At 45.1% G+C, this 288,358-nt stretch overlaps 1 protein-coding gene across 1 annotated transcript; it reads left to right on the top strand.

Moving 5' to 3' along the window:
* The first annotated feature begins 69,029 nt into the window (after positions 1-69,029).
* Positions 69,030-269,789, top strand: KLF7 (KLF transcription factor 7). The gene is made up of 4 exons (XM_069615587.1): positions 69,030-70,701; positions 213,906-214,509; positions 260,534-260,657; positions 263,155-269,789. Exons 1-4 carry the CDS (start codon positions 70,600-70,602, stop codon positions 263,204-263,206), a joined length of 882 nt encoding a protein of 293 aa, XP_069471688.1. The 5' UTR covers positions 69,030-70,599; the 3' UTR covers positions 263,207-269,789.
* The last annotated feature ends 18,569 nt before the right edge of the window (positions 269,790-288,358 follow it).

The raw sequence follows: 288,358 nt of genomic DNA, 5'->3' as shown, positions 1-288,358 counted from the left end.
GCGATAAACGCTATGAAGTAATTGAAAAAGTTGAGGAGCAATAGTGATTGAACCTAGCGAAGAGATTGGTACCAATCAAAAGGTAGAGATAGCTAATTAAGAAATTAGAGGCTTGACCGGTGATTGATGGTGCACCTTCATATTTGTTGTTTTAAAGGTGTTGAAAAAGTGGTGATTTAAACAAAAGTATAAAGGTAATTTTATAAAGTCTGGTAAGTATTGACAGTCAATTAAGAATTGTGATTATGGGAGATACTCCTTTGATGCACTTATGTAAAACATTGCCAAAGCACATACCCAAGCTTAAACAGTATGGTGTAGAATGGGTGAAAGGCAAGGCAGATAACATTTTCATGCCCTGGCCACAAGGGGGATCATTGTCAAAAGCAGTATTGCAACACATGACGACAGACTTCCACGCTGCGTACACAGAGAAGAAATTAGAGGAAATATTCGCGATTTTGGAGCTCTGGAAAAGGTATCAAGAAGAAAGGGAAGATCCGCCACCTGAGGATTGGATGCTTAGTCAGCGTAAGGAGGAAGGTGTTGAGCCCTCAGCTGCCCATACCTCGCCTGAAGTAAAAGGCGCTAGTACGGAAGAAATAGGGTTGGATCCTTTAAAAGAGTTGAAAGTAGCAACTGGGTATAGTAATCCGATAAATGAAACCCCCAGCTTACAATAGCGATGATAGTCCAGAGGAGAGTAAGAGAAAAGAAGAGATCTATAAGATCATAGAAGACAAAGAAGAAAGGAGTGAGCGGTCGAATCTGTCGACAGAAATAGACAAAGAAATCAAGAGATGGAAAAGATAAAGCTGACGAGATAGCGCTCGTGCAGAACGAATGGATGGGAGGACAGATATTACTTAAAAAAGATGGGGAAAGCATTGAAAAGAAGATAAGGATGAACAAGAAAGAAAGGACAAAAAACGAGTGAAGAGTTTGAAAGAAGACGAGCAGAGAAAAAAGAGCAGGGAGCAACGAGAACAGATATATCAAGAGGAGAAAGAGAAAAAAGAAGAACAGGAAGAAGAACAAATAGTATGGCAATAGGCTGAGAGCAATAGAAGATAGGGATAGAGGAGAAAGGAAGAGAGAAGAGGAGGAAGCACAAAGACTAAGGAACAAACAATTACAGAGACAAAAAGAAGGATTAAGGAGAGAAGAATGAAGGCAAGAGGAAGAAAGAATTAGAAGGGTTGCGAGAAAGCGAAGAGAACTAGATGAAGAAATAGAACTAAGAAGAAGGCAGCAGGGTTTTGATACCAGTCTTATTTGAAAGGAACCAGTAGGGCCAATCCCAGAAATATGATGGGACAGAAGAGATTCCTCTGACAAAGGAAGCTTTGCCGACGTCTTCTACAGTAGTAATGGAAGAAAACTTTGATGCAGTGAGCATCAGAGACAGGATCGATAAGGCCATTCACGAATTAATGGAAGGCAGCAAGTATGGAAGTCTGGGGAAGAGGGATCAATCCCTAGCATTTCAATCACAAAGCGAAAAAGAAATACTGTTCAGTCACGGACGGAGAGCATTGTCCTTAAGCAGACTGAACCTAGATAAAGGTGAAGGGGATGATAGTCACACTAGTTGGGGACTAGACATGTCAGATGAGGAAAGAGAGTCTGCCCTCAAGGTAGGAGGGAGCGCATGCGCCCCTGAAGGAAGCCTGCAAATGGATAAAGAAGTATGATGGTTGGATCTGGAACAACCTAAGGATAAGACGCCAGATCTCATAGCATATCCAGAGCATCCCCAAGGATGATTGTATAGTGAAAAGGGAGAATCGCTGCCATATGTGAACAGGTTAAGATCGCTACCGACAAGGAGACAGACAGGGACCATCGTCCCTGTCATGGATAGACTAATAGTAGAATCCCACTGTGGGATAGGTTTTACGCTGTTTCCCTTATTTTAAAAAGGGGGAGCAAGACCACAGTATATCGCATTGTGTCAGCTGGACAAGTATAATTTTCGGTGTAAGCTCCCAAGTTTGACTTTGGGCGCTGGGAAATGAATATATGCGTTTATAAAAATGACAGGAGGAAACACGCTGGTCATATGGGACATAAAAGGTCTCCTGGCAGCTATTCATGGGGAAAGGGATGATGACATATGGAGGTGATTAGGATATTCAAGTGTGACAGCACAGAACACAGAGCATGACGGAGCGCTGTTTAATAATTGTACAGCAGACATGTGGAGGGGTGCAGTACCCCGATACATCAGATATGGGTGCAATTATGACACGTAAGATGAAGGGAGATGAAGACCCTATTGCTTACATTCAGGACATTCAGGAGGAATGGCAACTTGAAACGTGCAAGCCGAGGGAAAAGACACTGGCATTATTTTACCACATTTTATGTAAGGGGTTGCCTGAGCCAGTACAGAGACAGATGAAAAACAAGTGGGGATGGAAGCAAAGCTTTGTGCTCTGATATAGCTGACGATAGTACACCATTGTCGGTTGTTACAGGAGAAAATTAAGAAGAAAGATGAGACTAGGAAAATCGAGGAAGCTAAGTTAGTTCAGAAACAATTGTCAAAATATGCCATAGAAGGGGCAGTATTGACCAGTGGATAAGGATTTGGAATGCATGAAACAATGGGTGTATCACAGGTAAGTAATCAGTGCCCGATGGACCAAGGAGGATAACTGTTTGTGCCATGAGGCAGAGCTATGGGCTATAGAGGAAGAGGAAGAGGGTTCCAAAATAATCAATGAGGGTTTCAGAATACACAGAATGAGAATCAGTGTACCCAGGGAGGATTTAACAAAGGGGGGCTTGTTAGAGGAGCACCCCCAGTATGTTGGACTTTCGGGATGAATGGGCATATTGCGCACATGTGGGAGCCAAGGGAATGTACAGAATGGCCAATTTTCAAGAGGGGGGACAGCCTATCCGCCACCATATAGTACACGAGCTAGAGAAGGGTTTGCCCAAGATCACACAGTTTATCAGACACAAGCGCTGCGGGTACAGCAGGTACAGCAACAAGAGCAAGTGCAAATGAATCCACCACAAGGGCAGTCACAACAAGCCCCTATGAAGACACAGCAGTATGCAAACACAGGACAAACGCTGTCACCCAGAATAGAAGGTGTCACTGTGGTGGGAGGAAATCCTTTCACAGGGACGGGGATAAGCCTGTACCCACAATAGGACAGCTCACAGGGTGACTTGTTGGGTTCAGTACTGTCTGTGACACCAGACCCCCAAGAGGAACCAATGGTCGAAGTGATGATAGGAGGCAAACCCTTTTATTTTCTTGTTGACACTGGCGTTACTCGTTCATGTATACGAGAGGGAAAATATCCAATGTTGGGAATTGCCATGACTGCTCAAGGTTCTCTGGAGCTAGAAGTTGACTTACTTTTACTAATGAATTACCAATCTCTATAGGAGAATGTGACATGTTTGTTTGTTATATTCACGACAGACACCGTTAATATTTTGGGAAGAGATGTGATGACAAAACTAAACATGACAATTTCATTCACTGATCAAGGAATAGTGTGTTCCACTATAGGAATACTCTATTTAAACGTGGGTGAATTTATACTGGTGTTCACAGGGCAAGTGGCTCTGCAAGGCGTTCCAGTAGATCCAGAGATTTTTCTAAATTCAGTGAACATTCTATTGACATGGCTACATGGCTTAGTGGGAAGAATTGTGAGGTACCTGATGAGTTTTTGTTTAGACCGGGAATACCTTTGGACGCAGCTGGGGGACAGACAATCCCTATAGAATTAAAAGCAGTCATAGTACAAAGGGAAATGGCAATGCTTGAAGAAGTAGATGATGAGGGTAGACCATGGAGGACAGTAATATCTCTCGAGGAAGGGTACAGATTAACTGACCTCACTGATGACGACATGTTCATGGAAGACCAAAGAGACGAGGAAGTGGTGTTTTTTATGAGCATCACATAATTGAAAAGGATAGAAAAGAGGTAGTCCCACAGCAAATGGCGATAATGCGGCAGCGTCCAACATTTTTTCAGGAAAACTTGGAGAAGGTGCCAAGCATCCTTTGGACCACAGGCCCTTATGACATAGGGTTATTAAAGGGAAATGATGAAGCCAGGAGCGATTTCACCTCGAGCAAAACAGTACCCCATGTCTTGAGAGGCTGATGAAGGTATATTTCAAACCATTTCGGCACTGATGAAACAAGGGATTCTGGTGCCATCGGAAATCATCATGTAACACTGCGGTGTATCCGATCAAAACATCTAAAGGAGGGCTGTGGAGATTTATAGAAGATATGAGACTGATTAACTAGATAGTAGATGCAGAGTTTCCTTTAGTTCCTAATCCGGCGAAAATACTATGTAGTTATGTAGTATCCAAGTGGAAGCTCGATATTTCACTGTGATCGATTTGAAAAATGCATTTTTCTCAATCCCGTTGCATAAAGACTCACAAGAATTAACTTCCTTTACATACCACCAAACTTGACTGAAACATACATGTTTGCCCCAATGCTGCTGTGAGTCCCCATCGATCTTTAACAGAGTCCTACAGATGAATTTAGGCAATATTGATCTTAAGAGTGCGGTGATACAATACGTCGATGACATTTTAAATTGTGCACCACGGAAGATGAGTGAAGACAACATTCTATTCAGTTGATGACTATTCTAGCAGACAAGAGATATAAAGTAGACAAGCAGAAGTTACAATACTGCCAAGATACATAGGGCAGCTGATTTCAAATGAAGGCAAGAAGGCGACACCTGAAAGAGCTGAGGCGATTATGAAAACCTCAAAGGCAAATACAGTGAAACAAATGCTACAGTTTTTGGGGTTATGCAACTATGAGCCTGGGTGCTTGATTAAAGTGCATACACTAGATCTCTTTTGCAAGCTTTAAAGAAAGCAAAAGTGGATAAAGTAAAAATAGAAAGGACTGAAGAAATGGAGGAAGGATTTGAGGAGTTGAAAAAAGCAATTTGTACAGCCCCTGTTTTAGGGATTCCCAATTATGCGGATATGGGACAGTCATGACAGCAGTGCTTAAGCAGAAAATGACATTGGGTTACATTGACATCTCAAAGAGCTCCAGCTAATGTGGTAATGATTTCTAACTAGACAAATAAGATTGTGAGATGTAAAATAGCGAATCCAGCCACGTTTATAGCTGTGCCAATAGAAGAAGGTGGTCATGTACATGACTGTGCTAATTATGTTGAATTTTATGATGATATACCCGTGTGAAGAAGAATACTTTGGCGGGAGGGTAAATTATCTATACTGATGATTCTTCGAAAAATTATCAGACTAGTGGGGAAAGGCATTCCGGCAAAGCAGTAGTGAGACAATTATTAAATGGAGAATTCAAAGTTATAGCAAGTGCAAGACTACCGTCTTACTTTTCAGCGCAAGCAGCAGAATTAGTAGCGCTTATTGTCAAGCTTGAGAAACACGAAGGGCAGGAAGTGACGGTGCACAGTGACTCCGCCTACGTTATGTCAACCGTATATGCAGGATTTGCATGTTGGAAATGGAGGGGCTACCTCCGTGCGGACAGCACACCAGTGCAGCACACATCCTTATTGGACAGGCTTATTAAGGCACTACAGCTCCCAGTGGCCATAGCGGTCGTTAAATGCACAGCACATACTAAGCAAACAGATTTTATCTCTTGCAGAATGAAGCCACAGATGAAGAAGCCAAAAGGTTTGCATATTTCCCAGATATTTCGAGTTTCGATACCAAGAGTATTAAAGAAAAAGTAGTTACAATCATGTTAGTGCAAGAAGGGTTTAATAAATCTTCGATAACCCAATTAATGGAGATTCAAGGAAGTGCACCACATGCAGAGCAGGAATTATGGAAGTGAAGGGGGTGTTCTTTATCCCCCACAGAAGCATTATGGCGACAAGACAGTACTGGAAAGCTGGTGATGCCAATAGCATTATCAAAAGTCACGCTTGAACAGATGCATTACCCCATGCATGTATCTAGGGAGAGACTTGCTGCTAAGATTGCAGAACACTGGTTAATTCCGAATTTATTGGAGCACATTGCATTATTTAAGGTAAACTGCATTGTGTGTCAAATGTTTACTGCTGGGCATACATTGAGAACAATTAGAGGGGTAATACCTCAACCGAATGGTCAGTTTCAGAATTTACATATTGATTATGTCAATATGCTGCATGTGTGTAATGGATATAGGTATCTATTATTGGTGGTGTGTCCCTTTTCTAGCTGGATCTAGGCAGGTCCGTGTACACACCCTGATGCCACTTGCAGAGCAGATTTTTAGTGCGCAAAGTCTTTCCGAGATGGGGTGTGTGTGAAGTGTTGAGATCCGACAATGGACCGCATTTCATTAATGAGCTATTTGAACAAATAGGGCTTCTATTGAACATCAAACACATGTTTTCTTCTGCTCATCACCTGCAAGCAAACTGGATATGTGAGAGACTCAACTGCCTCCTTAAGGAAAGGATTGCCAAGATTAAATTGACTTTGAAGAAGGGATGGCTATATTGCCTACCCCTAGCCGTATATGCCCTTCAGAATCAGCCAGGATCAGACCATCACCTCACTCCACACGATTTAGTGACAAGGTGGTGTATGAGCATGCCCCTTACACCTCATCTAGAAGTAGAAGTGATGCCAAGAGTGTAGCTAAAACATTTGGTGATGAATTGCACGACTATTTGACATGTATTATGACCTCTAGCATCTCTCTCATTTCAGATCAAGTCAAGCGCAAGGGAGGTTGGTCTCAAAACTCAGATGAAGACAATTCAACAACCAACCCAACTCAACCTCTATCGGCATCCAAGTTATATGTTGGAGACCGAGTATTAATTAAAATCTTTACTAGAAAGTGTCATTAGCCATGATTCAATTGTCCCTTTTTGCGTAGAGAATATAACCTCTTTAGCTGTAAAGGTCCAAGGAAGATGAGCTTCCCTTCACCTAGGGGATGTAAAAGCTTATAAACGTGAGACCCTCCCTCCCAAAGTAGCTGATCCAGAAGCAAGACAAGAAGAAGAATTTCAGCGTGTGCAGACTTGATCGATCTTGGTATTCCCACTCAGGCAGAGGCCCCTATGGTTCTCCTCACTGTGAGAACTGCTTTTGACTTGCTTCATGATTATTACACCACCTTTCCATATGGGAGACATAAGAGAAATGCAAAGAAAGATAATGAGGGGGATAAATACCTATCTAGACAATGCAGCAAACTTGGGTAATCAAGCACATGAGAAAGGTGGGAGAGAGAACATTTAAGGAGAGTTGCTAGGTCTGCGCTCTCATACCCTATGCCATGAATACAGTGCAAACATTTATTTCCAGAGAAGTCCCAGAACACAATGCCAGGTGCCTTGTTCATCTTGCAGCATGTATGACAAAAGGACAATTTCTTTTGGGATGTTGGCCCACTTCAAGATGGAGGTCAAATGGCTTCTTTCCATTCCAGGATGATTATATAAAGACTACGCAGATGGAAAAGGAACCTGGATAGAAGAGCAAGATGTGTGTGTATCCCGCAGCAGGACAGGATGAGGTGGTCATTGAAGAGATGAAGAAAATGAACTGCCCTGATGTTAAAGAAATAGCTGGATCGTCTGGATGTTGACAACAAACTCAAATCTTAGTCTATGGACGAGTGAAGTCCAAAAAGGTATGGGAAGAAGGACTGATGTCCTGTGCAGCTCATCTACTGAAGACAGCATTTGTACAAGATGTGCAGAGAGTAAACAATGGATGTTTGCAGTCATGGGGCAAACATGGCAAACTACTGGCATGGGTAGAAGATGAATTAGGTCCAACGGTTGCGATTCCATTGGCAAATGCGACATTGTGCTTCCAGAGACATGGAAAGAATCATGCGAGAGATAACAAAGACTGCAAAACTACAGTTGACGTTTCCAGGATGGGAGCAGGAACAGCTGTCCTTATGGATAGATATTGGGCTTGTGGGCCTAGGGCCTACATGAAGCTGCCCAAGGATTGAGGTTCCTTGGTGCTCATCCATGTTCCAGCATTAGTGATTCCTCAGAGTGACCTGAACATTGGAGAATTTCCAAACGTAGATGCCCATTTAAGAAAAAGAATATTGCTTGAATTTCTCAATCAAACTAGAAGAGGGAACTACTTCTCAGCCAAGTCAATAGAAGTGTATGACTCCATTCCTTATGAGCAGAGGTTGTTCAGCAAGACTGCTTCAATATTTACTACTATATTCATGCCTGGGTTCCAGACGATAGGCAACACCAAGTGGTTGCAGATTACGAGATGGGTGCTTCTGCAGACAATCAACACCACCATGAAGGGATTCAGTGCTATCAAGGAAGAGCTGGGGGCCATACAACTAATGTCCCTGCAGAACAGATATGTCCTTGACATGATCACAGTGATGGAAGGAGGAGTTTGCGCCAATATCGGGCCATCATGTTGCACGTTCATACGTTCTCGCAATGACGAGAATGGGACCTTGACAGAGGCCATAACATTGCTGACGAACCTGCATAACAAGATGGAAGACGAGACAGAGGAAATTATAGATTACAGTTGGTTTGCATCCATATTCTCATGGATTCCGCAATGAATGGCAAACATCTTCAAGTTTCTTGGAGAAATATTGGTCATGGTGATGTTTGGATTCTGTGTGATCATTATAATAAAGGCACAGTGGAATAAGATGGCAAAGAAAGCAGCGGGAATGAAGATCATGATCGATGTTGAATCTGGGTTTGAACCCAAGAAGTTGACTGATGAAGATGTCAGAAAGGCCAGCAACGTAGCACCTGAAGGAACAAAGTTCCTGTATCCAAAGAATCATAAGAAGTATGTGGGATGATGGGTCTATTGTAATCCAAATGGACAGTGCAACTACATGACCTGGAGTGTGGAGTTACATGTCAAATCAGCCGGCACCCTGTGGGGATGATGAGGATCTGGACTCCAAAGAAGCACTTCTTCAAGAGAAAATATCAAGATGTGGAGACAATTGAGGTGGTCGAGGACTTGACCTGAGGGAGGAATGTAGAGGAGCAGTTCATGCCTCTGCAGGAAATCCGGTCCCCCTACCTCCTATATGTTGGAAGCCTGCGAGTGTGCCATGCTTAAGACTAGCTGTTTTGACCATATCATGGTGAATATTTGAAAGAAGATACCCACTGAGAAAACATTATCAAATGTATCCCCTAAGAGATGACAATCTGAGGGAGGAGTTCCCTGAAGGAATATGAAAAAGAGTGAAAGAAAAGCCAGTGACATCACAAGAGACGAGCGTGACGCACTGAGGATATTGGCTGAAGAGAATGCATGGATCTTACAGCAACTGATGACGAAGTTAAGAATCGAGTAAACTTTCATATGCGAAAAAGAAGATTGCACGTGTGCGAAGCACTGAAGAAAATGCAAGCTGTTCAATAACTGTACAGAAGCTGTAATGCAAGTAGACTAAGTGATCATAGAAGCTGGCTATAGGTAGTGAATAGACAGCAGGCAAAGCCGCCATTGTATAGAAGCTGGACATAGGTGTCATGAATTTAGTAAGGCCGGACCCATGGAGAGGAAAGGCCGAGAACTCAGCAGGAATAAGCTGAGATTGTGGAAATGAATGCCAAGGCTGTCTAGCCTGGTGTTAAAGCTGAAGCAAGCCAAGGTCGGTTATCTATTCTCAAAGGCAGTAAACATGAGCAGCTGAATCATCCCCTGTTAAGGTGCAAAGAAAGAACAGCAAGCGTGCCAAGTTTTATTCATTTAAGACATTTAAATGCTTCGATATGGACCAAATCTTTGTCTCCTGTCACGTGAGCTAAGGATGGAAATAGGAGCATGGAGTCCTATATCAACGATAGTGCATGCTCACACTCCCTTATATTCCCAGAGACAAGAATACTTTGCAAGGCCAAGATCAAAGACAATCTTCATAGCCGAAGGCATGGGTGATGAGAGATTATGGGCTAATTGGGTTGGGAGGTAAAGTCAAGTCAACCTCCTGGCACCTGGGTCTGAACTTACGTGCTGTTAAGGGAAATGAAGGTTCCAGAAATGGCACGAGCATGCCAACCAATTATAGAGAGCTGTAAAATGAAGGGTATTATAATTTAAGAGCCAATGATATACTGTGTACTTAATAGTGTTGAAGATTACATGTTTTAGAGGTAGGTGTAAGTTGTCCACCTGACAGTAGATGACCAATCACAATCCTGCCCCTTATAGAAAGTATACTTAGTGGTTCCTCTTGAATGTATCACAATCCCTCATATGTTTTTCTCATTTGCCACGTAGTATGACGTGATGTCTGACATATTTTTTGTACGTGAGGTTGTTTTTATGCAAAATTCACTGAGAGCTTGAGCGAACGTCCGTTGATGTCCATTGTAACGCCCTGTTTAAGACAATTGTTAATAAAAGAGCAAACTTTGCCATCTTCCTGAGTTGGTTCAATTATTTGTTGTCAGGGTTATTCTGCATCCCCATCCATTGCATGCCCAAAGGGCCATATGCTCACCCCTACTGCCAACACACACCATTCCTTTAACCTCCATTGCGTCTCCCAGTCACACTACACAATTCCTCACTCCGACTGAATACTCCCTTAAGGAACGCAGACTCAGTTATTTGTTCAGGTATGTGTTTATTTATAATGGCACTTTTGTTGAAAATACAAATAAAAAAATAATAATACTTTCTTTGTGTTCTCTCTCTGTAAGCAAGAGTAATAGGGAAATCAAAAACATTCAAGTTACTTGACATTAATTACACGGCCACAGTAGTGGCCGTGTAGTTATGGTTAAGTTGCTAATCCCATAGGAAGAGCACTTTTTGGCTGGCTTATAACTTCGCTCTCCCTGGACAAATCTTCACCAAACTTTGCAAAAAAGTAATGGCCCACTCGGAATCGTTTTTCAAAGTTTGGTGTGGTTTGGTCCAGGAGGGGCAAAGTTATAGGGGGGTCCCAAAATTTCTTTTTTTCCCGTAGACTGAATGGGGAAAAAACTTTGCTCACGCCTACAGCCCAAACCGCTGGATGGATTTTTACCAAATTTGTGGCAGGAGCAGCGGCTTGGTCCCGAAAGCATGCTTTTGTAAATTTGGTGAAAATCCATCCAGTATTTTTTTTTAAAATGACCAAAAAGTAGGTCACAAAAAATGAGTGATATCTATGTCCGGTCCGCAGACACACTTCTCTGTTCGTTCCACGGACAGTGTTCTGATTGGCTAATCAGCTTGTGTCATGTCTGCGGACATGCAACGTGTTCGCTGATTGGATGGTGAGGAGCGTGAAGTGCGTCCGATTATTGGAAACGCCCGCCATCTTGGATTCGCCGACAGTGGCTGAATTTATCAAATAATCTATGGGGAGGTGAGGGGTGTTGAGGATGGGATCGGAAAGGGCTGCAAGAAGCAAAAAAAATTGGTGTTTTTGCAGCAAAAGTCTGCGAACAGTCCTGATGTTCGTGAACAGTCATGTGAAAGTTCGCGAACACCTTAGCATTACAGGGTTGGTGAAATGCAGTTCTTGGATGGCTTATAACTTTGGTGCCACTTAATGGAACTGCATGACATTTTGCATGTATATTCCTGGGTTGATTCTGAGTGGGTTTGCAAAGTTTGGTGGGATTCTGTCATGAGGGGGCAAAATTAGAGGGGGGGTCCCAAAATAATGTAAAGGCTTATAAATGAGGTGTCATTTGACGAATCCTCACTTAATTTGGAAAACTGATAATACAATTAGATATGAATGTTTTTCCGAAGTTTGGTAGGGTTTTGTGAAGAGGGGGCAAAATTAGAGGGGGGTCTCAAAATAATTTAAAGGCTTATAAATGAGGTGCCATTTGACGAATCTACACTTCATTTGGCAGACTGATAATAGATCAAGATGTACATGTTTTTGCGGAGTTTGCTGGGATTCTGTCGAGAGGGAGCAAAATTAGAGTGGGGGTCCCAAAATATTGTAAAGGCTTATAAATGTGGTGCCATTTGACAAATCTACACAAAGGTTTGCAAAAAGATTATAGATCTAGATTTAGATGTTTTCGTAAAGTCTGAATGGATTTTGTCAAGTGGGGGCTAGGTTATATAACGATTGTATGTGCATACATTTGACACTTTTGAAAAATAAAACATGGGTGGATTTCCAGCAGCCTTGCGTAAGGAGCATTGGCAAGGACCTACAAGCATGGTTTTGCAAATGTGCCAGTGTTTTATTATTTGAAAGGTGTCATAATGTAGCTACAAAAAATAGCGGTATACCTTTAGTGACTGAGGGGTAGCCTGTGGCCATGGGAAGTGGCCAGATTGTCCGGGTCATGGAATAAGGTTATGATCCAGAAAATCTGGCTACTGGCCATGACCACAAAGGACAAAACATAGGATTAAAGTGGCCATGTCCACCTGGGTCTGGCATTGTGGTAAAGTTATTCGAAATTAGGATAGATTTCTAAGGGAAGAAAAATGTGCTTGTGGTAATATGGTCATAGGATTCTCTTTGTGCCTTCTGCAGGCTGCTATGTGCCAGTGGCGTCCCGGTGTTGGAAGAAAAATCCAATTTTTTAGCACCCCGGGTTCCCGCTTTGGGAACCTATGGTGCTAATGGCCTTCATCCCCCATTTCAGGGGCTGGGATAATGGTCCAGAGACCTTGTTATCCACCCTCGCTTCGCTTCGCTTGGGCTGTGGGCTGTTTGTCCCTGGAACAGAGGATGAACGCCACAATATTCCCATTAGCATAGCACAAAATGCAAATGGAAATGTTGGAAAATCTTATTTAGTCTATGTACTTTACTTAGAAATATAAAGTAGATGGAGTCTATACATTTTTTTTTAGTTCTATTTTTTGTGAAAGGTGGTTCCTAAAGGAATATCTCGTTAGTTGGAGGAGAGCTGAGAACGAAAAGTGGGGAGGGAAATGAGGGAAGAGCAACCAAACACTAATGTGGAGGGGTAGGTGGACAAGGGAAAATGTTGCGCGTGTGTTATTTCTAAGTTAGGGGGCACTGTTTCTCATGCTCTTTGATTACACAGTGGTGGTGGCTCTTGGGGAGGAGGGATGGCATTAGCTGACGCCATTTTAAGATAAATAGCAATTTTGCTAAAAGTGTGTACTGTGTACTAGATTGTTAATGGATAATGAGTAGGCATAGGTGTTGGAGCTGTGGAAGGGAAATTTTGAAGTTGGAAGTTCCTAGATCGGTAGAAAATGCAGTTCCGAACTGTCCGCCAAGCAGAGATCTTATCGTGAAGGGCGGACGGGTTCTCAGACACGTCATCATGCCACGCACCAGCATATGGTCATGTGGCACTGTCCGGAAAGCCCGCTATGAAGTCAGATGTTCGTAGACGTCTACGGATGCAAAACTAGTTGAAATAGTTGCAAGAAGTGTATAGAAGTGTTAAAAATTATTCCAGATGGTGTGAAATGGCAGAGTTTTAAGGTGAAACTTTGGAAATTGGACACAAATATTGCTATATTGGGTAAGTATGATATTAGTAAGTTGTAGGAAAATAGCATGCACTGGTAAAAACCTATGAAATTCAATGAAAAAACTTTGTTAAAGGGACGTTATGGTTAAGTTGCACTAATAAAAACCTATGAAATTCATTGAAAAAACTTTGTTTAAGGGACGTTATGGTTCCAAGTAAAACCGAAAAACCCCTGAAATTCACAAGTTATGGTTAGCTAAGGAAACATAACTCGCGCCACCACCGTGCATTGCTAAGACTAACACCCAGGACATCAAAGATGACATCACAAATGTCATTGATGACATCACTGATGACATCACATGTGTATTTACTTTTCATGAAAAGTCTGTACAAGGGGTTCTCATTGTAATGTTGATATAAAAGTGTCAAGGGTCATTGGAATACATATCATGAGGTATGTAGTGCATTAAGCAATGCAGTGTTACGAATAGCATTCTATTATGAAGTTCTTTAGTATACTTAGATACTCATGTAGAAACATAGGCATTGTGTGGAGCATACATGATGGAGGTGCAATATTAATAATGTTGCCATGTTGAATAGTAATAGTAATTATTGGGGCTAACCCCCCAATAGTTATAGAGGAAGCTGGCCAGTGCTGAAATACTTTAAAGATTTCAGTGCTGGACAGCTCCCTCTAGCGTTATAACGTTGGGCATGTTTCATCGAATTTCCATGCAAAAAATGTAAAGTGTTTATGTAATGAAACCCTATTCGATGGAAGGGTTTCGATGTATAAACACTTTGCAGTTTATGTATGGGAATTTGATGAATAATTTTTCGATGGAAATTATTCGATGCATCTTATTCTCAATGCAAAGACCTTAAACCATATGGTGTCACACACAAATGACACATTGTACAAACCTAATGTGGGATGGTATTCGGTGAGTAATGTGGTTAAGTATGGATTTTATATGGGGTTAGTAGTCTAATTGGTCAGGTCGTATCTGCTCTGCCTGGGACCATCTACAAAATGATACATATGGAAACATGTTATCAGGGCATTCGGTAAGTGGTGGATGCAATACTGTTGAGGTGAGCATTGGAGGTGAATAGGGATTGGTCAGGGATGTCTTTCTCCGCCATGGCATCCTGGACGGTTATAGCACATGAGCAACAATTGAAGGGGATGAGAACGGCCCCAAAATGCTGCTTGTCCTAATAAGGTTACCATTCTCCGATTCCCTAGGCCGCAAGCCAGGATTTAGCTTTCAACTTTATACTGTATTGTATCTTTCATCCCAAAGAGATGGATGACAATGAAGGTCTCTGTCAACCCCTGTCTGGCTCTAATGTATACGCATTCTGTGCCAGCTGCAAGTCACGTGTATAGGGACCGTGTCTCAAATGATTCTTCTCAGTAGTTTATGAAGATTTTAGCCCTTTTTTTACTATGAGTAACATTACCTCCCTGGCCTCTAGAGTCTTGTTTGAGCTACTTTCCTCTCGATGTCAGGTCTGGGCCGGTAGGAATCTGACTGACCCGCAACATTTGTTTCTTTGCTTCTCCAGATAGAGTTATGGCTATCGTCTTGGACCTGTTGATCGTCTGTACATTTCCAATGCTGGTTCAAACCTGCCTTTCCCTGATAACCTTGCAAATTGTGCACTTGCTATCTGAGCTGTTCAGGCTTGGCTCTTTTGCTGAATCAGCAAGGCAGGGTCTGTCTGCAGTCTTAAGGCTTCATGATGTTTCATATTCACCTTATCTGGCAGCATCCTCCATCCTGGTTTACATGGCCACTCATTTTAAAATAGTGGATGCAAGCATGTTCTTTGTGTCTTAGTACAATTTTAGCTAGTGTTTGCTTATTCATGTTGGATGTATATGTGCTTCGTGTCTAATGCGCCTGTATGTGCTGGTCTCAGTTGTGCCATAATTTGTCTCTTTCATGATTACAGCTCATTCGGTTGCTTCATCGCCTGCAGGTTTATTGCCTCAGTGGCGTCATATGGGTAGGGCCTATAGGGTTGCCGCAGGGGGTAACATCTCTCGCATCGGTGATACAATGGTGGTGAGGGGGTATTTGCCATGAACGAGGTGCACCATTCATGTCTGAAACATTGAAACCGGGGAAGAGCTGACGCAAGGATGGACACGTTCATTTGTCTCTCTTCCTTCTCTCCCTCTGGTCGAGTCATTAACCACACTTAATGGAGGACCATCCACACTAATGGGTATCTTGGGGGGGTCAACAACTTTGCTACCCCATTCAGATTGTCATGATATTTCACATGTTCGTCCACACTCCAGGTCATGTAGCAGCACTCCCCGTCTGCCTTGCACCAGGCCCAATGTCCCACATAATTACAGGCATCCCAGGGTGGGGTACTTAGTTAATGATGAAGAGTGTCACATATAGGTACTCAGTTAATGACAAAGATCGTCACATTGAGGAATATATGTGGAGCGTCACAGATTAAGCACATAAACCTACGTTCAAGGAATGTTTAGAAGAAGTTATTCCAAACTCCAAGTGGATAAATAGGGACGAGCGAACAAGGTTCGCTAAAGGGAATAACTTACACTCCCTTCAGGGTATTTTTAGGGGCGAGAATAGCAGATAGGAGCGCTGAGAAGATATATATGTTGAGGTCAGCCAGTTTGTCCATTTGTGTATTGCATGTATTTTATGTATAGAGGAATTAATGAGATGTCGAAGAGCGACAAATGATAGATTATGTTAACAGGTTAAGAGTACATTATTTATTTATTTAGTCATTGATGGTGTTGATTGAATAGGTAGATTGAAGTAAAGTGAGACATAGAGGTTTTGGAGCGGCGACGATTTGTGCACGCCCATATTTATTGTATTTTTGTGTGAAATAACGGTAACGATAGTCAATTGAGACTTGCCACAAAGGAGGATGTTACGCCGCTCATACACCTATGCAAACAGCTACCAAAACATGCACCCAACCTTTAGCAATATAGTGCAGAATGGGTTAAGGGTACGGCAGATAAAATGTTTATGCCATGGCCACAAGGGGGATCACTGTAAAAAGCCGTTTTGAAACATATGACCACATACTTGCACGCTGCGTACACGGGAAAGAAATTGGAGAAAGGGTTAGCTAGCCTCGAGCTTTGGAAGATGGTTTATAGTAACATATTCGAATAACATTTTGTCGAAAGTCAAAATGTCGAAAAAATAATGTCGAAAAAGAAATTTTGAACATCTTTTTTTGTTTGTTTTTTGTTCGAAATAGGGGGTTACCACCCAACCACACTTTTTTTATTTTTTTCTGTTTTAACACTGTTTTTACTTGCGGAACCCAAAAAAAACATGTAAATAAAAAAATAAAGCATTCAAAAAAAAAATGTCGACATTCTTTTTTTGCCATTTTTGTAATCCGACCAAATGTTTTCGACATTTTCACCTGACACCTTGGAAGATGTATCAAGAGGAACGGGAAGACTGGATGCTTAACCAGTGTAAAGAGGGGGGTTTTGACCCTTTTGCTCCCCCACCCCACCTGAAGTAAATGGCAATAGTACAAAAGATGAAGGATTTTATCCATTTAGGGAATTTAAAGCAGCGACAGGATACAGTAATCCGATACATGAGCCGCCTGTGTACAGCAGTGACTGAGTCCAGAAAGAACTCCAGAAATGGATGTGATCTCTAAAGTCCCACCGGACAAAGAGAAAAGTGAACGGCCGAGTGTGTCCTTAGATAAGAACGGGAAATTAAGAGATGGAAAGGAGAAAAGGATAAAAGCTGATATGATAGCACCCATACAGAACGACTGGATGGGAGTCCAGATATTGCTCAAACTTGATGGGAAAAGCACTGAGGAAGTAAAGCAAGGAGAAGACCAAGATGACCAAGATAAGACAGGTAACGAGAGAAGTGATTGAAAGAAGACGAGTGTAAAAGTAAGAATAGACAAAAGCGAGAACAGATGTATCGGGAAGAGCAGCTAAGAAAGGAAAAAGAGAAGAAGAGCAAGGCGATATGACAATAGACAAAGAGCAATCGAAAGAACAAGATAAGCTAGAGAAGAAGAGAGAAAAGGAGGAAGAACAGAAATTAAGAGATAAAAGAATACAAAGACAAAGAGATGAAGAGGTGCGTAGGGAAAATGAAAGGAGGGAACTGAAAAAATAGGAAGAAGAAAGGGTAGAGAAGAAGCAAAGAAACAAAGGTAATTTGATGAAGAAATAATACGAAAGAGAAGACAGAGGGCACGCGATATTGATCGCATCGAGAAAGAGCGTATGGAACCAAGTCCAGTAGTATTATGGGAAGACATAGGGGAGGCTCTCCCATCGCAAGAAGCAATACCAGGACCCTCTAGGGTAAACCTATATGGGAATTTTGAGATAAGAAGTATCGGAGACAGAATCGAGAAGGCTTATCAGGAGATGAGGACAAAAAGTGAATCGAGAAACGGAGGGAAAGATTATCGATCTAAAATTGCCCAATCATGAGGCAGGGAGGGAACCTTGTTTAGCCTCAAGCACAGAGCCTTGTCTTTTGACAGACTGACTCTAAACAGAGATGAGGAAGATGACAGCCATACAAGTTGGGGACAAGATATGTCAGACGAAGACAGGCAAACCTTCCGTGGGAAGGAGGGTGTTGGTGCATGCGGTCCCGAGGGATGTTTCCAGGCTGATAAAGAAGTGAGGTGATCAGATTCAGACCAGCCTAAAGTACGCAGAGCGACCTCAAAGGTAACCTCATAGAGAGAGGAGGGAATTGCCGACATATGGAGCAGACTGAGGTCATTACCAGGAATAAGGCGATCAGGAACTATTCTCCCTACTTTGGATAGGCAGACGGTGGGAGCTGATTGCGATTTTGGTATTTTGCAATTCCCCTTGTTAGAAAAAGGATGGGGCCAGACCGCAATATATACCTAGGCACCAGGTGGATAAGGACAATTTAGGATGCAAATTGCCCAGTTTAACGGCGGGGGTGGGGAAATGGATCTATGAGTTGGATAAAATGACAGGAGGTAATATATTAGCTATAGGTGACATTAAGGGTCTTATAGCAGCTATCCTTGGGGAAAGGGCTGACGAAATTTGGATGGGGGCAGGATATTCAAGTGTCACAGCACAGAACACAGCACATGATGGAGCACTTTTTAATAATTGTCGTGCGGCAGTCTGGAAAACGCTTAGAATACAATATCCCGATACGTCACATATGGGTGCAATTATGGTACGTAAGATGAAGGAAGGTGAAGATCTGCTTGCTTAGCAATTATTAAAAAGTGATGGAGCACTTTTTAATAATTGTCGTGCGGCAGTCTGGAAAATGCTTAGAATACAATATCCCGATACGTCACATATGGGTGCAATTATGGTACGTAAGATGAAGGAAGGTGAAGATCTGCTTGCTTACCTTCATAATTTTCAGGAACAGTGGTCTTTGGAGATTTGAGAGCCTTGGGGGAAATCGATACCTGTATTCTGTCATATTCTGTGTCAAGGATTGCCAGAACAGGTACAGAGACAGCTCAAGAAGCTAGTTGGGTATGGAAGCAAAGCTTTGGTCAAAAATACAGCTGTCCATTGCGCACCATTGCCGATTGTTGCAGGAGAAAAATCGAAAAAGGGAAGATGCTAGGAAGCTTGAGGAAGCTAAGCTAGTACAGAAAGAAACAGTCAAAATGTGGTATAGTAGGGGTGATGTTGACCAGCGAGAGGGGTGCTGGGGGGACAGCAAGTAGCTGGGCTAATGCAGGTGAATATTCAGAGGCAGTCAGATCAAGGAGGGAACGGATTCATGCGGAGAGGCAGGGGAACAGGTTTTAGAGGAAGAGGAGGCTTTCAGAATAAACATGGAAGTTTCCAGAATAACCAAAGTGGTTTTCAGAATGTGCAGAACAATAATCAGAGCATGCAGGGAAGGCAGATTAGGAGACTCCCTCCTGTGTGCTGAACATGTGGAATGACAGGGCACATTGCGCGAACATGTGGGAGCCAAGGGTATGCATAGAACGGGCAATTCTTAAGAGGGGGGACAGTTTATCCTCCAGCATATAGCCCACAAAGTAGGAAAGGGTTTGCCCAAGATCAGATAGTGTATCAAGCACAAGTGGCGCAAGAACAACAGGCTTTGCAACCACAGCAAGCACCATTGAATCCACCACAAGGGTAGTGACATCACGCACCCATGCATATACAGCAGAGTAAAAACACAGGACAGGTATTGACTCCTAGAGTAGGAGAGGTCACTATCACGGGAGAGAATCCTTTTACAGGCACAGGAATAAGCATGTATCCACAATAGGACAGCTCACAGGTTGACTTGATGTGTTCAGTACTATCGGTGACGCCAAATCCTCAAGAGGAACCAAGGGTTGATGTTACCATAAGTATCAAATCTTTTTCTTTCTTGGTAGACACTGAGGCAACTCGCTCATGTATACAAGAGGGAACATTTTTGTTATCAGGAAATGCCATGAATGCTCAAGGGTTCTCTGGAGCTACAAGTAGAGTTCCTTTTACTGAGAAATTACCAGTCTCTTTAAGAGAGTGTGATTTGTCAGTCCCTTTGTTGCATTCAAAGCAGGCACCAGTCACCTGTCGCGCTCTGAAATACTTGTATATGAGTGCGATGGAAATAAAATATCAATATCAATATTCTGGGCCGAGATTTAATGACAAAGCTCAATATGACAATTTCCTTCACTGACAAAGGCATAAGGGGTCATTCCGAGTTGGGCGGTAGCCATGGTGCTACTAGCACCATGGCTGCCTCCCAGACCAGGTCTGGGTCCGGTCTGGTTGAATGGGGACTTACCAGGTCAATCTGACCCTGGAGGACCCGGTAAGACCCCATTCAACCAACCATTCCCCATTCCCATTTGAGCCCCCATAGGGCTCAATGGGAATGGGGAAGGCGCTAATAACGGGCCAGCGAATAGCAGGCCCGTTATTAGCGCCCTGGTCCCTTAGCGGGACCCGTAAAGGACTTATGGTCAGACCACACGTTCTTTGCGGCTCCCGCAAAGGACCACGGAATTGGGCGGTAAGTGTTTTCTGGCATCGGTCTCCTTACCGGTGCCTGGAATCCCTTAACACCCAACTCAGAATGACCCCCATCGTGTGTTCCACGCCAGGAATACATTATTTAAATGTGGGTGAATTTATCATGGCATTTACAGGACAAACAGCTCTGCAAGGAATGCTGTTAGAGCCAGAAGTTTTTCACTATGGGGTAAGCATTTAGTTAACGTAGCTACCCGGTTTAAAGGCAAGATTATGAGAATCCCTGATTAATTTTTGCTCAGGCCACAGATACCTATGGATGGAGAGGGGCTATAGGTTTTTCCCATGGAATTGCAGGCAGATGGTGTCAGGGGAGTTGGCTATGCTTGAAGGATTTGATGACGAGGGCAAGCCATGGAGAACAGTGATTTCGATTGGGGAAGGGTATAGATTGACGGACATCACTGTCAAGGATATATTTAAAGACAAACCGTCAGACAACGAGGTGGTGTTTGAAATGAGCATTACTTATTGGATCAGGAAAGAAAGAAGAAAGATCCCACAGAGGATGATGATAGTGCGGCAGCGTCCAGCATTTCTTGACAAAGATATGGAAAAAGTGCCAACCTCTTTATGGACTACGGTCCCCTATGATGTAGGCCTGTTAAAGGGGGTGGGAGAAGTCAAGATTAAATTGAATTCAGGACCAATTTTACCTCAAGCAAGACAGTATCCTATGTCTCGAGAGGCAGATGAGGGTATTTTTAAAACTATACCAGCCATGATGGAACAAGGCATCTTGGTGACGTCAGAGTCACCATGTAATACTGCAGTGTTCCGATAAAAAAAATCAAAGAGTGGGTCATGGCATTTAATTCAGTACATGAGACCGATTAACCTAGATTGAAGAGGCAGAATTTCCTCTAGTTCTGAATCCTGCGATGATTTTATGCAGTATTCCCCACGAAACACGATATTTCACAGTGATTGATTTTAAAGATTTGTTTTTCTCAATCCCATTGCATAAAGATCCCCAAGACCTTACGTTCTTTACATTCTGTCAGACTAAGCTGAAAAGCAAACGTTTGCCACCGGGGTATTGTGAGTCTCCATCGATGTTTAATAGGGTCTTGCAGATGGATCTAAGCAATATTGATTTTCCAAGTGTTGTGCTGCAATACATAGACATTTTTAGTTTGTAGCACAACAGAGGAAGATTGCAGACGAGATTTGATTCAGCTAATGATTATTTTAGCTGACAAAGGATGTGAAGTAGATAAGGATAAATTGCTGTATTGCCAGGAAGAGGTGTTGTACATAGGTCTGTTATTTTCGCATGAAGGAAAGTAATTTACACCTGAAAGAGCTGAGGCTTTCATGAAAAAATCAAAACCGCACACATTAAAGCAAATGCAGCAGTTTTTGGGACTGTGTAATTTTCTAAGAGCATGGCTATTTGATTATAGTTCATACACAAGACCCCTTTTGCAGAAGAAAGCACAGGTGAATAAGGAAAACATTTAATGGACTGAGGAGATGAAGGAAGGGTTTGCGGAGTTAAAAAAGGCAATTTGCACAGCTCCATTTAGGAATTCCCAATTATTCTGAGGAGTTCTTTTTATTTTCACCACGAATGGAACAGTTATGACAGCAGTGCTCACACAGAGAACCACTTTGGGGTACAAACCCCTAGCATATTAGAGTGGGATTTTAACCCAGTTATGAGGAGTCACTTCCCTTGCTGTAGCCGTTTTCGCTATCTAGAAAGCTGCAAGAATGGTGATGGGGTGTTCTATGACTTTATTTGTTGAGCATGCTTTGTTTGCTCTTTTGGAGAAACCTAAGGGTACAACGCGATCAAGATAGTCAGGTGTAAAATAGTGAATCCTGCCACATTTGTAGCCGAACCATTGGCAGCGGATCAGCAATTGCATGATTGTTCCAAATATGAGGAGATTCTTGAAGAGATCCTGTGGGTAAAAGAGAATGCTTTGGCAGCTGGGGGGGTTCTCTTTATTGATCAGACTGATGGTGAAAGGCATTCAGGTTCAGCTGTGGTAAGGCACAGAGTGAACATGGAATTTGAAGTAGTAGCAAGTGTGAGACTACGGTCTTATTTTTCAGCACAGGCTGCAGAATTGGTGGCGCTTATTGTCACGCTCGAAAATCATGCAGGGTAGGAAGTGATGGTGTACAAGTGACTCCGCCTATGTGACGTCAACCGTACACGCAGGGTTAGCACATTAGAAAGGAGGGGCTACCTCCGAGAGGACGGCACTCCAGTGCAACACGCCTCATTATTGGACAGGCTTATTAAAGCACTACAACTCCCGGTAGCCATTGCAAAAGTTAAGTGTGCAGCCCATACTAAGAGAACAGACTTTATTTCATGTGGAAACCAAGCCGCAGACCAAGAGGCCAAAAGGGATGCATACTCATCTGATATTTTTAGTTTTCATACTCCTGATGTGAAAGAATAAATTGTTGTAATAATGGTTGTAAATGAAGGATTTTATTGTTTGTCAAGAACACAGTTGATGGAAATTCAGGGTGGAGCTCCACACGAAGAAAAGGAACTGTGGACATGGAGGGGATGTTCTTTATCCCCTTCTGAAGCACTGTGGCGACAAGACAGCACTGGTAAACCGGTGATGCCTGTAGCCTTATTAAGAGTGGCGTTAGAACAGCTACACTACCCTGCACATGTTACTAGGGAGAGCCTTGCAGCAACCATTTCGGAGGACTGGTTCGTACTGAACCTGTTAGAACACATTGCTTTTTATGTAGTAAATTGCATCATATGTTTTAAGGTTTACTGCTGGGCACACGCTGCGAACACTCAGAGGAGTAATTCCTTGACCAAATGGTCCTTTTCAGCATTTACATATTGACTATGTTGACATGCTGCATGTCTGTAATGGATATAGGTATATGATAGTGGTAGTGTGCCCCTTATCGAGATTGATTGATGCTGGTCCATGCATACATCCTGATGCCACTTGCACTGCAAAGTTTTTAGTTCGAACAGTATTTCCCAGATGGGGAGTATGTAATGAGGTCAGACAATGGACCTGATTTTGTGAATGAGGTATTCAAACAGATTAGCTCATTGCTTAGTATTAAACATAAGTTTTCTTATGCTTATCAACCGCAAGTGAACGGAATTTGTGAGAGACTCATCCGTCTTCTCAAGGAAAGAATAGCAAAACTAAAATTGACACTGAAGATGGGGTGGCTGCATTGCCTGCCCCTTGCATTATATGCATTGAGAAATCAGCCCGGCTCTGACCACCACCTCACACCCCACAAACTAATTACAGGGAGGCGGATGAGAATGCCTCTGACTCCTCCATCGAGGACTAGGAGTGATGCCCAGAAAACTGCAGAATCGTTAGGAAATTAGTCATATGAGTACTTAACAGGTATGACCGCTAGCATCTCTGTTCTTTCATATCAACTCAAGCGGAAAGGATGTTGGTCTCAGAACACAGATGAAGACGATACAGCAACCGGACATAAATAACAATGGGTTCTTAAATTATTTGCCAGAGACACAGTTCTAGTGAGAAGTTTCACAAGGAAGTGGCACAAACCCAGATTTAATGGCCCTTTCGTTGTGGAAGACGTTACCCCCCTCAGCAGTTAAAGTCCAAGGGAGATGAACTTGGATACACTTAGGAGATGTGAAAGTCTATGCTGGAGAGACCGTCACACCCCCAACCCATTTGGAAGCAAGTCAAGAAGAAAAAGATCAGCATGTGCAGACTTGATCAATGACGAGGAAGAAGGACGCAAACACTATCCAGTAGATACACAAAAGTGTGCATTTGGACTGTGGCTCCTCTGAAACACTCCTTATAGATATTATGGCAGAAGTGAGAAAGCTACTGTTCTTGAGCCACAGGAGTTTGTTGACATTGGAATTTGGAGTGCTAAAATAAATGGAAAAATGCCCGATTTAGACATACTTTTCGACGAGTGGAAGAGGGAGCAGTTCCCCAACTCATTCCTCACTGAGTTTCTCTTTGAAGGTTCCCATGGTGCTGTCAGATGTTGACGTACACAGACTACTTCTTGCTGTCTTCATTTTTATCCTCCAAGCTTACCCTGCTCTTGTTGGGCGCAGCACTGATGAGCGCACTTTTATCCAAGATCCTAAAAATGTCCTGGCGATTATACGATTATTGACAGCAATTATAGAACAAATAAATTACCTGAGCATCTCTTCAGATGCACAAATGGTCCTGTCTAACGACGATGCCCACAAACTGCTTGTCATGATCGTTTACTATTTACTTCAAGTTCATCCTTATCTTGTTTGGTGAAACACCAACACTTATGTGTTGATACGAGAGCCTATAAATCGTCCTGCAATAAGTCGACTACTTGTGGAGATTATAGAGCAAACCAGGCAGCTTCCTGAACATCTGATACATTTGCCTGAGTAAAAAGAGTTTTTCCTTCCTTAAAAAAAATTATAGGCAAAAATGTGGTCTATTGAACATATTGCAGATCCAGACAGTGAACAGAGTCAACAACGTGTGGAGAGACACCGATGGTGGAGCCTAATGTATTGGTGCATAATCTATGCCTGTTCAGCATCTATTATCATTTTTCTGTTTCTACTGATCCACACTGTTTACTTTAATGGTCCAGAAAGGGAAGGAGTTCCATTAATCCTTCCCATTCAAGTCACCTTTGCAGAACTAGACACTGTAAGAAGGCCAAGGCCATGTGTGATTGTCCCTACACCAGTAGCCCATGTAAAGGCACCGATTTCTCTGACAAATGTTCTTAGGATTCCTATTGTGGGACGGACTGTTTTGGATATTCGTAATGAGTATCAGGTACAAGCTCGTTTGGCAAAGCAAAGAAAGAGACTTAAGAGAAGTGCGAGTGGGGACAATTATGAATGAAATGATTATTTAGACAGTATAGCACATTTGGGGAATAAAATATGGGAGGTCATTACAACCCCGGCGTTAAGGGTTAACGACGGCGTTAACCCTTAACGCCGGATTCCCACTTTAACGCCTGCTTTTGGCAGGCGTTAAAGTCCATGGCGCTAACCCGCCATGGTGCTAATTACGCCGCCGTAATTTACGGCGGCGTAATTAGCGCCTTCCCCACTCCCATTATGCCCTATGGGGCAAAAATGGGAATGAGGAAGGGAAAATGGGAAATGGGGATTTACCGCCCCACTCACCTTGGAATGGGGCGGTAAATCCGCCATCCACCATGGTGTAAACGTAGTTTACACCATGGTGGTAAAGTTGGTGCACTTAGCACCAAGATTGTAATGACCTCCATGGTATCAGCACCTGAAAGAAGTGGGGGAAATGACTTCTAAGGAGGATTGGTATGCATGTGCTCTCTTGCCTTATGCTATGGGTAAGTCTACAATATTCATAGCTGTTGTGATAGATGTTTAAATAGCTCATTGCCTGACTCACCTTGCACTCTGTCAGTCCCAGGGTCGAACGGAATCCTTGGTATGGGTGACAGAATGATCAGCCCAAGATGAAGATGATTATGTCCAAGATTTGAAGACAAGCGAAAGAGCAGACACACCAGAAGTCATGTGATAAGATATGAACATGTGATAAGGAATGAAGGGAGCTCGAATCAGATGGGAAATAAAAAGGAAGCTCAACTGCCAAGGAAAAACTGGTGAAGAAGTTTAAAGTTGCAAGGAAAGATTCCAGATGCGATTCTGGAGAACAGTACTTTCTCCAGATGGCTGGGAAGAAGGCGTAGTCATTTGCAGAGCTGTGGCAATAACTGGTCATCACAAGCCAGTTATCAAACAAGTGTAAAATGGATGCAAACCTCTCTGGCCGAGGCTTGCAAAGCTTCTGACGCGGGTTGAAGACAAAGGAGGCCCATTTCAGATAGTGCCTTTGGCTAGTACAGAGCTATGCTTCAGAAACAATGGCACGAGAAAAGTTGGAGAGAATCAACAATGCAGACACATTTTTGATGTGCCAGGAATGAAAGATGGGACAGTGGTGATAATGAATCACTACTGGGCCTACAGATCCAGAGCATACATGAAGCTGCCCGCAGACTGGGTAGGACTGTGTTCGATTGTGATTGTTCATATTCCAGAAATGGTGTTCCCGAAGAGTGATCTGAACGTTGGCGAGTTTTCAAAAGCAGATACCCACCTGATGAAAAAGAGACCTGGTGAACTCCTTGATTGAATGAACAGAGAACATTATTTCTCCACCAAGTCAATAGAGGCCTTTGATGCCATTCCATATGAACACAGATTGTTCAGCAAGACTGCTTCAGTTTTTACTGTTATCTTTATGACTGGGATTCAGACAATGGCAACTACCAAATGGTTACAGATAACCAGATGGGAACTTCTGCAGACGATCAACACCACCATAAAGGGATTCAATCCTATAACAGAGGAACAAAGAGCCAGAATAGATAAGTGTTGGATATGATTACACCTCTGGATGGAGGTGTTTGTGCAAAAAACTGAGAATAATGTTGCACATTCATACCTTCTCACAACGACGAAAATGGCACCTTGACAGAAGCCATAATGATGCTGATGAAGCTACACGTCAAGATGGAAGACGAAGTGGAAGACATTGCTGATAGCTGGTTGGCGTGACATTTTCTCATGGGTCCCACAATGGATGGCAAACATTTTCAAGTTCCTGGCAATCCTGTTGGTGATGATCATGTTTGGGTTTTGTGTGATCAGGATAATAATCACACAATGCAAGAAGACTGCGAAGAAAGCAGTAGGAATGAAGATTGTGATTCATGTTGAATCAGGATTCAAACCCAAAGAGCTGACAGATGAGGAAATCAGAGAATATGTAAAGGCCAGTATTCATGCACCTGAGGGAACAAGGATCCTGTATCCGAGGAACCACAGGAAGTATGTGGGAAGATGGATATACTGCAGTCCCACTGGACAATGCAGTCTTATGACCTGGAGTGTTGATGAGCATGTGAAATCAGCTGGATGCCTGAAAGGAGCCATAAAGATATGGATTCCGAAGAAGCACTTCTTCAGACGAGGATGTCTATATGTGAAGACTGATGAGAGTGGTTGATGAATCGCCCAGAGAGGGGAGTGTAGAGGAAGAGCCAAATACCCCTAGCAGAAGCTCTGCCCACATTTTGCCTATATGTTGGGAATCAGAAATTGCGACACGTGCAGTACCAGTGAGGATGCCTATAACTGTCATGCCGCAGAGTAAGTGGTGTGTCTGGGACCTATGGAGACGGGTCCGCCATTAGCCGTTCTGGCACGCTTTTCGCTACGTCTCTCAGTGGTCTAGTCGTTGTACGCATTAATTTCGGAAGTATTTAGCCTGCCACTTCGTTTATGCGGACGCGTTGCAACGCTAGGCTTTCCTGTCTATTGTTGCGCTCCATGTGTTACTTCCCTTGAGGTTTCGTCTGCCTTTCTATCTTTTCTAGCTCTGATTTCCTTCCTTTATGTGCTGATTCCCCCTCGCTACTGGCTCCCTGCATTTTCATCTGCGCTCTCCTCTTTCTTTTGCATCGCTCGCAGCTGACCATTCTTTGTGTGTCTTTTGGATCATTTTCTACTTACCTTGGTTCTGGTGTCCTCGCAACCTTCCCTGTATTTATTCTATCCTTACCTGGATACCTTCCGTGGACAAGCCTCCTACCTTCTGGCTCCCCACCTGATCAACTGTGATATCCGGCTCCAGTTGCTGTTTTGGGGTTTTTTATGCCACTGGTTTTTTCTTAAAAAGATGGCCACAGGGATTCGTCCACAGCCCACTATTCCAGTGGCACTGTGGCGTCCTTCCGTGGTCGCCCCTACCGTCTAAAAAAAGGAGAAGCCATCTTTGAGGGACAAAAAGAAGAAAGGAACCAAGCTGAAGTCTAGAGGTGAGGACGATAGGGAAGGAGGGGAGACTGATTTAACATCCGAGGAAGAGGACATTTCTGACCATTGTGATAATAACGCAAAGAATTCTTGAGACAGGGTATCCACTGAGAAAACCTTATTTGCATTCACAAAGAAATTATGGTTTTCTGGACAGAGTTCCGGAAGAAGTATGAAAGAGGACTGGTGATGTCAAAAAAAGCAGAACTGACGCTCATAGAAAAAGACAAAAGGAAAGAGGAACCTAAGCATTATCTAGGATCTGAAGAGGAGGTATCGAATTTAAGCAACATTTTCCGGATTGAAATGAAGATGCTTGTGCGAAGAAACACTGAAGAAAATGCAGTCATTTTACACTTGTAGAGGTGCTGTAACACAAGTAGACAAAGTAATCCTTAGGCTGGCTGGGCCTCATTACACAGAAGGCGGTAATGGTTAACGGCCACCGTTAATGGTAACGGTGACCGTTAACCATTACCGCCTTACTACGAGGTCCCTTAGCGGGTAGGTGCTTTAACGCCTGCTTTTTGCAGGCGTTAAAAACCAACCCGCTAAGGGACCTCGGAGCTAATTACGGCACCGCAAAATTGCGGTGCCGTAATTAGCGCCTTCCCCATTCCCATAGAGCCCTATGGGGCAGAAATGGGAATGGGGAAGGGCAATGGAAGAAGGGGGATTTACCGCCCCACCAACCTTGGAATGGGGCGGTAAATCCCCTTTCCGCCAAGGCGGTGCCGGTATTTTACCGGCATGAGCCACGGCGCTAATAGCGCCATGGCTCACCGCCTTCCGTGTAAATAGATTGCAGTGATGCGCCAATGTATATACATAGGAATATATAGAATCTGGATGTTCTACAATGCACTTTAGCGAACTTGAGCCCCATGGATGGAAAGGGCTTGAGTGTGGCACAGTTGGAAAATATCTGATGGCGAAGGAGAAATACAAGAAAGGCTGGCTGGCCCAGCACCAAGAGTCGAGGCCACTGTGAGCCTGGTTGTCTGTCAAGAAGCTACATGAACGGCAGATAGAAACAAACTTCTGTTTGAGGTGGAATGGAAAAACACTGAAGGAGTCAAGAGTTCATCATTTAATAGCAGTATATGCAACGAAGAGCTCGAAAACGTCACATGATCAGAGCGAAATAGACTTTGGGTCGAGCTACACTGAAACCAGAAGATAAGACCATGCCACACTCCCTTTTATTCTCAGGCACAATGAGCTTCTACAAGGCCAAGTTTAAAGTGTAATTGAATGGCAGACTGCAGGAGTGATGACAGATGTTGGGCTAATTGGGCAGGGAGGCATGATCAGGCCAGGGGTAACCAGCTTGCGTGTTGCTAGCAAGTGGAATATTCCAGAAGGGCACAAGCATGCCAACCAATTATAGAGGGACACATATCAAAGAGCCCTTTAGTTTGTGTAACCAATAGATTGTTGTATATTTTGTGACGAAGATGACTTGCAGTAGAGGAAGGCTTAGTTGTCCACCTAATAGTAGAGACACAATCACAACCCCTGTCAGTATGGAACGTATACCTAGATGTTGCCGTTAAGCCTATCACATCCCCAAGTAGGATTTCTTAGTTTGCCACATAGTATGGCGTCAGTAATGATGAATATTTAGTATACAAATGTTGTTTTTTATTAATTGCATTGAGATCGTACTGTGCGACATCCGTTGATGTTCGTTGTAACTCCCTGTTTAGATAATTGCTAATAAAACAGTCCTATGTTTTGCCAACTTCCTGAGTCGGTTTGATTATTGATTTATGAGTAGGTTCTGCATCCCCATCCATCTCTAAGTATTGCTACCTTGTCATAAAGGGCCCCAGGTCACGGGTTTCAAAGGTTTGTATGTACGCATCTGTCTTGATATGCAAGTCTATTAATATTTTCAGTCCTATTGTTTTCTGGGTTGTCTTCTTACATTGTGCTATTGCTACTCTGATGACTCAGAATCCAAATAATACTAACACTAGTACAGCTATGAGTACTTTGAAGAGAAGGTCCCAGAATTGCCCCTCCTCACCCCCATGCACATGACAACCGAAGAGTCAAGAACGCAAGATGCAACCTACGGTTTGGACAACCCCCAGGACGGCCAGTGACATCCACTTATGTCAAACAGATATTCTCTCAGACACCCATTGAAACCTTATCCAGTCAGCCCCTTTATGGATACATGTGCCACTACACTGAACATGGATCCAAATGCCTCAATGGATCAGATTGACTAACTACCAACCATCTAGTGTGCTGACATCACTAGTCACACCACCACATAGCAACGTTAGTCATGAAGCAAACTCGAACCCATGCATGAAGTTACAAGGACACACACGTGCACACACAAAGAACATACTTGCACAATTCTGTAGGTAGAGGACAGATACATACTGTTAAAAGCCTTTATTATTTTTCCTCATTAGCCAAACGCAGGAACGCAAAATGCAAGGAAAAGAAGAGATGCAGAGCAAACTCGCAGACGCTTATTGCAACTAACAATATGGAACTACAGGGTCATTCAAGGAGCCTGGAAGAGCCAGATACTACTTACCTATAAGAAACATAGCACAATATAGATATATTGAAATCATAGAATAACTGAAGTGAGGTTACATGAGGCCATAGACCTCAGGACAAGAAGTGAAGAAAAGCCAAATTAGGCATCACGAAGCAGAAGGCCAGGGCTCACAGCCAAGGTCAGCGATGAGCAGAGCATTCCTGAGCCTCGGAGACAAGGAACAACCTGTAAAATACTAGCATAAATCCTCACAAATTGCAGACCAAAGAACTTCATTATTTCACAGTCCTCAAACATGTTGTCCGGTAGAGCCAGACAATGACCATTCACCTGCGGTGGGAAGACAAGCAGTTCCCAGTGACATAGACATAAAGTGAAACATGGATTCTTTAGCAGCGTTGCAATCCTGTGGGCACTCCCAAAGGCAAAAGTGGTAATATTGACGGTTACATTGGGAACACATAGGGCTTCATTACAAGTGTGCCGGTCTGGAAACAACGGTGCCGCTAAGCCTACCAGAACTGTTGTTTCCTGACCGGCACACTATAGGTTTGTCTGCCGGAGCTGCTGTGCCCGACAGGGCTTGCCCTGCCGGGCACGGCGGCCACGGGAGGCAAGCCGCCACGCATGCACCGGCACCATTAACAATGGTTCTGGTGCTTCCGTGGTCCCCATTCCTATAGAGACCGCTAGGACTCTATGGGAATGGGGACTTACAAATTACTGGCGCCTGACTTCCCGGACCCCAGGGTTGTAATCCCCTGGTGTTACCGGGAAGTCGGGTGCCGGTAATTCATTCTGAGTCCGGCGGTAACATGCCGATAGCACCGGCATGGTTACTGCCGGACTCAGAATGAGGCCCATAGTCTTTCTCATTAACTTGAGAACGTGCAACGAGCACTGAGAACAGAGCTGGGTCCCAGGCCTTGGGAGATCAGCTCCAGCCAATCAGGGAACACAAATTCAGGGGTAGATGGCAGAGGGCAAAGGCCAATGGTAATCTTGTGACCCTGCAACAATGTAATGATTGCTTTTGGGGAAGAGTCAGACAAGCCACCTGACATGTCAGGCCCAATAGAGTAACAGCTATAGGTGCCATGTATAGACACTAAGGTAACACGTCTTTATGTCAAAAATGTTATAGTGAAAGACACATATATTGAGTAGTTTATAACAAAAACCTTTATACCAAATGCATTTCTTTTGCTCCCTTAAAAACCCACCCCAACAATATCCCAACAAAAATGTAACCCTACATCCCACCCCAAAATACATTTGTTAAACAGGTTTTCGTTATAAAATACTCATTAGATGTGTCTTTCACAATAACATTTTCAATATAAACACTGTATACCAGGCACTACCACCCCAACTACCCAGTCCTGTACCCTCATAGGTTTTTAGGCATGAACCCCATGTTGTGACGCAGTAATTGAACAAAATTACCTGGCACAGGCTCAGGAGCAAAGATTTCAGGAGATTCCCAATGTCCTATATGATCCCTGTCTGCTTGTGTAATAAACAACAGTTCTAACTTGCCCTTGGCTGAGTCCTTCATCTGTGTACTGGAGAAGTGTTTGTTGGGCCCTAGGAGCGTGAACGGTGAGCTCCTAGTGTGAACCCCAGTCCCTCTGGTATATCTAATCCAGCAACTTTTAATGCCTTTTGGCAGCTAGGACGGGATCCAGGAAAAGATATACATCAACCAATCATCATCTGCCCCTACTGAGTTTGTTTCTTCCTCCATTTTAGCATGCAGGTCGGACAGCAATGTTATTGTTTCTGTGAGTGTCCCATTTTTCTCGCCATGGGCAGGTTTGTAAGTACAGTAGGATGCACGGTTTTTGTGCAGACGCTGCCCTCTATTGCTGCATTGAGGTCGAGATCGTATCTATTTTGAAGAGTCATGAGCCTCACGGCTCGGAGCTCTTCCTTTAGGGAGTTGAACCTCTTTAATGTTCAGTTGATTGTAACAGCTTACAACGTGTAATCTGAAACCACTTGGCATTCATGTTAACCTGTATTCCAGGAACGACAGAGGTGAAGAATATCTCTGTTCTGCTGAACAGCTTGTGGTCCTCTAGTATTTGTTCCATCTTCTTGGATATGTAATTTCCTCTGTTTACTCTGTTTAGCTCCAATTACCTTTTCTTCTTAGGTGTGTGTCCATTTTGGGGAACCGATCTATCTTTAGGTCTTTCTGAGGTACTACCAAGGCTGCTGTGTTCAGTAGCACCAAGGAACATATTCCTCCCCAATTTGCGGGCAGCTGCATGTAAGCTTTGTGACCACAGGCCCAATAGTGGTCCATGAGTACTGCTGTTCCTACTTTCATGCCAGGTATCTTTGATATGTGTTTGCAACCTGTGTTTTCTCTAACCTTTACTGGACCATCATTCTGGTAAAATAATTACACATTCTTGAGGGGCATTATGGGTAGAGGGCCTGCTACGGTTTCAACCCTTGTGAGCAATCTGAATACTTTGTTCAATCCATGAGACACTCATCATTTTCTTTCTGCACCACTTCCTCTGGAACCGTCAGGAGCGATTGTTCTTTGCATCCCTTCAGCCTTTGACCCATTCTTCTGCTGTGAAGCCCTGTCCATATACTAGTAGTTGGGGTTTCCCCCTGCATCCAGGCATTCCCCCTGCCTTCTTCTTCTGTTTTAGGGCATTGCAACTCCTTTTCTGTTACTATTCTAGCTTCCCCTCTGTGGGGGCCATCCAGCACATATTGTATGATTGTATCTGTGCACCATTAATCCTCTATCATTTTCTGTGTGTTTATGTAGCTATCCTCATATTTGAATACCTTTTGTGACATCCATCTTAGTGTAGCCCACTTCCCTTGAACTTGGTCCCTAGTGGTGCAAAGTGCCAGATGCATTAGACACTGTGCTCTAGTTGCTGGGATTTCATTGGCTACGACCGTCCTGGAGGCGCCCATGGCATAGGGAAGGAGAGAACAAATGTAACAGCTCTCTCCTGAGGCCTCTCTCCCCACACAGGTCATGTGCTGGTACGACATGTTATTGGTGGCAGTGGCTGAACTAGTCATGTACGCATTCACATGTTCAAAGTCATTGGTAATGATCCGTTTGAGCATCTTTACCCGCTTTATCTCTTGGGTGGCACTAGTGAGATGTGGGGTTGTTACTTCAGTTAGTAAAGAGACAGGTATCACATTGGCATATGCTAGTCAAGGTGCATAATACATTGCAGATTTTCATAATGCTAGGAGGGTAAAGAGATAGAGACAGCACAATACAATAATATGATCACAATTGCCTTAGGAGTCTAATTCATCTGCTGCAAGCGTGCACGTTAATTTCTTTGTTTGTACGATATCACTCTATGCTTAGCAAAATCTACACCATTATGTATCATTATCATTTTGTTCTTATGTTCTCGCCCCTATTTTCAGAATACTAAAACATCTACAATAAGAACTGGATCAAAATCACCAGCAAAATGCACTCAAAGATTAATTGTGTTTTGTGTTTGCAAATAAAGGCAGCAATGGGCACCTTGCTCTTCGTTAGTGCTTGGTAACCGTTTGCTACATATGTGAGAAATTCATAGTTGAAAAGCTGAAAGGGCAACATTTAATATTGGCGCTCTAGTCTTGTTGAAACAGTTCCTTTTGCATACTCTGCAGGTAAAAGTCTTCCTCCGAAGCTGTAGTTAACATTTTGGTCGCGTATGTAAAGAAAGACAGTGGGCCTCATTACAAGTTTGGAGGTAGCCATGCCTGTAATACAGGCAAGCTACCTCAAAACTTGCGAAACAATCTGGCACCCGCGAATGGGCAATTACCGGGTCATGCCGAGTTTGGCAGACCCGGTTATTGCCCATTCGCAGGTGCCGGTAATAAGAGACTCCCCGTTCGGCCCCATAGGAATGGGAATGGGGAGCTGGGATGCACCGGTGCATCCACTATTTGTGCTTGCGAGTGCCCCACTGTCCACCAGGTCCGACCTGGTGGGCAGAGCGAGAACCGCAAGCACAACTCGTAGTATGGCGGTACGATAGCAACGGCGCTGGTAGCACTACCGGCGCCGTTGTTGCCTTACCGCCATACTTATAATGAGGTCCAGTGTGCCTACACTAATTCTTGATTATTGCTACTCTACTTCTTATCATGGACAGCGACTGCACTCTTTGTTCTTCGCTTTCTTCTTGTGCTGCTTCATCTGGGACATGGGGTAGGGGGTATCACCTGTACCGTGTTTGACGCCTCCTAAGTAGAACCAGGATCTCTCCCAAGTTAGTTTGACAGCTGTGGGGGTAACATTGTCAACAAGAAAGGGGTCATCAAAATGTGGCTTGTACCAATTTCTCACTAGGACAGTATGCCCAGGATATAAAGCAGGGGGCTTAAGCTGTTCTTGCAGGTATTGTACCAAAATGTCACCCTCATTTGTGCACCCCCGAAGTCACTGCAACTTTGGAGGTGCACACAATGAGGGCGACATTTACTGCACCCAAGCAAAGCAGGGGTTGCGTGGGTGTCCGTAAGAAAAAAAGAAGAAAAACAAGAAAAGCACCCTGTGGCATCAGCTCCAACCCATGTTAGTGGGAGGAGCTGATACCGCAGAGATTGCAGAGTGCGGGCAGCACACCCAGAAGTGTGCCACCCTAAAGATGAGTGGAGTGGGTGGAGGTAATGCAGGCCGAGAGAAGCAGGCACAGTGATAGATATGATCACTGCGCCACGCTGTAACCGGCATCGGCCTTTTTGGCCGTCACAGTTACGGGCATCGCAGTGATCACATAGATCCGTTCTTGCATATTTGATTATTCATTGTCTTCCTTGTTCTTCTTCAACCTCCCCTGCAATGCTCGAAGCTGTTGAGACATAAAAGAAACATTCGCCATCATTGCTGCAAGATATTCGTGCATTTCAGTTCCGAAAATAACAGCAGCATTCTGGGCATCAGTTAGTGCTCTAGTGGGAGGAGTAAGTGGCATGCGCATAAGGCACCCTGTCACAACCTCATGACGAGTTAAGTGGTGGTCAGAGCTGGGCTGATTGCATAATGCAAAAAGTGCTAGGTGTAGGCAATCGAGCTATCCCTTTTTTTAATGTAATCTTCAGTTTGGCTAGTTTCTCCTTGTGCAGGCCATTGAGGTGCTAACAAACCCCATTCGCTTGCGGGTGATAAGCGCAGGAGAGTTTATGCTTAAACCAAAATACAGTTATGATATGCTCAAAGAATTCATTTACGAAATGCGGTCCATTGTCGGACCAGAAGACTTTGCACACATCCATCGTGGGAATACCTCTCGTACAAGGAATTTGGCAGCACAGATGCAGTTGAGGTGGATGCACGGACCGGCCTCGATAAATAAAAATAAAAAGGTGGAGATGAACCTTGACATTTTAGGCTACAAGGCTTTTAGGTGTATAATATCTCATTTTACTTGAAGGATCCCCATATTATAGAAGGAAAAACAATAGTAATAATATTAAAACACTTGCGGAATGTAGATATATAATAAGAAAAAAAAGAAAAGATACCAATCTCCTTTAAAAATATGACAGAGTTAAATAGAGCACTGTATCTGATTGTGGTATCGGACAGAGAGTTCAAGAGTGAGAGTCATAAAAAAAGACTTAGGGCCTCATTATGGGTCAGCCGGTCCGGAAACAACGGTTGCAGTAAATGTGCCGCCACTGTTGTTTCCGGACTGGCTGATTCCGAGTTCTCCAGGCGGGAGGTGTCACTCCCGTCAGGTCTGACCTGGTGGGAGTTACGCCACCCACCTGCAGGCGGAAATGGAAACACTGACTCCGTCATAGACGGAACCAGTGTTTACATTTTCCCCATCGCCATTGTCCGCATCCTGCATGGGAATGGGGATTTACGGACTTCTGCCTCCAGAATTACCGGGTCACCTGGGTTATAATGCGGCAGCGATTCCGGCAATCATTGAGGTGGAATGGTATTTCGGGTCCGGCGGCAGCCTGCCTGTTTTTCCAGCACGGCTACCGCCGGAATCGTATTGAGGCCCATAGAGCCTTTTATTCTGCAGTCTGGCAGGAAGGAGGGAGGTAAGTGGGCATGGATTGAGCATTGGTGGAATTGAGTCCCCACCCAACAAGCAAGTGGCTTCTTAAATCTTGTAGTGTTTGGGCAGATTCTGTCATATGTCAGACATTTTGAACATGTGGTTAGACCTCCTTGAACCCTATCTGCCTCCTTGAAAGAGTCTTCCCAAAATTCAGTTGCCACAGAAGCTACCTTGCAACTCTCAAGAGTTGAAATGCATGCAATTCGGAATGTACTTTGTAAATTTCAGTATCCATCTTATCAATTGCAACGTAGTACTTTCCATTTGTGAAGCCTGCCTCTTATTAGCACTGGTTTTGCATGTGCAACATTCTTATGTACATTCGGTCCCTGCTTTTTGGTCATGTGTACTATTCTTGATTGTGAGGGTTAAATAAAGAAATGTTTATATAATTAAATAGAAATAAAGGAAATATGGGAAAACATACTTTAAAAATAGTGATTTATGAATTGTATTTTTCACGTTTTTAACATAATTCATTAAATAGCAACAATTCAGCTTAATATTCAGTTACGGGCGAATACTTGACAAACTAGTAGTTTGAACACTAGGAACCTGATTCATAGAAGCATTTTATAATGGTGCAATCCCGTTGAAAATCTCTCAGTGAATCAGGCTCAAAATATGCTATTCAGTACAACTCTTGAAGAGAGGGTCCCGAAGATGCCCCTCCTCACCCCCAGATTCATGTCAAGACGAAAAGCCAGAAAGGCTTGCAGCCACCCATCTTATTTTGGATGAATCCCGAGTGCACCCGTGAATGACAAGTACACTGAAAGATATCCTCTCAGGCAGCCATACAGATCAAATACAATGCAAGTCTTCCCAGGTATACAAGAGGAGCCAGAGATCATGAACAGATACACCTATATGGACAGCCTCCACTAAACACCAAGAAGCCACAGTGCTGACATCATTAGTGACACCACAATGTAGCAGCATTAGACATGAAACACACTTGCAGTACTGCAGTGCATTACACAAACACACACTCGTATACATGAAGAACATGCGTGCACAGTTCTATAGCTAGAGGACAAATACATATACATGCTGTCAATGCCTTTATTATTTTTTCATTAGCCAAATGCAGTAAAGTAGAACCACAAGGCACAAGAGATCCTGAGCAAGCTTGCAGATGCTTAACGCAAATAACCCTGTGGGACTACAGTGATATATATCTAACCTGGCAGGACGTTGTGTGACTAACATATAGAGAACCTAGCATAACATGGACAATGTAGAAACCGCAATATAAAGGATAGGTAAATTACAGCAGGCCTCAAGCCACTGAGCATGAGATGAGCAAAGCTGACCCATGAAGCAAGAAGCAGACTCACGGCCAAGGTCAACGATACGCAGACACATAACAATCTCAGACAACAAGGGGACCAGCTGCAGAGAAACAGAATAAATCCTCATAATTGTAAGCTGAAGAGCTCAATTTTGTGGTCCCTAAACACGTGGTACAGCAGAAAGAGACAATGGACAATCATCTGTGGTGGGAGAGGGGAGCCGATCCCAGAAAGCCAGACACAGGCTGCAACAAGTGTTGTGACGTGAGGAGCACATTCTCATAGGCAAAGGTGGTGCACACAAGTTACAATACAGACACATCATCATTCACATCACCTTGAAGAGGTGCACAGCAAGCTGAGAACACCTCCCCCACATGTCCCTCTGAGCATGGTCTCCGATTACACCGACGATGAGCAGGGGATGTACCCAGTACACGAACTAAGAGCAGCAGAAGGGTATTCAAATCCTACATATAAACCATCAGCATATACTAGGGAAGAGGGACCGAAAGGCGCAGGGCAGCTGACCACTGGGCGAGGAGCAAGCGGAGAGGCACAGACAGACATAAAGGAAGGGCTAGGGAGCATAGCACGAATGAGTGGATAGGGGGACATATCCTCCTGAATCTGGAAGGTAAGACCGATGGGTAGTTAGAGGGGCAACCACGGCAATGGAAGGCTTGAGGGGGAGCAGTAAGGCTGCAGATTGGGCTGAGATAATGGACGAAATGGACAAGAAGGAGAAGGAAAGAGAAGATAGGTTGGAGAGACAGAACAGGGAGAGGATAAAAGAGGAAGAGAAAGAGCAGGTGCAGAAGGAAAGAGAAGAGAGGCTAGAAAGGGAGCGCAGAGAGAGAAAGAGAGAGGAGTGGGAACAGCGGGGCAGGAGGATAAGAGAACTAGAGGAGATCGAGAGACAGAGGGAGGAAGCGGAGCAGTAAAAATGCAGGTTGAGAGACTGGCAAGAGAACGGACACGCAAGGAGGAAGATGAGCATGCAATACAGGACACAAAGACACGATGGACATTGGAACGGGGAGACGATAGAGCCGGAAGGGGCAGACAAACAGAGCCAGACAGCACAACCACACAGAGTAGGACTGCCACAGTATCGGGCGGCGCGGGCCTAGGAGCATAGGTGAAGAAGTAGGTGCGACTTGCGGGACATCAACATTACCATAAAAACCCAACACGAACACAACCACTACAAGGCTGAGCTTCGTAGATGACTTTTGCAGTAACCATTTTTCCTTTTGTCACACATTTATGGAGTGAAAATGAAGGCATTACTGACACAGAAAACAAGCTTAGGACACAAGCCCATAGCCTACTACAGTGGAATACCTGACCCAGTAATGAGAGGACACTACCAGTGCGAATAAGCATTGGCTACTGCCGCATTCGCAGTGAAGAAATCAGCAGGGACTACCATGAGGTGCACCACCACTCTTTATGTGGAGCATGCCCTTTTTGCGATACTGCAGAAGCCAAATAGCACATTGACAACACAGAGAGCACCCAGATATGAGGTGTTACTATCAAACACATCACTAAAGGTAGGGAGGTGCAGACTCTTTCACCCAGCAATATTCCTCGCAGATGTCCTACTGGAAGCTGACTATGCGCATGACTGTGCTGGAAAAATACAGGAATTTAGTGACACCCGCAAGGTACATGAGTAGGCACTTGAGGGGGGAGGTGTACTGTACATCAACGGGTCATCAACAACTGACCAGAGAGATGGGGCTAGGCATACAGGAACTGCAGTGGTGAGGTTGTGGGGAGATTGAACAAGTGAGGTAGTAGCTAGGGCACGGTTGCCATCACATTATTCAACACAAGCAGCAGAATTAGTGGCCCTAATACTAGCACTGGAGCATAGCAAAGGAAAGAAAGTGACAGTATACTCAGACCCCGCCTATATGACATCAACAGTGCACTCAGGATTGGCACGATGGATGAGGAGAGGGTTCAGGAGAGCTGATGGGACTCTAGTAGGGCATGCACTGCTGTTGGGCAGGCTAATAGAAGTTATACAATACCCCGCGCAGACAGCAATACTGAAGTGCCAGGCACACATGCGAGGGGATGATCCTATTTCAAGGGGAAACAAAGCAGTAGACTCAGAAGCAAAATGCAAAGCATATTTTGGGGAGCAACTAGAAATGGAGACAGCATCACATGCACAGGATTATACCAGATCAATGGTGCTAAAGGAAGGGTAAAATATATTGCCAGAAACACAGATCATGGATTTGCAGGGAGCTGCACCCAGGGAGGAGAAGGAGTTGTGGACTAGGAGGGAATGCACAGTTTCTCCCACAGACACCCAATGGTGGATGAATAACATAGGAAAAGTGGTGATACCACTAGCATTATTGAACACTGCGCTGACACAGTTCCATTATCCAATACACACAGGAAAGGAGGTCATTGCTGCTCATAATGGAGAAACATGGCTCTGTCCTAATTTGGCAGAACACGTGGCTGAATTCGTAAGCAATTGTTTGACATGTAAGTAGTTCACTGCAGGATATACACTGAGAGTTGTGAGTGGAGTCATACCTCACCCAGCTGGGCTGTTCCAGCATCTACATGTTGACTATGTTGACATGATCCAAGTGTGTCAAGGATATTGCTACGTGATAGTGGTTGTATTCCCATTCTCTGCATGGATTGAGGCGGGCCCCTATTCACATCCCAACGCTCTCAGAGCAGCAGAGTTCTTGGTCCGGAGAATTATTCCCAAGATGGGGCGTGTTTGAGTTCCTGTGATCTGACAATGGCCCTCAATTTGCCAATGAGATGCTCAAGCACATAACAACGTTGCTGGGCATTCAACATAAGTTCTCTTTTCTTATCGCCCGTAAGCCCACACAGGGTGTTTGAATGCCTGAACAGCCTTTTGAAGGAGGCAATAGCTAAGACAAAACAGAGCACAAAAAGAAACTGGCTCCATTGCCTGCCACGTGTACTCTTTGCATTGCGCAATAAGCCCGGGGCCGACCACCATTTAACGCCCCATGAGGTGGTGACAGAACAGCACATGCAACTCCCACTGGCTCCTCCCATTAGAGCACTGAAAGACAGTGAGATTAGTGCAGATGTGTTAGGGCAGGAAATGTATGAGTACATTACTTCCTTGATTGCTATTGCCCCTTGTATCTTTTGCCAGGTACAGCGACACCGGGGAGGTCCAGAAGACAACAGACAAGGCAGCAGGGACAATGACCAAAAGGACTCTGAGATTGAAAATCATGTTAGAATTGGAGACAGAGTATTACTAAGGAATTGTGTTAGAAGGTGGGACGCACCTAGATTCACTGGTCCCTACACTGTGGAGAAAGTGGCAGATCGAGCTGTACATCTCGAGGGAAAGGTCGTTTGGAATCACCTCTCAGACATCAAGCCCTACCAAGCAGCGGCCTTGCCTGGCAACGAGTTCAACAGGGCCAAAAATCAGCATAAAGAGGAGCGAAACAATGATTCTGAATTCACACTGCCAAGTTGAGTACACCCAATGGTTACTCACTCAATGGCAGCAGAGCTAGGGAACGTACTGCCAGCATAAATAGAGGATACACTGTCTGTCTGTTTTTTTATTCTCTACATACATTCTTGAGAAAGCCGACTGTGATAATTGATGATTGTTTATGTTACCCGCTGACTACCACCCTGATACTTTCTCGAACCAATCTGTCCACAATGTGAGACGACCCAGCAGGTTTTGGGCCAGTTCACCCAGAGTATATTACCTTGCCTTTATAGAATATCTAGCCCAAGTGTACCCACAACTCGGACACGGAAATCCTTCTGTTCTTTCCATATTGAAGGAATGTGGAATTAGAGAACTGTGGGAACAGTTGTGCATATTCGCCGTCAACAACTTTATGGTTCACAGGGCTTTACATAATTAACTTGATACTAACACAATAATGCTTATTTCTGTGCATTTCAGGTGGGCAACTATATCTTCAGGCTGCCCAAGGATCAAGCAGCACAGTTAAATGTGGGGGAAATAATAAAGAATGTACTTATATTGTTGTGTCCTTTCATTCCAAGTGGAGTATGTGTATTCTTATTTTGGAGAATTTCATTGGTTGCTAGTGAATACACTGTATCCTCTAATAACATTACCCCAACCGCAGCAGGTGGTACGACCACGTCAGGTGGACAGGAGAGCACTGCAAGCACGATAAGGAGAGGTAAGCCCAGTGTTGACACAGACATGAAGAGGGTAGATCTCTATCTCACTGACACTGCTCGAGTGTCTAAAAACATGTGGTATAAGCACATGACAAAAGTAGGTAGGAAAACCACCAGGGAGAGCTGTTATGTCTGCTCATTAATCCCCTATGCCATAAGTGCCTCCAGAATGTTTATAGCAACTGAAATAGCAGCAAGAGCACAATGCCTTATGTACCTATCCATGGTTACAACCCAAGGAATATTCCAAAGGAGAACAGCAACATCGAGATGGATGTCTCAAGCGACGTTCCCATTTGAGAACAAGATGAACAACCACTGGCAGATAGACGAAGCAATACAGTATATAACGGATGGCCCACAGAAAGGAGACTCAATAACTATAACATTAAACAAATTGCCTGCCGAAGGACCAGGGTGAAGGAGACAGGAGGAGAACCTGGGTGCTGGGAAAGACCACAGATGCTTGTGTGTAGTCAAGTGTACACAGAGGATGGGTGGAAGGATGGAGTGGTGGGAAGCAAGGCGCTCTCCCTGGTGCAATCACCAGTGAATAAGGTACAAGAAGAAAATGACAAGTGCCTAAAGGAGTGGGATGCAAGTGCAAAGTTGCTTGCTTGGGTGGAGAATGAAGCTGGACCAATACCTATAATACCCTTGAAAATACCAGCACTGTGTTGCCAAAATGACAGTGAGGTAGAGGTTGGGGAGAACATAGAAAAGCATGCAGCAATGAAGACAGGCACTGCAGTACTTATGGATCAATACTGAGCATGCAGATCCAAAGCATGTGAGAAGCTGCCACCCAAATGGGGAGGAGTTTGCTCATTGGTACACATCAATATGCCCTCATTGGCCGTGCCGTGGAAGGATGTAAAGCTTGATGACTTCCCGTAGATGGACACTAACGAAAGGAAGAAAAGGTCTCTCTAAGAAGAGCAAACAGACAAAGGGGAAAGGCTGGCGAAAATAGTAGAGCCATGAGAAGCAACTATTTCTCATTAAAATCAGAAGCAGCTCTGGATGAGGTGCCAGCTGAACACAGACTGTTTAGCAGAATGAACATTTTCTTTGCATCCATTTTTCCAGCTGTACAGACATATACAAATGCGAAATGGCTACAAATCACAAGGTGGGAGTTGATGATGACGATAAACTCCCCAGTGAATGGGCTCAATGCTATAAAAGTGGAGCTCCGAGCAGGAAGGTTGATGGCCCTCCAGAATATGTATGTTCTAGATCTGCTCCCAGCAACGGAAGGAGGAGTTTGCGCATAAATTGGGAGCTGCTGTTGCACATTCACACCTGCCAACGACGAAGATAACAGCACACTGTCAGAAGCGGTAACACAGCTATCTGAGATGCATGCAAAGATGGAGGAAGAAGCAGCGGGAACTGGAAAAGACCAGAGCTGGATAGCACACCTGTGGTCATGGATGCCGTCATGGCTATCAGACGGACTGAAGGTAATTACCGGAGCATTGATATTGGCACTAGTGAAACTATGCGTGGTGAAGATCTGTATCGCCCAGTGCAAAAAGACAACGGAGAAAACTATCGGAATTAAGAACCTGATGAATGTGAACATAAGAGGAGCAAAGGAAAACATAGTGGAGGAGAGAGACAAGCTGAGAGACTGAATAGCTAATTGTCCACACTTCCCACTTAAGGCAATGAAATTAGAAAATCCATTTGTTGCAAAGTACTACAAAGGGAAGTGGGCATGGTGCAACCCGGAAGGAGTGTGCAGTTATATAGAGTGGACTTTTGACGATCATGTGAATTACTATGGACACCTCGGAGGAATTACAAAAATATGGCAACCGAGAGCTAAAGGCTTAACATATCACGATGTGGTTGACAGGTCGACCATAGGGGGGAACTGAAGAGAGGCTCCCGAAGATGCCCCTCCTCACCCCCAGATTCACGTTGAGACAAAAAGCCAGAAATGCTCACACCACCCATCTTATTTGGGACAAATTCTGAGTGCACCCATGAATGACAAGAACACTGAAAGGTATCCTCTCAGGCAGCCATACAGATTGAATACAATGCAAATATTCTCAGATATAGGCGAGGAGCAAGAGATCATGTATAGAGACATATATATGGACAGCTTCGACTAAACACCAAGAAGCCACAGTGCTGATGTCATTAGTGACACCACGACATAGCAGCATTAGACATGAAGCACACTCACAGTACTGAACTGAATCAGAAAAAAACAAACACTCATATACATGAAGAACATGTGTGCACAGTTCTATAGCTAGAGGACAGATAATTATATATGCTGTCAATGCTTTCATTATTTTTTCATTAGCCAAATGCAGTAATGCAGAACCGCAAGGCACAAGAGATCCTGAGCAAGCTTTCACATGTTTAACGCAAATAACCCTATGGTACTACAAGGATATATGTGGAAACTGGAAGGATCCTGTGTGACTAACATATAGAGAACCTAGCATAACATGGGTAATGTAGAAACCACATTATAAAGGATAGGACAATTATAGCAGGCCTCAAGCCACTGAGCATGAGACGAGCAAAGCTGACTCAGGCTGCATTGTTAAGGATTCTAATGGGAAGTCACACACAAGACTAGGACTCTTGTTACTGGTCTAGGATAAAGCGCATAATTAAAACAGTTTTACTTTATTTACTAAGAATTCAGTTTGAGATGGCACCCAACCCATCTCACACCCCCTGTTACAAATACCTCGGGCCACAATGGACTATGAACCAGGCTGGTGGATAGAAATACAATATTTATTTATTTTAAAATTGAAATGAAATCACACAAATGTAATAATGGGCAGCAATCACCACTGGGGTGATAATTACAAGGAAAATTGATGGAATGCACTTAGTTAGACCAAGAAAGTAAATGTAACTTTTTGAGTGGATTTTAAATTGTATCACAGTTAATTATTCCCCCTGCAACACTCCCTCAAACCCCTAGTAATCAAGCTTTGCCTTAATGGGGAGGTGTAGCACGGAGTCAGGTACACTATACAGCAATCGGAATTAAAATCTGACTTACCCCCCACTGAATAGGAGGCGAAAACCCGGATTTAGCTCCCCTGAAAACTGAGCAAAACGGCCCAGGAAATTACTAAATGTCTATTTTACAGGCGCGGTTGAATGGAAAAAGCAGACTGGAATATAACAGTATCAGGACACTAGCAAACTAACAATCAATGTCCTAACAACAGGCATACATTTCAGAAAATCGACTTGTGAAGTAAAACACAGTGCAGCCAAATCACACGTGGAGAAATTGCATGCTCTGATTTTCACAGGTTTAAATGTCAAAACGGTTTGAAAAACGGGTTCAATAGACAAAATCGGAATGTGGTTTTTATGCTAAGGGACAGATACACATTACAGGAATAATAAGAAAGTGAAAGGGTAACTCTAAATGACTGACAGGATGAGATTCTTAATAGGAAAGGAAATTTGGTTTTAAAATCAAAGCAGTGGAGAAGGAAAATTGGTTTGGAAAGGAAATGACAAGCTTCACTTAAACTAGATTTTACTGACTAGATTGTTAAAGAAAGACACTGTATGCTCAAAGGTTAATTTGCAAGGTTAACCTATTCACACCGCGTTCAGCTCAATATGTGAATTAATTAAATTATTTAAAATATGACTAAGGATTTATGCAATGGACTATAAGGATGGGGAAAAATTATGCTAACAACAGAATACACAGAGGATTCAGACTATTTTAACAAGTTATCAAGGTATTGATGGGATTACTTATAGGGTGGAACAAAGGCAAGGTATCAAAAATGGGACATGCTACGTTTTGCTGTGGGATGGGGTGATACTAACAATCAGCACTTGAATTTGGAATTTGAGACAGTCAACCAGAGTTTCTGGACAGCGGGACAAGGATCTGGTCACGGCACAGCGGCAGGCTCTCGTAAAAGGGGACTGTCATGGGTACTGGCCAGGGACCCCCTTTGATGCCTTTCTCGCCCCTAGCTAAGGGTAACATAAGGAGAGAACTGTTGGGAGCCATTTGGGTTGGGGCCTGGCGTGCAAAAAACTCTTTTCAAGACCCATACAGTAATTCTTAGGTATGACCCCAAGTTATGTAGTTAAGCTACCACTTCCTGTTACTGTTTCCTGTGTGCCAACCAGGAACCAGCAGCGCGCTCTAGTCTTTGAGCACGGCTGCCTTTATAAGCCACTCCCAGAGACCGGCCCGTGCTTCGCGTGTTCTCTGTTGCTGAATGCACATGCTTACCTCCGTTCGGATCCAGCGTTCATTCCCAGGGCTTCTCGTCTTCTGCACGCCGACGCAGCTGCTTCTAGGAAGAAGAGAGAAGAGAACAGAGAAAACAGTGAGTATGCGCTGTTTTTACCTGCCTGCCTGCGCTACCAGAATTTAACTTGCTCACCACAGACGCCGCCCTGTTGGAGCCGCAGCCGCTCCCTTCTTTCACGTTAGCCCAAAGTATTCCAACCTGCAAGAAGATACGAAAAAGACATAAAAGTTAGTGGATAACTATTCCTTTTGCCAGCATTAGTACTATATTACAAGAACTTACCCAAACTGAACTTACCTGAATTGGGTTCCAGTGAAGTAGCTGGTACCTTGCACTAGAACTACATTAAAAGAACTTACCTGAACTGAACTTACCTGAATTTGATTCCAGTGAAATAACTGGAACCTTGCCCAACTTGAGATCAACCCAGTGGATTTAACTGGGCCCGCCTCTGATCCGCAAAAGGACTTACAGTCGGATTCCAGTCAGATCCACAGAAGCAAACCTGCCAGCAAATCGCTCTCACCACCAGCAGCACCCCTGCGAAGGCAGGATGGAGAGCGCACCAACCCTATAAAGAAGGTGAGATATCCCCTAGTTCAGCAGGCAGCATTCAGGGAAAAAGGGTGTGAGGGGTGGGGGAGTGATATTTAACTGGGACCCCACGAAATCCTCCTTCTTTTAACAGATCATCTTCCTCATAGTTGGCAAGAAGAAGGAAGAGAAGCAGAGGTTCTCATTGCTTCCACAGAGACCCAGGTGAGCGTGACAGGGACAGCTGGTAATTGGGGTCTGGTCTTAATAAATAGCGAGGTGCATCAGCTGGATAAAGCAGGTATTAGGGCAAGCAGGTAGCGCTGTATAATCCCAATGAGGATTAAGCCGCCTTTCCCCTTTCTCCAAGAATTAGTGGGATTGTTGTGGGGTTTAGTTCTGAAGGGTGGTTCTGCCTGGACAGGAGGGTCTGGATCAGCTATCCCTTTCTTGGCAGTGGAATCTGGAATCTGCAAGGTGAGTAGTAATGTCTGGATCTCTGGAGATGTTGAAGCGGGAAATCAGGAGAGTCAGTCAGGAGAGTCAGCCAGGAGAGTCAGTCCTTTGTCTCTCTGAGCCCCCACCTTTTATAAGGCGGATGTCATCACAGGATTTACTATGGGGCAGACCTTCAGTTTGGCATGCCTCTAAAAAATGGGATTGGTCAGGGGTGACTGTTACCGCCTTCCTGTCAGCCGGTTGGACTTCAGGGATATGACATCAGTTTTATTGTGTGTGCTTACAATGTCTAGGGCCCTCCCACAGTTATTTCTGCCAAAATCAGTTATGACATAAATTGCACATTTTTATAGTTGTGGCACTTTTGAAAATCACATAGGCAGATTCCATATTTTACACTGAACCTGTGATTCCAATTCCCAAGTTTGTACGATGTTGTTTAGTCATTCTAATAATCTTTCACAATTTCTAATGGGAACTGCTTCACCTAAAATTCTACAATTTTATATATCTCTATTATCACAGAGCATGTTTGCATTAATTTTCAAAGTTGCACCATGTATACTTTTCCCATGATTTACATTTTCCTGCCGTTTGTGTCCCCTACATGCCAGGAAAAGCTATAATGTTTTGTTTTAATGACACAAAAATTACATTTAAACTGTTAAACCTTTGCATTACTGCATTTTCCGGTTGCAGAAATAAAAGTCTTAAAGTTTATTAAATAAGAACAGTGTTTTGCCCCAAATGGGCCGGCTCTGTCTTCCAAATAAGGACATTCTTCCCAATCACAGCCAGATTTCAGGCTCTAGCCAGCCTGAGTCTGGTGTTGCCATGGAGTTGCCTTTGAAGCTCTCCAGTTTGAGTTGAGGGGACATGCTATCAGAAGGTCACACCTGTGTGTTCTGGAAATCCCTTGTCCCAGGCTGGAGCACTGTTTCATCGTCTGACGAGGCTGTAAGATCCTCCACCCTTGCCTATTCATATGCCCTGGGGGCTGGTCCACTTGAAGGCAGGTAGATCCTGTTCCCAGGAAGCAAGGTCCTTTGAAGCCAGGGCCTGTACATTTTGTTTTGCTGGCCCCACAGCAAATGTATTTATTTATTTATTTTTCTTTCCTGAACCAGAAAGCAAGACTGTTGGAATTAAATATCCTATATATGTTTTAAAACAAATCCCCATCACATTTCTATGCAAGGACAGGGCTTGAATTCAACATTTCACTTTTAAATAGATATGTTCTTGTTTGTAAAAAAGCACCATTTTACGCATGGTTAATTTTCCTTGGCTTTCACTTTACAATGCAGCCTTTCTCTCATCCATTTTCTGAACCTTTCAAAAGCCCCAGTCATGTTTCTAATACACAGGTATCTGTCCAAATCAAAGGTCCTTTAAAACTGACCTGAGCTAGGAGAGAGAGAGAGGGTTTTTTGAGAAGAGTTTAGCTGTGATATTTTGTTGCAAAAGTAAAGCGTTTTTGCGTACAGCTTGGAGTGAAGTTGTTTGTTATTTCACAGATCTTGCCTGACACAGCCTGTCATTCAATGAGAAATTCCCACTTTTTGCTGGAGCAAAACCTGAATATGGATGGACTTAGCTTGGACTCACTGGATCAGAACTGTGTACTGTTGAACAGATGAAAAAGAGCACCAGGGCACAGTCATTTTAAAAGGCAGAATATTTTATTTTTCAGTTAAATGTTTTGAGCTGGCAGCATGGAAGCGCTGCCTTTGGATTCTTTTCTTTGGTACAATTGAAGAAAATACTCGCAGCAATTCTCGGGTGTTCTATGTTTCATTTTGCCCCATGTGTGGCCGTTAAGACATCACAGCCATTATTTTGGTGATTGCAAAATGCAGTTTTAATGCAAGGCAATCGTGCTGAACTGAGCCAGAGCAGCCATTCTGCTAGTGACTGCTGAGATGTGGTTTGGTGATGTAGGCGAATTCTGCTGGGTGGATAAATGTACCCCACAGCAAGAAGCAGACTCACAGCCAAGGTCAAATATACGCAGACACATTGCAATCTCAGAAGTCAAGGGGAACAGATGCAGAGAAACAGGATAAATCCTCATAATTGTAAGCTGAAGAGCTCGATTTTGTGGTCCATAAACATGTGTTACAGCCGAACGAGACAATGGACAGTCATCGGTGGTGGGAAAGTGGAGCCGATCCCAGAAAGCCAGACACAGACTGCAACAAGTGTTGCAGTGTGAGGAGCACATTCACATAGGCAAAGGTGGTACACACAAGTTACAATACAGACACATAATTGTTCACATCACCATGAATAGATGTGCACAGCAAGCTGAGAACTCGATCGAGTCCCAGGCCTGGGGAGATCAGCTCTAACCAATCACAGTCTAGAAACCCAGGGGTGGATGGCAAGGGGCATGAACCAATGGTAATCCCACTACTTTGCAACAATGCAATAGACAGTTTCTTGGGGATGGGACAGGCCAGCAACATGACATGCAAGGACCAGTAGAATAACAATCCTTCATGCTGATAGGTCTTGTGGGGAAGGGCCCACGTGATGACAACAGAGTAGCACAAAACCAGGCTGCACGCCATGGGAATCTGAGACGTACCAGAGACTTTTTATTTTTCTTGTATTGAACCCTGTTGGTTTTCTGTGTAATAAACCACAGTATTAGTTGCCGCTGGCTGAGTCCTCAGTTTGTTCTGGGGAGGGTGTTGGGCCCTCAAAGACGGCGGACCCCCAGCCAGACTCTGGTATACCTGGGAGTCTCCCCCCAGCATTCTGATGTGATGCAAAGTGTGGCAATTCCACACTTTCATAGTAAACAAGCACCCCACCCTCACCCAAGCCTGCGTATGGACCTGCTTGTGGTTTCATTTACATTTTGCAACTGTGTGCCTTCTTCGTTGAAAGGTATGAGTTATGCATGAAAATTAAGCTCTCTTGTAAAGCATGAACACTGCAACCAAGGACTGAGTGGAGCAGCTACTTCAGGTGTCCCACAGGTAAGTGTAAGCTATTGATTGCTTTTCAAATGTTTCAAAGTCAAAAATTGACAAATGGCCTTCACACTATTAGATCTCTCATATATCAGCTATAACTAGCATATTTATATGAATGTTTGATGATGCCCGCATTGCATGTTCATAGCTGGTGAACTGCTGCTGGATTTTGACACAGCACAATATTCTCATATTTTTCAAAAAATACTTATGAAGAAGTACCTACAATCATTCACATGTTCTCAAATATTATGTATGTCTGCATTTTATTTCTAAGTGGTACAGTCCTTCATTTGTGCTTGTAGTAACGATTGTTAGGGGTTGTATGCAACACTATCCTGTACATTGTTATGAGCCTCAGTAATTGGGAGTTGAAGGTGTGCTTGATCGCAAAAGCATTTAAGTGTGGGGTTTGTGTCCCTGATGAAGATTTAAAATGTTTAAAGTATTTAAATCACCCAGAATAGTCTAATAACAACTCACCTAGTAACATGCATGCTGACTGGCCCTTCAGCTTGCATGTTTATTGAATCTTTTTTATGAGGCCAACACAAATTGTTACATATAAATGTAAGATGCAATGAACATGTTATGGTGGGGTGAGAAGACCCAGCCCTAATCACACCGCGAAGGAGTCAAAGTAAATGACAAAGGCTTGTTTTATTAATAATTCAGATAAAACAGGGACAGCAGCGAACACAAATTGTCTCAGCACTCTCATTCTCCTCATGCTTGACAACCGTTTAAAAACACAAACCACTTCATACCTAATGTTATGTTTCATGACACTCCTCATTACAAAAACCTACAGGGTGGAGGGATTGGTTAAGGGAATCATCTATGTATGCATTCCATAAGGGTTATCTGATGGCTCCACCTGAGACCACCTCTAAATTGCTGTCAGTAAATACATGTAATCTCTACACGACTTCATTGGATGGTGCAACAATGATAACACAACATTATTGGAGGATGGGGATTGGTGGGCATCGGCCTCACCAACCTTGGCAATTGGCAGGTTATCAGACATGATCAACAATTGTGGCCAGGGGAGCAGCACCAAGGCCTGCTTTACTTAATTAGGATACCATATCCGATTCTCTAAGTCATAAACCAGGACCATTAGCTTTGAACTTGGCATTGTTTGTTATCGTTATCATGAGAACTCAAGGGAAGTGAAGGCCTCAGTCTGTCCCTGAAGCTCATGAAAAGTTATTATTCTCCAATTATAAGTCACAAGTTTGTTTCCTTGTTTAATCAAAGTAAAATGTGTCTCACACTTGAGAACTACTATCTTCTTTTCTTCTTTGGTGCCAATTCAACCCTCCATTTGATTGTAACCTTGGTAAGGGTTGTATGACTATTTTCTGGTCTGTTCTGGTTGGAATTTTCGGCTAATTCAGCGCATCGGGCCCCACTGCAGCTTTAAGGTACATTCTATGCTTCCCATTCATTCGAACATGGCTGTGCCGTCCTTCTTTTCCAAAATGGCCAGTCATTACTGTTGCATTTCTGTGTTAACCAAGCATCCTATGTATTCTTATGCGTCTTGCGTTTCAATGTAAATATTGAGTATATTTGTTCTAGTGTCTATTGAATGCAGGTAACCTTCTTCCTGTCTAAATGCAAATTGTGACCTATTTGTGTATCTTCGTGGTGAATGCATATCTGCTTTGTGTCTAATGCATCAACATGTGTTCGTTTCAGAAATGACATCACTTGCTCTTGTCATTATTGGTTACAGTATGTCTAGGTCTGCTAAAGCTCGCACGTTCATTTCTTCTTCGACTGATTAGTGAGTATTATTGCTCATATCTGCAGTATGGCGGTGGAGAGGGGGAGGATGCCATAAACAAAGCATTCCTTTAATTTCTATGATATCGAGGGGTGGGAGGTGCCGGTGCAATGAATTACACATTAATTTGCCTCGCGACAAATGTTCTGTAAAGGAGTGGCAGGAGCTCTCTAGCAGTCACCCCAATTACCAGCAAAAGGATACTTGGGCCCCAACAAAATCCCAGCCGCAAGAACAGAAGACTCAACCACAGGGAAAAATGTACTGTCTTTATTAAGCAACAACAATGACAGGGATCACACTAGAAAAGTAAATAGTTTTCAGAGCTCTCATCCTCCAAACATGTGTCACACCGTTTTAATCATGAGTGATGTCACAAAAGCAGGTTAGGTCCCCCAAACCCTATCAGGGATATGGATTGGTCAGTTTAGGCAAACTACATAAACGATATATAGGGGTTAGCATATTTACTGGGCTTCCACATCTGCTGGATCCACCTAGTACCACATCTACATACAACAAATAAAAAGTTGCAAGAAAGTATAGAAGCTATTGACCACTGCAACACTATGGGCCTCAATATGGCATGGCTGCCACCAAAACCGGGTCCGGGTTCCCAGAATGGGGAATTACTGGGCCATTCCAAGTTTGGAGGGCCCGGTAATTCCTCCCTCTGGGAACCCGGGCCCGGACCTTCTCCATTCCCATTTGAGCCCCCATAGGGCTTAATTGGAATTGGAGAGGGAGCTAACAACGGGCCGATTATGACCAGCCCATTGTTAGCTCCCTGGTCCCCTCGCAGGACCCGGTAAGGACGCCTGGTTTTACCTGGTTTTACCAGGCGTCCTTAGCGGGTCGCACGAGGGGACCTCGTAATTTTGCGTAATGGGTTTAACGGGTCCGCCTCCATTAGCGGAGCCCGTTAACCCATTACGCAAAAGTCGTAATGAGGCCCTATATGTCTTAACGTGGAAGGTAACTGAGGATTGGATAGAATGTTTCTTCCCAGCCTTGGGACCTTGGAAAGCTACCAGGCTGGGTGGACATTGTCAAGGCGATGGGAACGAAAACAGAGGTGCTGTGTGTTCCATCATAATGATAATGATGTGTTATTTATATAGCGCCTTAATCCAAAGCACTTTACAGAGCACATATTTACATACAATATCACCCAACCGAAGTTGGTACTCATTTATCGACCTCGGAAGGATGAAAGGCTGAGTTGGCCTTGCTGGGATTCGAACCTGCGACCTGCAGATCACACTCAGATCGCAGCAGCGAGCGCTCAACCCGCTGAGCTATTTTACTGGCTATCATGTTGCCATCTCTGATCACCTAAGCCTGAGAGAGTACATTCAGTTATTAGTCTTGCGCAGCAATTGTATCTTTCCCCCCTCGGGTTCGATGGGAATAGCTTTCTTCATCTACCTTGAGTGAATATGCGTTGTCCTGTTCTTCCAGGTCACGTGTGTAGAGACTACGAAATGAAGCTCTCCTGCTTGTAATTATGAGGATTTTAAACTGAATTCCTTCCAGGTGTCTGGTTGCCTTAGTGAACTTGGAAACCTTCCATTGTTGCGTGTCCTTGTCTAGGGTGTGCACTGTGTCTGCAATGGATGCTCTTTCTGCATTCTGCATTTTCGCATTGAACTTGAGGGACGTGTTTTTGCTCATTGTCACATTTTGTTCTACTTGTGATTAAAATACCTGTTTATTTTACACATTCTGTGTTCATAGAATACTTATCAAATTGCTAAATGAAATCAATACTTTGCTATATTCTATATATGACTCTGTGATTGTTCCACTAATATTGTTTACCACCTCTCTGGTGAATTGTTGACAGTGTGCAAGGGACGGGAGGATTCCGACTTTAGCTCCTTTTCTTCTCTTCGAAGTATGTATCACATTCCCCATTCACTTCAGTGCACCTAAAGCTTCCATCTTTGTTCTTATGGCTTTCCATGTTCATTGCAATGAAGCATGTGCAAGCTGGATATATGTTTTCTTGGCATATTGTGGTTTCTGCTTTGCCAAAGTTGCCAAAGGATATATATATTTGTGTGTGTTTCCGTCATCTATCTGCATGAGTCATAAGCATTTGTTTCATGTTTACCTGCAATAATCTAATGTATGTTCTCGTAGCTTCATGCATGGATGCCTATGTACTTCATGTCTACGTGCACCTATGTCGTGATGTCCGTGATGATGTCATTACCTTCTTGAATTGTAGTCAGTCGACCTATTCGATTGATGACAACTTTACCTTCTCCATATCATTTGTCGGGGATGGTTTGAATGGCTGTCTGAGAGAGTAGCATTGGTGATCGACGATGGTGATGAAGGGCCTAAGAATGATGTGCATCTATCATTTCATCTGTCATCTGTCATTTCTTTGTCTTCGGACTGCAAGTTGGGTAGGGGTCACCAGGGCCACATTTGGACCTCTGCCTCCAGTCCATTAATAGTCTTATGGTATTGTGCTTTTTGTGATTTTCCCTTTTGTTCCTGTCACTTTTTAATTTACTTCCTTCCATTATTCTCAGTTTTTAAACATCTTATTTAAAGTGCTATTTTGTTTGTCCTGTCATTCATTAATCCTTGGGTATTCAATACACCAATTTGTTTTCTAATTATTTCTCTGCATTTTCCAACTGATTTTGATTTCTCTGTAGCTTCCATCAGCAAATCACCCATTTACCCAATGCCACCAGAAATACACATATGGAATTGGTTTCAATTATTGTTTGTCTTTTTTTTATTTACCCTTTTCACCTATTTACCCTTACTTACCCCTGTGGCTAAGGGCCTCGAGGCAAATGACAGCTCATGCAGAAGCAGCTCCAGATTGTATTTGCCAGTGCTCACCGGCAAAGCCTGCAGCGCAGCCATCAACCAGCAGCCACTGACAACGTAAGCATGGTGTGGGCAGGGAGAACAGCCGTTAGTGCTCCCTATTACACTTTCCCACCAATCTCATTACTCCCGTTACCAAAAAACATGTACTCTGCTGCACATCGCCCACAGTTGTATCTTGTCCATACCTGGCATTCAGGCCAACTGTGCTAGTTAGCCATTTCTGGCATTCAAGCCAATTATGTTAGTTAGCCATATCTGGCATTCAGGCCAATTGTGTTAGTTACCCATATCTGGCATTCAGGACGATTGTTAATTAGCCATATCTGGCATTCATGCCAGTTGTGTTAGTAATCCACATCTGACATTCAGGCCAATTGTGTTAGTTATCCATATCTGTCATTCAGGCCAATTGTTAATTATCCATATCTGGCATTCATGCCAGTTGTGTTAGCAATCCACATCTGACATTCAGGCCAATTGTGTTAGTTATCCATATCCGGCATTCAGGCCAATTGTTAATTACCCATATCTGGCATTCATGCCAGTTGTGTTAGTTAGCCATATCTGGTATTTAGGACAATTGTGTTAGTTAACCATATCTGATATTTAGGACAATTGTGTTAGTTAGCCATATCTGGCATTTATGCCACTTGTGTTAGTTGGCCATATCTGGCATTTAGGCCAGTTGTGTTAGTTAACCAAACCTGGCATTCCTGTCAATTGTGTTAGTCATATGTGGCCTTTAAGCCAATTGTATTAATTTGCCATGTCTGGCATTTATGCCAATTGTGTTAGCCATATCTGGCATTCAGGCCAATTGTGTTAGTTAGCCATGTCTGGCATATAGGTCAATTGTGTTAGCCATATTAGGCAATTGGGCCTCCACCCAGGAATCCAGATTCTAGGTCTCTTTGCATTTGCTGCTGCATTTGAAACTTGAGCTTTTCCCTCTACCCAGGAACCTATAATCTAGGTGTTTTGTATTTACTGTTTGTCTAAAATGTAGGCTTTTCCCCCTCTATCCAGGGAACTCGAATCTAGGTTGAAGAGAGTGTCCCAGGAATGACCCTCCTAGCCCGCATGAACATGACAAGCCAAAGAGCCAGGAATGCTCAAAGTCACCCATCGTATTTTGGACGAACACCAAGTGCACCCTTGCCTGGCACGTATGCAGGAAGGTACCCCCTCAGACAGCCATTCCAACCATGCCCATTGCAGATCCTTCCAGATCCAAAGAACCCGATGGAGGTTGTGGATCCAAACACTATAATGGACTGCCTCGATTAAGCACCAAGAAGGCACTGTGCTGATGTCACTAGTGACACCACGACATAGCAGCGTTAGTCATGAAGCAAACTTGCAGCCCTGCACCGCATTACGCGAACACACATTTTCATACATGAAGAACATGCTTACACAGTTGTATAGATGGAGGGAGGATACATCTACATACTGTCAAAGCTTTTATTAATGTTCTCATTAGCCAAATGCAGTAACACAGAACCGCAAGGAAACGAAATCCTGAACATCCAGCACCGTACTCCCAGCTATAGGGGCTCCAGCACCTCTACTGGGTCCAACCCAAGCTGCACTCAAGCATCACAGCTGTGCTCTGACTGAAATAAATGCAGAACTAGGTCCCTGCATAGTTAGGGACTGCAACTTTAGGTGCTCCACCCACCCCCCCCACATTACTCAGAATCTAGGGATAGTTAGCCCAATAGATAAAGACACCTAAGACAGGCACTAAGGAAGCACCATCCACCTCTGCCCCAAAATCCCCTCCCTACCCAATCTGCTAGCTTTCAGACCGCAAGAACCCCCCACCACACCCCCTCGTCCATAACCAAAGGCTACCAAAAACCAGAAAGAATCCGAAGGGCAACTAAAACCCAATCAAAAGTCAGGAAAGTGTTGCAGGCGGGCAAGGGCCCCTACGACCAAAAAACCATGACGCAAACTCATTAAACCACTAGATTCCAAAGTACCACAATATACCACGACACAGAATGGGACGATTGGAGAGAAAACTAGGAAAAAGAATAAATCAAATGGAACCACACCATGGCACCCCGCCAACAAACACAGACATGACAGAAAATAGAACAAACTCCAATAGAAGGGGAAAATCTTTATACCTAACACCATACCTCGCGACGATGACCACCCACCAGAACAATTCACAAACACCAACAATGCGTGACGCTCCAACAAGATACCAAGACTGCACAGGAAAAGACCAGAAACATCTGGAAGGAACAAGAGGGAAAACGATGTCCTCACTCCATATATTATCAAAACTCTGGGGCACCAACAGCAACTGCAAAGAGATACAGAAGAGGAACCAGAAGTCAAGAACCCATTACAAAACCTAGCAGATCTACTCAATGATGAAACAGACTCTTCTGAACACACCTCACATCCCGAGATCAACGAGGAAACCTGCCAACAAGACCTCCGTAAGACAAAACCAAGAACAAAACAAAGCACTTTAAAAAACTACACTGCAATCTAATCAACGCAAGCTCAATGTCCAAACATGCTATAGAGATCTACAATCTACTCTACGATGGTGGAGTAGACATCCTATTCGTCACAGAAACCTGGTTAGATGACAATTACAAAGACACACTACAGAGATGTCTACCCGACAACTCCAAATGCACACAGGTAAACAGAAAAACAAAAAGAGGAGGAGGACTTTCAATAGCCTACAAAGAACAACTGAAACTAAAAACAGATGACCCGCTGAACATCAGAAACTGTGAATCCTTCGTCCTTCACCTAACAGCGAACTCAAAAAGCAAACCTCACATTCATACTCATCTACAGACCACTGACCTACCACGCAACCTTCGTAGACATCTTCATAGAAGCCATCATGAACCTACCCATCAAACACGACCACCTGATAATCATCAGGGACTTAAACATATGGTTTGAAGAAGAGAACGCAAACTCACAAAAATCACTAGTAAAGCAGCTTGAGAGAATGAAATTATGCCAGATGGTTAAAGGAGCGACACACATGGTGGGACACATTCTTGACGCAATCTACGCCAACAAAAAACTGATCTCAACTGTGCCACCAATACAAATACTGCAGAGCGATCACCTCATCAAACCATTTGTGATCCAACTACCAGCCAAAACACCCAAACAGCCAGAAAAGCTCTCTGCGATCTGGAAAAGAAAATGGACTACTATCAAAAATAGTAACTTAAAAGAACAACTGGAATCCTCTAAACCATGAACCGCAAACGTGTATGGAACCGACCTAGGTGAAACCACAAACCTATCTAGAAATGAACTGCCAAAACAATAGCCAGCATCTCCCCCACCCCCGGAAAACCCCTCGATTACATCACAAAAGAAAGAAGTGGCAAGATGGCTTACACCCCACCTCAATACAATGAAAAAAACTAACTGGAAACTTGAGCTAGAATGGAGAAAAATCTATGACCAAGCAAAAATAATAAACTATCCAAAACAAATACGATCATAAAAAAGGAAATTCTCAAAGCCAAAACGAAATATTATGACAACCAAATCGCAAAAGCCACCAACACCCAGAAAGAACTATTCAATATCATAAATGAGATGAGAAAGCCACCTGGATGCAATAACACACTGGTTCCCTCATAACAACTATGCAACAACCTTGTAGAACACTTTAAAAAGAAAATCGCTGACATACATTGGATCATACAAAGCAGACAAATCACCAAGACCCTGCACCATGCCCTACCTACCCTGTGTTATAGTTGTGTCAATTTCTTATTGAATACTCAGGTGCCAAGTGCCTGTTAACCATCTCTTTATGTAATCCACAACCAAGTGTCCCCAACCCCTCATTCTAGAATTCTCCCACACATTCCCACATTCCTTTACACATTCCATAACTATCAATACTGTAACTACATTATACTGGGAACAACAATACACAACAACACCCCATACTTATCATCTTAGTTCATCCCCATAACATAACAAGTAAATTGGTACTTACAACATATCAGGTTCACATCACATCTGCTCAATTAAAAGGGCTGGCCGTCAACTGACCCTACAAGGCCGACTCCTTAAAGCTATATCCTGTACTTCAGGACTTCCATGACCCTCAGAGTCCACTAACACAGGATGTTCTACACAAGAATCAAACTCAACAGACATATCATCAGCAAAAGGAAAATCCATATCGTTAGACATCTTGGTCACATCTTCATCTGTATCTGTATCTTCATCATTAGCATCAAGAAATAGTCTTCTAAAAAATGAAGCATTCCGTGTTATCTCACATTCTTCTCCTACAGCAGTCACCATAGGACCATTGATCTTCACAACCTTCAATGGCAGAGGCCTGTATCTAGAGTCCAACTTTCTACGCTGTCTTTGTTTCACTAGAACAGAATCTCACACCTTTAATTTATTTTCATGTGAACCTCTCTTGAAATCATTCCATTCTTTAATCCTTTTCCTTTTTAACCTGTCTCTTTCTCTGATTTCAGCATCCTCAACAGACATATAATCTTCCATTTGTGGAAGCCTAGTTAGAGGCTTATATCGAATCATCAAACTAGAGGGCGCATGCCCAGTCATCTCATGAGGAGTATTACGACAGCTTTGCAACATCTGAGATGTCGCCTGAGGCATTGACATATTGTCCACTATTGCTTTCTGGTGGGTTCTCTTTATAGTATCCATGAATCGTTCAGCCATACCATTGGCTTGTGGCCATAACGGCGTGATCTTTTGATGTTTAAAACCAAGATGTGCAGCAAATTTGTTGAATTCGTGACTCTGAAACGGTGGCCCATTATCAGTCCTGACAACATTCGGGACACCCCATTCACTAAACAACTCTTCCAGAACCACTGCAACATGATGGAAAGCAGTAGAAGCCAAATGCTTGACCAATGGAAAACGTGAATATTCATCCACAGCTACGAGGAGATATCCTCCTTCTTCCAGTGGACCAAAGAAATCAAGTGCCACTCTATTCCAAGGACCATCAGGCAGTGGCACTATTCTAAAAGGTTGAGAATGTTGCCCACACGTTGTCACTTGACAAGCAACACAGTGTTGTAAAATGTCCTCAACAATGACATCCATGTAAGGAAACCACACTTGATTCCTGAGAATTTTTTTTGTATTTGCAATTCCACGAAGTCCCTCATGAGCCAACATTACAAATGTTTTCTGCAAACTTTTGGGAGCTACTAACCTATTTCCTCTCCTTAGCAGTCCCTACTCAGTTGATGACAATTCACTACTCAATCTGGCTATCCTCTCTAGATCTCTTCTAGCCACCTAACCTTGCACTTGAATCTTACTCCAGCATTTCCATTCACCTTCTTTGGTAATCTTGACAGCCAGTTGAATTGTCGGGTCTTCCTTGCTTCTTTCCAAGAATATTTCCTTAGTTACTGCTACCGGTAATGCATTAAGTGACAGATACGACAGGTATTCTTCTGATTCCTTTTGCATTTTATTCTCAGGCACTTCTTTTGGATGTCTTGATCAATAATCTGCTGGGTTGGCTTATTTTCCCGGCTTATGAATGATGTCATAATCACTTTCTTGTAGACAAATTCCCCATCTTTCAATCCTTGGCGGCATCTTAACTCTGGGATTACCAAACAGGGATAAAAGAGCTTGATGATCTGTAATTAAAGTAAATGGCCTTCCAATTACAAAATGAGGAAACTTTTAACAAGCCCATACTGCTGCTAGACTTTCTCTTTCTGCTTGTGAATATGCCTGTTCAACAGAACTCAAAGCACTGCGTGCATATGCCACGACATGTCTTACATTTTCCTTTCCTGGTTCTATTTGTGCTAATATAGCACCGAAACCCACTGGACTTGCATCCCCCGTGACTTCAGTCTCCCAACCAGGATTGAAATATTCTAATTGTCGTTCCTTTGTCAATTCCTTTTTTATCAACTCAAAGCTTTGTTCACACTCTTTATTCCACTGAAATGTGATATCTCTCTTTAATAACTGTTTTAAAGCATCAGTCATTGTTGCATAATTGGGCAAATACCTTGCACAATACCCAGTCATTCCTAAAAATGATCTTACTTCCGCCACATTCTTAGGAGAATCCAGCCCTAGAACTGCATTTACTTTCCCGGGATCGTCTTGATGCCATTTTCAGAAAATATGTGTCCAAAAATATCAAACTCTTCTTATTCACCTCAGATTTTGGAACATTTAGTATCAATCCATTGTCCTGAAGAATCTTACATACTTGATCTAATGCCTCATCATGATGAATGTGATCTATTCCATATATCAATATATCGTCACTGTAATTAAATGCATTGTTCACTGGTGCAATAACTTTTCTTATTGTCTCTTGAAATATCTCTGCCGCAGAAGAGATACCAAAACTCAGTCTCCTGTATCTAAACAAACCATCATGTGTCATAAAAGTGGTTATAGGTCTTGATTCCGGATCAATTGTCAACTGATGATACCCTTGGTTCAGAGCTAATTTTGTGAATACGGTAGCTTTATTTAAACAAATCATCATGTCCTCAATACTAGGTCCTGGATGTCGCTCTCTTTGTATTGCTGTATTGTGAATTCTCATATCCACATATACGCGAAGACGACCATGTGCTTTAGGTACTACTACCAACTGAGACACCCACGGAGGAGGACCACCCTCCACTCTTTCAATGATGTCATTATCTAGTAGTTGCTGTAACTCTTTTGACACTTTGGCTTGCAAATGAAACCCAATCCTTCTGGGGTGCTGAGGAACGGGGTGAATCGCCGGATCAATATGTAAATGTATCATCCTATCCTTCAGCTTTCTGACACCCTCGAACAATTTTGGAAATGTTTCTTTTATCTTCTCCAAATCCACTGTCTTTTCTGCAAGGGCACACACTTCATGACATTGTGAAGGATATCCTTATATCTTCCCCTCCTGATCGTACTTGACAGAGATGAGTTGCAATTCTGTAGCAGTTTTACAACTGATGAGACCTCTCCCCACTGCCGGGGTACTTATAATATGCACATTAACCGTTACGCATTTTCCATTATGAACAAAATCACATTGAAATTGTCCTTTTCATAACAACGGTTATTTAGCAACCCATTGAAAAATGAGTGCTTTTGATGGTTTTAAAGGATACAATGCTGCAATTGCCCCATATGCCTTGTCACTCATTACATTCACAGTTGCACCAGTGTCCACCAAAAATTGTATTTCTTGTCCACCTAGTTTCACCGTGACCTTCATGGCTGTCTTCTCATCTCCATTATCATGTATCAGTCTTACATATTCTTTACTATATCTATTGCATTCTTGATATTGATCTTTGTTTCCATCATCTTAGTTTAGTAGAGAGTTCTCGTATGTATCTTCTATCTCTTTTTCTTCTTGAATTTGACTCTGATAGGATTTCATAGGCAAATCCTGTCCCAGATATCCCTGTTCGGGCATTTCTATTTGTAGATTGTCCATTGCTCTTACAAATCATTGCCTTTGAATTGATTGAGTTATTCCTGACACTCCACTTGACCTTGCTACCACTTTTTCTGGGAACTGTCATACTGAAACCTCTTTGACCACCATATTTACATTTTTAACCCATCTGTGCGCCAGATCCATGTGCAGGTGTCATTAATCTTTCCCAACACATTGTCTAGAAATTATTTTCCTGTCCACAGCGCATGCATAGTTGACCCGTAGCCGGACATTGTCCTTGGTGCGGGAATTCAAATCCACATCTGTAACATTGTATTTCCATTAGATTTCTTTGATTATTCCATCCATCCTGGCGGGTTGTCCCTGATCCATTTGAATATTTTCTTTGCCATGGTACACTTTGTCCTATTGCAGCAATTGAGACTAGCTTCCTTGGATTTTCAATATGTGAAGCTTGAGTATCAACCCTCTCATATACTCTTGCTAACTCCAAAACTTCTTTCAGAGGAAGTGGTTTTGTCAACAAATGTTTTCTGAACTGAGACGACAAACATCCCTCAATTATTCTCAACCGTATTGCCTCATTATCATTGTAGTTTGCAAAATCACAATTCACTGCTTTACGTTGTAATCTCAATGCAAATTGAGCAATTGATTCATTTAGACCTTATGTGCATTGGTTGAATATGTATCGCTCATAATCTTTGTTTGTTGGAATTATTAATTTGATGTTGATAGCTGTTATCAAGGGCTGATATGAGGCTTTTTCTACTGGGGGTATTGTTTATGACTGTGTTCAATTTGTTTCTAACTAGATTTATAAAAATGTCCAACTTGTTGATAGCATTTTCATTTCCCTCTGCTCTTAGGAATCTCTCAAATTCATCCAGCCATTCCTGCCATCTCTGATCCTGATCCTCCTGTGGCTCCAAACTAAAAGGATTTGGACATCTTAAATAATTTAATGGATTCATGGCTAATATTGTTCCTGCTGCCGCTGTCATGACCACTGTAAGGGGGCACAAGTTGTGCCACAAGCAGGCTCCCACCAGAATCCTGAGGGCCTTAAAACCATTGCAAAAGGGCTCTTGGAGCCAATCCTGGCGCCTTTGGCAGCAGGCTCATATGTAGGAAGGAAGGGCTGTTCAAACTAGGTCCCATTTATGTACATGGGCCTTTAAATACAACATGGACGCACCACAGAGTCTAGTTCTAAGAATCAAGCCATGCAGTCTAGTGTTTTGGGTGTGGCAGGCCTGGAACTACTTTCTCTGGTACTACTTTACCTGGGCTATATAAACCACACCCTGACTGCAGAACACCCTTCGTGTTATTCTGCAACCGGCAGCGTGACGCTGACCATGTCCAGCTCCTGGTCTTCAGCATCTTCCTGTAATCCTGCAAGAACAAGAACAAGATTATTCTGTTTTACCTGAGAAAACACACTCCAGCACTCAGCATCTCAACTGGGCTGCAATCTGTGGAAACGGAGAGAAGAAGAAACATCACTCACCTGTGAGTACTAGCTTAAGGACTTCCGGCGAACCGCTACCACAGCTGCTGTTCGAACATTGCGACCTGCAATAACGAGAAAGGGAAAAACAATAATAGAACGCGCACTTTCAAAACATCGAATTCCATCAGTCTTACCTGAATTCCATCGCGCTACGCCACGCTTCCATCCGGAGCACCACAGCAACATCTGCAAAGGAAAAGAGACATATTCAGGTTTGCTTTAAATATTAAACAACTGACAGCGCTGTACTTACCTTAACGGATTCCGGTGGCCCGTTTTTCATCACGCTCTCATCCACTCGCAGCACCACAGCGGCCTGTGAGGAGAAGAAGAAGAAAACACAGGTTAGCTTTAAAAGACAATAAAGGCGCTCCGCTTCGCGCTTTCTCTTACCTAGAAACGTGCCTCTCCATCCGGCATGCCAGCATCAAGACCTTCGCACCTGAAAAGAAGGAGATAAAGACATTAACGAAATCCCACTATAAACAGAACAAAGACTTCCAATTAACAAACCTACCTGCCTATCAGCAGATTCGGGATCACAGCAGGCCTGGGCCCAAGGAAGACGTACTGCACCAGTGAAGCAACTCGGGCAGCTCGCCAACAAACGTCAAGCGCCCCTTCACAAGAAGTAAGGTGAGAAAGAACCTAGAGGGAATGGATTCGGTCAGAGGGAGGTGGGAGATTTATCCATTAGAGACAGTTATCACAAATCCTCCCTTCTGTAATTGCAGATTCATTATTCAGCACTGGGAAACTACGCATCCAGGGTTCCAGATCTCAGAGCCTTCCAGACGCCCCGGGGATATCAGGTGAGCGTAACAGCCACTTGAGCCGAGTCTACATTTGCATTGTCAGACAACATGTTATTTAAATGTAATATCAATCTTCAATATTACTTATTATCTCTGTTTTCTTTGTGGTTTTTTTTTAACACTACTTGGTGTATCCTATACTCTCAGTTGCCTCTTTCATCCATTTTGCTTGATTCAAACCCTGCTAGTCTTTGTTCCTTCATGTGGTCCACGTGTCTTTTCTATGGGCTTATTCAATCATATGATTAACTTCCTTTTGTGGTTGTCTTTCAGATTCTTATTCTACACAATTATTTAGTATTTCTTCGCATTTGTGATTATTTCCCTTTAAATATATGTTTGTGTTATATTTTAAATGTCTTTTGTTGCTTTCTTCCCTTTGTTTCTTTCATACGACACTTCGTAACGTTTCGGTGGTTACCTTGGTAACTTTATCTCTGACCCAAAATGGCTGCACGTTATTAAGAGGTTCTTACGTCCCTTCCTCTAATGTTTCTTTTCCGTACAGACACGTATCTGTATGTCTTGACAAATGTTCGCGCTTAACAAATGCTCGCGCTTGACTTAATTACGTTTGTTTCCTTGCCTTTGTCTGACGCTCGCGCCTGTCTTGTGTATGTTTGTTTACTTTTAAATAATGCTGCAATCATCAATCGTATGCGCGCCTCCCTTACAATATTTGTATTGTTTATATTTTGATCCAGGCAGATTCACTTCATAGCATGAGAGCTTCTTACCGTTATATAATCTTCCTTTTGGCTTTCTTTATTTTTCCGTTATAGTTCACTTGTCATCCACTTTCAATTTTCCGTTCCTCTTTCTTGTTTCCGTACTTCTGTTTTTTCATTTCAATATTCCTGTCTTCTATGTGGTTTGTTTCCTCTCGTCGCCACTGTTATAGTTGTGTCAATTTCTTATTGAATACTCAGGAGCCAAGTGCCTGTTAATCATCTCTTTATGTAATCCACAACCAGGTGTCCCCAACCCCTCATTATAGAATTCTCCCACACGTTCCCACATTCCTTTACACATTCCGTAACTATCAATACTGTAACTACATTATACTTGGAACAACAATACACAACACCCTGGAACCCCAGAACAAGTTGCAAGGCTTCACCCAAATATCAGGAGAGAGATTCATAAAGTGGGTGAAACAATGGAACACGTAGAAAACCACCAACTATTGGACCAGGTGGCACAAGTCGGCTTCAGACCCATGAGAGACCTCTCCACTGCATTTGACAGAGTCAGCTACAACATCCTCATCAAGAGACTGGAAGAAATAGGGATCACGGACACAGCGCTGCTCTGAATTAAATCTTTCCTATCTGAGAGGACAGAAACAGTATGGATAAAACCATTAAAATCTGTGCAGCGGGACAGCACTTGTGAAGTACCACAAGGATCCTCCCTATCTCCACTCATCTTCGACATCTACATGACTCCACTAATCAACCTCATGAAAAGGCACTACGCTACCAGCTACAACTACGCAGATGATACCCAAATCATCTACAAAATCCAAGATGTACAAGGGGAGAACACAACCTCGTAGACAGTCTCAAAGAACTCTATGAATGGATGAACACAAACAGCATCAAAATCAACCTGAGCAAGACAAAAATCGTGATTATATCCAAAAACCAGTTAAGCAACCAATACATACCATGGCCCACAGAACTAGGAACAGTGCCCACGTCATCCAAAATAGTCAAAAACCTTGGAATCCTAATGGACAAGGATCTTACGCTAGAACCTCAAGTAAACATAATATCCAAGAAATGCTTCTTCCATCAGCACACGATCAAAAAGATTCTACCTTTCCTTTCCTGGCCACCATTTCCCTCGTCATGTCAGGATAGACTACACCAACAGTCTATGCCTCAGAATGCCGGATTATCTACTAAAGAAACTGCAACATATACAAAACGCATTGGCAAGACTTCTCCTTAAACTCTCACGAAGGGACCGTATCACTCCAGCGCTAAAGATGCTACATTGGCTGCTAGTCAAAAAATGAATCACATTCAAAACAATGTGCATAACACATGGAGCAATCCACGGCCAAAGAGCAGAATTCTTGCAAAAGAAAATCACCATTTACCAACTGACCAGAACACTCAGATACAGCAAGCACATCCGCCTGGAACCTAAACCATACACAAGGAAAAAACTCAGTGGATCAGCATTCTCCTGTGTATCTGTTAAAATTATGAACACCCTTCCGAGAGAAATACGAAACATGAAGGATCAGCTAAAATTCTGAAAACTCCAAAAAACCTGGCTCTTCAACTCAAAACTAGACAAAAATGAATGAGCAACACCCACACCCCTCGGAATGAACACACAAATGGCAAGACGAAGGACTAGACTGAACCAAAACAAAGTTCAGGGAGGTGGAGAGACGGTCGAGTGGGAGGGAGACCTGGGTGCACCCGTTCCTATTGAGGGCCCTACTGGAGGCTAGGGAGAGAAATGGGAGCATCCTAGGTTGAACCACAGAGGGCATTATAATTAATGGGGAAAGAGTGATGACTAAAAAGATAAACCACAGGGCCCAAGGAGCTCTAGGGCACAGGGAAGAGGTCCCCCAACTCAAGGGGCCCATGCATGCGATGGTGGATATGCCTGGGGACAAAAGCAGTGCAGGCACAACACAGGAGGGATGGAGGAGGCATCACCACTAAACCACCTTGCTGAAAACACACATCCCTGCACAGAATATAGGAGGGAAACCACAATGCATGACACAGAGACACATGCCAAAGTGGAGGGGGTACGATTAAGCACCACTACTAACCAACCCATCCATCTGCTTACACCTCTCAAACTCTGAATAAAAGACAACCATACCTATACAGCACAACAAACCACACACTTTACTACACCGCAACAACGAAACAAACCACGCAAAGCCTCACACAACAGCACATGACAACTACCGACTGAAAAATCACACCTACGCTTACCAAACAGTGTATCCTTTAACATAACACTACCTATTTTTTTTCAACCTTAATTTTATATTATGTTGCTTAAGTTCACCAATTAATTTGAAAAAACAATTGTGTTTTTTATTAATTGCTTGCCATTAATTTTCTCTTCAACATTTTCACTCATTAACCTAATCCCGCATTTTCTCCCTTTCATATGTATGCAAATTCCTGTATGGAACTCATGGAACGCTCCATCCTCGCTTTGTTATGTCTAATTCCTCTGTTGCGTTTAATGTTACTTCTAGGACTGGTTCACCTCCAACTCCCTGAATGAACCCCTCGACACTTCTGCAGCCCCATATAGCGTGTAGTACCTCTCTGGATGCGCGTGGGCTTTCCTTTCAGAGCCACTCCACACGCCAACGGACACAGACCTTGGCGGCCGCGTTTGGATTGAGCAACTCAACACGCTGCCGGGCTTCCGATGAGTTAACCGGCATTGCCGTGTCTTAAACACCGGGATAGCTCTGATTACTACTGAGCCCTTAGCCTGGAAATCTATGAGTGAGTGTGTGCCGGCTAGCGCGGCTAGTCCTTTCTACACTAGAGAGAAAGCCAGTCAGCACCGCGGCGCTCTCCCGTGACTAGTTTTCGCTGGACTCCACCGTCAGCTATATACTGGTCTAAAAATAACTCAACTCGCCGAGCCTTCTACGGCAGAGGACAGACTTGTTGACTGTCCAATCGGTGGCCAGAGGCAATTTTGCCACGCCCCGCCCACTTTCGTCCCCATTGGCTACTCCTGACGTCCGCGCACGTTCCCTCCTCTTTACCCTATATGGTCACGCGCTGCTTTTGATTGGCAATCGAGCTCGGGCCAAGAATTCGACGCACGCGCAGACGCAATAGAGCGGTGGGAACGACGCAGGAGGGCCGAGAGGCGTGGTCAAGGAGGAGGTGGGCGGGGCAAGGAACGATTGCACAGCAGGCACTACTGGGTTAAAAACAATACAGGACCCGAGAGGAAGAATGCACAGCCCCCTCCTCTTCTAACAATAATACAGAAGCGCAAGGACTACATGCAGCGCGCTGGCAGCGGTGCAGGCGCGGATGACAGCCTGCTATTAGTGCAAGAACTGCATTCCAGCTGCAGGACCTGCAGGGCGCACGTCTTTGGGATTGGAGCGAAAGTACATGTACAGTGCGCGAGCACCCCCTTCCTGAACCGGTGGCCGATGAGAGCACGCACCTGAAATAGATGACAGGCTTGCACGGTGCTTACTAACTAACCCTTGTCTGACCCGTGAGCTCCAGGGACCACATACTTGGAACGAGAGGCAACTGGATGGAATGTGCACGAACAGCCGGTCTGGTCCAGGAGCTGCCGGAACGCCATCTCCGGATGGGAAAGTGCGTGTAGCTGAACAGCGAGTGCCTGGACACTCGTGCCCGGCTCAGAAGCAGCAGTAAGAAACATTGCTCAGGGATAAAAGTGAATTTGATTGCACTTTGCACGAGCGCGCCTGTCTGGCCCAGGAGGAGCAGCAAGGACCGCAGTTCTTGGATGGGCACGCAGTTTTCATGAATGCAGACCCCCGATTCGGGAGCCGGCGCTCTGGGACTTGCGCGAATCTGCCTGCACAGTGAACGAGCCGCCTGTTTCAGCTACCGGAGCTGCACGGACCCCTCCGCTCTCAAAGCAGTGCGACTGGCGACACATTGCACGTGCAACCCCTGCCTTACAAAGGAGCTGCGGAGTCCGCTGCTCCTGTGCAGGAATATAGCTGGATGCTGGCTGCATGAACCCCTTCTGCCCGGAGCTGTATGGAGAGCAGCCCTTGCACGGGAGTGCATTTAACCACCGTGGAGGACCGGTCGGTTTTCTTTTCCATTTGCTGGGGGGATCTGATCCTGCCCAGAAGTGCTAGAGGGCAAGAGCCCCTTCCTTCACTCCGAGTCCACAGGATCCAGAAAGCAGGGCATTCGCTGGGTGTGTTGCTGTCCGGTCCAAAAGCTGGAGGCTACAGGACCTTGAAAGAGGTGTAGTTGACCACAAGAGCCTTTCCACCAGGATTAAGGGTGGGCAACTTTGCGTTACGGTTGGCAGCCAAAAGTCCATGACTTGGAGCGGCCAATAGATTGGATAGGGGTCACAGGGTAGCTAGCCCCCGTAGCCCATGTGGTGGTATTAGAGCTGGAGCCATCGGACCCCAGGAGATGGTTTGCACCTCAACATCCTAGAGGGTCTTCTTCCAATGCCCATATAGCTGGACCCGTGGACAGCCCTGCGGCTAAACCCTTTCCAGGCCCGACCTCTGGATGCTGTCGAGCCCCGGGCATAGTGTCTAGCTCCCTACAGTGGAGAACCCTCCCCCGCCTTTTAATTTTTTTTTTACATGCTGGGCTGCACCCAGCGCCCCCCACCCTCTCCCTTCTGCATGCATTGACTGGAGGAAGCGCAGACAAGGACACTGGATCCGTTTTTGGGTTCCACGAAATTAAACACTGAGCCGTGGCTGCCTTGGCTGCTGCCTCGCCCGCCCTGCACAGCAAGCATGGATGTCTTGGCTAGTTACAGTATATTCCAGGAGCTGCAGCTTGTCCACGACACCGGCTACTTCTCAGCCATGCCATCGCTGGAAGACAACTGGCAGCAGGTGAAATCTTTCTCTTACTTCTGCCTGGTTCTCTGGGGGGCAGATAGGCTCGCGTGTGTGCCAGCATTGCCCATGACCTTCTGTAAAATGGAGCAGTCTGGTCCCTGTTGCCCCCTATGCACAAGTTTGTCACACGTTGCACACAAGCGTATGCATGTGTGTATTCATGTTTGCATATGTGTTATATAGATACAAAAAGCGTACATGTATGTGTGCGTGTATTTATACTTACACACACACACACACACACACACCGTTGACATTTGCCATGTAATATTCTAGTGAGCATTCATATTCATTTTTTTTTATATTTTAATGTTGGCATGTTTTTGGTGATTACACAACCTCTTCCACAAGAAGCATGCATGCATCTGTTGTCGGCAGTGCGCTTTTTTTTGCTAGAATGCTGACTTTGTTGCAATGCTTCCCCCTGCGTGCAGATGGGAGAGTGGCAACACACGCAGCAGGCAGAGAGAGCCCCGGCAGTGTGTTAATGGGATGGCTGCATGCATGCCTGGCTGTCCCTCTGAGAAGGGCTGACTTGCTGCGGCTGCAGTGAATTCTGCAATGCAAGCATCAAGTGCGCGCATCTGTGCAGCCCGGCAGAGGACAGCTGACAATGTAACCGGCCATTAGGAGCCGTTGGCGGGGTAATGTAATGTGCATGCATGAATCCCCATGTCTTCCTGAAGAGGGGCAACGTTGGTTTCTCAAAAGTGGCCATGCGTGTTTGTGGGAAGTCAAGGCAAGGTCAGGGCACCTTGCCTGTTGCAAAGTATCGGAGAGCGGTCACGCATGCGTAATGTTACTGAACACGTTCGATTAATGGTATTCCTGTAATGGTGGACTAACGAGTGGGCCATTTTGTACTGAGGGAAGGGACATCCATTACTGTAAGAAAACTCCCCTCCGTGCCAACAACCACAGGAGCGTTCTCGCTTAGTATCCCCCACCACGCCATATATCCCCCCCCCAAACCCCCGCCGACTCACCATGCTCTCTGTTGGCCAAAAATCACAAGAAGATGAAATAGAGTGGCGGAACTGGGATTGCATTCTGCGCCTAGTTGTTTGATGCGGGCGACGGGCCCATGTGGTTATATCCATGTAAAAAGTGCTAACGGTCAGGTCATCATGGATAGGGCTCCGGTGGCCGCCTTGTCACGACACGTGCTAAATACATCTTCCGAATAAGCCCTAGCAGTGTCCCGCGACGAAAGAGTGTGGCGCACTTAGGCCTCGAGGCCCTGGCACAGGGCAACACGCACTGTAGGAAGTCCTGGCTTCGACCAAAGATGCCCCTCTCACCACAGTTTTGTTTCTATCTCAGTTTTATCTGCAAAGATGCGCTGGTCTTTCTTTTTCTTGGAAGGTGATGTTAACGTGGTTTCCATGGAAAACGCATGCAGCCGTATGGAGTATTTGGAAACGCCATGATTTTGTGCAGTGTTTCAGTGGACTCGCGTTCACGTTCCCAAAGAACATATAAGTGTCGCTTTTCGTTGAGGTCATTCATTCAAAGGGGCACTTTATCGAAGTCCACTCTCGGCTGTAATACGCCTGTTTTCATTTCTTCCCGAGGAAATGTGTGAAACCCCTCGTTTACATCATATATTGCCCTTAATAGACACTATATTTGTAGAGAAGAGCTCTTCTTTCAGGCGTACTGCTTCGTGGCACTAAGTGAATGTCACAGCTATCGGGCAGCTCAGCAACCCTCATGTTATTGCACGGGTTCAAATATATTGCTGCACTCAGATTGCAGCAAACGATGCATCAACCCACTGAGCTATTTCACCCACTTGATGGCAGTAATGGTGACAGGGCATTTTCTGTGTGTGATCCTCTATTGGAATATCATAGAACAACTATAAAGTGCCCAATGTCACTACCCTCCACAAACAATAAAGATAACGAAACATACCCCCAATAAGGCTGACAGAATAAACATGTGCGCAGTCAATCCAAGGGTGTTTGATGATTGAGTGGGGGGTTGGAGTGGCAACTCAGTCTTAAGGAGGGGTAGATAAACCTGCAGGAAGGGTAATTCCAGGTTTCCACTGGACGGGGTTTAGTTATTTTACTTATTGGGTATTTAGAATGGGGCTACACGGCAAACGGTGTTTCAGGGCAAAGGATGCAAGGCAAGTGGGCTTGGATTAAGTGATCCTTGAACGATTTTTCGGTGGTTTGAAAAAATACTATATATTTTGAAATGATCGAATGAATAAATACAGTAGATGTTTTTTTCCAGTTCATATTTTCGTAATCTATATACATCCAAAATATCCAAACATGTCAGAGGGCCCTAGAACCGAGCCCCCGCCAAGGCTTGGGAGCTGAGGGTCTGTGGGGTCCGAGGCTTGGAGTAAGCCCCCTCTCTGCGCAGAAGTTGCCCACCACACGTTGCGCTGGCTGGCTGGCCTTTGTCTTGCCTTTGTCTTGCAGATGCTTAAAAGCAGTAAGGAAGAGTTCATGCTTTGCTAATGGACCACGGATATGCATTTCGGTGATTGCAGCTCTGGCTGTATTCCTGAGAACCTTTCCCGTAATCAGGCCGCGCATAAGGTTGCAGAAATCATTTATGTTCTGCCCCGCCAGCATTCTACCTTTTGGAAGGCAGCCGAGTGAGCCTCGTGGTCTCTTCGTTGCACCCCATGTTATGTTCCACGTGCCAAGGCAAAAGCGGGCGCCCGTAGGCATATGGACCGGTTCTACAGCGCCCCACAAACCGCGTGGCTTCTTGCCACCTAAAATGGGGTATCACCCAATTTAATTGTGCTCAACATCCGAAAAAATGAAAGGTTGTCTCAGCAATGGCCGCTTGCCAACACGTGGCCTACATGTCGCACATAGAACCTTCCAGCAGGTGCTCAATGTACTGAATCGCGGCACCGATATAAGCTATCTTTTAGCCCCCGTTCTTTGTTTTTCGTCATAGAGCATTTTCTGCATGGACATCTGTGTGTGAGGGGGGGCACGCGGGGGTTGTGGAACCACAAGCATGGCGTATCCACCCCCACCCCCCCAGGCTATGATGTTTGCCTGGCCTGTATTGCACCAACATCGAGGATTGGTACTTAGAAGCCAGTTGACTAAAATTGAGAAATTGGTCCAAAATCCACACCCACCGGCCCGTTTTAAGAATATTGCAATTGAGAAAACATGTAGGTGACATCCCTGAGTATTGCTCAACTTATTTTCTTCTCGAAATCTCTACTGACTCAAATGTGCCCCGACGTCAAATGGCAGGCACCCGCAAAATGGAGTTCTGGCCGCAGGCACTTGGGCAAGCGGTCGGTCCTCCATTGATCCCCCATGTACTTTGGGTCCAGAGCAAACACAGGGGTGGTATTGAATTCTTGCTAATGTCTGGGGAGGCTAGACGAGCCTGGCAGGCCTCTTATCCACTGTCACTTTCTATGAAGTTATGAAATGGCAGTCATTCTTTGCTGATTATTCAGGCCGTAGCATCTTTCACTTGGGTGCTACAGATACTCTGAGTTGGGTTGGTAACTCTCAGGGCCTGGTTCACAAGGCGTTTAGTAGTGTGATTTTCCCGTTGCAAAAGGATCGAGGCCCAAAGTTGTCCACAACAATGTTTTGTCCTCGTTTCTCTTGCTGTAACCCCCCCCCCCACCCAAAATAAAGCCCCAAACTCGGGCAATTACGTTTGGGCCTCAAGCCACAAGCCACATTTCGGTTGCCTGGCTTTAACAAAGAAGAAGACTTATTTTCATTTATTAATAAGCCCCGCTCTTGGTCCTAGCAGCGCGGGCACATCTGCTTCCTTTCTGTCGTGTGGTTATCATGCTAATTGGGCTGATGGGCTGATTATGATTTCATCTAGAAATCATTTAATTCCACAGTGCTGGTGAATCAGGCGCATATTAATAACAGTCTAGACAGCTCGATGCATGATCCTCACCGTTGGCAGAGACCGCGTGCCCAAGGCATGCGGGCACTTTATGTGTGTGCGATGCTTTCCTCTTTAGCTGCAGAATTGGCCAAGTAAGAGAGACTAGATAAATTACACACGCCTGCCCATTACTCAGGGCACGCACTGTCTATGCCAAAAAGGATCATCCCTGTGCTTTGAAACAAAGAACTTTTTTTCAATGAGGTCACTCAAAAATATTCTGTTAGCCACAGTTCGGTTCTGCATTTTGGAGACTAGTACTTATATATATATATATTTTCATGTTAGGAGATTTTTGCCCAGCGGAAAATGCACGTATAAGTTTGGCTTCCAAATGTGCACTGATATTATACATGTATAAATATGCAAAATTAGTAGACTTGACTCAGAATAATAAAATTGCGGCCGGCGGTTCTGAATGGACAGCCTATTATAATTGTCTACATTTGAGGATAATGTTTCTCTTTAGTCATAAAAGGAAATATGAATAGTTTCCAATTGAATAATAACATTTGTCAATGGCTGTCCTCGCTGCTGCCTGCACTCCAAGTTACAACCAAGGCTAGCGCTTAAGGGGCCTCATCTGCTGTGACTTTCCGCTGTATTTTTTATGTATGTGAGACATTTTTTAATAAATACCCTCCCACATACACACACATAGCACACTCACATATTTCATGTATTGAAATTGCTGAAACATTAGTAGTTTCACAAGTCGACATTATTTGCCATGAATGAGGCGCTGTTCAGTGAATTACACATTTGTGTCCCATGGAACCTTTTTCTTTGACGTGTTATACATGTAATACATTATAGGAGTTTGTATGATCTCTTGTTCCAGCTAACTATTAGAAATTGTGGTGACATTTCAGAATACTCAGCCTTTGGCTTGCAGGGTATTTATTATCATTCCGCTTAATTTACCATTCTGCATCATTACCTGGCAGATATCTCTCTCTCTCTCTCTCTCTCTCTCTCTCTCTCTCTCTCTCTCTCTCTCTCTCTCTCTCTCTCTCTCTCTCTCTCTCTCTCTCTCTCTCTCTCTCTCTCTCTCTCTCTCTCTCTCTCTCTCTCTCTCTCTCTCTCTCTCTCTCTCTCTCTCTCTCTCTCTCTCTCTCTCTCTCTCTCTCTCTCTCTCTCTCTCCTCTCCCTCCCTCTCCCTCTCCCTCTCCCTCTCCCTCTCCCTCTCTCTCTCTCTCCCGGCATTGTAGCGCAGCAAACTAGAGGGAATGCTATTAGGGGTACTTGCCACACGCTTTGTCTGTGCAAGTTTATTTTGCCAAATCTGGGAGTCACCATTGGAACCTACTGAATGATCCTATGGACTTGCTGTATGCCATCGGGACCCCACATGTCTCTTGTCTGACACATTTCACTTCTTTCCTTTCATGGCTATCAGGCCTGGTGTGGTGGTGAAATTGCAGTGTGCACATCCCAGTACGAACACACCAGAATATTGTGGGATACAGATGATAGCAACCATTGTCCAAGTTAGATGCACAGGGATTGATGTGGTAGGGGCCATGGCGAACCTCATCTCTTCGTTTTATGGAGTTTGTGTTGAGCGGCGCAGATTGCTGTCACACGATGGAAAGGACGAGCCTTTACCTTCAAACCAAGACAAATATGTAAGCATATGCTGGTGGTATGCGTGTCCCATTCTCTCACTATTTGACTGAGGGACTGAGGGAGATTTCTTTTTTTTTATTAGAAGAGTTATATAAAATGCAAAGAAGGCCCTCCAATGGAGCGACATATGTGTAAAGCAAATATCGCCGACAACAATGGCAAGACAGTGTATGTGAGACAGCAAAGGCTTCTCTGATCATTTCGGGGGTTATTTTTCTTGGGTCTCGTGGTATGTGGATCCTGCTGGATGGACCCATAACTCTTAATGATAGACAGATGACTCATGATTCCGCCGCCTTCTGTATTCACGTTGGTTGCCTTTTGTATTGCTCTCCTAGCGATTCAGAGTTTTTTTGATAGCTGTAGTCTGTGTTCTTTAGCATGTGTGGGCAAGGAAAGGATGGCCTGGAAAGGGAGGCGATAGCTCTGGTGAGTGGCGGGGTGTAGGAGAAACCGTGCCGCGTATAGAAGATGAGTATCAGATGCTGAGTCAGGGTTATAGGTGGGCCATTCCAATATCAGTCTTTTGAAGCAAGGACTGGGAGCGTTGTCTAATAGAGCCGGTGGTGTAGAGAGGGCCATGACCATGAGAGGACCTTGCGTCCACGATAGTTTCCATTAAGTTATTACTAAGATCTGGTGAAATACTTCCTTCTATTACATCAATTTACGTTGACGTGCTATCTCCCCAAATGTAAGTTGTCTGAAACGTGTGGAATTCAATAGTCTATGGTGCTCGGGTAGTGGAGCCGACTGGATTTCCTTTGTTGAACTGATGATTCAATTTTAAGCCGCAGACAGTTTCCACAGCCATTACATTGCTTGTGCTTTGTTTGAAGGTGGGGAGGATGCCTACTTTTTTTACTGTGGGTTTGGAATTAGGTGCATATTGTATGTCGTTTTTGCCATAACATTCTCGCGGTCAAACTATAGAAAGCGCCGAAAGGATGCATTCATATTCAACAGCACATTATGCGACGCATCAAGGCGAAGTTAAACCAGGTGTTACAAAACCAATGAAGAGTTCCACTTCAGAGTTCTGAAGTTTGGCCCAGAGATACCCCTTCTGCCGCATCTCCTGTTGGAGAGCATTTGGTCGCTAGTCGCTAGTCAGACAGCCATAGACTGCCCACCTTTTCCAGACAAGATCAATATTTTAATATTTCCCCCCTGCTTCTATGGTGGTATAGATTTTTTTGGTTTCGTTTTTGCCATGTGTGTTTTCTATGTTGCTAAATTCAAATAGTTTTGGTGTTACCATCTGATTGGCTAGGCTAGGCTTTTGGAACACTTGTGTACAGGCGCGTTATAAATGACTCATCATAACATATCAAATCATTGCGAAGAGAACAAGCTGTCCACCCAAAGACGATGAAAACCTTAAGTGCACTAGGCCAGTTAATCACAACCTTCATATCATCAATCATAAAACAATCATTGCCAACCTCTGTTTGAGAAGAAATACCAGATCCTAATTGATTAGGGTTGTCAGTAAGCCCCCAAGAAACTGGGATCCCTGATTATGATCAGGAATCTGCCAGGACAAGAACCATGAAGTAATGTGTGGCTTTTGGTGAAGAGGTCTCGGCTTTTGGTGAAGTGGTCTCCGGATAAGACTTCAAAATGATCATAGACGGCGGGAGGAGATCATTGGACTATTATTGGTGAAATACTCCATGCTTTTCCATCCAAATGAAGCTCTATTTTGCAACAGTATAGCAATCAGTTCTGTGGAAAGCTAAACACGAAAGTGACGCAATCATGGAGTGAACTGTCTACCGCAAACAGAGGCACGCCCATAGAGGTGAAATAAACCCAAAAGGGTAATGGCAGCCTTTCCAATGAGTGAGAACACTACGTTTGGCACTAGTGGTTTGATCAACTGATAACCGTTTTGGATGACCCAACAAGCCTATCTCTACATCGTGCCACAAATATGTTCACCATGTGAGTACCGCAGACCACGTGATACCCCCTAAATGTGTCACAAGTTAGGCAGTTATACCTCATCTTAAACAACTAAAAACATAATTAAAAAGATTCTGGAACCTAATTATGCTTGAATAATCAATGAACAAAAATATTTGGGACTGTCGATCTATGAAGTTCCTATACACCTAAGCACAGCTTTGAACAACAGTCGAGAACATTTAACCTACCGAAGATATAGTGATTTGTTTAAGTGTATACGGACTGAGCAGCGGAAAATCGAGACAGAGGCCATCATTTTACCTGTCTCGATGTCATTTCATTCTTCCACCCCTGGATGCGACGCAAATAAAAAAATAGAATGCTACAGCTTCCCTCAATTTGTACGGTAGCATTTGTGCCTCAAGCTTACAAAAATAGGTTTTGTCTGTGGATGTTTCGTCTGCGGAGGCTGCCTGTCTCCTCCCAGCATCCCCTGAGGCAGGCTAAATTCCCTGTGCAAGGAGCCATCGTGTTTCCAGTCGGTTAAAAAATGAAAAGAGTTACATAGTTCCGTGAAGATGATTATCGCCTTGCGGGCTTGCTGTACAAGCAGGTGACAGACAGCTTCTTATCCTGCGCCTGCCATGCTGGGACACCATCTTTTTTCCCGCTCGATCTAGAAATGTACTTGAAGATGTTATTAGCTTAAATTAGAGCAGCAACAGAATCCTGTTTATTTCTCCGACTGACTCACATTTCAAAATGTTTACGACATTGAGGTTACCGCCTTAACCAAAGGGTGTTGCAAACTCTTTCATGATGTGCCTCTCCAAGCGATACAAGCTCATTTTTATTTGTATTTGTAAGGGCTTTCTTTCTTGGGGAGTTCCCTTGGCAATTAGGGATGCCTTCTTGAATGTGGGGCCAACAGGTACTGGTGCAGTGGGCAAGGAGGAGCCAGCCAAGTGTGGACAGGAACCAAATGTGACCATGGAAATGTTTTGCAAAGTGACCCTATATTACACTATGGGGGAAAGAACAACTCCCCATAGTAGGGGTTATAACAAATAATTTACTTCAATTGGATGAGGAGGTGGAGAATAGTTTGGAGGGAGGGGGCAGTGTGACTGGGGGTAGGGTAGGAGGAGCAGAAATGCAGGGTGCCCTCATGAAAGAGGCCCATGATACAGAGGCCTACCAGGAAATCTCCTGAGTTCCCTGTAGGCCAGTCCACCCCTGGAGTCTGCTGTTAGTGTCCTGTAGGCTGGGACAGCGTTCAACGATTATTGAACGTTAGTTAGATCTTTCAGCACCTGCTCAGGTCTACGTCCCAGTGTTATCAAGACACTGCTCCATAAAATACACTTAGCCACAGCTTTGATGACATGTGTTCAGCATTAAGCATAAACAATAGATCAGTTATGGCCAATTGTAGTGAAAAGATTAAAAGTGGAGGGTAGCTAAAGATGGCAAATCACTCGAAAACCAGAAACCTTCAACTTCATGATGACAGTAACTGCGTTGTTCCACTCCCATATCTGACAATGCCAGGAAATGTATTTTGGCGTACCATACACAAGTGAAAGCCATTTGAGGATCCTCTCATTCACACTGATCCAGCCCTCATGGGAACTTAATGGTGGCAGTCTGTCTCTGGGAGGTGCTCGCTTAATAATCATTTGTAGAGTTTGAGTACATTGTGCACATTCTTGTTGTGGTCAAAGCAGGTGGGCTCAACTTCATAAATTTGGCATAGGTCTCATTTTCAGGATTATACTAGCAGTTTAGTAAAGTATGGGTAATTTGCACCCTTTGCAAAAGTTCAGGCACCGGAAAGGCTTCACAGGGATCGAAACAAAGAGTCGATAAGCAGGAGCTAAAAGTACCTCCTGTGGGTAGGACATTATTCAGTGGAATAGAAGGTGCTTTTTCTATTTCTAGTGTGCACCTGATCTTTCTTTTGCAGGAGATAAAAGGAATGACACTTTTCCACCTTCTTGTATAATAACAAAGTGCGGTACTATGCTCATGCTTTCCGAAGGATCTGAAATGTCATGATGTGTTTCAGATGCCTAATTTTTGGCAACCGAATGGTCTATCGCTACAGATTGTATTGTTCCAGAGTTAAAGTAGCTCCAGGTGATAGTCTATGTTAGGCTAACCAGGCTCTTATCATCTACAAGCAGGATCCAATAGCTCCCAGCACCCGGTTACGTTGATCTATTGGTTCATGTTTCTCGTGGTGCAAGTACTGACACAGTGAGTGACTATTCCCAACATGTGGCGTGGTTGGGGCTCTCGTCGACTACAAGTAAAAACCACTGCCTTATACGTCTTTCATCATACCTCGAACATAGCTGCAAGTCCATGTCTGCCAGACTGGAAGCAGCATTTTAGAAGCCCCTTTTAGTTCATGTAGGGCAGGGTTGTCCAACTCCAGGCCTATAGGGCCGGAAACCTGATGGGTTTTCAGGATGTCCCTCATTAATATTCATGAGGATAAATATGCATACATTTAGAATCATTGTATGCAAATTCATCTCATGAAAATTAACGAAGGATATCCTGAAAATCTGACCTGTTTCTAGCCCTCGAGGCCAGGAGCTGGACAACCCTGATGTAGGGCAATGTGGCTAGACTTTCCTTGAACACATCCCAGCGCAGCTCTCTGGACTTACTCTACTTAATGACCAGCTTTACTGGCACATGCGCACCCTGCATTCTTTCATGCTTTGTTAGAGGCGTTGTGTGGACATGCTTCTTGACACCTCATTTATGTTTTTGGCTTCCACACAAGCGGCCACATTTGAAAGGATACCCTAAATCAGGAAGTGCACTTATGAGCATTCCCTTGTCTACTTTTCATTATATAACAGGACAGAGAGATCTTCATGCTGTCCATCAATTAAAGAAACCGATGCCTCCATTGGGTTTCTCGGGAGGATAGCTCAGGGGCAACATGCTCGCCTTGAAGCAAGACAACACGGAGCAACACAGGTTCGATCCCCGGGTCCACGCTTAGAAACCTCTGGGTATTAGGCGCGTTATAAATAACCTATCATATCATATCATTGTGGGCAAGGGGTGGGTCCTGGTGGCAATTCCAGATGACAAATACAAAATGGTTGTGATTGGATCCAGTAGCGTTCTATGAGTTTTTGGGCATTGGATTACAATGACCGCTGGGGTTGGCGGTGGGTGGCCATAGAGGACATTTCACTGGTCAAATAAAAACACAACTGGGCACCAGTTGTCACCATTGAACACAATAGCAGTGTCACCGTACAACTTAAATCAATGGGAATTTTCTTTGCAGCTTTTACACTATCTTTCCCAAAATCTACTTGCCAAACACTGAATCCAGTAGAAACCGTTTCTAACTGGTCATCTGTTCATTTGACCAGGCAGAGGATTCACATTTTTTAGCATTTTCATTGTTCAGACCGATGTACCCCAGTAGACCCCACCACGCTCACTCCATCACCTGTCCGTAGGCAAACTGAACCACTTCCACTGTGGCCACATACAATGTAAGAAAAGCTTAGAGAAGGCGAATCAAGACCTCGGAATAACAACAATGCAATGTAAAGCCTCTGGGAAAACCCAGTTTGTGTCATAGCATGAAGAAAGTATTTTTTATTGGAAGGCACTTCGTTTTTTTCCATGAAGGCCTTATTTTCTCCATTTTGGCCAGTCTGTGCTGTATTGTGTGACATGCAAACCTCAAGGGAGGAATGCATTGCTTGCTTGTACAGTGTTATGCACACACCACACTCCAGCTGACTTTTCACTAGAATTGTTCTTGTATAACAAGCTGAGATCGGTTTCTAAGCCCGAGACCGGGATTCGAACCTGTGTTGCTGCGCGTTGTCTTGCTTCTACAACAAGGAAACGCGTTGCCTCTGAGATATCCTCCGGGTCCCCTTATTTTCTCTCTTTTGGCCAGTCTGTGCTGTTTTGGGTGATATACCATGCACAAAGGAAAGGAGGCGTGAAGTGCTTTGTAGGGTACTATGAATACACAGCACTCAATCTGACCATGCACCCTGTGGCCAAACGTGCCTCATTACATTTGACCTCTCTCTTTTCTACGGTTTCACTTTGTCATGTGCTCGGTGGCACCCTCCTTTGCCTTTAATGTCGCTTAATATATTACTGATTATGTGAATGCGGCACCATTTTTGGTAACTCGTTTGTTATTAAGGCCCTTCCCGAAAGAAGTTTTTCCATTCGGCAATGCAGTTACTATTGCATAACTCATTCCATTGGGCTCGGGAAGATGGAAGGTTGCGCGGCCAACTGCGCACAGAAGCATGTGACCCACCACTGTGGCATGGAGTGTGCAGGCTCCCGGTGACACTCAGGGCCGGATTTTCAAAACCTATTTACAATGGTGGAATCCCATTGAAAACCGCGCTGTAAATCAGGCCCTTAGTCACTTCTATGACATTTACATTTTTGGAGCAAAACAATCCTGCCTCCACTCCTTGCCCTGAAGGCGATGAGCTGTTGGGCTAAGTTGACTCGTGGGTGAAGCAAATGGTCTGTTGTCGAACCATCAAGTTGGTCACACATACTTCTTCCACCGACCATCCTAAGCATGGTCTTTCAGGTAAGAATGCCACGTTTCTGTGGATTGTGTGAGACTCTGCAGTGTCTCACGAAGCCCTCAGGTGGCCGATGCTAAACCCACTGCTCAAAGACTTGCACGTTTACTATTCACTCACATAAATGCCATTACCTAACATGTTTTTATCAGTTTATACTCCAAAACTAATAAGTAATTATGGGCTCCAGTAGTTCTTTTGATTACTGTGACTCTCTTTAATGTAATTAAAAACCAAAAGCCACACTGTGCCGCATAGTTTCCCATAACCTTGGTCTCAAGTTCCACTGAAATAGTTTGCTGCGAAAGGTCTTGCATTGTGATTTGCAAAGGTGGGCTACTTGTTATGTGTGCTGGGCCTATTCTCTGGCTCAGTCTCTCAGGTGGGATTGTTTCTTTTCACTGGATAAGACTTGCAATGCTCTCAAGCCACTTATGCCTTCCAAAGGTGTACCGAAGACCTCTGTTGCGGACCCTGTCTTTTGAAACTTGCTCCCCTCTCTCTCCCCACCCTTCTGAGAGCTTCCTTCATTTCGTGAACTCACCAATAACTTGGGTCCTGATTCACAAGGATGCAGAGCAGAGCAGGCCACGAGATGCCCCTGAGCAGATCTGGGTGAGCTGCATCTGCACGTGCACATCCCAGAAATGCTACCAGTGCTTCATCTAGAATAGATGCTGGGGCTGCAGCTCGCTGCCCGCTGCTGCCACTGCCCACTGCTGCTCCCCACAGTTCTACATACATTGGTTGAGTGAAGGGTTGGAGGAGATCACTGCGCTGGTCACGGTAGTTGGTGAGTGGATCCTGCTGCCGGTTAGGTCGGGTTCTCAAAAGACAGTGATCTTCCGTCTCGGAAAGTGTTTAGCAGAAAGGGAGGTTCTGAGAACCCTATGCACCAGGCCGCAGGATATATGATAGTGTCCGATCTGCGTTGAATTAAGTGTATACAGCAAATAAATGAGACGTCTTGTCACTTCGCTATGGTTTTCAGTGCTGGTTTATTGACCCACTAATGCAGACACGTGTTTCGAAAAGATCGCTGCGACCACTCATCTCGTTACAGAGGCCTTGCTGGCCTGTAGGCTTGCCATTCAGCAGAGGCATTATACATGTGCTAGTCGTTTCAACTACACGTTCTTCAACCCTTAACACGCGCCTTGATAAAGACCGCTGTTGGGTCGAAACACGTGTCGGCTTTAGTGTGTCCATAAACCAGCACTGAAAACCATTACGAAGTGACATTCAACCCAGATGAGACATTATCATATATCCAGCGCCCTGGTGCACTGGGTTCTCACAACCCCCCCCTTACATACATGGGGTTGTAGCCGCAACTTCCACCCGCTCATTGGGGTGATTGAAATGAGACGGCGTGCTACTAAACACTTTTTTAACACATCCTCCTTGTTTTAATCTGATCCCATAGATAGCAAGTGGGACATGCTGACCATCTACCCTCAGCACATTGCGTGAGAGTGCTTTCTTCCCACAGTAAAGTGATGAACACATAAAGAATGACTGAATTGATGAACTTGGCTGTCAAACAGTGCAGAGAGATCTCCTTAGGCCGCCACTCAGCACAGACACTCCTCACTGGTGACCTTTCCCTGGACTTACCCTTGTGGTGGTGGTGGTGCTGCTAGCTGGTGACTGTATTGCTGCCCCTATGTGCCAGGTGCTCCTCAGCCCACTCATGGTATTGATAACTGTGCGGCAATGGTGACAGTCAGATATTAGGTGTGTTTAAGGATCGGTGAGTCAGCAACAAGGCATGCACCTGTGTATCAGTGCCCCCATGCTGGCTGCATATTACATGAGGACGCAGTAGTGCCCAGCTTAACAAGGCCTACATGTATCCCCGAGCACGCCCATCTGCAGAGGTGCAGCAGAGCCAGATCTTTGTTTGGCATGTACTAGCCATACCACTAACACTGCCACATATGCATGCCCACTGATCTAGTTAGTGGCCCTCGGTAACATGGCTGATTGGCTTCTTACTGACACCACATGTCTAGAGCCACCCACCCTGCTGCAGCAGTGCTGCCAGTTATTACAGTATTAGCATTGTGCCAATGTCTTGCAGGCTGACAGGGGGAGTATGCCGCCATGGGCAGCATAAGTGCCCAGCGCTGTCACCTTTCGGCTTATTGTTATGAACATGAATAACTAGCACAGGGGCGCTAGAGAGGCTCATCACGTTTGTGGTAAGGCATGTAGTCCATCCACACGTTGTTGCTTGTTGTGTTACTTTGACTGATTGACAGTTAAAGTTATAAAGTTTCCCAAACACCACATCACAATCAAACTGAGGCCCTGATTCTGAGGCTCATACAAGCTTAGGAAAGTGTTCTTCCATGAAGGAATAACGCTTTCCTGAAAATCACCATATTCTGTTGAAGTGTAAATGTGGTGGCCTGGCATCAAAGACAGGACTTTTTCATGTGCCATATTTACTGCTTGACAACAGCCTTACCAACTATGAGGGTTGCAGGGCAGGCACTGTGAGGGGATTCTCCTTTCAAATCCACTGGTTTTGTACATAAAAAGAGATAAACTACGACATCTCTGAGGTATCGTTATCCTCTCCTGCACCCCTTTCCCTGTCTAGAAATATCATTTCCCAGACGGCAGCACCGCTTTTTTAAATTGTTGGCAATCTTAAGGACACTTTTGCAAATGAGAAAAGTGGCAGTCTTTAAAGAAATGCTCGTACTGCCACTGATGCTCGTGTTTTTCCCACGATGAGGGATTTTAACAGCTTTTGCTTCAGGAAAGCACAACATCTCCCCTCTAATACTTCCACCCACCTCAGAACGTTGGTGCTGGAAACTGAAGGGGAGAATGTCGACTTTCCACACTACTTGAGCTCAGAATTGGGCCTTAAGTCTCCGAATGCGAATGCTTAGAAATATGTCCCAGGGCTCGGCATTGGGAAACAACCCCACAAGTAAAGCACTGGCTGTGCCGCTGCCTTCTGCAGCCTTTGTGAATCAGGGATACGGCTTCAGGTGACATTCAGAGGTGCTCGGGGGCAGTTCCTCATTTGCTGCAGCGCCAACCTTTGTGAATCAGTCCCTAGGCTGTTCAAACTCAGGTACAACTCCTGCCTGCAGAAAGACTTGTCTTCACTTTTCGAAATAAGGAAGAGAGAGGGAATTAAGATTGATGGTGTATATCAAACGAAAACACCGACTAAAATAAGAGAAAGGGCACTCTCTTCCTCAGAGAAGTGACCACACATGCTGAAACACATTTTTACTTTGTCTTCTTCTGTTTCATATCGTTGGGCATGTGGTTAGGTTGCATTGTTAAAACACAGTGTGCCTTCAGTCTCTAAGTCGTGGATTGCTGCACAGGGCAAACTGTTTTTTTATGGAGCAAACATATTTTTTCATGTAGCTCTTTTGCTCACATGTGTAAGCTTCACTGTTACCCTGCTCGATGGTACATATTGTATTGACCTCAAAACATATAAACAGAATGTGCACCCGGGACCTGCAGGTCGCCCACAAACCTCAGAAGCATATGCCATATCATGCTGCCCGTGTAAGTGGTGTACATATAAAAACAACGCTTTAGAAATCAGATTACTAATCTTGGAAGGACAGGACTGTGACCTGCAGGCTATACAGCCATCTGCAGCAGGCTTCAACATTTTAAGTTGCAAACTACTAGTCAGCCATAAAAAGTCACTCACCGCCTTCACTCTACACGTACACACTGCACACTATTTCTTATTCGCCAAGAGCCAATTATCACCAGCCAATCACAAGTGGCGAGTGCACATTTTGTGCCATGATCTACAAGATGCCCCCACCTCTCCGATTATCACTGGATGGTGAAATTGGATTCTGGCTGGTACTTGATTGCTAGATACAATGCATGCACAGATTGCCGCTAAGTAGTAGGTGAATGCTGTGCGCAGTGTAGCGCAATGTGATCCTGGAATGTATCTTCTCAAACGGCAACAGCGGTCCTGTTCTTGAACTATGAAATTATGTTATGCTATATTATGTTGATTTAAACTACGCACCGCTACCATTTCATGGTCTCCAGGCGCTCATGTGGCACTGTAAGAAAGTTGGTCAGTGGCCACTTCTCTCCGGCCCACCTTCTTTCTACATATTCATTCAGTTAGGAATGTGAAACACCTTTTATTGTGTGGTAGACTTAGCAAAGCCCCTTTCTGTGCCCCAATAGGTTCATTGCTTAGTGTCAGGCATTGGCATTCCCAAGTCCTGTCTGTTATGGCCATTTCCAAACATGCAATCCCTATCCCAATGTCCAAAGAAATGATGCCATCCATTCCCCATTGAAAGAGCCATACAAGTAGACTTGATCACTGCAACTCCCTTTACCATAAAGCAGCGGCACGGCTGCAAATATTGAAGACAGCAGCAGACCTGTTGCCAAAAAAAGATGAGAACCTAACTTACCATCTGGTAATGCTTCCTCTGGCTCCCAGGTTATTGACAAATAGCCCTCTTCCAGAAGTAAGTAAAAAGAACGCAATAGCCCTGTGACAACCTCTCCATAAAAGGTCTCTCCCCTGGGCCCACGCAAAGGTGGGGCAACTCATGCCTTCTCGGCTACGTCCTGGTTGAGCCAGTAATGTGGTTCAACCTTCCTATTTTGACGACTATTGAGTCCGTTGCAGCCAGGACTTCCAGGTCATGGTGGCCACGGGAGGTGGCCAGGAGGACATGGGCCATTAAATTCCAGGTTTGTGGCTCTGGTGGCCTCTTTTGACTCAGCGTTGCTGGACAAGGTAATCACCATCACTACTCGGATTCCAAAATGTTGGCTGTTCTAAATCAATTAAACCCAATTGGTTCTAGAAATTATTTTGTGCATGCTTGTGCTATACCACCCTGTAAATGAATAAATAGATAAACAAAAGAAAAAATCTCACTCTTTTCTTGCACTCCCTTTTCCTCCACCTCTGTCCTTCCCTCCTCCCTCAGCATCTGTCTTTCTTTCATTAGCTTTCTCTCTCGCCATATCCTTACTCTGATCTCCCCCTCTTTCCCTCTGCTCATCCATGTCATATTTCTGTGACGCGTTCTCTATTTTCCTCCTTCTCCCTCGCATTCTCTCTTATTCTCTACCTTATGCGATCTCTGCTTCCAAGAACTCTCATATTCAGTTATCTTTTTTCCCTCTCCTTATCTCTCTGACCCTCGATCCCTTTATTTCTCCCTATTCTTATCTCTCTGACCTCACTCTTTCTCCTTCTCTCTTTTTTTCTGAGTCAGCACGCCTGCAACATGCTGACGTTCGGTTGCCAGTTATAAGCTACCTGCAGTTTCCCAAAGCCGTCCCTGACCTGGTCTCTGAATTCATGGCTGCTGCAACGCTTGCTAGCTGCCCCGATGCTGTTCCGGGTGAGGGTGCGCGGTTTAAAGGAAAGATTTGTTGAGCGAGAGCAAAATGCAGGTGCTGGGGACCTGGCATAACCCAGTGAGCAGTTGCTAACCCTGGGTAACGAGTAGCTTGTAAATACCGAGTTTCGAATCGAACTCCCACATGAGAGGAGGACTGTAACCATGTGTCCGTTATATATGTCCCATTACGGCTTAAGTGTCTTCCAGATGGTTTTGGCCTACAACTCCCACCCGCCGTTGCCACCATAGTCAATAGTAAGAGGAAATGGGAGTTGTAGGCACAAATATCTGCAGGGCCGCAGGTTTCCCACCATTACTTTAGACACACTCCCAAACATTCATAGGTATGACTTTATGGCATCCGTTGTCCTGGGTAGTCAATAGTAACTGCTAGTGGCTGCTTGTGTCAAGCAAATCAGGCTCTTCTAGGTTACAAGCACAAGCTCCTGGCGATTGGGAACCCTGTCAGAGTGCACCGCGCACCAGGTGCCAGTAGTGCCTCATTGATAACAGTACGCCATCTCGGCTCTCCACTGAGCCAACCTGAAGACCCTTGGCTCCCATTGAGTGCCCCCGTGCTACTGACTCAAAAGGCAGATGCAATGATGGAAAAAGGCCGTAGATATCAGGCCCTGACTGTTACTCTGGGAAATCCTCTGCTCCCTGCCAAAGAAGCTGTTACATCAGGGATCTGCAGCCTAAGATCGCCCCAGATGTTCTTGTGTTTAACTCCTATGATCCATCACCATTGACTATACTGGCGAGGGCTGATGGAAATTATGGTTCGTTCGAAACATCTGGAGAACCAAAGGCTCAATGGATTTAGGACCCATGGTTGCATGTTCCTAAATCACCAGTCTCAAGAAAGCTCAGTGATGTCTGGAGCTGGGTGCAGCCGTCGGAGAGGTGGCAGGGCTGGCTCAGCCTTCTGAAGTTGATAACCCCAGTACCATTGCTTGGGGGTGCTGTCACTGCCTATTATTTAAAGCGCTGGAATAACCACACAGAAAAACGCATAGCAAGTCTTACATTAGAACAGTTTTAATGGGTGCATTGCAATATAAAAGTGTTGATATGCAATTCGAGTCCTCCAGCTCGAAAATGACTCTGCTCCAGATGTGCACTGAAACTGGTCATCTGGGTTTAACGCCGGGTCCGAAGCACACTTGCCCTTCATGAATCCCCGGGAGACCGCCTTACCTATATTGCCTAGGAAAGGGCTGAAACGTTGTTACATTTGCTGTGTTGTGCTAAACAAATGAACTTCCGTGACCCGAAAATTGATGCAGGAAGTTTAGTTGAATGCAAGGGGGCAAAGATGCAAGAGGGACATGTTGGGTTAGGGAGTGTTCTTAAGACAGGACTGAAAGGTTCCCGGGCATAGGCAGAGCACAATGGACTTTATTTTAGGTTACTGGCTGTTAGCTGATTTTAAAAGAAACTGTGTAGAAATGTGATTTTATATGGCCCATTCATCACGGGTTATTTTCTGCTTCTATACTAAGAAGACATATTTGGCTGCCTCCTTCACCGCCCTCCACCATCCCAGTTACTGTTCACACCAGGCCATGCGTTGATCTTTGCTCAAGCTCTGAAGCGCTACAATACACTAGTGTAACGACACTGCGAGCTATACTCTACACCCTTTGTAGTCACATGCTAGCGTTGCCCTTTCCACCTGAAATGCAAGTGCCGTGTGTGCCGCTAGCCATACAGAATGCCATCTTGGCCTGTTGGAACTCTGAAACGAGGTTCGTCATCATCACTCGACGGCTGTAAACGGGGAAATGGTGGCATAGACCAGTGACTGTAACCCGCATAACAACAAACTCTACCATGTTTTCATAAATCAGTTCCATTCATTGACTTTGGCCTACGTCAACTTGATGGTTAAAGAACCCAACTTTGATGCCTAACTAGCCTGTTGCGTAGTGCACCTCCCACCATATAGTGTGGGCAGATCCACTGTAATCAGCTATCCGTGGCGGCTACAGCAAACGATGGACACTCCCTGGTGAAGCTAAATTGCAACGTTTACATTCCCAAAATCCACACATCGATAGCAATGGCCTTGCTTACAACCTGCCTTTAAGTAGTCAGCCACAATTCCAGAAAGATGTCAGATGGAATTTAGGTCCCTGTATTTGTACTCACAGTGCACCACTTGGATGCTGTAGCCTTGCCAGCTGCAATGCTTAGAACGGATTGAAATTAAGATTGGATTAAGCAGGAGCAAAAAGCAGCTCCTCGATATCCAGCCGTGGGGACCGAGGAGCTAGTACATCACGTCCTGCAAATCTAACTTGGACACAAGATTTAAATGTATCATATTGTCCATTATTTATGACTCCCCAATGCTTTTAATGTCGAAGCGCGGTGTCCTAATGCTAAATCATAGATTGTCCCAAATGCACAGAGTTCAATTCAAATCGGTGTGTTTTTTCAGCATCAGTTGCCCTGGGGAGCTAAAAGTAGCTCCTGGCTTACTGTGCGACAATCAGGAGCTAAGGAGCTCCCAGCTCCCTGAATTTCGAAAATTGTTATAATAATAGCAAAACATTGATAATAGTAAAAATAATAATACCCTATTGCTGCATTTGGAAGAGACCATGCTCTGTATGTTTTATCGATAGGTTCCCTCCTCCAGGAGATTGGCGAATACCTAGTCCTTGAAATATCAAAACTACATTGCTGGTCCATTAACGAAACAAGATCGAGCTGCCAATAGTCGACCCTCTGCTCAATAAATTACAATCCCAGCATAAAATCAATGACCGGGCGATGGATTGGCTCATATGGGAGACAAAGAATATATGTGTTTGCCGAAATGGCTCAATTGACATATGAATATCTGGCAGACAATTTTCATTATTATAACCCTTGGAATGGTTAGTGTTCTCCTTGGACAATCTGCATGCTATATGAAATGGTACAGCCGCGCATTGTTACGTATGCCTGCAGATTGTTCAGACCACTACATACCCAGGCTACCGGCAGTGCGTTGCATACTCGCAGACGGTTCCATACAACTGCCCAGACTGAATTACCTGCTAACAACTTCTATATTCTTCTCTGTACACAATATGCTGCCAAGAACAATGCGGCTTATAATAGCTTTATAGACCATCCCTCACGCTGTACCAGGTGTTAAGGGCCTACTGAGCTTGGGCCTTCAACTAGGCCTTGAGACCCCACAACGGCTGATGCTGCCGTCAGACTAATTCTATAAAGCTTATTTGTACCCGTGAATGAGTTTGTAAAAAAGCAAGCTCATTTGCCCTCGCCAGGGATTACCTACCCGACAAGACTCCGGTCACTGCCGCGTCCTGAGTCCATGGAAAGGCCCCTTCCATCGTGGCCATTTTGTTTTGTTTACTTTTTTCTTTACATTCGTTTTAATGGGCACCATGGAAAGAGAGGAGGGACTATGTGTAGTCCCTTTTCCCCGATCCCTGTCAAAGCCATTTGTTATTACTTTTTTTTCTCAAGTCGAGAAACGGTTGCAGCGCCATTTCCCAACTCTTGAAAAATTGCTATTAGTACCCTGGTACGATGTGCCGGTGTACTAATAGCAAAATCGTCGACATGATTCGAACTTGTGCAATGCAGACTTGCCCATTTCCAGGCGTGAGCGCTTAACCCCTGAACCATCCTCCTGTGGCATCTGCTTCCTGGCCACCCCACTTCACACTGAACGCCTCTGCCTGCTGTTCTTCCTTCAGAAATCATAATAGACTATCAGTCCTAGTCCTTTGCTTGTCTACTATGTATTCGTAACCGCATTTGTTTTCTCACACTTCCCCATAGTTACTCGACTACTTATGCCATGCCGCTGGGTGATCTAATCTTGAAATCGCCCTTCGTTTTAATTGTTGTCTTCATTTTATTTAATGCTATCTTATATGCTCTTGTGTTGCATTTTCAAAATTAATAAAATCCTTTGAAGTGAATGAAAAAATAAGACGTTCAGACATTAAGCAAATTGACATGTGGCACAATGGATCCTGGCATAGAGTGAAATACTCGAACATTAGCAAGGTCGGACTGGGGCATACAATTGGCTCGGGCACCAAGGAAAAAGTGTCCCACAGTTTCAAATTGCAGTTCATACTTTTTGACAGACTGTTGGAGTAGCACCCAAGGGGGAGGTATTTGATCAAATGCAATGCCAATTGTGCATTTTAAAGAATATTTATTCTAACACTGGTCAAAAAGACTTGCCGCACAGTGAAGTAACTTATCAAACTGGCCTACAACGTGTCCTATTTTGACCAAGAAAACTGGCCCACACCAGCATTTTGTGTTTTTGGTTCGGGCATTGCCCAATAAACACATCCGAGCCTGAACATTGGGTCTGTTGATGCCACCCTGGCTGCATTGAATGGGGAAACACGGTAGATTGCTAGTTTGTCAATCAACAACCCAGGTGATGCGTGCTGGTTTTCAGTAATGGCGCATGCGCAGTGCGAGGTGGCAGCGTTTATTGGCGGGCTTTAGCTCTGAAATCTGTGTTATGCTCTAGTTAATACACTGTGTACAATTAGCAAATGCGTTTTTTGCATCTGAGCTTGCTAGCAGCGCGATTGATTCGGGAAGTTTGGGCCTCTGTGGCTTTCGAAATGAATAGGTTGGCATGAAACTGCACGAGGCCTATGCTTTGTGAGACAGGGCAATAAAATCCTTTTCAGATTCGCTGTTTGTGCGAAGGTGAACAGCTTTAAATAGCCGGCTCCTAACCTCGACTTTGCACCATGTTTATGACGGATCCAGCTAGTCTCCTGATATCAGGCATGCGTGTCATGCTCAGCGCGTAGGTGTGTGGGTGTCAACGCTTAATCACCCCGTGCCACATGTACACTCAATTGTGCTGTTCAAAATCCCACCTTGAAAGTGCTGGCCACCGTTTTATTGTTTTTTTTTGGTTGGTGCACCATAATATGTTTCATTGTGCATTGCAGTGCGTTGGAAAATTGCACAGTACAACACAGTGTTGGCGAGTTGATTTTGTATGCCTTGCATAAAAGAAACATTCAATTTATTTTAATTTTGTATAGCCGAAGCTTTGTTATCTGTCATCCTTATTAACCAGAACGTTGCATCAACTAGCACATGGCATTGATGGCAATAGTACCATTCTGGTTCAGGAAATGCCAGAGGACAAAGCTTGAAGGCGGGATAAGCGTGGCTCGGGGTGGGAAACCGCATAGAAGGCCATACAACATACTATACTGTCTTTTCATGGGTGTAATTTTTTGTGTCCCGCCCCCAACTTTTGTGGTACACCATTTTGTCCCCCTGATTTGGCAGGGGCACCTTTCCTTTAGATATCATGTCGCCCCGCCCCCCAACATTTTCAGCAAAGTTACTCCATTGCCTCTTTTTGCTCGTTTTAAGGCTATCTCCCACCCGTATAATGACATTTGGTTAACTGGCATATTTGATTATCTGGCACCATTGGGTCTCAATTGGCGCCTGAATTTCTATATGCAAACATGTTTCCCAATGATCGGTCAGACTAGGCAGTGAAGCAGACACACACCTGACTGCCATTCCAAATGGTGTGTAGGACAGTTGCAGGTTCTTCTTCATGTGCCAGCTCTCCCCCCTCAATCCCCCACCCCTCCTGCCTTTTTCCATCTCCTCCCTTGCCACCAACTTGCAAGATACATTACCCATTCACTTCTCTGTCCAATTACAAACCACAAGTTCCATTAATCAAAAACTGCATTGCATGAGACATGATTTCATTTGCAGTGACACCTGTGCTGACCCCTTAGGGCAATTATTCAATTAACAGTAAAAAAAAAAAAAAATGTGATTTCCATTAAATATGAATCATCGCTATCGCTTCAATGACTCATGGCACATGTGGCCTGACGTGTCTGCTTGCAGTTTCTATCCATCCAGCCACTCTTAAAGAGAGCAAACTGTATTTTTTCAGTTGAGTGAATCATGCTCCATTGGTCGTTCCCCGGACGCCATTTTGTGTCTGCGCAACCCTATTTGCGGACCCATGTTTCAGGCTGCCTTTACTCAGAGTAGAACCGTTTGCACAGATGTGGAACTTGGGACTGGTGTAGCAATGGCTTCCAACGGCTGGTTGAAGAATACAGCGGTGTTGCAAGGATGCCTGTGAGGAATAGGCGCGTCCAAGATAGGTGCCAAAGAAAAACGTTTCGCGATTGCACGCCATTTTGCAGAAACGGTTTTGCTCTTACTGCTCCTAATTGCACGGAATGGAATGGAGCAATGCATATTTATTTTTAATGGGCAAAAGCTCAAATTGGGAAGGGAAGTTTTTGTATAGCAATCGCCAATCCTCCATCACATCGTAAATAACATATAAGCCGATGAACCAAGCTGCATGAAATTGACCAGACACAGACTAGCTTCACTGCTAGTGGAGACCAATCTCTTGTAGTTTGTTTTGGCCTCGGCAAAGCTATATGCACCTAGAAAGCTTCTCTATCCCATGGAAATACATAAGCACCTAGTACGTCATTCGTTTTTTTTAATGATGTTGATAACTTGGGGCGACATTGTGGGCCGATTCCTTTGCACGGTGCAAAGTGACTTTGCACGGCCGACACAACCCCTGATTCATGGAACTGTGCAAAGTGTATTTTGGTCCAGGAAAGTCACTTTGTACTGCAGAAATGCACTTTGCACCGTGAATTAGGCACACTTAGCGCAGCAAAAATACACTTTGCACCACTCTGTGATTCAGGGCCGGTTCAACGTGTGCAAAGTCACTTTGCAGCGCGCTAAAAGTTCCATGAATTAGGCCCGGTATTTCCAAAGACCACCCCTTTTACCATTACCGCCAAACCCTGAATAAGGCCCGTACCGCTTCTATTTATGGGCCCTTTAAGCTGGAACGGAAGCATCACTCCTTGTCCCCTGTGGCAAGTTTGGTTTGCAACCCCTTTTGATTCACGGTGCCCGTCGAGCGTATTACTCAATGCCGGCGGTGGCTTCAGAAACAGAAGGCGAGTCTTCAATCTGTTACCGTCGCATCGGCCCAGCCTGCAGAAGACAAACAGCCTGGCCGATAGCATCGCTCAAATAAAGGCTGGATTTTAAAACTGCAAACAAGATAACTTGGCACCTATAAACAAAAGCGATAGCTGCTCCTCGTCGCCAGGCGGGTGATTATTCTAGTGCAGGGGGACGCTTTATCTCCCTGACAATGGACCACCTTCCCTCGCTCTCTGATCTCAATCTGGCTCGTCTTTTGACTGCACATGTAAGTCTGGACCAAATTTATGCCCAGACATGATTTATGACTTATTTTCTGTTTTTCTCTACTTTTTTTGGCCTTCTCACCACCGGGATTGAACAGCCAAAATCTGTTCTGTCCGATAGCTGTGCCCGTCCCCGGCCAGTGAGTCGAAAGCAGGCGGTGAGTCCTGCCTCAGCAAAATTTGTCACTGGAATAGAACATACTTGGATGCCTCCAAGTATCTAGTGACATAATATGTGGCCGGCACCACAGGTGATATATAATGCATGGGACTAGGCTTGCACACAGGGTCCACAGACACTCCGTGGGAGCCGTACCGATCTTAAAGACATGCAAACTTTGGTGGCACAGGAGAACCAGATAGCCTACTCAATCCCACTAAAAAATGGGAGACCTGAGTCCTCAGTGAGACAGAGCCCGCCCGCCAGGCAAGGCGCTCCTCTAATGACATGGTCCCTCCTAACCTATGAACTCTGGACCTTCATCCACAAGGTTCTGGCTTCAGTGTTGCACATGCTGAACTGTTTGAAATTCTGGAACCCTGTGTTTCCTTCCAGGATCTGCCGATGGGAGGTGGTGCATTGCCAGTGATTTTGGAGCCGCCCTCCCTGTTCGGGTACCACTTCGAGCCGTGCTTGGTGTAAAGTCTCTGGCTACTTGCTTTTGGATTGATCACTGCGGGACCTAAATTACTGAAGGCAGGAGCAGCCGGTCTGATGATGGCCATCACTGCTGACCATTGAGCCGTGCCCAGAAAGATCCAGCAACGCCCTTTCCTTGTCTGACATTTAACAGTGAAAATATGTCAGGGTAAGTCATAAATAGGCACGGTGCCTGGACGCTGCCTATTGTAGTAAATGATTGTAGAGTGTCGGTTCTGATCCGTTTTTAATGTAGCACCAATTGCATGTATTATTTTCTTAAATGCGCTACTCTTCTGTTGTGTCCGCTGAAGTGTAGTTCTCGGGGCCTGATTCACAGAAGCGTTTTATAATGGCACAATCCCATAGGAAAATGCTCGGTCAAGTCTCATAATGAATCAGTTATGCGCTCAGTGCTATACCCTTGGCTGGTCTTGGCCCATTTGCAGTCATCCTCTTTGTGGAGCGTATGAATGCATAGAGTAAGTGGATATGTAAATATTTATTCAGTCTTCTCCATTAAATTCAAAACAACAAACCATACAACGCAATCATTCACCACTGCATCAGCTACCCCTATCTGGGTAATTATTTCTGCTACATTTGTTAACCTCAGCAAAACAAAAGAGGTGACGGCTGAAGCTTTAGAATTAATCTTAACCTCTGGCATTGATCTGGGCAACCCTCCAGACCATCGTTCTTCGCCTGCCAAGCCATTACAGAAAGGGGAAAGACCATGTAAAAATCAGGCATGGTACCACCCCAAAAGGGGCAGACCAGCCCGAACTGCTTGGTCACGTCCCTTCCCCAGACTTGTTTCAGCCTTGTTGGGTCTCATCAGTGACAAGCAGTTTGGGTCTCTAGGCCCAGCAGGCACGGGACCACGTCTGGGCATACCCGTTGTCATTTCGGTACATGCCCTGATTACGAGACACTCCCTTGGCCACATGGCTGTCATATCCGTGGGGATAGCCATCCACACCAGCCCACCCAATCCTCTTAGCAGGGACTGAGCCTGCTCCAGGGAACGATTGTGCAGACAGGTAAGGTGCACAAACTGCAACCTAGGATTTCACTCAGGCTGTAAAGCGAGAAAAGAAAAGGTGTAGAACCCAAAGACTTCCGCCGGTAGAAACCCTGCCGTCAGTCCCAGAAATGACACACTCAGCACCGCGGCACCTGCTAGTTGGAAGCAGAGGGTCCTCATGACGGAAGTCAGTAGCAAGAGAAGAAATGATATAAAGAGGTTATGCTCCATACAAAAGAAAACACACACAGACAGAAGGAAGACTCCGAAAATCAAGGATAGTCTGGAAGCAGACCTACACTGGGCAAATGGTGCTGGGTACGCGGGTGCTCTGCAGGTCCGAGCAACTCCTCCCTCCCCAGGCAAAAACGAATCTTTAACAATGTTAATGCCCTCAAATGTGAGCAGCGGCCTCCCCAGGAAATAATTCATAAGTAGGTTCCCCTGACTCTGGCAGGAGGGAGCCACTAGATCCAGCAGAGAAATCCAACACGAACCGAGTACAAGGGAAGAGAACCGCAGGTCCAGCAGGAAATGAGTAGGAAGAGGAAATGGATTAAGGCACATGTTACAAACCGCTACTGCAGGAAGTGAGACGCCGACAGTCAAAAAGAAGGAGGGGTAGCCCCAGTTGCACTCACGGGCGACGGGCAGGTTCAGAAAGGGTAACAGTGAGGAACAGAGGAAGAGTCGCCATCTGCCCATTTCTGTAAACCGCAGGGAGAGTTTTCAGAAGTTGTGTGTGGGTTCCTGTATAACTCTCCGATCCTGGAAGCTGAAAGGCAGGGGAGGCTAAGATGACAAGAGCAAAGAGTATAAGGCAAACATAGTTCAGAAAATCGTGAAAGCGGTCTGGTACAGAGTAATCACAGCGTGTGACGGCACAGAGGGGCTAGACAAAGAACTAGGACTTCCAGGAGAGGGGCAGAGGCGCCAATTTTGGGGCAGGCAAGGTGAGTCCAAGTGCGAAGTGCTTGGATTGGTACACTGAAAATACCCAGGGTACAAGCAGCACAAAGAAAAGAGGAACACCTGAGCAATGAGGGGCAAACCTTTGTTGTTGAGTGCTTTGCCAAAGATCTGTTCGGGCTTTATAGCGTTTGTTTGATTTGGCAGTCGGAGGATTTTGGCCAGAAATGCAGGGCATCCCGCAGGCAAACATTCATGCACGTTTTCCTTGAATCATGGGATATGTAATTAATAATGGATGCTCCTAGGAAGCTGCACACGTGGCTTATGGGCCCCACAATCATCGAGGAGCTGTTTTCTGACATTGGCCTACAAACTGGGTACAGTAGGGAGGTCAATTCTCAATCGTGGAGGCAAGAGTTCTAATCCATCTTCTCATTGACCAAATTGTGTGATCCTGTATTACGTTAGCTCCCTGCTCCATCGCCTTAATTGTCAAAATTGTGAGTGCTAAGAGGCAGGCCAAACGGTATTAAAAACGATTTAAAAACGGATATTTTCAATAACCTGTGCAGTTGGTAAGCTCTTGCTTCTCTATGAATTGCCTCTTCTGAAAGCTGAATTCTTACATTACATTTTGGAATGTATTGGGCACAAAACAATCACGCTGTGCATCGCAAGATGCTACCACCACACCGTGCATGGGTACACAGGGCATTAGCTGCTGAAGTGTGCATCAGTAAAATGTGTTTATTTTCAAAAATGTATAGTGTGCCAAAGAAATTTCCCGTTTTAAACAAAGCCGAGCTCAATGTTTTACGGCGAACATTCACTTTATTAGCCTATTTGCCCTCTTTTATGGGCTTTCCTTCAGTTTTCAGGGCAGTGCCCTTATTTTCCGAACTCTCTTTGCTCTGCATAGTGTGTCCTAGATCTTCAGACTGCAAAGGGTTTTCCATGCAACTTCAACCAGTCCCTATGGTGTTTGCAATGCAAGATAAAAAGGGAAAACACAATGACACAACACAACAGTCTTACTGTACAAAACTGACGTTAGCACTTTTGGATATCGGGAGCCTTTTTTGGTATAAATGGTGAGCTGTTGCTGAGTTCATTTGACATGTTGCGCATGTGTGCACTGATTCAACACTTTAACTGATCAGGATAGCTCAGGGGCAATGTGCCCGCCTTGGAAGCAAGACGACACAGAGCAATACAGGTTCGATCCTTGGGTCCGCGGCTTAGAAACCTCTGGGTATTAAGCGTGTTATAAATAACCAATCATATCATACAATGTGTATAGTTGGAGTAGTGGGGCTGGAATTAAGAAGTGTTGCCTTGTAAAGTAACTCTCTGTGCTAGCAAAAGCAGCTGGAGTGGACAGGCCACTGCAAGGTAAGGTGATCAGATGATGGTGTCCCAAGTGAAAGGTGATCAGCGGTCCTTTTGCTCAGCGAACATGGTTGGACCAGTTTGAACGTCTCCCACATGCAGCCTTACTAGATGTTGTGGTGGTTTTGACCAGAGGGTAATGCTAGCTAACGCCAGTGACCGCACTCCTCTTTTGGGAGTAACATGGCTGGACCAGTTTGAAGGTCTCCTGCGTGCAGCCTTGCTAGATGTTGTGGTAGTTCTGACCAGAGGGTAATCCTAGCTAACGCCAGTGACCACACTCCTCTTTTGCGAGTAACATGGCTGGACCAGTTTGAAGGTCTCCTGCATGCAGCCTTGCTAGATGTTGCAGTGATTCTGACCAGAGGGTAATCCTAGCTAACGCCAGTGACCACACTCCTCTTTTGCGAGTAACATGGCTGGACCAGTTTGAACGTCTCCCACATGCAGCCTTACTAGATGTTGTGGTGGTTCTGACCAGAGGGTAATGCTAGCTAACGCCAGTGACCGCACTCCTCTTTTGGGAGTAACATGGCCTGACCAGTTTGAAGGACTCCCGCATGCAGCCTTGCTATTGTTGTGGTAGTTCTGACCAGAGGGTAATGCTAGCTAACGCCAGTGACCGCACTCCTCTTTTGGGAGTAACATGGCTGGACCAGTTTGAAGGTCTCCTGCGTGCAGCCTTGCTAGATGTTGTGGTAGTTCTGACCAGAGGGTAATCCTAGCTAACGCCAGTGACCACACTCCTCTTTTGCGAGTAACATGGCTGGACCAGTTTGAAGGTCTCCTGCATGCAGCCTTGCTAGATGTTGCAGTGATTCTGACCAGAGGGTAACCCTAGCTAACGCCAGTGACCACACTCCTCTTTTGCGAGTAACATGGCTGGACCAGTTTGAAGGTCTCCTGCATGCAGCCTTGCTAGATGTTGTGGTGGTTCTGACCAGAGGGTAATCCTAGCTAACGCCATTGACCACACTGCTCTGTTGGGAGTTTGCCGCTTGCACACTGTGCGGACATGTGAGGAGTCAAAGCAGGTCATTAGACGACTTTCTTTTGTGCCTGGATTGCTCAGAGAAGTTATAAAAACGTTTTAAAACATTTTCTTTAGATCCAATCGTTATGAAAAAAGTAATTGCAGTTTTTTGGGTAAACTTATATGGCATAGCAGGCGGGAAGTCCTGCATGCAGGTTGGTCCATTGTTCCCTCCAGTGCTCCGGCTAAGAGTTTGTAGGGGGAGTATTTTACTCCCTATTTTTTTTTTAAAAGTTTGGAGTAAAATGACTTTTTAGGTAGTAAAAATGTAGGTCCAGTTCCGGTGGGAGTATGCTGAAAACGAGTAAAAATATGTTTTAACTGGAAATAGAAAATATGTTTGTAATTATAATTCCTCTGAACCTCGTAATTTATACTCATTAAAACAAACATGTTTACTGCTTCCAATTAGGCAGAGATAACTTAGGTTCTTCCTGTGGTACTATGTGCACTACTGCTCCAAACATATCCATGGGTGAAAGCAGGGGCACACGGTCCTACGCGCCTGTTTGCTGTTTTTTGCTGGGAGTACTTGTATGTGTACTCCCTATTCTTATTTTTGGGGAGTATTTGCCTATTTATAGGCAGTAAAAGTGTCCGATACACCCCTTATCTGTAGGGCTGCTCCCTTCCCCCCACTTGCATTCAGCGGTCACAACACAGAACTCCTCTGTCCATACCGTGTAAAGAACCACGTTTAATTTGCTCAATTGTCAAAAAACTAGGCATGATGGAGTATGTTGGCACCGTCCTGGTTCTTTCTGCTCTTCCTCCAGCGACTGCAGTGTGCTGGGTCGGGGGTGACCCCAGTGTCACCAGCCCTGCTCCAGGCGGCACCATTAAGCTTTGAGAAATTGGGAATTTGAAAAGGGAGGCCCTTTCAGTAAGAAAGAGAAATCTCCCCATTAAAATTCATTGCACGCCGTTCATACTTCCGACTGACGCACAGAAACGTATTCAGTTTATGACTCCATGCCAGACCTTTCTGTCGCCTTTGTTCTTTGGCTTATTACGTTTTCTTTGTGGCCTCGAGAGAACAGACGTGTTTGGGGAATCTTCAGTGCAGACACCCTCTTCAGACACAGCCCCCAAATAGAATCCATGTGTGAATACTGTCGGGTGAGATAAACATATAATATTGCACTTCCCAGAAGCAGCTGTTTGCAGATCAGTCACAGGGGCAGAATACATTGGCTCCGGGCACCCACTGCTATGAACTTTGGTCTGTGTGACTGTGCGCGTGCATGTGTGCGTGTGAGTGTGTGCACAGGTGCATGCGCGCGCGTTTGTGTGTCTGTGCAATGTAAGATAAACAGAATGTGTAATTTCATTTGCTATGCAGAAGGCGGGCCTGGCATTCCTGGGGGATCTTCCAACGCATTATTCGTCTTGTTTCATTTTGTGATTGTTTTTGTTGGACCCAAATGAGCTTAGGCACATGGGCAGGCCCCATGCCCCAGAGGACAAAGCCTCGGGGCAGGAAGCACATAATTGCCTGCCACTTCCACTTAAATTCTGGAGCCTCTGCTTTTTCAGAGTGTTTGTGGAAGGTAGCTCAGCGCGACAAGCTTCTGTTTGGGTCTAAATCTGTTTTTGCTTCCTGACAAGATGGCGCCACACTCGGCAACGTCATTTCGGTCGTGTAAACCCTTTCATTTCTTGTACGCAGTGTAACGTGGTCTTGTATAGTTCCATGTGCCATTTTGTTGGCCTTGCTGTGGGTGATTGCAAGAAAAGTGGGAGCGCAGGGTTTTTAGTGAAAGTGAAGTGTTGATGCTTGTCTACCAGAAATACCCAACTCCTCAGTATCGCTGTGGTTCTTTGTGGGCAGCGGGCTAGCAAAGAGCCTTGCGTGTGTCTTTCACCCAGAAGGGGGTGCCCAGGCTTGATTAGTTGATCGGCGCTGCAGGGACTTGGTTGGCCGCTAGTGTGTGTGTGATAGGGCTAGAGACATGCACAGTGGTGTTGCTCTCTTAGTGTGGCGGGCAAGTACGTAGCTTGCTGCCATGTTTAGAGGTTGATAGGTAAGGATGCCAGGAAGAGGGGAGGTGTGGTTCGGTGAAAGGGAGTCATCTGGTCTGGATGGGGTGTGCATAGCCCTATAGATAAGGGAGTGTATCAGCTTTTACTCTCTAACCATAGGCAAATACTCCCAAAAAACAAAAAGGGGGAGTAAAAATACTCCCAACAAAAAAATAGGAAAAAGACGTGTAGAATCTTGCACATAGTACCAAAGAAAGAAACTACTATTTCAACTTCCTAATGTATCTTTTAATGTGCATGATTACTAAGTGCAAAGAAGTAAATATATTTTTACTTGTTTATAAAATACTCTCATAAATATTTTACTCGCAACTTTAGAAAATGGGGAGTAAAATACTCAAAATTTCAAATCTTACCGGGAGCACTGGGTGTGACTACAAAACTCCAAATTAGCAATGGCCATACCTCAGAACATCTTCATTTGCGCCACCCTCATATTTGACTTAGAATGGGTCATGACATCGAAATTGGTGGCCCGGGTCTGGGCTGAGGGCAGTAGTTTATAGGACGACCAGAATAATGGCACCTGGCTCCAACACAAAATGTGCTGTTTATTCTAATGTGCATTACATGTACGGCTCCCATCAAACACTCACTAGCCCGATGACAAAACTACTAACATGAATGTAAGGCACACATTCAATCATTTTCTGGTATCTTGTTGGAAAGAAATCGGGTTACTCATCAGGAAATTAGATTGCACCAAAAAAGCCCACTCATCTAGAGCCACACTTTGAGAGGTTCCACGATGGGACTAGTTAGAAGAAGCGATGGTCTTAACATGTATGTCGAGCGTAGAGACTGACATTTCAGCTGTAGCACTGTTAGCCTGACTCTCTATAGCTCTCGCCTAAATCCTCCAAAACACGAGTCTTGCTTCGCATCATTCACCTCGTCTTATCCCGCCCAAAGTAAGTATACTTCCTCCCGGAAACCCCAGCCATTTAACAATCTATATGGTTCTTAGGAGTTCATTTTGATTCTTTTTTTATTGCATAAGGTTTGAGTTAATAGGGAGAAATCTTTGTGTGGGTGGGTGTGTGTGTCTGTGTGTGCGTGGGAGTGCGTGCAGTGCAGTGTCTTTGTTTTGCTTACGGAACTCACACTTGGGAACGTTGTACATCTGAAATGGCTTGTACGATAGTATTATATGTGTTGCCATGTCCTTTAGGATTTCCCGTGTGAGTTGACATTATATTCAATTGTTGCAGGGGATGGGGGAGGGTCTGTTCCAGTTCTTACAGGGTTCATGTTCTACTCTGTTTTGTCTTGTGGAATTAAAAATGTAAATAAAGAGGTTTTTTAAAAAGACGCCTGCTGGAGCTTTACCTTAACTTTAGATCAGATAAACCAATTTTAAATTGGTTGGTCGGTTCTAACACTTTTTATTTTACGGCTTCGCCAAAGCCTATCCTTCGAGCTTGGGGGTGAGTTGTCATGTTCAGTTGTCGGCAAAGGCCGCAGGAAGCTGGGGTCAGGCGGCAGTCATTTGGTAGGGTAGGGACATTTTTTAAAAGGCAATTCTTCAGCGTTAGACGTGGGTCTGATCATCTTCCGGCAAAATGACAGCTTTCAGAAGCAGAAGGCAAAGCAAAGACAGGGTGCTCACTTTCTCTAGTTGTCGAAGACATTGCATCTACATTGTGTGGCCTAACACATCGCAGTTTAGGCCTAGAGCCAGACTGGTATGAATGGGATGTTTAAAGCGCCAACCTAGCCGGGAAGGAAAGGAGCGCTATACTTAGGGGGTGCATACGTGGGTTTAACCGTTGGGGTGCCGGGATGGATGGGAGCTCCGGAGGGGGAGAATTAGTGTTGATTGGAACGATCCGCAGCTGGCCAGATGTTCTTAGAAGAGAGGGTCTTCGGGAACATCCTTAAGTGTAGGGTGGAGGCGGCCAGTCTTATCTGCCTTGCTAGCTTGTTACAGAGACAGGACGCATAGCAGGAAAGGGGCTTGGTTTTTCCCTCTTGTAGTTCTTTGTCTCCAGCCTGGTGGTTTGTGGCTTTCTTTGGTTCTGGCCTAGCCTCTGGAGAATTTCGAAGATCACCCAGCAGACTGATAGCTCTGAAAATGCTGCCGGGCTGGGAAAGAGGCAATCAGACATTTTGTTTGCTACAGGACGGTATACTGTTGCTTACCACGAAGAGGCTCGTGTGCTGTGCTTTAGCACTAATGTCTGTGAAAATAGTCTTGAATCTAGTGGAAAAAACAGCATGACACAGACAGGGCTCAGGGAGGCAGCTGACTGCTTTCATGGGAAGGCGTGCATTGGTTGAGAGTCATAGGGCCCTTTTGGCGAAAGAAGATTCTTTGTCTGTCAGGGAGGCAATGACTAAAGAGCTGGCTTGCAAATTATGATCGAAGGGGAAATAAAATATTTGAAGAAAGATGGAGAGCAGGGAATGAAAGACGGAAGGACTTACAAAGAAAAGGATTGCGTCCCGCCTCAAAGAAATGCTGAATGTTAGGTACTTTCCGAACAGTGTGAACATACAAAGTAACAATTTGTCCCAAGAGGATAGCTCAGTGGCAACGTGCTCGCCTTGAAAACAAGACAACACGAAGCAACACAGGTTCGATCCCTGGGTCCGCGCTTAGAAACCTCTGGCTATTAATCGCGTTATAAATACGCAACTAAGAGACATATTCCTGTAACAGCGGCTTGATGCCCCCGAGCTGTGTAAGCGCTTTAAAAAAATGCAATACAAATAAACAAGACTTACGAGAAGATACAACCCTTCTGTGTCAAAATATCATGGAGCAAAATTAGGGGAGAACACTTGTACTCCCCATGCAGACTCTTACCCTCTCCCACGCCAGCACTATCCAAACCAAGGCTTTCTTTTTTGCTCTCGTGATTTCTGCACTCTTTATTTTCACATTATTTTCCGCTCGATACTCTGACCTGTCGCCTTGACGGAGAATGTGTCCCGATAAAGGCAGAGCCTTGTGATTCTTGACATTGGAACTGAAGCAGAGGTGGACTGGGAACCAAAAGAGGCCCTGGTAATAATTTTCAAAGCGGCCCCAAATTACACATTTTCAGCAAGCCCAGCTCTTTTCCTATGAGAACATGTGAAAATACCAGACCAAAGAGGCCCAGGGGAGAGAGAGGCCTGCTGGGAAATCTCCAGAGTTCCCTATGGGCCAGTTCACACCTGGACTGAAGATGTTGTGGCTTCTCAGTCCTCTTGATACATAGTTTTGCTATCCAAGCAGGCCCGGGTGGAAAACCGGTCAACGGGCAGAGCCTGCCTATCAGTCTGAACATGCCACCAAAGTAGTAGAAGATGGCGTCTGTACTCCATTGTTGCTATGAATAGCACATTTTCCCCCACCATGAAGGATGGTGTCACAAGCATAAATATCTCAGCTGAGAACCAAAACGGCAGGATACAAGACGCTTCTCCAAACATCACAAACAAAGCCAGTAACGAAACCTACCAGGGCCTGGCACCTGCTGTGGTAATGAGGTGCATCAAAGGGCGGTTAAGTAAGGCATGTTGCTGATCTTAGCCCCCGCGACCTCACCAAGCCCTATTTTAAAATGGAATTAAAAAAGCCCATGAGTGATGAAGGAGGCTATCCAGAACAATCTGGATTTTGCCTCCCTTAAAAAATGAAAAGCTTAAAAGAGGCCCAAGGCTCCCGCTTTCCCTCCTCCGCTTTGTGCGTCCCCCTCTGGTTGAGTGCACGTTGTTAAATATTGATTAGCCAGACGGAGACGGGGTGGGCACTGGGCAAGGGGGGCCTTCGGGGAGTTTGCGGCTTAAAGAAACACAGTGTCATGCGATCCTTTGTACAGAACGCCTCGTTGTGCATGCACGTCCTTCTGGTGTCAGCGTGAGGCAAAGAGCGTGTTGTCTTTCGGCTTCGGTGCTGCATATGACTTGCACTGGTTAGATGAAATCGGCACGTCACTGCGATTGAGTCTGGTATTGCTGACATGTGTTTTTCTCCATTGTGGCTAACGGTAGCTTTACTTAAAATGGACGCTGCCAGAAATCACTCCAGCACACCCAGACCCATGCGCTCACACTCAAGGCCGGCCTTAGGGTAGGGCCGCTATGGCGACCACCCAGGGTGCCATTAGCCACCCGCCATGCCAGCTCGGGGAATCTTTCAACGGCTCCCCCGAGCTGGCATGGTGGGAGAAGGCCCGGCAGGTGCCCTTTTAAAATGAAATGCGTCCCACTCTTGTGTTGGCGCCAGGTTTTCCAGCGCGCAAGAGGGTGTATTCAATAGCTATAGGGTGCTGAGGCTTTCGAATCAGTGCCTATGACACAGTGATTACCTCCCCGGTCCGGCGTGAGAGCGGGGTGTTTTCAGTAGCATACGGAAACCCCTCACGTACCTCAACACCTCTGCCATGTCAGCGTGTCAGCGGATGCTTTTGGTGCTACCTTCTCTGCACCTCCTATGCCTGCGGCTGACTTACACTCTGACATAACCCTCTCTAACCTGCATCTTTCTATCTCCTATGCTCTAGACCTCCTTGCCCCTGTCATGAGAATCCACCTGAAGCCTACCTCCAAGTGCAACTCTTGGTATGACTCAGACATCGCCACCCTGGAACGCAAGTGCAGAGTGGCTGATAGGAATGGGAAGGCTTCGGGCGCATCCTCTGACAAACTGTCCTGCCGCCTTCTCCAAAGGCAATACAGACTCTCTGTCCTCTCCAAGAAGAGAGTCCACATCCAAGCCCGCGTCTCTTCGGCCTTAAACAATGCAGCCAAACTCTTTAAAATCTGCAAGGAGCTGGCCAATCCTTCTGCAGTCTCTACCTCCCCTGTTCCCTCACCTCCCATGTTCCCTCCCAGACCCTCTGTACGGCCCTGGCTTCTCACTTCAACACTAACATTCAGGACATCCTTTCCTCTCTCTCCTCTACCTCTACCACTCTCGGCCCACCTCTGCCTCTCCTCCTTCTTTCCGACAACACCTGATGTTTCTAGACAAGTCCAATCTATGAAAGTGTCGTCCAAACAACACCTACTCCTCCAGAACCATCAAGGAGCACATTGACACCCTCTCTCCAACCTTGGCCGATTTCTACAATCTTGCTTTTGCCACTGGATCTCTGCTCAAGCACTCCATTCTGGCCCTCCTCACCTTAAAAAGTATTCTGCTGATCCTACCTCTCCGGCAAACTATCGCCGATCTCTAACACTCCTTTCCTGGGAAAACTCCTGGAAAAGCTGGCCATCTCCCAGCTACTCTCCTCACTGAATCTGGTGGTTGTCTCCATGACAATCAGTCTGGCTTCATAGCAGCCAGAGGCACGGAAACTGCTCTCCTGAACACCCGTGAAGATATGCTCTCAAATCTTGATTCCAGCTTTCCTTCTGTCCTCATCCTCCTTGACATTTCCTCTGCTTTTGACACAGTCAATCACGCAATCCTGATCAATCTGTGAAAACCTGGCCATCACGGATCTGGCCCTGGAGTGGTTGACCTCCTTCCTCCTGGACCGACCCTCCCAGGTCCAACTTGGGTCCTTTCTCTCCACATGTGGTGTCCCCGAGGGCTCCAACCTCTCCCCTGGCTCTTCAATGTCTTCCTGTCCCCCTTGGTTCACCTGATCTCTACCTTCTCCTCTAGCTTTCAGTGTTATACGAATGACACTAAGCTCTCTTTCAGGCTCTCCTCAGCTTCTCAGTCATTCCTGACTGTCTATCCGTGATTCAGGATTGGTGCGCCTCTAACGATCTCTGCCGTAATGCAAGTAAGACGCAGATCCTTCTAATTGGGACTCCTGCTCCCGCTTTCCCTCTCTCACTCTGGACGCCTTCTTTGGGCCCTCCCCCTTTGCCGTCCAGTGAGGCAATGAAACTTGGTGTCATCTTCGACTCCCCTCTCTTCCTCTCTCCTCACATCACAGACCTTGCCAAGAAGGCCCACTATCAGCTGCACCTCCTCAGAGGTATTCTTCCTTTTCTCACTTTTTCCCAGAATTTCACTGTAATCAGAGCCCTGGTTCTCTCTAGGCTGGACTACTGCAACAGCCTCTTTCTCAATCTGCCTTCCTCTACTCTTCACCCTCTCCCACTAATCCAGAACAGGACTGCAAGACTTAACCTTGGCCTCAAGCCCAGGGACCATATCTCTCCAGCCCTGATATTTCTCCACTGCTCCCTGTAGCTGCAAGGATCAAGTTCAGGATCCTCTGCATCGTCCACAAGGCATTATGGGGCTGGGGGCAGAACTACATCCAACTCTCTTTTCCAAAATACCTTCCTTCTCGCGACCTTCGCTCATGTACCTCAAACTCTCTGATGGTCAGACGGTTCGCTAAGCAGAGAGCGGGGATAGATCTCTCTCCTCTACAGGTGCCTCCCTCTGGAACGGCCTCCCTACCCCACTCAAACATGAGCCGGACCACCTGATGTTCCGGAAGCAGCTCGAGACCCTTCTTTTCTCCTCTGCTTTCTCTCTCCCTCTCCCCTGCTGACCCACCTATCTGCTGCGATGACTGGTTGCTTGGCTACCATCAGAATTCCACTTGGTACCGGGCTCCTCCATGATCAGTCTCCCTTGCACTGCCTCTGGGCCTACCGCACAATTAGGATCTGTAACTCTAACCCTACAATCCCCTGCCTCCTTGCACTTACCCAGAGCCACGCTACCCTGGCTGCACTTAAGCAGAGCAATGCTACACTGATTGCACTTCCCTGTCCCTCTCCTGGCACGTCCCTTCTACCTGCACTTTGCGCTGTCGCACTTGCCCAATCTGAATGACACAAGGCTGAGTAAGATTATTTGTCTTGTCCTCCCTCTGTCTTCCTTACCTGTCTTGTCGCACCTAGAAACACTAGTGTACAGGTGCGTTATAAATGTCATATAATATGATATCATATCATTAGTATACAGCGACACCTACGAAAAAGTGTCGGTCTAGCTGGGCACACATCAAATCGCTTGCACTATCATTCTATCCTAAACCGAACAGCACTCGCCGACGTGCCTGACCTCCGGGCTGCTTACTGGAGCCTAGCCAGCCCACTTAAGTCCTAACCTGGTAAAATGCACACATACATCTTTAATTTAACTCTAAGAACCTCTGACACATGGACTGTGGTCATTTCGGGTGTTCCAACCACAAGGCGCATTGACGCCATACAAATGGGGAAAGGGCGCTGTATAAATGACTAATACAATCTCTCCACTGGCTCCCGGTGGTTCCAAAGTATCAAGTTCAAGCCCCTCTGCATCGTCCATAAGGCTTTCTGGGGCCGGGGCCTGCACTACATTCAACTCTCTCTTCCAAAATACCTTCCTTCTTGTACACTTCGCTCACCTATCTCCAAATCTCTGAGGGTCAGAAGGTACTCTGGGCAGAGAATGGGGTAGATCTCTCTCCTCTGAAGGTGTCTCCCTCTGGAATGGCCTCCCTACCTATCTCATAACTTGAGCCGGACCACCTGATGGTCTGGAAGCAGCTCAAGACCTTCCTTTTCTCCTCTGCTCTCTATCTTCCCCCCCTGCTGACCACCTGTATGCGGCACAGACTGGTTGCTTGGTTACCTTCAAAGTCTCACTGGGTACCAGGCTCCTTCATGATCAGTCTCCCCTGCACTGCCACCAGGCCTACCGCGCACTTAGGGGCTGTAACAGTAACCTGACAGTCCCCATCATCTTTGCACTTGCCCAGAGCTGCGCTGCCCTGGCTGCACCTACTCCGAGCAATGCTGCCCTGATTGCACTTCCTCCTTCCCTCTCCCTGACACTTCCCCTTCTCCCTTCCCCCTGCACTTGGCGTTTGTCACACTTGCACGATATGAATGACACAAGGCCTAGTAAGATTGTCTTGTCCTCCCTCTGTCTTCCCTCCCTTGTCTTGACTTGTGTACAGGCGCGTTATAAATTACTTACATATGTTCAGAATATTGGACGCCCTGGGCATCTCATACACCAACTATGCAGATGACACTCAGGTGCTCATCCCTCTCTCGGGAGACTATTCAACAGACATGAACACCATCAATTCCATTTACTCCACGATCCAATCCTGGATGGCTGAAAACTGGTTATGTCTCAACAGTGAGAAAACTGAACTTCTGCTGATTGGTTCCCCCTCCACACTGGGTAAACTGGACAAACAATACATCCCCTTCATCATAGATAAGATTCCAATCTGCAACTCTCAAGTCATCAAGACACTGGGCGTTTACCTTGAACCTAACCTGCCTATGGATAGACAGGTCAGTGCAATTGCATCGTCCGCAGCTTATCATTCCAAACTGCTTAATGCAGCCAGACCATTCCTGTCCCAAGAGAATTGCCTCACTATCGCTAGGGCAGTTATTGGCTTGAGGCTTGACTACTGTAATGCTGTTTTTGTCGGGACCTCCCATAAGAATCTTGCCAAAGTTCAACTAGCTCAGAACAATGCACTTAGGGCTGCAACAGGCATTTCACATAGGGACCACATTTCTGGGGTACGAAGACACGTTCACTGGCTCCCGGTCAAAGAAAGGATTGTCTTTAAAGTCCTCGCCTTGATACACAAATGTCTCCGTGACCTTGCCCCTCCCTACCTGGCGCAAAGAATCCTTAATCAAGCCTTCTTACGTCTTCTCATAGCGCCTCGATGCCTGTGGGCTGTAGTGCGCTCTACAAATCCCAAAATAAATAAATAAATAAATAAATATCATATCGATACAATACAATACAGAATAGGACGCTGATGCATTAGCATCAGGGCCCTATTCCAGTGATTAACTCCGTGCTGCTGCGCGGGCGCGGGGAGTTAAAATGTGGCATTGACATGCGGTGTGAGGGGGGGCATCACATTTTAGTTTCACTGCCCGGGGCACTGCCGCCGCCAAGGCCAGCCCAGCTCACACTCCTTCTGGTGGAATAACTCTCACAGTAAAGGTTGTAGTTTTCGCTTGGTGAATCTCCCACCACCCCCATATTAGTGCGGTGCTTTTGGTTGTTTCACGTTGTATTAGTATTTTCCCTCTTTTAAAAAAAATAACATTCTTTATTCAAAACCTGCCGCACTCTGTCTGGTCCCAATTGTGCAAAACTGTAGCTCGATACTGGCAGCATTTTGGCAACAGAGTGCTGTGTACAATACAAGTAGCGTTCTTCAGCGTCGGCGCAACGCTATCTGTCTCTTCCAGAACATAAACTGCTTTTGCTAACTACAGACCCTGTTTCGCGAGAATTCCGAAATCCTGAAGCTAATACGAGGCATCGAAGTTCCCTCATGGCACAATTCCTCTTTCTTTGTTCTCTCCCATTCCCCCTCTCTTGGCTGCCTCCCAACAAACTCCCCACTTTTTTTGGAAGCGGGTTTAATTTTTCATGTCCATTGTCTCAAACATGTACAACTTGCTTCTTTAAAAAAAAAAAAGATATATATATATATATACGCAAAGCGTGCTCGCGCCTCTGGGGCTGGCGCATGAGTCATATGCCAACGGGGTGGAAAAGATCCACGCGGCTTCATATGGAAAGCATCGCGCCGGAGAAGCCTTTGTCTCGGGACACGTTTGCCGGCAGAGAGAGAGTGCATCGCATTAACTGTTCAGTGAAAATCAATGAAGGCCTGAACGCGGATAAAGAGCCCTCTTTCTGCAGCGTGGTGCTTGGAGCCGGGTGGCCGTGGTGGTTGGTGCCCGGCTTATTCTGCCGAAGTGGAATTGGGAACAAGTGGTGGCAGGGCAACCTCTGGTATTGGAATTCACTAGGCCGTTCCCCGTCTTACAGCAGCAGTGACCTAAAAATGCGGCCGTGCGCCTGCAGCAAGGTGGTTGCACCACAACTGTGCTTTTTTGCTTTAATTCCCCATGCATGCCAGTTAGGATAAGGAAAAACATATTTTTGGAGGTGCCCATTATTGTGTATAAAAGTGTATTTTTTGTTGTGTTTAATCTCTGACGCACAAGTGCTGACCTCCAACGCTGTTGTATGTATACCACCATTCAGCAACCCGGGGCAAGAGAAGGCCACCCGGATATTTCATATAAGAAAACAGCAGCTGAATGAATCTAAAATATAAATGCACTTTCAGGCCAAAAAAAAAAAAAGGCAACAAAGCGATCATTTTTTCCACACTCTTTTCACTCTGAACACAGTAGAGCTTAGGGCGAGCGGCCAGCACTGTGCCCAAAGCCCCCTGTCAGACCTGGAAGCCCCTTCTCACTAAAGACAAAGCCATCTCCAGATGGATAACATTTTGGGTGATTTTCCTTTGTACCAATGAAAAAGGTTAGGGAGGGGGTGAATGTGTTGGGATGGGGAAAAATTTTGCGAGCTTGTTTTCCATTTTTAAATCAAGCGTTCGCTGAGTCGGCATTGTTCGTGACACATAAATGGAAAAAATTCTCCAATCGCCAAGGGCTCGCGAAGGGCGAAGTTTACAAGGCAGTATCAGTGCAGTGTGCGGATCGGGCCTCCATTTCTTATGCTTCTCGCTGCACTATTTCCCATTGCTTCTGATGACCTTGCAAGTTCCCCAAGGATGATTGTCAAAGTTCTCCCAGACAAAATCATCGAGCAGTCTGAGTGTGTGTTTTGTCCTTTTACATTTTTTCATCAAAGCTTCTTGCCACTGTAGCTCTGCATGGTTCTGCCAACTGCTACCACCCGCGGACGCGTCTCTCATTTTTGCACCGCTATTGTAACCTGACACCCAGTGTTCCAGATAAGATTTTGAAGTGGGAGTATTTTAGTCCCTATTTTTGAAGTTGGGAGTAAAATTATTTTTTAGAGAGTCAAAATGTAAGCCCAATTCGCAATGGGAGTATTTTATAAGCGAGTAAAAAAAAAAACTACTGGGAAACGGAATTGTTTTTGTAATCATTATTTCTTTGCACCTAATTATGCATGCAGAACAAAAGACACAGGTTTACTTCTTCTGATCAGGCAGTAATAATAGCAGTTTCTTCCTGTGGTACTACATGCACCACTGCTTCAAATATATCATGGAGCTGTGTGAGTGAAAGCAGGGGCACAAGGTCATATGTGTCTGTCTCTCATTTTTTGTTGGGAGTATTTTTACTCCTATTTTTATTTTTTGGGAGTATCTGCCATATTTAGGGAGTAAAAGTGGCTGATACACCCCTTATCTGTAGGGCTGCTGACAACCCTCCAAGAAACAGCTGTTATATATTTTAGAAGGTTTTAAAGGCAGGGGTAAAAGGGAAGGAGCAGCACCTCCCCTCTTCCGAAAAATACTTGTGTACGAGCGCGATATAAATAAAATATAATTTCATTATCATTTAATTTCATTTCCGCCAAAGACTATGCACAAGGTTATGCAGCTCACACATCAGGTAGTGCACACAGCACACATAAGGCCTAATTCACTAAGATTGGTACTGGAGCAAGTTAGGATATGCCCGTAAGCATCACTGACTTGCTCAGGCTACCTTATACCGGAGTCACAACGTCTCAACCTCGACTACATCTGGGGTTGCCTGAAGCATCACAGAGATGCCCTTAAATTATGTGACTTGCATTGGCAAAGGAGCAGTTCAGAGATGCTCCAGCCATCTCCAAATTCGCTGCGGTTATATCATGTTGGTAATCGGGTATAAGGGAGCAGGTGCTAATCTAAAATGCTCAAGGGCATCTGCTGATTTGCTCATGTTCAAATCTTTGTGTCTCCGGCCTACAGTCCTTTAGGTGTTCAGCCTCAGTCTGTCACCAAGTTGTCAAGGTAGCATCTAACACTATTCCGTGTGCAGTGTTTGTATCCTCCTTGCACCAAAAATAGTGGGTTGCCGCGAGTCTTGAAAGCATTCTCCTGCAATTTCTTAAAATCCTGTGGAGTCCACGGAACTACAGCTCTAGTGTGTGGTCAGCCTCTGCACGCAAGGATTTCCTCATTCCCTGACACGGACAATCTATACTCATAGATTATAGTCTGTTCTTATGTGTATTTGTTAATTTTAGGCAAATGTCAAGGTACTTGATTGCCCAGTACCAGGACGGTGCATCCTTTTCACTCGCTAATTACTTTCATCCCAAATCCCTGAAGGCCCTTTAGGCAAACTCACCTCCTCTGTCCATCTTTCGTTCCTCCTCCTGCACCTTTGCACCTTTGCAGCTTTGGCTGACTCACACCCTGACACAGCCCTCTCTAACTTTCATCTCTTTATCTCTAATACTCTGGATGTCCTTGCCCCTGACATGATGATCTGCTTGAAGCCTAAATACAAGTGCAACTCTTGGTACGATTCCAACCTCGCCTCGCTTAAACGCAAGTGTAGGGCAGCAGAGAGAAAGTGGAGGGCCTCAGGCACACCCCCTGACAAACTGGCCTGCCTCCTGCTCCAAAAGCAGTACAGACTACCTGTGCTCTCTAATAAGAGAGCCTACGCCCAAGCTCACATCTCTGCAGCAACTAACAACTCGGCCGATCATTTCAAAATCTGCAAGGAGCTGGGCAAATCCACCTCTCCTGTTCCTTCCCAGGCCCTCATTCAATACTAAAACTCAGGTCCACCCTCTCGTCCTCTCCCTCCTCTTCCTCCTCTACCACTCTTGGCCTGTCTGAGGCCGTTTCTCCTCCTCCTTTCTACTCCTTTCCCCTGTTCACCTCTGACAATGTTTCTAGACAAGTCCGATCTATGAAAGTCTTGTCAAAGCAGGTTCTCCCCTGCTCATCCAGAACAATCAAGGACCCCCATCAACACCCTTGCTCCAGCCTTGGCCGATTTCTGCAATCACTCCTTTGCACTGGAACTTTACCCTCCCCCTTAAGCACTCTCTTGTGCACCCCCTTCTAAAGAAGCCCGACCGGGCCTGCCTCTCCGGCTAGCTATCACTCATTTCCTGGGCAAACTCTTGGAAAAGCTGGCCATCTCCAAGCTTAATATACATACTGAATCTGTTGGTTGCCTCCATGACCACCAGTCTGGCTTCAGAGCTGCCAGAAGCACTGACATTTCTCTCCTGAACACCTGTGAAGACTTGCTTTCCAATCTTGACACTCTAATCTCCCTTCTGTCCTCATTCTCCTTGATCTATCATCTGCTTTTGACACGGTCAACCATGCCATCCTGCTCAATCGTCTCCGGGACAACCTTGGTATTACTGATCAGGCCCTGGCCTGGTTGGCCTCTTTTCTCACCGACCGACCCTCTGAGGTCCAAATGGGGTCTTTCCTCTCTTCTATCTCTCTCACTACTTGTGGTGTTCCCCAGGGGTCTAACCTCTCTCCTTGGCTCTTCAACCACTACCTGGCACCTCTTGCCCACCGCATTGCTACTTTCTACTCCAATTTTTAATGGTATGCTGATGACACTCAGCTCTCTTTCAGGCTCCCCTCAGCCACCTCTGCTTCTTCTCTCATACCAGACTGGCGCAATTCAGGAATGGTGTGCCACCAATGATCTCTGCCTCAATGCCGGTAAGGTTGAGATCCTCACATCTGCTCCCTCCTTTCCTCTCTCTCTCTCTGGCCGTTCACTCTGTGCCCTCTTCCTGCTTCTTCCTGTGAGACTAAGAACCTTTGTGTTATCTTCGACTCCACCCTCTCCTTCTCTCCTCACATCTCTGACGTCTCTAAGAAGTCAAACTTTCAGCTGCACCTCCTCAGAGGTATTCTTCCTTTTCTCACTATCCCCCAGAAGCTCACTGTCTCCAGAACTCTGGTCCTCTCTAGGCTGGACTGTTGCAAGAGCCTCTTTCTAAATGTTCCTGACCTTTTACAACTTATCAAGAACAGGACAGCGAGATTTGTCCTCGGCCTGAAGCCCAGGGATCGTATCTCTCCAACTCTGAAATCTCTTCACTGGCTCCCTGTGGCTGCAAGGATCAACTTCAAGACCATCTTCATTGTCCACAAGGCTAAGGGGACTATAGCCCCTGGTCTTTTGGTTGTAGCCCCAGATAGAATCTCAGGAGCTACAGCTAAAAGGCTAGCTAGCCCCCAGTCCTGACAGTTCCGAAATTAGCGTAGCCCCGGGTCTTTTCCAGACTTAGCAACACCCCTGCTCTTGCTCTACTGTAGCCAGAGCGTCTGCCATTTTGGCCAGCCGGTGTCTTTCGTCACAAATGTTGCAGTTGATTTGCAGGAGAGCAGCACACTTGCAGATATGTTTGGCCCCTATCTCTGAGGCTAAAGATGGCACCATCCACTCAGAAATCAGAAGATTATGTTACTCGACCATACCTCAGTTCTTTTTTCAGCCGATGTCTTAATTGAAAAGGCCATTTCCCAGCCTTGTGCGGGACAGGCTTTATTTGTTCCTCCAAATAATGGGAGTTTGAGAAACCCTTGCTTTTCACAATTTGTCCGGGAAAACCCGAGCATGTTTTTTTTAGAGTCCGATTCCTGAGTATTAAAGTATGGTGTTAGAAGCAGCTGCTCTCTGGTGTTGGGGTTTAGTACCATGTGACGCGCCTTCTGGTATGGCCGCCCCAATATGTTTTGTTGCTGCTAGGTGATGTGTAAGCGGACACATGCCCTATGTAACTTCTGTGTCATCCAAAGGGTACCGTTTGGTCTTCTTTGAACTCTGCCATGTGCTCCCACATTTATGTCCCAAACTGACAAAACATATATGGACCTCCCAGGACTTCTGGACGATCATGCTTGTAAACCAGTGTGTAAATGGTGCTTAGTCAGCTACAATGTGTGCGGATGCCATTTATTTATTTAAAGACTTATAAAGCGCAACTACGGCCCACAGGCGTCTAGGCGCTTGCACAGATGGAAGACAGATCGAGATAGCCCTTGCAATGTCAAGGCACAAACCAGTTAAAAACAGGTTGGTTTTAAGCACCCTACGAAAGGAGAGTTGCTCCTCAGTGACTCTCAATGATAGCAGGAGTATATTCCATAAAGTGGGGGCCAGCACTGAGAAAGATCTCCCTCCTCACCGAGCACATTGGTTCCTAGAAGAGGCCAGTTGGGGCGCATTTAAAGCAAGTCTAGCTGCAGAATTCTGGAGTACCTGCAACCACTGTGTCTGGTACGTAGGTTTCCCCAGATAAATCCAGTTGCAGTAGTCCAGAGAGCCCATCTTTCTCAAGACTCTAAGCTTGCCAAAGGCGGCACTACACACAGCTGAAATCTGTGCTTGGCACGAGCCATTAGCCAGGAGACTCATTCCTAGGACGTTTACAGATGCGCTGGGCGTTGGGCAGGGACCAAGTGAGTCGGGTCAAAATTGAGAGCTCCAGGAGTTACTAGCGGTTTGAGGGCCATACACCAATAGCTCTGTTTTTTCTCCTTTGAGTTTTAGCCAATTGGCAGATATCCATTTGCCTATAATGGCAAGACAGTTTATGAGTTTGATGGGGGGCTCAGTTAACAGGGAGTCCAGCTGAAACACTGGGTGTCATCGGCATAGGTATAGAATAGCACTCCGGACTCCGAGATAAGGTCTGCCACTGGGCGCAAATACAGATTAAATAGAAGGGGAGACAATGCAGACCCTTGGGGGACCCCAGAGGTTAATGTGGAGGGCGGTGCCTGGCAAGCCTGAAAAGAGCCATGTCCAGGCTCATAGCACAGTATGATGCTGGTGATTACTTGGTGGTGACTTGTATCACTAGTTCCCATCTTAACTCTTGTACGTTCCTTACTGAGTTGCTACACATCTAGCTGAACGTCTAGAGTGCATTATCTGAAGTCAATCCCAAATTAAGTCTCGTGCCAGGCCTAAAGCAGTCACCCAGGCTGCCCAGCTCAAAGACCAGAAACAGATGGCGAAGGGCGCACAGGATGAGTGGACAAGACAGCCGCTTGGCTTGAAAACATCCCTGGGACACACTATATTACAGGACGAGCCCTTCCCCCATGCTAAGACACTAATGAACACTAATGCATATATCAGCGGGTGCGTTGTTGCTTCCTCTAGGGGAACCCGAGTGCTTGTTCTTAGGGCAGCCTGAGGACAGGTCCCAGCAAAGACAAATTCAGCGGTAGAAAGAGACCTCCGACTGGGGCCTCGAGCAAAACATGAGAGCGAAGAAAATGAAGATAGTGTTGAATCCTAAGTGATGTTCCTCGATTGGTTGGCTGAGTACTGGGCCAGGAACTGTCTCTTAGTGCACCAGGCTTTCCCTAATTACAACAATATTGTGGTTGGTTTGAGCCTGCCTACTTTACTGCTTGCCTCGAGGACTGCACTTTGACTCGGAGCCTCCGTTTGGTCACAGGAATACCCACAAAGCCAGGGTTGACATTGTGAGGTCTCGTCCAGAGATCAACACCTGTCTCCCAGTTTGATACCAGGAACTCGACTTTCGGAACCAGATAAGAAGCTCTGTGTCTTTCTACCTGCACTAGCCCTTTCTTTGTGTGCAGTCACTGTAGCCTAACGCAGAGGTTTTCAATAATTTGTCCGAATCTGTTCAGTTATGAATGACATCACCGTCTGATCTTGCGTTTGTCTTGGCTTTGTGCAACCCCCACATGCCTTCGATCCACACCTTTCATGGACACGTTTTGACACGCCTGTGGAACGGCTTGCTGCCATCTCTGTCACACAGCCCGCAACCACCACATCCTGAATCTTTGCTCGGTTGAAATACTCTGCTCAGACCTTTTCTGTTCTTTCTTCGATTAGTCCTCCAGGTGACTCTACGACTGTGAGCTTGCCGCGTGACAGCCTCCATACTCTTACGGGGAAACTGGATTGTGCGGTGCATAGACTTGGAGACCTTCTGCAGGAGACACCCCTCTTTAAAGGATCAGTTCTTAAAGCTTGTGATACAACACAATGGGTTGAGCAACAGATAGAGAGGTTTAGGTTCAGCCTATATGCTTGAATCCTGGCAGGAGATAACTCTGCTTTTGATTCTTTGGCATATGGATAATATTTTTACTATTGGGTTAGGTAATAACGATACCTATTATTTGGGCACAGCACAGCAGTTAATTCTGTTCGTTTTATGCTTTCTGTTAATAGCCATTATTATGATATGACTTCATATTATTCTGATATATTTCTTAGTGGCGTAGTCTCTGGCCAATGTTTCTGTTTCTGAGAAAATCTTAATCCGCGTTTCATATATTCATTATGTACGGATTAAAACGTGGATCTATTTCTAATCTAATACTTCAATACGTCGTGGTGGTGCACACAGCTTTCTAGATACTAACAGCACAGCGGCATTGCAGTGACTGGAGAGAATGTCGAAGAAACAAGACATGAAACGACTAACGGTGGAGGTGTGCAATCGGCGGCTCGCCAGATGTTTTGGACTATGATGCCCATGATCCCTCGCCCTTTAATGTGCTTGATATGCCTGACAGGAGTTGTAGTCCAAAACAATTGGAGAACCAATGGTTGCATACGTCTGGCTTGCAGCCTCCTGTCTATATGTCCCACTCACCAGTGTTTAATTAGGTTCTATGTAATTTCTTCGAGATTTTTTCATCAAGGGAGAATTCATCACGTTTTTTTTGTGGGCTATTTTTCTGCAATTGTATGTGGGACAGACCCCCCACATCACCCTTACCCTTTCTACCTTTTTTATCACCCCAACCCACACCCACATACATTTGCGGTAGAAATTGTAGACAAAAATTTGATGATTTCTCCTTTGATGGAAAAACCTGTAATGGAATCTACCTATCCCTTTAATTAATTGGACAGAAATGATCCTGAATGCTGATCCTTGCTGCGAGCACTCATCCCGTTCGTGCTTCTACTAGTCGCCTTTCACAGCCAGAAGAGCCCTAGGTTGCCTCTCACTCCCTTAGGCTATCTTTTCACCAACTGCCCTTCTAAAATCAGAAATGCACCACTTATTATGTCCTCCTGAGATGCATAGCTGCTAAAATGAAAAAAAAGGCCAAAACGTCGAGTCGATGTCTGTTTCTTTGCTTGAGGATAGCTCAGCGGCAACATGCTCGCCTAGGAAGCAAAACGAGACACAGACCAACACAGGTTCGAGTCCCGGGGCCGCGCTTAGAAACCTCTGGGTATTAAACACGTTATAAATAACCTATCATATCAATGCAATGTGTTGCCATCTGTTGATTATCAAGGGTAGGGGACAAAGTGTGGTGGCAACTTTTGCTACACTGGTGCCAAAAACACTTGTACTACTCTGGCCAAATATGATTGGAGAATCGCTTATCAGCCCCTGCTGCTTTTTCCTGCACAGGTGTATCAGCCAGCTGATGCAGGGCTCGCCCAGAGATCGCCAAGCCCAACTTTAAAATGATTACTATAAGATATGTACAAGCTGTAGGGGGCCCTCTATTCACATTGTATATTCAAAGTGGCATCACAGGATGCACGGTGGCCCAGGTCACACTGTGCTTTATTGGCTCATAAAGTAATGAGCAGCGTTTGCCCAGAGAGCAGTGGCAAATGCTGGCTTAGACAGTACATGGAGACCCTTTTCTCTTTCCATGGTGGTTATCGGTTAAAGTGCCGGGCTATTATTGAAGTCTATACAAAAAGGACGAGCATACTTGTCCTTGGCACTTAAGAGGTTAAGTGGGTGACACAGCTAGGAGCAAACGGCAAAAGGGGAGAGAAGCAGCAGGAAATTGATTTAAGGAAATGTAATTAAACTGTATTGTGGAGATATGCAGGGGGAAGCAGATCGTTGTGGGATCCAGTGAGAGTAGCTGCCAAACAGCTTGGAATGGGAGAGTGATTGGCTGGCATCTGCAGGGCGGGTACTTATGAACATTACTGCCCAAGAAAGCAATGAGCAGTGTTGGCACTGAATGTTATGCTCTATGATATCTCTAAACAGTGAAGCAATAAGGAACCCACTCTCCACTCTGCACGACAGCTATGATTCTGGCATCTAAAAAGTACATTCCTATAAAAAGTGATGTTTGCAAAGCCACCTGTGCACCCCAAAATTGATCTTAGCCACCTACATTGCAGAAAGTTTTTATGGCCTACTTGATCTGACTCAGCTGTGTAAGTCCCTCGGCTTGATTTGTACTTGAGCTCACACCTCTAGCTTTCTCACTGCAACACCCACATTCCAGCAGCTAACCTGGTCTTGAGGCACTTTCAGCATATAGATTTTTGGTTCTCCCTTTAAGATAAAACTCCCACGGCTTTAGGTGCTACTCTTACGCAGACGACATTCAAATTTTGGTTCGCTTAGATCTTAACCGGTCTGAGTTGTCGTGTCGTTTGTGTGGTTGCCTGGGGGCCATGAAGGAGCGGATGGGCCACAATTGGCGTAAACTCAACAGGGATAAAACTGAGGTCCTGGTGGTGTGTGCCCCTCTCTTCTGTCTTTGCTCTGAGCGATGGTCTTCTTTCTGGCCTTCATTGTTGGGTGAGTCTGCTTTTCCAGTGACGGTTGTAAAAAATCTAGGGGTTTACATATCCTCATCCCTTTCTATGTCATCACAGATCAGCGCCGTTTGCAAAGATGGTCATTTCCTATTGAAGATACTTCGCAGAGTTTTGCCTTTTCTGCCCACACATCTTCATCCACTTGTGCCCTTGCTTGTGATTAGTAGCCTCGGCTATTGCAATGCGCTGCATCTAGCTCAACCAAAAGGTCTGATTCATCGCCTCCACTTGCAGAATTTGACGGCACGAGAACGCACGGCCACTCCTTATGGCTCTCATATCAGTCCAATTCTCAGATCACTTCACTGGCTTCCGGTGGAAAAAAAGGATACTTTTTTTTATCATTCTGTCTTGTCCATTGGGCTTACTACGAAGTTTGGACCGTTTTTCTTCAGGACAAGTTTGTGACATATAATCCTGGGAGGTCCCTTCGGTCCAGCAATGACCATCTGGTTATGATTCCTAAGTTCTGTTTGAGCAGAGTTGGGGCCGGGCCTTCTCTGTTCCTGCTAGCCAACTATGGAACATTCTCCTGGTCAGTTTGAGATAGACCAGTAATCATCTCCAATTTCGTTATTTTGTTTCGTTATAAATGTCATTTGTTATTTATATGTCGTTATAAACACTGTATATCATCATAACACTTTATCGGGTTGTTCTGCTTTGTTAGTTGCATCCTCGTGTCAAGATGCCTTCTGCTGAACGTGCGACTACAAATGCTGCTAACATACCATAACAACATAAAACCTCATCCCAAATGTCACCACCACAAACCACATAAACCCATAGAGACCCTCTGGACTCTGGTACGTCGGTATGCACTCAACAACGCTTTAGGTTTCACATCCGCACTCCCTTCTACGCCCACGAACAGCGCAAGCCCGCGTCCATTCTTGCAGGGCCACGCGCCACGAGGCTACCAAAATGGCACCAGTGCACTCTACGGGACTGCTTCGCAGTAGATTATCTGCCATTAACAGCATGTTTTTAAAAGGACATGCAAAAAGCAATCCACAAGACCTAAACAAATAATTATTTATTCTAAAGTAGCTGTTTGTGGGAATAAAACAGTGTGAGCTTGGGTGTGCATTACATTTGAGTCTGCGCTTTACCAAGGTCATTTTCTTGCATATTTTAACCACTGTAGCATTTGGTTTATTACCCAGAAAGTCTTTACAGAAGGGGATTCATCCCATCTTTCAGACATGGAATATAAACATTTGGGGGCTGATGTACAAAACCGTTTTACAGTGGTGCAATCCCATTGAAAAACGCTTTGTAAATCAGGCCCTTCGACTTTGTCTGCATTCAATGGACGACACAAGCGGATGTTGGCGGCGGCGTCCCACAGCGGCAGGAGGAGACTGATTTTGTAACTTTTCGCTGGGCCTTTAAATCACAGGGCTTTCTGCTTTATGTCTCACAGCAAAAAAGGGTACAGTTTACATAAAATGACTCCTACCGGATGCTTCCCTTTATCCCTCCCGGGCGACCTAGTCCGGAACAAGTGATGGAAATTGAGCGTCAGGCAGGCGCTTAGATGAATGGCACGGCCTCACGCTGCTGAGTTCCTTATTCGTGCATTTTTACCACTTTTATTGTGCACGTGCGCATCGATTCTGATGAAAAACGATAAAGACGCAAATAAAAATGAAGGGTTCAAGTGCAAATAAAAATTAGGTGGAAGGATGGTACGTTTACACCGAATGGTTGAGTGTGTGTTTGTAGAGGGGGAGACGTTGTGAGGTTTAAATGTTGTCCTGTCCTGCTGGCCATCTATGTAACCTGAGAAAATGTTTGCGCTTGGAATGATTGACATCTCAGGAGAATGTTGATGAGTGTAAATTGGGGGCCTGAACTGGTGTGTGTGAGGATGGCCGGTGGGTGGTCTGTCTCCTTGTATAAAAGTGAAGAGTAACTGGAACCCTGCCACTGTAAATATGTAAATACAGCATACCTGCTTCATCTTACCTCAAGTGGCTCACAGCTGGTCTGTGCTTGGACTATATCTGCCCACCAGGTTACAATAATGACAAGTGAATTTGACTCATCCCAGACACTTTTCTTCTACCCTTTTTCAGTAAGCCCTTGGGCTGTTGATGTTCATAAACTGGGCCCTGGCGTAGGGGGAAAGGCAGTGCCTGAAGATGGCGATTGGCGTCTAGTTCCTCTATAGAAACCCGTGTTAGAGGATGTCATGGCAACCGGCCAGCAATGTTTTCTGATAACTCGGCATTGGCCCTTCTCAGCTGCGGGTAGGGTGATGCTGCTGTACAGTAGAGCCGCTGGCCTAGCTACAGGAGGAAGAAAACATTGTCCCAAACAGTGTCCAGTTGGCGATAAAGGGACTTGTGTACATAAGACTCAGTAGCTTTTCTCAGTGCCTTCAAAGCACAATAGAAAAACATGTATGTGCAAATGGCATGGATGTTATTGAACATGAGAATGTTTGCTACATTGAGCTCTGCCATGCGCGTGAAATAAAAATCTGGGTGCCAAATTTGCACTCGCCACTAATCATTGGCTAGTGATATTTGACTCTTGGCGAGTAAGAAATGGTGTGCTATGTTTACGTATAGAATTGAGGTTGCAAGTGTCTGTTTAATGTCTGACTAGTAGCTTGCAAGTTTAATGTTTGCCACCTGACTAAATGCACTTCTTGGAAAGCTCAAAAGCGACTCTCGTAACTTTCCCCCCTAGTGTCCCCTTTCCTCTTTACACACAAAAAGGAAACTGGAATATAGAACTCAATACGATTCATACACTGACTGGGCCTGGTTCACAAACAGTTTTTCAGTGGGATTTTCCCATTCCAAAATGCTTTGTGAATCGGGCCCAATATGTGCAGATTGGTACATTGACTTTTCCCCCACTTGTCACTGTTGTAAACTGCAAAGTGTTTTTGTGTGCCTTTGACCAATTTTGAATTCACTGCCACGCAGGTTTTGGTAATACACACTTGACCTGATACACACATTATTTTTCAGTGGGTGCGTCCCATTAAAAAACAAAGGCACAAGGCGAAGGACCAGTGGGTGGACAGCATCCAGCCAATTTTTTTAGGTGGGAAGATCCCCCTCGCCCCTGTGTTTTTAAATCATTTTCGTTTTTAAAAAACATTTGATGCACCACTTGAAGTACATGCCGTAGCCGGAAATCGGTTCTGCAGCTGTGAGGCAAGACACAGTCACATGGGCACACAAATCACTTATCATGGAGCAGAATATGTGGTTCTATGTGAAAAGATCTCATTATTAAGATCTCATGAGAAAAAGACCGATTTTTGGGGCGTTTTTCTTTTGTTCGTACATCTCAAGACCTTAATAATGAGGTCTTTTCACAGCGGCACCGCCTCTTTTTTTTTACAATTTGGGGGGTGTCAACCCCGAGCCTCTTTGCTGCTCCCACCCCACCTCCTCTTTCCTGCCCTATTACCTCGCCCCACCGTCCCCAACCAAGACTCCCCTAATACAAAACACATACATACACCAACACATGCACCCACACACTTACCCGTTCTCCTCGTCCTGCGCTTCCATGTGCGGCAGGGGCATGACAGTTCAATTTAGAAAGACTGCTCCATGTGGTCATAGGGCGGTCTTTCTAAATTGATTTTTTTTGGAAGAGATGTTTAGAAAAGGATCTTTTCACTTAGGACCGAAAATGTCCATATTGACATCCTGCAAAACAGGACATGTTTTGTTACAGACTCTTAAATCAAAAAGGTGCCTACATGTTTAAACTTAGCCAGCAGTGCAACAGGAAAATCTGTGTGCTTCGTAAACGCGTATTTGTCCTGTGCACTTTCTTCAATTGTGAAAGATAAGTTGACTGGACATCTTCACTTCCTGTGATGTCACATCCGATTGAGTGAGTCAGAGGCATCCCACTTTGATTTTTAGGACTTCAGGCTTGTGAAAAAAAGCTTTGAGAAACAGGGGCACTCAGTTTTTGTGCATATGAACACAGCACATAGATATGTACAAACATTTGCGCGTCCACGCACACACACACACACTACTGATATCAAACAGTGATTGTAAGGCTAAACAAGTGTTTCTGCATTTGTATGTTGGTGGTCTTTTCTGCATTATTAAGGGAGTGTTTTTTCTCTATTCTTTTGTTGCTAGACCTTTTTTCTTAAGTTGGGCGATGGTAATTTCTGCATTAGTTTGATGGTGATACTTTCCGCTGTACCACGGTCATGCCATTTCAGCATTACTTGTGTGGTTGTTCTTTCTGGATTAATTAGGCTGTAGTCATTTCAGCATTTGCTGGGTCAGGGTGCTTTCTACATTAGTTGTGCGATGGCTATTTTTGCATTAATTTGGTGGTGGTGTTTCTGCATCTGTTGATGAGTAATTTCTGCATTTGTTTAGTGATGGTCCTTTCTACATTTGTTTGGTTGGTGTTCTTCATTACCTAGGCAGCTAGGTGATAGTACTTTCGGCATCCTTAGGTGATAGTACTTCCGGCATCAATTAGGTGGTGGTCCTTTCAGCACGACTTAGGCAGTGGCGATTTCTTCACTTGTTTGGTGGTGGTCCCTTTGGGTTTGCTTAGGTGGTGGTCATGTCTGCATTTGCTTGGTAGTGGTCCCTTCTTCATTAATTAGGCAGGGGTTATTTCTGCAATTATTTGATGATGGACCTTTCTGCATCATTTAAGTTCAGCATTTCCACATTCGTTGGGTGGTGGTCTTTTTACCATTTCTGCGGCGACAGTCATTTCTTCATTCATTTGGTTGTGGTACTGTCATGATGACCAAGGCAGGGGTTCTTTCTGCGGAGTAACGTAGGCAGTGGTCATTTCTGCAGTCGTTCAGAGGCGGTTGTCTCTTAATTACTTAGGCAGCAGTCATTTCTGCATTTGGTTGGTGTTTTGCTTTTCTGCATTGGTTTTGTGGTGGTCGTTCCTGCATCTGATAGCTAGTGGTACGCCTATACTAGTTACATGGATGTGATTTTTACTTTAGTTAGGCATTCAGATTTTCGACATAGATTGATAGCGGTTCTTGCTCCATTCGTTAGATGGTAGCACTTTCTACTTTAGTTTGGCGTAGGTCCATGGTTATGCGGAAGCCCTTAGTGCTTCTGCTAGATGGGGACATCCCTCTATTACTTCGGTCATGTGACTTCTCGTTGAGTTCCACAGCAGTCTGTTCTGCATTAGTTTGGAGGCTGTACTTAGATAGTCAACTGTCGCTTCTGCTACACTTAGTGGTAGAGCAAGTCACAACCCAATTCTATTTTTGCACCCTAAGAAGGGTCTAACTGTGAACCTTTGAACACGTGCATTCAATTTGTGGGATTGCTTGACTGTTGCTTTTTACCACAGGCGTGAAAGCGATATTTAATTCTAACTTTGCTCTTACCAGTAGCCCAGATCTGTAAAACATGTGTTTAACGACTCAAGGTGATAATTTGCAACTTCTTTTTCCAATAAGCTGTATGGTAGCACGTTCTGCCACACGCGGCCTTGGTTGAGAATCTGACAGCGCTGTATTTTTGGGGGTAGAAGGGTGCAGGAGCTAAGAATTGAAATCGAAATTCTCTTTCAGATGAAAAACAAATGTAAAATGGAGGTTTGCAACCAGAGTCGCTGATATTTGTCCATTGGATATATTTTGTTATAGGCATGGATCAGCTTCTAACTGTAACAAATGGCTTATTTGCATCTCACAGCAAATGGCAAGAACTTCTTCACATAGGGATATTGGGACGCTGACGCATCACTATGCCGCCGCAGAACGGCGGTGGGTCGACGTCGCTACATTGCCACGTAACAGAGAGCTAGGAGCATCCCATTTTTTTGTACTAGGCAAAATCAGCCGTCCCACTGACAAACCAATTTGGGATTTGCATCATACTTATTTATTTATTTATCTATGGCATTTCTATAACACCCAAACCCCTTGTGTATTAAGGCGTTTGTTACAAGGAAAGCAGTCCTAGGTTACAAAGGTTGTCAGACATCACTCATACTTGTTGAAGAGCCAAGTTTTTTTTTACACGTTTTACAGTATGGGGGCCAAAATGAAAGACCTGGCCCACTTGGATCCAGCTAAGAACCTGAATCTGGAAGGTGTTCTTTGCATGTTTCCATAGCAAGTATATGTATTTAAGAATTAAATCCATCCATGCCACCAAAAAAACGCGTACGCTCGTCGGTTGCTTTTGGTCATGCCCGCCTTGCGGCAGGCTTGTTGTTTTTTGCTTTCTGTTTCTGGGTGGTGGGGCAGGGGGAGGGGGTGGCAGAGCCAGGAAGCATCCCTGCAATATTTATAGTGTAAACCTGTTCGCTGCTTTAGCTCTTCATAATAAAAGCTGCAGTAGGATTCGATGATAGTGCGGTCGGCCCAGTTATGTGCCCCCGGGACTCTTGCCCGCTTGCATTTCACGAGCTCAAACATCAACTAGGAACATCATGAGCCCAATGTCAACCGGACTATTCCGACCTAAGCAGTGTTTCTGAAAAATAAAGAGCAGGCTTTCCTCGCCCTCCGCTGCCAGCCCCCACCTCCCACCTCCCGTGTCTACCATTACCCTGTGCCCTTGAGCCTTTTCCAGTAAGGCTACGTGCAGACTTGGCATATTCTGAACAAGAAGCTTTTCAGGGGAGTGATCACATGGCCTCCCCTTGTGACCAAGCTCCTTTCAGTTTCCCTTTAGACGGTTCATTTCCATGTCCTCACTGCTCGGGGCTTTAATTCGGTCATAATCACCAATGACAGTCACAGGGAGCGTTATATTTAGCTGGTGTGACAAGCTTTTTTCTGTTATCTCCAAACAGAATTATGTTTTAGTTGATTGCACTCTTAGGCCAGGCAATCTCCGGGTCTTGACTGGGTCATTGAAGGGACAAATAGCTTACTAGTAAGTAAGCAGGTTTCCATTTTGTAAATATTTCCCCGTTTTAGAGCAGGGATGGTGGGTATCGGGTTGTGACCCCCCCATAACTAAAAACCAAAGATGCAAAGTTCACTTCCAGGTCTACAACTTGAACTGTGTGCCGATTAACAAGTCACTAAGCTACTGGCTTTGGAACTAGGAGAGCTGGGCTTTCATTCTATGTCCCATGCTTCTTCTTTGTGATAGTGTGATGCTAGGTGAATCACTTCACCCCCCCTCTAGGTCTGTGTGGCCTGCATGGATGTGGTGGGGCCTGCCTTGAGAATTGAGGGCGTGTTCCCTTTTCTGACACAGTGTGGAATGCCAACAGTCCTACCCTAGCCTCCCTGTAACACTTCGGATTGACCGTCTCGGGCGGATAGTTCAGGAGCAACGCGCTCGCCTTGGAAACAAGACAACGCCGAGCAACACAGGTTTGATCCGTCAGGTCTACGCTTAGAAACCTCTGGGTATTAAGCGTGTTATAAATAACCAATAACATTTTTGACCCACCTCCTCTTTTCTTTGTATGTAATGGCCTTCTTATTTCAGTGTGACGCACACCCTCCCAACCACCCTGTCAGGCTACTATTTACCATCTTAGCACAACCCCGGGGAACCTATTTACTTCTGCAGCGGGCTTCCAGTACAGCAAGGGCTGACTTAATTCAGAAGTATGGAATCCTGGTGAGAAGCACAGAAACATACAATTCAGGGTTGCTTTCTGAAGCCAGTAAACCAGGGGAGTTGCTAGGTCTGGAAAAGACCCGGGGCTACGCTGATGTCATAACTTTTGGGACTGGGGGCTAGCTAGTCTTTTGGCTGTAGCTCCTGAGATTCTATCCGGGGCTACAACCAAAAGATCAGGGGCTATAGCCCCCTTAAGCCCCCCTAGCAACGCCCCTGCAGTAAACACTGGCATAGGTAAAGTCTTGGCAGATCTTGGAGGACTTGCCTAATGAATTTCATGCTTTGGGTTGTTCTGGTGGAATTGGCCTAGAAAAAGATGTAAAAATGTAGGAGTGGCGTCTTAATGGCTTACCGTGTTTGGCATCATCTGGGACGATTTAAAGGGATCAGACCTTACTTCGCCCCTCGTAGCATCGAATCACCTATGCAGACCCAGAGACCCAACAGTGCAGTTGGGACGGTCATATAGCTTCGATGGGAGCAAATCTGCAGAGCCGCCGAACAATGAATTCAGTCGGAACGTACTCTTTCCACCTCCATCCAAGTGCTTCCTTTATGTTCTTTCCTACGAATTGTGTCCATGGTATTGTATCCCGTACGCCAGCTTCCAATGTTGTAGGCTAGGTGATAGGACTGGTTATCCGTGATGTAGGTCCCAAAGCCCATATTCGCTATACAGAGAGTCCCCACAAGGCTCCCAGTCCATCACCAGACTTAGCTCCACAGCCTTCTCTCGGAACCGTGACAACTCCTGGCCTCCCTGTACTGGTCAACCTAAAAGTTTAGGGAAGCAGGAGCCCTCTAACATTAGTCGGCTTGAAGAAGAAGAGGCAGGCTCTAAAAGAAGAAAAGGCAGGCTCTAAAAAGCTAGCACCACACAGGGTAGAGGAAACTTTGACTCTGCACCAACGGAATACCACCATAATCTGTTATGACTTAGTGGTATCCCAATAAGAGGTGACTCTAAACCACAGACACCTATGAAGGTGGGAGGATGTCTCATTCAAGCGACTCCCTCAGCAGTCCAGAGAAGCCTGTCGCCCACCCCATGTGCCCATCAAAAGGAAGTGTACGGTCTGCTTTAATCAGGCAGTTCCAAGTGTCACCTGGCAGTGGTCGCTAGAGAACATGCTATTGTTTCTCTGCCAAATGAATTGGTTGAAACATGTGAGAAATGACAAAATTGTGACATTCTAGGCCTGCCGCGCCATTGGAAGAAGTGTTAACGTGCAGCCACACAAACACACGTTTGTGGGGTTTGCGGGTTCTGCATGGCATTATCATTATAATAATTAGAATTGGTTATTTATAACGCGCTTAATAGCCAAAGGTTCATAAGCGCGGGCTGGGGGATCGAACCTGTGTTGCTCGGCGTCGCCTTGCTTCCTTCTATACTTATACTGAAAGGGCACCTGGCCGCTCTAGCCCATCCCTCTGCCCAATGTTCACCTATTTTCTCCTCTCAGCCAAATTTCACTCTCCCCATTTTAACTCTGTGGCCTAGCATTTTCTCTTTCCTCTTGGACCTGACTGACTTTTTGCAGGAAACATCCTTCCCTATTTTGCTCTTCCTCTCCCACCAGGTTTTATGGTGGCTGTGTTCCTGGATTCCTTTAACCAGCAGCAAGAGACAGTGGCCTCTTCGTATCTGCTCTCCATGCACATCTCCTCGTTCATGGCAGTAGGCATCTGCACCATTTCACACACAGTTTAGATGTTGCACTCTCGTTTTATTGCCGCCTCATACTGAGGTAAGACGTTTTCTGCACACTGTTTTCCATAACCTCCCTGCTTCTTTTTAATGGGCACATTTTGTGCATGAACTTTCGAATGGCTGGACTGTGAAGTGTGGCTGATCCTCTTTGTTGGCCCACAGAGAACCTCATCCGGATGAATGACCAATTCTGCCCTAGATTTTTGTATGTATGTATGTATGCAGGCTCGGACTGGCCTATAGGGCAATAGGGCACTGTAGGCCAGTGCCCGAACCAAAAACGCAAAATGTTAGCGTGCGCCCATTTTTTGGGCCCATGTGGGCAACTTTGATGAGTTACTTCACTATGCGGTTAGTAGTTTTGACCAGTGTTACTGAACAAATATTCTTTAAAATGCACAATTTGCATCACATTTTATCAAAAACCTCCCCCTGGGGTAGTACTCAAACAGTCTGTCATAAAAGGAATGAATAGCCATTTGCAACTGAGCGCCACTTTTTCATTGGGGCCTGAGACAATGTTATGCCCCATGCCCCGACCCTGTACATATGTATGAGTTTGGCATTGCAGCACTGTTTTTTTTCTGTGAAATACACTAGAACGACAGCCTCTAAAACAGTATTACTTTATATGGGAATTTGGACTAATCTGGCAGCCAGTGAAGTATTAAACAGATGTGCTAGACAGATGCCAGCCCAAAGCGTGATGTCTAATACGCATTTTGGAAAGTGAGCCGGTTTTTCGAGTTACTTCCAATTAATACACCAGGTGGCTGCCTGCTCACGATTATTTTCTTGCGACTAGCCACTGTGGTACGTTTTTTAGCAGTCTTGCTTTAACAGGGGAGAGTCTTTGGGGGTGCCAAGTTGGGGCAAGTAGGGGGGAGGAGCACTTGATAACTTGTGTTGCCTGCACCGACCGAGCATCTTGGAACAGGCCCAGGCTTTTCACTAAAGTTTGCAGAGGTTGAAAACATCGTTTTTTTAACAGCGGGGTACTGAGAGTCTGAGAGGGCACTTCCCCACCATTTCTGTGGTTTGGTGGTCCCTTTATTGAAGTCCCGACTTGCTTTCATCCAGTTCCCAAAGCAGAGACAGAACAGAGTAAGTGAGTTTGCCAGATGTGTGTACTTGATGCGGTTTTCCATAAATCTGTGCATTATGTGCACACTGCTGAACGCTGCAGCGGTGGATGTGAAGGAAATGAGAGCGCGCGCCACAGAGAGAGAGAAACAAAGTGGGTGAACAAGAAACAATCCGCGGACGGAGAGGCTCCAGGTGGACCTGGCCGCTGTACAAGGGATGCATTACCTGCCCTCTGCCCCCCACCAGACAGCCTCATCACAAGTTGCAAAACAAAGGGGGGTCTGGGAGTCCCTCTACCAGCACGAACACAGCCCAATGACCTGTTCTTGGGTGGATGGCCCTGTGAGAGTCTCTACCAAGTCTTTAGCTCACTGTCCCTTTCACAGAGAAGACATTTCCCTGCATATCAGTCTTTGTCCTGCCCTGGGTCAGTCCTGCACCGAAATACTAGGCAATTCTCCTCTGAACAAGAGTACCAACAGCAACCCCATCCACGTGTTTTAGCCTTGTTGGGCATCATCAGTGAGGTGGAGCTGTGCCTGTCTAAGAACAGTGAGCAAGGGGTCCACGTCTGGATTGCCCTGGTAACTTAGGGTGACTGGAATACCGCCCAAATATATTTGCGTTACTGCCTAACCCTCGCTGGATTACGGGTTGGGCGGTAACTGTAATTCCTCATTCCCCATTGGTCACAATTACCGCTGGCACTATTACCGCTATTATCAGTATTTTTGTGGCGCATTTACCCCCAGTTTAGAGCTGGAGGTAAATGCTGCCAGCCCGAGATTGGGCGGACCCTTAAATGCTGGGGTAATAGCTTTATCCCGGCATTTAAGGGCTACAAGCTTGAAAGTAGTTTTAAGGCTAAACTATTGACTACCACCTCAATCCCAAAACCTAGTCATCCACTCACTGTTTGAGCCTGCCATTACCATTCAGTAAATCTAGTGATAAAGCAGAGACTCAGCCTCAGGGGTATATAATTCAATCTCTTTGGGAAGTCTCCAAAGCTGATTGCTGTGCTCTGAGACTGGTCTTGCTTTGCTGAAGAAGCGTTGCGCTTTCTGGTAATCTTCCAGGCATAGCTACCGAGCAGTGCAAATGATTATCATCTGCAATGAGTAGTCTTGACATTGGCCAAGAATGTGATGACCCTGCCAATCAAAAGGGGTATTTTTTCAGCCATGTCACAACAAAGGGAATGATTTATTTATATAGCAATTTTCACCAAAGCGCTGCACATAGAGCACATTTTTACATACTATTATAACCCATCTGAAGTGTGTACTTATTTATCGACCTCGGCAGGATGAGTTGGCCTTGTCGGAGTCAAACCTATGGCCTGCAGATCACACCCAGATCGCAAGAGCAAGTGCTCAAACCGCTGAGCTATTTTACCAGCCCAACACTCCTGGGCCTTCCAAATAGTGAAGTGGTGATCTTGGCTGGTAATGTCTGTGGCACCGAAGAAATTGACTAAGAATCATGAGAACGTGGTCCTCTTTATTGCCTTTGGGACTCTTCCATAGAAGTGTTCTATCAAGTTGCACAGATATTGTGGACAACTTTGAGAGTCCTACACCTGGAAGGGGCAAACAAGAGGCCAAAAAAAGATCTTACATTTATGAACGTAATAGCCAAATGGGGGTTGACTGACAGTAGAATCACTGCCAATGTACTACTTCAAAGAAATCATGAATTCATTGTCTAGAACAAAACTCACATATTAAGGGGCATTCTGGAAATTCTTCATAATCTATTTGCTTTTGGCTTGGGTACTTTTTCGTTTTGGCTATTAGGTGTCAGTTTGGCACCACGTATACAACAGAACTATTACACTGGGGTCCAGATAGCGGCGAGCAGGGACCCATAGCCTGTGGACATTGTTTGGTTATTTAGCCACCCACTGACCACCCAGGACTGTGCCGATCGCTAAGGCCATTCCCACCCACTACCTGACCCTCCCCGCCCAAAACACATCATCCGGGGATCTTTTTGAGCTAGTGCTGTCATGCAGTACCATCAAACTGTGTGCTGTATATGACCTGCCATTATTACTTCTAAGCATTCTTTTGAAAGGTAATGGCTTCAATACTGCTTAAATGAGCTCCTGGTGTAACACAATTATCTTAATCAAATGTTCCTTCAGCTGCTTCATTTATTATCAATATTTATGTCCTTCCTTCTGTTCTTTGCACTGAAGTCCTGTTAAACGCAAACATTGGGCAAGGCAGCAATTTTGACTGTGTATAGGTATTAGATAAGCATTTGCCAGTCACTCACATCATGTGCCCATGTACACACATCATTTCCCAGCTTTTGCTATCTCGTGGTTAGGTAGTACCATTGTGGCAGTGCCTAGCAAAAACCTATCCCATACCTACACAAAAGCCCAAACTTTTGTTTTTGCCACCCTTGGCCCCCCTCCCAGCCCCACCTGCGCGGCTAAGAACCTTGGCGTTATCTTTGACTCTACACTTTCCTTCTCCGCACACATCTCTGATGTCCCCAAAAAATGTAACTTTTTACTTCACCTCCTTAGAGGTACTCTGCCTTTCCTCTCATTCCCTCAAATCTCACTGTCTCCCAAGCTCTGGTTCTTTCCAGACTGCATTACTGTAACAGCCTCTTTCTAAATCTACCTGCCTCCACTCTCTGCCCTCTACAACTAATCCAGAACAGGACTGCAAGACTTCTCCTTGGCCTCAAGCCCTGGGATCATATCTCTCCAGCCTTGAAATCCCTTCATTGTCTCCCGGTGGATGCAAGGATTAAATTTAAAACCCTCTGCATTGTCCACAAGGCCTTCTCGGGCCTTGGTCCAAAATACCTTCAACTATCCCTCCGTAAATACCTCCCCTCTTGAGCCCTTTGCTCCTCTACTTCTAACTCCATCAGGGTTAGTCATTTTGTAAAAAAACAAGCTGGGGGTAGATCCCCGTCTTTGGCTGGTGCCTCTCTTTGGAACAGCCTCCCGGCCACCTTGAAACTTGAGGAAAAACATCTTCAGTTCCGGAAACTTCTCAAGACCTTCCTCTTTGCCTCTGCCTTTGCCCCCCCACCCCCGCATCCCCTATTGATCTGTTTCTTCTCATGGCATTGTGCACCTGGCCACCCTCTGTTCTTTCGGGCCCAGGTACCTGCTCACCCTGCCACCCTCCTGCACTGCCTCCAGGCCACCATCTGCACTAGGGTACTGTATCTGTACCCATACAGTCCCCCTCCCACGTTCCTTCTGCACTTATCAGATATACCTTTCTGACTAACTTTCACCTGCCACTTGCTGGCTGCACTACTTGGTTTAAAGCACTTATTTATTATTTATTCTATTTAATATTTATTGATGTTTTCTCTTCTCTGCTTCACACTTTCCACCCCCCTTTCCTTGCACTTTTCCCCCATTTTCCTTTCCCATGCAATTGTGCTTTCTTAAATGTCACTGGGCCTAGTAAGATCGCTGTTTTTCAGTTTTTTCTCTCCCTTGTTGCCCTCCCTTTTTGCCTGGTCGCGCTCTGAAACACTTGTGTACGAGCGAGATATAAATAAAATATCATTTCATTTCATTATAATATTACCTGATCTGCCTTTTAAAGAAGAAAGCAGATTATTCACAGTTTTGTATTTTTAACCATTGCCCTGAAGTTTTGCAGCACCAATGTATTCGGTGTTAGGTCTAGAGCAAACTAGACATATAAATGTATTCGATATTAGGTCTATAGGAAACTATACATATAGGATTGTCTAATACGTCCTGTTGCTGGGTTGTGCCGACATTCAGCACTGATTTGGAAGCATGCCTTTTAAAACACTGCTATTTACATGTTAGAAATCAAAAGAACATTATGCCAATAAGACCCAGGACCCAAAATGTATCTTGCTACTTAGGAGACGTTTGTGTTCTTAGCTGCATTGCTTCTGTCTCGCCTTGCCTCTCACATTACTAGAGATCAATCTTAAAACACGTGCCTTACAGATAACGTGATGAGCCAAGATAGCTTGCAACTAGCTCACTCCTCCGAACCCTGGGGACTACGCTCAAGGGAACTCATGGCTCTCGAAGGCAAGTAGTTCCCCCGAAAAATCACAAACATAGAAATAGGTCAATGAAGTACATGTACATATACATATTTCCAGTTAAAAACCAGCACTGACAAGGATGTGTTCAGTGCTTGTTGAGCGCATGACATATATACAAAGAATAAAATATTCTTAATATTTGAGTATAATACGAATGAACGGTCACGTGATCAGGCAGAACCTAGCTGTGTAGAGCTACATGTGGGCAAGACGAGCGCCATGTTGAAGCTGTACACCTGTGAAGCACATTCATTGCAAGCAAACACACTCCTCGTTGATGACAGAAAAACGGTCTCCGTAGTTGCACCACAGTGAAGATAGAAACAGACCCGGTATTTAAAAAGAGTCATCACAACAGTGCTAGGTGCTAAATCTGGCGACAAGCCAGGGCCGCGTTGGCAAGCATAGGCAGAGAAATAAGAAGACTGCATGGGCCGGGTGGTCTTCCGTGTTTCTCCGCGCACACTTATCAAAATTCGTCATCAGTAGTCTGTACACGTTCTAGTCTAATTAAGAAGGTGGCCATACCCTACGATGATATTCGGCTAATTCCATCTCTGACACGTACAAAGCGAGCTATCTGTCATCTGCTGGGGATGGCGTTTCCCCCACGCTGCTGTTGCAAGGATGTATGCTGGCCACAGGGTGTTAGTGTTGTTACAGACAAAATGGCGCGTCTTTTCCCCCTTCCACTAGAGGCAGCTGCTTCTAATTGCCTTATGTTTACACTGGCGCTGTTGCCCCCACCCAGCTGTAACTCGCATTAAAGTGTTGTCTGTACCATAGCTCTCAACTCACACGTTTTTGGCGGGTGTCACCCGCCTTCTAAACAGCTGACTCACCCGCCAAGCCTCCTGCATGCCCATTCATTTCAATGGGCCTCTCACCCGCCAAAAATAAAATCGGGTGTTTTCACCCGCCTTTGTGACACAAATGGTTGAGAGCTATGCTGTACTGTAATGGCTGGTTAATAGAGTTGTATGCGCTTCTTCTTTGTAGCGTGAACCTCTTGCAAATGTTCACTGCAGGAAATATTCTAAAATGTGAAACATCCGTAAAACACCACCATATTCTTCTGTCCCATGAAGCTCTAAAATGTAGATACTTCTGGTGAAAATCGGTCTCTTCGTTTATTGTGCATCTCTGATGCAAAAAACGGTCTTGGAACATCCATCATAAACAGATATCACAGTGCTTGTTCTGCTTCCGTGCTTGCGGCGCCAGCCACTCTCTGGTATGGATGGAGTATTTCTGCATTGTTATGTAATTGATGATATAACTCCTTTGTAATTACTGAGGCAAAGATAACTTCATCTGACAATGTGCTATCTTTGGGGTGTCAAGGGAATATTCGTCATTTCTGCGCATTTTAGAAGGGCCCAGAAGGGAACACCCTGCCTAGTAACAGAGCTCTTTGTCTGTGTTTGGCTCATATGTTGCAAAATCACCTGGAAAAGGAAGTGTGGATTGGAAATGTGCATGCACACACACACCCTACATTAGTGGTGTGTAATTATGTCCCACTTTTTGATATCTTTTTGCCATTCTCATGTGCTATGATGTGCATGCCTTGACTGTTATTGGTTGCCTCTGCTGTCAATTTAATAGAAAGCATCTCAGAACTTGTTTTGTAGCCCTTTTTCCCTACTTAAGCAGCCCTCCAGCTTATTTTCCTTTGCAGTTTGTGAGCAGGTGCAAGTGGATCTAGGTCACCTTCTAAGGCCTGCCTCTTCCTTCCCCTTTCTGTTCTTAACTCTTAGATCAAGGGCGTCCGAAGTGAAGGGCAGACAAAGAAAAAGACAATTCCTGTTTGGACCTGTTCGGGCCAGAAGGACCCAAGGCCCGAACCCCTGCTAAAACAACAGTAAGCATGCGCTGACATGTATTTTCTCACTCTGTCCCCACAGGCTAGCCCCACCATCACCAGGCAACATCAACGACATTGCCCCTCCTCTAAGGCATGGACTCTGCAATGTTGCAACCCCACACACATCAGCCTCGAGCACATCAGCACACCCTCACCATCCACAGCACAGAAGTAGATGCTCGCCTATGTCCGCTCAGCTATCACCCGTGCAGCAGACATCGCCAACCTCATCAAACCACATGACCTTGACGCCATCTTCATTACAGAGACCTGGCTGATTCCCACCTCCACCCACATCCTAGATGTCCTTGACCCTGATGGCTACAGCACTCAACAAAGAGACCAGCCAAACAAGACAGGCAGAGGCCTTGCAGTCATCCACAAGACTTTGTGGCTCTGCACCAGAGTTGACATAGAAATCATTGGCTCCTTCAAAGTCCTCTCCTTCCACTTCCCGCTCTCCCCCACGGACACAGTCACATTCCATCTCATCTACAGACCACCCAAACCCAACACTGCCTTCATCAGAGACTTCACCGACCTGGCCACCACCATGTCCCTCAAGCAAGCCAACATCTTCCTAGGCAACATCAACCTCCCAGGCAACAAGGCCACCAAACCAATGAAGGAAGCGTTCCTCAGTCTTCTCGACACCCTCAGCTTCACACAGCACACACAAGACCCAACGTATGAGAAAGGTAACACCCGCAACCTGATCATCACTGCAGTGCCTTCCCTCCACTACTGCTCTCCTCTCCCCCTTGACTGGTCTGACCACCTGGACGTGCCTTTCAACATCCTGCACATCACTACAGTCAAGCATTCCCAGCAGAAACCCATCAGACAAACCTTCAGGTCCTTCAAGAACTTCCCGGTGGAAGCCCTCATGGAAGAATTGCCAACCTCCACCTTGCATGGACTGAACACCCTCAACTGAAGTACAACGCTCTTCTGGAAGCACTCAACGCCACCCCCACAGCCTCCATCAACCGACACGTCCCTCTGAAACAACGCACCAGCAAACCGAAACCGCCAGCAACCTGGTACATGCAACAACTCCACCTCAGCAAAAGAGTTATTAGGAAGCAAGAGAAAACCTGGCACCGCTACAGGAGTGCATTCAACCTGGTGCTCCTAAAGGAACTCTGAGCAACCTGCCGACAACTAACCAACACAACCAAGGTCCCCTACTATCAGAACCCCATAGCAGAAGCCGACAACAAAAGCAGAGCCCTCTTCAAAGCGGTCAGGCACTGCATCAACCCGCTACCCGACCCTGACGTAGCACACTCCATTGAAAAAATCACCCGCCATCAACACTTTCTTTATCAACAAAATCTGCAACATTCCCCAGCACATAGACAACATCTTCTGCATCCACAGATCCATCTCACATCCCTCCTGGCGAGATCTCCACATAATGGACAACATTCAAGACACTCTCTACAGAGGACCTGGTAGAAACCCTGGCCGCCTTCAAAGTCACATCGTATTCAGATGACATCCTGCCAGCATCCATCCTCAAGACCCTCCCAACAGAAGCACTCCTTCCCTACCCGGAGATCATCAATAGCTCCCCAACTCAAGGCAGCTTTCCATCGATCCCTAAAGACAGGACAAATCCTCCCTCTACTTAAAGAAAACACTGGATCCTGACAACCTAGCTAACTATCACCCCATCACCCATCTTTCCTTCGTAGGTAAGGTCATCGATAAAATGGTAGCCGTGCAACTGCAGCAACACATCGACACCAACCATCTCCTCCAAACCTACCAATCCGGGTTCAGAGCCAGATGCAGCATGGAGATGGCAACCATACTGGTTGTCGACGATGCCTCAACATCCTTGACGACGGCACCCCTGCCTCCTGGTTCTACTCGACCTCTCGGCCACTTTCGACACAGCAGACCACTAGGCACTCACAGACACTCTACATCGGTGCATGGGGATCAGCAAACTTGTCCTACGCTGGTTCAAGTCTTACCTCACCAGTTTGTTCAGAGGGACTCCTCTAGATCTTCAGTGCTGCCCTTCACCTGTGAAGTCCCGCAGAGTTCCATCCTCTCCCAAGTGATCTTCAATCAATGCATGGAGCCACTGGTAGCCCTCCTACCCGCACACAACATCCACATTCACCAATACACCAATGATACACAGCTATACCTCAAGATCGACTCCATCAAGGACAGCCACAGGTTCAAAACCTGCCTCTCGCTAATCCAGTCTTGGATGTCCAGTGCATACTTGAACTCAACCCCTCCAATACCGAATGTCTACTCCTCACCAACAACACCGAACACCCAGATCTGGCTATCAACCATGAACCCTGAGGGCTTCACACCCAAGCTCACCTCCTGCTCCAAGTCCCTCGAGTTTCACATCAACAAACACCTCTCCTTCAAGACATACATAGCTAAGAAAACTCATAAAGCTTTATATGGGCGCCCCAATCCCATGGAAAGTCAAGCCCTTACTCCCTCCGGACAGCTTTAAATCCACCATCCAAGCACTGGTCCTTTCCCACGTGGATAGGGGCAATGCCCTCTTCGAAGGTCTCCTGTCATCCTCCCATGTGCCCTGAGAAGTGTGTCCTACACACGGCTGCATCAAGGGTCTATGCAGATGCGCCCTCATCAGCCTTCACTTTCTCCTACGATGTGCACAAATCACCTTCAAGTCTTGCTGCATCATCTATAAGGCAGTCTCCCTCACAGAGAAACTTAGCATCTCCGGCAGACAGTGCACCACCAGAAGCCAGGACACATGTAGACTTGAAATCTGCCGCTGCAAAAAGGAAAGGACCAGAAAACAAGCCTTCTCTGCCTATGCCCGAAGACTATTGAACCTCCTCCCTGTCAGTATCAGAATAGCCCCCACACTCCTACAATTCATAAAAGAACTCAGGACACACCTCTTCAAGGAATCTCTCTTCCTCATAACCTAGGCCATCACGTTGCCCACCCCCCTTCCCCTGCATCACCTGACTCGCTAGATGCCATCCGCTCCTCTGCTCTCCGCCACCCTGTACAGCTGTACCACTTGTCTGTGCCCCTCTGTAAAGCACTCCATAGTGTATCTGTATTGTTCTATACCTTTGTAAAGTGCTCAGTTGCTTCTCGAAGCTAGGCCAGCACTCAATAAATATAATAATAATAATGCTTGTTTTTCTCTATTTTTGTTTGAAGTGTGTGCCTGTTTTGTGTAAAGTACTTTAAGTATTGCTATCATCGGAATTGGTGTGACCTTTCGCATGTGTTGGTGCATTTGAGGTAGCATTTCGCATATGAAAGCCCAAACCTATTGGCTTTGCCCCCTCTTGTTTCTCCATGTTGGAGCTGCAAGCTACCCCTTCTCCTGGGAAAGGCTCAAACTTCCTGCTTACCGGAGGCCAGGCTTCTTTTGCTGTGATTGGCAGGGGTCCAGTTTGGCTGTGTCGATTACGGCATCTGAACTATTGTAGCAAATTCTAAGCCTCACCCTGTGTGGGGTAAACAGGCTTAAATTGAAAACCTCAATGACTCCGAGAATGTGTTTTGTTCCAGTGCGAGTAGTTCCCATTTCCCTTTTCCGCTCGCAAAGGCAGGATGAGATCATTTCAGGGACCTTTCCGGTTTTTGATGCCCTCATTTTGAGGCCTGTTTTGTCGGTTAAAGAACTTGTCTTTGTTGACGGACAGCACGAACGGTATCCCTTTATCAACGCTTTCAAGATGGCGGGGACAGCAGGCCGTGAGAGCTCTGAGGGGGATAGCTTATATACAGGTCAAGGCTCATGGCCTAGGGTTGCCGCAGAGAACCTCAGTCTCTGAAGGGACTTCCGGTTCAAAACCAGAATGTTTCCTCTTGCCAGTTCCCACTCGTGTTTTTTGGGGGGGTGGTCATTCGTAGGCCTTTGTGGTTTTCTGATTTGAAGTAAGGTTGCCCTAGAACTACGCTGACTTGCTCCCTACTTTGTCTCGATTTATTTTCACAATTTCATATGGAGTATTACACTTAATTGCTGAAGATAAAATACATTCCAAACATATTGCACTGAAGTACACAATAATGCTTACTTCGTACAACATTTTCTGTCGTATAAAGCTTAAGAAAAGCTAAATTGTACATATATGCATAGTTATAATGATATAGTCTGTTAGACTGGTGCGTGACACACACCCTCAAAATCCCCCTGATTGTTAAGGCTTACCATCACAAACTAACTAGGCAACTGCATGCGATGTACAGAATGTTTTGTTTACATCTAGAACATGTTTGGCAAGTCAATAGGAATTCCCCACAGGGTCGTGTATTTCTATGTGGATGCTTCAATATGTTCACCAACGTATTTAATCGCTTTTTTGACAGTGCCCACATTTCATTCCATAGCCACTTTGCAGTGCGTATTGTCATTAGGCAGCAGAAGAGGTGGACAACCCAGCGTCTGGGATAATGGTTGCAATGTGAGTGGTTGATTATGAGACCTGTTGTGTTCTGCTGCTGGGATTTATGCCACACACCAGTCTCCTGGCACACTGGTAAATCTGAAAGAGAGGCTAGTGAGTTATGTTAGTGGGGCGGGAGGGAAATGTATGATAGTTTTGCTGTTGTGTTGATGCGTGCAGAATGGAAATACCCTCAGGTCTGTGTCCTGGGCTGTGTTGTGAGTTGAGAGGATATAGGCATTTGTGTACAGAGGCAAGCCTCATTTGCCCATGGTGCTTGAATGCATTGGTCGGGGCTGTGACATTTAAGTTAATTGTAAATGTGTAGCGTTCTGCTATTTGATGCCTGTTGGTCGGCTTATTCATTTTCTGTGAGTGAGCAGCTTAGTTGGTATGGTTGGAAAGGGAGTGTAAAGGTTGAGAAGGTTGGGGAGATTAGTGGGGGGCCCAGTGGTCAACATGGAGCATCCATCAGGTGTGGTCACGGTGAGCCATCACTGCCGTCTCAGTAGGGGTACCCTTCGGGTCACGTTCTTGTGGGGAGATGTGCCGAGGCACCCTGGTTTGGGCAGGTATCTCTGCCAGTGGACCGCGTGGCGCAGTTGGTTCTGGATGTAAATAGGAGAACATGGGGAGGTATGAAAGACAGAGGAAGCATACAGCAGTGGTATCTCTCTGGGCATAATTTCCAAGCATATCAAGGTGGATCTCCGAATATGATGGGATTGTGTCATCTGTGTGTGTTCTGGAATTACCCAACCATGAGCGTATAGGGATCTTCTAATGGGGACTGAACTGGGACAGAGCAAACTGAAATTGATCAAGGTTGCTAAGCAGGGAGTACTCTTGACTAGTCCAACGGTTGTCTACTTGCATTGACGTACAACAAGTATTTTGGATTGCCAAACATGGATTTTGCAAACTAGGTGTGTACTTGGATTGCCAAACTGGGAATATACTGAGTTGTGCAAATTATGAATATGTAGCGGTTTTAAAACTGGGAGCATGCCAGGTTTGTCAATCTGGGAATATACTTGGTTGGTCAAACTGGATATCCTGGCATTGTCAAACATTGGATTGCTACTCTGGACCTATACCGGGATCATTAACATGGGAGTGTACAGAGATTGTGCAGAATAGCCATGAATTGAATTATGCAAAATGTAAATAAACGGATCATTTGTAAAAGGAAATTGGGAGTTTACTAAAAATTGATTAGCTGTAAACAGCGAGTGAAATTGGATTGTGTAACAGCACAGTGAGAGTTTATTGAAAATTAAGCAACAGTAAGGTGACACATTTGAAATATACTTATACATACTAAAAGCATACTGGAATTGAGTATTCCCGAATTGTGCACAACATGGGAAAATACTGGAATCGTCAAACTGGTAATATATATAACTCGGATTCAGAAAAAGAGAAAGACACCCCAGCAGTAAAATTATGAAAAAAGCAGTAATTTCCCTTTCGCGGGTGCCGGGCCCGATATATCCCCATTCCCATTGAGCCCCATAGGGCTCAAAGGGAATGGGGAGGGTGTTAGCACCGGTACCGTTAATAACGGTACCGGTGCTACCATCATGTTCTGCTCGCGGGTGCCGGTACGGCCTCCAGGTCAGACCTGGTGGCTGCAAGGGCACCCGCGAGCAGAACTTCTAGTATGATGCTACAGTAGCAGCGGTAGCGATACCAGTGCCGTTGTTGCCTTACCGCCATACTTGTAATGAAGCTCATTGTCATGCATTCCCAGGTACTTGAGAGAGTGCATCTTCTTCACATCCCAATGACAACCACCGGTCTTTCAACGGGGAAGGCTAGTCCGTCATACGCCCCCATCGACTTCCCTTATTACATTAACTCAGGTACATGTTTCAGGGGAACTGATGTAAGGACAGCTCTCCATTTGTCAAGAGATTATTCCTATCATGCAGGGGGTTGGGTAATGCTTCACCTGTGAGCATTACTGGAGCAAATGGACCATGTTTTATCATTGGGCCACAGTGTGCAGGACGTACCCCTTGTTCTTCTCTTTTTATAGCATTGTACCCTTCTTTTGAGACCCGGGGTTATCAGAGGTCTGAGTAGACACTTATAGAGCATAGTTAACGTTCCTCAGCATTGAACAATAAATCCAGTCATTAAGAGAGACTTTCTTGGCCTCCTGCTTTCTGGCCTCTTAACCGGTTTGGGAATAAAATATTGTTTTATATATCTTAACCCATAAACTGTTTGAGTCCCTGTCAACTGCAGATCTTTGTTTGGTAACCTGGAAGTCAGTCTTCCTAGTTGATCTCGTGTCTGATAGAGGCCTTATTGAGATATCTTTTCAGTAGCAGAACTGTTCGCAGTGTTTCACTATCTTAATGTTGTTTTACGTACACATCCTTCCTTTCTCCCAAATATCCTCTGGGTGATTTCCAAATCGACCGTAAGACATGTTTCCCTAGATTCTATCTGAATCCCTCCTCTTATGGGGTCAGGGCTCTGCACAACCCTGGAGGTTTGTCGAGTCTTGAAATGTAATATAGATTGGGTTGAATCCTTCAGCTCCTCGTCTAGAGGTTTCCTCACACATGGCTGCTTTGTCCCAGGAAAGCAAGCAAATCTTCCATGGCTAATGTTATGGTTTAGGTCTACTTGGTCGAAGATATTTGACCTTTTCCCATTTTGCCTATTTTATTAGGTTGCTTTTTTTGGTCGAAAACCACCGCAACTCCCAGCCCCGACTTCCCCCACCTTAACCTATTCTCTTACCCCTCCCCATATATTTATTTAATTTGACCGAAAAAACAATCCAAAAAATTCAGTCAAATCGAAAAGGTCAAATGTATTTTGATCAGGTATGCTAATACCAATATGATATCCTTATAGATCAGCGGAGAGGTAGCTATCTCAAAATTATGTGCCACCACCAAGTTATGACCTGAGGCAAAGTCGATAGCCATAAATTGGGGAAGGGGAACTATCCCGAGCGATAATGACCCCTCTCGATGTCCATAAGGCTATTAGCAAATAATCGTAGTTGGAATACATATTTTGGAGATTTGGTGCTGAGGTATGGTACTTTAATAATGAGAAAGTACATTGAAAAAGGGAGTTAGTAAATTAGCGTGGTTTTGTTTTGTAGTATTTAAATTATAAGCTTTACTTCATACAGTAAGCATTTCAATTGCAAACTTAGTTAAACTGTGGCCGGTTTAACATGGGCATGCATTAGGGGTCATGTAAAGTTAACAGATCCTCTATTAAAAAAAAAGTGAAAACATTTTCCGTGTTTCAGCTTTCTCGTTGATGTGCTAAATAGGATGTTGCATTGAAAAAAAGGTTCTCTTAGAGAGAAAGTGTTTTGGTTAATGACATGTTGCCTGAAAACTGTATTACTGTTTCCCTGCCTGTTTTTGAGGTCAGAATGTTCATAATGCAGTCAATATCAGGACAGGTGGTCAATAACGATTTCCGTTTGCTAATAATGGAGAGATTTACTCTTGGGGCTTGATTTTCCATCCAAGGGATTCCCCCTTAATATGGGTATCCGTAAACATGCAATGAGTGCTGAAACAACCCTTCAGGAACTCATGTTTATATCAGTAATCTCAGCTACTCACAAGGCCTTGTGACTTGAAGGCACCCCCTGCAAGCTCATACCAGACAAAATACAGCCCACTAGGGAAAAAGGCCCAAAGCACTCTTGTAAGGATAACAAGTATTTATTTCTACAAAAATAGAAATGTATCAGCAAAGAAGTCTGCTGCCGCAGAGCATTCTGAGGTCCGTCGGCATGTGCGGTACATTATAAGCACAAGCAGCATCAACAATGACGTAATCATATATAGTACCATTTTTTACAAAACAGATTGGTAGAGGCCTAAAGATTTAAGGCCTGCTCCATATGGGATGCCATGCCATTGGTCCATCTTCATCTGTCCATCTTTGTTCACGTGTGTGCTGCTGGGCTCGTCATCCGCGGTGAGCTGACGTAACAATTAGCTACTCTGACACACAATCTTGTTCTTATTATTGTAACAGTGCACCTGGCAGATACAGTGATGGGCTTGGGGGAGAACCAAAGTCACACTAACTCACATATACTTCACTTGCTTTCAGAAAGATCAGCAACTCCCATGGTCCTCCACCTTAGTTTTGGGCTATAATTCTGATGCCACCTTGCATCTCGCTGCACAAATCACGTGACCCTTTCCTGAAGACTCGATAGTCTTGCCTTCTATCTTAGTGATCCATTGCGGGTGTAAAAGTTTTACGGTCGGTGGTCTGGATTTGGATGGTGCTGTGGCATGCGGGGGTCATGGGATGATGGCAAAGCTGTATTTCTCATGTGGGGATCTTTGGGGGCAGGAGGGACTTGCTATCTGCTCCGTGGGATGGCGCTGCCAAGAGGTGCTCTGCTCCCATCTCATGACCTTGCAGGGCACATTGTTCCCAGGGTGTGAGGGCCTGTAACTTACTGAGCAATGGAGGAGGTTGTGGATCTCTCAGACATGGCCAGGCTAGGGGTAGTGTTTGCGCTCGTGCAAGGGGCCTAATACTAACATACAAAATACTGTTTGCCACGCTTGGGCTTAACTTCCAAGATGACTGCCGCTTGCCAAGATGGCGTTCACACCCGCATCTAGCATATAGCTTGTAATGCATGCACTAAGGTGATCGTGCACCCCCCCTTATGTGCAGCCCCCTGCTCCCTGGATGTGCTCTATTAGCGTCTAGTTCTTGTTCGGTATCGCCTAGGTGGGTGGGAAGACCCTCTCCCCTTCCCAACAAACTCCGGTACCAATTTGATAAAACCACCTTAAAATACTTGTTTACTAGATCAAGGTTATCATTGCTGACACTAGCATTGCTGTTCATTCTCCGGGGAGTATTGAGGGATGGGGAGGGCTGTGGCAGTAAGTACAAGTTACTCACCACAGTGAACCATGTACTTATAGCTCATTGCCCCCTTTTCTCCATGATAAATGATACCTGTCAAACACATGCCCAAATTGAAGGAAAATAATTGATAGGTGCCGCAGTAGGGCATGTGAGGAAGTGGAGACAATGTGCCAGCGCCGTAGCTTCGCCTTTCTTTGAATATTTGAATGGCTTTTGCTGTGCAAAATGCTGTGGTTGGGCGTGTATCCCATGAGTATGGAAGAAAGGGTCTGTAGACCAGCTGAGCAATGTGTCTAGAAGTCATGTTAGTGCTAAGTTAAATAATGATTTCAAAGGTGGAGGAAGTAGTAGATTTGTTTCAGGATTAGGCGACTATCTTGGACCAGAATTGTTACCTCTTTCTTTCTCATAATTCTGATTCCTCACTATTTCATTTTTGTTGTTGTTGCTGAAAGCAGTAGCCGAACCTTCGTCATGAGACCTGAATCCAAATGTCCTACAGAAATAGCATGATCACTCTCGAACTAATGCAATGAAATCATATGATGATGACATCAACACATTCCATTTTACTAAGATAACATAATCTTTAATTTATTGTGGCATGTCCATTTTTTTTGCCTGGTAGTCCCGGCTGACCTCTCTCTGTATGAGAGTGATGGCGCCATCTCTTTGTCTTTTGCAGCAATGTTTTATAGTGAAAATACCACCTTTCTGTCTTATAAGAATAATAACCATATCATGTTTTAACATAGCACTTCGTGCCAGATTCCTTCCACTTCTAAGCGCTGTGATATAGGTCTCATTAATCAATCTGATGCCCTAAGAAATGCACATGATTGATTCTGGGTGCATAAGAATGGGGTGCTCTGTGCAAGTGGTGAATCGAGGGGGGCAAGTGAATTTTTAGGCCTGGCCAGCTTAGAACATCAAATGTTTTACCCCAGCTCAGTTTATCAAATTAAGAAAATGGATGGCTGAGTTGGCACTGGTGGGTTCAACAATGTGTCCTGAAAGTTGACTATAGATGTGTGTTGCACAGAGACGAAAATATGTATCTCTCTTGTAGAAATAGCATCATGGTTCTGCTTTGCAGTGATGATGCCATCTCTTTGTCCTTGGAGTGATGACATCATCATCTGTCTTGCGGTGATGACGTTGTGTTTCTCCTTTTCCTCTCACAGTGAAAGCATCATCTTTTCCCCTCTACCAGTGACAGTATCATATATTCATTATATAGTTTATTCCTTAGTAATTAAGTGGTGACTTTGTGTCTTTCTGTATTGTAGTGGTGACTTCATATTTGTATATGTTATTATGTATTCAAGTGATGTCACTCTGTGGGCCTCATTACACGGTATGTGGTGAGCCATGGCGCTATTAGCGCCAGGGCTCATGCCGGTAAAATACCGGCACCGCCTTGGTGGAAAGGGGATTTACCGCCCCATTCCAAGGTTGGAGGGGCGGTAAATCCCCCTTCCACCATTGCCCTTCCCCATTCCCATTTCTGCCCCATAGGGCTCTATGGGAATGGGGAAGGCGCTAATTATGGCACCGCAATTTTGCAGTGCCGTAATTAGCTCCGAGGTCCCTTAGCGGGTTGGATTTTAACGCCTGCAAAAAGCAAGCGTTAAATCCCCAACCCGCAAAGGGACCTCATAGTAAGGCGGTAAGGATTTACCGGTACCAGTATTTTACCGGTACCGGTAAATCCTTACCGCCATCCATGTAATGAGGCCCTGTGGCTTAAAGTGATTTTCAATGTTCTTTTTTATTTCAGTGTTTGTCCCATATAGTTTTTTGTGTAGGTGGTTCTGTCTTGCACTGATGACATCATTGTTTTCTCATAGGGTGCTGACATCAATGACATCTTCCCTTTCAATCTTACAGAGATGACATCCCACCTCTATGTCTTACTGAAATTACATTATCTCTTTGTCTATTGGTGGTGACATCATACCGTTCTGCATTACTGTAATAGCATCAGCATTGTTTACAGTAATGCTATTATATTCCCAGCAGGCCACTGGGCACAGCACCTGCTCACGGTAGTGAGCTTGGAGGCATCTCTCAGCCAGGCAAAAGGAGTGACTCTGGGCCCAACTATCAAGTATCCCTTTCTCTGAATCAAAAGTTATTGCCTCACATAACCCTTAGCTGTTGCTTAGGTAAATTGGTTAGAGTTTACAGACTGCCTAGCCTTTCACTCTCATCTGCCAACTCCCAGATACTTGTTTTACTACACATGGGATACAATGTATCTATGAGAGGGAGCGAGAGAGAAAGTGAGAGAGAAGGAGAGAGAGAGAGAGAGAGAGAGAGAGAGAGAGAGAAAGAGAGCGCACGTGCGCAGCCACAGTGTGAGCTAGTGAAATGGGACCTCTATGCAAGAAGCCAGTGGTGGGAGTGCAGGTTTGAAGGTTGTTGTGCCTTGGCTATGTTATTCAGTGCGCATGTGTTCTGCGTGTAAATTATAGCAGAGCCCTCAACTGGAAACAGTTGCCCTAGGGGTTGATAGACCATTAAAATACCTCTTGCAATGCAACCCATAGAATGCTGCTGAGTCCAATGAACAATAGGGTCCGGTTGTCACATAGCCACTGACATAGTGGTCATCTCTGCCCCTTAACACAATGCTCTGCGTGATTTATATAATGTTTTAAACTAGTCATCTGTGCTAGTAATCGAATAGTCACCTAATGCTAATTACTATTTGAATGCTGGGTAATGCTCTCTTATTTCAATGTTTTCGCAGATTACAGTCTCCCGAAAGGGCCTTCCACCCCACAGTGCTTCAAAGCCATAACAATAGCAGTAGGCGCTATACAAATATTAAATAACATATCTTTAAGAATCACAGTGCTTTCAAAATCTCTTTGATTTTTTCATGCTGCAGTGTTCCTTGCTGTCTTTTATTGATGTTATCATATCTTTCTGCCTCCTGTCGTAGCACATTTTACTTAAGGTGGTGACTTCGTATCGTCCTGTTATTTCAGCGCTTACCTCTCTACCACAGAGACAAGTCATCATACATTTTTTCAAACAGTGATGACCTGATATTATTTAGATGTACAATGATAACCTTATCACCTTCACGGTTGTTAAAAAAAAAAAAAGTCTTTTTCAGAAATGTATGATCAATGTGTTTTTTTCATTTTCTTCAGTGCATCAAGCATAATCTCTGATGTGAATAACAATGTGTCCTATGGTTGTGGTTCGGGAAAGTGGAACCACAGTGGTTGGGTGAAGGATGCACAGACAATGTGAATGGTGCAGGATAGTCGCTGTTGATCAAATCCAGCCCTATTAGCACAGAGAAATGGGGGGTAGGGGGCATGCATCCTAAATGTACCCCTGATACCTCTTTTAGTGCCTACCTACAAATCCTCGATGACTGGTATCCTTGATAGGCGTGAGATGTGACCTCAGGATGGGGCCTGGAGCTTTACCAGCAAGTGAGGACTTATATATAGGAACCCTCTGCATTAACAATAGTGCATTGTTTATTCTACAGAAAATACTTTTATAATGGCCACATTTACTTGCCCGGTTCCTCAGCATGATGAGGAACCGGGCAAGTAAATGGGGCCATCATGTTTGCCTTTTCTGGTTGCACTTCTGTTTGAGCTATTGGGAATTGACCATCAGATAAAAAGTCTGCAGATTGCTATTGATGTTAACAAAACGTGGGGGGGTGTGTGGGTCAGAGTAAGTCGGATATGCTCACTTCCCTAATGACTGTTCACCACCGCACTCAGGCGAAGGCGTGTGAACACGTGTGTGTGCCGGAAACGGGAGTGGCTTCCTCCCGACTCCGAAAGCAAGCAGAGAAAACAATGGAGCAGCAACTTAGTGCAAGTGCTCACAGAAAGCGGATATCCGGCTAAGCAAGTCTCAGGCCACAGCCTACGATTTCATAAATATTTACTACGAACATCTTCGGAGTTCGAGTTGCGACCGCGGTTCCACATTTAACCGCTTCTATGGGACAGGTATTCTTACTGCATTGCGGGCCCGCATAATGAGCGGGTGGAGCTACAATATACATACATATCCTCTGCAGTTAAGCTCTTTGGGTTTCCATAGCTTGCATACATCTCAGAACCGTTATTAATTCTGGCTGCCCAGCATTATTCCCCTTTTACTATGTACCCCAGCATCTTAGTGGTTAATCAATTCATTGCTCCTTCTCATGGTCTGTCTTTTAGTTCCTCTGTAGCCATTTTTGATTAGAGACGTTCGATCAAATAAATACACAAAAATCAAATATATACATATATTTTATTTTGGCTTTGGTAACTGTAATAGTGATCGAGGCCGCAGCAGGCTACATCAAAACCACAAAGAGTGTGAGAGGATTTTTATTCAATGAATGGGATGTCCCATACAGTGAATGAAAATACAATGATCTTAGAACCCCTGGTTTCTAGTTTTGGAAACCCAGGGTGCTAGCGTTAAGCATCCGTTCCGGGGGCTGGAACAGGTGTTAACATCTGCCCTGGAACGGGTGCTTAACGCTATAACAATAATCTGCTTACAGCAAGCTTGCAGATCTCTAATTGCATTCGGATCGCTACTGCCTTCCCATCATATACTACGCCTCCCTTAGTGCTGTGTACTAGTATTGAAGATTGTTTCAATGCAATGCAAACGGTGGGGATGCTCCCCGAAATTCAGCATCGTGACCAGTGGTTCGTGATCGCTCTCGACTCTGGAAACCACCTTGAAATCTTTCAACCTGTGCCAAGACACCAAATTAATACAGATATAATCAATCCGGGATTCACATCTATGGGAAGCAAAAGTATAATGAGTCAGCGTCTGATCAACCATTTAGGCAGGGCATTAAGTGGGCTGGGACAAACCGGGGCAGAGTCCCGGCAGGCTCAGAAATATGGTTCTGAGACAGTGCCCTGCCGGTTTGACCTAATGTCCCAAGGCAGCCCCGGCTGCTAAATGCCAAGGCTTTCTATTTCTAAAGCCTGAAGTTCTCGCTCATGTGCGAGAGCTTCAGGCTTTAGAAAAAAATGCCTTTTCTCCATGATGGTGGCACCGGCACCTGCGAGGCATCGCTTTAATGAAGAGATGCCCGTGGGCCAGCCCCACTATTATTGAAGAAAAGGTGAGGCTGCTGGAAACCGAGGCCATTTTTTGTTGCTAAAGCCTGAAGCTTCCGTTCATCCGCTGGAGCTTCAGGCTTCAGAAATAAAGGCCTCTGGTTCCACCGGCCTCACCTTTTCAACCTTAATGGTGGCGCTATCCATCGCCAGACATTCGTTTAGCTAGATAGTTAAAGGGATGCCTGTCGAGGGACAGTGCCACCATTAAGGCTGAAAACATGTGCTGTCCCCACACAGGCGTTCCTTGACTTAATAACTGCAGACATCAGCACCCTGTCCTCCAGGTGGGGGAGGGTGCTGACCTCTGCAAAGGGTTGCCTCGGAGGTGCCTATATCTCATTGAGCCGTGGCTCGTTGTGGGCGTGGCCTAACGAGTCGACAGGTGACCACCACCACTCCCCCTTGAAGAGCAACAGCTCGTTTTCTGTTGCCACTTAAGTCACTGCATGTAGGGCTGTCGTGCCCGTTTTAAGAAGGATGTACTTCATCCGTTGCCCTGTATTATACTTCTTTGGGCAGGAAGTTGTCACCTCTTTTCCCCGCCCATAGTTCCTCTTCCAGTTGGCTGATCCATCATGAAGTCACGTGTCACGTGGCAGTAGCTTATTCAGTGCTGGTTTTTTTTCTTAGCACACCGGTATGTGTAGATTTGCTTTTCCCATTTGTAATGCTTGTTTGAGTATTTTATGCAGCGTTTAATGTGCTTCTCAGCACTTTGAGATACTGCAACATTCTTTTATTCTAGAACAATTGGCTCAGAAAGCCAATAAATAGAGCAGGCGTCTGTGCACCACCGGGGCAGGGCCAAGGGACAAGGCCATATTATGCCCGTGGGAAGGACTGAGGCGTCTATGCCCCTGAGAGGGGCGCCAGAAGGCCCGAAGCAGCGAATACTGGAGCAGAATTCTCTGCAACAAAACCCCAGTTGTGCACATGGAATAGCTGTATGGGGACGCTATAAAGTTACTAAGGCAGTTCATCCGAAAACCAGCTACATATCCTACATCTTACCAAGCTCCTTTCTTGCTTTGCACTTATCGGCTTGGTTTATAGGGTGGTGGCCGGGTACATATGTGACTAAACCAGAGTTGTTGGGAGCCATATTCTCTACACCAAATCGTGGCTGGACATTTCAAAATGTTCCCATAGAATAAGAATTGGGCTTGCGGAAAGTATGTAACGGGGTCACTTTGAAAATGATTTCCAGGGCCTCGTTTGGCTCCGAGGCCACCCCTGCACCAAATAGCTATAGGGTTGAAAGGGAGACACACGGCATAGCCTCTCAGCCTATATAGAAACCGGAAACGTGACAGTGAGTCTCAGAGAGGTATGCGGAACTACAAACCCCAGCATGAAAATCAAAAACAGGAAGTCACTTGGCTTGAAATTGGAGAACAGTTTGAGAGAGCAAGTGAGACGTGGGCGCGGCTTCCCTGAACCTCTGCCCACCGGGCTCGCGGAGTGCAAAGTGACAGGTTGCGAAGGACCTTGCAGTGTTCGCTTTTTCGAAATCCTGCGATGAAACGCAGTGTGTCGGTGTGACTCCGCTCCTCCCCCCAATGGGAGAGGACACTTTCGGCTCCTCCCAAGGGTTTTTCTGAGAAGCTGGTAAGATTTGCATCGGCTAATGAACACAGGGCACCTCATTCCGGTAAGGAGGCTCTCTCCTGAGGTGCATGCGAAGAGGCAACTGCCCACGTGCCCGCTGACGGAAATCACCTGAGATTCTGGGAACTGGCAATTGGCTGGCACGAGATTTAGTGCAGCGCGAAAAGCACCCAGCATCCCCATTCGCCTCTGGATGTGCTCGTTAATTTCAAATTACCAAGATTTACCGCAGCCACCGTGCACAGTCGCAGCCTCGTAGTCTGCTGCGAGATCATACAGGCGCTTTCAAATTATACTAAATTATGTGCAATTAAAGTGGATGCCGTCCATGTGTGTGCATAGCCGACCACTGAGAGCTTCGCAGCTGCCTTGGGTTTTTGTTCGGGCCCCTGTGGATATTTTTATTTTGAATGTGTTCTCATATGCACAAAGGGCGATTTGCTGCCCTCCCCACCCCCCAGCCACCTCCCTGTTGCGTTGCCAGCTACAAATGCCATTGGACACACTCTTGCCACCTACTTGGAAGCATATTTGCAACCCAGTTGTCATATTAAATCTGCACTACAGTATTATAACGTTTTTACAAAATGTGTAAATTAGTGCCTGCTCGCGTCATGAAGTTTAGTAGCACTGTAAAAATAAAAGTTGCTGACACCAATTTCATAGGTACACATAGGACGTAGAAGGAATAACCAGGATTGTCTAACAAGTGGGGCTTGAAGCTAAGGAAGGTTGTCCCACCACAGTGACATTAAAATCTGTAAATGCCCACAGCACTGCTGAATGCGGGGACGTCATTTCCCCAAAATACCAGTGGTAGCGGAAGTGACATCACACGACCCTTGACCTCTGAGGACATCACCAGAAGTGGTGTCATTTGCCCCACCCTGAAGTGACATCACGGTAAGCGATGGGACACATTTCACCCCTTGACATACAGGAAGTAGTATCACATAGCATTGTTCCTAAGTACTCTACGAAAAATATGGTTATATCACTGTAATGTGATATACACTTCATATTAGAATGGATCACTATATGTATCTTTAATATCAGTGTGTATAGGCCCATGTTACCAAATTACTGTGAATGCAAGCAGACGTCCAAGGCCAAATGATAATGATGTGTTATTATATAGCACTAATGCTTAAGCACTTTATATATACAATATCACTCAACTTGTGTTGTTACTCATTTATTGACCTCAGAACCATGAAAGGATGACTTGGCCTTGCTGGAATTCGAACCTGCAAACTGCAGATCACACATACAGCTATCTTACCAGCTGTAGCTATCTTGCTGGCTATAGTAAAATTAGCAATTATGTCTGAATGTTCTCCAAGTTAGAAAGCAAATTACACGCTGTAGTGGATACCATTAAACTGGTAACTGATATTTAACAGCAGGCCAGTTCATCTGCAGGTTTAGTGCAAGTTGGTGACATGTCAAGCCTGCATGGATCTACTTTTCAAGCTTTAGAGGTTGGCAAAATACATACCATTGGGAGGGTTCATAACTGTGTATTAAAGAATTTAGAGTAGCGCAGGGAAAGCAGCGCACTCATACGGCATCCCATACTATAGGCACTCGTAACCTCATACATGCAAACAAACATGGTCAACGCCATTGGGATAGGAAAGATAGACACATTGCAACAAAGCATTTATTGTGGCACAATTAAATCAAGGCCCACTTTATGTGGTGTGGTCAAACATTTCCACACTGTACACAAGCTTCTAGGCACAAGGATTTTGTCACTTGACCGAGGACACCAAGATGGAATGTCTTGTGATGATTGTAACAGAGACAACGGCAGTAAAAAACATGCTATTATTGCAACTTGCGGAAAGCAAAATACATAGTCCGAAATGGATGCTTATTCTACTCTAAATGCTTTTTGGAAGCTTTTGTCTGCATTGTAAATTTTGAGTTGAAGAACAGACTAAATCAGTGGCTCGCCCCATGAAAAGGAAACCTTTAATGAGTCTAGCAATTATTGTACAGAATTCCAGAAAGACACATTAGTTGTTATTCCTATTCTTTCTCATTTAGGGTCACTGCTCAAAGTGTTACACTTGTGGAACCCCCTGTTTAAAAAAAAATAGGCCTCAGCAAGAAAGCCAGCCACTCCAGAAACAGAGCCAGATCAGGAGCTTCAATTTTGAGGGGTAGCAAGGGAGACCACAGGGGTAGCAAGGGAGATGTCAGGGTCGCACCTGCAACCCCTCATATTACATCCCTGGCTAAATGGGAATTTACAGATTTTGGGTGGGCCTTGCCCACTCAGGCCCCAGCCTGTCTATACCTTAAGAGCAACACCCTCTGCCACAACCAGTGTTTCGCCCAAGGACACTGGCCGCCACAAGTATGTCATTTTTGGAACATGCCATCGGACATATTTATGGGCAGACGTTTTATATTATTCAAAAACACATATTAAACATGTTTTGGTAACTGATACTGTAGTTAGTGGGGGGTTGTGCTTAAAAAGACCATGCAGCTGCTATTTATTATTGTAACACTATTTATCAATAACCTTAAATGTCTTAAATGTTCTTATTTAGCACTGTTCTCGAGAGGAGAACGGAGCTACCGCTTTCTCTGTCCCCATTTCCATGTGTGTCGCCTCGCTGCGCCTCTTGCGCCTGTGTTCTCTGAGTTCTCTCAAGATTATGCCTCCCGCGTGAGATCATCCAAGACTTCACGCTCCAGAGACACCATCATAACTCACCAGACCATCCAAAAAGGTATCACTGATAACATCTCCCTTTTCCAACCCACCTAATCCTCTTGTGAACTCCTCCACCTTAGAATTTAATCTCTCACTTAACCCTTCTACTCCACCTCTCACCGTGTCCTCTTACAATCATATGCCCTTCTCCACTCCCTCTACACCTCCTTTCACTACCTCCTCCTCAGGTCTTGTATCCTCTTCCTACTCCTCAACTCCTCCCACCTCCTCTCCCATCTCCTCCACTCCTCCTTTCTACCCCAGCCCGGTCTGGTCCGCCAGCCTTTCCTTCTCCAACCATTGCCAAACTTGCTCCTTCTCCTTCTCGAAACTCCCACGCCTAGCCTCCGTTTGTGCTTCTGAATATATGTCCTTGCCACCTTTCAAGCCCCTTGGGTTGGCCTCCTCATGAGGGTCTGCACATGTGGGTAATTTGTTATGTTAGGGCTCGATTGGCTGGGTTTAAATCGACATTTTATTTTAAGAGTTCCTAATTGAAGAACTGGAGTCTCTTGAGTCCCCCGGACGTAGCTTGCATAAAGCCTGCCCACCTTGTTGGATTCTGCTCAAGCCTACGGTATGCACAGACGCCCTGGGGCTCTGTGTTGGGCAGGCAGAACCAGCGCTGCTTCCACAGTGCGTCCTCCGTTTATCAGCCTCTCTGTCCAAATGTTGTTAAGCGGTGCTGCCCCTATTTTCTAATTAGGCCATTTATGAACAGGATGAGGAATGTTTTTTAGCCGCAAGTCCTGATTCACGGGACCCGCAGAGCTTGTAATGCTAACATCACATGTCGCTATATTTTGGGTATCTCTCAAGGAGTCGCCCATATGTCTCATTGGAGCATATGTGGCCAGCCACTGCCTACTGACCCAGGTGTTAGTGCAGTTGAAAGGGGATCCTCCCCAAACCGCTCGTCTCCTGCATCCTAAAGCGGGTGCTGGCCACTGGCTTCTATGGTCACTGTTCCTCACACACACCTCTGGTCAGGCATGGGGCATAGTCAAACCACAGATATTGTAAAGTGTTTAGAGGTGTTCTGATACTTGTGGGCCAGTTGAATGGAAGCACAGGAAGCTCCCTTTACCCCGGAGGAAGACATGGTCTAGGTCCGGGTGTATAATTTTCACTCGCCATTAGCCATTGGCTGGTGAAATTTGACTCTTGGCGAGTAAGAAATGATGTGCTGTGCCTGCGTATAGAATTGAGGTAGCAGGTGACTTTTTGATGGCTGGCCAGTAGCTTACACCTTGAATGTGTGCTGCCTCGTCGGGGCCTTTGGTCATGTTTCCCTGGTATCCTGAGTCATTCTCATTTGATTGGAATCTTGCATTAAAAAGGAGGAGTAGTTGTTGGTGTTGTGAAGGTTTTCTTTTTAATGCTGTGTGGTTTGGATTGGTAGGTCTTTGAAACCGTTACAGATTTCCCTTGCCTATTTTCATGAAGGACTGGTGCCTTTAGTGATCGAGGACAATATTGCAACCTTAGCAGGGCCATCTACCTGTTGTGCAACTTGTCGGCATATTTGGTACCTGATTGCATGCCTCTTCAATCTACGTGGTTTCAAATGTTCAAGCTAGGACAATATGCTAAAGTAATGTAATAGGCATTAGCACCATGGTGGGGGGTGCCAGTCAATCTGGTGGCTAGGAACGTGGGCTTGAACTACCAGTGCAATCCCGTGTTCCATCCCACCTGACGGCCGGCTCACCCCGCCGCATTCACTCCCCAACCTCTTGTTTCCTTTTTAAAAAAAAGAATTCCCCCTTTTCCCACCCCCTCTTACCTGTTTTGTTGTGGTGGTGCAGGGCACCGGAGCTGCTTCCCTGCTTCTCTTGCCGCCATGGAAAGGGAAGAGTGGCTCCGAAGAGCCCCGCCGTCGCTTTCCATGGTGGCCGTCTTGGAAAAGGATTTCATTCATGGAACGGAATGCCTTACGTGTCCTGTTCAATTAATGAAATCCTTTTTTTTAAATTTTTTATTAGCACCCTGGGTTACAGATTTGGCAACCCAGCGTGGTGGTAGGCACCTGTTCCAAGGGCTGGAGTGTTAACTTCCCGCGTGCCTCGTTAAAAGCACCTGCTTTGCTCAGGCTTTTAACTTGGTCCATTGGGCCGTCAACACCTGTTCCAGCCCCTGGAACGGGTGCTTAACTCCACAGTAATACTGAAACTCTTTACCAGTGCCTTCTGCAGCTGATGCTTGTTTGAATGGATGTTGCGTATTGTAGGGGTTTTCTAACAAAGTCTCTGCCTAGATTCGTACTTACATATTCTGTTGACTCGTGAGAGGAATGTGATGTCTTTCTGTCAGATTGGCTGGCAGAGGCACGGCCAGGAGTGTCTAACACGTGGGGCCTGAAGCTAATGTAGTTGAGGCCACCGCAGTGACATTAATTTCTGTATATTGCCAGACAGTGCTGCTGAGTGGGCATTTACAGATTTTGGGTGGGCCTTGCCCACTCAGGCCCTAGCCTTGCTACGCCTCTCTTGGGTGGAACACCACGCTTGCCAGGTGGATGGCTAACAAGTGGTCTCTCAGTAAAACCTCTGAACAGGTTATGCACGCCCCGCTCAAATCGATTGTATGTAGATTTCACTCATGAATATTTATAGTGGAAATGTCGAAGATCCAGCTGGATTCGGCTCCCAAGCGTCTTCATTGATTGGCTGAGCTCCGGGTGCTGCAATGAGGCCTACACTGCCCCCTCAGGCACCTGAGTGGTGCTCTTAATAGGCAAGTCCAGGCCTCGACTATTTGGCCACGTGCAATGCATCTGCTCCCCCAGTACCCAACTTGGAGGGCTTCCCTGTCCGGGCCTCACCTGCGAACACTTTCCAGACGCCCTGAAGCTTTGGGAAATCTTCAAGTAGGTGCCTAAATGTGGTCACGGTCAACATTGGCGCTGTGTGCCCTGTCGGAAGGGCACCACATGAGGAAAGCGGCTTTACATCCCGGTTTACGCCAATGTTAGTGTTCCAGGGCATTTCACACCTCGCATTCGGGCAAGGCTTGCCAGATCCTTTGTGTGGAGGGGGGGGCCTTTGAGGACACCGCTGGCTCCCAGCAGGGCTTTCAATGCCTGCGATGAGTGCAGAGCAACACTCCCGAGAACTTTTCAGGAGAAACATTAGCGAGGAAGAAAAATGCACTTCGGTTTAAATATTTATGTAGTTTTCTGCATTTCCTTTTAAGGAGAAACGAGAAGGCCCTGGAGGAAAATGCAGAGTAGGCCCTTCGCTCTTTGTCTTCACTGAACTCCTTTAATCTGCCAGGAAGCAGCAATGGGGGGCTGGTGGCTCCTGCCATTTTATGGCCCGGGAGTACCATTATGGCAGTGGCTGGAAAATGCCTAACTTGTGTGGGGTGGGCGGCTGGGAACGGTGCTAGTACATATATTTCAATGTATTTATTTATTTATTTTTTAAGTGTATAAAGCGCACAGACAGAGCCAGGGCATCGAGGCGCTGTTACAAGAAGGCGGCTTAGTTACATGGAACATACATATAGTTTACCTGTCAAAACATTACTTACAATAAGGTATTGATTGACATGTGGTGCTTTACATGGCATACTATGTACAATAGCTAAACAGCTATAGTCAATAGTACAAGGAAAGGATTTGGACAGGGCAGAAGATATATGTATATATATTTCCACAACACCAAGAAACTTATGGTGGACTGCTGGTGAACTTCCAGCAATGGCTACTAGGTGGCGTTGTGGAATATGTGACTTGGCTCAAATGTACTGTCCTACTTATATATTTATTTATTGTATATATAATATTGCTAAAACCCTTTGACTTGTTGGAGGCGTCCCACAGGAATATCCAAAGGCGTATTTTTGGACAAAAAGTCTTATCAGAGGAAAGATTGGGGGAAAGGGAAATTATAGGCATGGGGTAGTTGGGATTTACATAGCAGGGGGAGGTGGGAGGACTTGGAGAGTGACATTGAGAATATAGAAGACTTTTATATTGTCAAGCGTTTTCCCATTACCATAGCAATCGGCAAATACTGCATACAGCGATTGAGGGTATGTTTCTGTGGGAACATTTAAGGGGAGTGTACAGCAGAAATGAAAGTAGGGGTCATCGCCCCCATTGGTGGGGGGCATAGGTTATTTTTTTGTGAGAGGATAAGGGCCATGGCCATAGTCCATAGCCAGTGGGCCAGGGCGTTTTATCCTAATTTGTGCTGAGTGGATAGTGGTCATGGCCAGCAGGTTTTGGAGAAAACAGCATAATAAAATCCTTGAAAGTCAATGAAACAACTTTAGTTAAACCAGAGTTAAGGCAGAGTTAAGATGTTACAAATCTGCGGGTGTGGAAAGTGAGGGCAAGCTTTAAGATCAAAAATTACTTCATGGGAGACGGGGGACTTCGGGTTAAAATTGGTGTCACTTCCCACACCCACTGAATTTACATGGGTGTTGTTACAATGAATTGTAACATCTTAACTCTGTCTTGGTGAAAGATTGTCTATATTGTATTTCTCAAAAAGTGCACTCGCCACTAGCCATTGGCTAGTGATAATGGGCTCTTGGCGAGTAAGAAATGGTGTGCTGCGTGTCTCTGTAGAAATGAGGTGTCGTGTGACTGCTTATGGCTGGCTAGTAGCTTGCAACTTGACATTTTTAACCCTGTATATAATAGAGTAAAGTGCTGGAAGAGACTGTGCTGAAGACGATTATAAACGGTGTCCAGGTTCTGGGAAATTGTTGGAAGTCTGTAAATAAATGTATAGTACTATTGCACAGGGCAGAGCACGGGGGCAGTGCTGGAGACTGCATGTTAGTGCATAGGGAAGGGTGGGGGACAGTGCATTAGAGTTGATATTGCACAGGGCAGAGCACAGGGGCAGTGCTGGAGACTGCATGTTAGTGCATAGGGAAGGGTGGGGGACAGTGCATTAGAGTTGATATTATTGCACAGGGCAGAGCACAGGGGCAGTGCTGGAGACTGCATGTTAGTGCATAGGGCAGGGTACGGGTCAGTGCATTAGAGTTAATATTATTGCACAGGGCAGAGCATGGGTCAATGCTGGAGACTGCATGTTAGTGCATAGGGAAGGGTGTGGACACTGCATTAGAGTGGATATTATTGTACCGGGCAGAGCATGGGCACAGTGCTGGGGACTGCATGTTAGTGCATAGGGAAGGGTGGGGGGTGCATTAGAGTGGATATTATTGCACAGGGCAGAGAATGAGGGAAGTGCTGGAGAATGCATGTTAGTGCCTAGGGAAGGGTGTGGGACACTGCATCAGAGTTGACATTATTGTACCGGGCAGAGCTTGGGCAAAGTGCTGAGGGACTGCATGTTAGTGCATAGGGAAGTGTGTGGGACACTGCATCAGAGTTGATATTATTGCACAGGGCAGAGCCCGGGGGCAGTGCTGGGGACTGCATGTTAGTGCATAGGGAAGGGTAAGAGACAGTGCATTAGAATTGATAGAATTGCACGGGGCAGAGCGCGGGGGCAGTGCTGGAGAGTATGCATCATTTGCGAACACAGGGTGGTGCTGGGAAAGTGCTTCAGAATTAGCAGGAGGATGGGGCATCGAAACGATTATGTACAACAGAGGGGTGCCGTGTTTATTCTCTCCCCCTTTGTCTCAGCCATGGAAAACACAACAGCTGGAGGCTGCCCTGAATGGAGCACGTGTGCTCGTGCGCGACGACCCATTGTCTCCGCCCTGCACAATGCAGCGGTGAGCGGAGATGCACAGCATTTATAATTAGATAGCGGAACAGATGTGAGGCCTTTGTTAGGAACACCCCGCACTTGGCCAAAAACAGGAAGCTCGGCTGCTGCAGATCAGATTGTGGGCCCCGAAACGTATTGTGCAGGGGAGGAAGTGCTGGCGAATAAGCGAGTTGTGATCCGTGTGGGCCTCGAGTGCAGGGGCGGTTTGTCGTGAGCGGCCTTTGTCGCGCCAGTGGCAGTCAGAGTCTGTGGCGAAGTGGCAACTGCTCTGCAGGAGCACCAGCCCCAAGGAGTGGCTAAAACACCTTCTCCGCCCCAAACTACTACTAAAACATCAATGATCCCAGCCATAAAGGTGAAAAGGACGCGGCCCACCCGGTATATACTCCCTTCTGCTTCTGTGGGCGCGCGAACCAAGGGCAATCTATACCCTGTGTGTGTGACCTGACAACAACTACAACACTTCCAAAATAGTGGACTGCCCAATCAAGATTCTATACAAATATAGACTTTTAATTAACCCATAACGTGAAATCAACGAATCAGAAAACACTACAAAAACCCACCCCTGCTAAAGAAAATACAGAGTATTCAATCTTTTGTGAAAGAGAACAATAGTTGTACAGCAAGGCCACTGTTCTAGGATATGTCTACGAAGAGCAAGGTAGAGAAAGGGAGCTTAAAAGCCACTCTGGTCCCAAAAAGGACAACGGGGTGAGAGTGGCTCTCTACAGAACCTTTGGTTTCACTTCTTTGGGAGCTTAATAGCACTGAGCCCAGGGATCTAGGAGCTTCCAGAGGTGGTGATTTGCCATCAACTGTCGAACACGTGATGAGGTACCTGCAGTGACTGGCACGAAGAAGCTTGGAACATGCAAGCGTCCTGACATAGCAGGTTTGTGTCGTTCACAGGCGTTTCAATGCGCACTGTTCCTTAACTTCTGGGTTGTTGGGAGGCCCTCCAATGCGGGCATCAGTGTCCCAAGCTGTTCCTTAACTTCTGGCTTTTAGGGACGCCCTCCAATGTGGGAATCGGGGTCCCGAGCTGTTCCTTAATTTCTGGGTTGTTGGTAGGTCCAATCAAGTGCTATCATTTTCCGTCCAGGCACGGTCAGACTTGGCTATAAAATTGTTTCAGGCACCAATAAAAATATGGCCCACACATAGAATGGCTATTCATTCCTTTTGTGACACTGTTTGAATAGTCCCCAATGGGGAGTGTTTTGATAAAAATGTGTTTCAAATTCGGCTTTTTAAAGAATATTTATTCAGCAACACTGGTCAAAACGATTAGCCGCATAGTGAAGTAACTCATCAAACTGACCCACTTTGGCCCAAAAAGTGTCCCACTTTGACCAAGAAAACTGGCCCACAGCAGCATGTTGTATTTTTGTTTTTCCATGGGCCTATTGCCCTATAAGCCAGTCCGAGCTTGGCTCCAGGAGGTTGTCTGGAACCTACAGGGGGTCTTTCACCTCCAAAGTGCCCTTTGCCTCAGGAAATGGAGGTGGCAGGAAAAGGACTACCCCAACAGAAACCAGAAACTCAGTGCAGGCAGAAATGAGGCCTTGGTCGCACAGCAGTCACCCGAACTGTTCCCTGGCGATGGCTAGCCGGTAGAGCTCTCCTCTGCCTTTGGATTCCTTCTTTCTTCACCTCTATGGCAGATGACTTTGAAATGGCCAGTACTTACTGCAGATGCTCAGTGAATCCTTCTTGTCCTCTAAAAGTCCAAAGGTGAACCTACGAATGAGGGGTGCCGCTCCCCATTATAAAGACAAAATGCCACAGGGGATTAGTCAAAAGCAATCATGCTGTAAGAGAAGTGGCGGAGGAAGCTGTTCGTGCAAGGGGGGATAATAGGGTGCCAGCGGAAGGCTTGGGTGCGCACTGGACAATATTGGGAGTAAGAAGCCTGCGGCCACCCCTCCTACCCCCCCCTGCCCCCGGCTCCACTGCTGCGTAAGAGGACCAACCCCTGGTATAAAAGTGCCCTTTGCCTCAGGAAATGGAGGGGGCAGGAAAAGGACTACCCCAACAGAAAACAGAAACTAAGATGATGGACCCTTTTTCAGACCTACCTCTCTGGCTACTCTAACTTTGCCCCTTCTTACACCTGCTATCTTCAAACGGACTCTAGTGATCAGCACCCTTGTGTGAGTGTGGCTTTGTTATGTCAGTTCTGCCTTTGAAGCACTGGTTCACATGAGACATCCTGGAGTAAGGTTCTATGCTCTGGGGGAACGTGGTACCCTTTCAGCAGGAGTATCAGAGAGGCAGCATCCTGGCTTTTATTTGACATAACAGCTATATAGCAGCTGTGGAGAGAGGAGTGTGATGTCAAATTGCTCTGGCTGTATAACTGTGTGCTCTTTGTAGTCATCACGCCACCTCCAGGCATGGCCTTTAAAATGTACATGCTACCAGACTAACTAATGCATACAATCATTATAATTTAGACCAGAGGTGCAGAAGATTGCAGACACCTCTGCCTGCAGAAATGTTGTTTTCCAGCAGCAGCCAGGAATGCACGTGACTTTTGAAAATGTTCTGTGCCTCTAAAGGGCTGATGCTGAGGGTGCCAGGAGGCTGTTTCAGCCAAAGTACATAGGTACATGTGTGCACTATTTCGGAATGGACCATTTATGAAAGGGGTGGGGGTCTGATTGCAGACCTCCCTTTTAGAAACAGAATTACCAATATAATTTTATGCTAATAAAATTTTTAAAAAAGCTTAGGCTAGTCTGCCCTCACCAGATGGCCATTCTGTCAGATTCCCATAAATATCACATGTTTGTGCCCGCGCTGCAGGGATCTGCAGTGTGATTTTATATCACTGTGTCGAGTTTCATCTGTTATCTACTTTTTATTTATTTTGAACAAGTTTCAGTAGATGCCATGAAGCCATTCAACCAGCAAAAACACAAAACGCATCACTATATTACACATTTGCTGTACAAAATGCAACTCTTAACTCTCAAATCCCTGTGTATGTTTTATTGTGTCCTTGTCAATGTCTGGGGCTCATTATGAGTTTGGAAAACCGCCATACACATTTACCGTAACTCCCACTCTTATCAGTGATAAATCCACCAGATTACCGTTTGGGGCATTTACCGCCGGCAGTAATTCCATCTGCTGTAAATCCTCCATCCTTTGTAGGTAATGTGGTAGGAAAAGCCAGTGGTTGCAGGTTTCACCTCCACAACTCTTCCAATCTGGGAATATTGCAGTGCAGTAAAAGTGGTGGTACTTGTGTTACTGACACGTTTTATTACTGCACCATCATACTCCTAATGATGCCATAGCGTTACCCCGTTCTGCTATTTTAAGACTATTCAGTTGCACTATATGTGGCATTCGTGTGCATGGAGCATTTTCTTTCTTCATTTAGTCCTTGCCGTGCTGTGTGCCACTGAAGCTCCACAATCCAGTCAAAGACCTTGTCCTGCCGAGCACAGCACCTGAGTTTGTGGGGTCATTTCAATGGTGTGACTCTTACCCACGCTGTATGATGTACTTTGCCGCCCCATGCTGTCCAGGGTGCATATATCCATAGTTATTTTAATGTTCTCATGTGGAAATTCTTTTATATTCCTTGATACTGAGGTATGCAAATCCCACTTTTACCCACATGATAACTAAGCCATCAAATAAGGTGCTGTGGCATATATGGGTATCAGGAAATCTCTCAACGTGATCATATTGATCTTCAAGTGCCAGGTTTTTCTAAAATGATCATATACGTCCCGGGAGGATAGCTCAGCGGCAACATGCTGGCCTTGGAATCAAGACGACACGAAGCAACACAGATTCGATCCCCGGGTCCTCGCTTAGAACCTCCGGGTATTAAGCACGTTATAAATACGCAACTAAGACACATATTCCTGTAACAGCGCCTTGATGCCCCCGGGCTGTGTGAGCACTTTAAAAATGCAAATAAAGAAATACTTGAAACAGCCGAGGTGCTGAGGTTTTTGGTGAGGGAAGCATCATCGGGAAATCATCCGCATACAGAAAAGTACTTTGGAAGTATGGTGTTTATGTGTGTCTGGTTACTCCTATGTGAAAAAGCGTGCCAGGGCCTTTGTTTGCATTGCCAAATTCAAGAGTTAAGAAAGCAACCAAGTTGCACACCCTTATGAAGCAAAATGTTTTCAGATATTAGGACATTAACAAGTGGATTTGCGGGGAAAGCTCTGAACATTGGTTTTTCAGAGTAGAGACAAAGCCCAATTTAGAGCGTGTACATGGACTATTACCAACTAAGACCGTGAAATGCTAATGCAGCACCTATGCAGACCACTTCAAAGGGGGAAAGGTCCATTTTATGTGGTAGCATTATATCTAGTAATTCTTGCATATTGTCATGACGACCTTATTTACAGGAATTAGTTTAGTCATTATCCTATCCAACCTTCTAATGAATATCAGAGGAATTTGATGTCAATGTTAAATAGCAAAATCGGGTGAAAATTAGTACACAATTTAAGTACTTATTTGAATTAGGAATCAAAGTAATAAAATCCCCTATTTATGACAGCACCTCACCTAGGGGTTGGAAATAAGTTTACTCTGGGCCATTTCAGATGCAGATACGAATGAAAGTATGAGTATTGAATGTTTCATTTGAAGATTTTATTGGGTTTTAAATTTGTTAAGAAACATTAGATTTTAGATTGAATGGGCCTCATTACACGGAAGGCGGTAAGGCTTAACGGTCACCTGTATTGCTGCCGGTGACCGTTAACTCTTACCGCCTTACTACGAGGTCCCTTTGCAGGACCCGACCTTAACGGCTGGTGTAGACCAGCCATTAAAGTTGGGACCCGCAAAGGGACCATGGTGCTAATTACGGTACCGCAATTTGCGGTACCGTAATTAGCGCCTTCGCCATTCCCTTTATGCCCTATGGGGCAAAAATGGGACTGGGGAAGGGCCATGGCGGCATGGGGAATTACCGCCCGCCAACCTCGGAATGGGGTGGGAATTCCCCATTCCGCCATGGCGGAATCGGTAAATTACCAGTATGAACCATGGTGCTAATAGCACCATGGTTTAGCACCTACCGTGTAATGAGGCCCAATATGTCATTGTTTATAAATTCATATACAAGTTTACAGTGTCAAAGTTTTAACAAACTAGAAACACTAATTTAAAAAAACCTATGATAGATTTGGAAAGAACACCTCATACGCAGATTTTATTTTAATATTTTACAAATGACTAGCCAAATCATGTGGCCATCTTGTAGAATTCACCTGTGATGCCATCCATCCCAGGCTCTTGTTTGGTTTCATCATTGTAATGCTGCATACATCTCCTCTAGTTGATTTCAGATTCTAGATGTTGGTAATCATCATTTTCTAAAAGTGGGAAACAAAGGGCCTCATTACGAGGTTGGCGGAATGGGTTTACCGGCAACGGGAATGGTGCCAGTGCCGGTAAACCCATTCCGCACTATTACGAGGTTCCCTTGCGGTCAGACCAGACTTCCTTTGCGGGTTCTGCAAGGGGACCAAGAAGCTAATAACAGGCCCGAATAACGGGCCCATTATTAGATCCATCCCCATTCCCATTGAGCCCTATATGGTCTCAATGGGAATGGGGAATGGTTTTGTGAATGAGGAATTACCGGGTCCTCCAAGGTTGAAATGACCCGGTAATTCCTCATTCACAGACTCCGGACACGATTTTGGAGGCAGCCTTGGCGCTAATAGCACCATGGCTACCTCCAAACTCGTAATGAGGCCCAAAGTCATCAAAGTCACAGTGTTCGGGGCGCAGAGCTCGGAAGTATGTGTCTGAGTAGAAATGACCAAAGCTGCTCTGATCTCTTTATTAGAGGACAAGAGTTTACCATGTTTGTGAGTGATCGAGTCCACTTACTATTTCTCTTCAATGATCACAAGGCTGGATGCTAAGAGCTTGCCTGGCCCGTCCCTTTTAGCCCAGAAAACCTGACCAGTATTGACGACATCCTTCTCTGCTTCATGTGCAAGAGGAAGTTCAAAGAACCTCTTGCTACCATAAGGTTTGAAAAATTACCGGATGTTGGATATGTCCGCATAACTCTGTTCTCATTATTTGAACAAAGATTCTCAAGTTCCCTTGCACTGCCTTCTTCTACTTTGACTGAGCTGTACATTTAATAATGTCACAGTTCATGGATGCCTTAGGAGAACCCAAAAAGACAAAATCGTCCTCAGTCAGGTCTTCCAAATTCTCATAAAATCGCACAGAACCTTCGAGGCGAGTTCCTTCGTTTACATACTCGACCTCAGAGAAATACACTTATTCAGTGGTGCTGGGTGACAAAATATTTACCAGTCTTTTTGTAAAATGGTGCATGTCACCATAACCACACTTCATATTTGGTGCAATGCTGCCAACCAAAGGCTAGCCGTGCGCAGTGAAACGTGTAGTTGACATTTACAGAAAACAAAACTTGTTTGGAGTAAATGTTAAAAAAAAAACCTTTCAAACATCCCCATACTGAGAACAATGTGGAATAGTAGATTTTACGAGCCCTGCTCAGCCAAGCCTTCACTTCTCTCTCAAAGCATACGAGTTCCTTTTCCACATATTCAGTAAACACTTTGCCTGATGAGAGGGAATGATACATTGTCTATGAGTAATTCTATTTTCTGCAGTAAACACAATCTAAATCCAGTTGTATAAATGCTGCCTCATATTTGCTTTTTTTTCGGCTTTCTTCCTCCACTGACTAAGAGCTGGATACTCCATGCTGAAGGCACAGCGTGCCACTTTCTCGGACAAGGTACCAGAGCCAGTGGTAATTGCCACACTCTAGAACTGGTATAACATATCACAACATGTAAGCATAATCTGTTATCTCTTTGATTAATGCATTAGATAATATGTTCAAAAGGTCACCTATGGCGCGTGAGATAATATCAATATTGGAAGGGTTGCTGTAGGGTATGGGGGGAAATGGTATAGTCTCTGACCAGGAGTTTATGGACTCTCCATGGATCTTCAAGGCTTAACGAGTGCTTAAATGCGTGCAGATCCGCCACATCACACTGTGCTGTGTGTGAATTCTTTCCCGCTTTATCAAGCGGTGGCGACTGTACTATGGTGAGGTCTCCAACCAAGAAGATATTCTTGAACACTTAAAATATAAATATATACTGACTAACTCTGTCCCAGCCCTGCTGGCCTTTTGTGGGCACTGACCTGCTGTGAAATCCCATATTCCTGTGAACACAATCATCTTAATATTATTCAGATTTGTTTCCCTGTGAGTTGAGCACCTCTCCATAAAGAGGGGGCTGAGGAGCACCACTTAGACAGCAATTAGCCGTCCAGTGCCTCAGGATAACTGCTGATAGGTGTTGTGCCTAATCGCGGTTAATTGGATCTTCGTGGTGGCGGCAAAGAGCCATCCCGCCTGAAAGCCGTGATCTTGGCATCAAAACAGGAAGTGCAGATTCCGACACTGAAAAGAGGCACCAGTCTTTGAAAGCAGAACATTCATCAGAAATGGACACGATGTGAAGAAGACTCCCTCGTGCCCGCTGCCCCATCCGTAGCGCTTCCTACTCGTGGATTCTCACTTTTCAGCACTGCAGGGATGCTGAAGTGTGGCACACCGGCTTCACAGGGATTCTGCAACATCGCAGTGAAAGTCCTTCTCTTAGTTTACATTTGCACACTCATCGCTACAAACCTTTCCCCTACCTTCATGCAGGGAGTGGTCAGAGTGATGTGGGCAAGGATATTGGGCAGAGCCCCAGCCCAGGTTTAGCAGCGCCCAGTCTGCTCAAGGAACCAAATTAAGTACAGCTGAGAGCACCTGCAGGCAGGACTGTGCTCTGGCAATCTGCATAGAGGCAAAGAGCATATTGGGAGCATGAGAAGGACCATATAACTGTATATTTGAAATATGTCTTACAGTGACTCAAGCATTATACCCTCGTGAGCAAGTAACACAAATTGAGCTTGCTGCTGTCATTTGTCACAAAACTCACCCTAACAGAAAAATGTGAACCACAAGACATATCCACTTATTTGGATGGCTTCTGAATGAATGTGGGGTTTGGTTATTTGTGCATGGAGCTTGTAAATTGATGACTCGGCCTTCTTCTGAACTACTGCTGAAGGGAGGCACAGTAGCCTCTCTCTGCTCAGGAGCATATGGTGGAAATTGACACTAAGCGTGGGGTTTGGTCCTCAGGGCCCTGGCAAGACACACTTTGCTGCAACACTTTCTCATTGCTGCCTCCTTTCCCGACGGCTTCCAAGTGCTATGTAACCGGTCTGTCCACTGTCAACCCTTTGCTGCCGCCCGTTTCTGCTCCTTTTCTCTTCTGCTGCTTTTCCACTGGAAGGTGTGTGCCCCAAAAATTAAAAAAAAAACTTCCTCAAAGTCCAGGAATTAAAATTGCCTACCACAAAACAACACCTTCTCCCTCGGGAATGGACACCCCTGCTCTCATGGGATGTCTCTTGCCCGAGATCACACTGCTTTATGACATATAAGGTATCTGTAAATAAGGCAAAAAAGTTTATCTATTGGCATCTAGTCTCCAAATTCAAACTGTCTCCTTCCTTGCTTGTTCCTTTCTCTGTGCCTACCGTTTTAAAACCTCTTAAGTGCTGAGGACGAGTATGCTCGACCTATTTGTATAGACATGCATAATAGCCTAGCATTTAAAGGGTTAAAGCAGACGAGTGCCCGTGTGCTTCGCACTGTATTGTGGTTGTTTGCAGTGTTCCTGGCTCAAGCTCTCTCCCCTTACTCTAATAAATACAAATAATAAAGCGCCCAAGTGTGCTGTCACCGCACAGCGAAGCGTGAACAGGAAGATACTATGTGACAGAAATAAGCAGCATGGTTTAGTGCCTGACTGGCCGCATTAGCACGACCGCGTAAATGAGAGTTAACACGCTAACTGTCATTTGATCTTAACGCCTGGTCTCCTGGAAGTGGGCCCACCAAGGAACTGACATAACGTATCATTCCGTTACCGTGATGTGGCGTCTGGTGGGAAAACAGGGCCCTTTTTTTCCAGAGCCCCCAACAACACGGCTGCCCCGAGGACCTTTCCCGTCTGACTAGTCGTCATTTGTATAGCACCTTTCACTATTGGTATGGTCCCAACGTGCGCTGTAGGTTGAGCGCCCTCATGGGACCGAAGTCCAGGTACGGGAAATTCATCAGAGGAGTTTAAAATGCATGTGTGAATTTTAGCCAAAGAGAAATTGGGTCAGGGTGGCCATGTCCCTGCTAGCTAGCTAGTGCTTATATTGATCAGGCGAATGGACGGGCGCTTTGTGATAAAATAAAAACCTCCTCACTTCCATAAATAAACGTACAGAGCGTTACCCTGAAGAAAATTGTGGTTGACCAGTTAGTTATGGATTCTCCTGGAACACTTTGCAGGCGAATGGATTTTCTAATATCTACTGAACTACAGAGAAGTGTTAGGTTCATTTCCAGTTGCATCTTGAAGCAAGCTATGGCATTTTAGTGCTGAATATATGTAGTCCTCAGTGCTGGAAATGCAAATTATTAACAGTGGGATCCCACCAGCAGAGGTGGAGTGGGCGGGGGGGATGTAAATTAGGGGAATAAGGGTGATTTAGGAGATTATTCTCAGCCCCCATCATCCCCTCGAAATACACATTTCCATTTGATATACTTATTCCCAACTGGAAAATAACCCATGATAGGGGGAGCCTTTCATATAATGTTGCAAGCAAATTATAAAAGGTGCACATCTTTTAAATGTACAAAGCTGTACTTAAATATTTCTTCGCTACAGAGTACAAATCTAACAGGCATATTTGCAAGTGTTTCCACCACGTATTGCAGTAGTCTAGTGGGTAAATCTCTCTGCTTTAGTCCTGACAGCCCGAATTCAAATCCTGGCTTCAGCAACACAATACATTAAAGGGTGCAAATAGATTTCCCAATGATTACGGAAAACCCGACCCAATCCTTTAACCGAAATCCTGTATGCCACAACTGGATAGGAAAACTAACATGCAACTGGAATTTCCAACAGCTGAGTTAGGAATCAAGGGAGGCAGGCCGCATTCCGCAGTAGAGTCCTGTAACATTTGAGCAGAGGCCAGAAATGCCTTGGCAAACCGCCCTATAACTAGTGCGGTAGACGTTGTTAAGCTCATCCTGTATCCCGCCAACAGAGATCCCCAGCAATGGGCGAGGTCCCGCCTACAAGAGAGGCCCCCAACTGTGGAGCCACGAGTCTGCCTTTGCACTATGTGATAGTGGATAGGTCTGTCTCTGAGCTGCACCTTGCTTGTGGGGAGTTAGTTCCAAAGTGCTTTGCCAAGTATAAGAGCGTCACTTCCTTGCTCATGGGGCCGAGTTACACACACATTTCCGTAGTAGTCTGTAGCTAACCTCCAGTTCTGTCTTTGCCCTCATTCGTGGCCGACACCAGGAGAGCTAGTGTGCAGGATTGATCGACAAAAACGCTTTAAAAAAAAGAATATAGTGAATAACAAGTAAGTGGCTTATGCAGGGTGACCAGATTTAATAAGTAAAAAACCGGGACAGGGCAACTAACATAAAGTTAGGACTAACTCTTGAAAGTGGCTGTCAAGGCACTATACTTCAGTAGTGGTTGGAGGAGAAGGGGATTTAATTAAGTCTTACTGTTCATATAAACACATAATTAATGTATCACTAAGTTATCAAAAACTAACACCATCTTAAGGTGTAAAATGCATCATTTCTTCTGTGCGAGCTGTGTCTATCAGCTATGAAGACGTACTACCAAAAACCGGGACCTCTGCAGTTTCCAATGGAAACATAATCTTGACAAACGGGGACAGAGCTCCAATTTCCCGGACAGTCCCAGCAAAACAGGGACGTCCGGTCACCCTAGGCTTATGGTGCTAGCAATACTGTGTTCCAGCGGTGTTGCTAGGTCTGGAAAAGATCTGGTGCTACGCCAGTTTCGGGACTCGGGGCTAGCTAGCCTTTTAGTTGTAGCCCCTGAGATTCTATCTAGGGCTACAACCAAAAGACCCGGGGCTATACTATAGCCGCTCTAACCCCCTCCTAGCAATGCCTCTGCTGTGTTATTTACACTGTCATACCAACAGCCTCCAGGAGGACTTGTAAAACGGCTAGCAGGGTCTTCGGGTTCCTGTCCTCTTCAGGCATCCACACATCCGCCCTCCCAAATCCTCCGTGGGGTTTCCCCGGCTGCGGCTGGCGGTCTTATTTTCCTGGCACAGACGCAATACTTACTGGAAGGTTCGGAACCAAGGCAGCCATGGAAAATATTGCACAGACGATTCCTGGGCGATCCGCCGTTTGATGTCCGGCCCCTGGTTGCTGGCACACTGCTGTAGCAGAACATCTGCTTTCAATGCGCTACATCTGGGGTTTACTGCGCGCTTGATCTTTTCGCACCGACAGCATCAGCCCAATAGTATCAGCCTCCCACCCCCCACTGCTATAACCTAAACATGTTAACCCCTGGAAAACGAAACCCATGAGGCAACAAGAATAATAGTAGAGCACAGTGATTTTTTTTTTTTAATTGGGGGAGGCATAAATATTTGCTACAAATATGCAAGAGCGACTGAGTGTACGGAGGGAGCCCGAACCAGCCAATTGTACAATACAATAGTGCATTGTACAGTACACTGTCTGTGAAACATTATGTAAAAAGCCAGACCGTTTTCGATCAGTTTTGTAGGGTAACTCATGAAAAAATCAAATATATGCAAGACGCCAACAGTGCACAAGAGCATTTCTCAACACATTTTCACGATGCCTTCCCCCATAATATGTGCCAGTATAAGAACATGTACACGCTGGCTGTGCCCATACATTTCCATGCTAGCTTCATCTATATATTCCAGTATTCCCACATAAAAACATGCTCATGCTTGCTTTGCGCATAATACCAGTAATGATAGTATAAGAAAACATGTCCATGTTGGCTCTCCCAATATATGCCAGTAGACCCACGTAAGAACATACTCCTGTTGGCATTGCCATTAAAAATGGCTTGCCACAATATCAAAACATGTCCAAACTGGCTGCACCAATGTAGACCAGTCTAGAAATTTGAAAACACTTGTCATGTTTGCTTTGTCATAGATGGCAAGTAAAAATGTCATGCCACAGTAAGAAATAGGTATAATAGCATCAACAAAATGTTGGTCTAGCCACGTAGTAACACTAATCATGCTTGCTTTATCATAGATCACTAATACAAAAATGTCATTCCCCAGTTAGAAATGGCTAGATTGGCTGCACGAAAATGTCATTCAAGCCATGTAATAACACTTATCATGCTTGCTTTATTATTGATGCTCAGTAAAAAATGTCATGCCACAACAAGAAATGACTAGACTGGCTATATTATATTTGCACCAGGAGAATGACCATCGGCCAATCAGATGGCTGGAACAGCAGGAGAGAATATACATTCTCCGCCTGCTGTTCCAGCCAACTGAAGCCCGTCCCCAGGTGGTGCCATTTAAAAATAAAAAATGTATGTGGGGAGGCAACAGGGAGCCTCTTCCTGTTGCCTCCCCACCCCGCCAAAACCAACAAACCCCTTTCCTCACCCACTCCCAATTTACCTGCGGGACTGGATCTTTGAGCTCCGGTCCCTGCGCTCCTTCTATTCCAGCCGCAGTCATGGAAATGGAAAGGGGATTTAGTCCCTTTTCCCAATGGTGGCGGCCATCTCTTTTTCATTTTTTTTTCTTCCCTCGGTCCTGATGGTGAAAAAAGAAAAAAACATTTGCACGCCGGATGAACACCAAGGGCGAATGGCTTTCAAGCCCGGCGGGGCAGGGGGTGGACATGGCCGGTAACGGCTAACAGGCCTAGTCGATGCCATCACTTCGCTCGTGCCTACCATGCCTTGTGCTGGCGGACCGTTACTGGACATGTCCCCCCCTGACCCCCTGCCGGGGATTGAAAGCCATAATCATACTGCAAACCCTGTGCTGGCTCCCCCACTAAAGACAGATCCTTAGCCCAATACAAGGAGTGTCAAACTGCACTCCTATGCCTAGGACACAGAGACTCTGCCAGGTCTACATAGAGATCAAGCACAGAAGTAGTGTCCGTAAAGTAACAGGAGAGGTTAGTGTGCTGATCACCCGTTCAGTTTATCTCATGGTTTGGCAATGAATGAATTTGACGTTGCCATATGTATCTACTCTTTCGTCCCAGAAAAAGCCCACTTTTGTATGATTTGATTAATGCTTGCGTACGTCTCCAACCACTCTCAAGACCACTGTGTTACAGGGATTTTCCAAGCATCTCATAATTTTGTTCAAATTGGGGAGACCAAGATTAGAACTCAGGTCTCCCAGATCGAATCTACGGCTTACCCTATAATCCACCTCTCCTCCTAAGGTATATGCCTACATTTGGAGAAAACTACCAAAACCATTAAGATCTTTACTTAATTGCTGCAGATTCAATGATCTCTGAAGAATTTTCATCTCAAAAAACCATTCCTTGCGCATTAGTGATGGGTACCTACCGATTAGGCCATCAACTGTTTAATCTGAAGCTGCACCATCGCACATCCCGCTTCGTACTTCGCACCTGGAGCAGAGCTTTTGCGGACGGCTTCTCTTTAGGGCACACTACAATCTTTGCCTGTGTTCACTGTTTTTCGCTTGCTGTTAATCAGAACTGTATTGCACTTTGTACATTACTCTATATTCTTAGTTGCCTCCCACGCAAGTCCCCGCCCCTCCAATGTATCACCCCAACCTCTCCTATCCCCATGCTTGTCCTCTTCACTTTGAAACAGCTGCGTTGTAATTTGATGAGCTATAAAACAACAATAAAATAAAAACTATAAAAATCAATGCCGGGCAAAATGGTCGACAACCATGCTTACAGTCTCTACCTAGTCTCCAGTTCTCTCTTTGTACTCATGGTTAGCAGTCAGCGTCAGAGCTTGAGTGGTCATTTCAGGCAGAGACTAAGATACAGGTCTCTGAAGTCACCATGATCTGATTTCAGGACCTTAGAAACAATAATAGGTGGATTCTATGCGGCACTGAAAACTGGTGGCCTTCCTGTTTGTAAGCACTGACAAGTGGTTGCTGTAGCAGGGCAACCAAGCTCCAGGAGATAGATCATTTATCCAAGAACATCGAATTTGCCCAAGTGGGGTTGTTGTGATGAGAAACCATGTCTTCAGATTTCACAGTCAACAGTTTAGCTATTTGTCCAAATCAAAATGGCAGACAGGCCAGGTTGACATTTCCTCTCCAAATCCAGAGCCGGTGGAGTATAGATTTTACTCGCCCGCTGATGACATCCTGTTACTGTCCTGCTCTCACACAACAGACTGTGCCTTTTCCAGAATGATGGAAAGTGGTTTATGTTATGTTATGTTATTGGGTCTCCTGAGGAATATCTGTGTGCCAAATGCATGGCTGCCTTGTATTTTGAGTCCTGTTGGAGAGGGGATAGGGTGATTGGTGGAGTAGCGGGAGGAGATCAAGGTTGCTGTTGCTGAAATCATGGTGGCAAGAAGATTGGAGAAATTGGTCTGTTTGCACAAGTAAGCCACCACGTATTAAGAAATCTGTGCTGGTGTGTGTTGTGAGATGGGATCTCAGAGTGTTTGAGTTGATTGATACCTGGTGACATCTGGAGGTATCCTCTAACCCTGCGCATGCGTGTGTCTGAGAGGAGGGTCTCTTCAGTGTGGTAGTTTAGGGGAAAAGGGTATCTTTAGGATACCTTTTTGGGTGAAGGCTTGAATCAGAACGGACGCCCAAGGGAACAAAGCTCTTCTCGAACCACGATTCGCATTCCTTCCCCTACCCCGCCACCGCCCCCACTTTCTTTCCCTGGTTGGCTTCTGCAGATGGCTCTCGTTTTCAGGGTCTCTCCCCCTGTCACCCTCACCCACAATACAGTATTCGCCAAGCGGGTCCTTGTGCACATTGCGCTGCAGCATTAGGGAGTGCCTGGTAGGGGGCAGCATGGGAACTCCATCCATTTCCCTAAGAGCTATTGGCTCTGGGTGGCAAGAACTGTTGGGTTTGAGGGCTAGGTCCCTCAGAGACCCTCCGGGGGACAAGCGCTGCACTTTTGCATGGGTATAACCCATCTGCTAATCCATCCTGTTTCCTGCTAACCTTTTAGGCTTCAAACACAATTACTTTGCCATGCTTTAATGTAACTCAAAAAAAGTTTTAATTAGTGTTTTACATACATTTGAAAATAATAAATAGTACTGCACTTATGTTTTTCTTAGTACAATTACTCCATTAGATACATAATTCAAAAATGTAAAAAAGAAACATAGTCAAATTTCTGTTTTGCGATTCTATAATTTGTGTCTATTGATGATAACTCAAGAAATGTCCCTATCCTTTTCGAAAACAAGTTCTTCTTCTGGAGCTGAATTTCATCAACTTCATGCATTCGCTGAATCTGCAATCATATCTATGTGAGCCCTTCTTCCACGCCTTATAGTCTTATACATTTAGATACAAGCAGTCATTTTCAACAAGAGTTTGAAAAAAAACAAATAAAAAAAATGAAGTAACACAGCCTTAATATTAAATGTGTCTTGTGTTTGAGAGATAGACCACCCTGTGACATGAGCCACACACTCATGTGTCTGCCTTCTTGGGATGTGCAGGGTGCAGGCCGAGATTGGTCTCAGGCCTCCCCCTGTCTTGCACAGGTTCTGTACCTAAAGGGGCCACATATCACTCTGTACATCATACCAACAACCCACCAGCAACAGGAACTGACACAGCAGAGATCTCAGATACAATAGACGCAATAGACGCAACTTGCACTCCCCAATGGGTGGGGCCGGAGAACTCCTCATAAGAAGTATGGCAAGACATCAATATGTTGACATTAATGTATTTATTTTTTATTTTATTTTGCATTTTTAAAGCGCGCACACAGCCCGCGGGCATCGAGGCACACTTACAGGAGCGGTTTGTTTTTTCAGTTGCGTAATTGTTTTTTTTTTTTTATTGTTGTCTTAGTTGCATGTTTATAACGCTTAAACACCCAGAGGTTTCTAAGCGCGGACCCGGGGATCGAACCTGTGTTGCTTCGTGTCGTCTTGCTTCCAAGGCGCGCACGTTGCTGTTAAGCTATCCTCCCGGGACGTATGACACACCTGGAACTCAAGCTATCCTCCCGGGACGTATGACACACCTGGAACTCAATTGCACCCCTACTTAAATATTAGATGCATATTTAGCTGAGTCATTGACAGTGATTTTATTGAACTAAGAAGGACTAGAGGGAGGGTATGCTGTACTGCGCCTGTTCAGTCGCCTGTCGTGCAGTAAATATTAGAGCCTTACACCAGCCACTGAAGCCGCTGTGCGACCTTACCGGCTTCATGATGGGTGAGTACTAGGCTGGCATTCAGTAATATGAGGCCCCCACAATGGCAGAGCGGGTGCTATAAAAGACCACTTTATATAACATTGAATTACATATAAAAATGTGTGCATATAACCTTCACCGGATGAAGTTTTGGTTTTGCTTTTCTAGCATTTTGAGCCAAAGGGAGGATGACTTTCTGATCTGCAAATTTTGATGAATTGAATTGTAAAATTGGACATTGCTGCTGTTTTAATCACTCTAGCTTAGTAAAAAAAAGATGTTTTTGTATTCAATAAATCGATTTTTTTTTAAACAAGTACATTTATTTTAAGAAATTGATTCTTTTTGTCACCTTTTTTTGTCAGGGTTCAAATTTCAGGCAAAATGGTGTTAAAACCTCTCATTTTTCTTGTGAGTGAATTATGTCCGTCCAAGACCTATTTTCCCATAATGCATGGTTTTTCAATGTTTATTGTTAGCTGGACGGTGTTGTCTGCTTTGGACTGGTCAATGTATCTCTCATCTCAAAACGTAGGAGATTATTTGTTTCCATTATCTCTGACCCATTTTTTCACAATATATATTCACCCGCGTACGCAGTCTTTCAGCAATACTGATGATACTCATCATAATGGTCGAGTATACCGCCTGCCTCGCCAGCGAAGCCCCTGATTGGGATCTTTAATATGATCCATTCCTAGGGCCTTTACTGCATGCTACCCGGCTTATGGGGGATGGGCGGTGGAGTCTTGCACAAAGTGAAATCCCACTAGACATCAAGCAGGGCGGCTGATTTTCGCAAGCTGTCTGGAGAAGCTTGCTTTGGGGCAGGTTATATGATATATGATATGATAGGTTATTTATAACGCGCTTAATAACACGCTTAATACCCAGAGGTTTCTAAGCGCGGACGCGGGGATCGAACCTTTGTTTCTTCCCGTCGTCTGGCTTCCAAGGTGAGCCCGTTGCCCCTGAGCTAACCTCCCAAGACTCTATGCATGCAAAAGCTAAGTGTTGTCCATGGGGGGTTAGAGTGAACGGCATTAACCCTGACGGATAGGGCGACCATCATTCCAAAAGATATTTTTCCATCTATTTCTGAGAGACCCCAGATGCAGTGGCCGTATGCTCCTTGCAGAAACAGTGGGCTATATTAAAGCAGTAGGGGATCCAGTCAGGGAATGAGGCCCATCCAAAATGCCCGTACCCCTAGCTTATGGCACAGAGACCATACACGGCCTCTGGCTTCACCATTGTCTATGCCTACGGTCCACAACTGTCTTCCTTATTCCGTGCAAACCCTAGTTTCATATATTCATTTAAGGATGGATAGCTCATAGGCTAAGCGCGTACCTCTTACTTTAATGGTAAGCTTAAGCTTCAGAAGTTCGAATCCCAGCAGAGCCGACGCAGCTCTTCATCCTTCTAAGATTGATAAATTGAGTACCATTACATTGAGAAATAACAGTTGTTATTAGAACACTTAGAAGCAGGAGGAAGATGACATGAACCGCTACAAAAAAACTGATATTAAAATAATTAGTCTTTCTCTAAAAGGTACAATTGTTAAAATATGTTACCCAGGCCATCCTCATCGAAGTTATTAGTAGTACGGTCTTGTGTGAGGTGCCCAGCCACTCTAAGCCAGGGAAGGCGGTAAAATGCAGAAATCCCAAATTCATTCCTATGAATAATGTCTTCAATGCAGAAATTCCTTGTAAATCGTTATTGTGAGACCTCACTTAGTGCACACGCCATAGGAAATGTCACACCCAAATGGAGTGGCCACACAGGAAAGATTTCTTTTATATAGTGTTACGCTTAATCTATGAGCTATCTAGCCATACATTAATATATGAAAATAGGGTTCTGTGACGAATCTTAGGATGTCGTCCCTTCTTCTCTAGAGGGAGACCTTTCAAATGGGGCCAGGGTACTGTATCCGCAGTAAAATAGCCCCTCTAGGGGCGCTGCAGTGAGGGAGGATCACATGGGGAAGGTTTCCCCCTCTGAGATTGGGGACGATCATCTCCAGAGAACACAGTATTTCCCTGCTGTACCAGGTCCAGCCCCATTTCCAGGTCCCTCTTCCTCCTTCCTGCATAGGGCTAATATGTATTGCTGTCAGGTTATTCAAACTAACTCACATGACAACACTGAGAAACCAAATAATATAAAGTATTATGTATGCAGTCAAACTAGCCTACATGACAATACGGAAAGACCAAATAATGCCAAGTATTATGCATGTAGCTTTAAGGCTGATACTATGACATAGAAGATGGCTAGGAGTACAAGGATCACTCGTGTGAGTCCAAATGAGCGGTCTAGTATCCCAAGCCCAGTGATTGGATCTAACGAATACTTCAATCTGGCGTGCAAGTTCTGAAATCATCCAGGTTCAAGCCCAGGTTCGAACGAACGTGTCGAGGAGACTCAAGAGAGGGAGAGCTGTCCCCCGAAGAGGAATAGCGGGAGCCATATGTAGACCGAGGGCTAAGTGCAAAAGAAACAGAATGTGCAACCAAAGAGGAGTCTCATCCTGCAGGGATGCTGCAAACGCCGCTGACTGCCAGAACGCTGCCAGAGCCTCTTGGTACTGCCAAGAAGGAAGCAAACAGGTACGCTGGTTGCCTAGGAGCTGTGGGAGGTCCATGGAAGCATAGTGGTGGGCTCAGGAATTGAGCGAGAGGGTCTGCGACCCTAAATCAAGGGAGAGACAATTGTATACTTGGCAGTAGAGTGAACCAAGCGGATACAAAACAGACGTGCAAGTCTGGGACCTGCACCCAAGAGAAAGAGAGTCTGGGACCCAGAAGAAAGAGAGCGTCTGACAACCTGAAGAAAATAAGAGACAGTTGTTTATTTGGGAGGAGAGTGAACCAAACAGATACAATGCAGCTTTGTGGGTCTGGGACCTGCACCCAAAAGCAAGAGGGTCTGGAACCCTGATGAAAGAGAGGGTCTAAGACCCTGGAGAAAAGAAAACATAGTTGTGTACTAAGCAGGAGAGTGAACCAAGTAGATACAACGCAACCTTGCGAGTCTGGGCCCCTGCCCCCCCCCCCCATATGTGAAACCAAGGGACTGGGACCATGTGAGAAGAAAAGAGACACTACAAGAGAAAATGCTTGCTTGGGAGGGAAGAGCATCAAGCTGTGCGAGTCTATGACCCGCACCCACATGAGAGATTAAGGAAAAAGGGTCAAGAACCCTAGGGCTGATAAAGAAAAGAAATCATTACATTGATACCGGAGCGTACCAACCTAATAGAATACAAGAACTGTGAGGTTGAGAAACAATTACTTTTAGAGTTGTACAGTGACTATTAATAAGGAGAAGTCTAGGGGAAAGGAGCCCAATCCTAGCCCTTGGAAGTGTGTATTTGGAACCTTATTTTGCATCACCTTATTAGCAGTGAGACTGGGAACTGTTAACTGGTTCTCCTCATACCTTGCCAACAGATTCCAAGCCGTTGAAATGGGGCAGTTCAGGCCCAAATGCCTACTGCTATCCTCCGGCGTGCCGCAGGGCTCCATTCTCTCACCCGTTATCTTCAACCTTTATATGGAGCCCCTGGGAAACCTCTTAAATGACCCAAGCATCTCCATCCACTAGTATGCTGACAAACAGCTGTACATACTGTACGTTAAGGTACAGTGTGTACAGCAAGATATCTCTCATCGCCGCTGCTGCTTGGACACCATCCAGACCTGGATGTCATCCACATACCTAAACTCAACCCCACTCAAACTGAGCTTGTCCTTATTGAACCCCCCACCCCCACCCCCTCCAAGCAACAGACAACATGAACCCAGGTGGATTCACCCCTAAGCTGACTGACTCAGCCAGATTCCGAGGTTTCATTGTCGATGGCGGTCTCTTCCTCCACAAACATGTGGCCAAGAAAGCCCAAACCGCCTAGTTGCAAATCTCCACACTTAGGAACATCAAATCCTTCATCCCCCTGGTAACTTCCGTACAGTAGTTCAGGCACTGGTCATCTCACAGAGGAACACTCTCCTCGCCGGGCTCCCAGCCATGTACCTGGCTCCCCTCAAAACTGCCCACCATGGCAAGCACGTCTTATTGTGGGTGACGGTAGATTCAACCACATCAGCCCCATGCTGCGAGATATCCACTGGCTCCCCCTCCCCACAAGAATTTTCTTAAAAGGCGTGTATCACATACAAAGTGGTCTCCAACGGAACCCCATCTTACCTGGCAGCCAAACTCCTTATCTCAAGGAGGTTCCCGCACCACCCGTAGTGCGGCCATCAAAAGGTTAGAGTCCACACGTACCTGTAAGGAAAGGACCAGAAAGCAGTGCTATACCCCATCCCTCTGGAACTCACTCCCCCTGGAGGGTGGTATTGCCCCTTCCATCATGCAGTTCTGCAAAATAATGAAGACATGGCTCTTTGATCACTTCCTCCCCCAGGACTGAAACCCTGGCAGTCCCCCACAGTACTGCGTTACTGTTAAAAACGTTAGCTCCACGCTAGCCTCTGGCTTCTCCTGAACACTGTAAAGCGCTCCGCTGCCTACGGGCCATATTTACGCTATAAACAATAAAATAAATACAATAAAAAGATTGTTAGTATTGGGGACAATAGTAGGTTTTGGGACATAACAGTGACAGGCCTTTTAGTTTCAGCTTCAAGACAATTTCATTTCTTTCCTTTGAGGCAGGGAACCCCCTCTTAGTTTTACGGATAGCAAGCCATTATTCCAACCCTCTTATAAATAAAAGTCAAAGTCTGTATCTAGAATTATGACTCAATTGTAGCTGATCCTTACTTCTGCACCCTTACAGTTCTCACAGAAAAAAAGGAAGACAGCTGTGAACCGTGTGCATAGACAATGGTAAAGCCGGAAGCCATAGAGGGTCTCTGTGTCATAATTAGCCAGGGCTATGGGCATTGTGGATGGGCCTAGCATTGCCTGATTGGATCACTATAGTAAAGCTGGAGGCCACAGTGGGTCTCTGTGTCACAATTAGCCAGCAGTATGGGCGTTGTGGATGGGCCTAGCATTACCTGATTGGATCATCATAATAAAGCTGGAGGCCATAGAGGGTCTCTGTGTCACAGTTAGCCAGGGTTATGGGCGTTGTAGATGGGCCAAGCATTCCCTGATTGGATCGCCTTCTGCTTCAGTATAGCCCACTGTTTTGCGAGAATCATGTGTTCATTGCAGAATTTCCTTGTAAATCAATATTGTGAGACCTCAGTGGGCGCGCCACGGGAAATTTCACACCCAACGTAGTGGTCACACAAGAAAGCTTTCTTTTAAATAGTGTTATGCACTTTTTTTTAATTTAGAAAGACTGTACATTCTGATTCAGGTAGAAGACGCTTACTGTGGTTGATAGTGGAAGGTAAGAGAAGGGAAAGTTCAGTAATTCAGCAGGCTACATTTTTGATTGCTCGGTGGGTTCATGACTGAGCAGCAGAGTTATTTGTGCAGCCTACAGTTTACTGGTAAAGTAGCAGATAATTGATCCGATTCCAAACGCATTGCATTCTGGGACTCATATACCAGTAGTATCAGATGACAACACACTGTTGGTTATAAAGGCAGGAACAGCTTTGGAGCATGACTTGGTGCTTCTTGATTGTCAAGAAGGTTCCAATTGCGGTGGCATCTGCTCAGCCAATGTTCTTTTTCCAAGATTGAAAACATGAATGCCAGTTTAGCAATGACCCTTGCCAAATGGGCCACTGTGGAGTGCCATTCCATTATGGGGATGCCACCTCTGTTTTCATGCAGAGCGTTCTGGGCAGTGCTCTGAGTAACATCACCACCATATTCCCGCCCGCAGGTAAAGAACTGTAGATGAGACTGGGTGCCACCCAGCACGGGTTCTGCATGGCTTCTGGGTCTGATGGCAAAAGGTGACATTGAAGAGGCCCACGTGGCGCTGGATGGACTGCGTGAAGGCAAGACCCAAAAAGGGGAGTTATCAGACAAGTCCCTCCTTCCTGTTTCTGGGTGCTGGACCAGGAATAAGAGCCAGATAGGCGCACAGAACCAGGCAGAAAAAAATTAAGTGTTGACAAAAATTGATTTTGTGTGTGCATGTTTGTGTGAATCTGCGCGTGTATCGGTGTGCATGCGTGTATGTGTCCATGCATGTTTTGCATGCATGAGTACATGGGTCATAGTGCCCGTTTCAGGGGCACTGAGCGGAACATTTGGACTGAACCGGGATCTTGGAGGGACACTGAGTAAGAACCCGACACTCTGAGCCACATGGGGCTGAACGTGGTTAATGAGAAGTCAGCCTTGGGGCAGAACTGTGACACAGAGTGCCACATGGGGTAGAACCGGGGCAGTGAGAGCCGCGTTATGTAGACTTGGCACAAGAATGGCGACGTAGGGCAGAACTGTCAGTATTGCCCTAATACCGCACATTCCCTGTACTATAAACTGCCCTCACACAAAACTGCTTGGCATCCCATTTGATTGCTCCAGTGCTAATAACTACACACCAGCCCTGCTGCCACAAACATACACCTTCTCCTTCAACCCCCTTGTACCTTTGCGTTTCATTAATTCTATTGTACTCCTGCTTCTCTTATCCTAGCACCCTTTTTGATTTTCCTTTCCACCACAGTCCATGGTCGGGTTAAACCTAGACAGGGGCACAATACGCTACTAGCCATGTAAGGAGCAGTGTTATGAGACCACCATGGTAGTGATGGGTGCAGCATAAACACCTTTTAAAAAAAGTACATTGTTGAGTCTGGCCGTCTGGTTTCCTTTAAGGAAAAAAAACATGAGCATGTTTTTACAGTGCAAACGTTGGAATACACTTTTGTGGTAAGCCTTATGGTTTTCTTCAGCAAAAGCAAGCATAAAAGGTAGGCAGTGCTGGTATATACTGGTGAGCCAAATATCATAATTTTGTTTTAGCACAACCAGCAGGAAAGGGGGGCAGCCTTTGCATACCTTCTTAAGAGAGGCCCGATCATTTATTTTGGGCACAAGCAGCAAATACATAGCAATGTATTTTACAGTGGCAATGCTGGCAAATATTGTTTAGACAATTCTAGCGATTTATTTTGGCAATCTTATATAATGGCTGAGACAGTCCTCACGTTTTTTGGGATACCGCCAGCATGAACATATGATGTAAAATGCTCCTGTATACTGTTGATGGCCTGGCTTTTATTTAAGTATTTCGTGTGTATCACCAAAATTGCACTGTGAATTATGCAGGTTTTTGCACCATTTTCACGAAAACTGTCCTGTAAAATGCACCATTTTAAGCTGTAATAAAAAAAAAATGTTTAGGGGAGAACCCTGACACCAACGCATCGCTTGTTTGGGGCATCTTCGCAGTTCTCTTCATCTTGGGCTAAATCCGGAAAAAACATTTACGGGGACCAGCACCAGCCTATGAGCTAGTGAGGTGGCTAATAGTTATTTTCCGCGCAGAGAATGTCCAAGTACAGTGGCAGCAGCCGCTTCATAGAATACAATGCACTCATATTATCCAAGATCCATCTACTCATGCAGCCAGAATACGGCAGACATCTTGAGCTGACTTTCAGTAATGATTCAAGTAAATAAGCAGGGAGGACAAAGGCTCTAATTGGCAGGCCATTAGACCACAATGCAGGGATTTCAGTGCTTGTGAGCTGACTAGCTCGAGGAATTTTGGCACATCTCCGGCTTGGCTGTAGACAGCATCGTGTCGTAGGCGGGAATATGGAGGTAATTACCATTCGTTTGGGCAAAGATCAAAGCCCAAAGCCGTGAATGGAGGCTAACCAGGGATCCAAGTTCAGGAGTGTGACGCAGTTCATAATAGGCCCCGCATGGGAATTGGCATGAGATTTGAAGGCTGCTGTAGATTGGGGGAGTAATGTGTCTCCTGAGCCATAGCTCTTTGCTTTTCAGTGTTACCGGGATGTTTGCTGACATTAAAATGCGGGTCCATCTTGAATCATCCATTCAAATGCGTTGGACTCATTGAATGTGTAGGAGTGTTGTCACAAAAGGGTGATGTTAAATATGTATAGGGTCAGACCCCCCAAAAGGATCTCTCCAGAAGCTTGAATCGTTTTTTGGGCCTCTGAGGGAATTGAGCCAGATACGAGTCACTTTTGCCAGAGAAGCGCGTGCACAGCACTGCACACATGTTTGGGTCCATCACATGGTTAGGTGTTACCATAGAAAGGGACAGGCCTTCTGTTTGGAACTGGCCTCTCACGCATCGGGTGGATAGGAGGAGGGCCCATGACCAACTAGTGACGGGAGCTCCCTGCACAGATACAAGTCAAGCCTGGTTCTGTGAAGTCGGCGATCAACTGTTCCTTAAAGCTGGGGAGGTATTTGGGGAAGAAAGCAGGATGGGAGGGAGCCTTCAAAGGCGAGAAGGGCTGGGAAAGTCTTGTCCACATTCCTGACATCAGTGTGATTCTGCGCCCTTCCTACTCACAACCTTCTCACCGGTGTATGGTGTTGCCCTGCAGGCGAGGGCTAGGCTTGAATCCTCCATGAAAACTCCCATTGCTTCGGACAAACATGCATAGGTAGACGGGTACATCCAGGAACAACTTGGAAATCAGGGGTAATTGAGAGTTTCTGAGTCTGTCAGAGGTTGTGACGTACAGGGCCAGTACTGCAATAAGGCAATTCAAGACGTCTAGGTAAGGTCATCACGAGATCCCATATTGGCGTTCAAGACATCAAACTCGTCCCTTTGTAAGTCAGAAGCATTGGTGCCAAAATGGTACTTTGCCAATGGATGGTATACTTATGTTTACTGGACCTGGTGAGGTAGAACAGGAGAGAATGTAATGTTGGAGAGAATTCATTAGCAGTCAGGCCATGGGCGCAGCTGGGGGCGTGAGGGTTGGTTGAGTGAAGCCACCAAGTTGTGGGTGAGGTGAGTATTTTTCAGGGGCTTGCGGAGGTCTGAGATGCAGAATTCATGTGTTAGTTTCCTAAGTAGGGAATGATCTGTGTCTGGGGGGATGGGCCTAGTATGTTGTTTGTAAACTCAAGCATGCCCCTAAATAAAGCCGCCTTTATCGAAAAGCTGTGTGTCACTGCGTCTTTCAGACATGTGGCCTCAGCGTTTTAATAATTGACATTGCAGAAGGTTGGCTAACTGGAGGTGATACAAAGCTCTCTACATCAAGGGAATTGGGTAAACAAATTAGCCACATGGACAAAACCTTGAAGATTGGCGGAGGTTGTGACAGCTCAGGTTCCAAAACGTCACATACTTGGAGGACAGAAATCGTGACGACCACTCCTGGTTTGGAGAGGCGGACTGAAAAGGCTTGCTAGAGCTATTTTTCGGATAATATATTGATCGCCTCAGAAGGCTGGATAAGAAACCTGTTTTATCCCGCCAACTGACCAGACACCATGGTCGGCATCTTATAACAGGCTATCTCTTCAGATGATGCACCAAAGGCTCTGCCCTATAGAAGTTTCTCGTCCTACTTCTTTGTCTACAGGCAATCTCCAGCAAAACCTGGAAAACCTTAAAACCCACCTTCCCCTGGAAGCGTTTGACTCATGTTAAGACCAACGCATCCTGCAAGCCAGTGCTTCAGGGAAATCCCTCCCCAAAGGGGCACTGAAGCAGCCATATATCAGTGTGAGCGCTATATAAAGGAAATTGAACAAAGGGTGCAAGCAATATAAAGATCAGGAGGGTGCAAAGAGGCATGTTGGAGTGCACTGCCATCAGAAAAAGGGAGGTCTAAACACAGCGGATATCATTCATCTAGGGCACTGCGCCCCGACTTCCCAGAGGGGACCGTCCATAAGAGCTTTGTAAACAAAATGGCACATGGTGTAAAGTATTAGTTGTGCCAAGTGGACAACAAAATGGCAGGAGATAAGCTATGGAAGACTACTTTACGTCACATTACATAAACCCTACTAAAGCTAAGCCTGTTTGCACTGGAGGAAGGAGGGACCGGTGGATATGGTAGGCAATCCAATTGCAAAGTGGACTGAAGGCAGCACAAAAGGAAACCTCGTTTAAATGCAAGACTGAAAGGTCAAAAATACGAGTTTACGGGGGCAGGAGGAGTTGTTTCAGGAACAAAATTAGAGAGTATATTTTTTATGGGAATGAGAATGGACGCCTTAAGAAGCAGCCTTCGTGTAGAAAGAGTTGAGGTAAAAATGAAAGATTTCTGAAAAACCTGGGATACCTACAGTTTACCTCTCACCCTTTTGAGTCCTCTAGGCAGGTGAAAAGAGATGATTTTGGTGAGGCTGGTCCCCCTGCAGGGTCGGTGTCTCAAAACACTGGATGTGCCTGGCGCTCTGTACCTTCCGTCATAGTCTTTATTTTGTATGTATGGTGCGCCTATACACTCCCAATAACAGGAGCAGAAACCTCGGCAGATGTGGAATGATGCTTATGCAAACAATTTCAAGATGGCGGGCGGGGCGACTAGTGGAAGCTAAATGTGTAGAAATGCCAACTCGTTACTAGCTGGGCAGTATGAGGCGGAGCCATGAATAATCGTAAGAGAAGACAGTTCTGGTTTTAATCACCCTGCCACTGCCCTTGGTCGTAATTAACCTTTCCTTCCTTGTTGATTGTGAGGAGGCCTGGCCTGGCTTTCTGTTGTAGCAGTAGTGTAGAATTGGGTATTGCGTTTATCATTCGCTGCAGTGGATAGACCTGGCAGAGGAGAGGCAACCATTTGGGCAGCTGGTAGCTGGGGCTGGCACAGGTGCAGAGGCAGCAGGGGGCGGAGAGCGCTGATGAGGGGCAGGCGGAGAGTAATTACAGGTTGCCGGTGCCAGGGGACTTTTCTGTGTGGAAGGCAGATTGTGAGTCTGGCCCAGCTACAGTGTCTGCTTCTAAAAGGGACTGTGACAACACTTCCGCTTCCAAGCTGCTTGACAAATAAGCTCCAATTTTTATACAGCAGAAAAGTGTAAATGCCAGCATTTGGGAGCGGGCAAGTTTGATGTTTTGCAGTAAAAAGCTGAATTGTTGACTGAGGCTTTTGACTTGCATGGGAAGGAGCTATACAGTTTTTCAAAGCACAGATTTTCACACCAAAAAAATGTTGGGAATAGAGTAATAGGTGCAGGACCACAAAATGCTGTCACTTACCTAAATTGGGATTACACCTCCCGTCTCTTGGTTCCCCTGTCAAAAACCTCACTGCAATGCCACAGCTGTGCACAGTATGTTTTTATGTGGGGCAAAAACTGCCAAGTAGCCCTTTCACATGTGTGACCCCCCTTCAAGCGGCCTTGGATTCTTAGTCAACAACACTCGGAATTCTGGAACATGCATTTCACTTTTCATGGTCAAGTATTGGCCTACAAGTTCCAGAATTCAAAGTGATGTTGGACAGTTAGTCAGGAGTAGCTGATGGTGGCACGCATGACACGTTCCCACTTAACAAATATGAGTACAGCAAGGTGGTGTCCTTGATAACACAAGCAGGTGGGGTACTTTGATTGCTTCTCCTGGTGGCACAGGCTTTATAAGGGCATAAAATTATTAAGTGCACAAACAAGGGGGGTCCGGGGATTGTCTGTCTACCGGCCTATTTCCCAGGTTTAGAGTCTCAGTCTTTAGCTCACCATCCTCTCACAGAAGAGAAATGTCCACTACATATCAGACTTTGCCCTGCCCAGAGGCAGTCCAGCACCGAAATGCCGGGCAATTCTCTTCTGAACAAGAGTTCCAACAGCAACCCCAGACACGTGTTTCAGCCTGGTAGGGCCTCGTCAATAGGGTGGAGCTGTGCCTCTCTAAGAACAGCGAGCAACTGGTCCACGTCTAGACTACCCATGTAACTTACCAGAAGGAACAAAAGAAGACTAAAAGAGAGTTGGGCACCCAGTATTGGACGCTTGGAATTGTCAGGTTCAGGGCAGTTTTGGCATCACATTCTTATTCAAAGTGGGACACTATAGGGAGACTTGAGGAATCTCTGAATTAAACATTGCATTTCTGCATAGGGCAGCTGTCGCTGGGTCACTTCATGTCAGCAGGACGCAATGGTTGTTTTCCCAAGCCAGAAGTAGCACTATTGACACATTTGAAGTGAAATAAAGTTGAAACTTTCACAGCCCTTCGCTGAACAAGGCATTGCGCCTGCGGGCTGAGATTCTATTTTGGAGGGTGGTATGAAAGTTGTGTGCATCAAAAACGGTGCTCATGTACCACCAAGCGGATGGTCTTGACTTGTTTTTCTGGTATGCAGTGACTTTACCGAATTTAAAGTAATGAACAACATTTTTACCTAAACATTTTTACCGAAAAAAATACAGATTATTTTAAAATATATATATGGGGGGTGGAGTAAGGGGGTTGGGGTGGGATTATAAATGAAGGGAAATCAGAGGCTTGGGGAAGACCCCCAAATGAAAGTAAGAATGTTTGGTTCAAAAAGTTTTTGTTATTTTTCATTCAGTAAAATCACATATAACCGTTTTCCCAACAACAATGGCTTATGTTTGCCAACTGTAAGTCATTCGCCGTAGCCCTTTCCAGGGGAGGTAGAGAGATGGTGGCGTCCAAGACTTTCTGCTTCCAAGTCTCCTATCATAGTTCCTTCTTATCCACCTGAGCAAATGATGTGGGGAGCTTGCAGTACATGGACAGGGGGAGTATCCTAGTGGGTTGTAATTGCACATGGGCAGAGAGTGTGAGGACCTTGGGGTGAGTAAGGTCTTCGGAATATATAGCAGACCGCGAGTAGAGCTTAGTCAACATGGGGAGAGAGTGTGTGGACCCGGAGGAACATGGACATTGTGAGGTACCATGCAGTACTAGAGTTTGGGGCGCCTGGCAATATGAGGTAGCTTGCCGCACTAGTGCTTAGGGCACATAGACAGTGTGAGGTAACCTGTGAAACATGGGAAGAAAGTGAGAGGCTTGCGACACACGGGCAGTGTGAGGTAACATGGGCAGAAAGTGAGGTGCTTGGGGCACATGGGCAGTGTGAGGTAACATGTGCAACATGGGCAGAAAGTGAGGTGCTTGGGGCACGTGGGCAGTGTGAGGTAACCTGTGCAACATTGTCTCGGGAGGATAGCTCAGCGGCAACATGCTCACCTTGGAAGCAAGACGACACGGATCAACACAGGTTCGATCCCCGGGTCCGCGCTTAGAAACCTCTGGGTATTAAGCGCATTATAAATAACCTATCATATCATATCATAACATGGGTAGAAAGTGAGGTGCTTGGGGCGCATGGGCAGTGTGGGGTAACCAGTGCAACATGGGCAGAAAGTGAGAGGCACTTTGACCATATAGACAGAGGAGCATGAGGCATATGAACAGTTAGTGTGGTACATATGGGCAGACACTGTGAGGATCTTGGGAAAGAGGTGTGAGGAGCTTGAGGCACCTGAAAGAGGCATGGCGAGGAGTTCATGATATACGCACAGGGTGAGGAGCTTGGGGACCATGCACAGTGTGATATGGGCTACAGTGCCCGGTAGAATTTGCACTTAGACTAATGGTAGGAGCGTGAGCTACCATGGCGACCAAGCACCTTGAGGTGACGAGTCTCCTATTTGGCACTTGATGAAAAGTATGCTCTGCTACAGCAAATAAAGCAGAGGGGACATTCTGTGGACGGTCACAACTAGTAACAAAACAGGTGGGGCATCCCTGTTTATCAGAGGCCGTCGAGATACGACAACCAATTGGCGTTGAACGTTCTGCAAGTTCAGCATGGAGAGGGGAAGTTAGAGAGGGAAAGGAGGGTCTGCGGCACACTGTCTGGAATGGGTTAAATCTGAAGAAGATCAATCACAATCTCAGCTGCAGAGCACCAAGAGGATAGACCAGTCTTGAGTGAATCTGTGACTGAAGGTGGTACTAGAGGAGCACAGCGCCTCAAGCCAAACTGCTAGCCTGCTCTCCCGACTGACCTGTGCTGAGGGCCTAGTGTTCTAGTGTCTCCATCCCTCTCCTTTACAGGTAGGTTTCTGCCGGCTGCGGCTCGGCGTCCGGCATTATTGCCCCTTTCTCTTCTGACAGCGGTTTGCTGAGGCCTAGTTTCGGGTGCTGCTTTTTAGCGCAATACTTTACCCTGCAATCGTCCGTGCGAGTAAAGGAAGTTGGTGCCAGGACCCGGAAGCATACTAATGCCCACTGTTCAGGGCTATGCAACAACAGGATACCCTACCCGAAGCGCTGCTGTTGGCATCAGTGAGCGCGCGGCACACGATTTGAATGAAAAATAAGTCTGTCCTTGGCTGAAGATCAGGGGTGAGGAGGTGATGACGTACATGAAGATGCGTTCCAGTGCCCATAATCATGCGGTTTCTGGCGGGAACATGTTTACTCGTAAGCGAAGGTCCAATGACCATGGTCAGGCTCGTCTGCTAAGATGTCAAACCTCTCTTTAGTTGCCCCATGTCCTCGTAATTCCCTTGGACCACTTTTTCAATAATGGTGTCCCAATAGTGGCTTTAAAGCGCTCAACCCCTCCTTGGACTTAGAGGGACCTTGTGTTACCGCTCGTTCGAACCATTTACAGCGCACTCTTGTTACCGCTCTTTCGAACCATTTACAGGGACCTCGTGTTACCCGTCTTTCGAACCATTTACAGGGCACTCATGTTACTGCTCTTTCGAACCATTTACAGGGACCTCGTGTTACCGCTCTTTCGAAACCATTTACAGGGCACTCATGTTACCGCTCTTTCGAACCATTTACAGGGACCTCGTGTTACCGCTCTTTCGAACCATTTACAGGGCATTCATGTTACCGCTCTTTCTAACCATTTACAGGGACCTCGTGTTACCGGTCTTTCGAACCATTTACAGGGCACTTATGTTACTGCTCTTTCGAACCATTTACAGGGACCTCGTGTTATCGCTCTTTCGAACCATTTACAGGGCACTCATGTTACCGCTCTTTCGAACCATTTACAGGGACCTCGTGTTACCGCTCTTTCGAACCATTTACAGGGCACTCATGTTACCGCTCTTTCGAACCATTTACAGGGACCTCGTGTTACCGCTCTTTCGAACCATTTACAGGGCACTCATGTTACCGCTCCTTCGAACCATTTACAGGGACCTCGTGTTACCGGTCTTTCGAACCATTTACAGGGCACTCATGTTACCGCTCTTTCGAACCATTTACAGGGACCTCGTGTTACCGCTCTTTCGAACCATTTACAGGGCACTCATGTTACCGCTCTTTCGAACCATTTACAGGGACCTTGTGTTACCGTTTTTTCGATCCATTTACAGGGCACTCATGTTACCGCTCTTTCGAACCATTTACAGGGCACTCATGTTACCGCTCTTTCGAACCATTTACGGCACTCATGTTACCGCTCTTTCGAACCATTTACAGGGACCTCGTGTTACCGCTCTTGAAAGGATGAAAGTCTCTGTGGATCCTACTGGAATTGCAACCTGTGGTCCACAGCTTTCAAAAAGACTTAAGCAGCAGGTGGAACAGCACCAGCTTCATGTCAGGTTTGGGAGGGAAGGTTTAGGCGCCTGAGGACCAGATTCTCAGGATAAAAATATATAACTATGGACTAAGCATCTCTCGGCGTTTCAAGTTGCGAGTTAAAAAAACTGTATCTCAACAGCAATGGTGAGCACACATCAGTACATTAAATTGCAAAATGGCCAGAGGACGCCGGAGTAGAGTAGTTAGTGGGCAGGGCAAAGCTGGAGACAAAGGAGAGGTGAGCATCCACAACCATTCTGCCCAAATTCACCCCAAGCAGCTCAGTGGGCCAAACAACCTGATGGGAAGTGGGCCAAATCCACACTATTTGGGGATGCGCTCTGTGACCTGGCAAAAAAGGCCTTCAAAATAGTGGGCAACTGGCACATATGCTACCAGCACTTTCACTTTTTTCCTTTTTCTTTTTCTTTCCTTTTATTACGCAGCTCTGCAAATTAGCTTTTTTCGATCCGTCTCATATAAGTTATCCCAGTCTACCACATGCACACATCTCTCTTTGGGCAGCACAGTGGCAAACCTGTGTTGCATGGACTGAAATAGTGTGTTTTTTTGTGTCATGCATCTGTACATCCCAAAGTGCCATGGAAGAACTCACTGGCATGGTTAGTGTGTTGAAGCATGCCTTCTGTAGGATGACAACCTGCTACATGTACTTACCAGAGGCCTCCATGTCACCAGGGACATCCTATTTGAGTCCTGAGCTCTGATTTTATTTGACTCCATTTTACCTTAGTGGCAGCGACACATAACCACAACTACAGTAACGCGAATGACGGAGAACTGAAAGTCCATGACTTGGGCGTGATGTCATTGGTGACATCTGATAACTTAGGCAAAGCTAGCGATCTTTGGTTTTGGATCAGTTGGCGACATGTCTTTCCGTCTGAGCCTTTACAGCAGTGCAGTTACATCAGTGTGCTGACATATCATCATGACTTACTGCCCGGAAACGGAATGGATCCAACCTGGGCAGTTTCGTGGGGCAGGAACATGAAAGATATGGAAGCAGCCGTGTCACTTGGGAAGGTGAGTAGGAGAGAGGATGGGGAGCATGGAGGGGATGGCTGGTAAAGGGGATGTGGGATTTTGTATTGGCTGGGTTGGGAGCAGAGCGGCAGGCGGGACTGCGGAGAAGGCGTGCCCCCCTTTCTGGGTAGAGGAGAGGGGCGCGCACCAGCAGAATTGGACGAGGGGGTGGAAAGACAGGTGGGCAGGGGATGAGGAGAGGGACCTCCCTTCAAAGCAAGGCATTGTCGCGGAACAAGATCCCCACCGATGCAAATGCAGTGAAGCAAATGCAGCAAGGAAAGGACTGGCGTGGTAAAGAATGGCGCACTACAGATATGGAACCGATCCGCCATACCAGTAGCCTTTGATTGGGCATCCATTATAGGAGAATGCGATTTTATCGATTAGATGGACACAGACAGGCCTGGTTAAATTGAAGCACTGCATCACCCCCACTCCCACATATTGGTAACCACCCACCCCTCCCCAAATAGGTGTTTTTGACAATAATTATTGACATATTTGGTTCCCTTGAAACATCTTAGAGCAAGTTAGCAAAGCCGCAAAGACAATCTAGAAGCACCCACATATTTCAAATATTAAGGGGGTGCCATGATAAAATAGATACTGTCCCTGAAGCCATGGAATTGTTGCATATTTCAACTATTAAAGGGGTGCCATGAAAAAATAGATACTGTCCTTGAAGCCATGGAATTGCCCTGAGGCTCCCATCTAATCCCCGAGAGGTCCCTGACATGAACCGGGGGAATGGTTGACAAGGCTGGACTGGGAACTAAAAAAGGCCCTGGAAATAATTACTGGGGACCAAAAGAAGCCCTGGAAATAAAGTTCAAAGTGGCCCGATATGACACATTTTCAGCAAGCCCAGTGCTTTTCCTATAAGAACATTTGCAAATACCACACAAAAGAGGCCCAGGGTGCAGAGGCCCACCGGGAAATCTCCAGAGTTCCCAATAGGCCAGTACACCCCTGATGGTTGAGGACCTCTTCTTATGACTTGCGAAAGTTCCACTGGGTCATCCAAGCATAAGCACGAGACAGAATGTTGACACTTATTATGCCCCAGTTCGACAGCTAATGTGCCAAAAATGTTGCACACATGAAATGCTTATTCGGGTAGTAATCATTCCCTCGTGTGATAGTTAATTTGCCAGTAATCATGACCCACTCAGACGCTTATTGTGGCAGCAACGATTCCTCGTGAGACCGGTATTGTGCTAGTAATCTTTCCCCTACTCTGTCGTGGCAGTAATTGTGACCAGTCTCACATGACTTTTGCAACCACTCCTTCGCCTCTGGAGTCTTCCCTTCCCCCCTCAAGCACTCCCTTGTGCACCCTCTTCTCAAGAAACCCTCTTCCGACCCCTCCTGCCCGGCTAACTATCGCCCTATCTCCATCACTCCCTTCCTGGGCAAGCTCCTGGAGAAACTGGCCATCTCCCAGCTCAACCTCCATGCTGAATCTGTTGGTAGTCTTCATGACCATCAATCTGGCTTCAGAGCTGCCAGAAGCACGGAAACTGCTCTTCTGAACATCCGTGAAGACCTGCTCCTGAACCTCGATTCCAACACTCCGTGTGTTCTCATTCTGCTCGATCTCTCCTCTGCCTTTGACACTGTCAACCATGCTATCCTGCTCAACCGTCTCCGGGAAAACCTGGGTATCACTGGTCAGGCTCTGGCGTGGCTGATCTCTTTCCTTTCAAATCGACCCTCCCAGGTCCAACTGGGGTCCTTCCTCTCCGACATCTTTTTCTCCACCTGTGGTGTCCCCCAGGGATCTAATCTCTCTCCCTGGCTGTTCAACCAGTATCTGGCACTCCTTGCCCACCGCATCGCCGCTCTCTGCCCTAATTTCCAGTGTTATGCGGACGATACCCAGCTCATTTTCAGGCTACCCTCAGCCTCCCCCTCTCCTTCCCTCATCTCTGACTGTCTGTCTGCTATCCAAGAATGGTGTGCCACCAATGACCTCTGCCTTAATGCCAGTAAGACTGAGATTCTACTCATCGGTACTCCCACTCCCTCCTTCCCTGCAGCTCTCTGGCCTGCCTCCCTTGGCCCCCTCCCTGCTCCTACCTGCAAGGCAAAAAACCTTGGGGTCATCTTTGACTCCACACTCTCCTTCTCTCCTCATATTTCTGACGTCGCCAAGAGGTCACACTACCAGCTGCACCTCCTCAGAGGTATTCTTCCCTTCCTCTCCTTCCCCCAGAAGCTCACTGTCTCCCGAGCCCTGGTTCTCTCAAAGCTGGATTACTGTAACAGCCTCTATCTTAATCTGCCTGCCTCCACTCTCCGCCCTCTGCAACTCATCCAGAACAGAACTGCGAGACTTGTCCTTGGCCTCAAGCCCAGGGACCGTATCTCTCCAGGACTGAAATCTCTACACTGGCTCCCAGTGGCTGCGAGGATAAAGTTCAAAACCCTCTGCATTGTCCACAAGGCCTTCTGGGGCCTGGGTCCTAAATACCTTCAACTCTCTCTTCCCAAATATCTTCCTCCCCGAGCCCTTCGCTCATCCGCCTCCAACTCCCTCATGGTCAGCCGCTTCTCGAAGCAACGAGCTGGGGGTAGATCTCTCTCCGCGGCAGGGGCCTCCCTCTGGAACAGCCTTCCTGCCTCCCTGAAACTTGAGGAGAACCACCTCCGGTTCCGGAAGCACCTCAAAACCTTCCTCTTTGCTTCTGCTTTCTCTCTCCCTCTCCCCTGCTGAACAGCTAATTAATTCTTCACTAAACTGCACTGATCCTGCAACTGGACCACTCTAAACTGCCTTTGGTCCTGGTCCCAGTCACTGATCCCCTGGAACCCCTCTGCACTACGGGACTGTCTCTGTATCCCTACAGCCCCCCCCCTTCCCCAGCACTTGTTCTGCACTTACCTTGCACTTGCCACTAGCTGGCCCTTTTTTATTTATTACTTTACGCCACTTACCTTTACTGCACTTCCCCCCCTCCCCTTCCCCTTGCACTTTTTCCCCCTCCCCCACCCCTGCACTTGCGCGATCTGAATGACACCTGGCCTAGTAGGATCGTTTGTTTTGTCTCCCCTTGTTCCTCCCTTCCCTGCCTCGTCGCGCCTTGAAACACCTGTGTATAGGCGCGTTACAAATACCATATCATATCATATCATGAATTGTGCCAATAATCCTGCACACTTGAAAGTATTATTGTGCCAGCGACCTTTACTGTGCCTTACCTGTGGAATCAGGCATACTTGTAGGTACCTTGTCCATCGCCCAACGCAATATTTATGGCCCTTTAAAGCAATGTAGGGGGAGAGGATAAAGGGATGGTAAGAGGCAGGAGAGTAGAGAAAGTGAGGCAGAGGAGGTGAGGCTGAAAGAGAAATCAGGTGTGGAGGCAATGAAAACAGTCTGGGTCTGACTGTGAGCTGGAGCAGGCAAGCAGTTCTTACCTCCAATAGCGCCTCCGGACAGGCTCTATTCACCTGTCTCCCCGATGTTATGTTTAATCGGTCGACCTGAGATAACGGGAGGAAAAACTAGGTGGTTCTACGAAGTGCACGTCTCTTCAGTTTCCAGAGCTGTTTGGGGGCGCGCGAAATTGAATTTGGAAAGGCACAGTCAACAGAGTATGAAAAAGCTAATCTTTCGTGGGGGGCTAAGGCAAAGTTTGTGGCCCCCATCTAGCCCAGACCAGCCAAGCATAGGCTGTAGATCCAAGACAAGACATGACCGCCCGTTGCTTGGTTGACTGCACTGTGGAGGCTGCATTAGAAACACCCGGAGGACACGGAGGAGCACATTCCTACCCGTATCGCTCCTGGATTAAACCCTGGAAGGGCTGCAGGAGGGTAGCAAAGCTACAGCTACTGAGCCTTGCACCTGTAACTGGAGGGCAGCGTGGCACCCTACACGGTGGTAGATGAGGGTGTTGCCTGGCTTTTGACAGACGTACAAGAAACCTGCATATATGCATACCTCTACCTCCAAAAGAGACTCTTGCTTGGATTGCCAGAGTGAGCATGGCTTAACTTTAAATGGATATCTAATGGTACTTTGGATAAATGTGGCACGGGTGATGGGGCTGGAAATGACCTATGTGTCCTTTTGTGGACAATCTACGTTGGCGAGAACAGATCCAGTGTGACAGCTGCCTGCATGGGCACCGATATATCTAAAAAAGAGGTTCAGCAACCAGGCACATCTCCTCTGATTTGAATTTTTTACATGATTGAGGTTACAAGCTTACGATAAAGCACTTTTCCGGAGCAAGGTCTAAGCATGACACTCATCTTCTTGAATGCTATTCCAATGAATCCCAGTAAGGTAGATTGGCTGAGTAGTGGGCCTGCTGCAGAGATCTGGTTGCACCCTGGAAGTCGCAGGTTCCAAACCTAGAATGAAAATACTCGTAGAGATAAGTGTGCGAGCCGAGCCGTAGGGTCACAATTAGGCCCAGGCTGTGCAAAAAGGAGGGCAGGAAATGGACTGAGGTACTGAGCCTATCATCTGTAAACGGTGGGCAGCACCACGTGGTTTCAATGGGAGATGAGAGGAGGCTTGGCTTTGACAGACATTCGCGAAACCTAAATAATTTCATATCTATTGCCCCTTATTGACCACCGTTTGCCGGTTCTGACGAACAATTCCAAACATTGCAATTTTCCCTCTTTGACTGTCCAGGCTAATCCTCCGGCCCAAAGACGTTCAATGGAAATTAAAATTGGATCCGCGTTTTAGTGTGACAGGAAGCTCATTATAGCTATGCATGTATCTCCCGAACACAGTAGATAGAACGCACATCCAAAATGGCTGCAGGCCCATCCCCGGCTAAGCCCTTCCATGGACAATGAAAGCTGAGGCAGCGTTTTCGTGGTAGAAGAAGCTCATTACACCTTTGAAAGGCTGAGGGCAATACATACATTGCCTGACCATATGTTATTTCCCCTAAACCCACCAAAGGCACTCACATTCAAACTGGCTACAGGCCCATCGAGCCCTTTACATTCACAAGCATCCCAAACGCACTTACTGCCAGGCATCCCTCGTCATTGCCACTGAGTGGCGCAGCAACGTCCTGCCCTTGGTTCCGAGGTAGGGGGAAAACCCAGAGGAGATAGATGCGCTCACCTGCCCAGGGGAGAGAGTGAAGGAGGTCAGTGGATGACTGCTTAGGAGCCGAGAGGTGGGAAGGGGGGAGGAAGGACTCAGATATAGGCCGGGCTGATGCACAGAATGTAGAGGTTTAAGGAGAGCCGGATAGATGGGGTCAGGTAAGGGACATCTTGAAATGCAGAAAGCGCAGGAGGGAGTATAGCAAAGGCTCATGGAGATGGTCAGTACTTGTAACCAACATGCAGTATATGAGGGTGTGGGAGTGTCGGGTGGGGGGAGGTGCAGGCTGTTTACTCTGGGAAGCTGTCTGTGGGCAAAAATTGAGCTACAAGCATCACAGGAACAAAGGTAACATGCTCTGGGGAACCCCACGATGCAAAATGTAGTAGAAAAACAAGTTGCCTTTCAGTCCCCTTTGTAGCAGCACTGCAAGCCTGCAAAGTTTATTATTTCTTGGTTGCTAGTGTGCTTGGCCATTTCAAGGCAGCTTCAGAGAGCCTGGGGGTCGGGGGGGGGGCAAAAGAAGAGAAAGGTGGTCAGAGGGACGTCCGAGGAAGACATCCAATTGAACAGTATGTGTGCCAGCAAGCATGACTCCATATGACCCCGGTTTTACCTTTAATTGTGTACAGGCGCGTTATAAACGACTTATCGGGCCTCATTACAAGGGTGGTGCTCCCGTAATGAAGGGTGCCGGTACGGGACCGGCACCCTTCATTACGGGAGCGCCGATTACGAGGTTCCCTTTGCGGGACCCAGACCAGACGTCTGGTAAAACCAGATGTCTTTTCCGGGTCCCGCGAGGGGACGAGGGAGGTAATAACGGGCCACTTGTGATGTGCCCGTTATTACCTCCCTCCACATTCCCATTGAGCCCTATGGGGGCTCAAATGGGAATGGGGAATGGTTCCTGCAAGGAGGAATTACCGGGTCCTCCTATGTCGGAATGACCCGCTAAGTCCCCATTGCAGGAACCTGGTTATGGAGCCCGGTTTCGAGGCAGCCGCACCATGGCTATCTCCAAACTCGTAATGAGGCCCATCATATCATATCACATGTACAGCGGCTCCTGTGCCAGTTTTTCGCCCCACTGACATCCAGTGGGGCCAGCCTTTTGAGCTGTGGGAAGGAGATTCATCATGAATTGGACGCCCCAGTGTCCTGTGTTTCTGGCTGTCTATTTAGCCGTGTAATTGAGCAATTGGGAGCCTCGGGCTTGGGCTAGCGGACTGGAGCAATCGCAGTCATCCCAGCAGGAAGTGGACGTGCAGTTTTTAGAATATGCCTCTTAGTGCAGCATGGAGTCAGCAGTGCAGTAGCATGCCGCCACAGTACGATGCGCATCATTGATTAGCTTTCCCAGAAATATAGTGCATAAATGTAACTGTGAAGAGCGCCTTTGCCAACAAGCAGTTCCACTGCAATGCAGTATGGAGGCCTACCGAAGCAGCACAATTTGCTTCACTTCTGCCAAGTGGACACAGGGGCACAGCCAGTCTCAAAACTTTGGTGGGGCTGGATGACGGTTTTGAAAGCTGGTCATGAGTGGGGCCATTAACACATGGAGTCGTAGACCCTACCCCTCCCAATGAGGCTGAAAAGCTATTACTCCTTCTTTGGGCCCATTAGATGTATTTTTCACCCGAATTCAGAGGATATTTAGTTTCACAAAGAGATGCTAATCATTGGAGGTGTGGGCCATCCAAAAGCTGAGCCCAGTGGTTAAGTGTTTGGTTGCATTATGGGGGTACATTGGTGCAGGCTTTTATCCTTTGCCACTGTGCATTTGCTGCTGCTGCCGCCCTAATGATTAGTTATATTGTGTTCTCCCAGCTGAGAAATTTTACAGGCTCTTGAGGCAGCAACGCTTTCCCATCAGCAAACTTCGGCTGAGCCTAAAGTAGTGGAACTGTGACTCCGGCAGGGGACAGAGCAGGAAGGAAAGGAGCAACGTGCAACACATTTTTCAAGGATTGTAGCCATGTTGGTTGACAGCATTTCAGTTTAGCTGTAACTGATAAGAAAGTGGGGAAATGTGCTTTAACTTCACAAAGAACAGTTCCAAAATGGTGGCAAAAAATAGTGGAGCTGTTAACAGTAAAACATAAAGGGAGTGGAACACCGCTCCCTTCCGTTCCAGCTCACTTTGACCACTGGCTGCGCATGACGGGAAACGCGCTGCCTTCTGCCTGCAACCTCCTCCATTTGGTAGGGGCCTTCCGCGCCCAGAGGCAGGAGCCGCCGTGGGGGTGGTTATCCCACAGGCCAAGTACTTGCACTTCGAATGTCCAACTCCCTGCACGGCCGAATCAGCCCTTCATCCCTAAGCAGTGCACAAGAGTATCAACAAACCGAACATTAAATAGTAGCAGCTGTTACAGCGCTTAGAAGCCCAAGGAATCCAGCTAGGTAACCAGTATTGTTATGTTCAGTTATGAGAGAGTATTTGATTTACGTGGCACCGGGAACACACCCAGAATGATTCAGTGGGCATGATGCCAGGCAGTGAGTGCCTTCATTATTTTTTTGTTCTTTTTCTGCGTGCTTGTAGTGTCTGTAAGCGCTCTCAGACACCGTTAGGCGGCCTCATCATGTGGACGAGTCGGTTTCCATGGGGACAAGCTGCAGAATGTTTCCGTTGTCTCGGCGTTGGTTTCTGTGTTTGTATCAATTATCTTTTGTGGGCGTGCGCACACCGAGGTTGAACTTAGGCTGCAGGACCTGGGACCACTTCCAAGGCAACTCCAGAAGTACCTGAAAATAAGGACGTGCCCCGCCCTCCTCCTTTGCCCGCCTCCGCCTCAGGGGGGTTGCTGGTCCCTCCAAGCCGTCTGTGTGCACAGGGGGCAGACAGCCCGGCACCAAGGCCAGCTTACATTGTAACATAGTCATCGCCATTTTAAAAGGCGAGCCAATAAAAGAGACAGGCACGTGAGACAACAAAAGCTTCTTCCAAACTCTTCCAGACTATCCGCTGTTTACTGGGTCCAAAAGGAATGTAGGTAAGCATGGCCTGCAGTGCCAACCGGCTTTTGGCGGGGGTCACATCCTGGAAATATTGGGGGCAACAAGAATATTAGTCTTCTGCTCGGTGGTCTCTCTAGAAATTGAGAGTTACGAGTTTTTAAAAGAAGGTTTCGAGGGATCTAATTCATTGTATAAAAGCAATCGCCTACATTTTGAGGCCAACCGTTGGTAATCCGTGCAGTGCCAGCGACTGCAAGCCAGTGGGCTAATGCAGCTGCTGCACATATCTGTTTGACTTCTAAAGGAGATTTCTCGCCCTCTCATCATTTAGGTTTGATAAAATGAGCCTCACGTCTGTGGCACTCTCACCGTGAGATGCACCAGCAGGCGGCTTTCATAGAAATGGCTGGACACGGTCTGGTCTGAGCCAGAGGAGGCACTGTAGCCAATAGCAGAAACGTGCATGTTATTACCAGGCACATGACGTTCACATGAAGCACTCTAGCAGCTGAAAAACACCACAAACGCACACCGAAAACAGACAGCAAATTCTAGTGTGCTTGGAAAAAATGTGGGTGACGCCCAGAAGACTGTCTCTGTTCCCCAGAGTCTGACACAAGGCCTTATTTCCAGGGTAATATCAGGAGAGATCCCAACCACAGAAGTCCCACTGCCATCTTTGTGAAGTGTCTTTACCCTGCGGGTGACATATTGATGGCTGTATATAAACAGCCATAATGCAACTTTTAAAGGCAGTACCTCCCATCAGAAGGGTAGTGTGGGTGGGCTCTACGTGAGCGGCATGTATTTGCACATATCCATGGGATTGCACTAACGCATCACATAACCTATCCGTCTGCTTTGGTCACGCCTTGGGGCTAAAATTCATCCCTGGCTTTCGTTTGTGTTGCTTTATGGTGCGAATAATAGCCCTCCTGATGGTTGTCATAGTTTCCACGCAGAATGGGAGAGGGAGGGCCTGGCAAGGATTCTGGCTTCTGTTCCGCATTCTCCCATACCCCAGAGCGACCTGCTGTCAATCACTGCTGGGCCACTCCATCTCCTGCCAGAATATGGGGACCAGCAGGGGAGGAATTGATGAGCAAATAAGGCATCGAGTGCCGAGTCCCAAGGTAGTGGGTCATTAATGAGTCATTGTTTCAGCATGCTCCCCCCTCTCCAACTTGTAGGAGAGCTGTTGCATCTCCATGAAAATTATTGCTCATATTAGTTAAGAGCTACACCCGTCCTCGGAGCACTAACATAAAGGGGTGTGGGCAACAGAATGAAAGAAGGAAAGAAAAGGCTCCGGAGAAGGGAAAACAATTCTTATTCATGGCGATTTCCTCTGCCGGGGGGTGGGGGGCGCATCTGTTTCGTGCTGCATCGATGGTGAAGCCGTAGACTGGGAGTGGCCATAGTGTTGTCATCCATGTAGACACTGCTATGAAGGAGCCAGTCCTAGGGGTCTGACTGCCTGCAGAAGTGAGTATTAGAGAGAGCGGCAGTCTGTATGTGGGTCCAGCCTGTATGAAATCTGAAGGAAGTGCTTCTTGAGACCTCTCCACAACTTGAAGTTCTTCTCATAGGAGAGAGAGGAGGTTATTCCAAAGGGCGGGAACCTGAATGGGAAAGGTTCTACCACCAAACCTTCAGTATCGAGTCAGATGAATGGAACGTAGATTCTATTTGGTGTCCCTTAAGCTTCTCAGTAGGAGCTGAGGTTGGAAGCTATTCCACTGGGATAATGTGTGCGGCTGGCGGCGCCCTGTCGATCCGTGATAAAGTCTTGAAAGGGGACATTTCTATCATTAATAGCAGACTCTAGGAACTCAGTGATGGGGTGATGTGATCACGACACTCTGGGCTTAAAAAAATAGGCTGCACAGCATGAGCTGGTACTCTTTGAACTTTTAATATCCAATCTGCCAAAGGAAATACACTATCCCAATGAAAATCTGCCTCTCCGCCCCCCAACTGAAATATTTCAATCTGCACTGAAACCATAAAATCTCCCCTCTTATCATACCATCTCAAATTGGAGAGATACCACATCTCTTACTGCATAGGTGCTGTCTCCCGCTGGAAATGTGTGATCTGCAATACAACATTCCGGCTATCAATTAAAAGAGGCAATTTCCTCCCGAAATCATCCCTCCTTCTTCCTTTACAGTGTTAGCAGCTGCTACTAAAAAGATATGCAATATGGTTGAAAAGATTCAAACAATATAATGCCCCCCAGAAAAAAACCTGCTAGTTCAAGGTTCGAAATTGCTGGGAGGTGTGTAGGTCCCACTTCTAACCTAGCGTAGTGTGGTTAGCTTGACAACGACTACCAGTGCCATCATTATTCACTGACTTGAGTGTATATAAAGAAGCACGAGGGCACATCTTGATGGCCTTTAAAGCATAACTGAGCTTATATAAGCGACATACACTTATCGACATACCAAGTAGAAGTTAGATTTGCGGTGTGCTATGAACTAGGTCCTGCATCCCCAGAGGTCGCTCCCGCCTACCAGGCAGGTCCTTTTACCCATTTCAAATCCTGCTGGTTATAGGACGCCACTTCTAACTCAATATGTCAGTTTCTCATTGAAAATGACACAATCCCCCACTAAAAAGATACCATTTCCAATTGGGTTCTGTGTTTTCATAGACTTTTTTAAAGTCTGCTTTTGGCCGTGCACTTTTTTGAACCTGGTTTTATTTTGTTTTTCGTTTAATAGTGTGTTCCCTCCTCCCATTCCCCCACTAGCCCACCCAACCGCAATTTAACCCGTTCTCCCCTACTCCTACATACACATATGCATGTATGGGTATAGTTTGATAGAAAACTAAAATACAACGTCCCACTGTGAAGACAGAGCATCTCCCTCGGAAAGCATTCAGATCCCACTAAAAGGGGCCAATAAGATATTTCAAGCCAACATCCCCCTCTGGTGTAAATGATGCCATCACTGCCTGATAGAAAACGTTCCATTTAAGGTAGCTTTGAAGTACTGTCCCTTCGTGCTACTCAAGGATTTCCCGTAGCTCAATCTAGTGGTTCTGGAGCTTCTGGTAACAAATGTTCTATCTCTGGCAAAGAATACACCAGCTCGCACTGCTGCTGATACTAGGACACCATTCCTCACTGTTTGCATTCAGCACTAGCCATTGGTATTTGTATTTTATTTATTTGTATAGCGCGCTAGGCCCGAGGGCAACCAGGCGCATATCTTAAGGGCACAGGGTACCATACTGGCATTAATACAGTTACAGGCACAGATTACATTCACACACAGGTGCATATATTAGGTCACGAGGTCCACAATAGGCATAAGAGCATAAAAGCGGGTACAGGTAGCGTTAACTATTCATGTAAACAATGCCCGTAGTTCAGGGGTAGTGAGAATTGTGTGAGAATTGACTCTTGGCATGTAAACATTGGTGTGCTGTGTGCGTGTGGTGAACTGAGAGGGGGCGGGTGGACTTTTTAGACCTGGCCAGTAGCTTACAGCTTGATTTTTGTACCCCTGTCAATACCACAACGTGGAGCAAAAGCAGTCTCTCTCTGGCAGATGAAAAGTTCCCATTTAATGTTGGTAGAACTGCTACCTTTATAAAAAATAATATTTGCAAGAAACTTGGGGTTGGTCACCCTAAGTTACCTCCCTGCTCGCTGTGCTCAGAGAGGCACAGCTTCACCTCACTGATGAGGCCCAACAAGGCTGAAACACATGTATGGGTTGCTATTGGTACTCTTGTTCAGAAGGGAATTGCCATAGCATTTCGGTGCTGGACTGCCCATGTGGGCGGGACAAAGACTGATATGCAAATGAAAATTTCCCATCTGTGAAAGGTACAGTGAGCAAAAAGCAGATGACCTCTCAAAGTGGTTAAAAACCACTGCACAGGTTATCATTCCGTATTCTTTCGAGAGAGGGGCGCCTGCTACCTTTTTTGGATCGCATAACATTGAACTCACCCCACTATGTACAATGATGAATTGTACATTTTTTGTTAAAAACCTGTGTCTGCAGCATGTAAATAAACAATGATTGATTATAGTCGCAAATGCTGGGGGTACTACATTCAAGCTGAAAGCCAATTCACTTGCAACTGGTTTGTAGTCAGATTTCTAAAATCACATTGCTTGCAAGCCAACCCTAGAAGCTGCAAGAAAGACGGGGGCAGTTCATGCCACCGCTACTCGCTTTCATGTGTGTGTCAGGCAACCCCCCAGATTGTGTGTTGTCATGCATTTAAAATCTACCCATTCTAAGTTTCTTTATGCAGTCAATCCTGCGGCCTATGGCGTGAGCTTGTTGTGCCTTCTTGCAGCGCCTAGAAGCAGTTAATGTTTTTCAATCTTTGACAACCGCTTAAAGGAAAAAAAATGCTCTTAATATGTGACACGACACAGCGTGTCTTTGTGGTGCGACAAAAGTGCAAGCAATCAAACAGAAAGGTAAAAAATGTGTGACCAATTTTTTTTAATCGAAGTACACTATTTTGTTTTTTAACTTTGATATCTAGGCGACGTCTCCCTTTTTTGTCTTTTATTTTGTGAAATCAGTCTGTGTGCTGCGTTGGTTTCTCCATGTGGGTGTTTTTTTTTTTTCAATTTTTTTAGGATTGCAACACCATAGTCGGTGTGTAAGAAAAATGCTGTTGCCCGGTCGTTGTTAATTTTACGACAGCGCTGCGCCAGTTTAAATAACGCCATGCTAAAATAATGAGCCTGCTTGACTTGTAAATTAGGCCCCTGGATTATACTAAAATATTCGCACGCCTGCTTAACAGCATTCTTTATTGTTTTAGACCCGCAAAGCTCCAAAGACGAGCGCTAATGTCATTTTTTAGTAGATATTAAGTCTCATTCATCTCCAGCGTCCCTTTTTGTTAAAGAACCATTTCTTTTAGAATTCTAATAAAAACAAATGACTTTCTTGATGTAGCAGCCGCTGCCATTCTGGAATCTGGAGGCATTCCACGCAGTTGGCTTTTATCTATCAGCGATTGCGATGATCGCTTTTATAGGCCGCCCGGCATATGAGTGGGATTTTTGTGTAACGAGAAACGGGAAAAAGAGGTCAAACTTATTTAACCCCAGCTGATAATGGCACCCTGTGTGGTAATGTAGCAACAGATTGTCTGCAGAGAAGGGTTCAGCTCTTGGTATGACTCAGTTGGCTCCCATAGATTTGCTATCCTGCCCTTGGATCCATTTTGATACTACAATGTTAAGGTCCCTTTTTCACTGCTCTCATTGTGGCCTTGAAGTACGTGCTAAGATGCTACTTATTCTCAGGAAGTAGTCCCTAGGAGGACTTGGTAATCAATCCCTAGATCTGGTCATCCAAGCTGCTGTGGACAGTCTGATATCATCTATCCTACCCGCGTTAGCTTGTGGTGGGGAGAAGATAATTTATGATTTCACCTGGCCCCTCCCATCACTGGTGTCCCAACAAAAATACCTTATAGCCATTGGTGAAAATAGCAGCCCGTAAAGCCTCTAGACAAGTGGAAATCCTTTGATCCTGCCACCTTTTGCTGTACTTAAGGTTTTTCCGAAGTTTCAGAGGATCGAAGAGAGAGGAGGGGATGATACTTTTGGTCAAAGACTCAACCCATTTGAGCTCTCAATTAGGCGGCTTTCTGTAGCAAGGCATTGTGCTGTGAATTCACTGAATAATTTCAGGTGATTTGTCTTGTAGTCTGTGCTACCCAAAAAAGAATACTTGCTCATTATTTACCCCAAAACAACAATCATCCAGGCAGTTTCTAGTGAAAGGCAAAACCATCCTGCCTCCTGGCAACCCTTGCACTTGGTTCTGTATCTGCAACCCTACAGCCCCCTTCCTGCACTTATTAGACACCCCTTCTCTGCGCTTTAACCTTGCACTTGCCACCATGCTGCCTGCACTAACAGTTGTTGTTTATCCCTTGCTCAGCACTTTCCACTCCTCCCCTCCTCCTTGCACTTTTCCCCATCCTTCTCCCCGGCACTTGTGCGTTCTCAGTGTCACTGGGCCTAGTAAGATCTTTGTTTTTATCCTCCATTGTTCCCCCCACACTTGTGTATGAGCGCGATACAACTAAAATATCATATCATATCATACTATCTGCAGATGGGTGCAGGACTGACCATAATGCCCCTGCATGGAGCTTTCATCCTCTGTAGGAAATGAAGTACCCAATCTCATGCAAATCGCCATTTTGCCTGACTCACCTTAAAGCGCCTTGGCGACCATTTTATGGTAAAACACAAAGGCCAGTGCTGTTAGTATCTGATAACCGTGTTTTTGACCTATGCTTACGTATCGTCAGAATGGGCAAACCTTCAAAACAGACAAAGAAGATTTCTGCTAAGGAGCCCACCAGCCACCCTTCGCCGTCTCCAATGTCTAACATCATTTAGCAAAGTAGGAAACACTTAATAACACAGTTATATTTAATCAAATTTCAGATTTATAGAAAATAGGCTGCCAAAGTTAGGTGCGGAGGGCCCCAGACCGACAGTCACAAATTCGTTTGTCATTTGCAAAGCCTAACCCCTATGGACGCCCTCTGGTCCACCTTTACAACATGTCATTACAGCCACCTTCCTTTCAGGAAAGCAAGAATCCACTCACTGCCGCCAGCAATGAGGTGCTGAGCCAGAGGCAGGAAGACGCCACTAAGGAGAAGACTCGTAGCTTAGATTGCTCTGATCTTGGGATGTTGGCACAGCAAAATTTCAGTTTTCCCAGGCCATCTAATATCTTCGGCCCAGTCCTGCTGATTGCTGCATCTTCTGTGTGGAGGGCACCTTGCCTGTGATGTACAAACATTCCTTTCGGACAACCACTGTCGCCAGCAGTACATAATTTGGTGTCTTAAACTGCTCCTAAAAATTGCTAACAATTCTGCCCATAAAATGTGTATATACACCTCTAACACATTAAAAACAGCCTGTTCTTCCAGTCCAAAATGTGGATCTGCCTGAGGTATTCTTTCACTGTACCCACCTTCGTGATCTCGGAATCCTGAATCTGTGTTGGGGAATTAGGCCTGCACCTAAAAAATTCCACCATAACGTCTCCACTTAGAGCTAAAGTTGAAAGTGTAGGATTCCGCTTCTATGTAAAGGGATTCCTCACTTGCGGTGCACACATGATGCCCAGAGAAGAGTGAGTCATCTTTTGCCTGCGGTATCTTGTAATCCAGCATTACTACCTGGAATCTGTACGTAAGCCTATTGACCTTTACGTGCCCCATTGTGCAATTATTTTCCCTGTGATCTGGATCCTGTTTCAATGAATCAAAACTTGGTTGTGTTCATTGTTTGGGAGGGCGAGGAGTTAAATGTTTTGCAAGTTATTGTTTTTAAACTGACTGTAATTAAAATGTTCTTCCCTGGTGACATTTTTCAGATGAATTTTTCACCGAAGGTTAATGTAAAAGCAAAAAGAAGTTTGTCCTGGCACCCCAACTTGTGTGGTTCCTATCGCCCCCAAAAAAGGGCATCTTTAGAGAAACATGCAACATTAATTTGTACTTATTAATACACAATCCTCTAGTAGCTACTGAAATCTTCTTTGGGCTCAGTGCTAATTTTTGGAAAATATTTTGCAGAACTCTAGCTTTGACGGAAAGGGAATAGGAGGAAGGAAGGGACGGAAAGTATCTTCACCAACAGAACCCTCTCATGTGTCTCCGAGACCATCAGTAACCTGGGATGAAAACAAGCATCACAAGATGCCCGAATCCCTGCTCTTTCTGTGGAAGCCTCACTCATTTTCAAAGTTATTTACTCTGGAAAATTAATAAATTGCCCTCTTTATCCAAGTTAAAAATCAAGTTCCCACAAATCATGGCCCACTGTCAGCCGCCAGTTAAACACAAATGTTATGTCCATAGCTCCACTCCCCCAACCCCCTACCATTGTTCTGCCCCTCAAATGGTAAAACATTCCCTTGTTCTGTGTACCAGCCCATCATGGCTTCTATCTTTTGCAGGTGCACTACCCCCCAGCAAAGGAAAATTAGCAGAAAGGGGCAGAAAGTGAATACAAAAAGCCGACAACCATTGGATATGTTCTAAATAAGATCTACGCCAGTTAAGCTTTAATTTAAAAAAAAAAAATTCAGGCACAATTTTCCCCGTCTTCCTGGCTGTTGTTTTTAATGGGCATCTCACAAATGGTTGATCATTTTACTATGCAAAGTTCATCCCTCTGTGCTTTCACCTACTCTATATTATCACATTAAACCTGAGTGTAATTTAAAATGCACCAGTCAATTGATTTGCTGTGGATCCTGCTGCCACCGTGACAGCGTCCTGAAAGTGACGTTGCTTGAGGAGCCGCTCGTCAACGTTTAGGTGGCACTACGCTAGGGGTCTGCAAGCCTTGGCTATCCAGATGTTTTGGACTACAACTCTGATCTACCCGAGCCAGCAGGGGGCAAGATTTCAAGTCGAAAGCTACTAGCCAGCCATAAAAAATCACTTGCCACCATACAAACAAGCAGCACACCATTTCTCACTCACCTCATCACTTACTGTATTTAAAAGTCACAGCTTTAATGAGCACATCAATTTAAATATGTTGTCTGTAGCGGCGCAGTCCAAAACATAATAAATTATTCATTTTGAAAACATTTGAATTGTCTCTTGTAGTACTATCACAATGGGGAAGATTGAATCCTGTGGTCCAAGGATCACTTCTGTAAAAATATGTATGGAATTCTCTATTCCCATCCAGCTAAAACCAGGCTGTTTTCTGTGTGGAAAGCCGATATGTAGTCAAATAACTAAAGCAGCGAAAGTGCAATTCATGGTGCAGGCTGTGCAAAGGGTGGGATGGACAACGGGATCCAATATTTTGGTTGTACTGTTTTGAGGTGTTCTTGACCTGAATATGCCTCTTATGTAGAACCCCACACAAGCGGGTTGTTGGCTTGGAGAGTTTAATTCAGGCAAAAGAAGGGAGTGTGAAGATTTCCACATACATGTTCATGGGAGGGCAGGTCAAGAACTGCACTGTAATCTCTAAGGCAATTAAAGGTTTAGGTGGGTGGAGGCGGGCAATAGTTGTATAATCCGGGGATGTCACTGAGGAGCACAGCGTCTGTATATCTCTGGTTCTTTCCAAGATCTCCTGTTTGACGTAACTGACATTTGGACTCTTTGTATACCCAGTTGAGGGCCTGCACGATGCAATCCAGCACAGGAATTCCATATGGTTAGTCAGGATCCCGGTGCGTGCAATGCAGATATTGGCTGAATGCTTGCATTGTAATGAAAGGCCTCTGCAAATCCCCATCCAAGCAATACATTTGGAGTGCCGCGTTTCCTGCGAAAAAATCTATGGATTTGGGGAATCCCTACTGGTCAACTGCAATTCTGATTTTTTATTTCTAAATCTATTGAGTCGTTTGAAATTCTGCGTAGTTATTGAGGATTCTCAGAGGCGACGTGGAATTCCAAATGAGAAATTATACTTTTCAAAGGAATTGCGAAAGTGAAAATGTTGCAATGTGAAAGTGAAAATGTCGTAATGTGTGCCTATGGCAAGAACACACCGCCTTTTCCGATTGTATGGACACAATTCTTCCACTCTGATCACTTTGTAGCTAGCACACGCTTCCCAGTGAAGCCCTGCAGCAGTCTTGCACATGTGGGTCTGTCTCCATTGGTGGTTTTAAGCCTACTTTCAAACACAATCCTCTATAGCAATTTCACAGCCAACCATCTACTTACTTCATTGTTAAGGGTGCCGGATGTTTGCGATGTGGTCACATTGTATTACGAGTCTTCTCCTTAGTGGCGTCTTCCTGCCTCTGGCTCAGCACCTCATTGCTGGCGGCAGTGAGTGGATTCTTGCTTTCCTGAAAGGAAGGTGGCTGTAATGACATGTTGTAAAGGTGGACCAGAGGGTGTCCATAGGGGTTAGGCTTTGCAAATGACAAACAATTTCGTGACTGTCGGTCTGGGGCCTTCCGCACCTAACTTTGGCAGCCTATTTTCTGTAAATCTGAAATTTGATTAAATATAACTGTTATTAAGTGTTTCCTTCTTTGCTAAATGATGTTAGACATTGGAGACGGCGAAGGGTGGCTGGTGGGCTTCTTAGCAGAAATCTACTTGTCTGGTTTGAAGGTTTGCTCATTCTGACGATACCTAAGCATAGGTCAAACACACGATTCTCAGATAGTAACAGCACTGGCCTTTGTGTTTTACCATAAAATGGTCGCCGAGGCGCTTTAAGGTGAGTCAGGCAAAATGGCGATTTGCATGAGATTCGCTACTTCATTTCCTACAGAGGATGAAACACTCAGTTTCAGTGATGTCTAGATTGGGGATAATTCACCCCTTGGTTATACTGGGACCCACCGTGCTCAGACTGAGCAGATCCTCCAAATGGTACTCGGGCAGCAGAGCTGCTACTAATCCATACAGTGACTTTTGAGGCGTTTTACTGAGCTGATTTTGAAGCATTTAGATTTGGTTTGAACTGTGATTCTGATATTGTTTTCTTTTTTTCTACAGACATGCCTTGAGCTTGAACGCTATCTACAGACCGAACCGAAGAAGATCTCTGAGACCTTTGGTGACGACCTGGACTGCTTCCTCAACACCTCTCTTGTTCAGGCTGCAGAATGCAGCGTTCGGCGGCTGGATCCCATTTTGATTCCAGTGGACATTGCCTCTTGCGAGAAGCACCCTTGTGCCGAGGTGCTGCTTGCCCAGGACAAGCTGCTGTCTGAGGCTTGTCTCCGCCTCCTTCCGCCTGCTGAGGGCTACACGACTGTGAACCAGGCCCAGCTCAATGCAGTCACCTCTTTAACGCCTCCTTCCTCCCCTGAGCTTGGACGCCATCTTGTGAAAAGCTCTCAGACTATTGCGGCCCTGGATGGCACTGTTACATTGAAGCTGGTGACAAAGCAGGCTCCTCTTAGCCCCGACACGGCGGCAGCAGACCCAGCAGATGCTGGCGGCATAGCGTGTGGACAGAGTGACAGTGAACAAGGTGGTTCAGCAGCTGAGGCCTCCCCTGAAAACAAGAAGAGAGTCCATCGCTGCCAGTTTAATGGCTGCCGGAAGGTTTATACAAAGAGCTCCCACTTAAAAGCGCACCAGAGGACTCACACAGGTATTGGTAATGCTTGTTCCTTTTGCTCCCTCTTGGCGACCACTTTGCAAGAAATAATATCAATGAACTTATTCTGGCTTTTCAAAGAATCGCCCAGAATGCTGGATGAATTTCCCAGAATGCTCTGGCTATGAAACAGATCCAGGATGAGGGAGGGGACAAGGCACAGAAGCATCCAGTGTCCCTAAACTCGCCCTTGTCTGGAAAATAATGCCTTCAGTTCTATGGTTGAGCAGCTACGGGGATGAAAGAGAACCTCTTAGCTTGAGAAACACAAAATAATCAATGTGTTCGAACAACCCAGAGGTGTTTCATAGATTTGAAAAAACAGCTTGATTCATTGTCCGGGCACCCAATCAATATATTCCTTTGTCCAGTAATTAAAGAGCTATTTCAAGGCATCTAGCAATGTCTTCAACATAGTCCTTTAAAACTCTTCCTTTTGTGGGTAAAAAAGATGTTTATTACCAACATAAGATCCATAGTTCCTATTGGCAATCAATTGTTTTTTTTTATTCCTGTGGTTGATGGCCTCTGTGCAAGACCTTGCCAATTAATCTCGTACCATAAGGGGGAGTGGTGCACAGGGAATGCTTTCCTTGGAATCTAGTGGCTACTGAGCAGTATCTAATGTGGCACCGCCCATTATCATTGTTAGAAATTGATATGCTGCCCACTAGCAAGCACCGGATTTATACACCTTTGTCATCCTAACTTGTTACAGAGCCAAATTCATCACAGCTCCACCAGAGGGTTAACAACACGACAATGCACATAACGCAACAGCATGGTCAATTTAGGAGGGTCCCCAATTTTTGGAATATTAAATGAAGTTAAACCGTTCACCTGACTTGATGTTTTTGCAGATGACCCCCCTGTTTTCTCAACCTCATGAATGTGTTTCAGAAGTCTTCAGCTCCTATGCAGTGACTCGCGTCTTTAATATATATCTAGCTCTGATCACTGATGGAGATAGTGGCTGCCATTTTGTAGGTAGCTGCCGCTTTAAAGTTCTGAAGCGGGACCTTCAGGTTGGGACTGCATCAGCATAGGGCCTGTGAAGTTCAAAGTTCCACTGGAACGTTAACTTTGGAAGTCCCGCTGCAAACCTGGCTAGCATGTTGCTTAACAGCGGCAGCCCTTTTGATAAAATGAGTGGCGGGCAGGCCGTGCTACCGTGCCATCCACTCGGCTAGCGAACCACATTCCCAGAGTGATCATTTAGCATTGGCGAATATAGAGCTGCACGTAAGGCAATGAGAAATTAATCTGATCAATGGTGGTGTGTTTTAGTGGGTGCCTTTTCTAATTCACAAATCAGAGATTCCAACATCCAGCCCCCTTCATTTCCTACGTGTGGAAACACTACCAGAGTGTCCAATGTCAGAAACAGTGCTTGACCTCAACCGTAGTACGGGGGTCCTCCCTTGTGCCCTTGCCCGCTCTGTGCACATTCTGCATTGAGCCTGGCGTCTTTTTTACCTTTTCTTCCAGCATGCATCATGTACTTCGGCTGCCATTGTACCCCAATTGTGATTGAGCAATTTCATGCCTTTCTGCACATTTCCTCTGTTGTTAGGTATTTTGTAGTTACTGTCATTGCCCATGTTTGTCTTTTCTTAAAAGGTTAGTTTAGAAATGATGCTCTATGTTTGGTTTACAATCAGTGCCTCCAAAAGAATCCATGGTATTTTGGATTGGATCCTAATTACTCGAGTTCTGAAGGAATAATATTCACCAGGGTGTGCACTTTTGCACGTAAAAGGGAGAGAGGTCGTGCAGGTTTCAAAATGTTCCAATTTGTTTACAAAGCTTCACACAGTTCCATATTTGTATGCAGCTTGTTCATTAATATCAGTTTTTCCGCAGCCCAATTCTACTCTGCGTGTTTCGGCAGTTGCCTTCTTCAGGTTCATGTAGTGCCTAGTCTCAGGTTACATGCTGGAAATAAATTTAGAGCCTGGTATGCACAAGGGGACGGCTGGACTGACGACATGGGGCATGGACTTGGCATGTCAACGAGAATGCTTCTATGATGAGAAAAGTCTAGGATTAGACTAAAGAAAAAGATAAATCAAGCACAAGCCTTTGACACATTTGAAGGTAAAAAGAAGCTGGTGGTTTTCGCCAAAGAGTAGTTGAATATAGAAAATATTAGGAGGACCTCATATTAATTATAAATAGTGGACAGTGTCTGGGACAAAAATCCAAAATTGAGTTCTACCTTATCTCAAAAAGTGTACGTTCTTCTCATTTCATCCATTTCACTGACTTGGTTCTCCGTGTTCGGGCATGTCGGTCGCCTATGATTTCAGCCTAATGCCTTTTTGGTTTATGTCTATCAGCCCTACAGATAAGGGGTGTATCAGCCACTTTTACTCCCTAAAAATAGGCAAATACTGCCCAAAAATAAAAATAGGCAGTCCAAACAAAACATAGGAAACAGACAAGTAGGACCTTGTGACCCTGCTTTTACCCACACAGCTGAATGGATTTGTTTGGACCGATAGTGCATATAGTGTCACAGGAAGAAACGGTTAAATGTGATTTTAATGAATTAAATTAGAGAATGCTGTAATAACGAAAATGTTATAACCAAAAATATTATTTTTATATTTATTTTTTATTTTGGAGGATCCCCCCAAACTCCGTTTCCCGATGCTTTTAGAACCACCCTTAACCCCTCCCCACCCATTTCAACCCTGTATCCCACCCCAATATATACATTTTAAACAAAAAATATGATTTTTTTTGTTGTTCTTTTTTGTTATTACAGCATTCTCTGTAATTTAATTCGTTAAAATCACTGTATACCGAAGAAACTACTACCATAACTGCCTGATTGAAAGAAGTAAACTTGTATCTTTTAATGTGTATGAATAACTAGGTCAGACAGAAAATCCAGGGTTCATTGGGGTAACAACTTTTCATTCACGGAGACAACTGGCTGCGGCGTGCCGGGATTCGAACCTATGTTGCCCTGCGTCGTCTTGCTTCCAAGACACACATTGCACTACCGGTATCAAAGATGAAGAGAAGATGGGTCTCTTTGAGCCTTGTAAAGTCTATGATGACTATCCTGCCCCTGAACTTCTCCATATTCCCTGGGAAACATTCTGGCACACAACATCACCACAGCATTGTTTTGCTGCAACAAACAAAAAGGCACCCTCTTCATTCATCAATTTCATCTATGCGAGCTGGCCATGAACCTATGATTGCTTGTCCACAAGAGTGTTCCTCAGGTGAGAGAAAAGGATAATAAGGTTTACATGCTCAGCGAGATACATCAGTTGTCATCCAAATGGAAGATAAGGTGCAAGGGTTCAGAGTACATTTTCGGCGCTTGGGTTGACCTCTTTCAGAATCTATGCCACCGTAGTGCTCTGGCGCTCATCCTGACTGGGCAGATGTTGCAGATCCCGGTAAGAATCTTTTTTTTCCTGAACTAGTAGGGTGGGAGGATTCTTACAACTCTTCTCTCCCCTCCTGGACAATCAAAATGTCTTCACCTGATACTTTTAAACCGACTGCCTGGAAGACAGGACACTTAATATCTATAAACACACAGTTGGGAATGAGCGAGCTACAGTGTTTCTGAGCCCTGGAATCAGTCGCTTTTTCACGAGTTCTACACTCATGAGTTGGTTAATCCTTGGGTTATCTTGGCATCCAAATCAAGCAGAGAGCCTTTAATCCACTCGCTTTTTTTTTATAAACTTGATTTACTCTTAGGGTAAGATAAGAAGTATCACTTTGGCACATCGTAGACCTTGTGTCTTTATGGCACAAGAGACACTTCAGACCTTAGGTGTCAGAATAACTTCAAATGTGTATTTGGCTTGGAGAAAAACTCACCTCAAGCCACCGCTAGTTTTGGTGCAGTTGAGATACCGTCATGCGGATTGACGGTTCTTAGCTATCACACAGGTCACACACATGCACAGGGGCCGGTGTGTGCGCATGCATGGTTGGCCTCGCTAGTGTATGGGGAGGGAACAGCTTGCAGTCCTTTCCATTATGCTGTGTTGTTTCCGAACATTTACAATATGGAAACTTCCACAGCAGGCACTCAAGGGGATGGCAGGGAATCACCAGATGGATTTGGTGGGGTTCTCTGCTCTGGTCAGATAAGTCTATGATATGTCGGCCTTGACTTAACTTACACCAGATAATGATACAAATGCAGGAAAGGTAACCGAGTCCCAACAATGGGAAACATGAGAAATACCTTAACTCTGGGGCTGCAGCATGTGGAGGTACACTGCAGGATATATGAATCTGCCACTTTACTGCCAAAAAATGGCAGATTTGCTATGCAGTAATTCCTACGGCAGTAAATCTGTCAAAAATCCCCCTGCAGTCATATGGTGAATTACCACCAAATGTAATCCCATGGTAACTCTTTGTGACCAATTGGCGATAACGGTAATCGAGATTGGCAGTAATTCGGCAGATTAACCGCAGAATTACTGCCCAACTTTAAATGAGGCCCCTAGTCCCTCTCCGGTTGGTACCAGTTACGAGTAAACTTTCCCAGTCTTTGTGAAAATATTGTAAGGTTGGGAGTATATATCTAAGCTCAGGAGGAAGAGAGTTTGATATACTTGGGGCCCCTCCGAAGAAGGAATTTCTAAGGGGTTGGCGGTGCTTGCATGAGGGGATTTCGTCCTGGGGCCTCCAGCGATAGCTCGTTTGTCTGCTACATGCTTAGAGGTTGAAAGAGAATGAGCAGTGAACAAGTGCTCTGTGCTTTCTTTCTGTGTTACTGTGGAATTGTAGAACAGTAGATGTTGTGCTGCCTACGTTGTGAAAGTGAACCGCCTGTTCACATGGATGAGATTGATCCTAAAAATGATGGGAGGACATCCTGTGCAAGTTTAGAAAAGCACCCTGTGTACCTGCAATGTCTCTGATTCTTTGATCTAAGATTGTATTTCAAAGGAAAACATTTTCCAAAAGTGCTTATTTCAATTAACTACATAATAATCCAAGTCTACACTTGTTTCATGCTTGGAGGAGGCGCTTCGTCAAGAGATTTAAAAAAATCCCTTTTGTGGCTAGACAAACCAGCTTGTTCTGGATGGGAAGGTGGGAGGGGGTGGGACATGTGAGGTATTCGTTTACACTGAGTTGTGTTTTGCTGGATACGATCCAGGCACTCAGCCAGAAGGGCGATACTCATAACATTAGCATAGTGAAAAACTGCTTTCTGGTCACCTGTTGAGGAATTGGTTAAAACGTATTAACTCTGAAGAAAGGGCCTGTGTGATCCCGAAAGCAAATGTACCGTTTCATTATTGTCCCACTTTGTGAAATACTTGGTTTAGTGACCGACAGAATGCAGAGTTCATTCTTAGCTGAATCTGGGCTGGAGTTCTAGGGGGAACTAGATTACACAAGTGGGGCGCTGATCATGCACACATAAGAGGGAAATCTATAGCCACAGTTCCGCTGGGTAGGGTGGCTGGACACCATCCAGTTATGTCCAGACGTGCACACCATGTTTTCACCTTTGTCTCCTCAAAGGCCAGTTTGGACAAGTATGTTTTCAAGAGTTCATGGTGAGCGGCTGGTCGGTGGGTCGGTCGAGTGTGTTCCAGGGACAAGGAGCCTACACCGCTGACGACCTTCTTCTCTGCTTCATCTACTTTAACTTTGAATAGTAAATTCATTCACCGTGGTGGCGGGCGGGCACAGTGGAAGGGGGAGGGGAATTCTGCTCATTTACCCCGGAAGACCTCATGCCTTGGTTTAGCATAGTACGCGCATGCGTTATTGTCAGGGTTATCAGTGTAGGCCGCTTTTCTGCGAAGCACTCTGAACGAGAGTATGTCGAAAGGGAAGGAGGCCAGGCAATGAACAGGGCTCTCTTGGATAAGATATAAATAGGAACAGCTGCGTGGGAGGTGCTAATGTATGCACTGCAGATAAACTCTGTTTAATGGCGGAGGTGCAATCGCTTGAAGATGTCGGAATGGCGCATCACATGGCCAGCTAAAAGCAGTGAGAATGAGTAGGCGAAGGTGTGAAAGAAAGACTGCATCGGCAGAAGGCGGGCCTGGAAGAGCGAAACACTGAATATGTGTTCGGCAGGAGGAGGGGTGGAGTGAAAACAGAGAGTTATGTTTGAAGAGCACAATTGGAATCAGTGTGGTTCGGCGCACTCTACATCGCATCCCCCCGCTGGGCAGCCTGCACCATTAACCACTTCAGACAATATAGCCACACTCGGCCTGTACATATTTTTCACCCATCTACACCCTCCATTTCACACAGCCACCATGGGCCATAATTCGTCTTTTTTCTTGCACCTCTTAGAAAGTAAAGTAGCAGGACAGCTTTAGCTTGAAGCACTGTTGTGTACTCAACTTGCCCTCAAAAGCACATTTTTTTAAACCTGTCCCAACCCCCTATCCACAGCATTTACCGCAATGATTGAATTGATGCTCGATCAAGCATTCCTTGATAACGACGCTCCATATCCCATACCGGTGCCACCAATAAACTGACATCAGCATCCGCAGAAATTGCGCATTCATCCAGCACTAAGTTCCTTAACCTGGAACCAGATTCCATTATTGATTGCATATGTAACCTGGCACCCGACTCCTCACTGATCTGTCATGTAACTTGGCTCCTGCCTCCGCATTGATCGACCATGTAACTGGCCACCAGATCCATCTTGGTGACACATGTAACTCCCACCCGCAGTCCCCATTAATGACACGTGGCTTGCCGCTGGATTACTCGCTGGTAGCACTTGAAGCTTGGTATAAGAGATTAGCTCCTGTGAAGTTTTTATTAAGATATGAATCCATGATCAAGAATTTTACAGCCTGGTTTCCAGGTTTGACTTGGGCCATTGTTCTATCTGCACGTTTGACTGCGGTCAGCATTGTCTTGGGAGGCACAGGGTCCAAGGCATGGTAAGCGAGGGGAGGTTGGTGTTAAGCAAATGTCAAGGGGCTGTGTGGATCACTGTAGCCGTTTTACGGCGACCTGTCCCAATTCTCTCCTTTTTGAGTTGGTTTTGTGTAATCATATTCTTGTTGTTAAACAGCCACATTTTTATTTGTTTGAGGAATGCGGCAGATTCGTATCAATTTTCTTGTAACCTCATTCCCTGTAAACCCTCAAAAATATTCTGCACCATATCCTGGACTGATTGGTTCCTCTCCCGGGCATCTGGCCTCTCTGCGTTTACACCTGGTTGGTATATTCCATGACCCTCAGACCGCTTGGTCGCTGCCTGCGTCTGGTTGATGCTCCCACACAGGCCTCGGAGCTCTCTTGTGCTGCAGGCACCTGGTTTGATGTCTCACACAAGCCCCAGACCTCTCCTGCGCTCCATGCACCTGGTTGATGCCTCTCACGGACCTCAGACCTCTCCTGCCCTGCATGTGGTGGGTTGATGCTCAATGGGCCTCAGACTCCTCCTGTGCTGCATGGAGTGGGCTAACACCTAACATGCTTCAGACCTCGCCTGCGTTCTAGATGCTTGGTTGATGCCTTCTGCACACCTCGGGCCTCTCCTGCACTGCGTGTTTTTGGTGGATGCTTAATGAGTCTCAGACCTCCCCTGCGCTGCATGCTCCTGATTGATCCTTAACAAGCCTCTGACCTCTCCTGCGCTCTATGTGCCTGGTTGATGCCTTCCACGGGCCCCAGACGTCTCTGGGGCTGCATGCACCTGGGGCCCCAGACCTTTCTTGGGTTGCATGCACCTGGGGCCACAGACCTCTCTTGGGCTGCATGCACCTGATGCCCCAGACCTCTCTTGGTCTGCATGCACCTGGGGCCCCAGACCTCTCTTGGGCTGCATGCACCTGGGGCCACAGACCTCTCTTGGCTGCATGCACCTGGGGCCACAGACCTCTCTTGGGCTGCATGCACTTGGGGCCCCAGACCTCTCTTGGGCTGCATGCACCTGGTGCCCCAGACCTCTCTTGGGCTGCATGCACCTGGTTGATGCCTCCCCGGGCCTCAGACCTCTCCTACACTGTATCTGCTTGGTTGATGACTAATGGATCTCAGACATCTCCAGTGCTGCATGCGGCTGGTTGATGCATAACAGGCCTCAGACCTCTCCTGCGCTCTATGCACCTGGCTGATGCCTTCCCCATGCCCCAATCCTCTCTTGGGCTGCATGCACCTGGTTGATGCCTAAGAAAAACTGCAGACCTCTGCATAACAGGCCTCAGACCTCTCACTCAATCAATCGGGTACGTATATAGCGCAAAAGCCTTCAGACCTCTCCTGCGCTCTATGCACCTGGCTGATGCCTTCCCCATGCCCCAATCCTCTCTTGGGCTGCATGCACCTGGTTGATGCCTAAGAAAAACTTCAGACCTCTGCATAACAGGCCTCAGACCTCTCACTCAATCAATCGGGTACGTATATAGCGCAAAAGCCTTCACCGATGGCATGCAGGCGTTCAAAAGAAAAAGACCGCAGGGAGACTGAAATCATTTGAGCAAATAAATAGGTCTTTAGAAAAGATTTTAACTGAGTAAAATCCTGGATTCTACGCAGAGAATGCGATAGGGAGTTCCATTGGAACCTGCCACTGAGACAGCCCATCCTCCGGAACGTTCTAATCGATAGCGTGGAACTGTGAAAAGAGAAGGAGCAGCTGATCGCAAGGATCTGCCAGGGCAACAGGGCTTAAGTTTGTCTTGCAGCGCCTTACAACCTCTACCCTGCAAAGCCCGATGAATAAGACACAAAGGGCCTCATTACAAGTTTGGAGGTAGCCATGGTGCTATTAGCGCCATGGCTGCCTCCAAAATCTTGTCCGGGTTCCTATAATGAGGAATTACCGGGTTATTCCAACCTTGGAGGACCCAGTAATTCCTCATTCAATGTACCCATCCCCATTCCCATTGAGCCCCCATAGGGCACAATGGGAATGGGGATGGAGCTAATAACGGGCCCGTTAATAACGGGCCCGTTATTAGCTCCCTGGTCCCCTTGCAGGACCCGCAAAGGATGTCTGGTCTGACCAGACATTCTGAGCGGGTCCTGCAAGGGAAACTGGTAATAGGGCGGAATGGGTTTACCGGCACCGCTACCATTACCGGTGCTGGTAAACCCATTCCACCAACCTCGTAATGAGGCCCAAAGACTTACATTGTATGCGGGCCGGAACAGGCATCCAATGCAGTTGCAGTCGGGCAGAAGAAGCAGACGTGCCATAGGGAATACCTGTACCTAGCCAGACTGCTGCATTTTGCAGCACTTGTAACCGATTAAGTATTTATGCTGGCTGAGCAAGTAGCGTAGCATTACAGAAATCGAGGCAGCTATTGAAGATGGCTACGACGACCTGGGCATGAAATTCATCAGGAATATAATGTCGAAATGTCCTCAATTCTTTCAACTTGAAAAAAACGGTGCAACAAATGGCACCAACCTGATTCTCCTTGGACAGAGAAGTGGAGATGTTCACCCCCAGGTTTTTTACGGTCTTTATATGTGTTGGTAGAGGGCCAAGCTCTGATGGCCAGTGATGCAATGTGCTGCATAAAGGAGAGGAGGGTGGACCTACCACCAGCACCTCCGTTTTTTCCCTGTTTAGTTTGAGCCAGTTAAGGCTCGTCCAACTGCTCACTGCATCAGAGCAGGCTTTTGAGCGAGCAGCAGTGGCAGCATGTTGCAGGTCTAATCTAAAAAGAATTTGTGTATCGTCAGCATAACAGAAAATACAAAAATCAAAAGAACGAATAAGACGCTATGGGTTGAACATATATGTTAAAAAGAAGGGGAGACAAGGCCGAGTGCTGGGAAGCCCCACAGGTGACTGCCCCAGGCCAAGATCTAAAAGGAGATAAACAGATGGTTTGTTTTCCACGATTTAATAAAGGAAATTAACCAATCAAAAACACTGCCACAGATGCCGATGTTTTGCAATCTGGACAAGAGGATTGAATGGTTGATAGTGTCGAAAGCAGCGTACAGGTCTAATAAGATCAAACCTGCCACACCGCCTCCATCCCTAATCCTGACTAGGCCGTCTATCACAGAGACTAACGCAGACTCGATACTCATATAAGGACAGAAACCAAGTTGAACGGAGTCGAGGATCCGAAAGTTTGCCAAAAAATCTCTAAGCAGAGAGGTGACCCTAGATTCTTAACGTTTTATAAAAAAGGGGGAGCAGAGATATGGGCCAATCATTTTACCACACATATGCATCCAAACTCGGCTTCTTTAGCAGTGGAACAACCAACGCATGCTTTAATACAGCAGGTATGGATCAGTGAAGAAGAGGCGAGTTTAGAGCTTCAGTGAAGACATCGCCCATATCCCTCGCAAACACCTTGAACTGCGAAAGGGGAATGTCATCCATAGGGGATGTTCAAATGTTCAGCTGCCTTTATGACCTCCTGTGAGTCAAAGCGCTGGAAAGAATTGAACCTAGCCCAGCTGGGGACACTTTCCACCCCATGCCAAGATGAAAATGGCGTAGTGGCAGTAGAAAAAAAGGAAGTGCCACCAACATTACCTCTAATGATCTCAATCTTTTCCGCAAAGTGATCAGTTCAAGCGATACACAATAATTGACTAGTAACACTCTGTTACAGCGCCACGATGCGTCAGGGCCGCTGTACGCTACACAAATCCAAATAAATAAATAAATAAAATAGAGGATGCTGTGGCCACTTTAGGAGCTAGAAGGTCCTTCACCATCTGGAATACTTGTTTAGAAGTGTTGGCTGCCGACTGAATGGTCCCCTCCCCTCATTCCCCCCCCCCCAAAAAATGGTTTAACAGATTTTATGGCTAAATCATAGGCACCTAGTTCCAGTTTATAGATGGATTTGAATTCTGGAACAGATTTTAAACGCTATTTGCTTTCCCCTTTCCGGACTTTAGCCCGAAGCGTACGCAGTTCAGGGGTAAACCATGACGCAGAGGCTCGACCAGTTTTCTTCATAAGTTTCAGCGGTGCAGCCGTGGAGCAAGCTGTATCCAGCTGTGATAACAATAATGGCGACGGTGACAGGTCGTTTTTCAAAGTCAGATAATTTGCAGTGACGTGTTGCAAAAGTTCCAAAGGGTTTACCTGATGCCAGCTACTATGTAGCTGTTAAGACTGTGCCACATCCTCGTTTGATGCTGGAAATAGCAACCTAAAAGGGATCAAATAGTGGTCCGTCCAAGGTAGACTGACACCTTCCAAGACACGCTAATTCAGGTGGTGATAAAATTAGATCAAGAGTATGACCCTTTACATGAGTTGGTTTACTACCCAACTGAGGTAGAGACCGACGTTTCATGCAAGATAGAATAGAAACGGTAGTCTTGCAATCCATAGATTCGTCCCAACAATTAAAGTCTCATAGAGCACAAATTATTGTGTGCCAGAGATAATATTGATATTCTTGAAAAGAAAGCCTTTTCAAACTTTATCAGATCAGATGAAGGCGGCCGATACCCTAATGAGAAGATGTAAAGTGCAGGATGGCACAGCTGAAACTCTGACAAGCGTGGACTCCCATTCAGGGTCGGAGGCCAGTGGAAGAAGGCAAAAAGCCAGTGGGGGTCATTACCAGTCAGGCGGTAAGGGATACCGGGCACCGGTAAGGAGACCGGTGCCGGTAATCCCTTCCCACCCGATTCTGAGGTCCCTTGGAGGGAACCGTAAGGAACGTGTGGTCTGACCACACGTCCCTTGCGGGTCCCGCTAAGGGACCCGGGCGCTAATAGCGACTTGCCATTCGTGAGCCCGTTATTAGCGCCCTCCCCATTCCCATTGAGCCCTATGGGGGCTCAAATGGGAATGGGCAATGATTTGTTAAATGGGGACTTACCGGTCCCGCCAGAGTCGGACTGCACCGGTAAGTCCCCATTGAACGAGACCGGACACGGGCACGGTATGGGAGGCAGCCATGGTGCTAATAGCACCATGGCTACCACCCATCTCGTAATGAGGCCCAATGTATTATTATAAATTAAAGCAACACCACCTCCAGGATGTGCTGCATTCCGATCGACATGTAAAATGGAATACCCATTTCCTGCACCATGTATGGTTGATCCCTCCCATGGCCTTCAGGCATTTGTTGCATGGCATGACACCTGGTTGATGACTCTCAAGGCTTCAGACGATCTCACCTACACTGTACATGCCCAGTCCATGCCTCCCACAGGCGCATCATGAGTGACGCACAGACCTTAGGTCTCTTCCGGACAGCATGGTGTATCAAACAGGCCTAAGACCTACATCCTCCTAAAGTCACACGGCAGAAATCCTTACCTGCTCATTTCAAGTTTAGTGGCGGTGAGATTAAACGAAGATTTCTAATTTCCAATGAGTGTCTATGGATAGGGCCTAAGGGAGAGTAGTGAACAGAGCCTTGTGTGTTCGATTTAGCACGCAGTTGACACGAAAAACCACTCCTTGAGTTCTTATCCAAGCTTCCTTGTTTCATCACATTTTGTGATCTTGGGCAAAGGATGTTTTCTACCAGTGCTTCATTCCACATAGCTGCAGGGGCAGAGCCAGCCTCAAAATTCTGAGGAAGCTGGATGGCAATTTTGAAAGCTGATACTGAGTGGGGCCACTAAACCCTGTGTGCCGTCGAGCACCCCCTTCCTTTTCTCTGGATCCCAGGAGTATAAAGAGAAGAGCTATTTCTCCTTCCTTTGGCGCATGGCATGCATCTTTCAGCCCAATTCAAAGGATATTTACTTTCACAAAGAGATGCTAATCATTGGAGGCGCGTGGTGGGCCATGTAAAAGCTGAGCCCCACAGTAAAGCTTTTGCTTCCTCGTGGGGGGTTAGAGGGGTCTATTGATATCACCGGGACAGCCGTTTGTCGTCGGACACTACGTGTGCTGCTGCTACCGCCATGTTGGTTTAAACATAAGTAAACAGACCTCTCTCCGAAGTGAGACATTTGACAGGCCCCTGCCATTAGAGCCGAGGACTGGGGGTCACACCTTCTGCCTTAAAGTGTGTGTGGGGGGTGGGGGGTACCTTAATCCCTCCCAAGCCAGGGGCTTTCGTCGCCCAGGCGTATCTGCCAAAATTTGCGGGTTCAGAACGAAGTGCCGTGAACACACTGGAAAGCTCTATTTTACATTTCCCTATAGCGGGGAGATGGTACATTTCCCTGGCATACAGGGCATCTATTTGCCCCTGACTGCCCAGTGCATTCACTCCATGCATAGTGTTTCTCAAAAGATTCTTTGTTATTCCGCTACCTCAGGAAATAATTCTGTTTGCGACACGCCTAGCTAGACCCTTTTGGGAGAAAAAAGGAAGTGCTTGGCAAATAGAGTGTGTGACTGCTTCTTTTTTACAGCACTTGGAATGGGCAAACGTGAGGTGACCTTCATCTGGAGGCAGGGTCCGACAGGGCCATAAAATTGTCACGGGCACCAATGAAAAAGTGGCGCACAGTTGCAAATGGCTATTCATCACAGCGCCTCGATGCTTTCGGGCTGTAGGGCGCTTTACAAATCCAAATAAATATAATTCATTTTGTGACAGACTGTTTGAATAGTACGCAAGGGGGAGTTTTTTGATAAAATGTGATTCAAATTGTGCAATGTATAGAATGTGTATTCAGCCACACTGGTCAAAACTACTCATAGTGAATTAACTCACCCAAAAAAGTGGCCCACTTTGACCCAAAAAAAACTGGCCCACGTTAACTGTCTGTGTTTTTGGTTCAGGCATTGCCCTGTTGCCGTATAGACCAGTCCGAGCCTGCCTGGAGGGACTTCCACTGCAGCTTGCACAAGTGGAGGCGGCGTCTGATGCGCACCTGCGGTTTCATATCCCTGACACAGGGCGACACAGTTGTGTAGTGCGCAATACAGAGTGTAGCTCTACGCGTCGAGGTTCTGCCACGCGGGCCAACTCTTTTTAAAGGCGGCCTTCGGAGCCGCGTTCTCAAGGCTGCGCCGGCAGACCAAGATGCCGAGGCTTCAGAGAAGGGGGGCATTCCAGGCTGGGAACGCCGAAGCCTGTGTGCCTCGGTTATTTGATTGATTAGCCTAGCGCTCTAGGCTTCGAAAATGAACCGATTCTAAAACTGAAAGCTGTCATTGAAGGGAACTGTGTGTGCTCGTGTGCAAAGTTCTTTCTGCCCTCTTCCCCGCCCATGGAACCATATAATGGAAGTTTTGAAGCTGTAGAGCCACCGTATTTGGTCCAAATCGTAGTGTCATGTGTGATTGGGAGCGTTGGGGGGGGGGGGGGGGCGTGAAAGAAAGCCAGAGAGGGAATGGGGGCGCAGGGTAAAGGACAGACAAATACAGTGCGTTGCTATGATACCGCACCAGCATCAAATGCAGTGTGCTAATTGGCTGGCCTGTGGCTGCCTGGGTACCGGCCCGGGCTTGCTACTCAGCTGTTTCTCCTCTTGCTATATCTCCGGTTGCCTGGCAACACCATCTTTTTTTTCTTCGTTCTAGAGGCTAATTGGCTGCTTTTTCTGCTGGTGCTGCTGCTGGGTACCAGTCTGGGCCTGCTGCGCTGCTCTTCTCCTGTGGGGATTCGTTCGGTGGGGGGAAGGGGGGAGCGATGGGGGGAGGATATGTCAGCAATTAATGGAGCATAAGTGCAAATTCTACAGAATGTCTGGCACCTGCGCCCCTCCCCAATCTGGCTTTTAACGCGAAACCCTCCAGCTCTTAACCCAGAGAACCGGAGGCGTTTTCCTTTCTTTGCCTCCCAGTTACACAAAGGAAGAGGGCGCTTCTTCGTGTCGCCGCCCCGCCAGGGAATACGTGCGTGTATTTACAGTGTATTGGTAATGGCCGCTAGGGAAATCACTAGGCATCCCAACAGGCCGTTGTCTCTGACAGGCTTGTCGGTTTGGGCCGGAGTCAGTCACATGCCGTGCTGATGCAAGACGCTATCAGGAGACAGAGGCCGTCAAGAATACAGCGCATTTCCCTGTTGCATGCATTTTAATGATTGACTTTTTCCCAAGTTGACGATGACATTTACTTCCTGCCAACCCTCTGCACGCGTGTGGGCACGCGACACAAAGCGCAGGCACGGCGGCATTGATTGGCAGTTAATGACCAGCTGGACACGTTGACAGCTCCACGATGGAACAAAGGATCCGTGACCCCCAACGGTTATTAGCGAACAAGAAACACTTGACCCGGATACCCATCCGCGGCAGGCTGTTGCAAGGAGGGGTCAGGCACATACAACATTTCCTCCAGTTTGTAATGCCTGGTTGCCATGGAGATGTGTGTACGTCCTCCGCCTGCACTTCTAGTGGGAAATAAGGACCAGGGACACGGTATGGTCTTAGTTTAATTATTGCCACCAATGCCAGTCGTAGGAACCGCCATCAATCATTTTCGGCGTATTATTACACTTAGCTGCCAGAACCCCCTAGAGCCAAAGGAAAGGTCAATGCTCTAAATCCTTTGCAAGCCATGATCACTCTGTCAGATCACACACAGTGACAATGTGAGGGGGTGGGGGAAGTCTGCATGCAGATATTTGCCTCCATACTCGCATTACCAAGCATTCCATGCAATGTGGCCCTTTCTTAAGGTGGAACAACGGCACAGTGTTGACTGATGGCTTAGCTGCCATCTTTATGAGGCTGAAGACCTGTGGTGCCATCTTGGCTAAATCTATAGGCAAAAACGCGGGGCAATCCTGGGCAACTTGCTGGGTCTCCCTTTGCCTCTATTCCCTTAGCTGACAAAACTGAACTCAGAAAGAGGCAGAAATACTTTATATTAGTTGATATATAAAAAAAACCTGGACCATAATGTTCACGTAAAAAGTGCCTAGATGTGCTTCCGTTTGCACTATTGCACTTGTCACGCTGCATCAATCAGAATTTGGGTAGATATTGACGTGGTTATGCCAAAGGTCTGTGGGTTGTTATGAGCGTTCCCGTTCAGCTCACAGGGCCCAACAACCCTCCCCGAGTAGCAAACGGAGGAGTCAACCAAGGGCAAGTTAGAACTGTTGTTTATTACAAAAAACAACAGGGATCATAAAGGGAATTAAAAAATCTCCAGAGTCACCGCTCCCAAGCTCGTGTTGTGCCATTTTGTTGCAAAGTAGCGTCACAACATGGGGCCCTGAAAAATCTATCACTCTTGCTGGATGGGTGATCGGAGTGGTATACCTTATAGATTGCCCCTATAGATCTTAAGATCTTAGTTTATTAGCCCTCGCATGCCAGGTTGCTGGCCTGCCCCTTCCCCAAGAAACTATTCTCCAGCATGGGGTCTGGCATGGATTCACATGCTCATGAATATTCGCCGTCGTCAGGCTGGGAATCCTTGGTAAAAGAAAAAGTTTCACTTTCACTTACGAAACTGTATTTCTCCCATAAACCAATTACTATCCTTTGGGTCAGACTACCCCCAGGCAATGACAGTCCTCTCTCTAAGCCCCTCCCCATGCAGCCATCTTCTTGGTCATACTTACACTTTACGTGCTTACCAAATCTGAAGATGGCTGAGAGGGGAGGGGCTTAGGGAGAGGACTGTCATTGGCTGGGGGCAGTATGACCCAGAGGACAGTGATTGGTTTATGGGAGAAATAAAGTTTTGTAAGTGAAAGTGAAACTGTTTTTCTTTTACCGAGGATTCCCAGCCTGATGACGGGGAATATTCATGTGCATGTGAATCCATGCCAGACCCATGCTGGAGAACAATAGTTACAGGTAAGTAACTTGTTCCTTACATTGTTCCAGGGTCACAGGATTACCATTGGCCCTTGCCCCCTGACATCCACCTCTGTATTTCTGTCCCCTGATTGGCTGGAACTGGTCTTCCCAGGCCTGGGACCCAGCTCTGTGCTCAGCACTCTGTGTACCTCTTCAACCTGATGAGAATGACTATGGGCCTCATTACACGGTAGGCGGTGAGCCATGGCGCTATTAGCGCCATGGCTCATGCCGGTAAAATACTGGCACCGCCTTGGCGGAAAGGGGATTTACTGCCCCATTCCAAGGTTGGAGGGGCGGTAAATCCCCCTTCCACCATTGCCCTTCCCCATTCCCATTCCTGCACCATAGGGCTCTATGGGAATGGGGAAGGCGCTAATTACGGCACCGCAATTTTGAGGTGCCGTAATTAGCTCCGAGGTCCCTTAGCGGGTTTGATTTTAACGCCTGCAAAAAGTAGGCGTTAAATCCCCCAACCCGCAAAGGGACCTCGTAGTAAGGCGGTAAGGATTTACCGGTACCGGTATTTTACCGGTACCAGTAAATCCCTGCCGCCATCCGTGTAATGAGGCCCTATGTGTTCCCAATGTATCTGTTAGCAGTACCACATTCTGCCTGTGAGAGTGCTGTCAACATTGCAACATTGTTAACACGTCCATGTTTCACTTCGTGTCTGTGTTGCTGAGAACCGTTCGTCTTCCCACCATGGGTGAATAACCATTGTCTGGCTCAGTTGCATGACTTGGTTGAGGACCATGGAATCAAGCTCTTCTGTTCTGCAATTTATGAGTATTTATTTAGTTTTTCTGCAGATGGCCACCTGTTGTTTTAGGTTTGTAATGTGTTGTTTGTCTCTGGCCTTGGCTGCGAGCCCTGGCCTGTCTCTGTGCAACCTGGTTCTGCTTTCCCTCGTCTCTCGTCCTGCGACTTGTGGTCTCATGTGATCCTCATTATACTTATACAATGATTTCTACATATCTGTACTGTGCTATGTTTCCTTTAGGTCAGTCATATTTGGTCTTTCCATGCTCCTTATGTGATCCTGTAGTTCCATAGGCTTAGTTGCAATAGGCATCTGCAAGCTTGCTCTGCATCTCTTTGTTGCCTTGTGTTAGCGTTGTGGCACTTGGCTAATGAGAAAAATAATTAAAAGCTTTTGACAGTATGTATATGACTCCTTCCTCTATCTAAAGAACTGTGTAAGCATGTACACGAGTGTATGCTTGTGTAATTCTGTGCATGGCTGCGAGTGTGCTTCGTGACTAATGTGGCTATGTTGTGGTGTCATTAATGACGTCAGCACATTGGTTTCCTCTGCATTAGTCAACGCCCTCCATCAAGGGATTTGGGTCCATGACTAATGATGAAACACCTGTAACCGTAATGACATTGATTGGATAAGGTTTGAATGGCTGTCTAAGAGAAAATCTCTCTGCATATGTGTCAGTCACTGGTCCTCCTGGGCACTGGCCGAATAGTGAGTGGCTTTGTGCATTTTTGCCTCTTCGGGCCGTCATGTTAATGGGGGTGAGGAGAGGCATTCCAGGGACCCTCTCTGCAGTATCATCTGCTGCTCACCGCTTTGCAAACCTTTGTGGAAAAATTGCAGGTCCCAGCGATTTTGCCATAATGTGTTTTTTTCACGGAAGCTGCAACCTTCTCTGCTATGCTCAGAGTACTATTCCAGCGCAGTCATAAAGCAGGTAAAAACATGGTCAATTTGTATTTATTCATCAGTGATATATATCACGCTCAATGATAGACTCTTTCTGCTTCTAAGCACCGGACTGGAGATCGGTTCCGTACTGCACGGCACACCCTCTGCTCCTATGAGCCACAACTGCCCGATTTAAAATACTTCACACCCTTTGTTTGCACTGTACAAAAACACAGATTTGAAATTGTTGATTGTCATGGAACAAATCAAGTATGAACCTTCACCAGATCTCTGGGATTGTGTAGGATCTTCCATTCTGGTGCCATGACGTGTGACAGCTGAGCTACTCCTTACGTTTTGACTAGAAGGCACATGTGGATGAATCCGTTTCCACCCTAATGACTTGTCACTTTTCCCTACTTTTGTATATTTCTTGCTTGGTGATTTACTGGGTGTGTGCCTTAGTTTCAATCGGTTGCCTCCGTTGCTAATTTATTGAAAGAGACATAGGTACCCAGGCTTGATAGAGCAATGTTTTTTTTGCTCTGCTTTATTGTTGGAAGGATGTGCCTGTTTATGTTAAAATCCTGTGATGATTATCATCCCTTTTGTGAACTGGATTGTTTTCCTTTAGTCATGAAATTAACTTTGGTGTATTTGAGGCTGCATTTGACCTTTGACAGCCGTAACCTGCTGCCATTGCCAATGGTTATTTTTCTTGCAGCCTGTATTTTTGTGGTCCTATATTTTGTAATGAGAAAAGCGAAACTGAACCACAGTGTGAAGAAAAAAATACCTCCATTGAAGCTTGGGAAAATGTGATCACTCAGAGTTTTAAGACAGTTTTGCGCAGAATTTTTTAGATTTTTTTTGTTGATAAATGTCATCTACATAGGCTCCTATTTTTCAAAATCTGCAGAATGCTTGGTTAATAAATGCACTCAGAGCGCCCATAGAGGGGATTCTTGCATTTGGCTGTCGTTCACTTGCTCACTGCAGTATGTGCGAACACTAGGCCCAAATTGTGGAAATGGTTTATTTCCGCGCTGCTTGCTTTCCAGGAAAACGGGGAAGGCAAATATTGGAAGGTGTGAGGACAGCTGAATGGTTGAGGTGGAAGTGACACCTTCCATCGGATGCAGTCAGGCTGCGGCCACGGTGCATCTAAATGGAGCTGATCCTGGAATTATTCAGGCAAAATTTATTGATTTAAAATGTGCTTTAGCGGCACCAAAAGAGCTTCCAGGCACTCATTTTGGCATGTTCTTTGTAAAACAGTTACAGTGAGAATTGTTGAAGCCAAGGTCCCATATACAGTTTTGATGAAGGATTAGTTTGCTTCCTACTTTTGGAATTTTAGGGTTAAAAATAGTAAACGCAACCATATATTTGTTATATAACAGCTATGTAGTTTTGTTCTGCCTATGTTCCTCTGTAGCAAAGAATAGTACAGCGCCCCCTTTTGGCGCAGCGCTGCTCGTGTCTGGGATACATATTTGAACTGGGCGTTGATTGTCAAAGTCGTGCGCCTGTGTCTGCTTATTTTTAGTTGCTGGCACTATTCTTATGCCAGCTGCTCAGAATCACTGATTGGGGTTCCTCAGACCTCCCCTGCCCACTAGTGGTGGACAGTGGTTTCTCATTGGTGGCTCCAGACTATGGCCTACCCTCATGCGTCCATGATTTGAGACCCACCTTTTCTTCATATGGAACTAGGTCTCTAAATCTCCATGTTTAGAAGGGGTGTGTGTGCCCCTGGTCTTGTTTATATACGCCACATTTATATATTTCATACTAAGCTTCTGTACACTGCTACATTCATGGGATCCTGCAGTGTCAGGTTGCCACAATCTACTGGTCTCCGATTAGTATGGAATTTCAAGAAATTTGGAAAATATGGAATGATCGTAGACTTGTGTGTCCCCTTTATGCATTTGGAGAAAATGGCCCTCATAGACCATAATATGGCCTATTTCTGCTTTAGAGTGCCCTTTTTGTGCGGTGGGGTTGTGTGTGTATGTGGGTGTGTTTGTGTACTGTGCGTGTGTATGCACGGTTGGACCATATTCACCTTTCAATGACCTGGTCCAGCGTGTTTAACACGTGTTGCCCCACGGTCACATGAAAGATGGGTGTATTTAGAGGAACTATCCAGGGAAAGGGCCTGTTACTGCTTTGAGGTGCCCTATGGTGGGTGAATGTGTGTGTGCATGTGTCTGTGCTCACATGTCTGTGTGTGTTTGTGCGTGGGTTTGAAGGATGTGGGTTTGTGTCTGTGCGTGTTTATACCTGTGTCTGTTTTTGTGTGTGTGGCCGCGCGTGTGCATGTCTGTGTGCAGGTGTTTGTGGTGGGGATGTGTGTGTCTGTATGTGTTCATGTGTACGGTTGGACCAAGTCTATGTGAGCAAGTGTGAGGAGTGTGTTCGTGTGCACATGTGCAGGGCATGTATATTGCACCAACACAGGCAATATTGATTGTTAATATTAAAGATTGCCCTTTCAAAGCCTTAGCACAGCATGTGTTACACATGTTGCCCAGCGTCATACCAAAGTTAGTGTTGCTCAGTCTTGGCAAATAAAAAAGCACATTGTGTGCCAGACACACTTGACCACACAGAGTAATGCAACAGCACTGTTGCTTGCTCTGTGAATTCTACCTTGTATGACTAACACTAACGAATGTCCATACACGTCAAAGAGGCCACACTGTCCTAAAAGGACTCAAAAAAGTACCAGGCATTGGTTAACATGCCACACCTTTTTTTCTATTAGGGAATTATGCCGTTCGTGCATATTTCCTCGTTCTGGCAGCGAACGTATTCATAAACCTTCTGAGGGACAGTAGATCGGGGAAGAGGCGACTGCCAGCTCTGTCTGGGAGCAGGGAAATCCAGACTGGAAGCCCCCGAGGCCCACGGAGCACCCCTTCCGGGACAAACAACCGCTCCTTCCGGTCTGTCTTTCATATTAGTCTCAGCCTGTCCATTTCAATGCAATTTCATACGCATTGCCGACCGTACGCAACGTCGCTCGCAATCCTTTCTCTGAGAGGCCGCCCAATCCCGTCTCCTCTTTCAGCGCCTCGTGCTGGCGGCCTTGCTCCTGCCCTTGATCTGCCGCTCTGTTTGGCAGCACACGGCGCTGCGCACGTGCGCCCTCCACGCTCGCCTTTGTTAAGCCCCGCATTAGCCACCGCTGTTCTTAGAGCAGCCGAAGCCGGGGAGGCCTTTCTAGAAAGCACCGGCAGCTGAACTCCAGGAATGTCAAGGACTCGAGTCATTCATTCTTCACTCTCTAGCCTGCTTTCACAAGCCGTGACAGGGGATTATGGTAAGAGACCCTTTTGTCGCATGACATGTAGGCCAGGAATGAGCCTGCTTCTAACCCAACGCATGCGCCTGGAAGAACTAGATTTGCATTGTTGAAGAGCTGGCAAGCACCCTGGTTTTAGAAATCTTTCGTAATGGCTCGCAAGGCACGTTTGGCAGCTGTCGGTGCTGTTAGTACTTGGGGCATGGCTAGTCGTGGTTCAGCTGTGGCCAGATATATAGATAGTCTTGTAGCAATAGATAAACACACAATGGAACACACAATGGAATTCAGTCATATACCCTTTAGCTCCAAGATACTGACCAAAGGCCACACTATCCAAGCCCCAGTTCCATTACAAACTGTTTACCAGGGGTGACTCATTCATTGTGGGTGACAGGGCTGTGCCCTGCCTCCCATTATAAAGGAACTGGAGGGCAGGCTCAGTGAAACTTGAGGGCTCCCTCGGCAGTACTCCCGAGCCAGCAGGTGTGGTGTGAAAGCCTGTTTTGCCCTTTGTGTTCATTACTCTCTCCAGTGCATGCCAATTGGGCATGCAAGACCAGGGGTGCTTTGCTTCCCCAGTCTCCGACAGTACACTGCGCTTGGTGGCTGGAATACTGCAGGACATAGGGGGAACTCCTGCTCATCCATGCATGATAGATCTTTGAGGCGATGAGGCTTCTGCTTGTGCGGGATGCAGAGTGAGGAGTTGACTGACTCATCGCCCTGTTTCTTGCTAGTGTTTAGGGCAAGCCATCTGGCAGAGGGGCATGGAGTCCTGATGCCGCTTGCATGGCAGGCAGGTTTATAGAAAGTGTGTGTCTGCGTGCATATGTGCATTTGTGTGCACAAGGACATGCGTGCGTGTGTGTGCACCAATTGTGAATGTAGTGTGTGTGTGTGTGTGTGTGTGTGTGCACCCTGAGGGAGGTAGCAGAGACAGATTTCTCATGACAATCCTGCCTTCAATTGAATGCTGCCTGCAAGTCAAAGTGTTACAGAGCAATGCTGCAATTCGTTGTCATAGCATAAATGGCATTTTGTTCTGATAGTGGCAACATTTCCATTATTAGGCACAGTAAAATGAGAACGTCTTCTTACAGTGGCAATAGTGGCATTAATGGGCACAACAAAATGAGTGTTGTTTCAGTGGTAATATTAGTATTATTGGCCATCGCCAACGTGGCAGTGTCTGCTTACAGTGTCAATACTGGAATTTGTATGCATATCAATTGTAAGTACGTTCTTGTAGTGTCAATGCTTACACAACCAGTGTGATATAACCTTATTTTAATTATATTTGCATTATTGGCAGAGAACCTGAGTGTGTCCTTATAGTCACAATGCTAGTAATATCGGGCACAGCCAACTTTGAGTATGTAGTTACAGTGGAAATACAGCAATGATTAGGTACAGCAAACTGAGTGTGTTCTTCCTTAAAATGGTAACACTTGCACTTACTGTCACAGCCAGCATGGCAATGTCATCTTGGAGTCAAATTGCTTGTATCATTAGCACGGCCAACTAGAGTGTGCTTTACAGTGGCATTGATGACATATACGGCACGACCACAATGGAAATGCCTTTTACTTTGGCAGAGTACTAGTATGATGTGAGCACAAGCATCATGAAGTGTGTTTTGCAGTGACAATGCTGGGACCTTTTGGGTTTTAACGTGTTACCCTACATGACCCTTTTTAAATTGTGGTTATTAAAGCAATTTATTGCTCATGGTGTCCTGTACTATTATAAAAATAATTCCTAAAGGGAATCCCTTCTGCCCCGCTGTTGAATGTGTGGGCTTTCCACTCTACATTTGCTCTCTTGCATTCATTATTGGTTAATAATTATGGCCCTCCAGTGAAAAAAATAAATTCCCAGGCGCCACTGCCCTTCACAGCGCAGGCTGACTCTATGCACAGTAGAAAGGTGTGAAAAATGCAGGCGTTTTATCGAAGCGGGTCGGCTCATGTGTGTCTTAAAGCACATTGTCAGTGATGGTCAGAAGAGGGTCCCTTAAAAGGAGACGCGTTAGGACTTTTAGACTATCTGTGGTTGCTGTTTTGCACCCATAAGTGGAGCAGACTCCCTTAAAAAGCAGGGCTGGACTGGCCCCTAAGGAACTCTGCAGATTTCCCGGCAGGCCTCTGCACCTAAAAAGAGAAAACGCATGACACGTTCCTCTTTATGGCATCCTCTTAACACCTGCTGCAATGAAAATGCCCACGTGTCTTCCAGTCCAAGAGGGGACCCATCGCATTAAAACATCTGTTTTGGCAGTAACCTTTCGAGCTGCATTGAGCTCAGCTATTCGCCCGAGGGTTGGATTTAAGCCGAAACCACACTTCAGACAAGATGTACCATTCAGTGACAAATGAGCCCTGGGCCGATTGGAGGCAGTCCATGCTAATCTGTGTTGTAGGGCAAAGGAAGAATGCTTTGCGAGACTAAAATAGAGAATTTGAATCTCTTTCCCACAACCAAAGCCAGAAAAAACGGTTCTGTTCATTCCCGAACGTCACTTTCCCAAACCTTCACTACACCTGCTATTATTGTTGGGCGCGTGCTTTCAAAAACGTTTTTTAAAAGGTAAACACAAACTTTGGTGTAGTGTTGAGATTGGAAAAAGTGGCTGGATGTGACTAAGTGAAGTCATATGGAATTTCTCTCGCAGTACTTTATATAAACAACAGCTCATAGCAATGAAAAGGAGCTCTATTGGCACGCTGGGGGCAGGGAGGCAGGAATGTTACTCCAGCAAAGGGTTAAGAGGGTACCACTGCTACATCTTCACTAACCCATTCATAGTGAAGCTGAGAGGCAACACAATACTTACAGAAGCAAATAGTTCAGCGAACGGGTATTCACCTAATCCATCATTTGAGGCCCCTCTGTATCATTACAGAAGTGGACCAGCCATGCATCAAAGGCTTGGCTCAACTTCCAAAGGTAGTACAGTCCACCTTGCTTTACCGTCTCCGATCCGTATGGAACATATGCAACCCATTCCTTTTTCACTCGTAATATCCCCCCATCTATGAGATATATTTTGAGATCGCTGCGATTGGCTCGATGCCTGGGCACGTTGCTCCAACCAAGAAAGACTGACTTAAGTATAGCGATGGATGATATGATATGATAGGTTAATTATAACACGCTTAATACCCAGTGGTTTCTAAGCGCGGACCCGGGGTTCGAACTTGTGTTGCTCCGTGTCATCTTGCTTCCAAGGCGAGCACATTGCTGCTGAGCTATCCTCCCGATGGACATGCTAGAGCCAATTCTTCTTAGCCGCTGGCCATTCTTCTCGGTTCCACCCGATGCCATCGGTTATTAGCTCGTCCCTGCCATTACCGAAGCAGATCAAACATGTGTAAACCTGGTTTGGCCCTGCTACCACAAGAGCGCGCAGCCTTGACCGATTTGCACTGGACCACACTCAGCATCAGAAATGTTTTATCCAAAAGAGCTCATGGTGAGCATTGACTGCTACTTTTTGAGGCACAATCATGAATGACTTACTTGCATAGAGTCCCCCCTTCTTGCAGTGGTACAGATGAGCTAAAAAGTGATGGCATGGAACCCTACCGAAAGTCATTATAATTGGCCAAGCAGGGCTTTCTTAAGCATTTCACTTAATCGCTTTTTGGAGCTCATCATAACACTTGAAAAAATATTTCTCTGCCATAAGAGCTGTATTTATTCTATAGTCCTTCCATCTGATGTCAGAAATGGATTAATTAACCACAGAGCTGCCAACATTCCATCAATATTAGCCATGTGGATAATTAAGAATAGCCTATTGATGGTGCGTAATTTGTCCAACGGGATCATGTGAGCCGAGGACCAGGCAAAGACAAGAAAGAAATGCTTTCATGCGAGCATGGCCGTTGCTAGTATTAACGTCGACTAGGCAATCATTCATTATGTCCCCGGCAGCAGCTTCTATCCCTACAATTCCCTATTATTTTCTTTATTATTGTGGTGGACTGGGGAATTGTCACAGTTGTCGCTGAGGGAATGTGCCCCAATGTTGAGCGGCAACCACTCAACACTAGCGGAGTTCTCCACCAAAGAAAGACAAAACCCGCCATGAACTCTCTGAATCCTCGCCTTGACCAACTCTCCCATCTGCATCAGCTTGCTGACTCGTGGTACTAGTGCAAGTTCTGATTGCTGACTAAGGGTGGATCAAGCTTGCTGTGCTCGAGCATTTAGCTCAGTCATTATGTCAGGCATGTCTTTGGCCCTAGAGATAATGATAATGATAATCGCAGTCAGTGATGGTGCAGTGGCCTTCCTGTAGTCACCATATTCTTTATTCAAGATCCGATGCTGTGCGCTCTTTAGATTCCCTGCTCCTCGCACTTCTCAGCTTTCCCTCTGTTCATGCATAAAGGAGCCTTCCATGAACTCTCCCGCCGCTGTCATGCTCCACGTCCCCTTTTTATCTCTTCAACGTTCTTTCGTCATCACCCTTCATGTGCCATACCACTTACACCTTTGCGCCTCTACACGTCTTTCTCTATTGTCCCACTCCCCTTCTCAGTACCCCGCCTCTCTTTCCGCATCTTATTCTTCCTGTCCTCTTCCCATCCATGCCCTCTTGCCACCACTTCTCCATCCCCCTGAGTCTGTTTCTTTTTTTCTGCACCCCATCCCTATCATCCTTCCGTACTCCCACTTCGGCTGAATGATCCTGCAGGGCCCCTGTCGCAATCTTTTCAACCCTTTTTACCCACCCCCGCCCCTGCGTACGTCGCCACTCAATGCACCCCAGCTCTGTATCCTTTCCTCCCTCCCTGCCTCATCACTGTGCCAAGACATTGATGTCATGCCTGGTAATTTCAAGCAACAACCAGGCTGTCAGCCATGTTGCGCTGAAGAACTGGAACAGGGGGGTAAATTTGACATACGAGCATTTTTTGGAAGCTGCCAGCACTTTGGGGTTGAGTGATTACTTGAGTTGGGGGAGCCTTGGAACTGGGGACATAGAGAATTACCATGATGTCAAAATACTTGTATGTGGAGGCAGAGAAAACCAAGCTCCCTGGAGGCTATCTTCCTTTGGGGACTCCAGGCAAGTTCCACTTCGGGGACTCCTTTCAATATCCTCAGGAAACTGCCGGGGTAGCCTGCAAAGCAACCGGTGAAGCTCCACCTCTTCTTATGCTGATTTCGTTAAACCCATAACATACAGTGCACCTCGCTCAATGTTCCAGATTGGAGTGAGAAGAGAAGATGGTGTCTGGCCACTTCAGTGCAGAGGGTGCATTTGAAGCCTTGTTTATGGAGTAGCTAAGACCATTGGCGGGGCTATATAACTCAAAGAAAAGTTGAGCGAGAGAGAGTAGGAGTTGGTCAAGAAAATCATGACTGTTGTAGTGGACGTGGAGCCACAGGGCTGAGGAGCTGTGGCAGCGAAGGAGCATGGGAGTCAAGTTGGCATCTTTTGCGGCCATGCGAGAATGTCCTATGTGGTGCACAGCGTCACTGGGGGTCTACTTACATGACATTTGGGAAGTTTAAGAAGGCTTCATGAGAAAGGGGAGGAACTCTGCTGGAAGATCCTTTACACCCTACCGCAGTGGCTCCAGTGGACAAGATTACACCGGCTGCCATCTTTGAGGTGGATTTACAACCCATGGAGCATGAGGTGATGCAGAGGGTAAAGTCAATGGAGGAGTTCTTGGTTCTGATGTCTAGGATAAATCCTGTCGCCCTTTGAAACAGGGTGTGTAACACTGGAGTTGCGTACACAACTGATGAAGAAGTCGGATAGGTCTCCGTTCTACGGCATGAGTGAAGGCTGACACCTCTTTGGTTGGTAAACCAAAACCACCCTAAACCACCATCTGCATTAAGTTATATCACACAGTAACCTGGTCCCAGGCTGAGCTGCAACCTGGCAATTCAATCATATTGGACATACAAAGGTTCAAAGGAACATGTTTCATAGCGTGTGAGTCGGCTCCAATTTACAGAAGTGTTTCATTTTTGTAAGTTGTGGGAAGAGTGCATCTACCAGAAACACTTTATAGTGACACATGCAGACCATTCCCATACGATGACCAATTGAGGGGCAAGGCATATTTATACATACAAATGGTGCTATGCAGTCTATTAGATAGGTTGCTGAGCAAGTGGACAGTAATGCCCGTTGTCCATAGTGATGTTCACTGGGCGGAGTGGAGTACCGGGGGAGGTGGTAATGGTGCTGGAATGTGGCAGGAGTGCAGTTTACAGAGCCATGAGGTTTTTTTAGGGCTAATGTCAATCCACAGAGACTGACAATGTTTTTGAGCGTTTCAGTGGATTGGCTCCAGTTGTGAAAATAAGTGTGAATGGGAGGCAGCGCATGCTGCACTAGGGACAGACATGTCAACTACTGCTCTGAAGCGAAGAGTGCAAGAGTAACATGAAATGCAGTTAGCCCGATTGGGGTGCTGACCGACAGTCTGTGAATAAATTAAAAGGCCAACAGGAGGAATTTTAAGAGGAATTGATAGTACACCGACAGCCGTCTAGCATGGAGGCGGTGGGAAGAGGTTGGAGAGGATCAAGGGAGGCTATAGAGGTTGCAAAGATCAGCGCTATGCTGAGAGCAGCAAAGGAGTAGAGCGCAACTCCCAGGTGAAGGCCTGAGCAGATACGGAGTCAACAGAGAATGAGGGTATACATGAAAGATTTAGTGGAATGATAGAGAAGGTGTGATCATATTTTCCAGATGTTTAGGAGGCTCTTCTTAAACTCTGGCTGTCAAAGCGATCAAGTGATGAAGCTTTAGTTGCATGCATTGGTTGATGCCTTAAGGTGATGAGGGGTGGGTAAAGTGGGGAGCTGGAGGAGGCGGAGGGGCGGGTTTGATGACGGTTTTGGGGAATTTAGCATGAAGGAGTCCAATATGTTTTGTTGGGTCAAGTTGAAGCTGAGGTTGAGGCTGGGATGTAATGTGCTGATAGCAGGGACTATGGAGGTAGCAGAAATAATATCATATGTTGCTCACAATAAGTGGCAGGACTGGGCTGATTTGGGACTAACTACACTGTACATTTCATGTATTTTAACTTCAAACACTGTCTATGTTTGTTTGGGGAAATTGTTAGTGTTATTTAGCAGTTATGGTGTCTGCATTGTGGCAATCCTTGCCTTCCCCTCCTCAACCCCATCCAACAACCTCTTGCTATCCTTTATGGAACAGGAGGTGATCTTAAGGTGGAATTATAAGAGGAGATGGGAACTATAATATTTGTAAGTGCCAACTACTAGGAGATGTATTTTTTGTGCCAGAGAGGTCTTTGAATCGTTTATTTCCTACCTGAAGTAGGAATATATTTTTGGTGCAAATGTAATGAAATATTAAAATAGCGTTTACAATTTCTTAATCGGCCCCTTTCATAGTTGGGTTAATTAAATCTTGATAAGAAACAAACTTTAAGGAACACTGGCTCACAGCCCCTTCACCCACTCACACCCTGAAACCACCAATGCACTTTATTTCTTGTTTGTAATTCTTGTAAAGTGCAAAGTTCACTGCAGGGTATATTTTGTTGTTGATGAAGACCAGAACATGCAAAGACCAGAAGTTATGACAATAAGCAGATATTGTATGGGAAGAGAGACATTTTGAGCACATTCCTGTAGGTTAGATGGTCACTTAAGTGTAATAGGTGTGCCATTAGAGAGTTCTTAAGATTGCTGGCTTTGCGTGAGAAGGCACAACAGCCTTTCATTGAAGACAAAATGTGGGGGGAGCCAGCAGTGTTTTGGTGGATGATCTCGTTGGTATGTGTTTCTGAAATTTCTTGAGGGGGATATTGAGACTAATACTGTGGCCATACGATCTTGAATTTGGTTCTTTGCAGAATGGGAAATCAGTGGGGGTTATTTGATTGCGTGTGATATGAGTTTGGCATCATAAGCTTAAAATGGGCTGGGAATCTGCCTTCTGGACCAGTTGAAGTCTATGGGTTTGAGACTTGGGTAGAACTAGATAGATGTTGTTGAGATATTTGAGACGAGTCCTACAGAGCACCATTGTGCTCCTTCAAACCTCTACACTCTCAATACATGTCAAATGTATCCATGAAGTGCTTGGCTATGAAGTTAAGTAACACAGCCAAAGTGTGATCTGCAGTGCTCTAACATGCCATAAAATAAAAAAAAAGGTATGAGTGCTTAACCATCTTCGCTGTGGAGGATAGTGGAGGCAAGAGACGCTGGGGCTGGGATGAAGAAAAGTGCTGAAAGGATATATAAAAGACTTAGTAGTTTTCCATTGAGGAAAATCACATCCAAGTGCTGCGAGTGTGGTGATTGGACATACTTCAGAGTTCCCATCCCATGCATATGGCCACCAATGTATTGCCCCACTCGACCCCATCAGAAATACTCAGCGTATAGATCGAAATAGCCATATAAATTGCAACACATGTAGATGCAAATGTTGAGATGTCACACACCAATCTGCAATTGAAAGAAGAGTTGTGGCTGATCAGAATTTCACTTGTTGGGGATGAACTAGAGGTAAGGCTTCCAACTCAAATCTAGTGTTGATGATGAGAGAGAATTCTCTCTCGTGGAAGAAATAGAGTGGATTGAGGATGGTGATGTGTCTCTGCCTGGTATCTCCAAGACTACCCCTGGACCCTAGCATGCCCGAGCAAAGGCCCAAATTAAGGATATATGCAGGTCTACCAATTAAGAAGGGGCTGAGAGGGTGAAGGGCATCAGCAAAGCCTCAAGTCTGCCGAGAGATGTGCAAAGCACAGAGGAGTCGGGCAAGATGCAATTATCAACAAACACAGGAAATTGTAGCACAGGAGGATTTGAACAATGCAAACAGTGGATGCCATAAAACCTGGCAACCCTTGCTTCCTCGATGAAGTATTTGCCGGCTTGTTGAACCCCAGGGAATCTGTCTGTGTCCAGTTTCATGTACACATGTCATGTACGTTGCAGAGGCTCAGGCCTGGCGAAAACCAAAGTTCTTAATAATATGGTAGAGAAAGATCCCTTCCGATCACCTTCACGGGGATACACAGTGCCTTCAAAAAAAAAAATATGCTCCTATCTGTTAGTGTTTTGTTTGTGCATATTTGGGGTGAAAAAAAGTTCTGCCCATTTTATGTTTTAATTTTTATATGCGTTTTCTCATTTTGTCAGCTTCTTTGAAACCCTCACAGAAGAAGTGGCATCAGAATAGCAGTGGAAGTGTAGTCTGCAGGGCCACAAGAGCAGCAAAGGGGTGCATTTTATTTTACTTTACGACAAAAAGTTTACCTACCTACTAATCCTGTCCTACCAATAGTAGTAGTAGTATCAGAAATAGTAGGGCTTCTGTTAGTAATAATAGTACTACTAATAACAATAGTACTACTGCCTTCAGCAGTACAACTACTAAAAGTAGCACTAATATTACTTTAACTACCAAGTAGTAGGACTTTTACTAAAAAGAGTATTACTATTACTGGCACAACTACCAGTAGTTGTTACTACTACAAATCATATTAATAGCATTAACACCAGCGGTGGTAATAGTAGTAGTTGTAGCAGCATTGGTATTTGCGTGAATACCAGCACTGCACTACTGAGAGTAGCAGTGCTATTATCGGTACTATCGCCATTGACTGTACTAGCACTACTATGTGTAGTAGAACTACTACTACCACCAATACAAGCAGCACTGCCAACCTCAATAGAAGTACTGCTGCTATTACTACTTTCACAAAGCTGCTTAAATTAATACTATGCTACTACCAATATTAATAACAATAGCAACAGTAATAGTAGTGGCACTACTACAATAACCTCTGCCATTAGGAGTCATAGTGCCAGTCCTACCAATGGTAGTAGTAGTGCTACTCTGATACTGTTAGCACTACTAATACTGCAAATGTTGCTTCTGTTGCAAGTAGTAATAATTGTACTACTACTAGTAGTGACATTGAACTTACACCTACACGTAGTACTGATAGTAGTACTAACAATGTTAACAGTACTCCCAGTTCTACTGCATCTACTGGTGTCAGTAGGGGAGGTATCCCTACTGGTGATAGTAGTTCTGCGTGGGTAGTAGTAGTATTAGCAGCAAGAACACTATTAGTGTTACTAACCGCATACAAAGTAACACTACTACTACTATCAGTAGGATATTTTCAATAGTATTCTTGTCATGGCTAACACTGGCATTGGTTCTATTAGTAACACTGCTAATACTGGTAGCAGCAATACCAGTGCTGCTACTGCTGGCAGGAGTGATATCACTCTTGCTACTACTAATAGCAGCAATTGGTGGGGACTGATTAGTAGGTATTGGTGCACAGCAAAAGTTTAAATGGATCGTCAATCTGCAATTCTCCATCTGCTCTGACGTCCTTTCCTGTTTTAAGGCATGAAAGCAACTCACAAAATGGAACACAAGAACAGTAAGGCACATTCATTAAAACATTTTGACAATGAGAGTAATAGAATGATTGTTTTACTAAAAAAAAAAAAAGATGGGAGATAAAATATGAGCAGATAGGCACTACATAGTTTATGTTTGCAAAAATCATATGTCCCCTTTACAATTGTATTGTGTTCAGGGTTTTCCGAAATCACTTTGACACTCAATTCAGAGCAATTGCAGTAACTCTTGGGTCTTATTTAAATGATAAGTGTCAGGTGTTGATACATTGAACTACCCCATTCCCCCAGTTTTCACAATAAATTATGTATCAGCTGTCATTTTTTGAGTGGGTTTTATGAAAAAAGCAATAATTTTTGCTTCGACGGAAAACTGCATCTAAATATAAAACATTATAGAGAGCAAATAGGAAATAAAATCTTAGGAAAATGTATTTTAAACAAAAAACTTCGGATTGGATTTTGGTAATGGTCTTACTGTTTCATGGATTCAATCTGAAGTTGTTACGTTCCATATGTCCATCCCATGCAGCCTTCTTCCTGGATGGGAGGAGCCCAGAACTTTGCATTCGCGCGGGCGCGTGCTCCTGTGTGTGTGTGAGAGACACAATTGGACCTGTGGACCTGATTTATTTAAATGTTCCATTCACCAAAGACACTTCACCTTGTGCATTCCCCGTGACTACCTGTCTAGTCAACAGTTGTGGTGGACTTTGTCTAAGTTCTCGCTGCCCTCTAGAGGCACGGGCATTCTGGGAAAGCTCACACATTTCCTATGAGCAAGTCTATCTCTCATTCACATGCTCGAAAAGTATAGGAAAAGTATCTCCATGCAAAGGGTTCGATGAGTTTGGACTGGCTTTGGGGCTGGGATGGCGACCGACTGAATAGAAAAATCTAGTCAGGTTTACGGCTATTCCCAATGAATATGTATGAGAAGAAAGAGCGTATCGTGAATTTTATTGAAATAATGTGCATTTTCTGTTCAATATGGAAACCTGATAGGAATTAATTTGGGGTGGGGTCAACGATTCAAACCTTAGTGTTCATCACATCTCTTTCCATCAATGAGCTCAATAAATGAATTTTTACAGCTGCATTCCAAAATGGAAAACTGAAAACTGAAATTTGAAAAATAGATATCACTTGAATTCTAGCACGGTACGCAGTGATCAACAGACTCACTGCAGCTCTATGGTCATAGCCAATAAGCTGCCTGAAAAAAGCAATGTTAGACAACTCGTGTTGCAGTGTATTGTATTACTTCTAGGAGGAAAATAGAATGGATTAAACAGATTTACCAACAAAATATCAGTACCACGTCCTAAAAACTCCTCAAAATGTTAGTCTATGATGTTACTCTCGTCACGACATCCCTGACCCACTATGCAGGGCCTTCCTATTGTCTGAAAACTCCTTTTTGACTGGTGGCAGAATATCTTTTTCCAGAAAATGTCGGCCATGTAAACAATAAAAAGAGAAAACATACTCGTACAGAGTCAACACAAGTGGAGAGCAGTGGTTAGTGGAATGGAGAGGGCAGGTTTACAGGACAAGTGTGGAGATGAAATCTGAGTTTAGTCCGACTGGAAATTGTTGTGGAGCGGAGGTTATCAAACCACAAAGGTCTCGGCAGGATAGCTCAAGGGCAACGCGTTCGCCTTGGAAGCAAGACGACGCGGAGCAACACAAGTTCGATCCCCAGGTCCATGCTTATAAACATCTGGGTATTAAGCATGTTATAAATAAACAAATAGAATTACAAAAAAAGATTGCCCAACAGATCTTACCTACTTGCATCTTGCAAGTTCAAATACGAGACAGACTGACATAGCATACATTTAAAAAATGAGTACCCTCCAGTTGCGTAATAAAGTCATGTACTATTGAAACTCCTACCATTTAGTTAATGACATGCCGTGTGCTAGTGGCAAATGGTGCTATTATCATTACGGAATCTGAAAGTTTGTCTTCCCATACCACCCCTAGCAGTTAAGAGTTAATGAGGCTGCGAGGGTTTCTCTGCACTGTCAGGATTCCTGTTGCATTACTGAAAGCTATAACAGTAATTGTTGTTAACACAATTTTGCCTTATCTGGAGCAATGATGTGACCCAAGACAATGAATGAAATGCATTGTTAGCCTACCCCGCTCCTCTTGTTCGTGCATACGTGTGTGTGTGTGTGTGTCTATAGACATGGGGGTGTACTTCTTTCACTGACTATTGACTCCTTCGTCTAGCATCAGCGCCCTCTTCTCCCAACAGCACTAAGAAATAACACTAAACAAACAAAAGAGACAATGCAGCAGAAGGCTTTGTTCCAAACCCATGAACCATAAGCCTTTGTCGCTTTTGGAGGGCGGCCAGAAGCGTTCGAGACCTTCAGACAACAGTGCCATCCACCTGGGTTGTGTTCAAATTGCTCAATTAGACCTTGAAATTACAATTGCCGCCATTGCCCTCTGCTTGAGTTGGTATGGCTAATGAGAATCTCTGGGAGAGAGAATGAATCCAGCTCATGAAGAAAGGCCTCGCTAATTCACGTTTAGCTTTGCCACTCATGGATTCTACAATGTGTGCGCCATTCATTCCAGACCAATACTAAGTACATAACGTTCCGAGTCCGGGAGCTCAACAGTCAGATTGCACTAATCGTGTTGTGTGTATTCACAGTTTCTGAATCCGGTTTGAGTTGCAGGTCCTCATTTTTCGAACAGGCATTTTTCTAATTCTTACAGGGTTTTGCGAAGGAGATGTTTTTAGTGGCTAAGTGTTGGACAGTGCAGCCAAGGAACGATATGGTGTGAGTGATTGTGGGCAAGCCATCTCCCTGAATCCAACTTCCCCAATCTGCAGAAACTATAAGGGCTGGGAGCATGCTAAATGCCGGTATACACAAATACAGAAGAGCTAGAAAATGTCAAATGTAATGGTGCTGGGGCATGGCTTTGCAGTATGCTTTAGTACAGGACTATTAAGTGGTTTGTGTCTGTCAGTGCGATACTAAGTACAGCCCTTTACAGCTGGGGTGATCATTTCAAGGTGCAAGCTGCTAGCCACCCATAAAAAGGTACCCTCCACCTCAATTCCACACATACACATAGCACAACATTTCATGCTCACCCAGCGTTAATCATCACTAGTCAATGCCCAGTGGCGAGTGCAAAGCTGGCACCTTGCTCCACAGCTTGTTTGAGGGGCCATGATGAGCTATGCAAGTGATCTGCAAGTACACAACACTGCAGAGCAAGGCACTGTGCGATTTAGTATGCAGTCAAATATAATGTGGGGAGAGCAGGGAACATGGACAAACACATGCTAGCAAACAAACAGATTCCTACTGTGCATATGCTAAATACGTCTGAATCGTTTTGTTACAATTAATGTTAATTATATTGATGCGTTCATTAAGACAAGATGGTGTTTATTATTTCTTTCGTATTAATTCATAAATAATTACAGGCGTTAACTTTGTCTCATGTCTCTCTTATTAGTTGAACAATGCAAACCACCTGCCTATATTTACATGTTGAGACATGTCAATTTGATATGTTTCATGTTTCAAAAATAACTCAAATGCATATACATGTTTCACTCCAACAATAAAACACATTGACACTTGTTTCGATGAACCACCCTGGTTGGTGGGTTTCCTGCTCCCCCCCTTGACTTTCCTTTTATTTTTATTTTCTATTTTTTTATTTATTTCAGGCGCGTCCCCCCTTGACTTTCCCAGGATATTTTTCTTTGTACTACTTGCTTAAGATGAATTAACTTAATTTCTCAAACCTGTGGGTGACTTGATAGTGCCTGATCTGAAATATAATAATTTTAACACATCAACGCATTCATATACTAACAATCCAAAAAAGAGGGATGAGTTATGGTTTCAGCAATGTGGATGTTAATGGTGTTTTTGATGTTATGTTTAGGGTTCAATAGCAGGTTAAACCTTAATATTGGCATTCCCCACATAAAAAGACTTTAGGCCTGATTTAGCAAATGTTTTCCAATGGGATTTCACCATTGCAAAGGGTTTTTGTGAACCTGGCCCTTTAGCTTTTTATAGAGTACACTTAACTGTTTAAAAATGTGTATGGATGTGTTTTGTGTTGCTCTGTGAATCAAAGTATTTTCATTTGATGTATAATTGAGATGGTGCGTGCATGATGTCGGGCCGTTTATTTCCGATAGTGTAGATGCAAGACTATGAAGGTGCAGTAGGCGTGCATGCAGAAGTGTGAAAGCATACTTGCCAACATAACCCATTCCAATCTGTTAGGTGCTTATCCAGTCCTGTTTTATTTCTTTGCATTCTGGCACTCGTAGTCAGAGTTTCATCATGGGAAAGGTGGAACTACAAGTCCCCGAATGCAAAGAAAAAAACCCGGACTGGATGAGAACCTACAGTTTGGAATGGGTCATGGTGGCAAATATGTGTGAAAGAACAGAGTTGTAGGCTGGACCAAGAGCATGTATTTGAATTCATAAGAGTTGCTGCTCGGGCTCTGCTGTCAGACATCTTGCCAAATAAAGAGATAAAACAGTACATTTTAGTTTTCAATGTTTGAGTGTTGCGGGTATGCGTGTGTGTGTGTGTGTGTGTGTCTCGCACATGCATGCTGGGTGCCGCAGATGGTTTTAAGAAGTTCTGTGGGAAATTCCAGAATTGATTTAATTCCTCCAACCATACAGCACCCTGTTTGCTAGCCAGTATAAACGTTTTATTTCACTTCTATCTCCTCCCGTACTGTGCATGAGTTCCATGTGGGTTGTTCAATTTACAAATGTGTCTGTGTTTGGCAGTATACATTTCCTTTCATTTGCCCCTCCTTTGTGTTCTGCCCATATACAGAAATACATTCATCGATACATTGGTTTGCCCGCAGAGTTTGGCTGAAACGATTTTCAAAATGAGTGAGGCGGAGGTTTGTGCCAAACATTTCGAAAATCCAAGTGAACAATTTTGAGATACATGGCATAAAGAGTGCATTTGTGAGTCTCTATGCAACGCCTCCTGCAATTTGAATTCAAGAATTTTCGGCAGGAAAACAATAAAAAGTTGCCAAATTTTGTACAAGTACTCGGATTTGGGCAGATCCCAGGGGCATGCCAAAGTTGCTGAACTGAGGAAAGAATGTTTGCATTTTCCAATCAAATGCGAACTTCTGCTTCGTATCCCATTTAGTTGCAAAATCTTGAGTTATCACATTAATTTGCCTTTCTCACCCTGATGAAACATATGGCTTCCGCACATTTTGGCATCAAAACAAATGTCTCACTACTGCATGTGTTCACCAGCTCCTCTTCTCCGCTAAGGATGGTGGTTCATCAAAAAGTCACAACGCGCTCGTAGGTAGGGAGCGATATTCAAGGACCGTACCCAGCCAGCTCACAGTAATTATGCCACACAATCCTCCAGCTGCTTGAATGACCTATTGTATTATATTCGGTTATTTATATAGCGCTTTGCCCTCATTTGTATGGCCTTAATGCGCTTTCTGGTTGGAACGCCCTCTGTGACCATAGTCAATGTTGTGGAGGTTCTAAGAGTTTTAGATTAAGAAATGCTTGTGTGCATTTTCGCCGGTTTAGGATTTAGGTGGCTGGCTAGGCTCCACTAAGCAGCCCAAAGGTCAGGTATCATGAATGAAATAATAAACGAAGCCCCTCTTTAATTGGCTGCACCTTTGGACACATAATAGCGGGTCCCTGCAGGGGTTTTTGTGCGGGTCCCTGGGAAGGGTAAGTTGGTGGACGCCAGCCATTAAGATCAAACATATGCAAGAGACATACTGAACGCTGAGATAGAGGCGCTGAACCTTCGTCTTTGCTAAACAGACCAGGACCTAATAGCCTTCTTATTGGTTATTTACCCATAGAAGACAAAGTTGAAATCGAGAACTACCTTGATTTAGTCAAAACCCCATTTGCTCGTGCCCTTTTATTTAAATGAAGGGTGGGAATTTTACTGCTGGGCAGTTTTACATCTAATTGGAAGGAAGGTGGCTCAGATAGATGCCTCTATTGCCTGACGCTGAGGGAACCCATCTACATTTCTTATTGCTCTGTCCAGCATACGAGAAAATGAGATTGGCACACCAAAAACCATGTTTTAATAATCGTCAGATTAGAACTATGACCACAGAAGAAACATTCTGTAAAAAAATGGATTCGATTATGTGATTTCTGCTGCGTCTCATGTTCTCTCGAGGGCTGGACTAAGAGAAGTAAACAGGTGAAAATTCCCCTCATTAACAATGCATGCGCATCATGTGTGTCAAATCACCTTTTTTAACATCATGTATGATTACATGATGCAATAAGCCCGCCCTTGAACTCGTCTGCTGTGAGCTGATTTTGTGTCTTTGAGTGTCTGTATCAGACGCAAATAATCTTGCAGCAAATTTGTTTTTCATTTTAGTAAATATTGAATCATTCACTTAGAATGTTAGACTCATTGTTTACAACAAAGGAAATTGTAATACGCTGTAAAGTGCCGCACTTTTAATATTTGTATCTATTGCTTTGTAATATTTTATTGTAACTGCCTATTTTTTAATCTCTTGGATTGCTTTTATGGTGTGTTTGCCGAAATAAAGCTTATATTGATTGATTGAAATATTAAACACTGTAATGCTTTTGTTGATTGAATCAACTCATTAATATCTTGTCCCTAATCGAATTGAAAGATTAAAAGTTGCATTAGTCTAGCCAGAGACCTAATCTTGTCCAGATTGGACTAGTATAATGCCCTCTATGTCGGTACTAAAAATCACAATATCAAAAAACTACAGGTGATACAAAACAAGGTCTTGAGAGCAACGCTAAACGTACCGAAAAAGACTCCCATCTCAATGACAAGACGAAACACACACTGGTTTCCCATACAAGAGCACATGCTCTTCAAAACACTATCTATGACGCACAAATGTATACATAAGTCTGCCCCTAAATATTTGACAGACAAATTCACCACCAACCAATCTAACAGGCCTACACGCTCAGTCTACTCACACTTACTCGCCATCCCACGCTTCAAACGACAGAACTCGGGAGGCAGCAGCTTCCCTGTATTAGCAGCCAAACACTGCAACTCACTACCTGCCGCGTTAAGGTCAGAAGCCTCCCTCTGGACCTTCCGCAAACACCCGAAAACATGGCCTTACTCACAGGAGTTACTTAAATAACTCCCCTTAGCTGCCAACACTGCATAACAAAATCCTTACTGTTCTCTAACATTGGGGCTGCCAGGCCTAACCAATCGTTTATCTGTAAAGTTGGAACTGTGCAACTGTGCAACTCTACTACCTCCTCCTGTCATGTCTACATGCGTAACCTTTGATACTGTTTACTGCCCACTGGCCCATCCTTGTGTACCCTTTGACACTGTTTACTGTCAAGAACAGCGCGCAGATGCCTACAGGTTGGGTGCGCTACACAAATTGCAAAATAAATAAATACACGTGCTTTAGGATAGGTATGCTAGAAACACTGTTTGTTTGCTACAATTGTGTGTCACGGCATATTGGAGATGCTTCTACCAAGGGCACATTCCTTGGGCATGCTATGGTGCCTGTTGGGAGAGACACCCCATTCTGTTGGTGTACACTCTAAATTAAAGCAAGATTCCCTCAGTTATTTTGACCTCCAAATATTCCTATCCCTGAAAATGTTTCTCTATTGAAATATGTTTTCGTTACAGATATTTTTAATGGGTTTAATGATAGGGCAATTTGTACAGTATTATGACTTCTGACAAGTAAGAGAGCCGAACTTTAAGAGACATATGCACAAGTCCAATTTTTGACTAGTATGTGGGGAAGGCAGGATTTACGATAATAACTTCCTGTGAGAGGCCACAGAACGGCATGTGATTCCCTCTGCCCTCCTCTAATCGGACAGGACACATGGTTGGTAAATGCACCTCTTTCAGGAGTCAGGGGGCGTTTGCAGCCACTTCTCCTCCCTCCTGTGACAGCCGAGTTGTGTAAAGGACCTGGCAGCCGAGGGATCTGAAGAAAAACAATGAACAACGTGTAAAGTTTGTGAGTGAGAGCTGAAAGCCGTCAGATACTGCAGGTCCCCTTTAGAGTGTATACCGCCCTTGCAGAAAAGACCAGTACTTCTACCTGCCAAGATAGTCAAATGGCAGGGCAATTAAAATAGGTGCTTTTCAGATCCGGAAATAGATCATACTGTGTATCTTATTCTACACAAGAAGTAATGTGATATGATATGGCATTTATAACGCACCTGTACACAAGTGCTCTTCCACATGCATGAGGTGGGGCTGTACCAGAGAGCAGGATAATGTTTAAACTTCACAACAGGACTAATAAATAACCTGTGCAGCTCTGCTCATCGTTGGCAGATATCCACCTCACTCATATCACATACGCCAAGCTCAGGGTCTTTGGAAGGATTTCTGCTCCCATAGATGGAAGTGACATCCCGTAATGCCAATCTGGTGCCCTCTGCTGGTGACCTCATAGACAGTTGCCTGTTATTGTTGACCCCCTGGTTACACCAACATAAAACAGGGCGAAGGCTGGAAGACTTGGTTATAAGAGTCTATCTTAGGAGAACAGCTCATTACGTTTTACGGTTTGTTGGGTGCTGATTCACAAAGATATTACCAGGGCTAAGCCGGAATTTCTTCCTGCTCTGTGTTAGCGACTCCCATGTTGTCCCACACTGAGGGGGCAATGTGCTGCAGTCAGCTTCTCAAAAGAAGGTTTGCATCTCTTTTGGTCCTTCTTCCATTCAAAGGCCCAATTGGTCACAGACTCAAAAATTCAGAACATCTCCCATGTCTCAGCTTCCCTTCATGATCTGAAACTAAGGTGCCTAATTTACAAAGCAGTGATTTTGCACCAATGTAGCTATTTATGCACCAAATTACAACTCCTTGGTGGGCCTAGAACTTCTAATAGCTGCCATTGGGTACTTGTAACAATCCCATGGCTATTAAAACTATAACTGAGCATCAGATAGGGCTGTTGCTAGGTTTGGAAAATATCCGGCGCTACGCCAATATCGGGAGTGGCAGGACTCTGGGCTAGCTACTCTTTTGGTTGTAACCCCTGAGCTTCTATCTGCGGCAGCAACAAAAGACCTGGGGCTATAGCCCCCCTCGCCTCTAGCTCCCCTCTAGCGACGCCTCTGGCATCAGACATTCTCTTCAGCAGCCTCCCTGTTTTTGGGTTACCCCTTCTGTATCTTTGAGACTGGCCCTTTCTCTTTTGGCTTTCGGGCATTGTTTAAAAACATATTCGATACTAGTTGGCCTGGGATTATTGCCTCCTCTTTTGGCTTTTACTCCATCACTGACAATTACAACTTATTTAGATTTTGATTGTAGTGCTTAGTGGCTTTGATGTGTTCATTTCTGTTGTGTACTTACTCACATGCTTACTATCTACAGTGCTTTCTATGCCCCAGGGCCAGGGTTTGCACTCTTTCAAATACCCTCTAATAATATGAATATGCTTATGTGCCTTTTGGTTGGCTATTTCAATAGTTGTTTCAGTTTTATATATACAGAGGGTTAGTATTTATGGGGGATGCCATAAAAGTACATTTGCATTCTTCTGCATGTATTCTGTGTGCACATAAAAATAATTATTTTATTTGGTGATGGTTAACTAAGCAAAAGGGTTTATTAGTTGGCTTGTAAAACGAACAGACTGCATCCTAGCCGTTAACCCATTCCTAATTTACTTACACGCCCTGCCCTCCAGACCCGCCACTTTTATATGTTCAGGGCACATGACCCTCAAAGTTTCTAAAAGCACTTACCAGTACTTACGGCATGCTATTCCTGCCTCCCGCCTAAAACAATGCAACTCTTTGTCCCAAAACATAGTTCATGGTCAGTGTTCATGCCGATCAATACCATGTTACGATCCACTTCCAGGTAAACATTGCCACTCAGGTCTACTTGCATTCCCTCTCCTCAGGCAAGTGGCATTGGACCTCCACCTCAATGACGCCTTCCATTCCCAATGAAGGGCTTATCGGTACCGGCGAAAGTCATTGGCCTCAGTCCAATGGCCTTGTCCCACTGGCCTTTGCAGGGCACAAAGCTCAGAGTCAGTGGAAATGGGGCACATGCACAGCTCAGTTCATAATGGACAAGTGTTCCATAATGCCAGTAGGGGCAGAGGGGCATTGTAACTAAAGTCATCTAGGAGAAAAGGAAAATAATAAACACTAGGATTAGAGACACAGGATGATGTAATAATGGGGGCTACATTGTTTACCTGAAAAGATAAGCCCTCAATCCCCACCCTGCCTTTTGTTGTTTTTTCTTGCCCTTCTGGTCTGCTTTCAGATCATGAATAGCACAGACAAGGACATCTTGAAGTCTTTGCCACTATATTTATAATCCAACTTAACCCATTACTGTAGATGCGCCCAGAGAAATGAGTGGACACTTCAGATCCTGAGCAGCACAGATACCAATCAAGAGCTCAGAGTAAGGTCACAATCTGAGCTGTGGTGTGGAGGACACTTCATATTGTTTACTGTACATCACTCTGGATAGTTTATATTCCCTCATTACTGAATTGGTTTGGTCGTTAGTTGCACAGAGACATTTCCTGTTATTGCATTGTCAGCTCATTGCTTGATGTCACACCCAGGAAATGGGAGTTTGGGGATATTGGCTGATCGCACTGATTCCTAGGCAACCCATCCGGACCGCTCGGTTTGTCTTACTTCTATAGAACTTGCGCTTCCCTTGTTCTCCTCTATTTTTCTTAAGAGTGGGCATCATATCTCTGGTTTCCTCTCCTTGCTTGAGTAATATAACTTTTTTTTTTTTTTTTTTTTACTCTGGAGGGCAATCATGTTGCATAATGATGCAGAATCCTGGTTCCTCCTGAGCTTGCTTTATAATTGATCAATCACTTAAGCAATTACTTAAAGACATCCTCATGTCTTAGTTGTGCTCATGTGATGCTCGGGCAGCTGTGTTTGCCGGCCAGTGCCGGGTACTTGGCGTACTCATTGCTTTTAAATTGAATAATTGCATTTGACAGAACTCTGCTCAGGAACTGGATGTCCGGTAGGAAGTGAATTAGAAACATGCAAATAATCGTTAAAAAATGATACAAAGTGAGGGAACTAAAACTCTGAGCTTTTTTCGACGGGTTAACTATTGTTCAGAGTCTCTTCGTAAGACCATTCGACTGGAAAGTAAACTCCAAGCTATCTATTTGAGATAGCCAACGCACTCTTGACCGCAAGGACAAGGCCATCAAATGTTAAACTGTGCGCAGAGGACAGAGAGTAAATGCCATAAAGATGGTTACCTACCTCCATTGTATGCAGGCAGAACGGATAACAAGATGTAATGCTCTTAAGAACGATATCCAAGGACGTTGCAGCCATAAACATGGCCAACAAACTTACAAATATATGCATGAAATATTGCAGTGAAATCGAAGTCATCCCAAAGAGCAAACTAACCACAGCCCTTACCATAAAATGAGCCAAGGGTCAGCCTTGCAAGAAATGCAAGCATGATGGCCACCTAATTCCAGCCCATGCAAGGATAATGGCAGCTAGGTCCAGCTCATGCAAAATAAAAGACCACATCCATCTACCTCACCAAAGAACAAGTCACAACCAGTTACGATGTCTTTGTTACTTGTCTGGGCCATTATGAAAGAAGGCCTGTTGCGGATGCGGATTTCCCTGATTTCAGGTTCTCCCGCTCCAGCCAATCCCTTTCTCACGTGTGGCCAAATCTCTCGTGTATACTTCTGCATTTCTGCAATGCAAAGTCATTTTGCACTGTAATAATGACAATGCACTGACTTTGCACAGAGAAAGTATTCTTTGCACAGTTCCATGAATCAGGGTTTGTGTCTGCAGTCCAAAGTCACCTTTCAGCAGTGCAAAGTCACTTTGAACCGTGCAAAAAATTCCATGAATCGGGCCCTATGTGTGCTGGTGCTTCACTGGTAATATAGGCAAAGTTATAGTTTGAAAAATATATTTAAATACACCCACTCCCTCTTTGTGCGGGCTAATACAACACATTTGTGCTGTGTTAGTAGAATTGGTGAAAGCCAAAGTGAAAGTGATATGGTACAAACCGAGAAGCACCCATTATGTGCGAGGTGTAAACTCTGGGAATAACAGACTCGGACAGCCAGCCCCCTTTCTTGTTTATCACATTCTTTTTATCCAAAGTTAAAGTCCCATGTGTAAAGAGTGAAATGTTCATGGTATCCGAAATGAAAAGGCAGGAATTATTAAGAGCCGGTGTCCCCGAAATAATGTTGCAATGTAGCTCGGTGAAGCTGCTATTCTAACCGTTTTTAGTGAAATGAAACAAGAACATGTAAAGAGGAATTGACTCATAAACAGTTCAATAAATTGACTTATGTTAGTTTCTTATTTTATTTATTGAACATTTGTATGGTGCCTATACAGCAGAAAGTGTTTCCAGGCGCCACAATAACAAAGGGGGAAGGTGGTAAGAGAGGAGGATAAACAACAATACACAATTTGACTAGGCCTTGAGACATTCAAATCATGCAAGTGCAGCAACAGGAACTGCAGGGTGGGAGGGGCTGTTCTCCGGTAAGGGAAGAGGGGGGAGAATGCAGGAGGGAGGGGGTCTCAGGGGCTGGGTAAGTGCTGTGGGGAGGGGGCCCCGGGGGCTGGATAAGTGCTATGGGGAGCCCGGAGGACAAGTGCACTAGGGGACGGGATAAGGGTCAGCTAGGGCGAGGAGGGGGTGGCCCAGACACAGTAGTCTAGTCATGGAGGGGTGGTAAGGAGGTGCTCAGACAGACTGGTCGAGGGGAGGCCTGGCAAGGGAGGGAGAGAGGGAAGGAAGAGTAGAAAAAGAAGGTCTTGAGAAGATTCTGGAATTTAAGGAGATCTGGCTCAAGTCTGAGAGGGGGGCGGCATTCCAAAGGGATGCTCCTGCTGAGGAAAGATATCTACCTCCCACTCTCTGCTTGGAAATTCATCTGACCTGCAGAGAGTTAGAGCTAGAGGACCGAAGGACTCTTGCAGGGAGGTATTTAGGGAGAGAAATATGGATGTAGCGCAGTCCCAAGTCCCAGAAAGCTTTGTGGGTGATGCAGAGTGAACTTGGTCCTTCAAGCCACCGGGAGCCAGTGGAGAGATTTAAGGGCTTGGAGAGATGCGGTCCCTGGGTTTGAGGCCAAGGATAATTCTCGCAGTCCTATTCTGGATTCATTGAAGATGGCGGAGGGAGGAAATGAGGAAAGAGGCAGATTGAGGGAGAAACTATTGCAGTAGTCCAGCCTGGAGAGAGCCAGAGCTCTAGAGACAGTGAGTTTCTGGGGGAAGGTGAGGAAAGGGAGAATGCCTCTAAGGAGGTGAAACTGAAAGTGAGGCTTCTTGGCAAAGTCAGCGATATGAGGTGAGAAGGAGAGAGAGGAGTCGAAGATGACACCCAGATTTCTTGCCTCACAAGAAGTTGAGGGGAGGGAGGTGACTTAGAGATCAGATGACATCTTATGATGTTTCTACGTCTTTCAACTACATTTATATTTTACTTGTTAGCTAGCTTTGAACTCTTAGTTTTATGGACCAACCAACTTCAAACCACCTTCTTTAAACCCAACCTAAGTTTACTACTAAAGAGGCAACCGGCGGTAATGCTTTCCAGTCCCCAAAATGGCTGAAATCCTAGGTTGATTTTGGTATGATGATGTTTAGTCCTGGCGAAAAATATTTTGTCTAGTTACCATCAGTCTGGAGAACGCAGAAATCTGTCCTCATGTAGAGTTAGGCAAAATGCCACACATTGGGCCGCATCTCCACCTATGTTATTAAGGAAATGTGAGCAACTTTGCTGTGAAACTGTGTTCACAAGTATGTCCATATTCGAATGAATTCTAAATGAGACGACCAGTGTTTTGAATGATGGACCTATACTTTAGTGTTGATAACTGCCTAGTTGACTGTCTCCATTTTGTTCCTGCAGGTGAAAAGCCTTACAAGTGCTCCTGGGAAGGCTGCGAGTGGCGCTTTGCACGAAGCGACGAGCTGACGAGGCACTACAGGAAGCACACAGGCGCAAAGCCCTTCAAATGCAACCACTGCGACAGGTAAGGCCACTTGTTCCTCCCTGGTGACACTGCGTGTGAGAGATTGCGTTTTATCTGTAACATTACAGCAGGAAGATACATGGGTTAACTACATGAGGTCCTCAAGGTCCCTTATGTAGTCAAAATCCATGCATTCTGTGATCTGGTAGGATTCTAAAACACTGACAGATTGTTTCAAAGCACGTGGACTTTGGGAATGGTAGGGGTGATTGCACTTAATTCCAATACAAAGACATTCTTGCGTGCACAGTTAGCCATTAAAAGGTAAATTAAAAATAAATATAGCTCGTTTACAAGTGAGTTCTTGATACTTTGTTCATGAATGCATAGCTTTTTTGGGGTTAGTATTTGTCGCTTTTACATAACCACTACAACATCCCTTGCTGACCTGTGGTTTCCAAACTGCACATAGAAACAGGTATTTTTGTTATTATCACTAGCACCCATAATATGCCCAGACAACTGATAAAACACACCCTTCAAAGGTTCATTAACCTTTAAGTATCCAAGCCACTACAGGACCAACTGACCACTTGCGTAGGGGAGCGCATATTTCCAGAGCTCTGAAAATGGACCATTAATAATGCACAGGATACCATGTCTTAAATAAATCCAGCAAGTGCGCTGTCACTGCCCTGCTCAGGATACATAGAACCGTGCTGCATGGTGTCAGGTCTCTGGATAATGTGGCTGTGCCAACCTCAGTATGAGACAGCAAAAGTATACAGCATGAGCTATCCTGGAATAAGTGCAATTCTGCATCTGATTGGTCTCATTGTGGACTGCGCCATTGTTGCCTGGGTGACATTGAGTTTACCAACGACGATGGCAAATGCTGATCTGTGTCTAGCAGCAGGAAACTGTTTAGAAATGGTACAATGCTAACATTCAAATCTCTATGGGTTTTTGTTAACAGAATGCACATACACCTAGATAGCAAGTGGAGTGAACCCCATTCTCTTACATCCCTACCCCACCATTACCCCTTCAAAGAATATCCTCCAAAGGACCCTTACATTTGAATCCACATTTAAAAAAAATATATATTTTCCAGAAACCTGTGGCCCATGCCTTTCAACACTGTTAGGAAATCTTGTTCCGAAATTCAACATTTAATAAAGACATAATGCACAGCAATACGCAGCATGGAAAGGGATTTTTTTCTTAATCTAGTGTTCCCTTTCTATAACATTAATTTGGCACTATGTGCATTGTAGTTTTCATTCAACATTTTTCTAATTATAGTACTGTGTGGAACAATAAGTGATTCACATGTATGTAAACATGTGGACATTCCTGGTTCTATAATTATTTTGCCTCTACAGAGGATGGGCCAAACTAAATGTACACCAATAACCTCCTTTTGCCCCCCAAACAAGGGGGAGATTTGAAAAAATAAAATGATGTATTTACATAAATGTATCTATTGGTTAAAATATAGGTAGTTAACATATTGTTTGATTCTTGCTGATCACCAAGCAGGGAATTTAAGAACATGTTTATTATATAAAAGGAGGAAACAACAACTGACTCAGATCTCTGATAACTAAATTATAGGCTATTACATGCTGTCAAACACCCTTTCTATATTTATCTGTATGCCATCACATTGTTCACTGTCCTCATGCAATTAACAATATGGGTGGAAAGACTGATTGTCACAAAGGATACATGGACAGTAGTAGGACAGGAGTTCTCTAATCTTTGGGTTGGATCCCCAGTGAGTTCAGTGGAAGGCTGCAGCATGGTTGCCTGCTGAGGACAATCAATTGTAGTCCATGGATTGTGGTTGTTATGCTGAAAAGCTCCCAACATATCACTTTTTCTCGCATTCACAGTTTGAAAACTACAGTGGAATCACAATTGTTGAAGCATTTGCGTGAGTTATTGGCAACACTAGGTTACCTCATTACGAGGAGGGCGGTATATGAACACCTCAGCCTGGAAGAAGACTGTTGGGTCAAAACACGTGTTGGCTACACCTATTTTCATAACATGTTCATATTAAATACATTGCCTTTGTGCAGAATGGCAGTGTAATTTTCTGTAAATAGTCCATAACCAACTCAATAATACCCCGAATGATGAATGCAGAAGAGATTTAACACAGTTGAACTTGGCTTAGTAAAGAACAATGTGATAATATCAACAATAGATTTGGAAAACCTTGTAATAGAGAATAAGCGTTATAAAATGAACCATGTCTTGGCAATGATTTATACAGGATATCGAGCAATATACAGGGTTGAGCTTTTGTGGTTATAAACTTTTACAAGTAATCTGAGGGTATTTTTCGGTATTTAAGTCACTAACTATTTGTGGCATGACATATATGTTATAACACACATTTTTAATAACATAACTGATGCTTAGAGCGAATCATATCTAAGTTGTATTTGTAAAATGGGTTGCTGTTATGAAAGTATGAGCTGTTTAGAATTATTAAAGTATTTCTTTATTAATTCATTACATATTTTTTCTCCCTTTCTGTTTCCAGGTGTTTTTCCAGGTCTGATCACCTAGCCCTTCACATGAAGAGACACATTTAAGATTGCTATAAACGCCTGGGCACTTTCGCATGGCTGTATCGAACTCAGTCATCATCAGTAAAAGGTGACTTCCACAGTCATACACTGCTTTGCAGGAAACAACCACAATATCACATGTTAAACTCCGTACACAAAGACACCCACACATGCGTGCACGCACACACACCCACGCACAGTGTCACTCACGTACACTCAACAGTAGAACATTATTCTGTTTGTCATGCCTTGCCTCCCGCCCAATATATGAAGATGCGGGGACATGGAAGAGCTAGGCGGAGTGGGCTGAACGGTGATAGCCCAGCCACCAGACCTTCGCGTCTTGCTCCTATTGGATCTGTTTTCTGCTGCAGCCATGGAACTCAATGAGAACGAATGAGTCTTCCCGGCTGATGGGCTGCAGCTTGGAGATGCTCAACCTCGCTCACTTTAATGCAGCTAGACAGAATGAGACCACACTGTCTTACAGTTGCATCTTTGTAGCACTAACATTTACTTTTTAAGGGATTTTGAACTAGAAAACCAAATTGGTAGCCAATTCTAACCTCTTGGTTCATTTGTATATTGTGTCAGAAGACTCTGAAGGATCTGTGATTCCAGCTTCACCCACAGGCTATTCTTGGTGTGGTCCTTTCCATTGGGACAGAACACTCAAGACCTTGTATACACCAACACCTTTGGCCTTAAGGGCACCAGACTGTGAGGTGACATCTAAGACACATGCTTATTTTTGTTGGCCTGCTTTTGGTAGGCTACATGGAGAAAAGTTCTGCATCAGAAGGATTTTTTTAAATTGTTTTTTTTTTAATGGTTTATATTTTTCTGGGCTGTAGCATACCATGTGCACTAGTTAATTTTGGGAGCTGCTAGCACTGAGTACAAATGGGGGCCAAGAAATGGACTGCAAAAACCTTTCTTGAAAAAGAAACACAGCGTTCCTCCAATGGACTCACCTTCATGCCAAGACTGCATTACAAAAAAGAAAAAAAAACACAAAAAGCTTAAGCAGCTTTGCCACGTTTGCTTTTCTCCATGGATGAGTCCTCTTCGCAGCCACCCGCCACCGAGGCACATTCAACTTGAACCAGTGATTCAGTCATGGCTCTAGGTTTCTTTAATTTTCGCGTATGATGTTGACCTTGGCTAGCATTCATCTTCTTGATATCTTTGCTATTAATGACTTACAAACACTTGACCTTGTTCTAAGAGCAGCTGCATTTTGTACCTAAATTTTTTTTTTGTGTCTAACGAAAGAAAAAGAAAAAAGCCAAAAATATTAATCAGTCCACGAATGGATGCATGAGGACACCTTCAAATTAAAAGTGGCTTTACAGCATTATTCCTTAACAAACATAGGACAGACACAGAAATCTTGACTCCCATTCACCACAGTCACTCTCAAATGTTTCCAAATGATAGAAGCGTGAGCAATTGGCAGCAAGTATTTGTTGGCATCATGGGGCTCTTCGGTTTATCATCTGTTGTGGAAGAACCATTGACCTGGAAGGGTTGCTCAGCTTGGGCATATGGAAGATAAATGATGACCTTAAATTGATCCTCGTATATGGTCTCCTTAAGCAAAAGTTCAATTGTTCAATATCTGTAACAAGACACTTGGCAAAACCTTGAGTCATCCATTGCATCGATACCTGATTGAACCTAACTTCCAAAGACTGCCCTTTGGACCAAGAGATGGTCTTTGCAAGCAAATGGGGTGGTCTTTGGGACAGGTATATTTTGTGTATTCTGGGACCATCCTTACATGATCTGTCTGGAAACAAGACACACATGCACCTTTGCTTCACAAGCATCCATGTGGATGCCGTTCTTATGTCTAGTTGCCGGCTGGCTTCTTTTAACTGTTTGACTCGTTGACTGTTAGAAATATCTCCCCAAGTCGCTTTGGGATGTAAACCTGAACTGTTGAAGAAATCAATGCAAGAGGAGCCATGATGTTAATCCTTGGCACTTGATTTATCAGCTTCCTTATACGACCTTGGATTGCACGGGGCATCCAACATTCCCACATGAGGCTTGCTTGGTCACACCTGTTATAGAATTTCTGCTTACCTTTTAATATTTTTTAGGGGAGGGAGGGAGGGTTTACTAGTTCTGGCTGTGAGATGTGGACCAAAATCTGAGCATCTGTTGGGGGGAAATTACTTGTAATATTAACAGTAAGGAAATAATGTTAATCAAAAAAAAGTCTGTGTTTTATTCCAAAGATTTAAAAAGTAAATGTACTTAGAAATCACTGAAGCACTGCTTGCTGACAATCTGGAAGATTTCTGCTTTAGGATTCGAACTGCAGGGTGTCCAATAGATTGGCCAGGGCCGGGAATATGGACATTGGTATATTTGAGACTTTGTGATGATGGAAGATAACAGGTATTTGAAAGATAGTTGTAGTCATAGCCAGAGCATCCATTCCGAGCTTTGTGATTGGACGATAAATACACTAGTGTAATCCTCTTGTACTGCTTTCCGAATCTACAGGTCGGCCAACTACAACAGCCAGTGAATTCCAAGTGGCACCTCCAACCCTTTTTTCTTAGAGCACTGAATGCCAATTTGCATACATTTGCTTGTGGGAGCTTGCAAATTCACTTACACCACGGGCGGGGAAGCAATCAAAAGAGAAAGCCTTTCCACCACCCTAGTGTCATTTTACAGTCATGCTCAGTTTTTTATTTAAATATGTCATAAAGCAAGGGAACGTTTGCACCCCTTAATATGATGAGTAAGTACACCATTCAGCATTTTTGGTGCACTCTAATCAGCCTGTCAATGTACTGGCATTCCTATTGGTCAGTGAGTGCATGTGGTTCGTGTCATTACTTGGTTCCTTGGGGTTTTTGTCATCAGACACCTTAGGTGGTGCGTGTGGGATCGCGGTAGCGGTTAACTGCACTACCATGAATCTGAAATGATAAACATTTTGGATAACTCAACTTATGGCCATTTCTGCTGGTGACATTGCCAGCGAGTTGCCTAGACGCATGGAAGTGAATTAGTACCTCCGTTGGACCACATTTATTTAGAACGTTGATTTTATTTCCAGGATCTGAAGAAATGGTGACACCCACGACAACGCCAATATTGAGTTCCTTCACTGCTTGGCTTTTTTGTTTAGCATTGAGTTTGGAAGATGCCATCACTGGTAAAATCCTGTTCATACATTACAGAGCATAACATCTGAGCATGTTCCACATTTTCTCTGAACCTGTTCAAGATAGACTTCCCTTGTTCAGTATCCTAGTGGCCTATTGACCTCTAATAATGGTATGGCCTAATGTCACCTATATGATCTCTTTACATGTAATTTGAAGATGATAGTCCGAATGGAAACATGCTTTTTGCTGTGATACATTCTAACCTGTCTGTTACCTGATTATTGTCATACGGTAAAGGTAGCACTTTACATGTGCCAAAGGATCTTGTAATAGAGAAGTCCCCTTAAAGCCTTTTTGAAGGTAAACCCAAACAGCAAAGTAAAACATTTGGAATACAAAGAGGCCTGTCAAATTCATAGTCAATGAAACACCTACCTAGGCTTGATTCTATTTGATTTTGTGTTTTTAGAGCCCTCAGAGAGTTAAATATCTTCAGATTATGTTTTAGCTCACATTTTACTGATTCCCAAAAGCGCCAAATGCTCTCATTATAGTGAGGAGCTCAATGCTTTTTGAAGGCCCTTTACTCGGTGCCCTCACAGCCTACATCCGTTTCCCCAGCTGTTCAGTGTTTTACGTCAACATAACTGTCTGTGCCATCATATCGAGACTTTGCATTCCATCAGCAAAGTGTCCACATACAGTGACGTTATTATTTTTTAGGTGATGTGGTGAGTCATTTTAAAAATGTGCTGAATTTAGCTTGCTTCTTTACCCAATCACCTGGCCCCTTATGCTCTGTAACCAGAAAAACACAGTCGTCTGACCAGAAATGTATGCAACCTGGCCCTCCCAAAATGAGTGCACTCACTTATGTGGCCAAGGTCAATGTACGCTTCCCTTCGCTCATGGAAAATGTACAAGAACATTGGGAAGTTGGTGGTCATCAGCCAAATCTTTGAGGATTACGTCTACGTACTTCATACCCCATATCTGAACACTTTCAATGCGTTTTATGGTTGCCTGAAGACATAACCATGATGAGCACGTGCCACATTTCAAAGCCAGGCCCGATTTGCAATGTTGTCTGGTTCCTCTCATTCTCCCCAGAAAACACACGGTGCATGGTTGTGTGTGTGTGCAGGCTTTAGTTATATACATGGTGAGCAGACCTTGCAACATTTCTACTGTTGGCTAAATTGCAGCCCCTGGCCCTTTCAAAATGTTGTTTTGGTAATTTTTCAGGTATTCCACCAAACAGTCCTTTTGAGATCAAGCCTAGAGTAGTGTTCTGCAAATGTTGCACTTTTTCCGATTCTGGATTGCATACACAGGCGAGGAAGAAACTGGTTTTCCTCCAGTGCCCTTTGTTAATTGACCGTAAGAGAGAAAGTAGGCATTTGTGCATAAGTGAAAGAGAGAATGGCCAAACTTCCTTCCAGTAGTGTTAATACCTGGTAGGCTGAAATCCCCAAAAGGGAGAACACTCTGGTGTCTTCTTACCAGGTCATTGTTCAAAGTCGTCTAACCATATTCATTAGAACTGTATTTATGGTGGTTGTTTTTATATTTTTCCTAACTGTTTTCCCCAAACACTCCTTGTAGGAAGTCAATTTTTGCGTGTGTGTATGTGCGTGTATGTGTGTATGCATACAATTAAACAAAAAAAAATGAAAATATCATTTGGGGATCATTCACAATTTTCACTAAAAAAACCCAAATCTTTCTCTAACATTGGCTGTAATGCAGCCATGAAGCAGCCATCCCATTGTTATGTGTGATATAAAAACACATCCCAGCTTCTGAAAAATATTCAGGCAACATTTTAAAATTCAAAGCGTGGGTTCCTACTTTTTTTTTACTTCTGACATTCGCCAGCTGTTGTGAAGCCGTAGAATTTTATTGAAAATGGAGGCTGCTTCATGAAAGACTTTTTCTGTCGATATACCCGGCCCTACCGTTGAAAGAGAAAAGTTTAGATGTATCCAAGATTGAAATAGGCTATTGGCTTTAAGACAAGACTCCACAATGCCTCAGGAAGGCTGCTTTAGATACCCCTTTCTTTTAAGCCTCTCTTCATTTTTCTACTTTGTCCAGCTTTTCATTTCTTTCCCTGGACGTAATGCCCTCAGGATCCATCCAAGATTTCCTTGGGGGCAAATATAGCTTTTCTGTATATGGCAGTCTATAAAACATCTCCTCATGTACAGAGATCACAGGGTCATCCTTCTTAGATTGCATTTCACGGTTTTAGTCAATATACCATCAAACAAGTCAATATAATATCAAATAAGAATAAGGCTTTTAATACATTGAGATGTTTCAAGATGGCACATTCTGCTCGTCTTTGCTTAATATGCATTTGCCAAGCACTATATATGCCTCAAAGCAGACTTAGGCCAGTTAGGACTCCCCAGGGCAAGACACGGATAGGCTGCTGGTCTGTTGCTTTGAGGAGACTCAGGCTCTTCCTTCGTACTGTTGCTCACTATAGTGCAAATTCAGTGGGGCAGTGAAGGAGCTATGTCAAAATAAACTTAAGGACCATTTATCCTGCGCTGCATTACTCTCGCCCCAAGGCACCACCATTATTCCATTGCCAGCTGTGCTAACATAATCAGCATTGAGCAGTAATACACAATTACATCGAGATAAGGCGTTGGCTGACAGTGAGGTTGATATTGTCTGCAGTAATCTTGTGTGGGTGATAAATGGCACTTATTCTGCTTTTTATGTCCTTATGTTTGATTATTATATTCCCAATGGAAAACTTACTCAACACCAAAACAAGACATTTGCCTGCCCCTTTTGACAGCTTCGCATTCCCCTCTATTGATTTATAAAAAATACATTTTGATTATTTTGAGCCTGGATTAACCGCTCTTTCACTGTAAGTTAAGAGAAAGAATAATTTATTTTATTTTACTTTTGAACATTGTGAATGGTCCCCATGCAAAGAAAAAAAAATAAACAACAGAAAAACAGACACGTTGCTTGAAGGAATTAATTTTGCACTATAATTTTTGTTTTTGCCAGATGTGTCAACCAAGCGCATTTGGAGAAGACCCTCAGTCACATTCTCTCAGGCCTTTTTCTGGTATTTCTTCTATATCACAGAAGTACGCTGTCCTATAACTCTCGGTTCTGCCTCTGGTTATTTTTTGGTTATTTTTTACATTTTATTTTTTTTAAGCTTTTTTATATATAAATATATTACTTTGTCAGTCCTTTTTTTGCTGTACAAAAAGTCTTAAGATTTTAAAAAATATTATTTGTATTATATGATGGTTGGTATGTTAATGTTACAAAAATTATTAATGAAGAAAAAAATTTATTTTTGTTACCGGTCTGTTTCATAATTCTTTTTTAAATTGGTAAATTGTAAGATATCTATGCAAAAAAGGTTATGTGACGCATTTTTATTTAAGAATGTAATAAGTGTAATAAACAGTAGAATGTGTTTGGCCTGAGAATGGTTCAGTGTGTGTTGCATCATTTCTGTTTGTTTTTGTTCTTTACTACAAATAACCAAGCACTGGAATTCACTCTTTAGTTTTTGCTTTCGCTGACATCTTTGGCACCATTACATGTCATGCTATTGCATTGGAATGTGGGTTGGTGGTAATGCTTGGATCTGGATCACAATTTGGGAACAGTATGGTTTTCCTTGTTTTGCTTATGTCTCGCTGCCTGCCCAACACTGCAGCACAGAGAGGTTCATTAAATACTGACCACGTTTCTAAAAAGAATGAAGTTCTTCAATGAATAAAGATTATTTCATCATCAAAGCCATGATGAAAAAAGTGTGATATATAAATCGACAGATAGTGGAATAAAAGTTAAATAAATACATATAGCACAAATGTCAGTATCACCATCAAAAACTACAAGTAGTGGAACTCCATCGCTGTCATTTTGTAGAGGGTCACTTCCAAAACATCTCAGCTCCAGCACACGGTATGTACAATATATTTTGGTCAATGTATATATATCACGTCAGGTGGACACCTTGATTTAATGCTCCCTAATTATACAGACCCACCCCACAATTCTCAGCAAGAAACCAGCAGTTTTATCAAAACTTGCATTTATTTAAATAATGTAATTAAAGGTGAAATCAAAGCAAAGATGGTTACTAGCATTATGCAGGGGAAGTCGCCGCAATGTTACACAATCATAGACAGCTGGTCCACAAAAAGAAAAATGATCTGCCTGCATTTATCTCACTCTGTATGTCTGTCTGAGAAGCAAAGACCTATTTACATAATCAATTATATATCTTATCAGCCAATATTTCAACACTTCATTTATATTGCACAAATTACACATAAAGGTATGTTTGCAAATGATGCAAAAACATTGCTTGCCCCAATGGCATGCCAATGACATGCTAAAATCAAACCCCTTTTTCTCATCTCTTGCTTCGCTTGTAGATATGGTGCTGGCAGCTGATATCATGTGTGCACAGTTTACAATATGCTTATAGTTACTTGCATTAGTATTCTGCAGGTTGTGGGCTAGGGAATTAATGCTTTCAGTTTAGAATGCACAGACTATTTTGAATCCCTCTCCCAACATGAGAACATCGTTTTCAGATTGTATTGAACAAAGATAAATACCCCTCCCCTTTCAAATCAGATAGGAATCGCACTGTGCAATTTCCAAATGAAGGGTTGCATAACATTTACACTTGCACTATGTTTATGGGAATAAAAATGAAACATTTCATCTCCTTTCCTTACCCAAATATATTTTTAAATATTTACATCATCCACAGACTGCACGTGATTAATACATTCTCTCTCAGGCTATGAAGTGCAGGACCTTGGTTCACAGTCCGAACTGCCCACTATACATGTGGAAACAAGCAGAGTTCCATTTTATTGGATTAGATTTAGAAAAAGAAACTATTTAGGTTGTATAGAAGTGATACCAGTTTGACACTACAAACAGCACAATGCAATCATTTTTAAAAAAAGAATCATCACTTGGCACTTAACCATAGTGAGAATCAAAATGAGATTTCACATTACAAAACTCCTGTATTCTATTGGAAAATAGCACCACCTAGCACTCCCAAACCTCGCACTCCCTGGGCATAGAAGAGGCAGAAGGGCAAATCTGATTTGCTTCAGGGTATGTTTGTACTTACTTTGGGGTAATTCTTTTTGTTCATGGAACTAGCAGCAGTTAGGCATCTGGCCCCCCTGGCACATGTGAAATCTGTCACTACCATCTTCAGTCTTCCTCCTGGACAAGTCCTGGACAAGTCTCCTAATTTCCAGATATGCCTAGCTCATTCCAGATGGGCAGACAGCTTATTGTTCATCATAAAAAGTTTTCCCTTTCCATCTGTTTTTTCTGGTGTCAGAATCCTATCCCCTCTGTGTGAGCTGTTTATAAAGTTTCAAAAATCCCAAGCTTTTTTTATAAATATGACACACTCTATTTGATTGACCGGATGCTTCCATTGACTTAACTAACAGTCAGACAATCCCATTGAATACACATCCCCATTGCATGTCTATAATTTCTATATTTATCACATGAACAATGCCTTTGTTTTTCTTTCATAATTCATGGCATCAGTCACTGAAGTCATCATCATCATCAAAACCTTATGTGTCCATAATGCCATCAAAGTATGCAAATACATCATAATCATAATACAATTCATGTATACAATAACAGTGATTCAAACTCCCCACCAAAACCCCTAACCATGTCAACATCTGCCATGAATGCATTCTCATGTACAACCTGGAGTTGTGGATCTATGCGAGGCAACTATGATGGCCTAGTAGGCAACCACTCAACAATGACTCCCTCTGGTCTTTCCCCAAAGGGACTGCGTTAGCTCCACAGAGTGCAGGACACCGAGGCTTAGTTCCTATAAAGGGGGTGTCAGGGTATGCTCTAATTTCAATAAAGCTGTTAGGCAGTTTCAAGCGTCTTTTCCCAATCCCTAGTATACCCATAACCATTTTTGCTCCCTCTGTTCAATTCTAATGGAATCCTGGTTATTGCTCCGCTTGTGACATGTTCTTTTGCAGTGTGTGATATCCTCTCTGATTAGGGATCAACAGCCATAGACCGTTCTGAAACGGTGAGTGCATTTGTTTATTAAAGATTCCCAGGTTTTGGGCTCTTTTCTGGTGCGTTTCTGCACTCTGTGCAATAATACCACCCCTGCCCTACGTGTTCATCTCATATTACCACCCTCCAAAACAAGGCCTACATCTAATTGAATTCTGAAGGCTTTATATCTATCAACATCTAAGACCACACTAGATTCTGCATTATCAACCTCGTCACCCGGCCTTCCATCATGGCACATTGGCCTGTCCCTGCCGGTAACCTCCCCTCAGTCAGCTTGCCATTGCATATGTCCAGGTTTATACTGCGAGATGTTGGTGCCAGATCAGATATCAGGGGCTACTTGCTTCTGAGGCCCCTTATTTGATGTCTCAGCAAAATGGCCAGTGTAGTCAGTACTGGTGGCTTTTGTATCAGACTGAAGTGCAACCTCTGTTGGGGCGATTTCATAATTGTTTACAGCTGTCTTAATCACACTGTTGTTAACCTCAAAACTAGACTGGTTTCCACCCCCCAACACCTCCATCTGGGCCTCTGCAATCATGTAGCACAAGCATCAACAATCTATTCAAGGCCATCAGTTCAGTAAGAACAATGGCACATTTGCATCCTAGTGGTAGTAATGCCTCATCAGCTTTGGTAGAGATGGATGTTATAGGGCATCCCGGGGAGTCAGTATGGTGGAGCAATTAGGGCACATATGGTTCCCTTTTTCAGCAGATCAGTGTCATGGTGTTCATGGTCTCTCATTGTTGGTGGGCCACTGGTCCTGAGGGATGTAAGGGCGCAGTCCCCTCTGGCCCATCTATTCGGAAGGCAAGAGCCACTTTTAGAGGGTTGGCATCTTTTACACTCATCATGTCAGGAGACATAAGCATTGGGACAGTGTTGATGTCAAAGTCTTTGGTGCCAGTCCCTTGGAACATAATTCCTCCCCATGATTTTGGGTTCAAGGGTGGGGGGTTAGAAAGGGAGGTGACTGGGAATGCAGGTTTGGTTATGCTAAGACTATGAACCCCTTCATTGGATTCATTAATTTCATCCAGATCGCCACCTCCTTGACAAAATAAGTCTATGTTGGTGGCTCCAGGAGTGAAAAAACTGGCTGTTGTGCAGTCACTACAACCCCCTGTGATGTGTGCCAATGCTCCATGGTCTCCACAGTCAATGTTCCCGGAGGCTCGGTCACTGGGTGGTAAATTGCTTGGAGGTAGATTTCCCGTAAACAATACTGGAGTAGTTTTACTACCCCTAATGTCCAGAGAGCCTGCCAGGAAAAGATTAATCTCCTTGATCATTTTATAGCTATCCCCATGATCTTAATAGAGCTTCTTAAATGTGCCTTGAGGCTATCTTGGTTCATGCCTAATATGGTTATTTCCCCCAGATTGCGTTTGAGGGTTAAGATTTTCCTCTTCGGGTTAGCTGCCACAGTTGGACTTTATTGTGGTGGAGAGGGGGGGTCGGCGTCCTCCATAACCGCTGTTACAGCCACTTTGCGAATACAAATAAAGTCAGGCAGAAGTGTACTGAGGAGGTCTTGCGGCTCACCTTATCGGGCAAAACACAAAGCTGCCTTGGGTGCAGATACAGTTGCAAACTTCTCTTGATAGGGAATATCTTGCAAGGTATCCACTCTTCCCACAGCCGCCTAACACCCTGCAGGCACACATCACCCCCAGTGCCCTTGAAACAGTAGACTTCACCCTGCAGGGAGTACTGGGTGGTTTGTAATCTAAGGGGGCGTGGTCTAATAAGCCTAAGCAGGAACAGAATCCAGGCGGGGACTGAAGGCTTCCCGCCGGGCGCACAACACCCCCAGCACCCTTGACCCAGCGCTCAATGAAACAAAGATTATTAGAATCTGTGCTTGCAGATGCGCACCTGGGCATTCAACATGGCTTTCGGCATATTGCTTCTTACTTTTGTCATTTGAATGATTACTGATTAATGTCTAAAATTCGAATTTGGTGTCAAATTGACAAGTTGTTAACAAGGGGTTTCTGATCTTTGAAATACACTTGGCTTCATTTTCCTAAGTCTTAATAGGTCTAGAATTATGAATAATAGTTCCTTTTGTATATAGAGTTAATGATAAATAACGTGCTCCTTAAACAATGCGAACTGTAGATGACTGTAAATTCAACGTGGGTCTCATTGCCACCCATGAGTTATGCATACAGCTCTTTGTGAGGCCTTGATTAATCATACATTGAACATTTTTGAAAGGTTGAAAGGTCCCATTGTTCTTGTTGCATTAGTCCCAGAAAATGGCTGACCTTTCTGAGAGAACGGGCAAAAGGTACCAGCATTAAAAAATACTGTCTGGTCACACTAGATCATAATCATCTCTGAAGACCACATATTTCATATTCTTGGAATTCTAAAGTATTTTTCTAACATTTTCCAAGTTGAAACTGAGGTCAACTTGAAGTCAGCACAATATCAGGCTGAATTAAGCATTAACGTTATTCAAATCAACACAACATAATCACTGCTTTTCTACATATTTAAACTACAGTATATGATTTAAGTCCACTGCATTATTATAAACTTTGTACAGTAATCTACAGTTGTTGGAGAAATAAAACATTACATTAAAAGACTGAATGAATGATGTCCTTCATATGATCTACAGTAGGAAAACTACATGATTGTGCCATTCAGAACACCTGACAACATCCTACCACTGGACCTTTACTTTTAACGCTTTAACATATCTGTAACACATCCATGTTTTCCGGTTAACATTATTATATTTTGACAGATTTGGGCCTCTTCACACTTTTAGAAATGATGTTCCATTTTAATGTGGTGCATTCTGCATCTCCTCTTTTAACTTGACATTGGGAAAATGCCATCTTTGGATGAAAAATGTTTTTTTATATTAGCTTCTTTATTCAGTAAGCCATGTTTACAGTGATTACTATCACATTTAAAAAACACAACAATGTGTTTCGCATAAACAATCATTATTACAGTGAAACGCCCCCGGGGTCGGAAGTAACTCTACATGTATATGTAGGTTACCTAACAGATCCTTCCCTGGTGTTATACTATTATATACTCACAGGATCTGTACACAAATCCTTTGTTACAGCTAATGAAGAATACCAGTTTTTTATATATAAAAGATTTTTTATTCGAGTTCATTCAACAAATCATAAGTCATTATTAAAATCTGATTAAATCTTTTTCTGTCTCCTTGTTTATGAGTTCACAAAATCAATATCATTGTACGGGTTTTTTTTTATTTTTAAACTGCGGAAATTCTTTTAGCTATGTCCCAACTGAATATGTCCACACCCGTGAATACCTTCACCAACAACTGTCAAATATAGAAAAATGTGTGTTACCATAAGTGGGCTAAGTATATTATTTGTTTTTTAGAGCAGCTCTGTTTTGAACTAAAACCATACAGCACAGTGAATTGCTAAATTAAATAATTCCGAGTTTATTTAATTTTTTGAAAGCTTAGTTTTGGTGTATCAGAATATATACAGAAATATCTGTTCAATTCAAAAATTATTCTTCACTTGTCTGAAAAACCTGACGTGTCATGTTTCTGTTCTTTGAAATTGATGTAGAACATTCTTAACGGTGTACATTTTTGGGGGCTTTAACATTGCATCTGTATAAAAGGTTTGGCTGGAGTGGCCTTTCAAACGGCTGTGGTTTCCTTGTCCAATTCTAATGATTCATCTTCATGGATTGTGTACTTTTAGCTGACATATGGTAATCCCATTGTTATGACTGAGTGTGTCACTTTCTTTGTATGAAAGACTGGAACTCCGCTTCAAGAAGTTGCTTTCTAGTAGCTGGGCTCAACCATTCTGCAAGGTTTATTTACTTTTCTTAATGAGTCCAGGGTGAGGCAGTTCAGCGTGATACTGCTTCATGGAGCTGTGCCGGGTCTGATTCACGTCGACTCCAGACCCGGCACGGATCCACGAAGCAATATCACGGCAAACTGCCTGAACCTGGACCCCCGAAGAATTGCAGCCATTGGTTCAATAGATAATGCAAACAAGATTGGGGAGAGCAGGCATCCCTGTCGCGTGAAGCTCTCTGATGTCTCATCGTTAGTGTAAACACGGGAAGTGGGCTTAGTGTAAGGAAGGGATACCAATGAAATGTAATAGGTTCCAATCCCTATTTTGGTGGGCACCTCAAGCATGAATGGCTATTCTAGCAAGCCAAATGCCTTTTCGGCATCTAAAAAGGCTGCAAGCTCTGACCTCAGGGACTATTCATACCATAATGCTGAAGAGCTTCGTAAGATTATGTGCAGTGGATCAGCCTGGGATCAAACCAGCTTGATCGTCTATGACCACTTCGGTTAATAGGGGAAGGATTCTTCGGCCCAATATTTTGGTTAGTATTTTGTTATCTATATTCAATATTGACAGGAGCCTATATGAACAGCAGTCTTGCGGGTCCTTATTCAGCGGAGGGGACATAACAATTCTGGCCTCATTAGTCAAGGGGAACAAGGAGCCTCATAGCAACACCCCTAGGCACACAGTCAGCAGTTCCGGTTCCAAAATCTCAACGAATTCCTTATAGATTTCAACTGTAAGATCGTCCAGGCCCGGCACCTTCCCAGATCTCCGCAATTGCTTTGTCACTTTGCTCCATACCACCGGGTATATGTAACAGAGCACTCTGTTCAACCGTAGAAATATGGCTCTATTTAAGTATACGCATAGCTTTGACTTCTTTCTGCAAAGTTTGGGTGCATAAAGCGAGGCATAATACCTCTGGAATGTTACATTTACCGTAGCAGGATGGGAGGTGTATCTGCTTTCCTTGTCTAGTATGGAGTATATTTCACTAGGCCCTTTTCTTGCTTGATTAGTCAGGCCAGGTGTTTGCCGGGCTTGACTGATTCCACATATCTTCCAGCTCCAGGAACACAGGCACACATTCTTACCTCCCTATCCGCTAATTGTGTGAACCCAGTATGTAGCGCATGAATATCCAGAAGCGTATCTGCTCAACCGCTCTTAGCATGCTCATGTAGTGCTTTTAACCGGGATTCCCAGTCACTTAACTCTGTATGTATCAGTTTTAGAATTACAAACTCTTTTGATGTGCACATTTCTTTGATGAATGGCTGAAATATGTCCCAGACAACTAGTGGGTTATCCACAGATGGCGAGTTGGTGCGAAAGAAGTGGACAAGCTCATCCCTTACTTCATTTCTTAACTCCAAGTCCTGCAGCAAGTCACCTTTAAATCTCATGTCAAGGCCCAGTGGCCCGTCTTGAGGAAAGGACATCCTACAGCACTGGGGCACAATCAGATAGTGTCCTGGGCAGCACCTCTCACCTGGCAGTTCTATGGTTTAACCCTCTAGTACCCAACCACATATCCAGTTGTGCACCGATGAGTAGAAGGTAGAAGGTGAACAATCCGATCCATGAAGTAAACACCAAATATCCACCAGCACAAGCATGTCTCATCTATGATGTGGTTGGTATTGGTGTGCAATATTCCATACGCGTTTGACTTATCTAATTGGTCGCTTAAGGTGGTATTAAAGTCCCCTACTATGAGCATATCATATCCTGTATACTGTGAGCATTTGTCAAGTATAGCTTGAAAGAAAGCGGGGTAATCTATAATTGGGGCGTATATATTTAATCTGACAGTGTTTATTCCATTCAGCTTGCCGATCACCATAACAAAGCTATCCTCTGGGCCAGCACAAACAAATTTAAAGTCTACTTTTCTGTGCATTAGGATTAACACCCCCTTGTCTATGTGCAGTAGCTAGCATACCACATAAACTACCCCCAGCTTCTTGTAACAGTGTTGTGCATGCTCTTAGTACAGTGTGTCTCCTGAAGTAGAATTAAATCTGCCCTGTGGCATCACAAGTAAGGGAACAACTTTCGGGTCTTAAGTGGGTTATTCAGCCCCCATACATTCCATGTAATAAATCTAATTGCAGTCATCTAGTGATAATTTGCAAGTTATCCTGGACAACATAGGCCCACCATATCCTTTTAAAAGGTAGGTTTGGTACCAGCCATGCCAGAAGTATCCAGTTGCCCAGTGATGCATACGCCCAGCATCCAATACTGATCTCGGTGGCTATTTTGATGTGATCCCCTTTCCCACTGACCTCCTCCCTCGCTGGCATCCCCAAATCATCAGTGAAAACGCACCATCCTTCATGGACCATATCTACTAGCATAATATCGCCAACAAGCAAGTGTCACCAGCGGGCTCCTGAAGGGGGGGGGGTGGGCTCTGCAACACACCGTTTACTGAATCAAGAGACCGTTCCTAGACACTAAAGCAACTGTTCATCTGTTTCCGGATGTGACTTCCTTCTTATACCAGTTCAACAGTGTGGCTGAGGCATGTCTATGTTGGTCATGCAGAAATCCATGGCATCTGATGGGGAGGTGATGACATGTGACTTATTACTGCGTATTATCTTAAGCTTAGCCGGGAATAACATGACACATTGAATCTCTCTTCCATGGAGATACTTCTGGAAGCCTGCACAGTCAGCTACAAAAGTGGAAGATTTGAAAGTCTGGATTTGAAGTTGGCCATTTTCCTTGGTCGCCTTCACGAGCAATTCTCTGTTGCGGAAGTTGAAGATTTTAGCGACGATGGCTCACAGTGGAAGAACCGGCGCTGCCAGCAGTCCAAGCAAACCTGTGGGCTCTTTCAAACTGGAAGTACAATGTGAAGACTGGATTGCCCAGGACTGCTAGAAGGTGCTTCTCCAGGAAAAGTTCTATTGGGCATGTTGAAGTTGATTCTGAAAGACGCAATACTCTTCTGGAGCAATTATGAAGGTCATCATTCTTGGCTTGTGTGGCTCTCAGCTCAGCTTGTAAAGAAGTCACAGCACTCTCAAATTTGTGCACCACGTTCTCCATTTTAGAGATTATTTGTTCTGTTTCTGACATTCATCCCCATAGCTTCTCAATCTTGGCATTCAAGGAGTCCAGCGTAGCAGCAAGGGAATCAATTTGATCACTTATCAGACCCATTCCCTCTTGGAGACCATGCAGCGCTGCAGCAAAAGGGTCAGAGAGACTAGTATCTCCTGTCACTGCCCTTGGGGTATTCTCCCTCATTTCCTACTGCATAGTCTCCAGGGCCACCCGCTTTCCATATCCTACCAACTTGACTTGTTTCTTGGAGGGAGTGGGCTTCCTGGGCATGGTTACATTTCAATCAGGAGAGTCTAATAGCGGCAGCTGTTTTTGATTCTGTGTTTTTGTCTGAAAACCCACACGCATTCAAGTCACCCGTAGCAGACCGGAACTATCCACGCCTGATGTGCGAAAGTATTATCATGCCTCAAGGGCGTGCCAGATGTGACCCTGGCTGCCCATGGCTGCACAGCCCTCCACCAGTTCCTCCAAGGCAAGTTAACTCCAGACTCTGCTGGTTCCGCCCTCTGACTTCCGGAGGCACTCCTCCCCCCTTCCGCCTCCCAGCCGAACTGTGTGGCTGGTCGGTGCAGGCCTTAGTACTGCACAGCAATTTTCCAGCAGAGCGGCAGTCATTAACCATTCTGCGATGTTAACTGTAATGACCCTTCTTGTTCCGAAACACAAGACAGCCAGGAAACGTTGTAGCAGGATCTTTTGCCAGGATACCGTCTGTGTGCTAAGGACCTCTAAGCAGCAGCGTCCATGTTATTCAATGTGCAACAGCACCCCCCTCAGTGAAATGTACTTTAAGGCCCAATTTGTTGACAGCTATCTCAGGTGTGCAGATGATTAACTGCAATCTTGAAGGTGCACCTTTGCCATTGTAGCCATTAAGAGGTGCAAATCATAAAATAAATGATGCATTACTCTGATGCCTCTCTCACATTTACATTCGAAACTATCTCAATTTGTCTTTGATTCTCCCCACACTGAGCCATCAGCCTCACACCTGAAAGGAGGAGCACAGTTTGCAGGTTTTCTGCATCAGTGAAACAGTCTAATTCATGTGAACAAGTCATTCATTTATCACTTCCAAAAAAGTAACAATATAAATGAATCATTTAGGACATAGGTTATAAGCATTTACCAAATGTTCACCAAAATGGAACACATGAAGAAGCCCCCTTGCTATTAAGTGTAGATTTATTTGAAACCTTCAGGTGAACGCCTTACCTGGGGTTTACGTGAGGTCTGGGACTCGATGAGAAAAGGCCAGTCCTCTCGGAAAGCCCAAGTTCCCCCAAACCGGAGCGCTCAGTCTGCCCAAGAGGCCAAGCCCAGGAAAAAAGCCTTTGCAGTGAAAAACCTTAGCTTGTGTTCAGAAGGATATCCAGGAAATTAGTCCAATAAACCACAGCGTCCAGGGTAGTTCAGTGAAGGCACAGAAATGAAGGAAGAGACAAGGCAACAGAGTAAGAGGAGCAAGGAAGGAACTGCAGAATGAAAGAGCTCAGAGGGCAAGAGAAACAGCATCCGTGCAACAGAAAAGTTGTGACACACCGTCCATCTGACTTACTTTTGTTTTGTTCCAGGAAATAAGCTCGGACCCTGGGTGTGTTCCGAGGCTCCTGCATACGTTTCCAGGAAGCCATGTTGTGATTGGCGACCCTCTGCCTACTGGAAGTTGTTTAGATGGTTGGCAAGTGAATCTGAAATTTTTCCATCTGCTCCACAGGGTCCAAGTTTGGGAAGCAATCCTGACAGTATGCCCCCCACCCAAACTTAGGACCGCCAGGTTTCCAAGGGTGAGTGCTATGAAACCTAAGTAGTAGCCGAGGAGTGTGTAAATGTCTGGCTCCCAGGTGTGATCCGTAGCCTTTCAAATCAACAAGATATTGTAGACCTCCCCTATAGAACCTTGAATCACAGATTTGTGCCTCCTCATACTCGGGTTGTTGGTCATGGAATTGAGGGGGTGGTATCTTGCGGGTCCAGTGTTGAAAGGAAGGTTCTTTATATGGTTTTAACAATGAAGCATGAAAAGCGGGATGTATCCTTTTCCAAGTTACAGGTAGCTGTAGATGAAAGGCCACAGGATTAATCACTCTGTTTATCTTAAAAGGTCTTTAGAACTTTGGGGAACTTTTGCCCAAGGTGAGTCTTCTGGGCAAATACTGTGCCGAAAGCCAGACCATATCTCCGACCTGGTACAGGGGTTTGTGCGACCTATGTAAATCAGCAAATCTTTTTTTTCTAGTCTAGCCATTTTCAAGGATTCCTGGGATAGTTGTTGGATATGGTGTAGCTCCTTCAGGGATACTTCAAGGTACCAATGTTCTTTGTTTAGGCATGGCCGGAATCCAAGTCGGATAGTATCCATAATTACAATAGAGCAGGGTCATCTTAATCAAGGAATGCAGGGTATTGTTATAAGAAAAATCTGCTGATGGCAGAAGAGAAACCTTGTCATCTTGTGTAGCAGAAACGTAACATCGTAAGTATTGTTGCAATGTATGATTTGTACGTTCTGTAAGGCTATTAGACTCAGGATGGAATCCAGAAGACAAGCAGCGATCAATACCAAGGTTTCTACATAGAACACTCCAAAGATTTGATGTGTATTGCGAATCTGATATAATGGCACTGGGGAGACCATGTACGAGAAAGATTTCTCGATGGAATATTTTGCTCATCTCTGAGGACAAAGGCAAGGTTCTACATAGGGTGAAATGAGCGATCTTGGTAAAGGCATTGATGGTTACCATGATGACGGTATGAACTTAAGATGGGGGAAGGTCTAGTATGAATTGTGTTGCTATTTTCTCCCATGGACGAGTGGGTACATTTGGTTGGAGTAGTTTACCTACTGGTTTGCTTCTTGGAATTTTGACTTGAGCACAGGTTGCACAAGTTGTACAATGGAGATGTACGTCCTTGTAAAATCTAGGCCACCAAAAGTGTTGTTGAACCAAATGGAGCGTGGAATGTACCCCCTATGACCGGCTATCCTTGAGTTGTGACACATGCGTAGGATCTGTTGTTGCAAGGTGACTGAAGGTACTACTAAATGGTTTCCAAAGAAATAGAGACTGTCTGTCTGGGTAATCTTGATTGACTTATGTAGCGAGGGAGGTACTGCTGTCTCCATAGAGGATTGTCGACATTCCTTTAGAAAGGAAGACCCCAAGATGATGCTTTTATTGTCAGGAAATATCTTTTCACAAATTGGTTCTCTGGGATGGGTGGCGTAATCCTTTCCGGATAGGACACCTGCCAACCCGTTTTTGGATCTCGGAATGGAAGTGTGACAAAAGCAAAACTGAGGAAAAAAATTACAACCAGCGTGCTTGGCGACTGTTCCGACAGCCAATTGACTGAAGTAGGAGTAAATTACAATGATCAGTTCTGATCTCTGTGTCTTGTTCCACCCCGAGCAGGTGATGATGCCACTCTTGGCATGCCAATTTCAATGGCCAGTAGTTCTTTTTCTAAGACTGAATAATTCACTTCTGAAGGCAACAAGGTCCGGGAATAGTATGCTAGAGGGTGTTCTTTGCCCTCTTCTGCTTTTTGTGCCAGTACTGCACTCAATGCCTTATTCGAAACATCCTTTTCCACAGTAAATGCTTTGTGAGGGTCTGACTGGAGCATGATAGGAGCTGAGGTAAATGCTTCCTTTAGTTCCTGAAATGCGATTTGTGGTGCTTTGTCCAAAGCGTACTCCTTTCTTTAGCATTTGGGTTAACAGTAATACTTTTTGTGAACATGTGGGAATGAATTTCCTATAGAAATTGGTTAGACCCAAAAAGCTCTGTATTTCCTTTATTGAGGATAGCACTTTCTAATCCATTATGCCCTTTACTTTCCTTGAGTCCATAAAGATTCCTTAAGCAGAGAGGATTTACCCCAGATAAGGCTCAAAAGGGGCACTGAATAGACATTTTTCAATTTTGACCTGCAGTTTATTCTTCTGCAAGCGATCCAGGACTTCCATGACATGTTTGGTTTGGTCTTCGGGACGTCTTGAAAACACTAAAATATCGTCCAAATAAACAATCAAAGAATGATAAAGCAGATTTGAGAACAAATGGTCCATATATCGTTGAAAGATGGAAGGGGCATTTGCTAATCCAAATGGCATGACCACATACTCAAAATTCCCGAATGGAGTATGGAAGGCAGTCTTCCATTCATCACAAGGTTTGATCCGGATTAAATGATAAGCTCTCCGTGATCAGTTTTGTAAATAACTGTGCATCTTGTACTGCACCCAGTATGTATGGTATAAGAGGTAATGGGATATTTGTCTTTAAGGGTTATGGCATTCAATCCCCGGTAATCCAGACAAGGCCTCAGATCTGAGGTGTCTGTTTTGGGTATAAATAAAAGGGAGGCACCTGCTGGTGATGTGGACTCCCTTATCAAACCGTTAGCCAGGTGTTCTTGAAGATATGACTTCATGGCCTCCTTTTCCGGCTGGAGTTAACCAGAATATTCGGCTAAAGGTCACTGAAGAACCCAGAACCAAAGAGATAGCACAGTCCTCTGCTCTGTTCGGGGGTAAGGATTTGATGCCATCTTTTTTGAATACTTCAGAAAAAAACGTATATTCCTTCGGTAGGATGCAACCAATAGACCTGAAAGAGGGGGAAGTTTGATGGAGGGCAAAACCGTAACTGATTTAGTCTCAGAAATGCATTGATCTCGACAATACTCGGAACCTAAGAACAAGGTGTGCACACTCCAGTTGATGTAAACCAGGGAATACTGAGTATTATTGGGAAGTGTGCAGCCTGGAATAGATCAAAACATATGGTCTCCTTATGGTTATAGATTTGCATCTGTAGGTCTTGCGTGTGTCTAGTGATGGGTCTGCTCTCCAACATGCGCCCGTCCACTCCTTGAACAGGAACTGGTTTATTCTTCGTGCCTAACGGTATCTTCATGTGTTCAGCCTATGTGGTGTCCATGAATACTGAAGCAGCTCCCCAGTCTATTAGCACTGGTGGCTTTACTGACATCTGATCCGTAATGTAGAGTTCGACAAAACTACCAGAAGAGTACTGTCCTGTGTATGGGCTGAATGCACTATGCTATTGTTTTGCACAATGAGACGTTCCAATAACTCCCAACCTTGTGTCCCTACTAAGGACGGGAGGAAGCATTTTCCTTCCTTTTAGGTGCCAATGGACACACTTTCACCAAATGAGTGTTCGCTCCACAATACATACAGAGGCCATTCTGACGTCGGCAAGATCTTTCTTCAGGTGTCAAAGGACCTCAAGCAGTACTGATCTGCATGGGCTCTGTGGAGTCCTTAGGCATATCCTGTGTCAAAGGTGTAGGTTGTGCTGTTCGGGGAAAATAGCTGCGACTCTTCTTTCTTTCCGTTCTGCGTTCCTGTAGCTGGAAGTCAATTTAGAGTACCAGTTGTATGAGTTGGTCTAGAGTCGCAGATCGAGAGACTCTGGACATTTAATCTTTTAAGTCATCAGTGAAGCCTCTTCTGTACAAGGTAAAGCAGGCTTTGTCCGACCAGGCTGTCAGTAGGGTGAGTTGCCTGAATTTCGTGGTATGTGTCAGAACATCCATTTGTCCCTGTTGTAAGTCCAAAAGTCCTTTCTGTGCCGTATATGTGAGATCTGGGCGATCAAACATCCTTTTTAAGGTGGCCATGAAACCCAGAAAAGAATTCAAAACAGGATCATCCGCCGTTACCAAAGCGGTTGCCCAGGCCAGGGCACTGCCCGTCATGTGGGTAACCATAAATCCCACCTTAGAGCGGTCCGTCTGAAAGAAGGTTTTTCTAAAGGTGAACTGCACCGAACAGGCGTCCAGGAATTCCTTTAACTTTTTAGGCACTCCACTGAACTTCTCCACTTGGTTAGAAATGTTAGCACCTCCAGGTAAAGCATCACGATTAAGCAAGTTTTATCTTAATATGGTGTTTTCATTTTTTAATGTCTGAACCTCAGCAGTGAGGTTTTGCATCGGTAACGCGAGCTCTTGTATTGGTGCAATGTTTTTCTTTTTTCTTTTTTGGCGTTGCAATCTTTCAGGCGAATGGCTTACCTGGGCTTTACGTGAGGTCTGGGACTCGAGGAGAAAAGGCTGGTCCTCTCGGGACGGCATAGTTCCCCCAAACCGGAGCGCTCAGGCTGCCCAAGTGGCAAAGCCCAGGAAAACACAACCTTGTGGGGAAAAACCTTTGATCGTATTTCAAGGTGTTACCAGGCTTCAGGTTGTAAGGTGGCAGAAGATAGCCAGGAAATGGGCCCGATACACCACAACAGTCAGAGTAGATCAGAGAAAGTACAATCAGGTCATACCTTAGGAAAGGCACATAAATGAAGGAAGAGACAAGGCAACAGAATAAGAGGAGCGGGGAAGAAACTGCAGAATGAAAGGGCTCAGAGGGCAAGAGAGACAGCGCCCGCACAACGGAGAAGTTGCAACACACTGTCCAGCTGACTTACTGTTGTTTTGTTGAGTTCCTGGAAACAAGCTCCGCCCCCAGGCTGTTCTGATGCTCCTGCATACGTTTCCAGGAAGCCATGTTTTGATTGGCGATTTACTACCTACTGGAAGTGCTTTAGATGGTTGGCAAGCTATTCTGATATGTTTCCATCTGCTCCACAGGGTCCAAGGTCGGGAAGCAATCCTGATAGAAACTTATAGAAGATTTATTAAACTGTATAGCTCATTATTGCATAAGCAGCACTCTCCTCAATAAGACGAACAGAGCAAATAAGTGCATGAGACACATAGAAGGAGAGGAAGAGGGTGGGGGGGGCAAGGGAGAGGCACACTATGCACATCCAGACGAAAGTGGCTGTAGATGTAAAACGCCAAAATTCGATTTTTAAGCAAGTCACACTAAAACAAGAAAACCATAAGTGGCTGCAGATGTAAAAACGCCTATGTTCGATTTTTTTAAGCAAGGCACACTAGAACAGGAAACCCGTAACCAATTTTAGACATTAACAGTGGCATTCAGGCAGTAGCATCCCCCATTTTGGTAAATTGGAAACTGGAATCTGAGCGTGCTTATTACAAGCTTTATATGGCGCCACTTTACAGAACTAGATCGTTTAATACAAATTTAACATAAAGAACATGGGCGCTAATCACATATTTTTTTTAACCTTTTAAAAGCGTTATTTGTAATTTTCAAATACTAAGTAAATGCCATATCACAGAGTACAGCGTTCTTCCCGTAAATCCCACATATTGCACCTGGAAAACCAAACAGGAACAACAATAGTACTACCACAATGTTATCATAGGAGCGAGAAAAGTGAAACCCGCATTATCAAAATAAGAAATTGCTGGGCATTGAACAAACATAAAACTGGTTCCAAGGAAACAACAAACAGACACTCACAGAAAGAAAAATAAATAAACATAAAATCTGAACACAACCCTAACAGCATTGGGTCCATCAATTAATTCAGAGCTAGCCATTCCCGATCATTAAAAGATACCACACATCCTCGTACAAATCAGATTGTTCTCTCCTCCTATACATTACTTTCTCATAGTTGGACAGTGTAAGCAAATCATTCAACCAATCTTCAGTCTAAGGTTTTTGCCAAGTTTTCCACACCTTTAAGAGCTGTTGATGAGCTATTGCCAATGCTCTAACACCCCATATTTCGATCCTGTATTCATTACCCACATTGTGTTCCCCTCAGAGCAGTTTCACACGCTCAGGACATCTAGTAATCATGTATTAAATCAGGGGTGTTGCTAGGTCTGGAAAAGACCCGGGGCTACGCTAATGTCGGAACTGTCGGGATTGGGGGCTAGCTAGCCTTTTGGCTGTAGCTCCTGAGATTCTATCCAGGGCTACGACCAAAGGACCAGGCCCCCCTTAGCCCTCCCCCCCCAGCAACGCCTCTGTATTAAATGAACATCAAAATAGAACATATGAACCTGCTCTGGGTCTAGCTTGAATTAGCTATTGTTCTATTATCTTGCTCGAAAATGCTGGTACCTCTGAAAGACTGGAAGGGACGTGGCAGCGACAGCCTAGTGCTTTTCACCAGCATTGGAAAGGTGGGAGAAGCAAGAACAGTACCTACTCTTTCATGCGTAACCAGGATCCTTGGCCTTACTGACCTTGTAGAGAAGCTAGGAAGACATACATTCAGGGGTAGGTAGACAAGGCATGCCATGCTCCTTTTCCACTCCTGGAAGTGGAATGGGAATTCCGCGTCCCTGCACTTCACCATGGCATGCCCAGCTCCTGTTTCATAACAATGGTGTGAGTATCTAGTCATTTGATGTCCATAACGAGCAAATAGTTTGAGCACCCATGGCTACTATGCCAGGACTTATTAAATGGCATACCTATGCATTTGAGGGCCACATGTGGCATATGTAGTGAACACGCACCAGAGCATATAATGACACAAATCTGGAAAATGATGGCAATGTATGGCATATGATTTCAATAGCAGGACAAATTAGCACAGCGCCTGGCAAATTGTGTAGGTAGCTGGGCTTCTGATGTCAAAAGCTATTTCAAGCACCTGACTCGTGATGAAAGCAAACCCGTGCACATTTGTGAGTTCGTTGCCATTAGATTGCCATACCTGGCAAATGAGGGCAATACAAGCAATGTGAACATAACATTTCAAAGCCAGCATAATTATGGTAGGGTGTGGGCATGGTATGGCAATACCTGCTAATTGGTGTGAATTGCCTTGTGTAGAATATCAGTAAAGGGCAACAGAGAAAAACCTGTTCAATAAACAAAATACCAACTTTTTGGTTTTGTCAATACAGGTTTTCTGGATATACTGTGTTGTTTTAATTTCTCTTTAATAGATACGCACAGGAGCCTGGCCTAATGGGCACACGTTAACAAAATCTGTGAAATTGATGTGATAATCTTTAATTTTGATGTTCAAAAACGTATTTCTTTACATTTTCAATTTTTATTTTTGGGGTGCACAGAAGAAGAAATTAGGTTTTGTCTCTAGTTGCTTTTTTCATATTTGGGAGTGAAGGAGAGAGTGGATCACCCATAGCCTTAT

The sequence above is a fragment of the Ambystoma mexicanum genome, chromosome 9 (assembly GCF_040938575.1).
Source record: "Ambystoma mexicanum isolate Mex_15411 chromosome 9, UKY_AmexF1_1, whole genome shotgun sequence".
Taxonomy (NCBI): Eukaryota; Metazoa; Chordata; class Amphibia; order Caudata; family Ambystomatidae; genus Ambystoma; species Ambystoma mexicanum.
This window is presented reverse-complemented; position numbering and strand designations above follow the sequence as displayed.

Coding starts and splice junctions, on each gene's coding strand:
- KLF7 (XM_069615587.1), top strand. CDS start 70,600: ATGGATGTCTTGGCTAGTTACAGTATATTCCAGGAGCTGCAGCTTGTC. Junction 70,702..213,905: donor TGGAAGACAACTGGCAGCAG/GTGAAATCTTTC, acceptor TTTTTTCTACAG/ACATGCCTTGAGCTTGAACG. Junction 260,658..263,154: donor AAATGCAACCACTGCGACAG/GTAAGGCCACTT, acceptor TTCTGTTTCCAG/GTGTTTTTCCAGGTCTGATC.